Here is a 288,358-nt window from a genome sequence, read left to right on the forward strand (position 1 = left end):
AGGCGGCACCCCCCGGATGCGTATGTTGTTCCGGCGCCCCCTATTTTCCAAGTCCTCCTGTTTGATCTGGAGCTCAACATGCTGCTCTTCCAAGGTCGCCAATCTTTGCCATAAATGCTCTTGGTCTTCTGTACGCGCATCCAGGGTCTTTTCTAAGTCATCCACTCGGCCTCCCAACTCTCCCACATCCCTCCGAACCTCCTTCACACACGCCTGGACATCTGTGCGGAGGGACCCAATTTCTGACTTAAGTTCTTGCATGAACGCCGTCATGAAGGATTGCGTGACGGGGGCCGCCGAGACACCTGCCCCCGATGGCTCCTCACTCAGCGATGCTGTGTTAGGCTTGCTCCACAAGTCCTTGACAGAGGCGTCTTTGGGGGTCACCGGCGGCTCCTTCCCTGGCTTCGTGCGGGTCATGATTTGACCACCCCTGGGATCAGCCGCTCAGCGTGTGGGAGCAGTAGCCCTGAGCAACACCAAGCCCCTCAGTCGTATGATGGACGCCCAGCTCGGGTCCTCCAGTCCCGGAGACAAGGGGGCACAAGGGGGAGCGCAGTCGACGAGACCGCGGCCCAGGGCACCCCAGTTCAGAAGGCTCTCCAGGCACAGCACTACGAAGGTGAAATCAGGGAGGACGCCCCAGCGCAAGGAAGGCAGAGGCAGCGGACAACGTAGGTCGTACACCGCGAGATATACGGACCTCACTCAATCCAGCGCCAGTCTACCCCCTCCTGGTCCGGGGATGCAAGCAGGGGGACACAGGCAACAGTTCGCTGGGGCCAGGCGCTCCCCGAGTGCGTCTCTCACTCAATCGCCTCCCTCGTCCAGTCACCGCGTGGGTCAGGTCTCCCCCACTCAGTTCCTCGAGGTGGCAGCCAGCATCTCTCAGCCCCCGGCGCCGCCCGCGCCCGCCAGGCCACCGCTAATGATGTTCCTCACCGGGCCGTCTCACACACCCCGCGTCGTTCGCCATCGCCTTCGGGCCCCCGCCGCTGATCCGGTCCCCAACAGTCTCACAGCGCTTCCGGGAGGTCCCGGCCTACCAGGTCTGGGCGTTGTAGGAGTCGTCCGATGCACCTCTCGTGGCTTCCCGGTGGCTCTCCGCTTCCGCACTCCGCGATCGGCTGGCGCCCCCAGGCACGGTCTCCTCGCCAGCCAGAGGCACGATACTCCGGCCCGGGCCCGGCAGGTCCAAACCCGGGTCCCCGGGCACACGGGGCACAGGCAGCAGGGCAAGCAGCGCCGCCACACGACAGCAGCTCCACGTGTGCTGCAAGGCGCAATGTGTGCCGCCGGGTGCTCCCAAACCAGCCTCGGCGATCCGCTCCAAGTCCAATGCCTCAGTGTGGCCTACCTCCGCTGCGGCACCGCCAGTCGTGCAGCCGGCGCCGTGGGCCAGGGCCAGACGCGGACCACAAGATGGCGGCCGCGGCCGTCACCACCTACAAAGCCTGGTCTCTCCTGTTGTCTAGCCCGCGTGATCAAGTGGCTGGCACGCCTCGGTGTTGTCGCCGCTCCGCCACCCGTCCGCGTTGCTTCTCCGGTGTCTCTCTTCCCGGGGCAGCTAGGCGCAGTCACACCGCAGCGCGGCGGGTCAGGGCATCCAAGATGGCGGTCGCGCTCTCTCCCGCCGGTGCCTCGTCTCAAACGCCGCGTCGTCTCGCTACTGCTCGAGCCAGGGATCTCCCAGTCGCCAGGCAGCTGCCCGCACACAGTGGCCAGCCGGTCCCCCCCAGCTAGGTCGTCTCCACAGCCGCTGCCCTGCTGTAAAGGCTGTTTTCATCGGCGGGGGCCCGGAGCCTCGGCAATGCACGACTCACATCGTCAGCGGCGAGACCACGCCCCTACGATTTTAACTATTTGATGTTATTGGACACTTTGGTATGTGTGACTACAGTTGTGTTTGTTTCATCCCTGATTGCTGATCCATTTGAAGTGGTTAGTGTGATCTGACCTTGGAACCAGTGCTGGAGTCACACAGGACAAGGGAAAATGTTCAATGGATGGATATGTGGGATGACATCCAAAAGGTCTGACATTGCATTGGGTGGTATTTCATAAGATAAGTATTTCAGCATGGTTTGGTCAATGTCAACATCATTTAGCTTGTACTTCTCCCTATGATGTAGGCTGGATATATGTTTGATATGTGCATGTTCGTTATTTGCCCATCCACACAAGGAGGGTGTTACATTCTCATACTTTATTGGGAATTTTTGTGTGTGTACCTTACACCTACTTATATTAATGTGAGACACATGCTGTTACAGCTGTGTTTGCTTTTATGACTTGTACTTACACATTACCCCATATGCATGTCACTTCCTTATGTTATTGGTTGTCCCTGATGTACTTCGAGCCACAGGTCCTGTGCACATAGAGGTTTTGAGGCATGTGCAAAGAGGACTGTGGATTGCAGAGAGGTGTTACCTGTCTCAAGAGATAGCCCCAAAAAGGCTAAATTACTTATTTAGTTTACTTATGCAGGATAAGGTTCAAGATTCAGCCCAACAGTATAGAACCTCATAGGGTAGTTATAAACCTGACCCCATACTACATGAACCCAACAGTGTTATAACTTTTTATTGAACCTAATGATATCAAAACTGAGCTGGACAGGATGAGTAGAAAGGGCATCATAGGGGAAGACACTATTTGGCTCCAAGACTTTCCAGAGAAGAGATTCTTGGCGGTAGCAAAACCCCCAACTCAGTGCAAAAACATGTCCACTCCTGCCTCCATCTGTGGACCAAGGTGGCCCTAAGTGTATCTTTGGTGGTCTTTCTTAACAACAAGTGGTCTCCCGACACGGAGTTCCTCTGTAGGGCCATCCAGCTCTTGGAAAAAAGGGGCATGATTCACATGGGGGAGGGATGAATGAGAGCACATCCACTCCATGTCAAGAAATATGGGACACTGAAGAGGGGAGTACACTTGGTTAGAAGGGAAAGGGCGACCCCTGATTGTTGGGAAGTTAACACTATATTACTTATGTTTCAGAGGTAAAGGAACACTTCCAATGGGCATGAATGCTAACTGTGGCGTGATATTGCATATTCCGGATATGCAATGGGGCACCTCCACACTGATGGATTACTATTAGGCCTGGGCAGAGTTCACAAAGTTCTGCTATGCAAAACTCAGCGAAGTGCCAAAGAAACTCTGCTGTGCTCTGTAGAGTTCTGCAAGCAGCAGAGTGTGATAAGTTGCACTGCTCAAGCTGATTTTTAGCACCAGGAGTTTGCCACTCACTGTACAATCAGTGAACCGGCATGATGCGTAGCACTGATTCTTTACACCACTCTAGTAGTTGTTCTAGCCGTAGCGGCAGCTTCCTCAATGCTAGTGACAGATTTTTTAACGTGAGCGGTAGCGACCTGCCGCAACCTTAGGCATTGAGAAATCTCTCCAGGAGGTGGTCTAGCATATGATTTTCCTCGCTCGTGCTTGCCAACTTAACATAGTAATGTTTTGAAACACTGTGCTGAACACGGAGCACGGAGTGGGCAAAACTCCACAAACTCCCCCAGCGGAGCGGAATTTGCTTCCCACCCCTAATTACTATTGGCAATACAGCAAGTTTGCCTATACTCAGCTCATCCATGGATGGCGTGGACTCTATTCCTTGGTAACCATGGACATCCCAACCCGGTCATTCCGGGAGAAGAACTATCTGACTTGTACAAACACACATTAAAAAAAAGACAACTTTGCTGCACAAAACCTGAGACAAAAGATCTGCGGCCAATTTTGGCTGAGCTCAGTTCAAAAACATTCCAGAAGAATTCAGACTGTTCACAGATGTGCAAATATTGGTAGGAGGGCCTACAACCTTCTTTATACTGCAGAGGAAAGCTAATGCCAGCTGGCTCCAGATCACCAGGTGGGAGATACTTAAAACAATGAACAGCACTAAGCTCAGCCTCAATTTGATCAAAGAGGAACTGCGAGCAATGCACCTCATGGTGATGCAACATAAATATGTATTGGACTTAATGACTGTGATGGTGGAGGGGTATGTGCCAAGATCGGTGCCCCCTGCTGCACCTTTATCACAGGGAATGACATGGACAACGGACGTCTGACACACGTAGGAAGGTGGAATCTGATTATGTTTACCCCCACTTTTTTACCTGGTGTTTTTGAGGTACACAACAGATTGGATTCTGGGGTGCCCTTATAAGTCCCTAGTATATGGTATACTATGTACCCAGGGCATAGGTACCCCAGAGGCCCACCAGGGGCTGAAGCATGTCTCATGCCACCCTTGGGAAGCCCTCCAAAATGACACCACAGGTCTGCTACTGCAGCCTGGGTAAGGTGGTGCAGCACCCCTTACAGAGATATAGGTTCACTATATCTCACCTATCACTGAACATAGAAACCTATCAGTCACCCCTATGGCAGGCCTCATCAATCCTGAAGGCAGGGTGCTTGGTTATATGTGAGATGGTGCCCAGGCATGAGCTGAGCCCCTCTGCAGCCTTCGGAATCCATCCTCCGGGGTTGTCAGTAGTGAAGCCTGACCATATACTCTTAAGTGCATTATAACCAAACGGTAAATGCTAACTTTGGGCTGGCTGCACGGAAACATGTCGTGTTTGGTGTCAAACACCTAAGAATCATACCCCCACACCAGTAACTGGTGTGGGAGTATGATTCCACCCTTCTAGAGGGAGGGCCATGACAGCACCGGTATACCCGGTACCAACTTAACCCCTTCGATGCTCATGACGGAATGGTTCCATCATGAGCATCGGTGCCCCTGTGCTCATGACAGAACCATTCTGTCATAAGGCCAGGGGCATGAAATACCTTTGCTGCAGACAGCAGAAGGATTTCTATTTCACCCCTGTGACCTTGGGAGCTGGGGAAGAGCTTCCCCAGCTCCCGAGGCCCCCTCCCTGGTTTCTGTGCCATGAAGATCAGTGTGCTCATCGCGCTGTTGTCATTGCACAGAAACCAAAACTGAAATGAGCCTTTAGGCTCATTTCAGTTTCCCTTTCTATGTGCTCAGGGGGCTGTCACAGCCCCCCGGGCATGTAGAAAGATGAGAGAGGTATCATTGGAAAGGGGAGAATCTCCCCTTTCCAATGGTACCCCTCTGCAGTGGATCCCTGCTTGGGGATCGCCCCAGGAGGGCGATCCCCAAACAGGGATCCACCCACTAGACAACAGGGAGGGAGGAGCGGCCGCTTGGGCAAGGGCATTTGTGCCTCCCATAAAGAAATGGGCTAAATTCAGTCTTTCTAACCCCTGGGGGGCAGATGGGGCAGTAGGCCCCAATCTGCACCCCCGGGGGGCAGAAAGCCCACTAAATGCCAGGGATTTTTTTGGTGCATTTTTATTAGGGTGGGGGCTGCCTGAAATGGGCACGCCAATGCCCCCACCATCAGCCATCATTACAGCCTTTCTTCCCCCACTGGGGGGTAGATGGTGGCAGTAGCCCCCAATCTGCCCCCCCAGGGGGGCAGAAAGCCCACTAAATGCCAGGGATTTTTTTTGGACAATTTCTTTTAGGGTGGGGGCTGCCTGAAATGGGCACGCCAATGCCCCCACCCTCAGCCATCATTACAGCCTTTCTGCCCCCCCTGGGGGTAGATGGTGGCAGTAGCCCCCAATCTGTTCCCTCCAGGGGGGCAGAAAGCCCACTAAATGCCAGGGATTTTTTTTGTACAATTTCTTTTAGGGTGGGGGCTGCCTGAAACGGGCACGCCAATGCCCACACCCCCGCCACCATTACAGCCTTTATGCCCCCCTGGGGGGCAGATGGGGGCAGTAGCCCCTAATCTGCCCCCGGGGGGACAATAAGCCCACTTGACCCCAGAGATTTTTTTTCCCGCAATTCTTTTTAGGGTGGGGCTGCCCAAAATGGGCACGCCAATGCCCCCACCTCCCTACCACCATTACAGCCTTTCTGCCCCCATGGGGTGCAGATGGGGACAGTAGCCCCCAATCTGCCCCCTCGGGATGGCAAAAAGCCCACTAGACACCAGGGATATTTTGGGGCAAATCTGAATTAGGGTGGGAGCTGCCCACAATGGGCATGCCAATTCCCCCACCCATCCCCCACAAAAAATACAGCCTTTCTGCCTGGAGCAGATGGGGGCATTAGCCCCAAATATGCCCCGCCGGGTGAGCAAAAAACCTACTAGACAGCAGGGATTTTTGGGGGGCAAATTTAAATTAGTGTTGGGCTGCCCAAAATGGGCCCACACCGCCTCCCCCACAAAAATTACAGCCTTCCTGCTCCCCCTGGGGGGTAGATGTGGCAGTAACACCCAATCTGCCACCGGGGGGGGGGGGCAAAAAGCCCACTAAACACCAGAGATTTTTTGGGCAAAATTTTATAGGGTAGGGGCATTGGCATACCCGTTTTTGGCAACCCCCACCCTAATTAAAATTTGCTCAAAAGAATCCCTGGCGTCTAGTAGGCTTTCTACCCCCCCTGGGGGGCAGATGGGGCCATTAGCCCCCAATCTGCACCCGCAGGGGGGCAAAAAGCCCACTAGTCGCAGGGATATTTTTTAGGCAAATTTGAATTAGGGTGGGGGCTGCCCAAAACAGGCATGCCCATGGCCATGCCCCCACCCCCTTCCCCACAAAAATTACAGCCTTCCTGCCCCCCAGGGGGGGGAAAAAAGCCCAGTAGACACCAGGGATTTTTTGGGCAAATTTTAATTAGGATGGTAGCATTGGCATGCCCGTTTTGGGCAGCCCCCACCCTAAATACAATTTGCCCAAAAAACTCCCTGGCTTCTAGTGGACTTTCAGCCCCCCCTGGGGGGCAGATGGGGGCATTATACGAGCACGGGGCCTAAAACCCAGGTGACACCCTTGCAAAACCAGGTTGTTTGGTGATACGCAATTTTGATATCGCCTCAATAGGTTTTGTGCCCCTGCCTGTCGCGGGTACTTGGGCCTCCCACACGAGTGAGGCACCATTTTTATCGGGAGACCCTGGAGAACACTGGGTGGTAGGAAATTTGTGTCAGCCCGGTAATGCCACAACTTTCCCACACAAAAACGTGTGAAAAAAGTGAGTTTTGTCAGCTAAAATTGAGGTTTGCAGGGGATTCTAGGTAAGGAAACGTTGGGGGATCCACATAAGCCATACCTCCATGGAATCCCCCAGGTGTCTAGTTTTCAGAAATGTGTGGGTTTGGTAGGTTTCCCTAGATGGCCGCCAAGCCCTGGGGCAAAAACTCATGGGACCCCCCTTGCAAAACCAGGTTGTTTTGTGATAGGTAATTTTGATGTCGCCTCAATAGGTTTTGCGCCCTTGCCTGTTGCGGGCACTAGGTCTACCCACACAAGTGAGGTAACATTTTTCTTGGAAGGCTTTGGGGAACGTGGGGTGGGTGGAATTTTGTGGATCCACACAAATTCCCGAACTTTCCACCACAGAAATATGAGGAAAATTTGTTTTTTTTGACAATTTTTTAACTTTGCAAGGGATTCTGGGTAACAGAACCTGGTGAGAGGCAGTCAAGTCACCCCATCCTGGATTCCCCTGGGTGTCTAGTTTTCAAACATTTATAGGTTTGCTAGGTTTCCCTAGGTGCCGGCAGAGCTAGGGTTCAAAATCTACAGCTAGGCACTTTGCCAAAAAAGGGTAATTATTCACTGTAAAATTGTGTTGTGTCCATGTTGCGTTTTGTGCCGTTTCCTGTCGCGAGCACTAGGCCTACCCACACAAGTGAGGTGCCATTTTTCTCAGAAGACTTTGGGGAATGCGGGGTGGGTGGATATTTGTGGATCCACTCAAATTCCAGAACATTCTACCACAGAAATTTGAGCAAAATGTGATTTCTTTGGCAGTTTTTAGGTTTGCAAGGGATTCTGAGTAACAGAACCTGGTGAGAGGTCATTGAGTCACCCCATCCTGTATTCCACTGGGTGTCTAGTTTTTAAAAATGTATAGGTTTGCTAGGTTTCCCTAGGTGCCGGCAGAGCTAGGGTTCAAAACTACAGCTAGGCACTTTGCCAAAAAAGGGTCATTTTTCACTGTGAAATTGTGTTGTGTCCATGTTGCGTTTTGTGCCATTTCCTGTAACGGGCATTAGGGCTACCCACGCAAGTGAGGTACCATTTGTCTCGAAAGACTTTGGGGAAAGCGGGGTGGGTGGAGATTTGTGGATCCACGCAGATTCCAGAACATTCCACCACAGAAAATTGTGGGAAATGTGTTTTTTTTTACAATTATTTTGGTTTGCAAGGGATTCTGAGTAACAGAACCTGGCGTGAGTGAGTCAAGTCACCCCATCCTGTATTCCACTGGGTGTCTAGTTTTCAAAAATGTATAGGTTCGCTAGGTTTCCCTAGGTGCCGGCAGAGCTAGGGTTCAAAAACTACAGCTGGGCACTTTGCCAAAAAGGGTCATTTTTCACTGTGAAATTGTGGTGTGTCCACGTTGCATTTTGCGCCGTTTCATGTCACGGGCACTAGGCCTACTCACGCAAGTGAGGTACCATTTTTCTTGGAAGACTTGGGTGAATGCGGGTGAGTGGAAATTTGTGGATCCACGCAGATTCCAGAACTTTCCACCACAGATGCTTTCATTTGCAGCACTTTTTTTCCCATATTTCCAACAAAAAAAAGTTTGATGTATTTTGGCTCATTTCTGGGACCCCTCCAGGGGAATCCACAAACCCCGTGTACCTTTAGAATCCCCATGATGTTGGAAGAAAAGGATGCAAATTTGGCGTGGATACCTTATGTGGTCAAAAATTTACAGGGGCCTAAGCGTCAACTACCCCAAATAGCCAAAAAAAGGCTTAGCACAGGCCTAGCTGCAAAGGGGTTAAAAGAGCCCTGGCATCACAAAATGGATGCTGCAGCCACAGACACTTCTGCTGCTTACCAATACTCCGGCAGGGGAGGCCTGGACAATAGGTTTTCTGTCACAGGAAGGTGTATCCACCTTCCAGACAGGTTGATGTGTATTGGGGCTGGGTGGGAGCACTCTCAGAGTTCTTTGAAGTCCTGCACTGGGGGCACGTTTGGTGTCCCTGTGTATAGTCCAGCTCAAACTGGTTCAGGGGCTTCCAGCCCCTGCTCTGGAGTGAAACTGGACAAAGGAAATGGGTGTAGCCACCCCTCTTTCCAAACCCTCCTATAGGTGGGTCCCCTGAGTTAGTCCAACCCCTTTCTTAGGTATAAGTAAGGAACCCCTGGCAACAGGACTTTAGATATCCCTGGATGAAACTCTTCAACTGAATCTTGGCACGTCGAAGCTCTACTCAAGACTACAGGATGGAAGAAATCTCCCTTGGGGTCAAGGAGTTACTCCCCTGCTTGGCAGGCACCAACAAATCAATTGCCAGCCTGCATCTCCGAAGCTCCCGCCAGACTCCGAAGTATCTGTATCCCAGGAACAGGATTTTCAGACTTTTCAGAGGTGGACCCGAGTCCCCAGCAAAGCTGACATCCACAACCCTCGTAAATAACATGGAACCAGAACTCCTGGTCACCATGCACATTTGCAAGTGCATTGACTTACCAACGTCTTTGGAAGTTGTGCTTTGGGTTACTTATAGCCCATGACCCAAGCACCATCTGCACCGAAGATTTTGGGCCTACACTCCACGAGTGTTCGGTGAGCCCGCTTCTTGCATTTCAGCTTGAGGCTCCTTCGCGATCCCTGGTCCATCGACTGGTGGGTCCCTGTGAAGGCAACTCTGAGTTTTCTTGGACTTCCCTGGTTGCTCCAGATGTACCCCAACTCCCCACTGTGTGGTGAGTCCCTCAGACCTTGCTGGTCTGCACCGAAGCATCTTTCTCCTTTCTGCGTGGGTTGCTGTTGCCAAGGCTTGTTGGGCCCAATCCGTGCACCAATACTGCAGCACTCGACATCCTTTATGGGACAACTTGAATCCAACTCCTGGTCATCCTCGATGCCTCCTGGTCCTCATGGCTGAAGAGTCAAGCTTCACCTTCTTCACCTGAAATCACCCGACATCGGTGGGCATTCGCCTATCGTGCTCCTGGTCACTGGCTAGTGACCCAGACTCTGTCCCCTCCTCTTTCAGGTTCTTCTCATCTTCGATCCAGGCTTGGATCTCTTCGGACACTTTGCATCTTCCCGGCAGCAGCACTTCTTCGCCAGCTTCCATTGAAAAAGATGACGCGACCCAACACCATTTGACTCCTATGCACCCGGCTTCCATGGGTGAGGTAACTCGAGTACTCCGGTGCTCCCATGGGTGTTGACCCTAGAACTTCCTAAGTCCAAAAGGGTTTGGTCCTAGCTCATCTCTAAGTGTTCCTAATCTTTTAAATCCGACCGCGACTTTCCCCATAGAAGCTAACGGGAGCCTGCGGCTGTGTTCTCACACTGCACATGGCCCCCGTGGGTCCCCACAGGCTTTAGGCCTTGTGTCTAGTTAAGTCGTGGTTCTTATACCACTATTTTAGTATATGGTTTGGCTCGCCCCTCGGGCTTAATGTGTATTTGTGCGATTTTACTGTAATATTTGAAGTGTAACTTATGTGTTTAGACCTCTAGCCTCATAGAGACCAGTAGGGTGTGTTTAGAAATAAATACATATATTTTATATATATACCTGATGTGGTTGTCATTTAGCCATTCAAGAGATTATAGACTGGTAAAACAAGCTGCTCTACATTCCTTCAAGACTTAGCCTGAAGGCTGCTCTCCATAGCTACCACTATGATAGCTTTCAATATAGGTTGTCTTTAACCTATCATCAATAAGGGGTTGTTTTGACTGGTGCAAGGTGCCCACTATAACTAGTGGACAGCATATACCAGGCCAACTTCTCACACTTGCCATCCAAGCATTGCACAATTTACAAAGAGACATGTGTGAGCAGGGAGGTGCCCCTGAGCAGGAGAGGCTTTCCAAAATGGTTTCCTGGCATCCATGATGGTTATCCAGATTGTGTAAATCACTGCTGCCAGTTATCATTATGCTTCTTTTGCCATGTGGGTATGTAAAATTTAGGATCACCTGCTGCAAAAACATAGTGCTCAAATAAGGTAGAATGCAAGTAAATATAAAGGTTGTCATAGTAAAAGAGAGCAAGCGGAACATCAGGAGCCTGATAGAATAATAGTACAAAAAGTTAGATAGTGTAGTTGAAGAATAAACTAGATATCAATGGACTCAATGATGACATTCCATGGACCTTAAACTCTAAGAAGTGATCCGCATACAATTACTATCTTTGATTGTGATCACAATACTATACTTCAGCAATAGTATGAGTTTCTTCTGTCATGCTTTTGACAAGCTAATAACTGACACTCCTCTGTTCCCCAATACACACAGGAACATATCTTATATCGCTCACAGGAGTGGTAATGACATATTTAGTGGATTAATCGTAGCATGGCACTACCACACCCATTACCTCCACCATCCAGGTAAGGCCCTTCTCCATCCACAGGCTCCTGCCTGCCCCTCAGCCCTGTTGGTCTCGTGGAAGAGCATGCCCTTCTGCGAGCCCACTCTGTGTGTTTTCCTCTTTCTGTTTTGCCTCTCTGGCGCTTTGAGCCGCACCCGCGCTAGCCAGCTTCCCTGCACGACATAGCACCGGCATTGACCGGGTACCTTCAGCGGTGCCTCAATGCTCCATAGGGCTTTGTTCCCATTTCTCCCATTCTATGAGAGACGCTAGTTAGAATTCAAGAGCAATAAAGTGCAGGCCCTGACCGGATGCCTTCAGTGGCTCCTGGATGCTAAACTGGTGAATATGGGTCCCCCCTTTTTCCACATGAACTAATAACTATTCTATTTAAACTAATAGATGGGCCCCCATGGTCAAAGTTCTCTCATTCCTTAACTATATGCTGGGCCTGAATCTTGTTTTGGAACCTTTGCAAATTATAACGAAGAAAGAGTAACGATATCCGTAATATAAGTTGATGCTTTTTTGATGCTTACGAAGATTAATTTAATCAGCTCATCTACGATTATGTCTTTACATAGGTATCACCAGAGAAGATAAAAGATCACTGGTTTTGTATTCTTTTTACTTTTTACACTGTCTTACATGATTATAACAATTGTGGACAACACATTATAACAAGCATTGGCATAGCCAATAGGTCTCGCATTAATTAAGTTTGAGCTATTGGCATTGCTAAATATTGCAACACCAATTGCAACCAAAGTCTATAAATTGTAGGCCCAAAAAATGTGTATTTATTTTTGTAGCAATGGTGGCATGCTGCGCTTTAGATGAATATGTTTAAAAGTAAAGTGCGTCATACTGCGATTGCTACAATATTTAATTGTGGATGCGTTAACAATTGATGTGTGCACTGATGGCTGGTGGTGTGTGTGCCGGTAGAAATTGTGCAGTGATGGCTGGTGGTGTGTGTGCCTGGTGGAAGCGTGCACTGACGGCTGGTGGTGTGTGTGCCTTGTGAAAGCGTGCACTGACGACTGGTGGTGTGTGCCTGGTGAAAGCATGCACTGATGGCTGGTGGTGTGTGTGTGCCAGGTGAAAGCGTGCACTGATGTCCAGTGGTGTGTGCCTGGTGGAAGCGAGCACTGATGGCTGATGGTGTTTGTGCCTGTAGAAATTGTGCACTGATGGCTGGTGGTGTGTGTGCCTGGTGAAAGCGTGCACTGACGTCTGGTGGTGTGTGCCTGGTGGAAGCGTGCACTGACTGCTGGTGGTGTTTGTGCCTGGTGAAAGTGTGCACTGACGGCTGGTGGTGTTTGTGCCCGGTGAAAGTGTGCACTGACAACTGATGGTGTATGTGCCTGGTGAAAGTGTGCACTGACCTTGTGGTTGTGTGTGTGGTTGTGTGTGTGTGGTTTTGTGTGTGTGGTTTTGTGTGTGTGGTTTTGTGTGTGTGGTTGTGTGTGTGTGATTTTGTATGTGTGCTTGTGTTTGTGAGTGTGTGTTGTGGTTGTGTGTGTTGTGGGTGTTGTGGTTGTGGGTGTTGTGGTTGTGTGTGTTGTGCTTGTGTGTGTTGGGTGTGTGTTGTGTGTGTGGTTGTGTGCGTGGTTGTGTGTGTGGTTGGTTTTGTGTGTGTGGTTTTGTGTGTGTGGTTATGTTTGTGAATGTGGTTGTTGTGTGTGTTGTGGATGTGTGTGTTGTGCTTGTGTGTGTGGTTGTGTGTGTGGTTGTGTGTGTGGTTTTGTGTGTGTGGTTGTGTTTGTGAATGTGGTTGTTGTGTGTGTTGTGGTTGTGTGTGTTGTGCTTGTGTATGTTGTGTGTGTGTGGTTGTGTGTGTGGTTGTGTGTGTGGTTGTGTGTGTGGTTGTATGTGTGTGGTTGTGTGTGTGTGGTTGTGTGCGTGTGGTTGTGTTTGTGAATGTGGTTGATGTGTGTGTTGTGGTTGTGTGTGTTGTGGTTGCGTGGTTGTGTGTGTGGTTGTGTGTGTGGTTGTGTCACAGGACAGCAAAGGGAACAGAAGGAGAAAGGCACAGAATCATGAGGGCATCGAAGGGGACAGAAGGAGAAAAAGGCACAGAATCACGGGGGCAGCGAAGGGGACAGAAGGAGAAAAAGGCACAGAATCACAGGGGCAGCGAAGGGGACAGGAGAAAAAAAAGGCACAAAATAACGTGGGCAGCGTAGGGAACAGAAGGAGAAAGGCACAGAATCACAGGGGCAGCGAAAGGGACAGAAGGGGAACAAGTTAGGAGTGATGTGGGAGGAAAGACGCAAGTACATAGACACTATTAGTTTAATCTCTGCAGAGTGTGTCTGTAGTGAGATTCTGGAGCAAGGAGGGAGTGTGAGAAAGAGAGAGGCACTAGACATGAAGAAGGGAATAAACGTGATGGTTATTATTAGCATAAAGTACCGCATTTCAACTACTCAGCTCAAAAAAATAAATTGCATGTTGCGCTAATGTAAAAAGCTGGTTATTTTTACCCAAATGCGTGCCACTCATTATGTCACCCTAAGAATGATAAAAGGTAAAGACCTACTTGCTTGTGTTTTAATGAGTTACCTGTAGTCTACACATAAAACTTGCAAGCAAGCCCTTCTTCATCTGAGCTATCGAACTCGGCAAGGGGTCATTAATTGGATTGAAAAAGAGAGCTGTCTCATGAAAAATGGGATGAAATCTCCGCTATATTAAAAATAGGTTTTGAATAAATATATATTTTTTTAAAGTCTTGAAAGTATGATCTCTTTACTAGGCCAGCACATGACTTTGTTGATAGCATTGTACAGTGAAATGCAAGAGAGACAGACTCATATATGTGCTTCCTGACCCTGGGGCAATGCCCACGTCACTGGTCCTCAGTATTTGCAAAATAGGACATGATAAACCCAATAACCTATGTTCAATGTAAAAAAAGTTTTTGAATACTTATCCATCAATAGTTATTGAAGGTTATATTCAAGAGCAACCTACAGAACACAGAACTTGCGTAAAAAGACGACTGCATAGAGAACCTATAAGTTAAACCTCCTACATGGTAACTGCTGTGAGAGGTGTCTGGCGTGTTGCCTCTGACTCAGCAGAAAGTTGTGTGTGTAGTTTTTGGAGTCTGAATGGAGTGAAAGCACATATGTTTTCAATTAATGGAGACGCAGAAGGGGAGGGGTGGTGCGCGCGTGAGTGCCCGCCGCGGCTAAAGTGAAAGCACTTACACACTGACAATCCCTCATCACGATCACTCTAAAAGCTAAAGTGATCGCGATGACACACGCTAGGGATGCGTGCGCAGCAGCAGGGGAGTGGGGTAAGGTGCTGAAGGCTGGCGCAGGAAAGGCAGATGGCTGGGTGAGAAGGGAGGGGGGAATGTGGGGAGCAGTTGTGCGCGTACATGCCATCGTGCACTGTAGCTTGTCGCCAGCCCAAAAATGTGGGTAGCACTTTCTAAACCCACCTACTAAATGTCTTGCAGAGCATCGCTTATGCAATAGCTCAAGCGAGACCTAAGAAGCAATCATGCAGGGGTCTAAATGAAAATGGCTATAGAAAAGTAAATTCTGCCTCAAACAATTGTAATAGATTGTAATGTCCTGGGAGCGCTGTGGCCCGTATCATGGGATTAAAAGAAAGGCCAGAGAAAGCTGCTCGCAGTAGGTGTAGTGCCTAAAATCGCATATTTGGCCATAAAGCAAATAGGTAATGATTACAATGCCAAGGATGCGCTGTGGTTACTATCATGGAGATAAAAAAGTCATTCAATGTTGTTCATAGAATGGGCTGTGCCTTACACCATGTAAATGTCAAAATAGAAATGAATCATGAAAGAATATATAACGAAATGTAAAGAAAGAAAGCGGTGCCCTACATGAAACTCAGTCTGGCTTTAGGGCCGGCTTTAGCACCGAGACGGCCCTCATTGAGGTCGCCGAATCAATTAGGTGGTCCTTAGATTCAGGGGCATCAGCTATGCTGGTGCTGCTGGATCTATCCACTGCTTTTGATACGGTAGATTATAGCAGACTGCTGATTCGACTTAAAGACATCGGCCTTGGAGACAAAGCTCTTAACTGGCTACACTCCTACCTCACAGATCGGTCCCAGAAAGTGGCTCTGGGCCCCTTCTCTTCTGAACCTAAAGGCCTCTGGTGTGGTGTCCCACAGGGGTCGGCACTCAGCCCTCTGCTGTTCAATGTCTATCTGGCCCCGCTTTTCACCTTGATTGCTAAATGGGGGGTCAAGGCAATATCATACGCGGATGACACTCAATTGGTCTTCCCCTATATAGACACGTCAGAGGCAGCTTTTAGTAAAATCAGGGGCTGCCTTCGAGACGTGGCCAAATGGACACTAATAAACTCAAAATGAATGCGAGCAAAACAGAGGTGTTATTCTTTGGAAATCTCAAACACCCCCCTCCGGACTTGTGGTGGCCAACGGAAATGGGCCCTGCCCCATCTCCCGGAACCCATGCAAAAAATTTAGGAGTAAGATGGAATGAGAATTTGTCCTTCTTGCCGCATATACAACAGCTTACCGCTGGCTGCCTGCACAAACTCAGAAATTTGCGAAAATTTCTGCCCCTGCTACCAGTCGAGTGTCGAAAAACGGTTGTTCACGCAACAATCACATCTCGACTTGACTATTCTAATGGCCTCTTTCTTGGTCTGCCCAAATATGCGGTGCAACGCTTACAGATCGTGCAGAATGCGGCTGCGAGATTGATAAAACGTGTCCCTTTCAGGCAGCATATCTCTCCGCATCTGCACGAGCTGCACTGGATGCCAGTGGCAAGCAGAATTAAGTTCAAGGTGCTTACCTTGGCTTTCAGAGCACTAAAAGGCACGTGTCCCAACTATCTAAAACTTCGACTTCCCCGTTACCACCAAAAACGAGAGCTGCGCTCAAACTCCTTGCTCAAACTAACTGCTCCGCGTGTGAGGAAAGCTAGACTTGGAGGCAGGTCCTTCTCTGCCGGCACGGCTAAACTATGGAATACCTTGCCCCCTGCCATCCAATCTGCCAATACAGAAGCTAGCTTTAGGAAGCTCCTAAAAACTTGGCTCTTTATGCAATAATCTTGATCTTCCCCCTGACTACTCGCTCTTGGCTGTAGGACTCGCTAGCGCCGGGACACCTCACCTGAGGTAGCTGTTCGCGCTCTACAAGCATCTGTATTATAATTATTATTATTAAAGCAATGGGTTAAATACGGTGAGGTGCGTATGGCCACTTCCCTTGTCAAAATGTGAAGACAGTAATGCCAATTAATGCTGTTCCTGTTTGGTGCAGCGTGTTACATCACGTATAAGGCACGTTAGAGATGGGGGAGAAAAGCGCATTGGAAGCACGTATAGCTGCTTCTCTGTCCTTGCTTTCATTTAAGATATCAGTAGGCGCGGCACATTATGTCGCGTATCAGTTAAAAAAATAAGAACAAAACGCAATTAGTTAAAATTTAAGGACAGCGCTACGGTTTTGCTGCGAGCGAACGATAGTGTTAAAGCGGACTTCTAAACGTGCTCGAGGTCAGAGAAGTAAAATGCGAAAGGGAATGAAGAGCACCTCGTAATGCTTACCTGAACGACCGAGAACCAACGTCTGGGGTGCCCAAGGAAATGAACTCCCGTGCTGCCCTTAAAATAGTGTGCGTTTTCCGGTATTGGCGTGGCTATAGGGACGGAGCCACGTCTTGAATAGAAAGACTAGAGCGAAGCCGGTAAAAAAATAAAAAAAGGAGATGTATGTTCTAAAGAAAGTAGTCTTCCATTCAGAGCATGACTAAAGCGAACACGATATATTACGGTCACAATAAAGTAAAGGCAACATTGAAAAATTTAAATTAATTAAGACAAGCGGTCGCGATCAAACATCAAAGTGGCCGTGCGACAGCGAAAGTGAAAGTAATCATGTCAAGCGCGATGCCCGCACACATGCACTGTAGCTCTAGGCTGGCCTGGTAGCACTTTTTGAAGCTCTCTCAAAAAGTCTCGCCAGAGCACCTCATGCACAGGGTCAGGCGAGACCTAAAAAGTAGCAGTGCACATTGGTCCTGACGAAAGCCTCCATGGACATAATATCAACTACAAAAATATCCCAATACAGAAATATCAGCACACACATATCGACATCCACAATATCGACATCCTATCTTTAAAATGTAAAATACTAAAATATCTAAAAAGAAAATATAGATGTATAAAATATTGATGTACAAAATATAGATTTTTTTATATATAAAAAATAATGTGTAATACATTAAATAACAAAATTAACTTTAAGAAAAAGATTTAGATGTAATGTACATTTAAACAAATATAATAAATACATTTAATTTTAAATGTACATATATAAAAATGTAATATATAAATTATGATTTTGGATTGCCCCCTTTCTCGCGCACGCATGCCACTGTGATGCGATTCCTGCTGACCGGTTTCCTATATCTGACTTGCCTTTAGCGCACCTTTCCCTGACTCAGACTCACACGGATGTTGTGTTCCCTCTTGCAGAGGATCATGTCTCCCCTGGTGGACCTCTTATTCCCAAACTGGGCTCCTCCTACAGTTACTCACAAGGTGAGTGCCTGCTTTCCTCACACTGTCACCTTCCAGATACCACTTGCTCCAAGTCCTTTGTTCGATACCCGACAGGCCTTTATGTTTCCCATGCAGTCCTCCTCATGACGCCGGATCTCTATGGTTCATCAAATTGGCAACCTCCTTCAATCTTTGTTACAAATTACTTTGAACTGAGAAAGTTTTTATGTAAATACTGACATAATTGTTTTTCCTGCACCGTTTTCTGTTTGACTTGTCACTTGTCCCGTTCACAAGTTGTTTTATGGGTTACACACACATTCAATGAAAATAGTGCTCTCACTAACTTGTATTCAACGCGTTCTAAATGCAGACTGCTCCTTGCATTGTTCTAATACCCATTGAAGCCCCCCTGTCTCCTCCTTTTTGCAACTGTTGTGCTTGTTTTCTTTTGGTCTTTTAAATATTACCTGTTGAGACATTGTTATTTGTTATATACACTAATCCCCTAGGTCTCATCTTGGTATATGGGTGACCTCCTTTAGTTTGGTTTTGTTGCTTTGGGCTTTTGAGCAGTAGAAAGTGTTTATTCTTAGAAAAAATCATATGTTTGTTTGCCTACATTGGATTTTTGCCATTGTGGTGTCTATTTGGTCACAAAAATAAATATAATCTATTTTTATGAATTGGATTTTCATTGAGTACTATGTCTTACTTATTTAATGTATTGGTGTTTTTCATATGCTTTACACATCTGTCTCCTAAATTAAGCCTGCCTGCTCATTGCCAGCTACCAAGGGTTGAGCAAGGGAATAATTCATTGAGACCTTGACTGAACCTTTTATTGTGTTTGTGGCCTTTTTACTAGTGGTAGTTCCCTACTTATCAATACTAATGATCCACTTTCCAACAGGTGGTCGACATTAAACTCCTCGGTGAACACAACTGCAAAATGTCAGAAAGTATTCGCAGGATGGAATCTACAATTGCTGAACTCAAACCACACACTACAGAGCTCCAATACCAGGTAAAAAATCTATTAGGGAGCATAACTCTCCTTGAGTAAAGAGCTTATCACTCAGGAATGGAGAAATATCATCACAATTGTGAGGCTACCCAAATAAATAGAATGCAAATGCATGATCACTTTCCAGGAAAACTGACTCAACCAAGAAGTGATCCAGGAAGGATTAGAACCTTTTTTTTTGCCTTGGAGAGAGCACACAGAATGCTGATGCACTCTCCACCATGTGTAGCATCAGGCAGTCTGATTTTTGCATTTTGAAAATCGCAACCATATATTGCCGAAGGTGAGAGACCAGGGGAAACTGAAGGTCAACAATCCTAAAATCATGATTTTCTAGATTTCACAACTGCTGTGCAACAGCAAGAAACATTCTTCAATGAAATCAGACACCAACCTTATGACATGGAAGTCAAATATGCAATGTGATTCCCTGCAAAATGAATGCAATGGGTGAGAATAACACCAAAATCTTCATAGTACTACAGGAAGTGTGGGAATGGGTGGAAACACAAACAACTGGAGTGAAGCAACACAACCAGGAAGGTTTTTGAGGATCTAAGCAAAGACGAAAGAAACAAAAAAGAAACCACCTAGATGCCCCTCGCCAAAGCAGATGCAAGAGGAACAGGGCATGGCCATGGCTGTGGCAGCTGGACTAAGTGAAAGCCCGACAAGTACTAGTATTACTGGAAGTATTAGTACCTCTTAAGGCGAACAGACACTGACGCGGAACAAGCCTCTGAAATGTTCCAACTAAACACAGGAGAAGAGGAGCTGCTGACAATAACCTTGTGCATGGCTGATGACCTTCAATAAGCAGCACAGCACCAGGAACAGCAATGGGAGAGAAAGAAGTAATGATAAAATGATAAAAAGTCTTGTTAAACAAGGGAATGTACTGACCTGAATGAATGAAGGACTATTGGTTGCCAGCCGGGGTCTCTAGTAGCAGAAGGGTGTCTACCAGTGTTTGGGTAGTAACTCAAAATATATTACCAAATTACAAGTACAAGTTTGATATATAAATAAGTTTGGAGGGGGGTATTGGAATCCTACCGTGGGAGAAGGGGATAAGGTTTTTTTCTAGAGTCTGACTTAATGTAAGCAGAGTTTTTCCTCATTAGCACACTATACAACAATATATTGGTGCACGGTGGGGAATGGACAATACAAACATTTTGAAACTTCCCTCTTGACAACACATAGGGGTCAGGATGAGAGTCTTATATGTATCAGACTTGGGTATCACTTTGAGTCACCGAAGAAATAAAGGGCAAGGAAGGGTGATTTGGGAGGGCCCTTTATGTGAGCGACATTGGACTAATCAATTTATATGGGCTGAATGTAGAACAGGCTGGATTCCTGGGTACTTTACCACATTAACGTGTTTTTTGCAAACATATTTTTCTTGAAACGCAATCCCTTACCCTCCTATGCACACACAGTCAATCCAGACACCCCAATCACATCACAGGTGGGAAGGAAGAGCAAATTCTATCTGAATATACATATTGCGCACCTCCCGTGATTAAAATCCCTCTCAGGACCCCCAGCCCCAATGACAACTTCATTCCTGGAGTACACCACAGGACACAAAAATCAGAGTAGCCTTGTATTGTACACATACAACCCATCTTTACAAGACTCATTGCCTCAATCAAATCACATTACCACTGCTATTTAGCGTTCAAGGACACAAAACCATTGGGTAAATTGACTGCTGTGTCTCGCTCACCAGAAACCCAGTGCAACCTCACTGCAATGTTGCCGGCAATTCAGCATCCGTGGGTGATGAATCCACCAGCTGCTCCATGCTGGTGCTGGCAGAGTCTGTTGATGTCACTGACTTCACATGAGACCTTTGCCAGTGTGCACTCCTGTCCCTGCTGCTCAATATCCAAAGAACCGTCCCACGGGGCATCACTCGTGACCCAGATCCAGACCATTAATGCCATCTACTGTGTCTCCTGGTCCTTGCCGGTGTCCTCCGGGGGTTTCCTGATCCATCCATAGTACTGCGTCACCCTCCAGGAGCAATCCGGTCATCTCCACTCCCACACAGCATCCGGGACCGTGAAAAAAAGCATGCAACAATCATGAATAGCTCTCAATTTAGCTGGCATGTGAGCATATATTGTAGTATAATGACGGGCAGTTTCTGCTTGACCCAGTGATCTATTGTCTTACCAGTTGGACTGACCTGGTGTAGCCAGGGAATATGTGATTTGTTAGATTCTCAAAGGAGGGCTCACCCCCTCTACAGACTCCCTGCAATATAGCATTCCTATCTTTGTAGTTCAGTATTTATGCTATTATGGCTGTAGGGGTAGTACTAGAAAAATGGGGGCACACCAGCGATCTGTGTGTGAGTTCCACAACAAAAATGGAAGTCAGCTTGATATCCGGGAGCTGGACTCAAATCCATTTTTCTAGGAACAACTCAGGACTAGATCCCTCCGCTTTCTCAGGAAATCCTGCGAAGCATAAATTGCATGTTAGGAATCTACCTTCTGCAGCTTCAGCACGCAATTGCAGCTTCCATGTTTGAGCTTTCAATGTCTTCATCTCCCCCTGCAACATTGAGACTTTTTGTTCGGTATCAATATAGTGTTTGGTTACTTTCCGAACATCTGCTCAAAGAAGATTGATATTGTGTGACATGGCATCAATTTTACTTTGGGTCGCTGTGCTGGAAGTCTCAATGGCAGCCATGATCTGGGGCCCAGTAGGACCCTGAGGAGTCTGCAGGGCATCAGTATCTGCCAAACCGGGGTCCCCGCTACACCAGCAGTCATATACTGATTCATTGTGGTCTGCTGGGACGGGCATGATTCCTTATCTCGAACCATCTTGTGAACACAAAGAGCAATGGACCTCCAACGATCCAGCAAAGGACAAGCAGAGGCCACTTGTCAGCTCACAGTCAGATCATAATAACGCAATGGGTGCTCTGATCACCCAGTCGATACAACAAAATTAGCAGTAATTCTTTGGTCCCTAGACCATACCCATGAAGGTAAGACAGGGGTTGACCCCAAGAGAAAGCACCTCACCCACCATAGAGTCAGCACTTTAACTCAGATATTAATCAAAGGGCTGATATTTCAGCCTTTGGGTCTATGGCTTTGGTTCCACGCTCAAGAGGCGTGCAGCACAATTCCTCAATGTCTCTATCCCGAACCACCAGCAGCACCGCAATCCTGGATCAAAGATGGGAGAGACCACATCATTACTCATCCTGCTCCTGTACACAGTGGGTCACTCACAGATCAACACAGAGGGGAGACACTCCCAGCTAGGGGTGGGCGGAATTTGCGAAATTAACTTCCGCAAATTATAGCGAAAATGCAGAAAATCTCCGCAAACACGCCGGAAATATCGCGAAGACGCGGAAGTTTTTTGCCGCCTGTTCGCGGTATTTTTTGCGTGATCGCGGGTCGCCAACTTACCCATGCGGTTGCTCATGGGCGCGGCCATCTTGTTTTCACTTGTCCCGCCCTCTTGCGATGCTTACTTCCTGTTCCGGGTCGCGCAATGCATGTTCGCGCCTGTTCGCGGTCGATATTTCCTGTTCGCGACCGCTTTTACTTGATCGCGTTGCTTTTTGCTTGCTCGGGGAGAAAATATCGCGCGAACTTGCGCACGTGGTCGCAATGGGCGCGGCCATCTTGTTTTTCACTCTATTGCATGGTTCTGGGGCCTGATTTTCAATCCTCCCTAAATCTTTTCAATCCTTTGTTTATAGCCATTGTTTTTTGGATCTTTATTACTTATTATTTCTCTAACTATTTTCCTGCTTCTATATTTTTTGTTTTTGTCTACTTTTTTTTGTTTTTTAGCTACTTTTTCACTCTTTCTATTGCCTATTTATTTCCTTTACTTACTTTTTAAATTTTATTACCTTTTCTTTCCCACCCCGTCTCTCATCCCCAGAACCATGTCAAAGGGTAGGGCTCGCCGCAGCCAGAGCCGCGACCGCCTTCCATGTGGAAGGCGGCGCCCACAAGGGGTGCAGGCACGGGCCTTATTTGGGGAGGTGGAGTTGGCTGCACTCATTTTCTTTGTGCAGCGCCACCTCCCCTCAACCCTGGCAGCAGGTGGCAGGCCTGGGTCCGGGTACGGCCTCCGGGAGCGTCGGCAGCGGTGGGGGAAGGTGCGCCGGGCAGTGTCGCGCATCTCTGGGGTCCGGCGCACCCAGGCACAGCTGACGCACCGGTGGTCCGACATCCTGGACCGTGAGCAGGACCTGCTGGACCTGCTAGGAGTGGAGGTCCCGGGGCTTGGTGAGTACCTATTTAATTATTACAACTTTGTGTCTGTTCTTCTGCTCTATGTTATATATTGCGAATATCTTTTTTTCCTTCCAACCAGCTAGAATGTTGCTGCTTACAATACATTCCAGGTTAAAAACGTTTAAAAGTCTTCTGTGATTATGACACAGGTGCTCTTCTGCGCTACTACTAATCTTACTTGTTTGCAGCTTTGCGTTTGCGCTTGCTTAGCGTGATTCTTTACGAGTTTATTTTAGAGAAATTAAGTTACGTAATGCTACAGTGACTCACGTCCACTCCTTACTTTGTCCTGTCACTAATAGATAGGGGCGGATTGATACTTAGGTTTAGGTACTTTGTAAGGACCTTCTAATTGGTTAGTGGTATGCGTGATGCCCCCCCTCACTCAGTTACGTGACGTGCTGCTAGTACGGCAGTCTTTAGAACCTTTTCTAGTTTGTTCAATGAGTGGAGGTAGGCTTAGCAGTTACTTAGCAGTAGCAGATCAGCATCAATCAAACCAAAATTTGGTGTATACAAAAAATGTAGTCATGTTCATGTGTCCTCCATGATTGGACCATACGCATTGTTGAGGAATACAGTGGAAATGCATACTTAATGTACAATTGGCATGCCTGGAATAGGTGGGCTAGGTTGGGTGGTACGTTGTACTACTACTTAGGCTTAGTTGTAACTTAGTTTTCTTTAATCAGAATGGAAGACTGGATCACTGTTGATAAATAGTAACTTAAGTAGTCGAACTGCGAATCCCCCGATATTACATGTTGACCAGATGAGATCGGTCAATGTAGTTATTGCAATTGTTGTTTACATAAGTGTTTTTTGACCGTTATTGAAAAATATTGTATTTGTTTGACACCATTCATCAATGTTTGTCTCTTTCTTATATCTTTCCTGTCCATCAGCACCCAGGGGCAGACCGACAGGGACTGGGCAGTCGGCGGGACAGGAACACCACCAGGAGGACACCGCTGAGGGCTCCTCTGCTGGCCCCAGTAAGTCTTCTTGTTTTTAATAATATTTCTTATTCCATAACTTTTACTGCCCCATTTCTCCCGAACTATAGTGTGTTTCCAAATGCTATTTTTTTACCACCAATTATCCTTCGATCTGTACGGTTTCAAAAATCTTATCCCTGCCTCCGCTATGATGACTCTGAGTACTACTACATCCTATCAATCTGTCTGTACTGTAGTAGCTAGTCTTGCCCAGTTGGCCAGTGCCACTCTTTGTGAAAGGTTGTAATATAAAACTCATATTCACCAGTAGCTCGTACAATCCGTTGGGTCGTTGTCTTGTACTACTTTTACTCTTATTGATGTTGAGGCTTTGAAAATTCACAGCAACAGCCCTACCAGATTTCTTAATATTTTGATATGATACCCTATAGGACATACCACTGTTGTAGGGATCTTGCACATACATTTGCACCAGAAAATAGGATGTTGGTGATGGTAGGTTGGACCTTCCTTGCACACCTCAATCAGAAATTCCGCACCCACCACAATTCCACTGCTTGACTATAGTACTGTCTTGTCATACCTATTAGGTCTCGGAACCCTCCCCCCCAAGATACCCAACAAGTAGACAACCCAGAACATAACACACCCAACCTCTGTCGTGGAAGCAATTCACATGCACACCCTTACTTTAATTTGCTCACTCGTGTAACTTAGTCCACTCCACACCAAATACCACGAAGTCTATTTAAGTTTAAAATGTTTATTTCAATTTGAGAAGGTCTGTACACTGTTTTCTTAGCAGCACCAACCGGCAAAGCAATAACATTAAAACAATATACATTATTACACTTATACAGTTGGGAATTAAATCATGATAACTGAACAGTGGTGGAAGGCAGCACTACCATCCCATAGCAATTTAGTTTATATACATTTATAAATGAAGATGTGAGTGAATGGACCCCTCACCTCAGAAGAACCTAGTACTGGTGCATCGTTCAGAAGCTCTGGTTCGTTGAAGGGAATCTTGCGTCTGTAATGCGGAAAAAGAAATGGTGTGCGTTAGTATATTGCAACTTGCAAGCATTTCTCAGCCGTGCCAAAAAGTGTAGCATCTATGGATAAGCAATATGGACTAACAGTAACAGTAGTACACCAGTTCTTCCTAAAAAAGTGGCTTGTTAATGTTTGTTGACCGCTTGTACGCAGCACGTGGACTAGACAGTAGCAGTGTGAGGCAGGTCATGTGGGCTCAAAGGTGTCTTAAGAAGCTGCAAGGTAAAGGTAACGTCACATGTGCATGGCTAGGGCTAATCAAGCAAAGGCTACAATGATCATATAACTATTAGTGTCTACTCTACTACTACCTGATTTGTACTAGTGATGTATGTTAGTATTAACTCATTTTTCAACCTTGCTACTGATCAATAGGGGGGAGGTGTATATGACGCCTAATAAATATGTAATGTTTTCTAGGCGCACTACCGACCACCATTGCTGGGGCCAGCGAAGGCGACGCCGAGGGCGAGGATGCGGCAGTTGCAGATAGCAACGGAGCGGTAGGGGGAGTGGCAGCACCAGTGGCAGGCAGTGGTAAGTTAGATTCATAATCTTTAACTATTGTTGAACTTGACAGCACACTCACTGCAAGGGTGTACTGTATGTATATGTATACTGTACAGTTGTGACTTAGGGCCCCCATTTGAAGTACCGGGGATTTTAGGACCCCAGCGGTGCCAGGATAGCACCCTATGACTTCGGGTTATCCTGTTGCTGTAGTATTATAAAAGACGCTCTCATGGTAATGTAACAAAGAAACTGGCAGAAGAAGCTGAAATATGAAAAAGACATCTTTATTAGACATTAAATGAGTGAGACTACGTCGCACAGAAGCCTTAGCAACTGAATGAGGCAGTCTCCAGAACAGAAACCAGTCTCCTCTTTTATGGAGAATGTTACGCTCTGGGCAGCACCGCCCTTCTCTTGCAGTTGGTCATTCACATATTTTACTTCAAAGAACAAGCAGAGTCATGATTGCAATCTCACATTTTAGTTCAGCCAGCCCGCAATTATTTACCCAGCAAGGCTCAGATCCCACATCAGATATCAACTGACCCCAATAAACATGAGCATCTCCTGTTTTGGGAAACAAGCCATAAAGCAGGAACAGTCAGGTGTGAAAGAGATTAGCCGGAGGCTTGTGGAGGATGAAAAGACTTTATGGTGTGTCAAGCCCTGATGCTAATCACAGGTGGCCAGAGGACGGGGAACTCGTGAGACCAGTTTGACCTGGGGTGGCGGAGCCAAGCTGCCCAGGTCAAAGAGAAGTCACAGAAGGTGTACGTGTCCTTTAGGCCTAAGCATGGCCTATGTGAGGGCAATCACAAAAATGGCTACTGTTCTAACATGGAACCCGAGGGTTCAATATGTAGTATTATATATATATATACGGTGAATTCTTTGGTTAAACATGACAAAAACACTTGTACATACCGCATTTGTCATTTGCGGTTTGTTAAATACCAAAGTCGGCAGGGTAGGGGCCTGCCTCCAATGTGGTTCCATGTTTTAAAGTACCACAGACCCTCCTTTTGCCCTTAAATAGGCAATAACTATTCTCTCATCAATCCGAGTCCAGGTCTACAGACATGAAGTCATGGAGATGTTGCTGTAGCATCATCCTATTACTTAGCAACTCTCACGGGACACGTCTCCTTACACATGTAGTAGCACAAAGGCAACATATGGCAGGACAAAATAAGGAATACCTCTATCTATAGTAGGCGGCATAAGATCACACACCCAATAATTAGTGATGGTCATTACTAACTAGTGTTGATGCAGAAGCTGTACAAAAGAATTGCTTACGAATTCTGATCTTCTAACCTGCTCATGTTCAGGAAAAGGGTGAAAAGAGTGCAAAGAAACAGTAGTAGGAAAGAACATAGGTTGGGAAGCGGGTGCAGAAGTCAATTGAGTAGAGAAAAACGATCCCACCCATAAATGACAACGTCATGTTTAAAAAGACACTAGAAGACTCGTTATTCAAAACATATAGACAACGGGAGAAAGTAGTGACCACTATTACAAATGAAATAATAATTTTTATGTTCAGGTGAAACAGTGGTGACCCTCATCAATGCTCTGAGGTGAAAATACTCTTTCCACAGACAATTGACTCTATTCTGCTTTTACTAAACAGAATAGTACTTTAAAACAATGCCAGCAAAACAATCTGTCTCCTTAACACCTACTCTATACAATCACACGGAAACCTCTTGTGAAACCACCTATGCCCAGAGTCCGTTCAAAAAGCCTCTCTGGCAGGCTTCTATTGTCCATCAAATCTTCTTCTGTTGTTTTCTTTTGCCTGGGCCTCTTCATTCAAGCCCTTCATGAGAAAAGTACTGCTTAGTTGGAGTGCCCTCCTGGCAAACACCCACAGCTCACTCGAAAAAAAAAGTCTCAATGTCTCAAGGCAGTGCGCCAGTATTTTTCCTTTGCGGCGGGCACTACAGGTAGTGTGCTCTCCATTGATCAAGGGCACAGGTGATCTCGTGCAGATTCGGGACCATTCTCATACTCCAACACTCGTCATTCAGTGTCAGAGGACGCTCAGACTGCTCTTCTATGGGCACTGGAATGTAGTGCCTTCTGTCAATCTTGGATCCGCCGGTGCACTGCACTTCCATTGAAGCAAAGGAAAAGAGGGGGGGTGTGTGGCCAAAAACTCAGGCCAAGGGGCTCAAGGGACTGCACACTGTCAGAGGTTACCAGCACATGACAGGCGCTCTTTTGCACTGGAATTCTGGTTCTGTGGCAAAACCAGCTCCTCCTTCTTTTCTGATATTGAACGCCTTCTGATGAAGCAAGTGTGATGCTTTAAACAGTTCGTTGTATAACAAGGGGACTGTAAACAGGTGGCCTGTGATTTTCAAAAGAGTGGCCACACGCCATGGGACAATTTTCGTCTAGAATACACTGTCTTTCTCAGGAAGCAATACAAATAAAAAGGCAGTAGGCAAAACAGTGCCTCTAAGCTTTTCAATTGGGTTTCCGTGTGAGAGCCTCCATCATCTAAGGGTAGATAACTACACGAGAATTCTATCTAAATAGATGTCTTCACATATGGTGGCATTGTCTAATAGGGCAAACACATTTTTTTTTTTCAATGATTACATATAAGTGTTTCTAAATTCCTTATCTAGGACATCTCAATAGAGAAATCACATGGTACAGATTATCATAGGCATGTAGAAACCTTTCACATCAGGTGCACTAGGCAATACACAGGCTAATAGTCAGATATGAAAACAAAAGACAAGAACTAGAGGGTCCTGATATTTGCATGATTAGAAACTTCTGATCCCACCGCAAATTAAAGCAGCAGTAACAAAAAGGGTAAAAACCACATTAAAAATAGACATTGAAAATTTGTCATGTTCAAAAAGTAAACGTAAGATATCTCCTTTTGAGATGGAAAACTTGTCTTACTATAATATTGAGTCAGTTAGCCAGTCTATCGCTATCCTGACAGTCAGGCTTGAAAACATTGAAGCAGGCCTAAGGAAAATTCTTGGAAACCAGTCTGGTCATGCAAAAGGGAATTGTACATAATATGGGGGTTCCTGGTGCATCACTGCAGTCTGGAAGTGTGTACCTGAACAATACACCTACAATAATAAATGGGCTGACTGGTGAAAGGAATACGGAAAAGGGAATTGGAACTAGGACACAACTAAAATCCCCAATCACTAAGCATAATGCGACATTGGGCAGGGAAGAAACAAAAGCAATAAAAAATAAAAATCTATAGGAAGGACAAGAATTTACTTGGGTGGTAGTCAGGCATGTGACAACACCAAGAGTACGGGTGATACACAAAAGGCCAAAGTCACATACGTTTTAACTCTACCGCTGGCGACTACACCATATACGGTAATCTTAGGTAATGTTCCAGTTCCTTCTTCAGGGAAAAATGAAAACCTAGTTTTCTTTTAAGGGACAAAAGCCATAGGCTACTTAGGAAGCAAAACATCATTAACTAATGTAATATAGAGATTAGGCCACCTTGAGTCACAGATCTATAATTTCATCCTTAGGTCCAATCAAGGATACATAAATGTAGGGCTGCCTGTTCCTTTTAGGGAAGGGCAGTAACGTGACTAACTACAGGTGACACACTTCGATCCTGTAGATCTCTTTTAGTTTTCTGTAATACCATTATAGCCAATTTAGACATGCACTGGTGAAGTGTTGTCTCTCATGCTCACAGCATGAAATATCATTAGCTGTGGAATTTAGTAACCAGAACAAGTTCAACCAACTGTTGCGTAGCGATGGGCATCGTCATGACCATCCCCTCACAACACAGGTAAACTTGTAATAGTATCAAAAGCAGCAACAAAAACAACAAAAACATGCAAAAAATAATAAAAACGCACAAAACGTCAAGCCATCAGATATACTTGCTGTATATCAAGCACAAAAAGCATAGACAAAACAATAGCATATGTAATAAGCGGTGACACACAAACACCATGTCATGTACTTTATGCACTGTAAAACTGCAGCCCAAAATCCAATATTTGGGCCTGTTTAATTTGTCAGGTTTAAAATCCTTACCCTCCTTTTTGACAGGAGATCACCAGGCAATGGAAATCTGCTGTCAAATATACCGTCTCTCTTCTAACATACAGGACTAGCAAGAACAATTCATGATAGCAATTCGTTCACATTTAGGCATGTAGCCTTAAAACATTTTTAGAATCTTTTTGTCTGTCTAAGACTTAATGCAACACTTCGTTTTCTGTTAAAGAAGAGCAACTATAGCAGGCATCATTCTATTTTTTTTTTAGAGCACCAATGTATCTGCAAAGCATTTAACATGATGTTTGGACTTTCAAAGAAAACCCCTTTGCTATATTTTCCCTTTGGAATTGAGTTCTTTAGTTTTAGTGATGCTATGGAGAAACCAGAAACCCCACCTTTAGAGGCCCGTGTAGCAAGGGCATTCTGCATTCCACAGAGGCAAGGCCCTAATTTAAAAGGTCATAAATGTCAACTCCATTGTTTACGGGAAAGATAGCATCTCAGCAGCGTGACCGAGCCAGCCTCTGCAGCTCTCCCAACCCCCAGCTTCTGACACTCTGAATTCGTCAAAGCCAGAAGGCCTTCCTAATTCCTCCTAACTTGCAATAATTCGCTCTATTTTGAAAAATAATTTCTCCTTTTTAGGCGCTAAAAAATTATACCTATTCCCAGATTGTTAAACTACATGTACTGTGAATAATTCACAAAACTTCTTAACACACATACCAGTTTTTAGAATAAATGCTTGTTGCAATCCTATGCAATGGTACACATTTCATCAACTTTAAATTAATGAACTTCTCAGTAGGTAAACAAGCCGTTGTACTGGCATACTAACTCATTGAATCATAAGAAGGCACAACCTGTAAATATATATCAAACCTAAATGTATGTATTTACTGAAGCCTGAGACACTTTAAAAAGTACTCTGAATGAAAGAAAATGCAGTTTTTACCCAAATTCGACTTTGATACTTTAGGCATTAAAAAATGAGTATCCTACAATTTTCTTGCATAATATGCATTACCAGAATGTTTATTACATAACCCATGAGTCAGGCATTGGAAATAATAACTTATACTTTATAGAAATGAGCTTGTTTGCGCCTGCGCCAAGGGAAAATTGTACACGCGAATGCTTGTCCTTTTAGTGATGCAACACAACTTAAATCAAATTTTAATGCTAGGAGGTCATAGTATGAGTATTAAGCTTTATAAATATCAAAAAACGATTTTGAAAAGCACTTATTTTTTTTAAAAATAATTTTCCCCATGATTAATAATTTTCTTTAAAAAAAATCCCAATTATTCGTTTTTGTGATAATTCCATGTATAAAAAACAAGCTGCATCCCTTGCTTATCATTTTGGACACATTTAACTCACAAGCCTAAGCGCATAAGCCCAATTTGAAACGCGTGACATTTTTGCGCCACTTTCATTGAAAAGGACGGTTATGCAAAATTCCACCCGTGTTCAACTGGGAAAGTGCTGGCTGAATGAACATTCCTATCAAATATACTGCAGCTGAAAAGTTTGCCTGTGAACATCTAATACAATGCATCTAAGGAAAATGCTGTAAATTTATTTACTTTTGCAAAAATAGATAATTTCGTTTTTGGGGCCTTATCTATATCTATTGAATGTGGTTCTAATTTTATCCTTGAAGCATTTAACGGCAGTTTTGTATATGTGCACAACTGCTCATTCTATAAATTAAATAGCAACACATAGCTATTTTAGCACATCACATTGTTCATTTCTGGATTTTTTTTCTAAGTTTCTACTTGATATTAACTAACCAGCAATTTACTTAACAGACTGAAAACATCAGAAGACCCACAAACACACATTGAGCTCATTTCAGACATAAACGGAAAGGGGGTCAAACAGACAATACAGCGCGCTTTAGCCATTTTTCATAAATAGCGCCGTCGCAATTTACTTACGGAAGTTGCATTAATGAGAAAACCACATAGACATTTAAACACACAGTTGACTTACAAATCAATACGGATGACAGAAAGAAAGAACAGCTCACAGACTATACTTGAACCAAACCATTTGCAAATACCAGTTGTAAGTCATATTTACAAGAAACGCTTCTCAATAGTGTTCCAAAAGGCTGCATAAACAGCCCAACAGACAGATGTATGTCCAAGAAGTAGTGAGTGCGCTCAATTCACTAGCTTTGCCTAGCAGAACACCACACAAAATCGTTTTGCATATCTTCATTCATGAAACTGCGCAGAACGAAGGATCCTTGTTTTGTATTATGTCATATTTTAATTCCCTGGGGATACAAAATCACCAAGGAAGAAATATGTTTTTAAATTTAACCTATTTAGATATTTCCTACACTATGGTACCTTTCAAAACAAAAAGCAACACATTTTTCCATGTGAGCTTTCAAACAGGCATGCCAAAAATACTGCGGAAAACGCAAGTATTATAATCAAAACCAAATGGAGAAATATCTCCTCATTACCTGCCTATGCAAATAGCAATTCGCATATCCAAACCTCTACAAACCAAAAGCTGGCCAGCACTAATTTCATAGTTCCAAAGCTTCATTTCCAAATTTGCTAAGATCAGGCATCTTATAGCTCACTAATCTAGCTTCAAACTTCAAGGGTTTATCTCTACCAATACACTCGCAAATATGGGAGACCCTCGGTTTTGGTAATTGCAATGACCAAATCAAAAACCAAGAAACCAACCCCTCGGCTTTGGTAATTGCGATAACCAAATCAAAGACCCAAAGAACCAAAGGAGTGGGAGCGACCCACTTATACTTAACTCTTACTTTTATTAATCAAAAGGTTATCCAAATTCTAACTGTCAAGTTCTTCATAACAAAACGTCTTCTATAATACTCATGCCAAAAAGGGTTCTAATCGGGAGTGACATCTTTTGGAGAGTCAAAGTCAGAAAGATCAGAGATATACTGGGCTGCAGAGACAAAGAATCCCCCAGAACCTCGGTACCTGCTTAGTGGATTTCTGTCCTGTTCTCCCCAGTAGATTTCTGTCCTCTGACAAGATCGCTCCTCCAGATAGTCACTTGTATTGATGCCCCACATTGGGCGCCAACTGAAGTACCGGGGATTTTAGGACCCCAAAGGTGCCAGGGATAGCACCCTATGACTTCGGGTTATCCTGTTGCTGTAGTATTATAAAAGACGCTCTCATGGTAATGTAACAAAGAAACTGGTAGAAGAAGCTGAAATATGAAAAAGACATCTTTATTAGACATTAAATGAGTGAGCCTTAGCAACTGAATGAGGCAGTCTCCAGAACAGAAACCAGTCTCCTCTTTTATGGAGAATGTTACGCTCTGGGCAACACCGCCCTTCTCTTGCAGTTGGTCATTCACATATTTTACTTCAAAGAACAAGCAGAGTCATGATTGCAATCTCACATTTTAGTTCAGCCAGCCCGCAATTATTTACCCAGCAAGGCTCAGATCCCACATCAGATATCAACTGACCCCAATAAACATGAGCATCTCCTGTTTTGGGAAACAAGCCATAAAGCAGGAACAGTTAGGTGTGAAAGAGATTAGCCGGAGGCTTGTGGAGGATGAAAAGACTTTATGGTGTGTCAAGCCCTGATGCTAATCACAGGTGGCCAGAGGACGGGGAACTCGTGAGACCAGTTTGACCTGGGGTGGCGGAGCCAAGCTGCCCAGGTCACAGAGAAGTCACAGAAGGTGTACGTGTCCTTTAGGCCTAAGCATGGCCTATGTGAGGGCAATCACAAAAATGGCTACTGTTCTAACATGGAACCCGAGGGTTCAATATGTAGTATTATATATATATATACGGTGAATTCTTTGGTTAAACATGACAAAAACACTTGTACATACCGCATTTGTCATTTGCGGTTTGTTAAATACCAAAGTCGGCAGGGTAGGGGCCTGCCTCCAATGTGGTTCCATGTTTTAAAGTACCACACATTAGGATGGTGGGCGTATTGCCCCCACCGGGCCGGCTGGAATTCACTGCCGTCACCGCAGGGGCAAACCTCCCGCCATCCCTGTAGAAAATATTCAGACATGTCCAGGCGGAAAAGGGTTCAATATGGCGGTGGTGTCTCTCTCACCACACCGCCAGCCATATAATCTGCATTTTGGAATGCCTTTGCGTGGCGGCATTGCCGTCCGCCACGGAAAGGCATGCACACATTGCAGAGTATGCTTGGGGGCCCCCATGGAGGGTACCTGCCGATGCTATGGTACCCCCCCGACTTTCAAAGCAAAACGTGACAGGCTCCGTGCGGGGCCCGTCATGTTGTGCTTGGAAAAGCAGCACAACATTTTAGCATTGCTTTCAGCAAAGCCACCCAGAATTTAAATAAAAAAAAACAGGGTGCGCCCGCCACTGTGCCGGTCGCATCATCCTAATTAATTGTCCCCACGGGACCCCCACCCTTTTTAGCAGTCGGATGGCGGGCGGACAAAGTCCGCCCGCTATCCGATGTCGTAAGTAAGTATGAGTTCTTGGGGACGTTTGAAGAGTGAACTAGAAGACTAGAATTCCCTTTAATTGGTATAGGACTAGGAGCCGGAGTATTGAGTAACCAATGGCCTCATCTATCTGATTTGAACTCCGCTTTGAAAGTTTTATGGAGAAGAGCACCTGGTGCACTGTTCAACTAAAAAGTGTAAGACAGGTGGAAGGAAGAAGGACGGGCGCCATTTTAAATGTTATGTACTACTGTGCTTTATTTTATAGTGCTACTCTACCATGCCACTATGTGTATAAATAATTACCTTGTCCTACTGTTTTATTAAGACTATATTTTACAATTGTCTTGTTTTTTTCTTTTTGATACACAGCAACTCCGAAACTCAACCGGAAGGAGTTGGCCGCCAAGGCACGGCACCGGAAGCTGGAGGCAATCCAGCATGAATACCGGCGGCTGGTGGTCCTAGCCGAGGAGGAGGAGGAGACTGCAGCAGCTATTGAAGCCTCCTCCAGTACCCCGGGCCCCAGCCACCGCCCTCCAGCGTTACGGCGCCACCGCCTGGCGGCTGCCCGCCGCCACCGTGTCATCTCCGGTGCCCCCCCCACAGTGGCTGCAACTGCCACGGCCTTAGACGCCGCGTCGCCCATTTAGAGGACGAGATGCGCCAGATGCGTGTCCTCCTCCAGTCCCGCCCCACCAGTTAGTCCCTGTCACTGCCCCTTTTTTAATTCCTGTTCTTTACTCGTTTGGCGTTTTACTTTTTTCTACTGTGGACAGTGGTTGGGGTTAGGGAGGTGGGTGGGTCAGCTTTTGTGGGTTTAGTTTATTTGTTAGGGTAAATTAAATATATTTTTCTATGTTACATGCAATGTTGTTAATGTTTTGTAGGTGGGGTAACTGTTTTACATCACACTGTTTCCTTGCTGGTGCATGGCCGCCCATAGCCTGTGTTTGATTTCAATAATTTGCTGACTGTATAAGACACAAACAGATAGATGCGACACACCTCACTCATTGACTGGTCCTTCTAGTACTTTCAGTCTGTCCTCTAGTCTATGCATTCTTTGGAGTGGTGTTTGAAAATGAAATCATTGACAACATGTCCATTATTAATTCTGCCTCCCCCAAACTTCTCTCTTACCGGTGCTTGATGTTTATGTCCAACTGTGGCACAGCACTGGCTGCATGGTGAAGATGGTTTCCTTTTTCATACATGCCATGATTGGGGTGGTGGTAGTATAGTAGTAGTAGTATGCACTGGCAGGGTGGCAGCATTTCCAAAAAAAGAAAAGGAGATAGTTAATCGCCTTTGAGAGACTGTTAGAGGAGTAGTTGAATGAAGTACATCACAGAATTTACCGAGCAACAATTATATGCTCAAATATTTGACAAAAAACTGAATGGTGGTATTATGAGGATAGCCTACTAGACAGAGTTACAAACTATAGTTTTGTCGACTCGAGTCACTTGACTATGCCTACAGTCTAACAGTTAGTGCTGTATATGAGGAATGACAACAAACAAATCCAATCAATGCCGGCAATTCATGCTGAGGTATATGTTCCTTTGTTAAATAAAATAACCTCTGAAATATCCTACTCATGGGTGGGCAAGCAGAAGAAGATCATCGCTCTGCATTGAAATTGAAGTAGTGTTGCTTTCACAACATCCGCCCCAGCGAGTGTGTGATTAAGTATTGGTGTACATTTAATTTAGTTACACCTCGACAATAAGTCACACAGCCCGGGGCAAGAGGGTTAGGGTTTGTTGAATGGATGGGAAGGGGGATTTTGGGAAAGGTTTGACATAGAAAAACAGTATGCATACATAGACAAACAAACGACAATCATTGAAGACTACCATACCATATCCATTCCATATGTTAAGGGAGAAAAAGGCAATGCATGCATGATGATGAGACCCGGATTACATACACTTCTATTTCTTGTTCTGTTCCGGCCTTAATACTTTAACAGATAGCAAATAGAAATTTTAAATATTGGTAGTGAAGAATCGTAAACACAGAGCAAACATAATGATGATTGATAATAACAACTCCAAGAACACACTGTTGTAAAGATTGTATACAAGATATTAATCAAATTATTTAAAAGAAGTTAAAAGTGGATACTGTTACTGTCTTATCCTGGTCAAAAATGTGGACTGGTTTTTTGCATCTCGGCATTCCTCTTGCTCCTCTCATCCATCAATCTTGGGTGTGTCGCCTCGCCACTCGCCACTGCCCGGCTGGAAAAAAAAGGTGATTGATTGGTAAGGTAATTAATATGCATTGTAATGTTTTACAAAGTTTTGGCCAAGGCCCGGCCTGTAATTTTAGATTGAAAACCAAAGGGGATATTGAGAAAGAAAGTGAAAACAAATGCACAAGTGATGGTGTAGTGCAACAAGAACACTTTCCGAGGTGGCATGTATGCATATGCATCATCTCTACTCTAGTCTGTTTCCAGCATTGACCTTCAACAGTAACAGGAGAGATCAGGCCCACAGTGCTTACCATTAGCACATCCTACGTTAACACTTTAGAGTCCTTTTTTTTTCTCTCAAAGAGTTGGACAAACGCAAAGCACATTATCCATTCCAAACATAGCATTTTACAGTTAAAGTTAGTAAAATCAATGCACTGCAGTCATCCCACCGCTACACTCTATTCAACTTCTACACAGACATTTGGGTCTGCTGTGGTTGTTGTTGACGTGTTTACCTTTAGGCTTTTCCGTTTTATGCCACTCCTGAAACATCCTCCTCCTGACTTCATCATCATCTCTGATACTTTTACTGACTGAAGATCGGCCTGCAGTATAAGTATAATTTTTATGAATCACCCAGAGTAGAAATATAAATATTACTGACTTGAGTCATTCTTTATTGTGTACAGAAAGATAGATTACTACTAGTACACTTTGACATCACTTTGTGCACAACAAACAACGCAAACACAAAGACCAATAGCTCAGAGTCAGGTGTCCAATGCATGCCATTAATTGTCATCATTCATTACCTGTTCCTTCTCATCTTAAGTTAACGGGCCGTCTCTTTCGCCATCATCATGATGGACGGTGCTGTTAAGTCACAGTCATTTGCATTGCGCAGATTGAGTGAGTCCCCTTCCTGTATTGAATTAAAAGCAATGTATCACCAAGATGCAGGAGAAGTACACATTTCTTGTTTGCAAGAAGGGGAAAATTAGTGTGTTCTGTAGAAAGTTGATTAGTGGCAGTGCACAATTACATCAATTCATGCGCAACACACACAACAAAATCTACATCATTCAGTCTGCCATTCTGCGGCCAATGCATGGCATCAATCATTACCTGTTGCATCTCATCTCGTTAACGCTGCAGGCCGTCTCTTTCACCATCATCATGATGGACGGTGCTGTTAAGTCACAGTCATTTGCATTGCGCAGATTGAGTGAGTCCCCTTCCTGTATTGAATTAAAAGCAATGTATCACCAAGATGCAGGAGAAGTACACATTTCTTGTTTGCAAGAAGGGGAAAATTAGTGTGTTCTGTAGAAAGTTGATTAGTGGCAGTGCACAATTACATCAATTAATGCGCAACACACACAACAAAATCTACATCATTCAGTCTGCCATTCTGCGGCCAATGCATGGCATCAATCATTACCTGTTACATCTCATCTCGTTAACGCTGCAGGCCGTCTCTTTTGCCATCATCATGATGGACGGTGCTGTTAAGTCACAGTCATTTGCATTGCGCAGATTGAGTGAGTCCCCTTCCTGTATTGAATTAAAAGCAATGTATCACCAAGATGCAGGAGAAGTACACATTTCTTGTTTGCAAGAAGGGGAAAATTAGTGTGTTCTGTAGAAAGTTGATTAGTGGCATTGCACAATTACATCAATTCATGCGCAACACACACAACAAAATCTACATCATTCAGTCTGCCATTCTGCGGCCAATGCATGGCATCAATCATTACCTGTTGCATCTTATTTTCAGTTAATGGCCAGTCTCTCTCGGCTCTGAAGGAGGATAGCTATAGAAGTCATCAGGTTCATGGTCCACTTGTTTTGGAAGGACGAGGAAAGTTTGAATTTGTTGTTACCATCATCCAATCATCATTCATGAGGGAAATGGAATTGACCAGGAGATGCAGTATGATCGAGCGGAGGAGCTGGATTCTGAGGACTGTAGTGTCAAATGGCAGACACCTGAAACTTGTATCTTAAATTAGAAGAGTAGAAGACGGTGATAATGCATTTGTTGCGATTCACAAGTTTATAACCGGAACGACAGACACAAACAAAGGGGGAAAAAAGGGAGGAAGACAGTAAGTGCGAGCCTAATTGTCAGGGAAGTATAGCTCGTCCTCAAACTCTGGGGGATCTTCCAGTAGTAGGTAATCATCTGAAACAATACTTCCGTCACCTGAGCCGCTGTCCTCATCTTCCTCTGTTGATTCATGCATTGTGTAATTCGGTGGTATGAAGTGCTGATTCATTTTGATCATTGTTAACCTCTCCACGTTTTTGGGAGATAGACTGGTCCTTCTCAAGGTTACAATGGAACCAGCAGCACTGAAAACACGTTCGGAAGAGACACTTGCGACAGGGCAAGCCAGATAGCTTATCGCCAGCCTGCTGAGCTGTGGCCAATCAGACCTTTTCCTATACCAATACTGCACTGGGTTTTGATCAACATACACCTCTGTTGGGTCGTCCAGATAGGCCTGGACCATCCGCTCAATGTTCAGGGTTGCTGCTGGTAAGCTTTTATGCTGTTTTTTCTGTGCATCAGCACTGTGCTTAAGGCCCATCTTTACATACCAATCTGATAATGATTGTACTCGGCCGAATGATCCAGTTATTGTTTTTGTAGTCGATGGTGATGGTGAGTGTTGCGATTGTGAGCCAACCGCACTGCCCTCAGCCGACGAAGTTGCACTTGATTCTGCATGGCCTGCTTCAGTATCAGTACTTGTTGTGGGTTGATATGGCGGGCTTTTAATTAGCAGCCCTTCGTTTTCAAACTTGATGGCTGCTTCAGCTACACAACTTTTGTAGCGGGCAACATCATTGTCGGAAAAAGAAAGGAATAGTCCTAATTTTGCACGTGGATCCAGAATTGTGGCACAAATGTAATGTTCTTGTGACAAAATTTTATTTTGTATCCTTACATTTTCTGATAAGCGCCTGGATAAGCTCTCCACCAAGTCATGGGCTTGCCTTCTGTCCTCTACACCTTTGTAGGATTCAGACACATTATTCAGCTCATGCTCTAGCATTTGCAACAATGGGATAGCTTGGCCCATTGTACAGTCCTCCTTGCTGACTTCACGTGTGAAGACCTCAAAAGGAGACAGCATCTCAGTCAGGCATTGAATTAGGGTCCATTGCTCCCTCTGAAGGGTCATGCCTTTAACACTAGCATCACTGCTTCTGTACCAGACATATTCATTGAGTGACCTGTGCTGTTCGTACAGACGATCAAGCATGTAATACGTTGAGTTCCAACGCGTTGCCACCTCCTGGATGAGTGCCTTGACTGGCATCCTAAGTTCACGTTGGATGATCCTCAGCTGCTTCCGAGCTTTAAAAGAATGGCTGAAATGAGTGCATATTCTTCGGCAGATGGCCAGTAAATTGCTTACTATGGGTTATTTTTTCAGAAAGTCTTGCACTATAATGTTTATGCAGTGTGCCGAACACGGAACCCTGAAATAGGAACCAAGTTCCATGGCCTTCAGTACATTACTGCCATTGTCTGTGGCAACAAAGCCAATACCAAGCCCTCTGGGCCGCAGCCATTCCAAAACCTTGGTGCGAAACTCTTCTAAAATGTTTTCAGCCGTATGAGATTTCTCCATGGCGAACATGGCTACAGTTGCATGTTTCTGAGTACCTTCAAAAATCGCAGCTGTGTCAACAACACCTCGTGCAGATAGTTGATCTCTAACCCCCACAAAAGAGATCCAGTGTGCAGTGATGCACATGTAATCTGTGGCTTGGCAACTGCTCCACATGTCTGTTGTCAGGTGGATATTGTGCACATCACTCTGCCGCAAACCATGACCAACCAATTCCAGCACATCATGATGTAGTGCCGGAACAGCAATTCTTGCAAAATAGGACCAGCTGGGAACTTTCCATTTCGGGCAGATGGCAGACACAAATTCAAGGAAACCCACCCCTTCCACAAATGAAAAAGGAAGAAGGTCCAGCGCTAACATTTTAGCCAGCTTCGCATTGTACAATCGTGCCGTTGGGTGGTTGCGTTGGAACTGCCCCTCCAACCTAAACATGCTGTCAATGGTAGGCTGGCTTACTTTCCTTAGTGGTGCTGTTTTCATTAACCCACTAAGGCTCAACGACAAAGATTGTCTCATTGACGTACTCGCCAGTCGCCTTAGTGTCTCACCCACACTCTGAGTATGGCTCTTACTGCGGTGCCACTCTGATGTTACTGAGGAGGATGTGGGCGTTACCACTGCAGTGACTGCACTACTGGAGACAGGGCTAGAAATGCCTCCCTGTTCTTCACCTGCCACCACAATAATATCGCTCCCTGATTCCTGACCAACTTCAAAGGGTTTAGTTTTTCTACTTTCTTTTAACTTACGTAGGTGATCCTCCCACACGATATTGTGGTGTATTTTTAGATGACTTGCTTGTCCTCCGGTACCATAGTTTGTACCAAGCTTACCACGCCGAACACCTTGCCGACAAATTGCGCATATAGCAACGTTCTCCTCCTTGGCGCTAACAGAAAAGAAGTCCCAAACTGGGGAGGAGAACTTTCTGGCACTGCTGGATGCGCCACTTTCAACACCAGATGAGATGGTTGAGCTGGATGTAGGTCCCTGCCGGGCCTTGGAAAATATGGCAGCTGGAGGTAGTGGTGGTGTAACCTGTGTTGGTGAGATCTGTGCTACATCCCGCTCAGTAGCAGCCTTTCTGGATAGGGTGAGAATGTCGGTCTCCAATCCCTTTGGGGCGGGAGTAATGTGCGTGATGACTGGCTCGTCTTCATCAACATCATCACCCCCCTCTTCTACATCTACCTCCATAACTCTAAGTTTTTCTGGGACCCTCCTTTTCAGAAGCAATGTCTTGTGGCGTACTTCACTCTCAGACCGAGCTGGTGGGACCCAAGTGTCATCACGATCATCAGAAGCGGGGTTTGAAGAAGAAGATGATGGACTAATCCTCATTTTCCTTGCTGGTGGTCTGGAAGACAATTGATCTTCTGAAACAGTGGTTTGACTTCGCTCCACTTTGTCTGCAGGAAGCTCGATTTCCTGAAATGCCCCTACGTCAGGAGCAACAACTACTATGGTGGGCTGTTGCGGCGGCTGCTGCTGTTCTGGTTGCGGCGGCTGCTGCTGCTGTTCTGGTTGCGGCGGCTGCTGCTGCTGTTCTGGTTGCGGCGGCTGCTGCTGCTGTTCTGGTTGCGGCGGCTGCTGCTGCTGTTCTGGTTGCGGCGGCTGCTGTTCTGGTTGCGGCGGCTGCTGTTCTGGTTGCGGCGGCTGCTGCTGTTCTGGTTGCGGCGGCTTGACACTGATCTGCTGAGTTTGCGCCTGCGTTGAACTTGATTGTGTACTACTTTGCGGTAATGACATTTCTTCAACATCGCTGCTCGTTAGTAGACTGGCTACCTCTGCGACACTAAAGCCCTTGGGCCTAGGTTGGTGGGGTTGGACCGCTGTGCTGCTCCCAGCTTGGTTCCCGGACAACGCTTTGGTGCCAAAAAAAACATTGGTCAGCACACCACCAGTCGTGGTTAATGGCACTTCCTTTTTCTGTTCCTTCTTCTCACCGGCAACTTTCTTGGTACTGGACCTGGTACCTTTCTTTGGGGCCATCTTCTTCAGATGTCAGGCAGGAGGCAGATGCACAACAAGTTCTGGTCACACGTGGGCGTGATGCGCAGCAGGACTTCTGTCTGGCTGGCAGTACAACGGGTAGCCAGGTGATGCCGATGACACCTCCTACTATGTCTTTTGTGCACCTAAAAGCAAAGAAGACAGGAGAAGAACATCAGTGAAATGTTGCATTTGTTTTTGTGGTTCAGTTACTTAGTACTGTACTAGTGCAAACAAAAGATAGTCTAGCCATTTATGACTATTTTTTTAACTAGAGCTATGTTATACTACTAGTACTGTGTACAGCCACACACTACACTCTCAGGAAGGATAGGAAAGTTAATAATAAACAACAAAATAAAAAACTAATGGAAGTGGGGTGGACCTTTGCATTATTTGAGCATCTCAGCATCCATGGAGCTGCTGCTGGCAAAGGGGGTGGATGGATGGAAGCAGTAAGCCAATAGGAAAACCATGCAGGCCTATATGGCAAAAGCAGGACACTAATAACTCCCAACACAAAAAAAGGCCACCAGCCACATGGACACTCACAAATCACAAACAAGCAGGGGGCCTGGGAAACACCAGGAGCTGACAAAAGGCCTATAAAAGTCAGGTAAAGGATGCAAGCTGAAGCACACTGCTCTGCCTTTTTAATGCAACAAAATGCAAATACGAACATTCACAGGCCCCAAAAAGGTCTGCAGGGAGCATGCATCGCACACCAACACTCACCAGACACACACAACAAAAGCATGTCTTTAAGACAACCAACATCACAAAGGCCACCCCAAAAAACACACTTCCCCAACTCAATCCAATGCCATCCTTGCCCTAAATGATGTCTAAATTCAACAGAGCACACAGAAAACAGTAGATTACTAAAGCTGTGGCTACCTGCTCTGGTAGCAGTGGATGAAAGCAGGCCTGTTGGCAGACAAGGCCAGGCAAGCTTGCAGGCCTAGGCCTCAAAATGGCCACCAGCCACATGGCCAGGCCCAACAACATCAGCAAGGCCACCCCAAAAAACACACTTCCCCAACTCAATCCAATGCCATCCATGCCCTAAATGATGTCTAAATTCAACAGAGCACACATAAAACAGTAGATTACTAAAGCTGTGGCTACCTGCTCTGGTAGCAGTGGATGAAAGCAGGCCTATTGGCAGACAAGGCCAGGCAAGCTTGCAGGCCTAGGCCTCAAAATGGCCACCAGCCACATGGCCAGGCCCAACAACATCAGCAAGGCCACCCCAAAAAACACACTTCACCAACTCAATCCAATGCCATCCATGCCCTAAATGATGTCTAAATTCAACAGAGCACACAGAAAACAGTAGATTACTAAAGCTGTAGCTACCTGCTCTGGTAGCAGTGGATGAAAGCAGGCCTGTTGGCAGACAAGGCCAGGCAAGCTTGCAGGCCTAGGCCTCAAAATGGCCACCAGCCACATGGCCAGGCCCAACAACATCAGCAAGGCCACCCCAAAAAACACACTTCCCCAACTCAATCCAATGCCATCCATGCCCTAAATGATGTCTAAATTCAACAGAGCACACAGAAAACAGTAGATTACTAAAGCTGTGGCTACCTGCTCTGGTAGCAGTGGATGAAAGCAGGCCAGTTGGCAGACAAGGCCAGGCAAGCTTGCAGGCCTAGGCCTCAAAATGGCCACCAGCCACATGGCCAGGCCCAACAACATCAGCAAGGCCACCCCAAAAAACACACTTCCCCAACTCAATCCAATGCCATCCATGCCCTAAATGATGTCTAATTTCAACAGAGCACACAGAAAACAGTAGATTACTAAAGCTGTGGCTACCTGCTCTGGTAGCAGTGGATGAAAGCAGGCCTGTTGGCAGACAAGGCCAGGCAAGCTTGCAGGCCTAGGCCTCAAAATGGCCACCAGCCACATGGCCAGGCCCAACAACATCAGCAAGGCCACCCCAAAAAACACACTTCCCCAACTCAATCCAATGCCATCCATGCCCTAAATGATGTCTAAATTCAACAGAGCACACAGAAATCAGTAGATTACTAAAGCTGTGGCTACCTGCTCTGGTAGCAGTGGATGAAAGCAGGCCTGTTGGCAGACAAGGCCAGGCAAGCTTGCAGGCCTAGGCCTCAAAATGGCCACCAGCCACATGGCCAGGCCCAACAACATCAGCAAGGCCACCCCAAAAAACACACTTCCCCAACTCAATCCAATGCCATCCATGCCCTAAATGATGTCTAAATTCAACAGAGCACACAGAAAACAGTAGATTACTAAAGCTGTGGCTACCTTCTCTGGTAGCAGGGGATGAAAGCAGGCCTGTTGGCAGACAAGGCCAGGCAAGCTTGCAGGCCTAGGCCTCAAAATGGCCACCAGCCACATGGCCAGGCCCAACAACATCAGCAAGGCCACCCCAAAAAACACACTTCCCCAACTCAATCCAATGCCATCCATGCCCTAAATGATGTCTAATTTCAACAAAGCACACAGAAAACAGTAGATTACTAAAGCTGTGAATTCCTGCTCTGGTAGCAGTGGAGGAAAGCAGGCCTGTTGGCAGACAAGGCCAGGCAAGCTTGCAGGCCTAGGCCTCAAAATGGCCACCAGCCACATGGCCAGGCCCAACAACATCAGCAAGGCCACCCCAAAAAACACACTTCCCCAACTCAATCCAATGCCATCCATGCCCTAAATGATGTCTAAATTCAACAGAGCACACAGAAAACAGTAGATTACTAAAGCTGTGGCTACCTGCTCTGGTAGCAGTGGATGAAAGCAGGCCTGTTGGCAGACAAGGCCATGCAAGCTTGCAGGCCTAGGCCTCAAAATGATCACCAGCCACATGGCCAGGCCCAACAACATCAGCAAGGCCACCCCAAAAAACACACTTCCCCAACTCAATCCAATGCCATCCATGCCCTAAATGATGTCTAAATTCAACAGAGCACACAGAAAACAGTAGATTACTAAAGCTGTGGCTACCTGCTCTGGTAGCAGTGGATGAAAGCAGGCCTGTTGGCAGACAAGGCCAGGCAAGCTTGCAGGCCTAGGCCTCAAAATGTCCACCAGCCACATGGCCAGGCCCAACAACATCAGCAAGGCCACCCCAAAAAACACACTTCCCCAACTCAATCCAATGCCATCCATGCCCTAAATGATGTCTAAATTCAACAGAGCACACAGAAAACAGTAGATTACTAAAGCTGTGGCTACCTGCTCTGGTAGCAGTGGATGAAAGCAGGCCTGTTGGCAGACAAGGCCATGCAAGCTTGCAGGCCTAGGCCTCAAAATGGTCACCAACCACATGGCCAGGCCCAACAACATCAGCAAGGCCACCCCAAAAAACACACTTCCCCAACTCAATCCAATGCCATCCATGCCCTAAATGATGTCTAAATTCAACAGAGCACACAGAAAACAGTAGATTACTAAAGCTGTGGCTACCTGCTCTGGTAGCAGTGGATGAAAGCAGGCCTGTTGGCAGACAAGGCCAGGCAAGCTTGCAGGCTTAGGCCTCAAAATGGCCACCAGCCACATGGCCAGGCCCAACAACATCAGCAAGGCCACCCCAAAAAACACACTTCCCCAACTCAATCCAATGCCATCCATGCCCTAAATGATGTCTAAATTCAACAGAGCACACAGAAAACAGTAGATTACTAAAGCTGTGGCTACCTGCTCTGGTAGCAGTGGATGAAAGCAGGCCTGTTGGCAGACAAGGCCAGGCAAGCTTGCAGGCCTAGGCCTCAAAATGGCCACCAGCCACATGGCCAGGCCCAACAACATCAGCAAGGCCACCCCAAAAAACACACTTCCCCAACTCAATCCAATGCCATCCATGCCCTAAATGTGCTTGAAAATGAAATATATTAAAAAAACAAAAGGAACAGTTGCTTCATCATGCACACACACACCCATGAGGCCATGCCCATGGCTAGCTCGGGCCTACTACTACAACCCACAAAATTTAAAAAAAAGGAATGATGATAATTCATTAATTATCAAAAATAAATTGTAGTTACACAACAACTGCAATGCCCACAATCAAACACAACAACCACTTACTTGTAAAATATCCTATTTTAAAAATCCTGAAATCCAATTGCAATGATGCAGCAGACAAAAAGAGTGATCTTTCCAGCTCCAAATCCAAAGGCAGAATGAGCAGGAGATGGACAAAGCACTGGGAGGAGCCTGCTGGACAGGAACAGGAAGTTGGAGATTATGTGTCACTTCCTCCCTCTCTCCACCTTGTAAAAAAATGACTCCTTGCACAAAAAAGGAAAGCCAAATGTGAATGTAAGGAGTTCTTTTCATTCAAAATCAGCATTTGCAGATGGTTTCATGCTGCTAGAGCCGATATTCCTCTCCAAATTGTAAATTTTACGTTGTTGAGTTCTCGAGCTTCACATTACTTCCGCCGGCGTGTCGAAAACGATATGATCGCGTTCTCTTCTTTGTCCCTGTCGTGTTGGATATGACGTGTTCGCGGTCTCTTTCTCCTGTTCGCGTTCGATTTCACGTGCCAGCGTCCTCATCCTCTGGCTCGCGATGTAGAATGACATGTTCGAGATCTCAATCTTCTCATACTCGCGCGGTGCATGATCGCGAGAAGAAAGACGTGATCGCGCGACAAATGACGTGATCGCGTGAAAAATGACTTTAATGCGGCCGCGAACTCACGCGAGACAGCGCAAAATGGCTACCAAAATCCAACATCTCGTGGAGAACGCGACCGGGTCAAGAAAACTTGTCGGAGAACGCAGGGATTCAGGTAAGGCGATCGCGCGTGCGCGAGAATGTATTGTTCTACAGCGCGAGCAAGAAAAAAATTATCGCTAAGCTGCTGAATGCTGAAATTTTGACATTTTCGCGCTTTCCGCGGAACGCGAAAATGCCAAAATATCGCAATTTCCGCGAACGGAACGGAATTTTGGCCCAGGCCTACTCCCAGCTCCACCACAGTGACCTCTGGATTCCACTGGTCTTCACAACCACCCCAACATGTCCTGGCACAATGCTGCAATGGCAGTTTAGCAGTCTCTCCCCAGTCGTGGGCTGTGTCCTCTTCCCACTGCAAAAGATATCCAGTTAGGCAAAATAGGCCTCTCAGTGTCCGAATGCTTCCATGGGTGTTCCTCTAGCACGATGTGAGCAACTTTATTCAGTTATTGTGTCCTATTACGGTTCTGTGTTTTTTGTGTGATTTCATTTTTATCTTGCATTCCTTTTCATCAAACAGCCCGGATCAGGCCCACCTTCAGTAGTCCGGCTGTCCTTGACTAAACTGTTAATAAAACCCTTGCAGCTTTGACATCATCTTGCCTGTCATGTCTGTGGAGACTCATTGGTTTCACCATACCAAAAATGTATTGCTGATGCTAGTTCATTTCTTATTAGGTCTCGCCTAGCAGCGTGAATGTGCTGCTCTGCGAGACTTATTGTAAGGCGCTTTCAAAAGCTCACCACATGCGGGTAACCGCAAGCAATAGGCAACACACGCACGAGCGTGGCCTATTGCTTGCGGTTATCCACATGGGCGCCATATGTTTTGAATTATCGTGCCCAGACTCGGGTGCAATAATTCAAAACATATGGCCTGCTGCTCACTCATATTTGGAATTGTATCTACCAAAACTGCAATTTCTCCAAGTAATGCATTTGCCCTAGGTGGTAATGTAGGCATCAGCATAATCTAGGTAGGTTTAATGATTGCCTCCTTTCAAGTGTCCTATTTTACTGTTGGTGACATTTATCAAATAATTACGCACCTAAAATGCCTTTATTGCATTGCATGTTGGCTGTAATCAATTTTGCACAGCACATCCGGCATCAATTTGATATTGGTTACATAAATACTTTAAAAAATCATATTACAAAGGATTTGGCATGGAACAGAAAGTTTATCAATTCAACCTGTGGTCTCTACTGACAGCATCCCGTGGTTTCCCCACCAAAACAAGTGACGCTGTTTCAATCTACACTGCCTAACAGTGGCACTCATGGCAGAAATATTATACGAACAACTGATCCAAAACTATGATTAGATTTAATCTACACTGCCCCTTTCTGACATCCTTAAGCACTCTGTGTTAATGGCCACTTATTTTATACTTTCTCCAGAGTTTACATTTAGCTGTAGCTTTCAAAAAATCAATTAGATACTTTGCATTTTCAAACTCAGTAAAAAAAAAACCATTTAATAATAGCATGTGTACAACTAATCAAGTGGCGTCTTGTTTAGTTGGTGACCTCCACCTCCCTAGAAGGGGAAATGCATTCAGCAGAGGTTCAGTAGAGTTTCTGCGCAGCATGCCAAATTCACGGAACGTCACGTGTCACCATCACACCACTTAAAGTACTAATTGCTTCTGGCTTGGAATTCCGAAGGAATGCGCCAGGCCTCTACGGGAACTGCGGCCTGATATTCTAGAAGCACCCCACATCTCCTGTGACTACTTAGGCCGCGGAGTGCTAAGCTATGGAGCGGGTCAGGTTTCTGCAGCAACACATACTCTAGGAAGCTGGAAATGTAGTCCCGGATGCAGGCCGACCAGGAGAAAGGGTTGGTGGTTGCGGTAATGTGAGCCACCATTAAATTCGCAGCTTCATGGCCTTTGGTCCCACAGGAGTTTCCAATTCCACCATGGTTCATTCTGAAACTGTCAACCACAAGAAAATAAACAAGCAATGGCATAGCCAATAGGTCTCGCCTTTGGGACCTTATAAGCGTTTAAGTGTTTGATGGACAGAATGCAGAACAATGTCATACATTCACCCCAGTACAGAGATATGGGCCTAAATACATCGTTTTTTTGCTCACCATGCCGTTCCAGATTGAACCCAGTGAAGAACCGGGCTTTTAGAACCCAGCTGCGCCAGGGGCACGCCCAAAGTCTTCGGGTTCACCTGTCTTAGAATACAGAGACACACAGGATACTTCTTGGTGGTGTCAGAGATCGAGTTTATTAGCTGCAGCCAGTAACAGAAGTCCTAGAAGTCATCACGGTATGAGTTCTCAGGAGACTGCTCAAATTTACAAAGCAGGTCATCCCTTTTTATGCCAGAAACATCCCATTCCAGACAAACCCCCATTATTTTACAAATTGTCCAATCGCATGTATCCACAAAAAAGTATCACATGACGGTAAAACCCACTTTTCAGTTGTCCGGCCCACGATCAATCATCGAACAATCCCAACATTCTTCTTTAGACAAGCCGGACAGACCCATAATAAAGAGACCACAACCCATATCGTAATTGGACCATAAAAGAAGAAACAGAAACAGATAGAAGTAGGATGAGGCATGTTTGTGTGCAATAAAACCTTATGGGATCCCGTGCTCTGACCCTTAATCAAGATCAGCTAGCAGGCGGGAACGTGTTTGGCAGGGTCGGCCTCAGGCAACGAGGTCAGTTCACTCAAGTCATGTAGGAGTCAGCACAAACTCGAGCTTAGGTGAGCCTGACCAAAGAGCTCGTTTAACCACAGTCATTGGCCTATGTGAGGGCAACCACAAAATGGCTACCATGCGCAAAATGGAACCCAGGGTTCGGAACGAAAACCCTAAATACGCAGTAAATCCATTGATGTAATGTGATGAAAACACACGTACTAGCCGAACTCACTAGTTACGGTTCGCTGTTACCAAAATCGTAACGGAACCATGATGTTTAAAACGCAGATTCAGATTTCACGGAACCTCACCAGCCATATGCAAATCAGTCTTGACCCTGTGCCTCATGGGAACAGTCCAGCCCGAACTGCCAAGCCAGGACCTCCCTGGACTGGAAACAAGCATCCTAGGACCGGTTTCGGGGTTTCACCCCTCTTCAGCCAGGATAGCTTGATTCCAGTGGCACGGAGAACATGGGACCCATGTCTGGGCATACCCTTCCCACTCTGGGTGACAAATGCAAAAACAGTTGATGGACAGAATGCAGAACAATGTCATACATTCACCCCAGTACAGAGATATGGGCCTTAATCCATTGTTTTTTCTTTCACCATGCCGTCCCAGTTTATACCTGGCTATATTCAAATCAGTATTGCCCTGTGCCTCATGGGAATAGTCCAGCCCCAACTGCCAAGCCAGGTCCTCCCTGGACCAGAAACAAGCATCCTAGGACCGGTTTCGTGGTTTCACCCCTCGTCAGCCAGGATAGCCTGTTTCCAGTGGCACAGTGAGCCCAGGACCGACGCATGGGCATGCCTGGCGCACTTAGGGCGAGAAACCAAAAGACACACAATTGATGGACAGAATGCAGAACAAATCAAAACATTCACCCCCAGTCAAGACATCTGGGTTAAATCCATCATTCTTTTGCTCACCATGCCATCCCAGTTTAGACCTGGCTATCTGCAAATCAGTCTTGACCCTGTGCCTCATGGGAACAGTCCAACCCGAAGTGGGAAGGGTATGCCCAGACGTGGGTCCTGTGCTCTCCATGCCACTGGAATCAAGCTATCCTGGCTGAAGAAGGGTGAAACCCCAAAACCGGTCCTAGGATGCTTGTTTCCAGTCCAGGGAGGACCTGGCTTGGCAGTTCGGGTTGGACTTTTCCCATGAGGCACAGGATCAAGACTGATTTGCATATGGCCAAGTCTAAACTGGGCTGGCATGGTGAGCAAATGAATGATGGATTTAACCCAGATCTCTTGACTGGGGGTGAATGTTTTGATTAACCCTGGGCGTAGTTCGCGAAGTAGCGTACGCGTAGCTATGCAAAGTGCACTTCGCACTATGCGAGCTACTTCGCGAACTGCGTAGTACCCTGTTCGCACTGTGCAAGATGCCGTTTTCAATGATTGCACTGTGCGGACAAGCATCCGGCACTCTGCAATCATTGAAAAAGGCCTCTTGCACAGTGCGAGCTGTAGTTTTCTGCCACTCGAGTAGATTTTTACTCGAGCTGCAGCTTTCTCAACGCGGACGGGTAGTTTCTCATCGCGAGCGGTCGCGAGCATACGCAACCTCTCGCAATGAGAAACCTGACCTCCCCGCATTGAGAATCTCGCCAGAAGGTTTATTTTCCACGCTTGCGATTGCCAACTTGATGTTGGTGATCGCCAACGAGGAAAAAGTCTCGCCGGGATGTCATTTTACTTGCTCGCGGTCGCCAATGTGACGTTGAGGACTGCGAGCAAGTCAAAAAATGACTGCTGCACTACGCAACGCTGCGCTACGTGTGTTTGCACTGTGCTACGTGCAATTTGCGTAGTGCGAAGTAGCGCAAACTTCGCAAACTATGCGAGCGTAGCTTAGTGCTTTGCCCAGGCTTAGTTTTGATTTGTTCTGCATTCCATCCATCAATTGTGTGTCTTTTGCTTATAAGTGTTTAGCCATGCAGCAGTTGATGCTGTAACTAAATACTTATAAGGTCCCAAAGGCAAGACCTATTGGCTATGCCAATGCTTGTGCTTCAAGTCAACAATCAAAGATCCACAGACCACTGGAGAGTCCTATATGATGACTTTACTTAGCAAATGAGATACAAAGCTCTCCACTCCTTCAGTGGCAGGCAGTTTGTAAGTGTGTTGTATGCTGATTGGCAAATGCATGATTTGTTGTAGGACATGGTGCAAGTGAACTGATGATTATCTGGAGCAAAAGGGACCAGATGAACACATGGTTTTGGACCTACACTGTATGTTGAATCTAAACTAGGGCGGAAGGAAGTCTTCTTTTCTGAGGGACGATAGGTTTGGATTGGGTGGTTGGGGGCAGATGCACGTCCTATTTTACAGCCTGTTCATTGCACCTTCTACAGCTGTCATTTCAGCCTCCGTGTTGGATCTGTGGAGTGCCACATGGTTCAAAATAAAACGTGAATGATTTTGAAGACCCTGATCACGGTATCTTCTTGTGGAAGATGTGACAAGAAGAAGTGTCCTTGAATAAACTTGTAATAGTACCTACCTTCCAACTACATGGGCTGCTTACTATATTACACTTTGCTAGGCAAAGTGTACACTTCAATGTTGAAACCTGAAAGCACTCATGGCAGAGTGAAAGATTGTATCCAAACTCACACCTGCTGCAGGAGTTCCCTAATAAAGTACTGCCATCAACACACCAACTCAATGAATTGTCCTCATGCAAACTGTAAAGAAGTATATGTTCAGCCTAGTTTTCCATGTGCTCCATCTTCTTCAACTGCCATTCTTTCTACACACCTTTAAATATCTGGGTGCCAGACACTTGAAAAGTTGCATTTTTAACCTTTTCAGGACCTAGAAAGCACATCTTCCTGAAGTGTTTTTTCTTTTCTTTTTCCCTGTGTCCTTCCACATATCATGTTGGGTTTTGGCCTTGAGCAGGATTGGGGACAATTAAGGCTTTGCATCAAAGGGGGTGGTTCAGTTAGGGTGAAGTATGAGATGAAACAGAGTGGAACAAAGTGTTCAGGGTAGGGGCAATAATCAATGGAGTGCTGCAGCACTATGCGAGAAAACATAAATATGTTATTATGTGGCTTAGAAGAACAGAGAGGGAGAATATGATTAAGCATAATTTCTCTCATGTGCAGGTACAATACCTTTGCCTATGAACTCTGCAGTCTGTAGGCCAAATGCTCTTTTGCCGTAGAACAGGAAAAACCTGGAGAATGCTTGTGTCCAAACTGCAAATGTGCTGCAAAATTAACACTTTCTGCACTGCCTTTGACATTTGCAAAGGCAGTTCCTATGTTGTGTATTAATCTGCAGTAGTCCCTGCTTTCTTTCACCTCCTTTTTTCTAATTCTGCAATTTTACTTGTTCTTACCATAGAAAGTTACGGTCATCTCTGCTCCTGTAGCCCCCCAGTGTCCCCCCTTCCTATTCTTCAGCTTTCTCTTCCACCTATTAAGCCTCTTCTATCCATCCTTTCTCCCTTTCATTTGCGATCCAGAAAATGTCATATTTTCTTTCCTATCACCCGGAGGGGCATATTATCAAGAAACGGCGTTAAAATTATCGTGTTCTGGTGTCAACATGGTCTTCTATTGGAATTCTCTGTGGGATATTATCAAGCCCATTATCGCCGCTTTAGCGGCAGTTTTCTACCGCTAAAGCGACGATAATTTTAACGCCGTGCTTGATAATATACCCCTAAATTCCTTGACTTCCTTCGCCTCTTATGCATGCATTCCCCCTTGATGTCAATTATATTCCCAGTGTTCACAATTTCTTCATCACATCCATCCCTCCATTCATCTATCCAACTCATCCCTGATTATGGTGATGTAAGATGTAGCATCCCCAGATTCAAAGGAAAGATGTGTGCCAGAGAGAGGGCCAAAATAAAGTCCTTTAAATTAATGGGGTCATTTAGAGTTTGGTGGACAGTGCACTCTGCCATAAACGTGGTGAGTACTTTGTCCGCCAAACTCATGGTCTGCCTGCTCTGATTAGGTTAGGGTATAATATCATGTTTCTGCCTGCTGTGCCCCAGATGGCTCTGTCAGTGGAAATCCTACATCAACAGTGCAATGGACTTGAGACAGTCTGTGCAAATACCTCAGACTGTCTGCCTTAAATTAGGCCAAATGTTTTGATGTACTATTTTCCATTCAAGCCTTCCGGGAAGTTTGTCTGTTATGCACAGAAAAAATATTCCAAGGGTGTCAGGGTCACTAGTATTTTCTTTTTTATAAAACAAACTCCCACTTTGGGAGAAGAAAATGATTGCTGAGCAGCCTCATGAATGATGATGGAGGCTCTGTGAACTTTCTGTCACTTCAAGGGAGGTGCAATGGTGGTGGATCGCCGAAGGACAAGACAGACAGAGATCTCTAAAGATGGCTGTGTTCATTCACTTGGTTGGTGAAGGCTATGTACTCAATCTTCGTGGCAGCCCTTGGACCAACCACCGTATCTCTATAAAAGCCCATATGTTCCTATTCCAGATATTGTGTCTTTATAGTTGGTCAAAGTTTAGGTGTGATTCAGAGAAACACCACATATTGTCACTTAATTCTGTAGTTTGATGGAAATAAATGTTTGGCTAGAGTTAAAATGAACATGACAGATATTACTTGATGTAAGTACCCAAGTCTAAAACCTCTCTTTTTAAATTATATCTTTGTATTTACAGATCTATTTTGAAGACTTGAAAGTGACACACTGCAGACCAGACTATATATAGTCTGGTCTAAAGCAATGCTATGGTATGTTAGCGTATTTTTGTTACGTTATATCGACTTAATATAGCACGCAAATTAGCCAGGGGCATCTCGGCGCTGAAAGCGGGTCAAGAACAGAAATTATACGCGGGGATAGTTAGAATAGATGAGCTTTAAGTTGTTTCCTGAATATACAGTAACTGGGACAGGAACGGAGGTAAAGAGAGAGCTTGTTACAGTACAAGGGGTCGAGATAGGGGAAAGCCTTACCCCCACTGCATGTAAGACGGATGTGGGGGATCCACAGCAATGCATTCAAGCTGGATCTTAAAGTACGACTGGGGGCATATGCTTTTATGCTCCTCTGAAGATAGAGTGGACTTTTACCCTTCAAGGCATTGTAGGTAAGGCAGCAGATGTTAAAATGTGCGCGTTTCCTCATAGGAAGCCAGTGTAGTTCTTTTAGCAGCGGCGCCGAGGGGGTGCCGGCCAGGCAATTGAGCACAAGCTTTGCACCAGTATTTTGAACCACTTGAAGCTTAGAAATGAGTGATTCAGTGGCCTCGGCCAACAGGGCGTTGCCATAGTCCAATCTGCTCATTACTAAGGCCTGAACCAGCGTTCTTCGGGCGGTGATAGGAAGATAGGGAAAGATGCTACGCAGAAGGTGTAAGTAGTGGTAGCATGAGCCAGTAGTGGTCGGCATGTAATTTCTCCTGGCTAGGTCTTGGTCAATTTTCATCCCCAGGTTTCTCACTGCCTGATTGAGTACAGGGGGGCACCCAGCTGCTGCGGCCACCAGTCGTCAGTCCACAAGGCAGGGGCTTTACCGAACAGCATAATCTCAGTCTTATTTGAATTCAGCTGGAGATAGTTCTTGTTCATCCAGTCTCAGATGGCTAGCATGCCTGAGGAGAACCGTTCTTTTTCCACCGCCAGGTCCTGGCCAGGTGTGAACAGCAGCTGGTTATCCTCAGCATAAGAAACTATATCAAAGCTAAAACACTTTGCGATCTCCGCCAAAGGGGTAATGTAAATATTGAACAAGAGAGGGCTCAAACATGAGCCCTGCGGCACTCCCTTATCTAGGATTGATTTGCGTGAAGATTAGGGACCCATGATGACAATTTGATGTCTGTCACTCAGAAAATGATGGAGCCATTTTAATGCCAAACCCTGGATGCCGATTTCTTGTAGCCTCTCCAACAGCCTCAAATAGGAGATGGTATCGAATGCTGAGGTCCAATAATACAAGTATCACTGGGTTTCCTGCATCCACCCCCAGAAGCAGAGAGTTAGTCACCGCCAGAAGCGCTGTCTCGGTGCTATGTCCCGGGCGAAAGCCAAATTGGGAAGGTCAAGGATCTGATTAGTTTCTAGATAAGAGCTAAGTTGCTTATTGACGAGATTTTCGAGTAGTTTGGCCAGAAGAGGTAGTAAAGATATAGGACGTAGTTGCCTAGCAATTTGTAATCCAGAGAAGTTTTATTTTAAATGGGGCGTACACAGGCCATCTACCATTCTGCTGGGATGGTAGCTGTTTTAATTGAACACTTAAAAATCTCTTAAAAATCCAGGTGCGCAAGGCGTGGACAACAGGGACATTGTTTTGGGTGGGCAGGTATCCAATGGAGAATCTGACTTGGCAGATACAAAAGAGCTGAGGATTTCTTCCAGTGAGAGAGGCACAAAATTCTCTAAAATGTAAGGGGTGATTATTGACTGCTTAGATTTGGGAGTAGGAATTCCTGGGTTTTGATTAGGGACAGTGTGTAGTTTAGAATAGATTTTAGAAATGTTGTCTTGGGAAAAGTTAGCCAGTGAGTCGCAGAAAGTCTGGGACTCAGGCAGCACTTGGGAGCACGCTGTAGGAGTGATAAAATTGTGAACTATGTTAAAAAGAGCTTTGGATGAGTTACTGGCCTGATCAATTTGATTACCGATATGGCTACGTCTTGCTGATTTAACGTTGTGGTGGAAATGGGCCAATGTTTGTCTATACAAGGCTTTGTCAAGGGGGCATTTGTTATTACGCCATCATCTTTCAAAGTTCTTACATTTTGCTTTTGCAGTTTTTAACTCTGGTGTATACCAGGGGGCCGAGGGACGATGATGGTTGGCACCGCAAGGTCTGAGAGGAACAGTAGAGTCAAAAGCTGCCGTCAGGGCGGAGTTAAAGGACTCCAGTAAGTTGGAGACTGATTGATTGTTCTGGGGCAGGTTGACGTTGCAGACTTCTTGAAAGGATTCTATAGTCAGTTTATGCCATGGCCTATAGGTGTCACCTACTTGTCTGCTAATCCTGATGTTTGATAGGGGATATATTGACTGTACCTCAAAGGGAATTGGATGATGATCTGTCCATATGAGGGGGATTGGCGCCTCACTACAATCCACAGCTCTGATATTGATCTTTTACAGTGAAGTATTGTTAGGCTATTTATGGAGTGTGCTCTATAAATAAAGGTACATTTTTTGGATTAAAATCCCTGAATTGGCATAAAATAGGTGTTAGAAATCTAGGACCTGCATTCACAAAACTTTAGTTTGAGTAATTCGGTCTAACATCGAAAATGTAGGATTGTTTGAGCAGTGATATCAGTTACAACTGCTAAATTTGCTCCTAGAGCCCATAAAGTCGACAGATGCATTCAAGCCTAAGTTGGCAGTGTCTAAAGAGTGTCAGGTGAGTGTACCTTGCAAATTTGATGAACACCTACAACTATCACAACCAGGGGGTCCGATAAAGTGTTTCAATGCATTTCCTACATGCGCTACATACACTAATGATGCAGGAACACAGCATGTGCTAAGGGCCTGATTACGAGTTTGGCAGTGCTGCGCTGAATCCATCCTGCCGCTGCACCGTCAAACTTGTGATCGGGCCACCTGCCAGTATTTCTTGTGTCTGTCAGACATTTTTGGGACGTTCCCACCGCAGTGCCCCTATAATGGGCACCACAATGACAACGCCAAAAACAGTGCCTACATGGCATGGACTGTAAAGTTCATACCTTGCAGGAACTGTGGTGTATGCTCACAGGGGGGCACATGTAGTGCCCCCCTGGATGCTCCCCAGGATGCAGAGGCACAAGGGAGCCCTTTAGGTCCCCCTTTAGGTCCCCCTTTGCTTCCCCTCTGTCATGGTTTTCCTGGAGGAGGAACCGCCATGAAAACAGTGGTGGAGAGAAAACTTGAAAGATGCATGGCAGGACTTCTAATGGATAATTCCTGAGGCCTGTGTAACTCTGATTTGTGGTTGTCAGTCTCACCACAAGTAAGCTCAAGCCTGTTTAAACTGTGATTCAAAATTAATTTGGGGATGATGTTCCAAGTGTCTACAAAATCCATTGCAGCGCAAAACCAACACATGTTAAAGTAATTACAAACTTCACTTTAATATTTGATTAGGGAAACTGTAGAGAAACTATTTTTTTTTCTCTGCACTTGTGTGTTTTATAGGCATATGAACTCACCGCAGTGCCATGCCATTAGTTGGCACTCACCTGTTGCTTCCAGTGGCCTCTAAATATCACTTATCAAAAATACAGAAAATTACATATTGAATTACGCATTTAACATAACTCAAATACACTAAGGGGGATACTCACAAGGAACTATCGCCGAGTTAACAGCACATTATGGCAGCCAAAGTTGCGATAAACGTATCGCCTCAATCACAAGCCGGTGTTAACAGCCCACAGCACCAGTTTACCTGCGATAGCAGCCGCAAAACACATCACCACAGATGACCCCCGCAACTATCGCTAATGAGATGCAGAGTAGGCGTTCCCGTGCAAAAAGTCGCATCAACACCACACCACAACATTCACAAGGACCAGACAGAACTGCGATAAGAACACAAAACAGGCGATAAGGCGCGTTAACAGCAGGAAAATAACACCTGCTCTGACCTGGTGCAAAGTTGGACCACAGCCTGCACCACAAAAGGGAGCACAGCCCACTGCCACACCTGAAGAACAAAAGATGCACCCGGGCGACTGAACATGCAGCCCGGAGGGCCGAAAGGGCAACAACACCCACCGCCACCACCCCCAGGACCCCCACTCCCCGGCACCCCCGACCAAAGACATGCCTCATCAGCTACACCTAAACATATACAAAATAATCAGCTTGATGTCGCACAATCACAACTGGTGACATGCATGTGTCATCACAAAAATGAGCATCACACATTCACTTCCGAAGCAACAAATAAAACTTTATTAAAATGAACACTGAAATGAAATGAAGACACATGGCGGCTCCCCTTGGGACAATCTGTAGGTCACAGCCTGCAAGACAAAAATCATGATGAGAAGGTATGTCCTGCCCACATCAAAGGACAGAGAGAGAGCGAAGGAGAGAGAGAGGGAGAGACAGAGAGAGAAGAAGAGATGGGGAGAGAGAGAAGAAGAGAGGGGGAGAGAGAGAGAGAGAGAAAAGAAGAGTGGGGGGAGAGAGAGAGAGAGAGAAGAAGAGAGGGGGAGAGAGAGAGCAAAGAAGAGAGGGGGAGAGAGAGAGAGAGAGAGAAAGAAGAGAGGGGAGAGAGAGAGAGAGAGAGAGAGAAGAAGAGAGGGGGAGAGAGAGAGAAGAAGAGAGGGAGAGAGAGAGCGAGAAGAAGAGAGGGGGAGAGAGAGTGAGAGAGAGAGAAGAAGAAGAGAGGGGGAGAGAGAGAGAGAGTGTTGCCCCTGCGCACCCAGGCCAGACTGCTCAACTGCTGCCACCGGTGTGTCTCCAACCACTTGCCGGTACGTATAGCAGTACCAGGTCACACATCTGAGACAGAGTCGTCATCTGAAACAGAGTCCTGAAACATGATTGGCACACTGCCCGCTCATGCACACCCAGGCAGAGGCACCCCAGCCCCTCCCGCCGCCCATCAGATCATGCCCGCCAATGCACACCCAGGCCTCACTGCTCTCCTTCCACCACTGGCGTGTAGACAGGAGGTCCGACCACGTGCCGCTGCAAGCCACAAGCCCAGGGCCCGCGGACATAGCACCCTCTACACCATGCAGCCACACTCCGCAGGCCACCAGGTCTCACGTTTGGTGCTGGGTCCTGATTACTCCATGGCATAGGACATGCCAGTGAACCCGGCATCATTGCAGGCTGCACACCCGCTCAGCCCAATGGGCGCTACTAACTCTGGGATCCCGGAAGCGACGCCACGTGGCAGTAGGCCCGTGCTGCCTGCTGACTCTGGCCTACACTGTGGTCCAGCAGGGCACACAAAGCCTGAGCTGTCCGGACCACCAGGACGGGGCATCATCGCAGGCTGCACACTGGCTCAGCAGCTTAAGGTGCCACTGACTCAGTGCACCCAAAGTCACCGTCCCGTGGAGGGATGCCTGTGCCGGCCACAATGCTCCAGGTGCCACTAACTCTGTGCAACCCCAGTCAGCACCATGTGGTGGTAGGCCCGTGACGGCCACAAGGCCTCGGGTGCCACTAAACCTGTGCACAACAACTCATGGGCCCTTTATGATTGGGAACCGTGGAGCGTCCGTCATCCAGTCACCACCGGCAGAGGGGAATGTGATGTCATCAGCCCCTTATGTTGGCAGAGTCACATGGCCTGTGATGCCTCTGCCAGATGGATGTGGTGTGCGTGCAAACCTGCCCTCAGGGAGTGGCTGTGACATGCTGACAACTAGACCAGTGACCTGCACACCACTGGCGAGTACGCCTGTGACGGGTAGCAATGAGGGCCCCCACTCGGAGCGTTAGCGGAGTGGTCTGGCATGCCGTACGCCAGTCCAGCACAGGGCTTGCAACAATGACTCATGGTCTCTGGGCATGGTTCAGTCCATGTCCGGACATGGAAGTGACTGATGCGTGTGTCCCTGTTGTAGTGTTCACAGGACCCGGTACACAATAAGCAATGTGGCACCCTCTGACTGGCATCACACAGGATGAGCATCATTGATGCAAGGGAAATCACTGTCCCTACATTCATCCACACATTCATACATGAATGATGAAAACATGACACAGCAGTGCGTGACTGGATATTTATTGCACATCCAGTGCAGTTCTGCAGCTAAAGCGGTACATGGCAATACCGAGCACACTACACAAAATGGGCCCATGGAGGGCAAGCCAGAGTCCATCCGGTGAAGACAAGTACTGTGGAAGAGGAAGGGTACAGTCCACAGTCTGGTCGCCATGTCATTGGTCATCAAACAGGATATGGCAGTCCATGTCACTATCCTTGGTGAATGCATCGGAGTGTTTCGGGGGTCAGTGAAAGGTCATGAGGCCATGTGCGGCACCAAGCAGAAACAGTACAGGTGGCGAAAATGAATGCTGGTGCCTCCTGATAACAAACCCATCCATGTCCTCGTCCCCGGATGTGGGTGGTGCAGTACCGGCTGTGGCACTGTGAGCCACTGACACATCAGTGGCCGGAGGAGGATTGTTGGCCACACTGTGTGGCAGTGACACATCAGGTGCCGGAGTGGATACTCCTGCCGTACTGTGAGGCACAGACACACCAGGGGGCGGATATGTGGATGGTGTGGGGGCAGCAGGATTCATCAACGCCACGCCTTGTGGCAGCAATGCCATGATGATGGTCTGCATGGTAGATCCCAGCTACATTTTGCTGATGTGCAGTGGTGGCTGCCATCCTTTCCGCCTCCATCCGCACCATGTCCTCCATGAGCCTCTGCATGTGTGCCAGCTCGCAGCTGCTATCGCTGGTGCCCCTCTGAGCAGACAGGTGTTCTTCTCTCCGCATCAGGACTCCAGCGATGTCAGTTAGGGCTCGTTGAAGACCATGGAGCGGGCCTAGACAGCCATGGATGGCATACAGTTTGGTGGCCATGAGATCGAACCCCACCCGCGCCTGCTCAGCCATCTCCCTCTGGGCCTCCAGCACACAGCGTTGGAAGGACGTGTGTTGTTCCTGGGGGTCTTGGGAGACTGACAGAGCTGTGAGTGCCTCCTGCTGGGTGGTTTGGGTGGTGGGTGGGGTCTCCTCGATGCAGCTGGTCAGCCCTGATCCTGGAGGTAAGTCGCGGATGATGTCAATGATGTCTAGGAGGGCATGGGTGTCGATGCTGGGGTTGTCCTCCTCGTCATCAGTGAAGAGTGGCTGGGGCTGCTCTGCAGGGGGTGTTGACGGTGGCCCTGTAATGTGAAGGGGAGATGGTGTATTGCAATGTGTCCACATGTATGTAGCTGCATGGTACATGTTGACATTCAGACAGCATGGCATTGTGCATTGTGACAGTCTATAGATCTGGGCGATGACCTTGAGTCATTGAGGGTGTGCACTGTGCTCTGCTTGATTGTGCATGTGTGCCATTGTGGCTATCCCCACCTGTCCCCCGTAGTACCTGGTGGTCACTCACACTGTTGCGGTTGTGTTGTGTCCTGTCGAGCAATGTCCGGTCCTCCGACTCCAGCCACAGTATCCACACTGATCACTGTCGACACCAGCTCCTCCATGTCATCCAGCATCTTGTGCTGGGCCCCCACCTCCAGTTTGCATTGCTGCCTTCTGGTGGGCTGCGAGGTTCTCCTTGGTCTTCCACTTGATGTCATTCCATCGCCTCTTGACCTCGTCCATTGTCCTCTTGTGATCTCCGACGGCATTCACTTTGTCCACTATGCCCTCCATATTCCAGTTTTGGTGCTCAATGACATATTGGAGGTGACAAACAGTTGTTGATGGTGTTCCATCACCTGTGTGACTATGATCCTGTTCGCCTGCGGACTGAACTTTGTCTTCCTCTTCTTCTTGTCCTTGCCCTTCCCTGTCCCCGAGATCCCAGGCTGGTCGTCCAGGGGGCTTGTGGGTTTGCGCTCGTCCTCTGCGCCTGCTCCGGCTGCCTCCATTATGCTTGGGTGTTGGTCAGTTTGTGTTTGGGTATTTTTTTCTACTTTCATGGTGATTTTTCCCACCTGCCAGGTGTGTGTCGCAGGCCTGGCGCTGCTTATCGCTGATTTCCTCATCGCGCTGTGGCCCATCGCAAGTTTTTTGGTGTTGTGGATTGTGTTTTTATCTCCATCGAGGTGCTTGTATCACGGACAAAGTCCGCGGTTTCGGCAGACTATCGCATGGTACCGCATTGTTGTGAATTCCACGTTGACATGGGGTTATTTTCCCGCGATGGGCTGCGATGTTGAGAGTTGCGTTAAGCTACTCTTGCGGTAGTTATCACACATTCTTGTCAATATCCCCCAAAGTTTTGTGAGTTGTCCTGAAAGATTGGAGGACTCGCTTGGTTAGGAAGAAGCAAACCGTGTTCATCTGCTTTCATGGAACGGTACCTGTACATGAAAGAGTGCAATCTGGCACAACCTTCGCTTATTCAGTACTCCGTGAAGGTTCAGTCTTAGAAGGGATTTTCGGCATTTGGGGATGTATTGCTGCATAATGCAAACAGGTACACCATTTTGCTCACCTGTTACTGCCGTCTCTGTTAACAGGGTACACCTAGCAGCAAATAATAACTCTGGGTGTAATAAAGAGAAGATATTTTAGTGAAAGTAAATTAATGAAATCTAAACTATTGGCTATATAAAATTAAATGAGTCCCTATTATAAAATGTAGGCCTGGGCGAAATTAGCACTGAAAGAAACTCCGCTGTGCTAAGCAGAGTTCCGCTAGTGGGTGGAGTTCGCTGGCGTGCCTGTTCGCATTGCGATAGGAATGCGGAATGCGTCCTCATGCTCCAAATCACACATGAACAGCACTAGGAGGTTCTCAAGTGTATTTGTGCATTCTAAATCATGCGCGAACGTCACCACATGGTCTGCATGGGCATGGCCATCTTGCTTTTCTAAATCTTAATCTTTCTTTAATCTCTGTAACCCTCCTCCTTTTTTAATTGTCTAGCCCTATTTTTTTTTTTTTTTATAATATTGTGTGTCTTTGTGTTTGTGTATTTTATGTATTTGGGAAAAAACATTGTGCTTTTTTTGACTTTTTGACTTTATTTCCCCTTACTTAGTTCTTTCTTCTTTACTTTCCCTTCGTTTTTTTACCCCACCCAGCGCTATGGCAGAGGGACAAATTATTTGCTGCCGCCCAAGTGTGCAGCACCGGGCAATCTTTGGAAAGGAAGAGGAGGCAGCACTAGTTTATTTTCGTACAGACCAATCTCCCCTCTATGTTGGCAGCAGGTAAGGTAGTGCGAGAGTGTCATCAGTGATGTGGGAAGGTGTGACCTTCTAGCCGTCGAGATTCCTGGGTTTGGTCAGTATATTAATTATTTGCTGAGTTTGTGTTCTACAATGCTAAAAAAAGAAATCTGAATATCATGCTGCTCACACTCTGAGGTAGGTTACATTTAGTTTGGGCTGGTATATTATTATATGATCCAGTTTGAAGTTTCTGTTAGGCAGGTGCTCAGCGTTACCTAATCATACTTTTAATTGGCACTCGCTTTGACTGATTAAGCCATTGCAGACTGTTCTCCTGTCACTATAGTGAATCAGTGAGTAGCGCATTCTCGCTGTGACTTTATTTATGTAGCTCAAACAGTTCCAAGTTAATTATTTCACAGCGATTTGTAGTATGCATCTATGCATTGCTAAAAAGGGATATTGAGTTGATCCGTCAAGGGAGTTGAGAAATTGGAATAGAATCAAAGATCATTCACTGCAATGGATTAATTCCAAATGTAGTTTTTGTTAAGGGAATTTGGAATAGGGATTTATTGGCAACTCAAAAACAGTTGATAGACTAGAGTTGAAACTAGAAGTACTATAGGTGATCTGTTTTAGAGAAGTACACTGTGACTGCGTTTGCTTGTCATAAAAAAGTTGTGGAGATGGTTAACTGAATCACTAATCTTTTCTTTTATCTTTTTAATTTCTTTCATCAGCACCCACGGTCAAGAAGAGGGATGTTTCTGAGTGTCTGGTAGAAGCTGGTCAGCCGGCGCTGACCACTGTGCTGCTGTGGAGGGGTCAGTTGATCCCAGTAAGTTCTTTTCTGATTGTTATGGACTTCCTTAGGTAGAATATTGGGGTATTGGAATATTGGTATTGTCTATTGTGAAGATTCAGATAGCAGGCCCTTGAGAGCTAGAGCTAGTAAATAAAATTCAGCATGTTTGTTTGTTGAGTAGGCTTTTCTTTTCTTGCTCATGCTCTAACACAGTTGAGTTCATGAGAGAGTGGCCAAAGTCATCATAGTCATCATGTCCACACCAAGCACCACCCACGGACAGTTCTCCTGCCGTCACTGTCGCCATACCTTCACTACCGCCCGCACTCCCATGGCCACCCCCCCACACTGAATGCCAACACCTCTGAAACCCTGAGGTGCATAGTCCTCAACTTGCTCTCCCTGCACGGACATGCCATAGAGATCTGGGACCTCCTCTACACCCTTTAACAAGACGTTGCCTTCTTTACAGAAACCTGGACTAACGCATCCTTCACTACCGACATCGCCACCGACATCCCTGATGGGTATAGGATCCAGAGGAAAGACTGCCCCAACCATCGCACATTCACCATCTCCAGAAAGAGTGACTCCTTCTCCACCACTGAACAGTTTCACTTCCGGGTCCAGACAAGCCCTAGTACTACACTCCACAGCACCCTCACCTACAGACCCGCACTGCGTTCGCCACCACCATTGCCGACCTTGTTGCACCCCACGCCATTACCTCCATGGACTATAGACTCATCCGAGACCTGAACTTTCACCTCAAAATCCCCAGCGACCCCAACTCCACCACTTTTCTGGACAACCTCGCCCACATCGGACTGAAACAGCTCGTCACTGTGCCTACCTACAAGGTGGAACACACTCTTGACCCCATGTTTGCAGGAGGGAATAACATCCATTTCAGCCACACCGCACAACCCCCATGGACAGACCACCACTGCGTACACTTCCACGCCGACAAACCCACGCTGCCCAAACCTGCACCGTGCCCTCCACAAAGGAACCAGAGCAAAGTCACTGAGGGGCAAATCAACTCGGCCCTCAACCGCAACCCGTCCACCGACACCAACTGCGCAGCCATAGAACTTCAAAGATGGATCTCCAACTGCACAGATGAGCTTGCAACCCTATGTAAACCCGGCAGACATCGCCCCAGGAAGGCCACCTGGTTCACCACCGACCTCCATGAAGCCAGACGCACAGGCAGATGTCTTGAGAAAAACTGGAGAAACGGCAAAACACCAGAAGAACGCACCACCTTCAAGATCGCCATGGCAGAACACCACCAATACATCAGATCCACCAAAAGGACCTTCATCCAAATCAAGATCCTCACCAACTCCAGCAACTCCAAGGAACTCTTCAGCATCATCCAGGAATTCACCAAACTCCCCAGTGAAACCATGAACATCACCCTTCCCAGGACTTCTGCAACAAGCTCGGGTCCTACTTCCATCTGAAAATCAAGGGCCTCTACAACTACTTCAACGCCTGTACACCTGACTCCAAAACCACTGCCTCCTCCAACAACGCAAGCCAGCCTACCATCTACTCCTGGACCCCCGTCACCACCTAAGACACTATTTCGGCCATGATAGGCATCCCCTCAGGAGCCCCCACGGACCCTGTCGCTGCATATCTTGCACAGAACACCCACCGCCATCGCTCCGGAACTACGATGCACCATCAACGCCACCTTCAAGACCGACATCTTTCCCAAGGACTGGAAATGCGCAGAGGGTAGACCCCTGCTCAAGAAGCCCTCAGCAGACGCCACAGACCTCAAATACTACCGACCCATCTCCCCTTCGCAGCCAAAGTCACTGAGAAGACCGTCAATGCACAACTTACAAAATTCATCTAGGAAAACTCCATCATCGACCCCTCCCAATATTGATTCCGCAGCAACCGCAGCAACCACAGCACAGACACCACTCTACTCACAACCACAGATGAGATCCACACCCTCCTCAACCAAGGACACTCCACAGCCCTGATCCTATTTGACCTCTCTGCAGCATTTGATACCATCTCCCCCCGCACACTAACCACCAGACTCCACAACACTGGCTTACAAGGAACCGCCCTCGACTGGGTCCGCTCAGTCCTCACCAGCAGAACCCAAAGAATCAGACTGCCACCCTTCCTCTCCAAACCCATGGAAATCAACTGTTGAGACCCCGAAGGATCATCACTCAGCCCCACGCTCTTCAACATCTACATGACACCCCCTCGCTGCCATTGTCAGACAGCATGGACTCAGCATAGTATCCTATGCCTACGACACCCTGCTCATCCTCTCCCTCACCAATGACCCTATCACCACCAGACTCAACTTCCAGGAAGTAATGAAAGACGTTGCACCCTGGATGAGCAGCAGCTGCTGAAGCTCAAATCAGTGAAGGCAGAGGTCCTCATCCTCGGACCCTCTCCCTCTGCATGGGACAACACTTGGTGGCCCACCACCCTCGGCAGCCCTCCCACCCCCATGGACCACTCCCAAAACCTCAGTATCGTACTTGACTCCACCCTCTCCATTACCTGACAGGTCATCGCCACCACCTCCAGCTGCTTCAACACCCTCCATATCCTCCGAAAGACCTTCAAATGCATCCCCATGAATCAAGGAAGGCTGTCACCCACGCACTCGTCACCAGCAGACTGGATTATGGAAATGCACTCTACGCCGGGATCAACAAATCTCTGCTCCGCAAGCTCCAGACCATACAGAACACCGCAGCCAGACTCGTCCTCGGCATCTATCGACACAAACACATCACCCAACACCTGTGGAACCTCCACTGGCTGCCCGTTGAGAAGAGAGTTACCTTCAAGATACTCACCCATGCCCACAAATACCTCCACAACACCAAACCTTAATACCTCAACAAGAGAATCTCCTTTCACACATCCAAGGAAAATCTCCAATACACCAACCTCGCCCTCACTGAAACCCTGCATATCTGCAGAGCCAGAACAGATGGAAGAGCCTTCTCCTACACCACGCCAAGACCTGGAATAAGCTCACCATTGACATCAGACGCACCCCCTCCCTGAACATCTTCAGGAAGACACCCAAAACCTAGCTCTTCGTCTGAATGGAGCTGCTACCCCACCCCCCCCAGAGCCTTGAGACCCTCACGGGTGAGTAGCGTGCTTATAATTCCCCTGACTGATTGATAGAACACCCCCAATGTAGTGTGCTGCTGCCTTGTTCATTTAAAGTTACAGTATACCAGCAGTTTCCCATGGCAGTGCAGCATGCTGGAATAAACGTATAAGGTCCCGCTCCCATTGTATTTGCCAACCAATAACATAGGTCGTTCATTGACCATTATTCCACCCCTGGCTTGTCTAACTTTGTGAACTAACCAATCAAATTCCCAGAGTGATATTTAGAAGATACTGCAGTGCTAACTGAACTGTGGTGCTGTATTGGAGTTATATTTTGGGGTGCTTCTAAATTATGTGTAATGCTTTATTCTAGCCACACAGAACATTGGTGATGCTGGCTCTAGGGCAGCTGCCGGAGAAGATGTGTCAGTTGGAGGGGGAGAAGCAGCAGCAGGGACTGGCACTGGCAAGTTACATAATTTCTTGCAATTACTATGCTTACTAGCTATTGCCATCGCGTCGTCATCAACATATGATTGTGAAGTGACCCCTCCAGCTTTACCAGCCACAGCTGTGGTTCAGTTATTATTAAGGCCTCTTCTATCTGCAACTCAGCAAAAGTTCACATAATGAATGTTGATGGATTGAGGGAGACATAAAAGAATGGAAGGTTAAAAGAAAGGAAATGGTATATGAGTGAAAGGGTGGGTGGGTAAAAGGGTGCATGATTAGGTACAGGGATCAATGGGGGAAATGATGGTCTGAAGAAAGTGAGCCTTTGACTGAATAGATGGATGAGAGAAAGTAAAGCTTAATCATTGGGGGTATGGTTGAATTAGAATGAAAGGATGAGGGAATATTTGGATTGTTTGAGCTGCTCACCTACTTTGCTTACTTGGTTTATGTAGGGTATTCATTCAAAGCTATGTGGGGGAGTATTTTTTCTTCTTTGTTCTACCTCCTTGACTTGATATATTTGTTAAGTGAGCCAAAAGTATCTCACCCAACATTCATCATGCCCCCTCCCCACCCATGGCATTTTTGCCAACAATGGCTGTAGTGCAGTATGGCCCAATTCATGACTGCAGTGTTGACTGTGTATTGTGTGTCTGCTTCAGTTATTGTAGCATGTAAAATGTTTTCCAAGCATTGCAAACCAAGCACATAAGGTGTGTTGTTTCCCTTCGCCCACCCAGTCACCTCTTAGTTCTTCACTCCTTTATTTATTCCTAAGTTCTTACGTTCCAGCCCACCAAATTGGAAAATCCATTCTTGGGATGTGCCACGTTTGATTCTATAACCATGTGTAGTGAAGTGATTCCAGAATATGTTTCATGGTTTCCCAAAACAGATTTATTTTAAACTTGTTCAGATTTGTCCCTGTCATATTGTACAGTAACTAAATAAGCCAAAGATGATGAATTGATGATCAATGTAGTGGCTCCTCTATAATATATATCAAAAAAGCTATACTCCACCTGTCTAATCCCTCTACCCTACCCCCTGCAGTAATGTAAATCAAGTTTCCTTTCCTTGCTTACAACCCCAGTGAATTTATTTGTTGAACATGTGTGTTGTGGGTGAGGCCACAGAGTAAAGATGGAGTAAGTGCATGATTTGATGTCAAGATTGGCGTATGGGATTCAAAGTGAGGGAAGTGCCAAATAAAATCTATATAGCTTGTTCTATTCTCTGCAGTGCAGTCCATCAGATTAATTTATCTCAATGCCTACTTATGGCAGACAGGATAATATATTAATATCTGCATTTCATATGTGATGTAGTATCTTATTTATTATTCATTTGCATCTTAAGAGACATAGATTTGGCAAAGAGCAGGGCCATTGGAATTATAAAATAATTGTCAACAGCTGCAGACAGTAGCAAACTAGCTGACGCTCTGGATAGCAAAGAGCATGGCTTCATTATTTTAGCACAACATACAACTTGTACTCCATATCATGCATAATGCCATATTCATTAATGAGAGGTACTTTAATTTTCAACTAAATTGTCTGACTCTGTTTATAATTACTTGAAAAGTCTTTAGAAGAAAACAAATATTCAAATCACTATTTTATTAATCTGCCTGTTAATACTTTTTTGCCGTTCAGTCAGTGCCTTTTTTGTGCAAGGCATGTGTGGGTAAAATATCAAATTGGCATTGTGACTCTCTAATCATAATCACTTCAAATATATTCCAATGGCTCTAGGGGACCAGCAATGTACAGCTACTGTGCCACCCAATAATTTAATATGATATGCAAAGAAGTGGTTCTGTCGGAAGTGTGACAATTCCTTTACTCAATGTATGTAATACACCATAAATTTTAATTTTTAATTGCAATCATTACAAACTTCATGTAAAATTTGTCGAAGATGGTTCAACTAAACTTTTCAAAAACCAAATTGGGATAAATAGAACACACCACAAAGGAAAAATTGTTTGTCAAAAATGACGATTGCATTGTATGAATATGATAGTTACATATAGCTATCAATAAGGCAATAAAATACATGGCGATAACGTCACTAACAGGATCGGAAACAGACTGAATAGGTCACTTCTCTTCTAACTCTAACGATCGCTCAAGGGTGGCGTTGTTAAATTACTATCTATCGCGGCCCCAACCGGCTGGTGGAGCAAGATTGAGATAACAACATTCTTCCAGACCACAACATACTGGTGTAGGTCTACCAACCCTTCACAATTGAAATCATTCCAGATCCCCATCTACTTACCCATTGGGATCCTGGGCATTTATTCCTTGCGGCTGTCTGCATTTGCCCCCCTACCCCCAGTCCTGATGAACACCCACCTCTGACGCATAATTAGCTGCACTTCTGTCCAGGGTCGAAACAACGACGCTGCAGTCACACTAGTCCATGCAGCTTCCCTGACCCTACTTTAAAGTCACATCCGGGTCCAGGATTCATGCTTGAAGGAATGAACAGTTCAACATAACTGTTATTTGTTTGTATAATATGTGTATAGCACTTTTTCACTTATCACCATAAGTCACTTTTCCTGCACTTTATTCACATTATCGCCATGTATTGTATTGCCTTATTGACAGCCATATGAATTGACATGTAAATATCATATGCATACAATATAATTTTCATTTTTGACAAACAATTTTTCCTTTGTGGTGTGCTCTATTTATCCCAATTTGGTTCTTTAAAAGTTTAGTTAAACCATCTTCGACAATTTTTACATGAAGTTTGTAATGTTTGTGATTAAAAAACAAATGGTATGGCGTATTACATACATTGAGCAAAGGAATTGTCACACTCCCGACAGAACCATTTCTTTGCATATCATACATACCCAGGTTCTGAGGGACACAGGGTTACCCCATTAATACTAATGGTTTACCCAGTAATTTAAAACAATTGTTTGCACAGAGCATTATTCACAATTTGTCTTTTTTATTTTTCTTAATATAGCTGCTCCTACTGGTCACCCAACAGGCAGGAGATAGCGGTCGTTTGTAGCGGCAAAGGCTAGAGTGTATCCAGCTGGAATACAGGTGGCTGGTGTTCCTGGAAGAGGATGAGAAGGAAATCAGCCTCCATATCAATCATCGCTCATAGTCACTCGATGATCTCATCACTTATTGGTGCAATGGGTACCTGTTTCACTCCAAGCACGGTGGTAGGTACACTATCTCTCCTTTAATGCAAATAGCAGATTGGAATTTAGCAGTCTTGCAAATCAAACGATTGTCTGGGGCAGCCATACTAGATGATAAAAAAACAGAAGGACCATACAGGTTAATTTATTTTAGCTCATTACGTTTGTAAAGGCCAATCATCTCCAGGGTACAAATGTTCTCTCAGGGCCCAAACATTGCAAATCCATCAGATCAGGAAAGTTCGCACATTGCAGTTCAACTCCCTCCCTCACTATCTACCACAGGAATCATCAACCATCATCATCATCTCTCACGTAATCAGTCACTCACTGTTGTAATAGTTGAAGTTACCTCTTCCAATCTAACCACGGGTAGTTAAGGTATTAGGTATTTATTCATCTTTGATGCAGGCAAACCATTAGAATTTGGTATTTGCAGGTAGCCTTGTATATAATAAATAATCTTCTGGGGCAGACCTTCTAGTGCTAAGTTATGCTAAAAGGGATAGGCTATAGGCATGCGAGGGGGGCAGGCATTGTCTCCATTGTCATGGAGAAGTTGTGGAGGCTTCTTCAATGCACACTGGTCCAACTGCAATCAGACAATATAACAATAAAAAAGGTGGGGCAGCATGAATCTGACGCAAAAATAATAGTGTTCCTCTAGCTACTTTTTTTGTGAAGAAAGAACTAAGTTCAATGAGAAAAAATATAAAAGTTCTATAGGGGCACTGGCATACTTAGTCCATGAAGTAGAGTTCGTCCTCAAACTCAGGGGGTTCACCAAGACATTTGATTCAATTTTAGACCAATCACCCTCCTCCTCCTCCTCCTCCTACTGTGCTGCTGTTTTAGGAATAGTGTAATCCTGTGGTATAAAATGTTGGCTCATTTTGATCATAGTCAATCTCTCTATATGTTGAGGCAAGAGACTGCTCCTTCTCACTGTAACAACTGCACCAGCTAAACTGAACACACATTCAGCAGACACACTGGGGACAGGACAAGCCAGATACTTTATTGCCACTCTGCTGAGCTCTGGCATTGGGGCATTTACCCATACCAATAAATCAACGGATTTTGATCCACATAGACCTCGTATGGATCATCCAGATACTCCTGGAACATCCTGTGGATGGTCATTGGTGCTGCCACTTATTCCATCTGTTTTTCCATTGCCTCTGCTCTGGACTTGATCCCTGCCAGTTGGTACCAATACAATGCAGAGGTTGGGTCTGGTCTTTCTGTTGCTGTTATTGCCGGTGTTCTGGTTGATGGTGTGTTGGCTGCTGTGAGACAAGACTTCCATCTCCAGAAGTTGGAAGCAGCAGCCAAGAACTATGGGGGTGGGACTCAAAGTTTCAGCCGTTCTTCTTCCTAGTCACTGGCTTGCTCTACAATCCACCTCTTGTTATTTAAAACATCCACTTCGGAAAAAGGAATGAAAATGGGCATTCTTTTTTGTACTCTGGATCAAGTATTGTGGCATGGATGTACTCTTTGGAGTAAAATGATGTCATGCTGCAGCCTTGTATTGCAAGCCAAGCACAGGATTAAGGTCTCAACAAAGGCATGCGCTTCTGTATTTTCATTCATACCTGTGGGGCGAAACTTTCAGATACCTTCTTTACCTGGTTCTGTAAGACATGCAACATTGGAATAGCTTGGCCCATCGTACTGTCCTCCTTGCTAACTTCCCATGTAAAAACCTCAAAAGGGAGTAGCATATGTGTAAGGCATTTGACTAAGCTCCATTTGTCCGTATCCATGGTCATAGCTTTCCCAACTGCATCCCCTCCTCTTTGAATGACATAGTCAAATTCAATTAAATTCTTCTTTATTCAATATTAGGAAAAGATCATAAAAGCACAGGATAAAAATAATACAATAAAATGCACATGCAAAAATTAATTATCACAGAGTTTTAATCTCATCTGATTTACAATAAATAATGCATAAAATCACTGCACTTCATAAACCAAAAAACAGCTAAAATGCCCTATTTTCTCCTCTCCTTTCATTTTCTACTTCTGATGGCCATCTTAAGAAAGATTGTGCGTTATGAGCTTTTGGAGCCCTTCAGGAGACTTTTCAGTCCAGATATTGGCGGTTATAAATAGCTTTTGACTCCCACGTATTATTGATGAACCAGTGATTGGGAGCCTAGTGGAAACAAGAAACTAATGGACTTGGTGCCACAGCTCCAGTGGCTCCATAGAAAACGGGTTTTAATCAAGGATTTTAGGGAAGTCTGGTTACCATTAAGCCTGAGCGAAGCACTACGCTACGCTCGCGTAGTGTGCGAAGTTCGCGCTACTTCGCACTATGCGAACTGCACGTAGCACAGTGCGAACACGCGTAGCGTAGTGTTGCATAGTGCTGCGGTCATTTTTTGCTTGCTCGCGGTCCTCAACGTCAAGTTGGCGACTGCGAGCAAGCAAAATTACGTCCCGGCGAGACTTTTTCCTTGTTCGCGATCAGCAACTACAAGTTGGCGATCGCGAGCATGGAAAATAAACCTCCCGGCGAGATTCCCAACTCGAGGAGGTCAGGTTTCTCATTGCGAGTGGTCGCTTATGCTCGCGACCAATGAGAAACTACCAGTTCGCGTTGAGAAAGCTGAAGCTCGAGTAAAAATCTACTCGAGCAGCAGAAAACTACAGCTCGCACTGTGCAAGATGCCATTTTCAATGATTGCACAGTGCCGGTTGCTTGTCCGCACTGTGCAATCATTGAAAACAACATCTTGCACAGTGCGAACATGTTACTACGCAGTTCGCGAAGTGCTACGCGTAGCTCGCATAGTGCGAACTTCACTTTGCGTAGCTTCGCGAAGTGCTACTTCGCGAACTACGCCCACCCTTAGTTACAATCCATACAGATAGATGTACTAAATCAGTTTGCAGTGAACAGAGGAACACGTGCAAAAGGAAATCTGAAAAAATTTGTGTTAAATCTGGGAGTTGATGTGAGAGAAGACTCCATTGGGGAGATCCTGGATTCCCCTTATATGACACCTACAATAGTCGATGACGGTGTTGGGAGACACCACAAAAGATTTTTAAGCCTGAAGAAGGTGGTTATCAGACCATACCACTGAAACGCTTTGCTCTGTGTTTAGAAGTCGCCCAAGACACACCGGTTCCATCAGGAGTAAAAGAACTATACAGAATGTTGAACCAGTGACGATTATATTTTGTTCTGATTACTTGGTGTGCGACTTTCTGACCTATTCGGGTCTAGGTTATCTTATTGTTTGTGAGATTCTCCCATGTTTTTCATATGAATTGTTTTTAACATACATGAAGATAGACATGTTTTTTTACTAAATAACTTGCTGTATATTTTCTAAAAACAATTGTAAAAGAATTTGATCAAATAAAACACATTATATGGTAGTCTTATGGTTTCTTTTCAATTTTTGGTGATTTGGTCTAATTGGTACGAAAGAAGTGTGGATGCATATGCTTTATGAGAACCCAAAGGGAATTTGTTTTTTGAAATAGTACATCTTAAGAAAGAAGTATACATTAATACAGAAATCAGGACTGTTTTTAACAGATAAAGATAAGTTAGTGCACCTTACATTGCCGAAAATCTAACTTAATCAATAAAGGTTTAAGACATGATTGAAAGAACTTACGATAAAACCCCCCAAAAATATATAGTGCAGCAAAGACTGTTCCGACTTGCCATCACATCAACATACTAGGTTCCGAACCATCCCTGACTGAAATCTGAATAAAAGGGACCTTTTCCATTGGGTTAGCTCTAATTTTAAAATCAAGACAGTATCACTCATTGTAAACATAGTATAGTAATGGTGTATGGTATAAAATGAGTGCTTGAGGGCGTGAGATTCAGCAATTTCCTACTGATTCTATTCTCTTTCACCTGAACAGGGGCAGCATTGTGAAACCCCCAAACTCCGGCTCCATGGGTGGCTATGGGAAAAAAAAGACATAGTGATTGATCTGTTTGTACTGCTCAAATAGATGTTGTCATTATAAACTAATGGGGTAACTCAATGACTGTCCGTGGACCTGGGTACTGTACGATAAAGTACAACAATTGGTCCTTGCACTCTTTTTGCTATCACATTTTTTTTTAAACTTTTTAGTTCGCATGCAAATACATATTTGGCAAATAATAGTCAGTGTACAATGCACCTTATGAAAAGAGAAGTATAGATACCCACTGTTTCAAACAAAGTTGTCTATTTTATTCATAGTATCAGTACATAAGTTAGAACATATTTACGATTGAATGTAGGGAGGTTGCTCCAGGGTAGAGGGGGCAAAACATGAAAAAGTGTGCTCTTGTGTGAGATAGAATTTGGAAAGAACAAGGAATGAAAGTAATTCGAGAAAAAGGTTTTTTTTTCCAATGATTTAACAAACAGAACTGGTTAGAACATTAGCACCAGTTGGTTAAGGCCTGTCCATGCAAAACATCATTCTTAGGGTGAACAAAGCAAACAAAGTGAGCAAGGGACCCACGTCTGGGCATACCCTGCCAACTTAGGGTGAACAAAGCAAACACAATTAGATGATGGACGGAGCGCTGAAACTTTTCAGACACCTACCCCCAGTCACAGATCTGGGTTGAATCCATCATCATTCTTTAGCTCACTTCACCACCTCAGTTCAGACCCAGCTATATGCAAATCAGTCTTGAACCTGTGCCTCATCTAGAACAGTCCAGCCCAAACTGCCAAGCCAGGGCTTCCCAGAACCAGAAACAAGCATCCTGGGACCGGTTTCTGGGTAACACCCTTCATCAGCCAGGCTATCTTGAATCCAGTGGCAAAGTGAGCAATGGACCCATGTCTGGGTATACCCTGCCAACTTAGGGTGAACAAAGCAAACACAAGGAGATGATGGACGGAGCGCTGAAACTCTTCAGACACTCACCGCCAGTCACAGATCTGGTTTGAATCCATCATCGTTCTTTAGCTCACTTCGCCACCTCAGTTCAGACCCATCTATATGCAAATCAGACTTGACAGAAGATATACCACTTTCTCTGACTCCTCTGCAGGGAGTGGATCTGATTTTGAGAGCGATAGACCAGGGACCAGCACAGGCACACACACACCCCTGGATACACCTACCCAGACCAACAACCTTTTTCAGAGGAGGAACAATGGTCAGACTACAGGGGACGGGGACAACCCTGGGGTCGACCTAGGGTTCTGAAAGGACCAATTTGGAACAGACGCAGAGGCAAGGCCAAGAAACAGGTACTCTTCCCACAGGAGGTACATGTGGAGATAAGAACCAGGCGCCAACATTACAGGTGGTTGAGCACCTCGCTAACATGACAACAAACCCAATAATCTACTTATCAGGTTATACCCTGAAACCCGAGGAAGAGAAAATACTAGCTAAGGGTCTTTCCTTTGTTCCGACATCCTTACCCAACACATTCAACCTCAAGATTGAGCTGCATCAATTTTTCAGAAAGGTGCATTTAAAACATTACTTTAACAAAATCCCCTTCAAACCCACCTTCTCCAGTACTGGCCTACGCCCACCATCTACATTGACACAACCCTTGCAACTCATGTCTGACAAAATCTTAGTCTACGAGCAAGTGGAAATGAGAGACATCAACGACTCTCTTTCCAAAAAGGAGTATGTTCTATGCAACATCACAAAACTGGAACGTCTAGCCTTAGAGTCCCTTAAAAACAATGCAGCCATAGTTATAAAGGAGGCGGATAAGGGATGAGCTATTGTCATCCAAAGCACGGATGACTACAAGAGTGAGATTCTGACCCAACTAAGAGTATGGGAAAACTACAACAAATTGAAAACTGACCCCACTAAGGAGATTGCCGCTAGTGTCAGAAACTTCACGGGTAGAGGGCTGGAGGAGGATTTCTTGTCCACACATGAGCATGGCTATTTGAACAATGTACAACCCAGAATGCCAACCATATATACGCTATCTAAGATCCACAAACGGATGACGAACCCACCAGGGAGACCCATCATCTCCGGTTGTGGCTCATTGCTTGAGACACTTTGCAAATATATCAATATATTTCTGAAGCTCATCGCAGAAAATACCATAGCGTATCTGCATGATACCATACAAACCATTAAACTGGTGGCTATCCGGCCTTTTGAACCCAATGCCCAACTCCTAGTCACAATGGACATAACATCCTTGTATACAAGCATTCCCCAAAAAACTGCTCTGGATATCATTAGGACCTCTCTGGAGTCGCGTACCAGACCCCTCCAGGTCCACAGCGACTTCATAATTGATCTCCTAGAAGTTGCTATGACAAAGAATTTCTTCCTCTTCCAAAATGAGTACTATCTCCAAACTAAAGGGGTCGTGATGGGAGCTAGTTTTGCCCCAGATCTGGCCATCATCTATATGGACAATTATAAACACACATACATTTTGAACGATCAGAACCACTACATGGAGTGTATACAGGTCTGGAAATGCTATATAGACGATGTCTTGATAATATGGCGGGGCAACGAACAACAACTCAATAAATTCCATCTTTGATTGAATGCAAGGTCGAGTGACATTCAATTCTCACTTGACTTCAGTAATAAGGTTATACACTTCCTGGATGTCTCCATTAAGGCACTCTTCACACCACTCTATAGAGAAAACCGAGCGAACCGAACACTCTGCTTAGATACTCTAGCCACCATCCTTGAAACCTCACGAACAACTTGCCCTTCAGCCAGTTCCTGAGGATACGTAGGAACTGCAGTAAAAAACACGATTTGTTTGAGGAATCCGCTGACATCATCACTCGCCTGATGAAGAGGGGGTACCCACCTAGCCTTCTGAAAAAAACACGTAAACGGGCATGGTTCTGCCATAGAGAGTTTCTATTAGAGCCTAGGACTAAGACACCTGCTGAACAGGGACACATGGTATGCGTTACTACGTTCTGTACTAGGAGCAATGACATCTGGAAGATCATCAACCACCACTGGCATCTGGAGGCTGACGAAGTAGGGATCACGGAACCCCCATGCATGCATTCAGAAAAGGCAGGAATGTGAGAGACTATGTGCTTAAATCCCTACTCCCTACTGAACCCAGGAACAGCCAAATGTCACTTTGGAAAATTCCTCCAACAAAGGACCATTTCAAGTATGGGCAGTGCAAGGCCTGTCCCCTGACTAAGGAGATCAAACACTTCACACAAAATGGCCACACACACGCTACAGGAACAGACCAACTGCAACCATGGGTGTCATATATCTATGCCATTACATGCCCTTGTGATTTTCTTTATGTTGGACAGACCACACAGAAAATAAAAACTCGCATAATGCAACACTGCAGCAGGATCCGATGCAAGGTCCAGGGTGCCCCTCTTGTGGAACATTTCACCACTTTTGAACACTCGGCCGACAGTCTCAAATGGTGGGTGATTGAGAAAGTAAAGGTCAACCCTAGGGGTGGGAATTTCACTAACACCCTCAATGTAAGCGAATGCAAATGGATACACACTTTTGACTGAGTCCTTAGGGGTCTGAATGACCATGATGCGATCACAAGACAGGTAGCTACATTAAATACTGGCTGATTACTTATCCATTTCTCTGGATTCTTTGCCTTCCATGTACCCATAGGGTGGAGCGTCAATGCCTACTATCTTGCTCCATTAAATGGGATACATGGTCACACCATTCCGTTCCCATTGTACACGGTTTTTCTTCACTATAAAGTATCATACGCATTATCCATACACCACTCTGTATTATACACTTCATGTTTGTGTAGTTTTTCCACACCTGTCCTTATTTGTTTGTAATGAAAGTATCCTATTTTATCATGTTTTTCGCAAAATTTGAATCGGTTTTAGTACCCAAATAATGTATTTATTGTAACTGTCACACATGATATCTAAGCCTCTTATACCACATGTCCCTGTCTGTTTGTAAATACCACATTCTATTTACCGTAATATTTCCTAATTTGTGTCGGCCAATCACCTTAACCATATATCTATTGTGATTGCTACATGATGTGATTTTAATTTACACACATGATATTAGAACTAAACCGAATGTTAATGAAGTGACACATTATTTTGTTTGAATTATCGCGTCTATCTATAAGCATTCAATGTGATTGCCACTCTTGATTCTAGAATATGACCTATGTTTTATTCTGGGCTTTTTATCGTTGCATCGTCCCGTATGAGCATAAACTTTTGTTCTTTGCCGCTCCCGGGTCATATGCGGTTTGATTTTTAAACAATTACTGTGAATGTCATCCTTGTTACACTTGGGCACAGACGCCATGTCCTGTGCTTTGAGTATCATTGTTAAAACCGCAATGCAAATAATGTCCTAGTCACCTTCACTATGTTCCTTACCCAGACCCCGTAACGTACACGCATATTGTGTATGCCTTTAAATACGGCATCACAACGGCAGTCTGTCCCCTGCCGCTTCTCCGATGGACTGTCACCAGAGACATTACTCGAGGATTTAAATCAAGGTATTTATATGATCCCAGTCCTAGGCACCAATCCCTCGACTTTGCATTCCCATTGTAAAACAGGCCTTACTTATTTCAGGGCACACAGTGTGATTTTTCTCGAGGTTCTGCAATTAATCATCCGGAACGATACTTCATTTTTCCTGAGAGTATCATACAGACTGGCCCACCACAGTGTTTGTGGCCTATCCCCTCCGCGGGTGTGATGTGGGTAAGTGTTTTGGGGATGTCTATTTAATCATGAAGTAGTTTTTGGACCTTGACTCATTATGGGCCATCTAAATCATACACCTTAAACCTACAGATCATGCACTCGTGGGAGCCGACTTCAGGGCCTTTCAACGTCAGGCACCTGATTTAGGTTAGTAAACCTAATACCCTTTAGATCCCTCTGTATTTTTAACCTTTTGAGTCATCCTTGACACTATCTTATTTCTGTAGGTTGCACTACTCCTTCCCTATCCTGAGGAAGACCCGCATGTGGAGGTTCTAAAATACCCTCAAGCAATAGATGGGTCGAAACGTCAACTTTTTACCCCCTACAAGGCCTGTACCATAGGATACCACCACCCTGTCCCTCAAACGAATGATACATTTCTCTGCAACGCCACACAAAAAGAATGATGTTTTGCATGGACAGGCCTTAACCAACTGGTGCTAAGGTTATAACCAGTTCTGTATGTTAAATCATTGAAAAAAAAACTTTTTCTTAACTTACTTTCATTCCTTGTTCTTTCCAAATGCTATCTCACACAAGAGCACACTTTTTCAATTTTTCACCCTCTCTTCTGGAGCAACCTCCCTACATCTAATCGTAAATATGTTCTAACGTATGTTTCTGATACTATGAATGAAATAGACAACTTTGTTTGAAACAGTAGGTATCTATAATTCTCTTTTCATAAGGTGCATTGTACATTGACTATTATATGCCGAATATGTTTCTGCATGCAAATTAAAAAGTAAAAAAAGAAATTTGATAACAAAAAGAGTCCAAGGACCAAATAGATGTTGCAGCACATAAAACGTTGAGTTTCAACATGTTGGCACCACCTGTATCATATCTTTAACTGGTGCGCTGTTATCATGCTGAATAATCCACAACTGCTTCCGGGCTTTAAAAGAATGGCTGAAATGAGTGCAGATTCTGCCACAGGTGGTCAGTATGTTGCTGGCTATATCTTCCTTTTTGAGGATGTCTTGGAGTTTGATGCAATGGGCCAAACACAGGACCCTGAAGTAGCCTCCATCTGACATGGCCTTGACTATGTTACTGCCATTGTCCATGGCAACAAATCCAATTCTGAGACCTCAGGGTCATAGCCATTCATTCACCTTGTTGTTAAATTCCTTCAAGATGTTTACAGCTGTATCTGATTTCTTCATGGCAAACATGGCCAGTGTTGCAAGCTGCCAAACGCTCTTAAAACTTCCTTCAGGGACAAGACCTGAAGACATCTTTTGGTTTACCTGAGCAAAAGAGATCCTGTGTGTATTGGTGCAAATGTAATCCGTTGCATGACAACTGGCCACATGTCTGTCTTCAGGCGGATATGTGAACAACACTTTGCTGCAAAGCTTGTCCAACCAATTGCAGCACATCGTGATGCAGCACCGGAACAGCAACTCCAGTTGTATAGGTCCTACTTGGTACCTTTCATTTTGGGCAGATGGCTGCCAAAAATTCTAAGAATCCCACTCCTTCACAAAAGTAAAAGGGAAGAGATCCAGAGCTAACAGCTTCCCATTGTACAAACGCGCAGTTGGGTGGTTCCGCTCATAGGGCCCCTACTGACTAAACATGACCATAATAGTAGCCTGGATTTTCTTCTTTTCTCAGGGGAATGACACAGGTGTCTTTTGAGAAGTAGATGGTAGTGGTAGACTCAATGTGCATCATGGTAGGCCAGTCTTTGTATGGTCTGTTGTTTCCATCTCACTCCGAATCTTGTGCCATTGTGAAGCCCCAAAGGTGGGTGAATCTGCTGGCACACTGCTTGACACAGAGCTGCTTTTTAATCCTCTTCTTCCTCATCATCACCTTCCACAATGATTGGACTTGTAGATGATGTTCCCTGTCTCTCTTCATCACCACATTCAGATATTTTTTTAAGGTGCTCCTCCCACTTGATTGTGTTGTGATTTTGCATATGGATAGTCTGGCCTCACATACCATAATGTTTGCCAGGCTTACCTCGACAAACATTCATGAGGAAGCCGCATGGTGCATGCTGCAATGTAACCCCCCTCTTTGTTAGCTGTAAAAAAGTCCCAAACTGGGAAGGAGTAGTTTTATTACTGTGCCACTGTCAATGCCTGAAGAACAACTGGAGGTAGGTGGGCGTGTTGTCTATTGCCGCTTAGCTTCTCCTGAGTTAGGGGTTGGTGCAGGTCTCAGCTAGGGCTTTGCAAATATGGGAGCTGGTGGTGGTGCTACCTGTGCCACATCCTTTGGAGTAGGTGAATAGCAATGTCAAACTCCTTTGTGTTACCTTCCAACATGACTGCCTCGTCGTCTTCATCCTTCTCATCATCCCCTTCCTTCTTTCAGGAACCCTTCTTTTCCCTTGCCTCTGCTGTTGTCTCCTAGACTTTGAAGGGGACCCACTCCATGGCCATGCCATAAGAAGTGGTGCTTGGAGAAGACCGTGCAGTAGTACCCTTCCTTTTCTTTGCTGGAGATCTGCGAGCCAATGATTCTAAAAGAGGAGGTTCAACTTCTTGCTCGGAAGGAAGCCCATCCTCCTGTTCTGCTTCAACATCAGGTAAATGTACTATTGCTGGCTGCGGCTGCTGTCCACTTTGCTCTGTTTCCTGATCCAATTGTGTACTACTTTGCGAAAGGGACAAATCCAATACAATATCTCTACTCGTCGACATTGGCATGATTGCACTGACTGCCTCACTGACAGACATGGTCCTGGGCTTAGGTTTGGGGGGGTGCTGTTGAAGCAGGAATACTGCTCTCAGCTTGCTTGCGGCGGCTAGTGCGGCAGGCAAAAGTTTGCTGAAAAAGATTTTGGTCGGCATGCCAGTGGTCAAAATTTGCTTCTCACAACTGCCCACTTTCTTGGCAGCACCTTTCTTTGGGGCCATCTTGAAGATGTCAGTGGGAAGTGGCACTTTGCTTCACAAGCTGAAGAGATGCCCGTGTTGCCTAGTCAATCACTCGTCACGTCGTGCACAGGCCTTCTGTCTGGCAGTACTGTGGATGATTTCTCTTCTCTTGTGCATCTTGAAGCAAACAAGTAAGAAAAGCATCAGTGAAACGTGGCAATGTTGCAGTTCAATTAGTAGTACAAACAAACAATATCCTGTGGTTATTTAAGTTATTTTAAATTAGCAATTCAGTCTAACTATCCATTCGTAAAAACCACACAACATAAACCTTAATTGGAGTTTAGTACCCTCATGAAAGATCAGAAAGAGCAACAACAACAACATCCAAATATAACTGATTGATCAGTCTGGACTCTGTGCCTCCTGCGAACAGTCCAGCCCAAAATGCCTTGCCAGGTCCTCCCTGGACTGGAGACACGCATCCTAGGACCAGTTTCAGGGTTTCACCCCTCTTCAGCTAGTATAACTTGATTCCAGTGGCACAGTGAGCCCAGGACCCATGTCTGAGCATACCTGGCGCACTTAGGGCGAGAAAGCAAAAGACGCACAATTGATGGACGGAATGCATAACAAATCAAAACATTCACCCCCAGTCAAGAGATCTGGGTTAAATCCATCATTCTTTTGCTCAATATGCCACCCCAGTTTAGACCTGGCCATATGCAAATCAGTCTTGACCCTGTGCCTCATGGGAACAGTCCAGCCCGAACCGCCAAGCCAGGCTTGCAGATGGCTGGGTTCAAACAGGAATGGCATGGTGAGCAAAAAAAGTTGGATTCAGGCCCAGATCTCTGTACTGGGGTGAATGTACGACATTGTTCTGCATTCTGTCCATCAACCGTTGTTTTTGCATTTGGCACCCCGAGTGGGAAGGGGATGCCCAGACATGGGTCCCGTGCTCTCCATGCCACTGGAATCACGCTATCCTGGCTGAAGAGGGGTGAAACCCCGAAACCGGTCCTAGGATGCTTGTTTCCAGTCCAGAGAGGACCTGGCTTGGCAGTTCAGGCTGGACTGGTCCCATGTGGCACAGGGTCAAGACTGATTTGCATATGGCTGGGATCAAACTTGAATGGCATGGTGAGCAAAAAAACGATGGATTCAGGCCCAGATCTCTGTACTGGGGTGAATGTATGACATTGTTCTGCATTCTGTCCATCAACTGTTTTTACATTTGTCACTTTGGGATGTAGCACTCAGGGAGATGCAGGTGACAATTGAATAATCCTTAGACAATTAATGCTATTGTGCAGTGCACCTATACTGGGGTTGATCCCAGATGTTAGGAAAATGGAAAAAAAATGTTTTTAAAGAAAATTACATTTAAACAGAATTAAACTAAAGATATTAAAATAAAAAAATGTAAAATTAAAATGTGAAAAATAAACTGCTAAAAACTTAAATTAACTAAAAAAGTTAAAGATAAGTGAAATTATACTAAAGCATATTAATTTATTAAACTGCTATCATTCTCAACCAGTGCCACACTGTCATCAACAACAACTAACACTAAACAAGGAGGCAGGGCCACAACAAAGAATACATGTAGGCCTAAGGCAAAAGCGCATTAGCTGGTTACACAAAATAGCCGTCAGCTACATGTTCACAACACTAAGCAGGAGGCTTACATGCAGACCAATGGCAAAAGCACACTGGCTGACTATATAAAATGGCCGCTAGCCACATGGTCAAGCTACAAGCAGGAGGCATGGCGCAACAAAAAACACAACCAGGCCTATGGCAAAAGCACACTGGCTGGCTACACAAAATGGCCCCCAGCCACATGGTCAAACAACAAGTAGGAGGCATGACCACAACAAAGAACACATGCAAGTCTATGGCAAAAGCACTCTGGTCGGCTACATAAAATAGTCGCCAGCCTCATGGTCACAACAACAACCAACAAGAAATCATGGTCACAACAAAGAAGACATGCAGGCCTATGGCAAACTAATCACACTGAATGACTACACAAAATGGCCACAAGCTACATGGTCACAACAACCAGGAAGAAGGTATGGTCACAACAAAGAAGACATGCAGACCTATGGCGTAGGCACACTGGCTGGCTACACAAAATGGCCACCAGCCACATGGTCAGAACAATAAGAACCAGTAAGAAGGCAAGGCCACAAAAAAGAATACATACAGGCCCATGGCAAAAGAACCCTGGCTGGCTACACAAAATGGCCACCAACCACATGATCACAACAACAAGCAGGAGGCCTGGAAAACAAAGAACACATGCAGGTCTATGACACTGACTATACAAAATGGCCCCTGTTCACATGGAATGGGTAACAAAGACAAATGATGTCCTATTGCAAACACACTCACACACTGGCCAGACAAAGGAGGCATGGTAACACATGGAACACAGCATTACTTCAGCAATGTCAAAACCAATAATTAACAGGGCTTACAATGTTTACAACAACACGCATTCTTCAAAGGCATTACACCACCTGTACACTGTTTAGAGGGAAAAAAATGTGAAATACCTAAAAAAACAAAAACGTTTTGTGTTTTAATTCAATGCCATCCATGGCCAAAATCAATTTAAAAAAAAAATCAACAGACAGCACAGAAACAATTGTTTTGTGCACCTATGACTAGTACAGGGCCTACTGGCTGGAAGACCCATTGGCAGACAAGGCCACATAAAAAATTAAATCTAAATTGCGTTCTTTTTTTAAAACAAATGAGAAAATGTAGTCAACTGTGCAACATATTTCATCTACAAAATAAGAAAAAATAAATGCAAAAAAATCTAGGCCTCTACTGAAACTGCAGGCCACCCACCACAATATATTTAGAAAATTGAATAAAAGTACAATATTTGAATAAAGAGAAATAACTCTCAGAAAATGCCAGCCTTAATTGCTAAACTAAACACCTTCATGTAATAAGAATGGTATATTGTGAGTTATACTGCAAATAATTCATAGGAATTATAATAAAAATTTCCTCATTTTAGTATCTACTTGTGATGCACACAAAATTGTACTGCACAATATTCTAAGATCATATTGTGTGAATTAGTAACATTAGGGCACGATTTTGACCTAATATGAAAATAAACAACATACCAGTATTGTTAAAGGCAGTTCTAACTGCATAATACAACCTTTTAGTACTATGGCTATTTGAAGCACAATAGAATTATGTTTTTAATGACCATACCTTTCTGTACAACACCACTTGCTCTACTTATACAGTTTCTCCTTCTCCATGATCACTTGTCCTCTCCCTTTTCACCCTGCAATCATTTTTTATTTAGTTTGCGTAGATAGGCGCTGCCTCATTTAATCCTTTAGCCTTCCCTGCTCACTGAAAACTCTCATCCTGCAGTCCTCTATCACTTCACTCTTTTGCTATCCTATAAGCTTCCAAAGTCTCATTTGAACTACTTTCATACCAAATCAGTTGATGTTGAGTTCTAAGAAATTACACAGGGTTGTTCAAGGTGAGATGGGCAAATACGAATGCCTGGAACAGGGTACCAAGACATCCAATGCAAAGCTTGAGCAGCAAAAGAACTGGAGCTCCATGGCACAGTCTTCTAAATAATCAACATTTTTAGTTTAAAATTCAGTTTGATAAAATCACATGTAAAAAGGTGTGGTGGTCACTAAATGGGATGACATACTTGAAAAATATCAAAATCGTACACACTGCTTTGTTGTGTTGCATCTCAACTGTAACTATCTGGAAAGTGCAAAGACTCGTCATTCCATTTTATCATATTTGGGATCCTAGTTGCTTCATTTAAGTGGGATATAAATGCGGCAAATAAGGATTCTCCATGTCCTCCTGAGTAAGGAATAAGCAGGACAGCAGAAGAAAAAATATTCCTCTGTTTCAACACTTGCCTCACAAGATGGTTGGATGAGACAGCCATTTCATCTCCTACAAAGGTTATTTACTCTTAGAATTCCATACCTAAATTCTAAGAAGAGATATTTTGCTTGGATTGGTTCTATTCCATTCAGAAACTGGTTCAAACAACAGTTTATCCTTAAAATCTAAAAACCTCGGGCTATATTATCAAGAATCGGCATTAAAATTATCTCCGCTTTAGCGGCAGAAAACTACCGCTGAAGCGGCGATAATGGGCTTGATAATATGCCCTTGAGAATTCCCATAGAAGCCCATGTTCTGGTGACAACATGGGCTTCTATTGGAATTCTCTGCAGCATATTATCAAGCCCATTATTGCCGCTGTAGCGTCAGTTTTCTGCCGCTAAAGCGGCGATAATTTTAACGCCGTGCTTGATAATATGCCCCTAATTGTTAACACTCCAACATCATTGTTACACAACCATTTTTTATTAATATAATTCCAGAACCTCTTTTTTTGATTTGTTCAGGATTATCCCAGTATTCCCTCATCCCTACTCTGGATAACCAACCTTTAACATATTTGAACCAGGGTATCTGTGCCGTTTTGTCTAGCATTCTTACTTCCCTAAATGATTGCCTTGGAGGTAGTGGATATTTTTTGATCCAGACCCTTAACCAGTGACCCATTGGTATAAAGGCTACCACATGCACTATATTCTTTAGGCAGAGGTCTATTCAAATTGAGGGTAGGTGGGTATTCCGAAGCAGTGCATGTACTGATCTCATAAAGGTGTTTTCCACTTTCTACAGACCCTCTGCGTGATTCAGGTCCTAGATCTCTGATTCATAGAGGGCAGCCCCAAGCACTCTAGAACAATATATTTCTAAAGCCAATGTAACTGTCGTATAACTTGAATTTTTAGCTTGATTACTATGGTGGGTCCCGTGTGATATAGGTTTGGTTGACTTTTAGTTCACTGAGGTGTCCATGTAAGTGTGTTTACTGTTTAGGTAGTGAAAGTTAAGGTTTGTAACAAGCAAGCTGCCCAATAACTTTGCACTGCCTGTAAAAGCCTTGTGTGGTTGAGAAGTTCTAAATTTTGTTTTGGACACATTTACTTCCAGACCAAATCTTTCACAGGAAAGTATAAATCAATTAAATCCATTTTGGAGCCCCATGTAAGTCTATGATATCAATAGCGTATCATCTGCAAATAGCAGAGCTAGCACTATATGGTCTTCCAATTTTGGTGGATCTCTATTACAGTGAAACAATGTCTTTATCATCCCATTAATGTATAGGGTAAACAGTGTTTGACCTGAAACGCATCCTTGTCAAATGGCTCTGTTTACACTAATATGCTCAGTTAAGTCAACATTCCTTCCCCATCTAACTTGGACATAGTTATTACTACAAAGCTGCTTTACAATATACAGTAGATTGATTGGCATCCTCATCTTTTCAAGTGCTGCCCACAATTTTCCCCTAGGGAGGAGATTGAAAGTTGCATGAAGGTCTACGAACAGTATGTATATACTTTATTTCCTTATATCCACATATTTCTACAATGTTGCTGTATTTAATTTACTTTAAAAACTATTTAAATTGCCGAATGTTTTGCAAATAATTTGTTAATGGAATTATTTAAAATAAATTATATTTTCAGTAGTACTTTCAGTTTGTGTTATTATGCTGTGTGGCTCAATTATGTGTGATTATTAAAATGACTTTCTGTAAGGTATTCTTTTTAGTATTACATAGGAGTAGTCAATTTTTTTTTTTAAACACTTTATTAACACATACAAAAACAAAAATGCACCTTTCATCATTACAGCATATTCGTATGCAGTACCTCACGTAGCATATTGGCCTTTCCTGACATGTAATAAAACCATTATTCATACACACCCCTCCCGCTATAGCCACCACCCGCTGCCCCCCGCCCACACATCCATCCCACATCACGTCTCTCCCCAGGTCGCGCGAATGGTGCAACTTCGGTTTCAGTCGCTCAGCTCGGACTCCGAGTCCGCCACCGGGGGTTCACAGATATTGCCTCTAAATGTGTTCCATTTTCCCCAAATTCATTGCCAGTGCCTGGGGCAGCCTCTGTTCATACACACCACCCTCTCCGCTGTCATGGCACTGTCCATGTCGCGGCTCCATCTCCCGTGTGAGGGGGTTGCCTGCGCCCCCCCAGCATTGCGCAATGGACCTCTTTGCTAGCGCAAGCCCGATAGTCACCCAGGTTTGATCAGCCTGGTTAAGGTCAGTAGCATCCCACACATTTAATAAACACATTTGGGGTTCCAGTGGGACAGCGTGGCTGGTAACCTGTGAGATCGTCCCCATGACCTCCCCCCAGTATGCAGCTATGTTCGGGCAATCCCATATAGTGTGGTAGAAGGTGCCCCGCAGTCCACACCCCGTAGGCATAGCGGGTTAGGTGCCCTCCCCATTTTGTGGAGTGTAGTTCTAGTGTAGTATATCCGGTGCAGTATTTTTAGCTGCACCAGCTTTAGTTTGGACGGGATGGCCACCTCCCGGGGAGACGCAGCGCTTCAAACCATTCTAGTTCGTCCATGGGCCCCACTGCCGCCTCCCAGTTTTGTTTGAGGAGCTCCGTGGAGTCTTTTTGATGATTCACCAGTTTACGGTAGGTCAGTGAGATAGCTTTCTTGGTGAGGTAGTCTGCGAGCAGCCGGTCCTCTAGCAGGGAGGACTCTGGTGGTGTGGTCCCTTTGGGTATAGCTTTCTGTAGTGCATGTCGGATTTGTAAGAATTTAAAGTGCTCGGTCCGTCTCATCTGGTAGTCTGTTTGCAACGTCTCAAACGGTATCACCCCGCCCCTCCTCCAGAGATCTCCGACCTTGGAGATGCCTATGCGATCCCACCCCGCAAATTCTTTACGCAGATGACCTACACCTATCTTAGGGGAGATCCATAGCGGTGTTTGTCTCGTAATCACCCCCTCCCATCCCAGCCTTCGCTGTGCTGTGCGCCAGATCTGCACTGTGTGCGCCGTGGGGCCTTGCAGCCTGTTCGTCCCTGACTTAACATAGAGTGCTTGGAGGACTCCGTGGAGGCCCAGCTGCGCCCTGTCCATTCTCAAAGCGGGTTCATCTCGCGCTGCGTGCATCCAGTGATTAACTATGATAAGTTGGGACGCCCAATAATATAGACGGATGTTGGGCAGCACGATACCCCCATCATACCAACTCCGCATAGGCTTGCAGAGCGCTATTCTATGAGGTTTACCCTCCCACAGCAGATAACGCACCTCTGCGTTGATAGATCAAAAGTAGGAGTCTGGGACTAGAGCGGGCGCATTTTGTAGCGCGTAGAGGAAGCGAGGGAGAGCCATCATTTTGAATAACGCCACTCTCCCCAGCAAAGTCAGCGGCAGAGAGTGCCAGTACTTGACATCACTTTTCAATCGTTTGATGGGTGGAAGCAAGTTGCGTTCCAGGAAAAGCGCTGGGTCCGACACAATTTGTATACCTAGATATTTGAAACAATCCTTCGCCCTTGGTATTAATACTCCATTAGGGAGTTGCGGCGGAGGCCCCTGTAGGACGTAGAGCACTGACTTCGCCCAGTTAATCGAATAGCCCGAGAAGCGACCATAGGAATCACAGATATCTAGCAATGCAGCTATGGACCGCTTTGGTTGCGTAAGATAGACCAAGATATCATCCGCATAGAGGGAGATACGATCATCCCAGCTCTCTGTCCAGCGAAGCCCGGAGATAACTGGATCTTGCCGGATCCAGGCCGCCAAGGGCTCCAGAACCAGAGCGAAGAGTAGGGGGGAGAGAGGACACCCTTGCCTAGTGCCTCGTCCCAGCACGAAGTCTCTCGACAGTCGGCCATTCACCGTCACCTGTGCCAGAGGGTCTGTATAGAGTAGCCGTACCCATGCGCAGAACTTGGGCCCAAAACCAAAATGCACGAGTACCGCAAACAGGAAGGGCCACTCCACTCGGTCGAAAGCCATAATCGCGGCCAGCGAGAGTATAACTGCATCCTCCTGGATGTGCGGCCCACTGGCCATTATGCCGTGCAGCCTTCTAATGTTCATTGCAGTGTTACGCGCCGGCATAAAACCGGACTGATCTGGATGAATAAGTGTGTGCAAATGCGGCTGGATATGGGTCGCTAATAGCTTTGCCAATATCTTGGCTTCCACATTCAAGAGTGAGATAGGCCTATAGGAGGTGCACTCGGTGGAGGGCTTACCAGGTTTCAGTATTGCGACCAGCGTCGCTACCCTGACATCTTGTGGAAGGACCCCCTCCGCCAGACTGGCCTCGTACATCTGCAGCAAGTGCGGCACTATCGTGTTTACCTCACGTTTGAACAGTTTCACTGGTATCCCATTTGGTCCCAGCGCCTTTCCCAACTGAAGGTCGCGAATAGCGAGGGCAATCTCCTCCGCTGAGAGACTCTCTTCCAGCGTAAGCGCGTCATCCGGGGCCAGTTTCGGAAGTCGGATGTCCGCAAGGAATTTTAGATTATCCTCTACAGTAGTTGTCACTGCGGAGGTATAGACCTGCTCATAGTGGGCCGCGAAGGCCGTCGCTATGTCGTCCGGGTTTGTCACCTCCTCCCCTGATGGTAGGCGCAGCCGCGCCACCCAGCGGTTGGCCTTCTCTTTTTTGTCAAGCCACGCGAGTAGGCGACCCGCCTTATCCCCCAGTTCGTATATTGTGTGTTGCGTTTTCGCCAGGCACAACCGGGCCGCCTCCCACTGATGGTCTCTATACGCTTGTTTTGCTAGGTTGAGTGTATGAGCGTTCGCCTCAGTGGGGTCTTTGGTGTGCTCCTCTTCCGCCACCTCCACCGCCACCTACAGGGTAGCCACCTGCCGTGACGCTTCCCGCTTATGAGCTGTGATTACTGCAATGGCCTGCCCACGCAGCACCGTTTTGTAGGCCTCCCAGAGGACAATAGGCGAGGCGACAGAGTGCAAGTTTTCTGGAAAGTACTGTTTTGTAGTTTTATGCAACGTCTTCCGCACGCCAGGGACCCTAAGGTAGCCAGGATGTATTGGGAAGGTGCGCCTCCTACCCGAGAGGCCGGAGGAATAAGTTAGCAGCATCGGTGAATGGTCGGAGATGCCCCTGGGGAGGTGCTTAACCTCCTGTATGCGGGTGACACACGTAGGAGAGGCAAGGAGGTAGTCAATACGCGAGAGACTGTTGTGCGCGCTAGCGTGATGTGTGAATTGACGGTCAGTGGGATGTCGCATGCGCCAACAATCAATCAGCCCCATGGCATCCAGGAAGCCTCGCATGGGTGTAGGGGTCGCGCCAGGCCCTCTCGGGGGGTGTTTATCCCAGTCCGAATCCACTATGGCGGTAAAGTCGCCCCCCACTATTAGTTCTCCTTGGGGTAGGCCCAGTATGAACTTTCCGAGGGCTGGAAAAGCTAGTGAGTGAAGCGCAGGTGGGAGGTAGACCGTGACAAAATTAAAATTGCAGCCCTCCCATTGGCCCGACAGCGCGGCAAAGCGCCCATGGTCATCTGCCCAGGTCCCAGTCACCACCAAGGGACAGCTTTTTCGGAGGAGGATCCCCACCCCTCTGGAGCCAGAGGTGAACTCGGAGTGTGCTGCCATTTTGAACCCCCATCTATCCAGCGCCTTCACGGCCGTGCCAGCCAAATGAGTCTCCTGTAGGATAGCCACCAATGGCGTGTGTCTCTTAATATGTTGCAGGACCAGACCCCTCTTAATCTTATTGCCCAGGCCATTTACATTCCAGGACATCACTGTCAGTGGGGCGCCCGGGCCCTGACGATCACTCACTGATACATTCGCCATTATTCCGCTTCGGTGCACGCTGCGGGTGTGTGCAGATATGTGGCAGGAGCAAACCCTGTGATGGACTCTGGATCACCAAGACACTGGTGGTACGCAAACGTGCTGCGAGTGGGTGTACCCTCTTTCCAAACTTCAGGTGCATAAGAAAGAATATCAAAGCAGGGAACAACACAACAGCCCCACAAACCAGTAAAACAGACCCCCCCCCAATCACCACCCCCCTCCCTGCCTCCCTGCTAGACGGATCCCCAACTACTCGCCTCCCCAACAGAGCAGAGTGCTTTGATCCCATAAACAGTACTTGCGTGCCGGGGGATAAGAGTCCGAGAGTCCATACTGTAGTCCCCCAACCTCCAAGACAGCCGTCCATCCAGCCTGCGCCAGCGAGAGGTCCTGTTGATCCCGCTAGGCAGACCCTGCGTCCGCGGCACAGGCAAGGGTGGGCGAGGGTTAGCATTTGATCGTCCCTTATTCTCAGCCCACCGGTCGTGTGTGGCTCCCCTCGGCACCCCTCCGCCTGTTCATCTGCTACTCGGAGCCGTGCACGTCCCCATTTTCTTCATTCGCGGAGGGCGAGCCCCGGCGCTCCGGCGCGATGCCCGTGCTGTCCCCCTGCGCTGCTGTAGTTTGTCGGCGATGTCGTCGCGAGGCCTCATCACTCCCTGCCCGTTGCCATCCCTCAAGCCAATCGTGGGCCTCCTCTGGCGTTTCAAAGAAGCGAGTCTTACCATCCGCCACCACCCGGAGCTTCGCGGGAAGAGCATTGCGTACGGCAGCTCCCGCTTGCGAAGTTCTTTCTTGACCTCCAAAAAGCTTCTGCGGCGCTGAGCAACCGCCGCCGTGTAATCCGGAAAGAAGGAGATCTGAGAATTCTGGACTCGCACCGGCGGTGCCACTCTTGCTGCCTGGAGGATAACATCCCGATCTCGAACGTTAAAGATGCGGGCCAGGATAGGTCTTGGCGGCGCCCCGGGTTTGGGCTTACCGCCCGGCAAACGGTGCGCTCTCTCCACTGCAAAGAGGGTGGATAGTCCCCGAGGTTGAAGCTCGGATTGTATGAGGTTCTTGACATACAGGTCCATGGCATGGGTCCCCTCACCTTCCGGGACCCCGGCAATGCGAACATTGTTCCTCCGAGAACGACCCTCCTGATCATCGAGCTTTGCCGCCATGATTTTGTTGTCAGTCTCCAGCTGCCCAACTCTCTGAAGCAGGGAAGCAGTGTCTTTAGTGAGGGATTTCGCCACTTGCTCCACCTCCGTCACTCTGGCGTTCATTTTTTGGAAATCCGCTCAAAGAAAGGAAACATCAGCAGAGATTGAACCCACCGTGGATTGCACGCTAGCAAGAGCTGCCATAATATCTTCCAATGTCACCTTTGACGCTCCCCCGGAGTCTGGGGCCCCCGCCGAGAGTTCTTTGCGCCCTGGTGGGCTTTTTGAGTCTTTGGCAGAGGCATATTTGTCGAGTTTGGCCTGCGTGGACCTGCGTTGGCCCTTTCCCCCCATCTCCACCTAGGTCGGCTTGCAGTGCCAGGTAATCCCCACCGCCTGCCGCCAGTCTCGTTCACCAGCGCGGCCTCTCGGTTTTCCCTGGTCCAGGAGCGGTGAGGGAGATCGAGGCGTCTGGGTCCGCGGCTGTGCCCACACGGATATCCGTGAGCAAGCAAGGAAGTGTCACGACCGTGCCCGGCGGCGCTCCGGGTATCTCACCGTATCCACTGGCGCTGTACGGCCCACACTCTGGGAGCTGACCTGGACTCTCTAGGCCCGAGGGGACACTGGCCACCCCCCTGCCAACGTCAGTCAATCTGGCCCTGAGTCACCGGATGGAGCGCCCTCTCCGCGGCACTAGGCCGTATGGCTTGGCCCTCGTCCCGCGCCCGCGGCGCTCCGTGCCCTGTTGTGGAGCTCGCCCGCTCCCACTCCAATCTCCGCCGTCAGGGGGGGGAGGCGCCGCTCCCCGGTTCCCACTTCTGGCGCGTCTGTCTGTGTGATCTTCTCGGGCCTCACTGGCCGCTCGCCAGGTCCCACTCTCGTCCGCTGGAGCTGCCTTAAATCTGGTCCCTGGCTGCCAGCGCGGGTCAAGGCTGCAGGGTCCCACTCGCCTCCCAACACCGCTCCGGCGCCACCCGTACCTCAGGCGTCCGTGCCGCTGGGCCGCTCAGGTCACCGCACTCTCCGATGGCTCTGGGGGTCCGCCGCTCGCACCCGCCCACCGCAATGCCGGATCTGTGGCTGCTTCTGAGGGAGCCGGCTCCACTTCCCCCGCCGGCTCCGCTTCCAGGCACCACATGGGCAGCGCGCCTCTCCCTGCACGCCCGCACTTCCCAGCTGCTGTTGCGGACACTCTGGCCAGGCCCCCTGTCGATGCGTTGTGCCGCTGTCACCTCCCCTCGCACGGCAGCGGGTGCAGGCGTGCCTCCCCGCCGGTCTCTCCTGCACGCCTTAGGGCCGTCGGCCGGGACCTGAAAATTTAGTCCGCGGCTGCCGGCTCCGAGCCAGGCCGTCGCTTATCTCCCAGCCTCCGCCATCTCCCGGGTCTCCCCGCAGACCAGGGCCAGCTCGATGGGTGCTCCCCGCCTTCCGATGCCGTTCGCTGTCTTCGGGGCCGGATAAGTAGTCGGATAGAGTGTCGGGTTGTCTGGGGAGACTACGTCGCCCTCAGAGCCTCGCTAGCGTGCGGCCATCGCTGTCGGCTGCAGGCCACGCCCCCTGGAGTAGTCAATTTTTAAATCAAACAGTACAACTCTTTACCTAATGTTGTTAAGTTTTGAATAGGAATAGAAAATCTGTAATGTGATGTCCATACCTTGGTAGCATTTGTTTGATTTGTAGTATAATTTATTTGTTTGTGGTTTTTTTAGAGTACATTTTTTTAAATTCCTTGTTATATACATTTCTTAAACATCTCTTTTAAATATATACCCTTTTTTACTCCACATTATTTATTAATAATTACAAAACGTTTTCTGAGTAATTTTGGATTTCTAAGTAAAAAACATTATTGCTTTAAAATAATAACACCTACAATATATCATTTGGCACACAATTTTTTTTAGAGTTATATAGGGGCATATCAGCAAGGGTCGGCGATAATTATCGCTCAGCGCTCTTAGCGTGAGGATAATTATCGCTGGCCAACTGAATTTTATCGCGGAGATAGCGTGCTATTAGCAACGCTTATCTCCAAACCGATAAAATTAAGAGTGCAAGCTGCCAAATGTGCGATTATCACTGGAAATCCAGCGATAATCACACAACCATTGGCGATAGCTTGCTGATAGGGCCTCACACACTTAGCCATGATATCCACCTTCCATAGGATAACATGGCTAAGTCAGTTTCAAAGCAGGCGTAAGGAAAGTAGCGATAACAGAGGTTTTCGCTATTTTTCTTGCCGCTATGTTGCTTTGCGTGAGGCTTGATAATAGGAGAAATGTCGCTTAGCGACATTTCTCCCGTTATCCTGGGGAGGAATGCCCACTTTGCATCTCATTAGAGATGCAAAGATGGGCGTTAAGGGGAATGGCGATAAGGTAAGGTTTCACGTGATAGCATGACCTTGCTGATAAGGCGATAAAATTATCGCTGCTTTTCGTCCAAAAACAGCAATCATTTTTTATCATCTGCTTGCTGATATGCCTCATAGTTTTTATAACATGTTGCACAGTAACTTTCAACAAACATACTTTGTAACATAATGCACGAAAAAATAATTTATGGTTCATTAATTTTTTTAATATTTTCATATTAAACATTTTTTAAACATGGAAAATCTTTGCCACATTTGTAACACTTGTTTTTAATTTTTCAACATTACAGAGACTACACTTTTTAAACATTAATAAATAAAATGCATTTTTCTTCACATTGATTTGTATGGGCCAAAATACATTTTTATTTTGCTTTTTCATTTTTCCCAGTTTATTGATTCTGTAGTCTTTCTTCAGCATTTTTGGCTGTTTGTGGAGTTCGCAATTGTGTTATCCTACTGGTCGTGTCTGGATTAACTACGACTATTTTACATTAATCTTCTGTGATTTTAATGGTAGGTGAGGTATTAAGACTAAATCAGTCTAGTATTTGTAGTTGAATGTTGTTTTGATGTATTTATTTATTGTAATATGTGTTAGTTTATGGCATTTTGGTAGGCCTTGATGTGAAAACTAATGGTTTTTAGGTTTTGCCGGCACAGCACTTGCGCTGTGCTTGAGAAATCTATTGTCTTACTTCCTGCCTCCGCTCTTTCATGGCTTCTCGTTGGTTCCTGTGCACGCCACTTACCTTTCCTCCATTTCTATTGACTGTAGCATATTTTCCATTATTTACCAGTGATTGTTCCTTGTCTGCTTCTCTTCTCTGTTTCCCACTGCAGAAATACTGTTAACATCTGCTTTGGTGGAACTATGGGCCAGATGTACGACCATGTCATTTAGTTACTCGCAAATTGCGCTCAATTGCAAGTGGCAATGGACCACTGGGACCACTGCCTGCCCCTAAAAAATATTTTCCCCTGGCATTCGCAAAGGCGAAGGGGTCTCCTGGGGACCCGTTCCCATTTGCGAATGCTATACCACCCTCTTGAAGAGGGTGGTAAATTGTGAGTGTTTTGCGACTACAATTACAGTTGCAAAACATTCTTACATAGACCTCTGACTCACAATTAGGAAGGGACGCCCTTGGAACGCCCCTTCCTAATAGCGACTCGCAATTCCTATTTAGTGAGTCACCAAAAATTGCGATAGGGATTGTCCATGGCCCTATTAGATTTTGCATGCGCAAACAGGTCGCAAACCCGTTTGCACACGCAAAATAGGGTCGTACATCTGGCCTTATATTTTTATAAATTTTTGCCTTTTACTCTTACAGCACATTTATATAACAATTTATCACCCCCAAAATAGTAAGTGATTTGCATAGAAACACAATATGGTGCAGGTGCTGTCGATACTCGATCCTGCGTGGTGCCAATGAGACCCGATCCGAGATCCCCAGCTCTCTAGTCAGCAGCTCTGGCTGCTAGTCCACATTCTCTCCACTCCCGTGTTATCTGTCAGGGAGCTCTTTCCTTCTCCCGGAAGATGATTGATGAAAACAGTTCTTTATTTATTACGTAGGCAAAACCAATGCATTACCAATACCTGTTTTTATTTTATATATGTCTTTAACATTGATTTAATGTTATTTTTTTACTGTGCTTCATTTTATTTTAGGGTTGTAATGGGTGTCAGTATTTTTGGGGTAAATTCCTATTTTTTTTATGGGTTTTTAGTTTCAGAAGTAGGATGTTTTTTTTATCAAGATGCCTTTTCTGGTTAGCTCTTTTTTAACCATTTTTAAAAACTTTTTAATTGATTTTTTTGTTTTCCTAAAACATTCATTTACTTTTTAAATTTTTCAGATTTTTGATGGATTTTGGGGATTACTAGAAATGTATTGGATGTTCTCTTTTTCCATGCTTATTTTGCATTTTGGTTACTGACGAGAACTTCAGCTATGAAATCATAAGCAGTTTTTTGCTCTTTTTATTATGGACTTATTATGATGTTAGTATATTGTTAATGGTGATAGAAAAGTGTTTGTTTATTTAAAATTGTTGATTATTCTGCGTTATTTACTTATTTATTTTTAAATATTGTTTTTTAGTAAATGATAAATATTAGTCTGAATTTTTGTCTTTTGAAAAAATATTCAGATTGCCATTTCTAATTTGTTTTACTAACATTGACAAATAAATGCTAGTAAAGTATGAGTGTTCCTGGTTTAGGGACATAAATATTGTTGTTGTTTAGTGTTTTTTCAGTAAGGTTCTTGCTATTGACTATAGACATGGCAAACTTTGGATGTTAGTAAAGAGTCTACTAGGTGCTGGATTCAAAGTTTATGATTGTTTGCTGTTCACAAAGGTATTTTAATAGTAGCATCTTTACGGCTACAGTGTCTGCGCTCATAAAAACATAGAACAGTCAGATCTCTTTATGTGAGGAGATTACACAGTCAAAATAATACCGCTAGTAAAATACCTTTGTGAACAATGATAAAGGTACACAAAAGTTTAATTTATACTTGTGACTAGGAGTCCATACATTTGTTGACTTGGTTGGCCAATTCTTTGTTTGAGTTAGGTTAGAGATTGCTCCATTCTTTGCCCTAGACAGCTTTTTCATTTTTACTTAGTTCCAGGAATTGATGGACTATTGAATGGCTTCTCCTAAGTGTTCATTGGAAGGGAGTGTGCCACCACAGCATTATTTTTTTCATGCTTCTTCACACATGTTGTTGTTATTGCCCTTTCACCATGGAGTGTAATACTTAGATTTGGTCTATTCTCTTGATCAATACAAGTGACAACCTCAAGTGTTTTCAAAATAGTCGATTGGTGGTGCTTGTTGTGCTTCATATTATGGCTTCTGTAACAGTGACATATGCTGAAGCTGTTACATTTTTAGGTCGAGGACCATCCGGTCTGCCGAAGGCAGAACCGGAAGTCGGAGATTTAATGACTTGGAGAAGAGGGGCTTGAACCCGCCCCTCTTCTCCCCTGTTCTCCATTGGCTGGCCTCTTGAATGCTGGCCAGCCATTGGAGAAGAGGTCCGTCACTCCGAACAGGCCCCGTCCTTTTCGGATTCGGGGGCGTGTTTTTTTCAAGAAGTCTAATTATCTCCTCCAGCCAATGGCAGGAGGAGAACACGCCCCCGAATCCGAAAGCTCCGCTGCCTTTCTCCGAGGCATTTCTGCTTCGCCTCGGAGAAAGGCAGTTGTGTCGCTCTCTCTGGTAATTCTCGTCCTGAGTGTTACATCAATTGGAGTAGTCAGACCTACGGCGCTGGAAGGGACTTCGTGCAGCAGGGATCTGTCTGAATGAACACTTCACTTCCCTTGCAGTCTCAGGCGCCCAGCAGGGAAAGGGAGCTGTGAGCAAGTCACTACTCTTGGGGCCTTGGTGGAGAAGTGACCGCATTACAACCGAGTGTGCAGAACCGACTGAAAAAAAGACAGCCCTCTGTGGACTAAGCGACCACCTTGCAGCACGCAATGACCAGCCTGGGATCCTCCGTGACCACCGTGTGATTTCCTTGCACCACACAGGCTTCAGGGCGCCCTACTCTTGGTGTGCCCACCCGGGAGCCTTCTTAGCAGAGGTGACTTCCCTGTTCCCTTGCGGGGCAGCAGAGCCGGGCCTCGCCATGCCCCCTCAGGAGCTGAGCCTTCCCATGGACTACCCGCGGACCTTCACCAGCCCAGTCCGCTGCCAGGCCCCGGGAGCCCCCTGGAGAGGCGCCTCAAGTGCGTGTTGCTGGGGGACGGGGCGGTTGGCAAGACGAGGCTGCTGGTCAGCTACACAACCAACGGCTACCCCACCCGCTACATCCCCACCGCCTTCGACGACTTTACAGGTAAGTGGCTGCTCGTGCATTTTTGGGGGTCAATTTGGAGGGAATTCAGGGTCAGATAAAACCAGGAGGGAAATTAGCAGACCAGTGCATCTGTAAGGCCGGGAGGTTTGGGTAAGAGTCAGTCACACTATCGGAAGAGGAACCCAGCCTATAGGTAAGAATATGAGAGTGCGTCATGACAGATGGTGCGCCTGGAAGGCCGTAGAGGAATCAGTCACATTTCCAACGTGTGGTATTTTTAGGAGCTGGAGTTTCTGAAACGGCTGTAGACCTGGGAAAGAGTCAGTCGCCGGTCTTCGAGAGGCACTGGTTTGCAAGGAACCCTTTTCCCTGTAGATCGAGGTGTGATACGAACCAGGCTCTTCATAAGTGTCATGAAGGCAGCGCAGCGGGTCAATGCACCCGCTCCTACTGTACATTTCCTTTGCCATTTACAAGTAAACATTTTGCTGCGGAGACTGCTTTATACCATAGGGAAATAGTATTTGTGCTGTTGATTTCAGTTGCTGTTGGTTTAACCTGTTGAGCTATGTTTTTTTTCTTCTTTGCTGTGTGCAAAAACTAATTTGTTGAAATGTATCCAATATAACGAGTGGCAACTGTCAACTTGGATTCCCACCAAGGACTACGGACACTTGGGCGAACCGTCACTCCTTGCTCGCAATTGCGCAAGATCAACTCTGCCTTTCGACCTTTCTGCGGTCTCGCAAATGGGTGTCGTTATGTAATGGGGACATCCGTGACATACAGCGCTTTGAAGCACCGGCCATGTGGCAGGAAGCACAATATTAGGCACCATTCTCGGGTCATGCTGAGATAGCGTGGGGGCGGCGCGGTGGGGTGCCCTTTTTGGGCCGCTCAGATTTGCGGTGCTTGGGCATGTGTCCAATCTTTGACCTCACCCCCCAGGACAGGAAAGAACCTTTCAAACATGTGCCACCCGCCGGCTCTGTGGTTTCCAGTGTTACAGGGAGGTCATGTCAGCCGAGGGCACTTCCCCCTCCCCTGCCCAGCGCCTTGGGGTGGATTTGCAAAATCTAGCTCCCCAAAGCCACACTGAGCCCCTCACTCCTACCAGCACAGTGTGAACCCACAGGTCTGTGTGTGTGGGGCGAGGGAGGCTGTATTCCTCATAAGGCTGTGATTTCTAGCTCATTTCCTCAGAATGAAGCCGTTTTATTGGCCTCATTTAACTCTGCAAAACCTGACACCATCTGCGGGCGCAGCTGCAACGCGTCCTGGTGGGTGAGTTCAAGGCGAGATCACACCACCACCCACCTACCAACCAAGTGAAATGAAGAGAAACTAACGCAACTGGAATGTGGGGGTAAAATTGTGTAATACGTTCTGCAACGAATAATTGGGTGTTTCATATTTTTTAACTGAGAGAGCTGTTGTTCGAGGGTTGGTCTTTTTTATGTTTCAGAAATAGTTCCCCTATACAAAATCAGACCTGTTGTACCAGGCGTGCAGAAATGGAATCGATCCAGGCTGCGCCACTAACACTGTGTGAGCTTGAGCACATTGTCTTCCGGTAATTTCCCAGCCTTCGAGCGCCTCTTTGCCTGCCAATGATACGTGAGCTTACAAAACGAGTGGGGCTCTTAGCACATTATGGGGGAACACTTGAAGCATCCTTAAGTGTAAACCAACACCCCCTTTATTGTGGGGGGCATTGCGGAATCTCTTAAGTAGCGGGAAGTTCAGCGAGGGAAAAGGTCAACAGCTATAATTACCGGTTTCAATTAGGAAAGTATAAACAACTGGCACTATCGGAACAGTTTCACCCCTGCAGGGACGTATCATCCGTCGGTGCAGTGGCACCGAGAGATAGAGGCCTGAAGGTTAGCGGTCTCTTGGTGCATCCAGGTTCACCAGTTATGCCCAGTTTTACATGCTGGACTTGTTGCTCGAACTCCACGCGTTTTGTAAGCTCACATATCATTGGCAAGCAAAGCGGTGCTCGAAGGCTGGGAAATTACCGGAAGACTCATGTGCGTTAGTGGCGCAGCCTGGAAACTTGGGAGCTTATTTACAAGCCCTTGCGCCGCCGGTGCGTCACTTTAAGAATGGGAAAAAGGGACGTACCGGCGCCGCAAGGGGCCTTGTGCTTCAACAGTGTACGCATCTAAAACACAAGCGAGCGTGTTGCTCTGAACTAGTTGCTTGATAGAGTAAACAACCTTTCCCCTTTTAACCCCTTCAGTGCCCGCCCCTTTCCCCGCCCTGTGCCGGCCGTTTCATTAGCGGGCGGGGTTTGTGACGAGCTGGTCTCGTCATGGGCACAGCGCAACCGCGGCCCATGACGAGACCAGCTCATCACGGGCATTGAAGAGGTTAAGGTACAAAGGTTGATGCAACAATTGTGAGGTAATTGTGGGGCACGAGTGGGCGACTGTTTAGAAAGGGCAAACAAACTGTCCATTGGCCCCTAAATCTAAAAACAAGCATTTACAATGCAATGGTCTCGGCATTGGTAAAGTTAGAGCTATTGGCATTGCTCATGACATTATTTTTGTTTATGTTTTTAAAACATTTAAAGAAACGGCATTGTCATGAGCAATGCCAATAGCTCTAACTTTAACAATGCCGAGACCGTTGCATTGTAAATGCTTGTTTATTCGATTTGCTAGTTCCTCACTAGTTGCATAATGTATCCTCAGGTTGTACTGTTGTAGATGCCTCACTATGGTCTGTTTAAAGTGGTCATAGTTCCACTATACTTCTGCAAGTGAGTAGAATTTAAGTGTGGCCAAAAACATTTCCAGTTTAAAATCTATGATGATTTTTTGTGTGTTATAGTTAACAGTTTTTTTATTTTTATGTGTTAGCATTTCATTGTATTTTGCACTATGTGTGTTAATAACAGTGCAGACACTAACAGGATTTTTTAAATTTTGATATTGACCATCTATAAAAGTTTGGTGTAATACTTACAAGTATCAATCCAGATGACTTCAATGAGCTCGCACTGGCCTCTTTAATGTCCTATGACATTTTTCTATTATTTCAGTATTATTAGGGGTATGGTCATGTTCTCTAAAACCTTCACCAATTTCATTTTTAGTGGTATCCCTGATAGCGCTTTGGTTTAAGTAATATTTGATGTATTTCCAGTTTGTTTTCTTACTGGTGGTGTAAATATATCCTCTATAATTTAATAATAGCTTACTTTTTGGGGGGTTTAGCTGTTTCCAACATTTTATCTCTAGTTTTTACATTATAGAAAATGTTTATGAGTTGTATTTCAGAAAAAGTTCCCGTCCCTACTTTAAATCATGCATCTGCATGATTGCCTTAACCGAAAGGAGGCTATCTCTTTGTCAGGAGAGGTACGTTGGCGGCATAAAAAATGGATGTTGGGAGTCACACCCAAAGCAACTAATAGCCTCGTGGAGGAAGTTGATATTAGGGACTTTGGGACATAAGTGTCCCCCCAATGTTTAGGATCTCGCAGGGAGCCTGTGCTACCATAACACATTTTGGCTCCCCTTTGGCCCATGTGGCCCCTTCAGCCCCTCGAGGCTAAACAGTCCTACCTCCCCAGGTGAACCTGCAACTAAACGTAAAAAGCCCAGCACACGGGCTTCACTGGTAAAACCCAAAATGGTTGAAACACTGGTAAAAGAGATGACAAGCACTTTGTCTATGGGCATAGTTAACTCTGAGGAGCAGTATAAGACTTTTGCCAGCAATCTGGAGGCTCAAATACAGGCAACCAAAGAGTACCTTGAGTCAATCGAAGCCCAGGTAGCCAATATGTTGAAATTCTGTGCTACAACAACTTCTGGAGCTACATGTGCCACAAGCTTACCTGGATGTGCATCCAGTGGCAAGTCACCGGTCTGCATGGGTAGTGATTCAAATTAGGGCGTGGTTATTTCCCAGACCACTGTAACACTATCCTTACCCTCTCTCCATGCCCCTGCTACACAGAGAATCAGAAATTGGGGAAATGAAGATCTTTTGGGTATTTCTTGTGGCATGGGAAGCCCTATCAAAAATACTTTATCACGAGCACCAGGTTTACTGAAACATGCTGAAACACAATTGGGAGACGAGAGACATGTGGAAAAAATCCCACGCTCCATAACTCTAAATTTGTCCCTAGAGTCCTGTCCTTATTTTCCGATGAAGGCAGAAGTGTCACCATTGCAAGAAAACCAGGTGGAGACCTGGGCTAGGCTGTGTAATAAGGTCACAAATTGGCTCAGCGTGCACCAAAATTTTAATCCTGCGGTGAGCCGTGGAATTATTATGGCACAACTGGTTGGCTGGATCGGCCCGTCCATTAAATATTTAGCCAGGTATTGTATCGTAGTTAATTTCAATCACCCTGAAGTTGAGGAAACTTTTGGATGACCATATCCAGGAGACAATAAATAGCCCAAAGATTGTTAAACTGCACTTGGGGTACTTCTACAAAAGCAAATATTTCATCAGAATGTCCGTGGCTGTTGCCCCCAGCAAGGGTCAGGCTTGTTATGCAAGAACATGTTTGTAGTATTATCAGAATGTAATGATGTGGACTGAATAATAGCCCCCAGGGTGGGTGTAGAGAGCATGCTGGCAGCATCAGGAAAATGTTCTACAATACAAAGAACTCTGAAAATGGCCCCTGAAGCCATAATGATGACAACAACACCAATAATGTCTGCTGAGCCTCATGGCACCATCACCATTAATGAATCACGCTGTTTAGAATAAGACTTGAATAATTCCTCCACACAAGAATTTGAAGAATATGGGTTCTTCACTTCAAATCCTGTCCCTCTGTCTTTGCCTGTCAAGAATTCGGAGTAAAAAATATTAGGCTGGAACTCTCCAAGACATCAATATCTGACTGATAAAAGTTTATTAAATAATACAATATTATCTGTTTGCAAGACATCTGGGAAATTATCACCATAGTCTTTGAAGGCTATAGGTGCTTCAGTCTCCTAGATGCTTCATCTTGCTATAGTCTGGCCTCAGGTGGAATGTCTAACTGGATTAATCTTTTAATTGGATGCCTTGTAGTAGTAGGGAAAGCTCCTGGAACTGACTTCCAAGCTGTTTCATATAAGGGGACTTCGACTTTATTATTAATTCATTTTTATAATAATGATTTCTTTAATGTACCTCACCAAGGATTTCTGGGCCTATTTGTATTGATTTCAACTCTTGCAAAGGACAAATCCCAGCATGGTCAGCAGCTGTACCTTTGCCTATGAGGTGATTTCAATGTTAGGCTACCTGACCAGAGGGCGGGGGGATAACGTGTGCAGGCAAAGCAGTTGAATGCGGAAAAGAAACGCCGGTATTTGTTGCCTCCTCTGACTTATACAATGCTTTGGAAAGGGCTGGGAATAGAATGCTGGGGCTGCCTAACTTTAGATGAAGGAACAGCTCCTCAATCATTGATTATATTTTCATCTCCCATAATTGGAGGCAACTACTGACACACAGCACCATCGTTAACTCTGGCTGCTCCTTATAGAGGACCCATCTGTACATATCAGGACTCACCAATTTAGCTCCATCAACAGACAACCTAAAGCTGCACTAGCGTTTGCCCAATCCCCCCAAATTTTCCTAAATAGGTGATAGCTGAGAATTTACGATAGTAATGGGCTGTTTATCTGAGAATAATAAAAGTGAGATGACAACTACCTCCTTAACGGCCCTCTGCAATTGATTTAGGGCCTCATTTATGAAAAGTGATGCATTGCTGCGTGAAAACAGTGATGCGTCATCTTTAATTGCGCTCTCCTTGCCACACCAATGATGCGTCATATTTACAGTATGACGCATCATGTCGCAAGGAGTTACAGATATGTCAGTATTTCTGCCGTATCTGTAGGCGCAAAAACGACGCATTGCTAGAGTGTGTCACAAAAGTGACACAACTCCAACAATGGGTCATTTCACATGGGCATGTCCCATTTCAAATGTGCCTGCGTCAGTCTTACGCCTGCTGTGAGGCAGGCGTAAGATATTGATGCATTTGCATCCTAGAAGTGACGCAGTGAAATCTCATAGATTTCACTGCGTCACTTCTATGAGGCTTACTTGCGTGGAAACTCCCACCCTGCATACATTATACCTGACGCAGGTATAATGTGGCACAGGGGTTTACAAAGTGACGCATCTACCTAGATTTGTCACTTTGTGAATAGGACGCAACGTGGCTCATTTTTTACGTCGCTGGTGCGTCACAAAAAGTGACACACCGGGGGTGCAAAAGTGACGCAAGGGCACATAAATAAGCCCCTTAGACTTTCCCTTTACACACCCATGAAACCCGTACCCGGGTACCCCCGCTGGTTTGAGCATGAAAGTTGGTTTTAACTGACTCTTACATAGAGCCTTAAACACGCAGCCCGTGACCGCACGTTTGTGACTGCACATTGGAAGATTTATAAATCAGTCTCAAGAAAAAGAAGGAATGATGTAATTACTCAGCAGTGGTCCTTATTAGCTAACACAAGATTGTAAGATGCTTTGGAAGGCTGTCTCAAGTATGCACTGTCTAGACCAGGGTGCACAACAATCAGTTGCCATATAAATCGGGAGGAGTGGGTGGCACACTGCTCAGAAATATACACAGATAGTAATCCCGCTTGTTTATATTTATTGCAGGGGAAAATTCCATCTCCTCTATCAATTTCTCTGCAGGAAGTCACGACTGCTATGCAGGGATATGAAGGAGTGGATGCACCAGGGCCCAATGGATGTCCCATTGTTATCATCAAATGTAATGAGATCTTTGGGCTCCATTGCTGACTAATGTATATAATAGTATGAATTATTGCTTAATCCCCCCACTCCTAAATCACCTCAGTCATCATTCCTATCGCCCTATTTTCCTGATCGATATTCCTGCCAAAATCCTGGGAAGAGTTCTGTGCAATAGAAAAGTAGAATGGGTCAATGAAAATGATGTACTAAACCAATAAGGTTCTCGAAGTGACATAGGAACGGTTGAGCAATGCTGTCATGTAAGCTTGACCACGGGAAAATATGCTGTGGCTAAACAGTCAACCCTGCATCTCGCTTGTGGACCTGCCAATGGCTTCAACTGAGTCAATCGGGTAAAACTGCGGCAATTGCTCACTAAACTGAAAAATGGACCCATCAATAGTACACTTGCTTATCTCCCTACACACAGGTACTAACGCCCGAGATCGGGTTGGGAATAAGGGGGACGTTTTGGATGGATTTAGCATGGGTCATGGGGTCCGCCAGTGGTGAATTTTAGCCTGCTTCTCTTTATTTTATATATAAATGATCTTAATGCAGAACTTATTAAGAGCACCCCTGATGTGCCTATGGTGAATGGTAATCCCCTTCCTGCATTGCTTAACACTGATGGCGCTGTTTTATTTGCCCGCACCCCCGAAGCTTTGCGCCTCTCAGTCTATTCTTTTGTTAATTTTTGTTTCAAATCTTGATCTATCAACTGATTTTATAAAATAATTTTTGATGACTTGAGGTCTTGAATTGTACGCAACTCCAATCTATCTGTGGGCTTGAATATTTTATTTAGCACCAACACATTTTCCTATTTAGGGATCACCTTTAGTTTTTCTGGTTGATAGTCCCCTCATATTGCACTAAATAGGGTAAACTTTTCTAGGGCAGTTCTGTCACTTCTCAGCTTGCTGTCACGAAAGGGAGGAAGGTCCCCCAAACCCTTGCTGAAAATATATTCTTCTTAGTGCACTCCCATTGAGCCCATTGAGACTTATGGGCTGGGAACTTGGGATTTCTGTGACCCCATAAACCTCCAGAGAGAGGAAACCTGTTTTTGCAGGAGAATATTATCATCCTCCGCATCGAATTCCCATTTCATTTGCCATAGCTAGTGGGGCTTTGATCATTTGAGCGACTATATCCATAGCCGTCGGCTCTTTTGTGGTTATCTATTTGGAGCTCGGAAGTAATATTATTAAATAATAATATAATTTCTGACTGCCTGGCATGCGATAAGGAACTTTGTATCCCTTGGTTGGGGCATGTTAAAAAAATGTCTGGAGTGAATTGGCCTAAGGACATGTTTTTAGATAGAGCTCTCCAGGCAGCAGTTGGTAGGAAGCACGTTCAGGTTTTATTATTAGAACAAGCCAAAACAGAGAGCATATGGGTGCAAGGGCAGAAACAAAATGTTATGATTTTAAATTGTTTTTGATTTTCAAAAACCTTTATTGGAGGCAAGAAGAATAGACCACAGCATGGTGCCTACATCCCTTGGCAGGCCGGAAACGCAAAGTAGTGTTCTGCAAAGCATTATAGGCGGAGGGTGGGTACACAACAAGCCGCCTACAACCACAACGGGCCGGCCGCGTCAGTCGGGGCAAGTTGAGTTAGTGGCATTGGAGGGTCATAAGCATTTCGGGCCAAAGAAAAAAAGAAAACAAACAAGAAAACAAAATTACTACTTAAGCATATTTACAGGTAGAAGATGCCCGTGTATGCTGACATATGCAAATCGTTGGTCTAGGAAGTGATGTTACCCTTTTACCCAGTCGCTCCTTTGGGCATCATATCCTGGCCTCAGTGAGATCTCTCATGCATCAGTTTACATCCCGGTGTGTGCCCCATCATCTTGAATGCGAGGATCAGCGGCTGAGTCCGTGGCGGTGGCGTATTCCAATAAATAGGTTTGGAGGGGGGCCCATATATCACGGGGGCGGGAGGAAGGTGGTAAGAGTTCTGCATACATGTCTAATTGCTCTTGACAATAGATAAGATCTTGCAGCCAGTCTTTGAATTTGGGTGCCCTCCCTCTTCCCCACCTGCAAGTGATCCACCTTTTGGCGAAAAGAAGTGCTAGGGAAACATATCTCCATACCTTGGTGGCCAGTGTCTCAGTGTGGCCCAGAAGCGCAGTTAGAGGGTCGTCGGGAATGTGTAACAAAGTAATTTGGTCAAGCGCTGCCAGCACCTCCGTCCAGTAACTGCGAATGGGCGGACAGTCCCAGGTGACGTGCTTAAAGTCTGCTCCTTCACACCCACAGCGTTCACATCGGTCATTCTCACAAAGGCGTAGACGATGCAGGCACGCAGATGTGTAATAAAGGCAGTGAATGTATTTGTAATGAGTGATATGCAATTCACAGCTGGCGGAGAAAAATGTTATGAGTTATTTGTATCTTAACCCATGGGAGATCCCCACAAATTATCTGTGGCACACAAGTAGGAGCTGAGAAAGATTTCAATTGTTCAGCTTTAGGGCTGGTGCAGTGAAATATTCCCTATGCGTCCTTCTTGGGAACCAGCACAGGCTTGATTCTAGGATATGCCCATGTAATAATCTGTTTAAACAAATTATGTTGCACTTTCTCTTTTTCTGCAGCTATTATAAATTGCATACTAAACAATTACTTGTGCCTTTTATGAGGCTTAGATAATTACAATCCTTTTCGGAGGCTTATTGTTTTATACAAACTTTGTCAGATGATGAAACTAGTCATAGTGCGCTCACACGTGCCACTCGCTGCGCCCCACTGCATCACTCCCAAGGAGATGGACAATAGTCATTACTGTGGTTTAACCAAGGGCGTAGACTTTTATTCATACAGACACCACTCACTGTGAAATGATAAGTGAGAACCTTTGGCATAGTTAAGCAAACATTGTTATGAGAACACCGTTCATAAGATCAGCCAGATCATACATAATTGTTTTTGAGAAGCAGGTCATAGGGCAGATGAACAGCTCATAGATTGTGCAAGCCACACATCAGTATCTCGACCTTCCTTTACAAAGGAACATTTCAAAGAGGTTAATGTCAAGTGACAGCAGGCCCCTTAACCTTATTCATCGCCGTCACCTTAAACCAAGGTCATCCCTTGATTAGTAACTTCCAGGGCACCGCATCGCGGTCCATCCCTGCCAGGGAAGACCTACCACTAGGCCAAATCCCCCAAAATGTTCAATTTCTGGCATCCCGGGGTAGGGCAGAAAGGCCAGGACCACCATCAGGTCAGTCCCCCCTCCTGCCTGCCCAGTGCCCACATTAATTCAACCCCCTTCCAAGGGGAAAGTCAAGTAAATCAGTCCACATTTGGGGTAGCCCCCATTTCTTCTGGAAGAAAATCCGCCAAGATCGCCACATTCTGCCTTCTTGCCAGGGTGGGTGGGTGGTTGTGCAAATCCGGTGCGATGGCTCTTGGTGCTCAGCGAAGGGAAAAGAGGCCGATCCCTCGCCTCGCGGGACCTTATAAAGCTGCTGCCTCCTTGAGCGGCCCCCAATGACGTCTCGGGAGCCACCCCTCCGATGTGGCGACAACAACAGAGGACAACTCTCCCCCTTGGCTGCTCCTGCCCGTTCCGCGACTAAGGGCGCCACTCTGCTATGCGCCGGGTGCGCCGTCATTGTGTAGATATGTTTCTCCAAGCTGCAGTATGCTCTAGGAGATCAATTGTTTCAGAATGATTTTATTGATGAATCACGATAAAGTAGCTCAACTATGCAGCATGTGGGTCTAGTACAATTTTTAACGATGTTATATCTGATTTAATATAATCTAAAGTTATATGCATTTTATTAATGTCTTTTAATTTCTAAATTGGGCTGTGTATTTTTATGCTATTGTTCTTTTGCACATATTCTATTTTCTTTTATTGCAATTTTAACCTAATAAAGTCAATTCTGATTCTGACAGCCTGACCCAGGTTTAAAATTCCATTCACAAATAATGTACATTTTGTAAACTATTCCAACATATTAAGGGGCAGATTTATAACGGACTTGCGCCACTTTTACGCCGCTGTTGCGTCACTTTTGTGACGCAGCGGCGGCGTAAACCCTGCGCCATGTTGCGCCCCATTTACAGCGTGACGCATCGAGGGAGATGTGTCACATTGTAAAGCTTGCGCCACATGTGGGCGTACCTGCACAGGGGGGTGCGTTCCGGCGCAGGAACGCCTCCGAAAAGTGGCTGAGTGAAATTTACATTGTAACGATAGGGCACCCCCGAGCCTTGCTGGAGCTGCGTCATGCTTGCGACGCAACTCGAGCAATGCGCCAACCTTCCGCCATCAGATGCGTCACGCATCTGTTTATCCTTGCGTCACGATGCGCTGCATTGTAAATGCGGCGCACCTATTGTGGCGCAAGGGTAAACTTTCGTGACGCATCTTCCCTGGCGCATCCATGCTGATTTGCAGGGATGCGCCAGGGAACATAAATCTGCCCCTAAGTATTTCCCAAGTTGCCAATTGTCTTTAGCCACTAATTGTGAGGATCAGAAAAAATAATAACACACTTTAAGTGAAGACAAAACACAAATCATCTGTCTTATGTTCAATATCCACTTTTACATCCAATTAACCTTTATTTACTTAGAAATGATGGTCCTCTAATTTGATTGGAGGCATTTGTGCTGCTGCAGTGAGTGAAATTCTGAAACTCTGCTGGAAAATCATGGTTTATTAAAACATCATTAAGGACTGCTAAATGGATCCAAATGCGGCATGTCGAAGGAAGGAGACAATCCGGCATTTCACAGTCACTGACAGAATGCAAAAGTGGAATTTATAGCTCAAGCTTTAATGTTACAAGATCTAATGTATAAGCGCTTGAATAGCAGTATCCCTTTGTAGCCTGCATGTCATCCGCCCCTTTACCAGTAAGAACTATAAATGTTAATGATGCTTCTGTCTTCTCCGGGCAGAGGTCTATTGCTCTAGAGCAATAGATACAAATGCATCCGAGATTTATTTCTAATGCTTCTATAGGACGATGGGGCCATTGAAGTATTAAAGTTGAATCGCACCATTTACAAAATTGTACTTTACAGCATCTTTTATTGATGCTACATCGCTTTATCTCTACATTTAGACGTAGTTGTATTTTGTAGTTTTCTTCACCTCAAAATTGATATATATTATCCCATTCGGAGAGGGTTCGTAGGGATTTTCACCCTAAACAAGGAATAGTATTTTTCTCCTCTTTGGTTTAGTAATCATAAAGTTGTGCTGCAATGTACAATGACATCTTTTCATTGCTTAATATTTGTATTATATTGAAACTGGAAGTTAAGGTCTCAAATATCAGAGACTGAGTTGTAAATAACCTCGGTTTTGGGAAATTAAATGAAGTCGGGGATAGTAGCTCCTATTTCCCATGTAACCTTTAATATCCCAGGAACTGTCCTAATTACCCATAGTCACAAGGGCCATTAAAGCAGCTATGTGAACGAAAAGTAGGCAGGGTTCTAAAAATTGTGGCCGAGATTTACTAAGGGCTTGCGTTATTGTGTCATGCAAGGTATCGCAAGGCCAATGCTAGCCCTCAAGTGAGATTTGGCTCTGTGTAACATTGTAAATCTGAAGAAACGCAAGGATGGGCAGGTTGCTGACTTGCATTGCTCTGCCCTGGGAATGTGTTCCATGAGTGGCGCGTCGGTGTTCCCACGCATCCACCAATGCTTTTTGCCACATTCCCAGATTTACCAGCAATAGTGAACCTGGGAATGCGTCAAATTGCTTTTCCATGTAATGGAGAGAAATATGTTTACTTCTCAATTTTGTCCTCATTCTACGTGTGCTGCGCACGTAGAAAGAAGAACAAAACCTCAGAGGATTGTTTTCTGCAGAAAGGTGTCCTTTCCTGTACAAAAACAACCCTGCCTGCAGTGGCGCTTGGCAGCCACTAGTGCGACAGGGCAGAGAGCAGTAGAGAGCATGAATGTGTCATATCTTAGTGGATATGGCGCATTTCTGCCCTCTCTATGTGAAGCAGTGCAGTACAGCAAGTTATTTTGCTGTGGTGCGCTGCGTCAAATGTTAGTAGATTTGTCCCTCTTTTTACTGCCTGTGATTTCGGCTCTTCGAACTCCCCCTCATTCTTCATCTTCAGATAGGATCATGAGATAGCTTTACCTCTTTTGATATAATCTGTGGTTGTGTCAGCACTCGGAGACGAGTACATAATGCCAACACAGAAGTGCAATGTGAATGCTCCATAGATGTCTCAGCATTTGGAGACCAGTGCATAAAGCACCTTATCAGACAGCTGCACAGTGGGAGCATGGTGGATGTACAGTACGCGATGCATGCCATCTAAGAGCTGCACTTTGGATGTCTCAGTACTTGGGCACCGGTACATGATGCACATCCTCAGATAGCTGTACAGTGAGAGCACAATGAATGGACAGTAAATAATGAGAGTCATCATAGGCCTGACCTGTGTGAGCTCCATAGGTGCCTCACCACTTGGACTCCAGTGCATAATGCTAGTAGTCTAGCATTTCACTTAAGCTGCTCTTTTGTTTGCTGCATTTCTCTTGCTGAACTACGTCAAGTCAATGATGAAATGTAGACTACGCCATCATCATGAGACACCCTATTTAACTTCCACGGTGCTCAACCCAAACTTGCTCTGGTAAATGTACTATGCATAAGAACATGCATCATTTATTTATGCATGCATAGTTACCATATTGCACCTAATCACGACAGTCAGCCACACTTGAAATCTTCCCTTATATCATCATACCCCATTTTTTGTATGTAGAAAAATACACCTAACACATGTAGAGCAACACATATACGCTTCACTATATACTTTTCACCATATGTTTTTCCTGGTGTGTGTTTTTACTGGAAATTGATGTGTGGTACCCTAGAGCACCACACATGATTCTTGGTCTCTTACCTAAACATCTGTTGGCCGATAGAGGGACTGTCAAGACACCAGGCACCACTCACCTAACCAATTGTGAAGGTCTGCAGAAATGAGGATTAAGCCACCAATCCCCCTGAGGACTAGCTTCCTACTGAAAGACTCAAGAGGAAGCGGGGTTGGAGTGATAGAGAGAGAAACAATATGTCTGATTCCAATGAGCAGAGCTGCTTCTGAGTGCATATTGTCTTCTTTGTTAGCATTCTGCGGAGATCTTAAGACTGGGGTGTCATTCAGGAAACTTAATGTGAAAGGTAAAGGTAGACCATGAGGGAGACATGTTATAGAGTACTGACTCTTACTTTGCCCCAAGTTGTAACTGCACCAGTTTATTATCTCTCTGCTCAGTCTTTGGAAATGCACCCTTCCTTCTGTCATTTTTTCTGGAAGACACACTTGTGCTTTAATTTTTCCCTAAGAGGTTATTGCTACGGCCTAGATCTCCTTCGCAGGAAATCAGTGTCCACCTTAGTGACTTAGCATTAAAAGAGTGCACTGTGTTTACCCATAGAGCTCATTTTTTCCTTTGACCTAAAGAGATATTCCCTGGACTTCTTTGATACTGGGTTATTTGGAGCAGAGCCATAACTTAGCTCACCATCTGTGTCTGGGCATCTCAGGGATACCCGATGTCAAATGTATGCGACTAATTTGCAGTCAATTCTGAACCTGGCTGGCCCTTTGTTTGTTTGCTGTATGGTAACTGGGAATAACACAATGACTATTCCCATAATTCACTCAGCTGTTGTGTAAACAGTTTTTCTTATTCAGATATGATCTTTGTAAGACAGGCATCCAAATTTCTGATGAACCTGAATACTTCTTCTTTCCATTACTCAGTAGCAAAAACTTCAGTTTATTTCTTCCACTTCACATCAATTCAATTGAAATCTGATAGTGTTTTCACATTTTTATGTACCTATTCATAAAGCAGTTTATAGTCAACGTTTTCCATCCTATTATCAAATCAATACTAGTCTTTAGAAACATAATAATAAAGTGTTATTATTGACCCACAAACTTTAGATATTAGTATAGTTGTGTCTACTTTATGCAGGTACTGCCACTATAGGTTTCCTACCATCATGACACAGCCGTAGGCTGACAGGTACATGTACAACGTCTTAATGACTAAAATTAACAGTAGGACAAGAGAACATTTAATGCTACTTACAGGTCAGATATGAAAACTATAGCGCAGAATTGCATCCCCACAATTCAGTACATTTAACTCAATTTGTATAGAATACTTACCCAATTTCAGTCAGCTATCCATCAGGAAGGGCTCATGAGTTTACCACTGCTCACAGTGTGCATGTTTTTTTAAAGGACTAGCCAATCACACAAGTATTTGGTTTAAGGAAAGGGACCTCAGCAATGTTTCTCTATCTGCTGCTCTGCTGGCTATTCTGGTGGGTGAAGTTATAATGGAAGGGTGACCTCATTATCTATGAATATGTCTCTAGTCATCTTGTATACTAGCTTGAAAATGACTATGAGGTAATATTGCCATCACTAAGCATATGAAAATACTATAGTGTAGGAAAAGGGAGAGTGAGTAGGTCTTTCACTAGGATCAATTCAGAATGGACTTCTGGTTCCATTTTTAAAATTATTTGGTTGGTTCACTTTCATCTCAGCCCCAATTGGTCCCAGAAGAAGAATGGTTCCCTGCCTCTTGTAAGAGGCCATTCTGCTGCCTGTAACAGGATATTGTGTTCAACTTTTGAATCCTTTAATCTGTACCAAGAGCCACATTGAGCCAGGCAATAATGTGAAATGCCTGCCTTTGGAGAAGAAACAGAACATAGCTTCAGGAATCTCATTTGCCTGGTCTGACATTTTCTGCCAGAGCTGCACCATCTGCCTTGATATATTTAAGTGGCAAAATCAACATTTATGGAGAGGATCAATAGTACAAGTGGCAACTTAAGGTGCACCCAGCTTCAACTGTACCTTATGGTTATTGAATCAAGGTTCATGGTACTAGACCACAAGTCATTTGTATCCCTTCTAGCCAGACACCTTGATTTCTTTCAGCTTTAAGTTTTCTAAATCTTGAGCCAGAGCTATAATTTCTTGCACATTTCAGCCACAATGACACCCAGTGTCACCTACATGATTTTCTTATGCCTTCCTAATGGGCATAGTTTACTGCTTTGATTTACTGGACATAGGTAGACTCTGAAAGGTACAAGGTACACACTCTCTTTCCCTCCAGTGGCTTCCATCCATGGACAGTCCCATTTTAGGAGGTGTTTGACCTGCCTGAATGATTGACATTGAACTACTTTTTTCCCAATGTGGTGTTCTGGGTGATCTTATATTGTTCCATTACATCCTAAGCATACAGAAAAACAGATACGGTATTCAGAACTTCTCCTATATTGCTTCTAAAGCATGGAACAAACTGCTGCTACATATAAGAGTCTCTTCCTCACTTATTTAATTCTGCGAGAAGCTGAAGACCTGGCTGTTTGAACTGGTGGTCTCTAGTTGGCAATGGTTTGCACCTTTGTCCTAATAGGGACCCTTGCTTCTAGTCAGGGTAAGGGGGCTACACTCCTAAAATAATCCCTGCTCAACCCTGTGGTAGCTTGGCATGAGCAGGAAGGCTTATCTCAGAGGCAGTGTGTAAAGCATTTGTGAACACATACAGTAATACAGTGAAAACACTACAGATGGACACTACACAGGTTTTATAAAAATAAGAATTCTTTATATAGACTTAACACACGACCCAAGCGGAAAAAAATCAACTATACAGTATTAAGGAAATGGCTTTTAAATGGTAGAAATATTTTAGTTCAAAGTTGATTGTAAATGTGACACGTTTCTCACAAAGTACCTTTGGATGCGTAACGCAAGATAAACATAAGGTTCGCAGGGAGGACGATGCACCGGTTCCTTGTTTCGGGGGAGGTGATGCGTCTGTTCCTCAGTGCTTGCGCAAAGTAGGCAATGCGTCTGTTCCTTACCGCAGAGGAGATGGTGCGTCGTTCTCGTATCTTATTCCGATCGCGATGCGACAAGATGGCACCTCGATGCGATGATCCGGTGCAATGCAACAAGATGTCATCGTTGATGTGATGGGATGATGTGAAGGGGATGCGTGCACGCCCGACGGCCATGCGGCGACTTGGGAACTTCTGAGCCACGACAGGCCCTGCAACACGCTTCTCCGGTGATGCGACGGCGACCCTTGCGGTGGTGACATGCTTCTCCAGTGATGCAACAACAAACAGCTGCGACGGAGACACGTTTCTCCGTTGATGCGATGGCAACCTCAGCGGCGGCGACACGCTTCTCCAGTGATATGACGGCAACAGATGCAGCAGCTACACGCTTCCAGCTCCCAACATTACCCAGGTTTCTGCAGACAGAATTCCCAGCAAGGAAATTCAGGGGAGAGCTGGTGGTAAAGTCTTGCATCCTTGAGACTTCAGCAGGAGGCAAGCACAATTCAAGCCCTTGGAGATTCTTCTTCAAGATGATGAAAGTTCAATAAAAGTTCCGTCTCCTTTCCTTGGCAAATAAGCAACCACTGCATGGCAACCCCAGAAAATAGCACACTGGCACAGGGGCAGTCAAATCCTTCAGCTTCTTTTGGTTTCTCTCCTTGGCAAAGGTTCGTCATGACTCCCAGAAGTGATCTAAAGTCTTGGGGTCTGGGCCCCAATATTTAATTTATACCAGTAAATCCTTTGTCATCTGAAGGCAGAGGGTGCCTGTGCCCAGCCAAAACCAGTTCTGTGCAGCTTCCTGGCAGTAGGTGGAGACAGCATTGTTGAAAGCAGACCTGGCCCAGATAGCTGAAAGAAAATCTCCTCCCCCTACTCTCTATTCCATGAGGGCTCAGGGGAGTGAAAGGAAATCTCCGCACCCCCATTCTCTATTCAGTCAAGATCCTATTCACCCCAGCCCTGACTCATCAGACTGCTGGAGCCCAAGCCCTCCCATTACTCACAAACCAGACGTGCAATACACAACCTAACAGAGGCAGGTTGGATGGTTAGGTAAGAAAATACCTACTTTCTAAAAGTGGTATTTTCAAAAAAAGAATGTAAAAATAACCTTCACTAAAAGATGTATTTTAACATTCTGAGTTCAGGCATACTACATTGGTTTATCTACCATGTTCCCTGGGTCAGTTAAGATTATAAGGTGTTAGAATCAAACTGCCCATTCTGGCCTATGGGGACAGGTAGCCTTGCAATAGTGAAAAACGAAATTGGCTGTAATTCACTATCAGGACATGCCACACACACCAGGGCATCTCCTACCTTTTACTTACAATGCACTCTGCCCTTGGGCCCGCCTTAGGGGTGGCTAACATATAGAAAAGGGAAGGTTTAGGGACTAGTAAGTGGGTGCACTTACCAAGTTGACATGACAGTACCAGACTGCACACAGGCTCTGCAGTGGCAGGCCTGAGACACACTTTACAAGCTGCTTCTGTGGGTGGCACAATCAGTGCTGCAAGCCCACTAGCAGCATTTGATCTACAGACCCTGGGCACACATGGTGTACTGTACTAGGGTCTGACAAGTAAATCAAATAAGCCAATCATGGAGTCCCAAATCCATTGCAACTATTTACAATAGGAAGCATTTGCACTGTGGCACTGAATAGCAGAGGCATCGTGCCCAAAGCATGTAAACCAGCGAAAATATCAAAAACATTGGAGACAACAGTGAAAAATGGAAGGGAGACTCACGCCAATGGTACCAGGTCTAACGAGTGTCCCCTCCAGCTGAACTGTGGGGAGAACTACCCATCCTCTTGGGAGTTCTCTTTACTAAGGCGGAAAAATCTGGACAGAACATCAGAATTAGCATGTTCTGTACCAGGGCGGTGTTCCACCGTGAAGTCCATCCCCTGTAGGGAAATGGACCACCTCAACAACTTTGGATTCTCATCCCTCATCTGCATCAACCATCTGAGGGGCCTGTGGTTGGTCTGAACCCAGAAGTGAGTCCCAGACAAGTATGGTCTCAACTTCTTCAGTGGCCAGACCACAGCCAAGGCCTCACGCTCAATTGCACTCCACCTCTGTTCCTGTGGAAGTAACCTCCTACTGATGAAGGCTACGGGTTGGTCTAGGCCCTCCCCATTCATCTGTGAAAGAACATCTGTCTGGACAATGAATTATTTTGAGAAATTGGGTGACTGAAGTACAGGTGCTGTGCACATGGCAGTCTTGGGCTTCAAAAGCGTTCTGACAGGTGTCAGTCTAGTTCACTTTCTTGGGCTGATTCCTGGAAGTCAGCTCAGTCATGGGTGCAACAATGTTGCCATACCCCTTGACAAACCTCCTGTAGTACCCTGTGAGTCCTAAAAAGGCTCTCACCTGTGTCTGGGTTTTGGGGGTTCCCATGCCAGGATGGTATCAATCTTGGTTTGTAGGGACGCCACCGGGCCGCTTCCTGCCTGGTGCCCCAAGTACACCACGGTACCCTGCCTGATCTAGCACTTGCTCGCCTTGATCGTGAGGCCTCCTCTCCATAGTGCCATCAACACTTCCCAGAGGTGGCGCAGATATTCATCCCAACTGGCACAGAACAATGCAATGTCATCAAGGTAGGTGGCACTGAAAACTTACAGTCCAGCCAACACCTGGTTGACCAACCTCTGAAAGGTTGCAGGGGCATTCTTCATCCCAAAGGGCATACACTGGAAATGGTAGTGCCCATCTGGTGTGGAGGATGCTGACCTCTCTTTGGCCCCATCAGTTTAGGCAATCTGCCGGTACCCAGACGTCAAATAAAACGTACTGAGGTACCGTGCAGCCCCTAGCCGATCAATGAGCTCATCAGCTTTGGGGATGGGGTGCCTGTGAGAAAGTGCCATCTTTCTTGCTTGGTATGCCCTCACTTTTTGCTGAATTGGTGAATGTACTTTGACTGAGTGTGCCCTTGGCTCCTGCCAATCAGGTACCAGGGCCTATGTTCCTTTCCTAAAACTGTGCTGAAACCTAAACCCATTTAGCATCTCTGGCCACATGTCAGGCCCTGGTAAATGGTACCCTAGGTACCCAGGGCCTTGTGACCAGGGAAGGCCCCTAAAGGCTGCAGCACTTATTGTGCCACCCTTAGAGGCCCTGTACCATGACACACACACACTGCCCTTGCAGGCTGAGTGTCTGGGTACAGAACAAAACAGAGAGTCGACATGGCACACATCCCTGTGTGCCATGCCCACAACACACACTGCCCTGGCATACATCAGCCACCCCTCTAGCTGACCCGCTCACCTGGGCCTGCAACAATGCACATCCTGGGCGAGGTGCTAGGTCTCTTCCCCCAGGATGGGCAGGGGAAGCTTCAAAGGCATGCCGCCTTTGTGAGCTTCTCCAGACCACTTGCTGTACTCAGCAACTGGCCCCTACCGGTTCTGACCCCCACTCTGGTGGGAAGACTGGCCGGAAACCTCAAGGAAAGAAAGGGGGTGTGCCAGCCTCTGCCAACCCCACCCCTCAGGTGGGGGAGGCGAGGTGAAGCACATCTCTGGGCTCTCGCCATCTTGAAGATGGGAAGCCCTGCCCAATCAGGACTAGGCTACTGCCCCCCTCCCACATGGACCCAGTGGTCTCTGTCCTTTACCTACTTGTAATGCCCCTAAATTTAGTATTCAGGGGCACCCTAAACCTTCCTTTCTCAGATCCCGATCCGAAATCAGCAAAAAGATCAAGAGACAAGAAGACCTGCCATGCAGCTGCTAAGAAGAGGACAACACCAACTGCTTTGGCCCCAGCCCTACTGGCCTGTCGACCCTCAAACCTGCTCCTGCTAAACCCCGGCATCTCCAGTGGTCAGCAGCCTCACAAACCCTGGAAGACCTGGCTACCTTGTGACTCTGAGCAACTGGGACTCCCACGAGCAGTGGTACTGCTCAAAGCAAGTAACTGACCCCTGGCATCAGCCAGGAATCACGAGCCCTGCACACTCTGCACCCGCCAAGCCTGGCCTGTGCCGGAGTGAACAAAGACCCCAAGGACGTCCCCCCGGCAACTGTGACCCCAAATCCAGCACCCAAGGACCCACCTCGACGGTCCTGACGACGCCTGCAGCCTCAGAACCAGGGACCCCTCCAACCGTGACCAGCAGAGGGTAAGATTTCCTGACACCAAAAGTCACCCCTGCACCCGGTGCCCTGCGGCCCCCTGTAACCAACTCCTGGGTGCCTACCTATCCTCCAACTACCCAACTTACCTCTCAAAGTGGTGGTTGCACCTGAAGAATCTTCGCCCCCGAGCTTGCAGCCTTTGTTCGTTCTTGAGCTTCTCAATTACAATCCATTGAGCGCCCGACGGCTCAAAAGCACCCTGCATCCAGCCGCCCGAGTGGTCCAGGCAGTGCAACTTCTACTCTAACCTACTTCCCCATTTGTCCTGAGCAAGTGACCAGGAGACTAGCTCCCACAGCAGCGTGGCCTGCTAGCCAGCAGCCACCAACCAAAGGCCCCCTGCCTCCCATAGGATAACATTGGGCCTAACTCACTCTGTACCCGGCTGCCCCTGTGCCGCTGAGGGTGTAACAACTGTACTTACCTGACCCTGGGAGACCCCTGAGTCTATGCCCAGAACCTTAACTCTGCCAGTCGAGTACTTACCCAAAAGCCGATAGCTCACTTTTCCTCCATAGTGTAACATTGACTGGTTTCACTTGGAAATTCTTCTTAGTGTGGAGATTCTAAACATTAAAATGTTCACCTAAAATCAACCGAGTAACGAAAACGAAAATACTCACCTGCTATCAGGAGAGATCCCAGTGCTGGATCTTGGTGCCCAGCACTGACCCTGAAAAGTAATTACAACCATACTTACCGCTAACCCAATTTTCTTCCATAGGAAACCATTGACTGTTTTTCTGTGAAATTTCTTCTAAGTGTTGATTTTTGCAAACTACAAATATTCTTTAAAAATCGCACCAACTGTGAAAACGTAATTACTTACCTGTTTTAGATAGATGTCCTAGTGCTGAACCTAGGAGCCCAGCACTGGATTACAAAAGTAACGAGAACATACTTAACTAATAATCTGAATTTCCTTCCGTAGGATAACATTGCCTGGTTTTTGCAGAAAAAGTTTCTACGTGTCGATTTCGCAAATTTACAAATATTCGCTAAAAAAAAAATCGCCTGTATAACCAAAATACATTCTTTCAAATATTTACAGGTGATGCCGTAGTGCTGGATCCAGGATCCAACACTGAGTTAGAAAAAGTAACAATAACCCCACTTACCTGCTAAGTGAATTTCCTCCCATAGGATAACATTGGTGATTCTATGAGAAAAAGTTTCTAAGTGTCAGCTTTTAAAATACCAAAATATTGCTTAAAAATCAATACTGTAACCAAAACACTTTTACTCAATTGTTTACAGGAAATGTGTGCCCCAGGACTGAATCCAGGATCCAGTCCTGTGGTTAGAAAAGTAATCCTTAAATTAACTAATTGCATTTAACTAGAAATTCCCATGGAGCTCAATGTATTATTGTGTTTGAAATTGTGTTGCCTATTGCAACCACTGTAACTATTATATTCAAAAGTCTATTGCCTATTGAAAAGTATTTATCTAAAGCATCTCAAACTGAGAAAGGATATTTTGATACCTATTGTTGGTTCTAAAATAAAACTACATATTTTCATACACAAACCATTGGCCTAGAGTTCAGTTCTTGAGTGTGTGAGACCATTTGCTGACTGAGTGTGTACAACAAATGCTTTACACTGTCCTCTGATACTGCCTTACTGCTCGACCAAGCTACCACTTTAGAGAGTAAGGTTATATCTAACTTTAGCCTCTGCCAAACCTCTGGGGACTGTGGACTCTGTACACACTGTACCTATTTGGGAACAGTATATACAGAGCCACTTTCCTACATTGGTGAATCAGCGGTGGGGTACAAACTTGCATTTGTTGGACTACTTGGTTACCATCTGATCACACGACAGAACTCTTAAAATTGCCTTTAGAATTCTGATTGGTCTTTCCAAAATACATGGGGGCAGATTTACAAGCACCCTGGCGTCACTTTTGTACCGTCGTTTCGTCACTTTTTTGAGGCAGCAGCAGTGTAAAAGTTGCGGCTCATTTACAACGTGACGCATCTAGGGAGATGCGTCACGTTGTAAAGCCCTGCGCCACATTAAACCTGCGTCAGGTTTAATGTATGCAGTGTGGGCATTCCGTCGCAGGAAGCCCCGTAAAAGTGACGCAGTGAAATCTACAAGATTTCACTGAGTCACTTTTACGTCCATGCTACGTCAAAACCCTGCGCCTGCTTGAAGCAGGCGTAAGGAGTGACGCAGCATGTTAGACATTGGGCGCCCCTGAGCATTGCTGGAGTTGCGTCATGCCTGCGACACGACTCCAGCAATGCGTGACTTTTCCGTCAACAGATGCGTCAGAATTTCTGACACATCTGTCAATCCTTGCGTCATGGTGCGCCGTATTGTAAATACGGCGCATCCATGGTGACGCAAGGGTTTTGCATGTTGTCGCAGGGAAAGTGACGCATCTCTACAGATGCGTCACTTTCTTGTAAATCTGCCCCTAAAAGTCTTGTCAGGGCCTTGCTTAAGTCCCATTAGAATTTTAGAAAAATAAAAGTCACTATAGACAAGGGTAGAGGGTTAGAACTGTCAGGTTAGAATGTCTCAAAGAAACCCAGCTATTAGTGAAAATAATACCATGCAGGACCTGGTGGAGGAGCTCGACCTCACACCTTACTTACACTTGTCTTTCAAGGAATTGAGGTCCCTATGCAAACTTAAAAATGTACCAATTGGCCTGCATCCAACCAAACTAGGGCTCCAGGAGCTCTTGGCTGAGTATGATAAGGACCACCCATATGAACATGGTGATGACCAGTCAGATGAGGAAAGGGGTGATGATTGAGGAGGATGATGATCCCCCTCCAGTCATCCCTAGGGAGGAAATGGCCCCCATACCCTTGAATCCAAGAATCAGCATCTGGGAACCTAGAGACCACACAGGTGGACCAGGTACCAGTGAGTTCACTGGGGGAACCCCCAGTGAAGAGGACAGCTTTTTAGCAAAGCTGGCCAAAAGTTTGGATCTAGAGTCCAGGCTCCTGGCTCTAGAGAAAGAAAGGAAAGAGATGGGTTTAGCACCCATCAATGGTGGCAGCAACACTAAAAATAGGGATAGGGAGGAAGCTTCTGATCCTAAAATCCCCAAAGGCATTGTCCCTAAATTTGAGGAAGGTGATGACATCACCAAATGGTTCACAGCCTTTGAGAGGGCTTGTGAAATAAGAAGACTAAAGAAACCTCTCTGGGGGGCACTCCTGTGGTAACTGTTCTCTGGTAACTGCAGAGACAGGGTTCTGACCCTCTCTGGGCCAGATGCAGGGTCCTATGACCTCATGAGGAAGATTCTGAGGGATTTGGATTCACTACTGAGGAGTATAGAATTAAATTCAGGGGGGCTCATAAAACCCAGACCCAGTCCTGGATTGACTTTGTAGAATACTCAGTAAAGACACTGGATGGTTGGTTAGCTGGAAATAATGTGCATGATTTTACTAGGCTTTACAATTTGTTTATGAAGGAGCATATATTAAGTAATTGCACAAATGAAAAGTTGGATCAGCATTTGGCAGACCTAGGTCTAATTTCTCCCCAAGAATTGGGAATGAAGGCAGACCACTGGGTCAAGACTAGGGTGACAAGGACAGCGACTGGGGGTGACCAGAGGAAGGTGGTTACAAATCCTCCCCAGGGGAAAGGTGGTGAGAATCCCCAAGACAAAAAGTCTGAGTCTTCCAAAGGGCCCCAGAAACCTGTTCAGGTGGGTGGGTCCCACACTACTCCCTATGTGCCTCAACTTTATAGGGGGAAGAACTTTGATCCCTTAAAGGCCTGGTGTAACAACTGTAAGAAGTCAGGACACCTAACTGTAGATAAATCTTACCCCCACAACAAGGCCCCTAAGGCACCCAGTACAGCTACTTCTGGGGCAGCAAGTCTACAGATGGGATCAGAAGTGTGCCCTGAGCAAATCTGAATGCACACTGAAGCAAGTCTAGTTTTGATGGGGGAAGTTGGGTTTGCCACTGTAGCTGTGTGGCCACCCACCTTAAATAAATATTTGCAATACCCCTGGGTGAATGTAACTAGGATAGAAGCTCTGAGGGATACAGGTGCCACTGTCACTATGGTGAGAGACACACTGGTTCCCCCTGAGCAATATTTGATTGGGAAAACTTACTCAGTCACCAATGCTGACAGTGTTACCAGTAGTCATCCCATGGCTATGGTGACATTAGGCTGGGGGAGGGGTTACTGGCCTGAAACAGGTAGTGGTCTCTCAAAAGCTACCAGCTGCATGTCTGCTAGGAAATGATCTGGAAACCTCAGCCTGGGCTGAGGTTGAGCTAAAGGCCCATGCAGCCATGCTGGGTATCCCTGAATTGGTGTGTGTGCAAACCCGAGCAGAGAGCAAGAGGGAGGGTGCAAAAGTTGGTTTGGAGCCTGAAACAATGGCCCAACCAACCAAGAGAAAAGGTAAGAAGACTGGGGAACCAGCTTCTGTACAGTAAGCAACTCAGGACACTACTCAACAGAGAGAGGACTTGGATACCCCTGAGGGAACTGAGCCCATGGAGCTTGACCCTCACCAGGTTGAACTTCTGGGCCCAGGGGGACCCTCTAGGGAAGAGCTGTGCCAGGGTCAGCAAGACTGTCCCACTCTTGAAAGCATGAGGCAGCAAGCTGTTTCAGAAGCAAAGGGAGATGTCAGTGGTACCCACAGAGCTTATTGGGAAGAGCGATTACTGTATGCTGAGGCAAGAAACCCCACTCCTGGAACCACCACAAAGGTGGTAGTGCCACAGAAGTACAGGGAGTTCCTCCTAACTTTGGCTCATGACATCCCCTAGCTGGACATCTGGGGCAAACCAAAACTTGGGAAAGGCTAGTTAGTCACTTTTACTGTCCCCAGATGCACCAAAAGGTGAAGGAGTCTGTCAGCTCCTGTGTTACCTGTCAAGCCAGTGGCAAGACAGGTGGCCACCCAAAGGCCCCCCTAATTCCACTGCCAGTGGTGGGGTTGCCCTTTGAAAGGGTAGGTGTGGACATTGTGGGTCCACTTGAACCTCCCACAGGCTCATGGAACAAATTAATTCTGGTATTAGTGGATCATGCTACTAGGTACCTTGAAGCAATTCCGCTTAGGACTACAACAGCTCCTGCAGTAGCCAAGGCCCTCCTGGGTGTCTTCACCAGGGTAGGGTTTCCTAAGGAGGTGGTTTCAGACAGAGGTTCCAACTTCAGGTCTGCTTACCTGAAACACATGTGGAAAGAGTGTGGAGTGCAGTGCAAGTTTACTACACCCTATCATCACAAACCAATGGCCTTGTTGAGAGATTCATCAAGACATTGAAAGGCATGATCATGGGACTCCCTGAAAAACTCAAGAGGAGATGGGATGTCCTGTTGCCATGCCTGCTTTTCGCATACAGAGAAGTGCCACAGAAGGGAGTAGGTTTCTCACCCTTTGCACTTCTGTTTGGTCATCCTGGGAGGGGACCACTTTGTCTTGTAAAGGAGGGATGGGAGAGGCCTCTCCAAGAGCCCAAACAAGACATAGTGGACTATGTGCTAGGCTTAAGGTCTAGAATGGCTGAGTACATGGAAAAGGCATCCAAGAATCTTGAGGCCAGCCAGGAGCTTCAGAAGCACTGGCAACCAAAAAGCTGCACTTGCTGAATTTCAACCTGGGCAACAGGTGTGGGTTTTGGACCCAGTGGAACCAAGGGCACTCTAAGATAGATGGAGTGGCCCTTACCGTATCCAAGAAAAAAAGATTGAGGTCACCTACTTAGTTGACCTGGGCACTGGTAGGACATCCAAAAGGGTTATCCATGTGAACCGCCTTAAACTCCACAATGACAGGGCTGACATCACCATGCTGATGGTGACTGATGAAGAACAGGAAGCAGAGAGTGAACCTCTCCCTGATCTCCTCTCCTACAGCCCACAAGATGGGTCAGTAGATGGTATAGTCTTTTCAGACACCCTCTCTGCCCAACAGCAGACTGACTGCAAGCAAGTCTTGCAACAGTATGCTAGCCTCTTTTCCCTGACCCCTGGTCTGACAAACTGGTGTACCCATGATGTGGACACTGGTGACAGTGCACCTGTCAAAAACAAAATCTATCATCAGTCATACCAAGTCAAGGAAAGCATCAAAGCTGAAGTCAGCAAGATGCTGGAGTTAGGGGTGATTGAACCCTCTGAGAGCCCCTGGGCTAGCCCAGTGGTTCTGCTTCCCAAACCTCATCCACAGGGTGACAAGAGAGAGATGAGGTTTTGTGTGGACTATAGAGGGCTCAACTCTGTCAACAAGACAGATGCTCATCCTATTTCAAGAGCAGATGAATTGATAGATAAATTGGGAGCAGCCAAATTTCTCAGTACCTTTGACTTAACTGCAGGGTACTGGCAGATCGGCATGGCCCCAGGAGTAAAAGAGAAAACAGCATTCTCCACACCTGATGGGCATTATCAGTTCACTTTGATGCCTTTTGGGTTAAAAAATGCCCCTGCCACCTTCCAGAGGTTGGTGAACCATGTCCTGGCTGGGTTGGAGTCCTTTAGTGCAGCTTATCATGATGATATTGCTGTCTTTAGCTCCACCTGGCAGGATCACCTGATCCACCTTGGGAAGGCTTAAGAGGCTCTGCAAAATGCAGGCCTCACTATCAAGGCATCCAAATGCCAGATAGGGCAGGGCACTATGGTGTACTTGGGCCACCTTGTTGGTGGAGGCCAGGTACAACCCTTACAACCCAAGATCCAGGCCATCCTGGACTGGGTAGCTCCAACAACCTAGACCCAAGTCAGGTCATTCCTTGGCTTGACTGGGTACTACAGGAGGTTTGTAAAGGGATATGGGTCCATTGTGACTCCCCTCACAGAACTCACCCCCAAGAAGATGCCCAAGAAGGTTAACTGGACAGTTAGGTGCCAAAAGGCTTTTGACACCCTGAAAGAAGCAATGCGCTCAGCACCAATTCTAAAAGCTCCAGATTATGCCAAACAGTTCATAGTGCAGACTGATGCCTCTGAGCTAGGGATAGGAGCGGTCCTATCCCAGACCAATGATGAAGTCCAAGAACAACCGGTTGCTTTTATAAGCAGGAGGCTACTCCCCAGAGAGCAGCGTTGGAATGCCATTGAGAGGGAGGAGTTTGGTGTGGTTTGGTCCCTGAAGAAGTTGAGGCCATACTTGTTTGGTACTCACTTCCTGGTTCAAACTGACCACAGACCTCTCAGATGGCTAATGCAGATGAAAGGGGAAAATCCAAAACTACTAAGGTGGTCCATCTCCCTACAAGGAATGGACTTTGAAGTGGAACACACACCAGGGACTGCCCATGCCAACGTAGATGAACTTTCCAGGTTCTTCCACTTAGACAATGAAGACTCCATAGGGCAAGATTAGTCTCATCACCTTTCGTTTGGGGGGGGTTGTGTGAGAAAGTGCCATCTTTCTTGCTTGGTATGCCCCCACTTTTTGCTGAATTGCTGAATGTACTCTGACTGAGTGTGCCCTGGGCTCCTGCCAATCAGGTACCCAGTTCCTTTCCTAAAACTGTGCTGAAACCTAAACCCAATTGGCATCTCTGGCCACATGTCAGCCCCTGGTAAATGGTACCCTAGGTACCCAGGGCCTTGTGAACAGGGAAGGCCCCTAATGGCTGCAGCACTTATTGTGCCACCCTTAGAGGCCCTGTACCGTGACACACACACACTGCCCTTGAAGGCTGAGTGTTTGGGTACAGAACAAAACAGAGAGTTGACATGGCACACATCCCTGTGTGGCGAAGCGGTATTTCCCTTGGGAGTAACGTCCCCAACCTTGCACTCGTGAAAGAATTTCAATAAAGTTCTTCACAATATTATTCAATATGTTCTTTTCTTTATTTGGTGATTTTCAACAATGATAATCTCATGTTCAATATTTCCATTGTTTTGAATTAATTTCGTACTATTGATGTCATAGTATCGATGTGAGCCCAATGCATTTCGGGCATTGCCCTTCTTCAGGGGACTTTTCTGAAAGTACAAGGGTAACAAAAAATATCTAAACACTCTAGATTATTGTCAGCATGTCAAACATTTAGTAGAAAAAAGCTGGGAAAATGCGAGAACAAAAAAACTGTCTGTGATACCGGTTGCTGGATTGTATCAACTTATATGTGGGTTTCGGATAACGATGAATGTTTATACATTACCAATAATTTATGAAGAGAATTCTAAGGCATTTGATCATGAACAAAGTGCGCGCTTAAAATTGCTATGTGTTTTGAAAAGAACTGTGTTTAAGGGATTGTGCTCAAAACACGCGTCATATGGACTAGCTATCTCTTGCCGGTGTGACTTGCGAGGCAAAGTTCGACCATTTAAAAAAATACTTTCGTATTATTTTTTGGCGTGTTAAACGGTGCATGCGTTTAAAGTGGTGATCAAACGTGTGCTCGAACGAGACATTATTCAGTGATTAAAATGTGCTCTCGTGCTCAAAGAAAGGTATGAGTACCTGGCTAATGGCCATCATCCTGATGTTTCGGTAACATTCGTGTTTCACCGGAATGGTATTCACAATCGTGCTAAGATTTGTTTTTCCTATGAGCAAACCGTGATATAAGTTAATTTGGGTTTGCGATAGCGGGTCGTGAACTAAACTTTAATACGTGACTAGCTGTTGGAAGCTGTAAGTCGCTTACCTTGAAACTTCTCGCGTTGCGCGTGTGGCGAAAGTAAAAACCGAAGTGGAAATGTGAAGACGCCGGTATCCATGGAATCGTTATAGACGCTGACGTGAAGGTCAGGTGTTCATGGATAGTGAAGAAATACTAATGTTGAGGGAGAAAAGCTGCTGGGTCGTGGTGTGTTCTAACGGAAAGCATAGTGGGTGGGTGTGATCCACTGTGTAAATGTGTGATAGCGCTGGTAAAATAAATGCCCGAAATGCATTGGGCTCACATCGATACTATGACATCAATAGTACGAAATTAATTCAAAACAATGGACAAATTGAACATGAGATTATCATTGTTGAAAATCACCAAATAAAGAAAAGAACATATTGAATAATATTGTGAAGAACTTTATTGAAATTCTTTCATGAGTGCAAGGTTGGGGACGTTACTCCCAAGGGAAATACCACTTTGCCAATCAATATACACCCTTGAGTTCAGAAGGGTTACCAACCCTGCACCAATCACTCAGTTGAATCACGACCAAAACCAGCTACACGATATAATCCGGGAGTGCTTTATTCCACATTCCAATTGGACAATTACACATCCCTGTGTGCCATGCCCACAACACACAATCCCCTGGCATACATCAGCCACCCCTCTAGCTGGGTGCCCTATGCCAGTGGTGTGGGTACAGGTGCATGAGCCCTGTGTCCTTACAGTACCCAGGTCCATTCCTGGGCACTGTAAGCACAGTGCTACCATTTAAGAGTATATGGTGCTGGAGGATCGTCAACACGAACTCCTCAGCACCATGATGGCTCCACTGAAGACTGAGAAGTTTGGTATCAAACTTCTCAGCACATTAAACCCGCACTGATGCCAGTGTGGGATTTAATGTACAATGCACAACAGAGGGCATCTTAGAGATGCCCCCTGAGACTAACCTACAATCCACGTCATGTCTGAGGGGCTGCCTAGGCTGCCACACAGCAGACATGTTGCTGGACCCCTGGGTAGAGAGTCATCTGCTCTCATGGGCCTGCAACAATGCACATCCTGGGCGAGGTGCTAGGTCTCCTCCCCCAGGATGGGCAGGGGAGTAGCTTTAAAGGCATTCCGTCTTGGTGAACTTCTCCAGACCACTTGCTGTACTCAGCAACTGGCCCCTACCAGTTCTGACCCCCACTCTGGTGGGAAGACTGGCCGGAAACCCCAAGGAAGGAAAGGGGGTGTGCCAGCCTCTGCCAACCCCACCCCTCAGGTGGGGGAGGCGAGGTGAAGCACATCTCCGGGCTCTCGCCATCTTGAAGATGGGAAGCCCTGCCCAATCAAGACTAGGCTACTGCCCCCCCTCCCACAGGAAAGTGGCAGGATAGTGGGTGGACCCACCCCAGGGCAGGGACCCAGTGGTCCTTGCCCTTTACCTACCTGTAACACCACTAAATTTAGTAATAAGGGGCATCCTAAACCTTCCTTCCTCAGATCCCGATCCGAAATCAGCAAGAAGATCAAGAGACAAGAAAACCTGTTGTGCAGCTGCTAAGAAGAGGACGACACCAACTGCTTTGGCCCCAGCCCTACCGGCCTGTCGACCCTCGAACCTGCTCCTACTAAACCCCGGCATCTCCAGTGGTCAGCAACCTCACAAACCCCGGATGACCTGGCTACCTTGTGACTCTGAGCAACTGGGACTCCCACGACCAGTGGTACTGCTCAAAGCAAGTATCAGCAAGGAACCGCGAACCCTGCACACTCTGCACCCGCCAAGCCTGGCCTGTGCTGGAGTGGACAAAGACCCCGAGGATGTCCTCCCAGCGACTGCAACCCCGAATCCAGCACCCAAGGACCCACCTTGACGCTCCTGACAATGCCTGCAGCCGCAGAACCAGGGACACCTCCAACCGTGACGAGCAGAGGGTAAGATTTCCCGACGCCAAAAGGCACCCCTGCACCCGGCGCCCTGCGGCCCCCTGTGCCCAACTCCTGGGTGCCTACCTATCCTCCAACTACCAAACTAACCTCTCAAAGTGGTGGTCGCACCTGAAGAATCTTCGCCCCCGAGCTTACAGCCTTTGTTCATTCTTGAGCTTCTCCACTGCAATCCATTGAACGCCCGATGGCTCAAAAGCACCCTGCACCCAGCCGCCCGAGTGGCCCTGAAAGTGCAACTTCTACTCTAACCTACTTCCCCATTTGCCCTGAGCAAGTGACCAGGAGCCCAGCTCCCACAGCCGCGTGGCCTGCTAGCCAGCAGCCACCAACCAAAGGCTCCCTGCCTCTCATAGGATAACATTGGGCCTAACTCACTCTGCACCTGGCTGCCCCTGTGCCACTGAGGGTGGAACAACTGTACTTACCTGACCCTGGGAGACCCCTGAGTTTATGCCCAGAACCTTAACTCTGCCAGTCGAGTACTTACCCAAAAGCCAATAACTCACTTTTCCTCCATAGGGTAACATTGACTGGTTTCACTTGGAAATTCTTCTTAGTGTGGAGTTTCTAAACTTTTAAATATTCACTTAAAATCAACTGGGTAACGCACACAAAAATACTCACCTGCTATCAGGAGAGATCCCGGTGCTGGATCTTGGTGCCCAGCACTGACCCTGAAAAGTAATTACAACCATATTTACCGCTAACCCAATTTTCTTCCATAGGAAACCATTGACTGTTTTTCTGTGAAATTTCTTCTAAGTGTCGATTTTTGCAAACTTCAAATAGTCTTTAAAAATTGCACCAACTGTGAAAACGTAATTCCTTACCTGCTTTAGATAGATGTCCCAGTGCTGAACCTAGGAGCCCAGCACTGAATTACAAAAGTAACGAGAACATACTTTACCGATAATCTGAATTTCCTTCCATAGGATAACATTGCCTGGTTTTTGCTAAAAAAAGTTTCTAAGTGTCGATTTTGCAAATTTACAAATGTTCGCTAAAAATCGCCTGTATAACCAAAATACATTCTTTCAAATATTTACAGGTGATGGCCCAGTGCTGGATCCAGGATCCAACACTGAGTTCGAAAATATAACAATAACCCCACTTACCTGCTAAGTGAATTTCCTCCCATAGGATCACATTGGTGATTCTATGAGAAAAAGTTTCTAAGTGTCAACTTTTAAAATACCAAAATATTGCTTAAAAATCAATACTGTAACCAAAACGCTTTTACTCAATTGTTTACAGGAAATGTCCCAGGACTGAATCTGGGATCCAGTGCTGTGGTTAGAAAATTAATCCTTAAAGTAACTAATTGGATTTAACTAGAAATTCCCATGGACCTCAATGTATTATTGTGTTTGAAATTGTGTTGCCTATTGCAACCACTGTAACTATTATATTCAAAAGTCTATTGCCTATTGAACAGTGTTTATCTAAAGCATCTCAGTCTGAGAAAGTATATTTTGTAGGCCTGGGCAAAAATTTCGTTCCGTTCGCGGAAATTGCGATAATTTGACATTTTTGCGTTCCGCGGAGAGCGCGAAAATGTTAAAAATTCCGGTTTCTGCAGCTTGACGATAATTTGTTTCTTGCTCGCGCTGTAAAATAATACATTCTCGCGCGCGCGCGATCGCCTTACCTGAATCCCTGCGTTCGCCGACAAGTTTTCTTGATCCGGTCGCGTTCTCCATGAGATGTTGTATTGTTTTTAGCCATTTGCGCTGTCTCGCGACAGTTCGCGCCCGCAGTGACGTCATGCGTCGCGCGATCAGGTCTTTCTTCTCGCGATCATGCACCGCGAGAATAACTCAAAACAAGATGGCCGCGCCCGCAAGCAACCACATGGGTAAGTTGGCGACCCGCAACCATGCAGAAAATCTCGCGAACATGCCGGAAAAAAACTTCTGCATCTTCGCGATATTTCTGCTTGTTTGCGATAATTTTAAACATTCTCGCGATAATTTGCGAAGGTTAATTCCGCAAATTCCGCAAATTCCGCCCACCCCTAATATTTTGATACCTATTGTTGGTTCTAAAATAAAACAACTACATATTTTCATACATAAACCATTGGCCTTGAGTTCAGTTCCTGAGTGGGTGAGACCATTTGCTGAATGAGTGTGTACAACAAATGCTTTACACTGTCCTCTGATACTGCCTTACTGCTCGACCAAGCTGCCACTTTAGAGAGTAAGGTTATATCTAACTTTAGCCTCTGCCAAACCTCTGGAGACTGTGGACTCTGTACACACTGTACCTATTTGGGAACATTATATACAGAGCCACTTTCCTACAGTGCACCTCAGTTTTTGTGACTGAATTGAATCCTCGGTAGTCCACACAGAACCGGAGTTCGGGTGTGGCACCAGGAGCGGCAGCTTTTGTGACCAAGGCCCGAGCGCCATGTCACCTGCGCTCTGAGCTCTTTTGTGGAGAAGCATGGAGCTCTTGCCCCCCGCCAGGCCGGGTTCCGCCCCGCACACTCTACGGAGTCCGTAGTCCTCTCAGTCCTGGACAACCTCAGGGAGGGTATGGATACTAACCAGCCCCAGGCCCTGGTGCTCCTCGATCTCTCAGCCGCTTTTGACACGGTGGATCATACCATCTTGCTTTCCCGTGTCAAGGCGGCAGGGATCGGGGGCACTGCTCTGGTCTGGCTATCCTCCTTCCTGAGCGACCGCACCCAGGCTGTCCGCCTGGGCGACTTTACTGCGGACGTTCGGAAAGTTCAGTGCGGGGTCCCACAAGGCTCCTCCCTTTCCCCTCTTCTGTTTAATCTTTATATTGCCCCTCTTATCTTTTCTCTGCAACAAATGGAGGTCTCCGTATTCAATTATGCGGATGACCTCCAGCTTGTTTTTAACCTGTCTTCTTCCCTCTCTTCTGTTCTAAATTTCCAATCTATTATGCTCCATATCCGGGACTGGATGAACCACAACCACTTGAAGCTCAACCCAGACAAGACCGAGCTGGTGTTGACGGGTGGTTCATCCAGCCCCTGGTCCTCTTTATTCTGGCCCCCCTCTCTTGGCCCTTCACCTATCCCTTCTACCTCAGTCAAAACACTAGGCATAAAACTCAACTCTCAACTCACTCTTCACTCTCAGGTTAGTTCTGTGGTTTCTTCTTCTTTCCCATCACTGCGCACTATACGCAGGGTGTCCCGTTTTTTTTCCTTCACTGCCCTCAAACTGATCATCTTGGCCATGGTGGATTCCCGCCTGGATTACGGCAACGCCCTATATGCAGGTATTCCTGCATATAGCCTACGGCGTTTGCAACAGATTCAAAACCAGGCGGCCCGCCTGGTCTTTAAACTCCCAAAATTTCACCACACTACCCCCCTCTTGAAATCTTTGCATTGGCTTCCTGTTCGTGCCCGGGTCCAGTTTAAGCTCGCCTCCATCACCTTTCAGGCTCGACTGGGCTCGGCACCGGCTTTCATCTCTTTTGAGATTACCCCTTACGTTCCCACCAGGGAACTACGCTCATCCACACAGTCCCTTCTCACTATCCCACGGTACCGGAGAAAGAAATGGGGAGGCTCGAAATTTGCGACCCTTGCCCCACTCCTCTGGAACTCTCTTCCTCTTGAACTCCGAACCCTCACCCTGTACCCGCAATTTCGGAAACACCTCAAGGCTCATCTGTTCATGAAGTCCTTTAACTAACCCTCCTGTAGTTTGTTTTAGTTTTTCTGCTCCGGTCCTTTGTTAGTTGTAGCGCCAAGAAACCGCTGGTGTATGTGCGCTTTAAAAATAATTTAAATTCAAATTCAAATTCAAATTCAAATTCAATTCAAATTCAAGGTCACTGGGCTGGCCCAAGGGCTGTTAGAGGACTCAATCACCCCTAAGGCAAACCTCTTGGAGACCTCCTTCTTGATGTACGCTCTGACCCTGTCAGTCACTCTGTAAGCTTTGTGCTTAACAGGAGGACTGTCCCCAGTGTCCACATCATGGACGCACCACTCAGTGACACCAGGAACCGGGGAGAACAGATCAGAGAATTGTCCCAACAGTTGGTGACAGTCATTCTGCTGCTCAGGGGTCAGGGTGGTAGAGAGGTTTACACCATCCACTGACCCATTTTGCTCTGTTGCAGACAGGAGGTCAGGGAGAGGCTTAGTCTCCTCCTCCATTCTAGCATCTGTTGCTAGGAGCATGCCCACTTCGGACCTCTCCAAGTGGGGCTTTAGGCGGTTGACATGCAGATCCCACAAAGGGTTCCTGGGAGACCGTAAGTCCACTAAGTAGGTGACATCACCCTTGCGATCCACCACCTCAAATGGTCTGGTCTACTTATCCTGGAGTGCACAGAGCTCCACGGGGGCCATGACCCAAACTTTCTGACAAAGCTGAAGCTCAATCAGAGTGGCATTTTGATTGTACCACCACTTCAACTTTTCCGGTTTGGCTTCCAGATTCGACTGAGCGAGTTGCCTGAAATATTGGGTTTGGTTTCTGAAGGCCAGCATGTAACTATATACATCCTGGGGAGGTTTCCTGGGAGCTTTCTCCCAGCCTTCCTTTACCAAACTCAGAGGTCCTCTTACAGGGTGACCATACAGCAGTTCAAAGGGGCTGAACCCTAAGGACTTCTGTGGCACCTCTCTGTAAGCAAAGAGAAGGCATGGCAAGAGGATGTCTCACTTGCGCCTAATAGGTTCCCCAAGACCCATAATCATGCCTTTGAGGGTCCGGTTGAATCTCCCAAACAGCCCATTACCTTGGGTGTGGTAAGGAGTGGTGAACTTGTACATTACAACACACTCCTGCCACAGGGACTTCATATATTTGGATATGAAGTTTGTTCCATAGTCTGACACCACCTCTCTGGGGAACCCCACGGGAGAAAATTCCCATCAACACACGTCCCACCACGGGGGCCGTCGTTGTCCTGAGAGGGATGGCTTCCGGGTACCGGGTAGCATGGTCCACTAAGACCAGGATTAACCTGATGACCAAGGCTGTCTTGGGGTCCAGAGGCCCCTCAATGTCAATTTCCACCCGGTCAAAGGGGGTACTGACCACAGGGAAAGGTTGGAGAGGAGTCTTCTGCTTCCTTCCACTTTTACCACTTGCCGGGCAAATCTGAGAAGTCCTGTCCAAGTCCGAGTGTCTGAACTCTTGCGCATCTGGGGCCAATAAAAGTGGGTGACAAGCCTTTCAAAGGTCTTGTCCTGCCTCAAATGTCCAGCTAAAGGTACATCATGAGCCAAACCCAGTAGGAAGGCTCTGAAGCACTGGGGTACCACCAGCACAAGGGCTCACCCAGGCTCAGCAACCTTAGGCTCGCTATACAGGAGACCATTCTCCCAGTAGATCACATGTGATCCAGACTGATCATCTGCTGCCTGGTTTGTGTCCTGTTGCCACAAACCCACAAGAGAAGGGCACTTCTTCTGCTCCTCACAGAATTCCTCCCTGGAGGGTCCTCCTTCTTACTGCCAATGGGTCAGCTCAGGCAGGTCACCCAGTTCAGCAACTTGCTCTCCTGTAGGTTCCAGGGCATCCCCCTCAAGGTCTGCCTCCTCCTGGACCGTGGGAACTGTGGGGGCTGGTTTCCCATGCACCCTACCTCTTCTCTTTAAGGCAGGTACCTGGGCCATACTTTCAGGCTCCAGGTCCTCTTGAACACTCTTACTGGCTGCCATAGACCGAGTGGTCACACACTCCCACTCAGGCAGACCCAATGTCTCTAAATGGGACCTTCTCTCCGCCTTAGCCCAAGGGGAGTTCTCTAAATCGTTGCCCAACAGACAATCAACAGGCATTGCTTACCTCAGCTACTTGAAGGGTACCTGAGCCCCCCCCCCACTCAACAGGAACCTGAGCCACCTCACATTGGGTCCCTGAGTTGTCCGTGGCACCTACAGGGTAGAATGCATGGAGGATCATCTGCTCCTTAGACACCAGCCGACAACTGACAGCTGTCACACTGGCCCCTGTCTCTCAGAGACTCCACCCTATGGCAATTGATGGTCAACCTCTGCCTGTATTTCTTAGTGTTATCAGGCATCTGGGTCCTAGGGACCACCTCACAATCTCCTAAAGAGACAAGGGACATTTCTGAGGGACTCCACCCACCTTGGGTACCCATCTCCTCCCCCCACGGCTACACTTGCCATCTGACGGGGTGGTGCACGAGGTGGTGCAATGGGATCCCTTTGGGGACACTTGGGATCATACCAACAGTGGCCCACTAGACCACACTTAAAACATGTAGGGGGGCCCCTGCAAACAGGTCTGCTTGTCGGGCCTCTTGCTTCTTCTCAGGGGGAGGCTGGGAACCCTTCCCTTGGTTCCCTTGGGGATTACTTTGGGGCCCTTTCTGGAACTCCCTGTTTACCCTTGTCTCCCCCACTCTTCTGCTGGGGACCCTGCCCACCTTTGGCGAAGTCTCCCACATGACCCTTGTGGACCCGCGTGCTGACCCACCAGTCCATCTCCTCAGCAAGCTTTCTAGGGTTAGTTAGCTTACTATCAATAAGGGGCTGGCGTGGCTCTGGAAAACAGTTACCAGACAAGTGCTCCCATGCAAACAAATCATAGAGCTCCTCAAAAGTATTCACTTTGCTAACCTTCACCCGACCATCCATAGCTCTGCAAAAGAAAAATACATATTCTACCCAGGTAGTTGCCTCCAGTTTTTTACAATTCCTGAACCTCTGTCTATAGAGCCCTGGGGTCAACCCATACCTGGTCATCAGTGCTTCCTTCATGTGGGCATTAAGCATCCCATTCTCACTGGGCAGGTCTAACAAAGAATCCCTCCCATCACTAACAAAACAGCCCCACAGCCCTGCTCCCCAATCCTTCTCAGGGACCCGGTGGGCCAAGATTGCCATTTAATAGGCTGCAAACCACCGCCCAATATCTTCATGCTTATGAAAATCCTAATGAAATCCTTGGGGAACTGTCCTCTTCCTTCTGCAGGCACGGATGGTGTGTTGCCACCAGAGGGATTAATTTATAAGATTTAGCTTTGATTTCCAACTCCCTCAACATCCTCTCATGTTCTAATCTCATTCTCTCTCTTTCCAATGCTAACTTGTTATTTTCAAACTCCAGCTTCTTATTCTCTAGGTCCTTTTTGACCCGCCATCTTGAGCTTGGTCAGCTCCATTTTAAGCAATATATTTCTCTCCCTGTCCTCCAGCTCTCCTCGGGACAGGCCCTTGGAAGAAACACTGCTGCCTGGCGGGGATGGTACTTTCTCCCCGGCTGGACTCAATGGCTCATCTAGCTGTCTATCTGTATCCTTGGCCCCTTCCACATGCTCAGGGGCATCTCTAGCTTCCCACCAGGCCCCCTGCGCCTTTTGGAACTCATCCTTCTTGGTGAGGCCTGGAGTAGCAACTTTAAATTTCAACAGAAGGATTTCAGCTGTTTCACAGTGTAGGCATCCAACCTCTCTTCCTCAAAATCTAGATCCATAGATGCGTTGGATGCTGTTTTACTCATGGCAATAAGGATTGGCAGTCTTTAGCAAAAATAACAGTTCCAAGAGAAATAATTCTACCGAAATGTATTTGATTGTGTTTGGTCTGCACTCAAAAGTAGTGTGCACCAAACACTGTATATGAGTCACAAATGCAAGTCCAGAATCCTCACCGCTGACCACCAATGTTAGAACTGGGGGTCTCTAGTTGGCTATGGTTTGCACCTTTGTCCAAATAGGGACCCTTGCTTCTACTCGTAACGGGTAACGGGGCTACACTCCTAAAATAACCCCTGTCCAACCCTGTGGTAGCTTGGCATGAGCAGGAAGGCTTATCTCAGAGGCAGTGTGAAAAGCATCTCTGAACACATACAGTAATACAGTGTAAACATTACAGATGGACACTGCTCAGGTTTTATAAAAATAAGTATTCTTTATATAGACTTAACACAAGACCCAAAGGAAAAAAAATCCACAATACAGTATTAAGGAAATGGCTTTTAAATAGTAGAAAAAGTTTAGTTCAAAGTTGATGGTAAATGTGACACGTTTCTCACAAAGTACCTTTGAATGCGTAATGCAAGATAAACAAAAGGTTCGCAGGGAGAACGATGCGTCACTTCCTTGTTTCGGGGGGGGGGGGCGATGCGTCTGTTCCTCAGTGCTTGCGCAATGTAGGCGATGCATCTGTTCCTTACCGGAGAGGAGGTCATGCGTCGTTCTCGTATGGCTTTCTGGCTGTGATGTGACAAGATGGCGCCGCGATGCGATGATCCGGTGCGATGCGACAAGATGGCGTCTTTGATGCGATGCGACAGAATGAAGGTGATGCATGCACGCCCAACGCCCGTGCGGCATCTCAGGAACTTCTGAGCCGCGACAGGCCCTGCAACACTCTTTTCTGGTAGTGCGACGGCGATCCTTGCGGTGGCGACACGCTTCTCGAGTGATGCAACGACAAACAGCTGCGAAGGAGACATGCTTCTCCGGTGATGCGACGGCGACCTCTGCGATAGCGACATGCTTCTCCGGTGATGCAACAACAGCTGCGTCGGCGATGTGCTTCTTCTTGTTGCGTCGCACTTCCAGCTCCCAACAATACGCACGTTTCTGCAGACAGAATTCCCAGCAAGGAAATTCAGGGGGTAGCTGGTGGTGAAGTCTTGTATCCCTGAGACTTCAGCAGGAGGCAAGCACAATTCAAGCCCTTGGAGATTCTTCATCAAGATGATGAAAGTTCAATAAAGGTTCCTTCTCCTTTCCTTGGCAAATAAACAACCACTGCATGTCAACCCCAGAAAATAGCACACTGGCACAGGGGCAGTCAAATCCTTCAGCTTCTTTTGGCTTCTCTCCTTGGCAAAGGTTCATCTTGATTACCAGAAGTGATCTAAAGTCTTGGGGTCTGGTCTCCAATATTTATACCAGTAAATCCTTTGTCCTCTGAAGGCAGAGGGTGCCTGTGCCCAACCAAAACCAGTTTTGTGCAGCTTCGTTGCAGGAGGTGGAGACAGCATTGTTGAAAGAAGACCTGGCCCAAGTAGCTGAAAGGAACTCTCCTCCCCTACTCTCTATTCTATTAGGGCTCAGGAGAGTGAAAGGAAATCTCCACCCCCCACACTCTATTCAGTCAAGGTCATATTCAGCCTAACCCTGTCTCATTAGACTGCTGGAGCCCAAGCCCTCCTGTCACTCACAAACAAGACATGCAATACACAACCTAGCAGAGGCAGGTTGGATGGTTAGGTAAGAAAATACCTACTTTCTAAAAGTGGTATTTTCAAACACAGAATGTAAAAATCACCTTCACTAAAAGATGTATTTTAACATTCTGAGTTCAGGCATACTAAATTGTTTTTTCTACCATGTTCCCTGGGTCAGGTAGGATTATAAGGCGTTATAATCAAACTGCCCATTCTGGCCTAAGGGGACAGGTAGCCTTGCAATAGTGAAAAACAAAATTGGCTGTAATTCACTATCAGGAGATGCCACACACATCCGGGTATGTCCTACCTTTTACTTACAATGCACCCTGCCCTTGGGCTTACCTTAGGGGTGGCTTACATGTAGAAAAGGGAAGGTTTAGGGACTGGCAAGTGGGTGCACCTACCCACTCAGCATTGCAGTACTAGACTGCACACAGGCTCTGCAGTGGCAGGCCTAAGACACACTTTACAAGCTGCTTCTGTGGGTGGCACAATCAGTGCTGCAAACCCACTAGCAGCATTTGATCTGCAGACCCTGGGCACACATGGTGCACTGTACTAGGGTCTGAGAAGTAAATCAAATAAGCCAATCATGGAGTCACTATCCATTACAACAATTTACAATAGGGAGAACTTGCACTGTGGCACTGAATAGCAGTGGCACCCTGCCCAAAGCATGTAAACTAGCAGAAAAATATCAAAAACAGAGGAGACAACAGTGAAAAATGTAAGGGAGACTCACGCCAATGGTACCAAATCTAACACTGGCTTTTTGAGATGTTCCATTAGGCCCCAGATGTGCATAAAATCACAAATGCTCAGCACCAGAATACAGTCTCTGGGTGACCCTGCTTGTAGAAAATTGCATAACACGACATAGCATAACATAACATAACTTTAGGAATCATCAATCTCCCTTGGCCTTTGCTGTTGTTCCATTAAATGTTTATATTGTTACTTATTTTAGATGGGATCATTTATGTGCATTTTTTTGCAATGAAAATTTAGTTCATTCACCGGGAACCACCTAACTGCTTTGATTTGGATATCCAGGATGAATAAACGAACCCTTAGGGAAAGCTGCCCATCTCTGTATGCTGAACTAATAAGAATTGTTCCCAGGAAAATTTCTCAAATTTCTTGTGAGATTAGAGGTATTTAACAGCTGTAATTGTCCAGGAGCGTGTGAGCTGCAAGACAATTAATCCCCCAAAACAAATCTAGTTAATTCTAGCATCCTAGTTCTTCAGATTGGTTGTGCTAATTTAATCATTTCTTAGACTATGCTAATATGTTGCAATATAAGAAGTCAATAACAAGGTGAAACATGATTTCCTATGCAACTGATGCCATTGACTTATCTTGTCAATTTCCAGAGATATTTGAAGAGTTATCTGTCACAATTAATTCCCTAGTTTATCATATTATCACCAGACTCAAACATGTATCCCTCTCGTGGTATTTTCAAATGCTTGTGTAAACTAGGGATACAGCTCTATGTAAATAGCTGAAAATGAAACAAATAGATTCCCAATCTCAACCTCTCTGTTCAGGTCATTAGTGGTTAGTAGCTTCATATGGCTATACAGTGGTTAGGGATGTGAAAACTTAGGAACAGTAAATGACAGAATCTTCTTTTACTGCATCTGACCTTATAAACTGACGTTGTTTGTCAGTGCAATCTCAAGAATCTTTTTGGAATCCGTCCAGGCAGATGCTTGAGAAATCTTGAGAATATGTGATGATAATCATCAGTGCAACAGAGTTTGTGCAACCACTCACAGAGTAGAGACAGTTTCCCTTACAGACCCTGCAAAAGTGACATATCATTTTGCAGAGCCCATCAGGTGGTATAACTTTAAGGGCATATTTTTCAGTTTCTGTAGTTCTTAAAATATTCTTTGCGCTAGGTGAAAACCGAAGCGGGAATTATCAGTACAATTGCAATGGCTACTCTGACCAATATCTCATCCCTCATCAGCTGATCTCAGCTTTAAAGCAGCAGAATACATTTTAACAAAGTGAAACTTATTCTGAATATTGAAAGAAAATACTTGTAGTGTGCACATCTGAGGATGTGGCTCAAAGGCAGTAAGATACAGTCAGAAGAAAACAGGAATGTATATGTACCAGAAGACTGCCACTATATCTGAGTTTACACAGACTGGGTGATAAATCTTGTGAAAATATGGCTAATTATCTGGGATGTGATTAAATGTGACATATAAGTCAAGTTCATTCACTTTCAGTGCGCCTCCTGAGATCTCCTTTGCCTCTGCCCCATCGTCTATAATGTGGCGTGGGCTCAGAGACAAAGGGCTTCCCTCATTTGCATGGGGCCAAGCCCCATGCAAATGAGGGAACGCCCTCTGAAGATAGCACTGGTGCTATCAGTATAACAGAAGGGGATGCACAAGTGTCTGCGGCTCATTCTGTAATACCAAAGTGCCCTGGGGGCGCGCAATGTGGGCGCAAATGCCTGTTGCGCCCATTGTATACTTCAATAATACGGACCCAGGTAAGATTTCAATCTGCATTCAGCATGCCAAACAGATTTAAACATTTGGGATCCTCGCTACAACTGATTGTAGTCTGTTTAAGGGTCTGCACTGATTCTCCTTCTGCATGCTGAGGAGTCCAGCTACAGAGTTTATGTTTTCTATCATTTCCTAAACTGATATTAATTTCTCATTTTATATGGTCAAACTTAAACATTAATAACAACGTAGCCCGCTGGAAAGATTGACATTACCCACGCAGGTGGAGGAATGGAAATATTTTACAATCTGTTGACCAGGGTGGCACGGCACCAGAGACATTAGTCCAATGTGAACTGCATTTCTAGAATTGGTCCTGTAAGAGTTAGCCAACAACTAGGTAAGACAGCTACTACCACAAGTGCCAGAGTGCACTCTCCCAGAGCTAGAAAAAACAGTGTAGATCGGCAAGATTGCCTGGCTTCACCTCAGTGCCATCAGCTTCTATGCATCTTGAGGCTCTTCAGTGAATACTTATGGGCCACTGCTATGCTTTTGCAGACTGTTTAGATAAAAATAATGTTTTGTGTTTTGTGTTTTTGTTCTTTCCCTTCAGCTGCGAAGCACATTATTTGGGATATTTTACCTTAAGGATGTTTTAAATTACTGTTTCTGCACTTATTATTTTTTTATGGATAAATACATGTTTTCCCCTACTTTCTATTTCTGCAGTTTTGTGGAATTTAGAAATACATGTTTACAATTTTATTACAACTTGATGTGGATTTCTTTATTTCTTAACTTAGATTTAACCTTTGTTTTTTTCTTGGAATGTATGTATATATATATTCACTGAAAAAAGCATAGGTTTCAAGCACGTTATAGTTAGAAATTAGCATTTAAAAAACCTTAGAAATTCACTGAAAAAACCCACAGATTTCAGGGACGTTATAGTTAGTTGGACATTTCACTTGTACAAAACCAGAGAAATTCCCCCGTTATAGTTAGTTCAGCTAACTATAACTCGGGCCCCCGCAATGCACAGCTGATGACGTCACATATTACATCATTCATGACATGGTCAGTGACATTACTGGTGACATCTCAAATGACATCACTGATGACATCATCCAGTGACTGTGTTTTTCTTTAAAGTTTAAATATTTATTATATATATGCCAAGGTGTATTGAAGAACGTGTGGGTGTATAAGTGTCTGAATGGAGGATCTAGTAGGTGCATGACTGACTGTTTAAGTGAGTGATTAAACGTGTCTTACCAAATGCATGGGTTAGTGACTAAACTGCGTGAATGTCTGTATCAGTCTGTCTGTTGTTGTATAAGCTGCTGCATGGGTTGGTCAGTAGCTACATGAGTGTCTATATGGGTAATCGATTGGTTGCCTGAGTATTTGTATGGGTGTCTGGGTGTATGTGTGGGTGGGTGAGAGGTGTGTGAGTCTGTGCATAGATGTTTGAGTGGTTGGTTTACTGTGTGTCTGGGTTCAAGAGTGCATGTGGAAACAGCTGTATGGGTGGGTAAGTGTGTGTATGGGTGTGTTGGTGAGTGAATGGATGTCTCAAAGGTACATGTCCAAGTAACTACATATGTAAAAGGCAGTGTATGTGAAAGTTGAAGTATATAAATGACTATACGTGAGAGTCAGTGATTGTGAGAGTGGCTGTATGGATGAGTGGGTACTTGTATCAGTAATTATAGAAGAGAGTAAGTAAGCATTTGTTTCTGTTTGAATAAGTGAAGTGGTGTGTGTGTATAACTGTATAGATCAGTAAATGGAAGTGTGATTGATTCTCAGCATGACTCACTTGGTGTGAGAGTAAATCTAGATGAGTGGTGGTGTGTGAGTGTCTGTATAGGTTTATCAGTGCATATGAAAGTGTTCTATTGATGAGTGACTGCATATATGAGTGATTGTATGGGTGAATGTATATGTTTGGAGACCTAGGAATCAGTGAGTGCATATAAAGTAACTGGTTTTGGTGTCTCGATGGTTTCTAAAATGGTTGTCTGTATTTTACAGTGGGTGTATCAAAGGTTATATTAGAGCGTGAGGAGGTGGATCAGATTTTCACGTGGATGATGTCATCAGTGATGCCATCAGAGATGTCATTTGAGATGTCAACAGTGATGTCATCAGTAATGTCACCGACCATGTCATGGATGATGTAATATGTGACATCATCAGCAGTGTATTGCGGGGGCGCAAGTTATAGTTAGCTCAAATAACTATAACGGGGGAATTTCTCTGGTTTTCTACGAGTGAAATGTCCAACTAACTATAGCGTGCCTAACACCTGTGATTTTTTTCAGTGAATTGCTAAGGTTTTTTGAATGCTAATTTCTAACTATAATGTGCCTGAAAGCTATGGTTTTTTCAGTGAATTTCAAAGGTTTTTTGAATGAAAATTTCTAACTATAATGTCCCTGAACCTGTGGTTTTTTCAGTGAATTTCAAAGGTTTTTTAATTGCTAATTTGTAAGTTTAATATTTATAAAACCTTTCTTTTTTCTGTAAATATTTTTTTGGGGTGATATTTTGGAATTGTAATGTTGTTTAATTACTTATTTATTTTTCAAAATTATGTAATGTCTTTTGTGTTCTAAAATATATATATTTTTTTTTTTTGAGGAAAAAATGAAGTCGTGCACCCACCGTGTACCCATCTCGGTGGGAGCGCGGATTCATGTCGCCTAATTGCTAAAGTCGTAAATATGTGCATGGTGTATGGCCCAGCGTAACGTCATATGTGTATCGGATTGCGTCGTGTGTGCGTTTGGTGTGCAACGGGTGCGCGGTGTCTGGCCCCACGTAACATCATATGCGTATGGGATCGCGTCATGTGCGCGTTTGGTGTGCGATGGGTGCGTGGTGCCTGGTCTCGCGTAACATCATATACGTATGGGATTGCTCCAAGTGCACGACCCCTGCAAATTTTTTAGATGATTTAAAACTATATGTATTTAACTTTAATGTCTACATGAGGGCAAGAGATTATCTAAACTATTTATAAAAAAAATATATTTGTACTTGTACTAAACTTATATTATTGTTAAATATATTTTCGCGAATTCGCGTTGGTTGCGCTGGTTGCGCGCCGGGTGCGCGGCTCCCATCTGACTTTAGAAGACAGCATTTGATTGGTTCATAAGGTTTCCCATTGTAACAGTTGAACGTTCCCACCCATTTTTAGTCATTCTCTCTGCAGCTTCACAGGAGAGACACATGTTGTGTTTTTGCAGCTAGTCTGTACATTTTTGGGGTGTTTTTTTTTAAAGAGTTGGCAATGGCTTCCAATCCTCAACAAGAACATACTTCTGATGAAGAAGAGATAGAAGAGCCACCTCCCAAAAACAGACCACAATCCATCATCTGGAAATGTTTCACTATCCCAGATGGTGAAAGAGAGTCAATGCAAGGAAGGTCAGTTGTACTCTCTGTCCACGGATTTTGTCTAGAGGTAGTGACAAAAAATACTCTTGTGGCACGTCGAGCATGTACAAGCACCTCCAGTCAATCCATCCCAGACATTTTGCACGGGAGCAGATGTGATGTGCACAAGAAAATATGCAACAAGGTGACCAAGGAGCTTGTCCCAGCACATCAATTACATCATCTCGAGGGCCGGACATACGCTCAGAGTTTGGAAACTTAAAACAGCTATGCAGAAAATGCAACGCCATCCTATGTTGTGGTGAACAATCTGTGGATGCTGTTTGTTCTGCAGCAAGGAACCATCGCTGCAATTTTTTTTTTTGTAATGATTTTAGAATTCCAACAGTTAAGACTTTAGCCTGTTGCTTTCTTCGGTTTGCCAAAAACACCCCCAAAAATTACAAAATAGTTTAAAAAAACACACAAAAAAATGTAAAAACAAAAAGAGTTCTTTTCAGAACTACATTATCTGGTTTAAAAAGAGAAATAACTGCATGCTAATGTCTGCATGATTGCTGGAGTATATGTGTTGAGCATGATTGATTCAAAGAGTGCATGGGTAGCGCATGGTAATTGTATGAGTGCATGAGTACTGCCTACATGATTGTACAAGTGTATCTGTAATCTGTGAGTTATTGCATGGAATGATGGATAATACGTGGGTGATTGCATTAGTATATAAGTGGTGGTTGAGTGATTGAAAGAGTGTGAATGAGCAGTGTCTATGTGGTTACAGGACTGCATGCATAGTGCACATGTGATTATAGCTGTGAAGTGTTACTGCCTGGGTCATTGCATGAGTACATGGGTAGTGACTGGATGATTACAGTACTGCAAAGAGATGCATAGTGAATTTAAAAGTGCATGGGTATTGACGGAGTGATTGGATTAGTACATGCTAGTGGTTGGGTGATTGAAGGAATGCATGGAGAGTGACTGTGATTTGTGGAGTCCATGGTTAGTACCTGGGAATATGAATGTGTAAATGAGCAGTGTGTAGGTGGTATGAGGACTGCATGGGTAGTGCACATGTGATTGTAGCACTACATGTGTTAGTGCGTGGGTGATTGTATGGGTACATGGGTAGTGACTGGATGATTTGAGTACTGCAAGGAGAGTGTATGGTGAATTTCTAAGTGCTTGCGTATTGATGGAGTGATTGGATTTGTACATTGAACTGGCTGGGTCTCTGGAGGAGTGCACAGGGAGTAACAGTGTGATTGCTGGACTGCAGGGGTACTACCTGCGAAAATGAAGGTGTAAATGAGCAGGGTGTAGGTGGTTAGAGGACTGCATGGGTAGCGCACATGTGATTGTAGCACTGCATGTGTTACTGCCTGGGTCATTGCATGAGTACATAGGTAGTGACTGGATGATTACAGTGCTGTAAGGAGAGTGCGTATTAAATTTATAAGTGCTTGAGTACTGGCAGAATGATAGGATAAGTACATGGTGCTGGATGGGTGATTGAAGGACTGCATGGGAAGTGACTGGGGGATTCCTGAACTGCATGGGTAGAACTTGGTTAATTGGAGGAGTGAATCAGTAGTATGTATGTGCTTAGAAGTCTGTATGGGTAGTGCTTGGAGAACTATACCTGTGCATGAGTTAGTGGCTAGGTTATTGCATGAGTACATGGGTACTAACTGCATGATTACAGTGCTGCAAGAAGAGTACATGATGAATTTATAAGTGCTTGTGTTTTGTCGGAGTGATTGGGTAAATACATGGTACTGGATGTGTGATTGGAAGAGAACATAGGTACTGACAGGCAGATTTCTGGAGTGCGTGGGTACTGGGTAACTGGAAAGTGAATCAGTAGTGAGTAGGTAGTTAGAGACCTGTATGGGTAGTGCACAGGTGATTGTTGCAGTGCATGGGTAGGGCTTGGGTGACTTAATCTTACCTGTTTTGAAGTTGATATAAAACTGATTGAAACATGTTTTCACTTATTTTTTTTGTAATGTAAATTTAAAATATTTTAAACTTTGGTAGTAGGACCTGTAAAAGAGAAGAAAAAAATCCTGTTATTACATATAATGTTATAGTTTTAAGAACACAACATTATTTTACAATTATATAACATATTCAGTTTTCCTTTTTTGCTGTCTTCAGATTCTATTGAATTTCACCATACACAGTGATTTCAATTTTCATCATCAGTTAACAGCGGGCAAAAAAATACAATCAATAAGATTGGTAAAAAAAAAACAAATCTGTGTTCAAAATATCTACAACAAATTCAACTAGCTATTTACATTTTCACAAAATGAACAGCCTCATTAACATTGTTTATAATACAAAGATCAAATATATCAGCACCTCCTATTGAACACAATATTCCACATGCAATATCAAAGAACAGAGTCAATAATTCAAACTGTAATTATCGACATCTTCCCAATACTAGGCCGAATGATGTTTCTAAAAACATTTGTATTAGAGATATCCAAGATAAACTTCTGAATTAATATTGACATCTTCCCAATAGACTGAATGATGTGTCTGAAATCATTTGTAGTGAAAATATCCAAAATACACTCAGTTATTTATGATGACATCTTCTCAGAATTTTGGCATCAGAAATATTAGATATGAATTTGGTAATTGATAAGGCAACCAACATTTGAACGCTAAATGTGCATCATTGCAAAGTGTCCATCCTTTATTGCATGTTAAATACACAGTATAGAGTCCTGATGTTGAAGTAGGGCCGTTGTGGAAAACAATAGCCACTGTTTTAAAAGTTCTTCTTGAAATTGACACTTGACCTGCCAAAAAATGTTTAATTTTGGTTTCCAATTTTGTTCCATCTGCTCTACAACATTGCAGCATTAAAATGATATATTGTCCACATCTTTCTATAAATAATGTTGACAACATTTCCAATTTGCACTGAGTACATTCCATATCTTGATTAGCTGATTTCACTAATTCATTGAAAGACACTATTTTGCAATCTGGTATTGTCAAATATATGAATCGTTCAGTGTTTATTTCAGTGGTAGATGAAAATTAACAGCTGCCACATGTATAATCCCATCTGTAACGTAGTCCAAACAGATTTTCAATTTGTATTCTTTCATCTCCCAATACTGCAAGCTTAAACATAAGAAATTCCTGAGCATCTTGCTGTACATTCTGTGTAAATTGTGAAGAAATAGAACATATATCCAGAAGATTCCGCACACCAGAAGCAGTATGGATTTTCATTTTATCAGTTTTCAACTTTTCAAAAACATAATGTAACAAAGAACAGAATCTTTTTTCTCGATTTTCCATAATTGCATGCTGTAGATTTTCTAAAAAAAAACACAACGTTCACGATTACAGTAGCATAGCAGTTGATACCTGAACTATTTTCAACTGATATCCTACAATATTAGCAGCCATGTCTGCTTCCATTTTCTTTCCAGCCTCATCATTCTTTTCAGTTCTCTTCTTCTGTGTAACCTCACTAGAATGTTTCTCATATTTTCGTTTAGGATGTATCAAACGTTTTTCATAAATTGGATATACATCTAAGTTAGGAGCATAGAGTCTTCTTCACCCATTGTACTCTTTTACACAATTTACATCTGCACTAACTTTTTCCTCATCAAAATCATTCAAATACAATCCAGATAATGTCCTTACTCGAGACAATGCAACATATGCCATACACTCTTTAAACACAGAACTTCTAATATTTACCAAAGCAATGTCAACACATAAACCTTGAGATTTATCAATGGTCACTGCATATGCTAAACAAACAGGACACTGTTTTCTACGAACATACAAATCTTTTACAAGCCAGAAATGAACACCACAACGTGCAATCTGTTTCACCTCTTCAATCTGATCAAATTGAATCTTTAAAAATTCAATTCCACCTCTATTTGGATGACTAACAAAGTCAACAACTTTCCCCATTGCTCCATTAACTAAACCTTTCTCAACAGTTTAATGATGCATTTAAGGTCTTTTCCAAACCAGCTATCCTAGATATTGATTTTTCCAAAGAGTCTAATTTTAACTGTAATTTCTCTAACAAAAGAATAATTACTCCTTCATGTTCTATTTTATCAGTGGCTACCATTTTCATTATCGGTTGTTTCTCCAGTTTTAACAGTTCTTCATTGAATGTAGAGCATTCTTTCAGTGTTGGCATAAGGCAAATTATAGACTTCTTTTCTGCAATTTTTTGGTAGATTGTTTCAGATGCAATATTTTCTTTTGGAAACAAGTTTGTTAGTAGCCGACTTTCTAAAGCTTCTTTGCCATCCTTTGTTAAGATACCAATTCTAATATTTTGAAGAATGTTTCCATAATCTTAGTCATTTGCTTGTCGCATGTTCTTAATAAGTTCTTTATATTCAAAATAACTCCAAATGTTGACATTTCCAATACTTCCCAATGATTTTTTAGTGTCTTCATGAAGAAGGGTCTTAAAAACTGGTTGGCTTTTCACAGGTGTGATTTGTAGTAGATCACCGAATACAATTACATGTTTTCCTCCAAATAAAACATCGTAATTTATTTTTAAAATCTGCTGCATTCTTAAATGTACAAACACAAGCATTACGTTTGTAACCATGCTTACCTCATCAATTATCAGAAGTTTCATTTTCTTCAGTACTCTTGAAACTTCGAATCAAGCTTCTCCAGATAGCTTGTGATATTCCAACTTATTTTCATGTTGTACTGGTAACATAAGTAAATGATGTAATGTAATCCCTTTGATATTGTGTGCTGATAATCCAGTTGGAGCAGTTACAACACACGATAAATGTGAATCTGATGTTTGCTGTAGATAACTTGACAAACATTTAATCAAGAAACTTTTTCCTGTTCCAGCTTGCCGACTGATGTACAAAAGAATAGGTTTAAAAGATGTACATTGGCAAACACTCTTTTCATACAGTAGTCTGTGTTCTATTTGTTGTGTAACTTGGTGATATATTTCTCTCGGTTCAGTATTCAGTTGTTCTTCTTAGTTTTTCAAATCAATATTGTGCTGTTGTGCTTGTTACATCACCGTTTCCACTTCACTCATTGCTATTGCTGCTTCATTTTCAAGTGTGGCTTCTCCTAGTGGATCTTGACTTTGTGCAGCAGAACTCTGACTATCTTGAGAACTATCCCGAGCTATTTCAGCGGCAATAGTTTTTTCTTGAATAATGTCTTAGTTCAACATTTGGGGATAATTTGGAAAAATTGTATATTCAATGCTATCTTTACATGCGTTGAAAGAATCTTCATAGCAGTCAAAATCTGCAAGTGATTCAATTTCACTCCGCCATGGTTTGAAGAGTTGCAGAAGAGCTAAATAGAAAAACTCCCTTTTAGCTGGAGTATCACAACAGAGGGGCAGATTTATGTTTCCTGGCGCATCCCTGCAAATCAGCAAGGATGCGCCAGGAATGATGCGTCACGCAAGTTTACCCTTGCGCCACACATGATGCGCCGCATTTACAATGCGGCGCATCATGGCGCAGGAATAAACAGATGCGTGACGCATCCGATGGCGTAAGGTTGGCGCAGTGCTTCAGTTGCGTCGCAAGCGCGACGCAACTCCAGCACTGTTCCAACCTACCCTATCCCTAACATGGTGCGTCAAGCCTTACGCCTGCTTCAAGCAGGCGCAGGGTTTTGGCGCATCAGAGTTGGGAAAGTGACTCAGTCAAATCTTATAGATTTGACTGAGTCACTTTTCAGGGGCGTTCCTGCGACGGAACGCCCCCCCCTCTGTCGACACGCCCACGTGAAACCTAACGCAGGTTTTACGTGGCGCAGGGCTTTACATCGTGACGCATCTCCATAGATGCGTCACGATGTAAATATGGCGCAACGTGGCGCAGGGTTTACACCGCCGCTGCATCACAAAAGTGACGCAACGGCGGCGTAAAAGTGGCGCATCTCCAATATAGATCTGCCCCTTAGTTTCCTGTGATTAATCAGATATCCTTTGGCATGGTTTACCAACATTTATATTTCCCATAACAATTTTTTTTAAAGCTGTAATGTTGCAGTACTTCATATAGACATATCTTTTCCAGGTGTGGCCTTCTATTTGGATAGCACGTATCCAACATATTTGTTTTAAGAATATCTGTACTTTCTGGATCATTCAATGCTAAGTATTCGATTTCTTGTACAGATTTCAAAACTCGATTTCATGTCACAGCAAGACCTAGACTTATCCAGAGGATTCCTCTTGACTTTGAATATAAACTTGCAGATGTTATTCGATCCGAACATTCGTAGGATCAAATTTCTCGATGTGAAAGCATCTTAAAGCTGAAGCTGTACAATTGTTTGCTAAGTGTCTTTTGTGAAATGTCTTCCCACATTTCTTTCAATTCTGTCTTCTCAGATTTCGTAATATATGATGTAACATAGCAAGCAACAGCAATTGAGATATCTGCAGCATATTTATGTTCATATTTGCATTCCACATCGATCGTCAAAATCACTGGATTGTAATCATTAATGAACTTTGATTCTTCTGTTGTTTTTATATTATACGTATTTGTTGGTGATTTTCGCGTGATAGTATGCCTCACTGCTGACATAAAACTGTTCACTCTTCCTTTGACTTGTATTTCCGTTGACAATATTTTTCACATCGATTATTTTAAAACCGTGAAACTTGCTGTCTCAAGTTGTTTGCTGCTTTTTCTTTTGGTATGGTACAGGTAACATATTGTTCAATATAAGACAAAACAGTCTCATCACTGCCAGTTCCAAATTTGGTGCATTCTTGATCCATAACAGCATATGAGTATGAGGTGCGCTCTAGCTTGATATTCCTTTCTCCAAAAGAAATCAATAACTTCGCCAATTAGTGGATTCTTTTTATTACAGATGAAAGACATCATAGCTTCAAACCTATGATTAAAATATCTGCACACATCTACAGGATCCAAGGAACACAGTTCTCCAGCTGTCTTCAATTCAATATTCTCTATATTTGAATTTGCTACTCGTAGAAAATCTAGTAAATCATCCCATGTGTACTCAGCACAACTAAGGGTAACAAACTACATAGGGGTTCCTAAATTCCTTAACATACATTTCATTTCCCCATTACGTCGATACCAATATTCATTAGTGCCTCGTTGACATGCCATCAAATTAATCAACTGTATTTGTAATTGTTCATCTTTCTTCAACTTTGTCCATGGATTGCTTTGAAGAAACATCCGAAAAATGAATCCCTGTTTTTAATATGTGATTCACTGCATATGAAAGTGCAGAAAGGTCACTTTCAAATAAAAGATGAAATAAATATGGAATACATTGTCTAAATCTTGCATCTTCTGAGTACAGTTGTAAAGTACGATATTCTGAAGCTGGAATCTGAACAGGTCGTTCATCAAATAGTCCACCTTTTCCAGTAGGGAACAGCTGTGGAAAACAACAAGCTTCCAAACTTTTTTCCCATACACTCATGGGAGTTCCTTTTGCTTTTTTCATCTGGAACAATTCAATACTGTCTCCTATCACTTCTTTTGAGTGTAGAGGGTGTATAGTGTAATGTTCACAAATTTCTTCTTTTCTGTACTTCTCCACTTTTTCCATTTGTCCACTTGCAATGTCTGTTCTTCTACATTTACAGTGTTATAGTAAATATTGTTTTGCACGAGATAGAATGTTGCCTTTTGGACTTTAGTGACATCTATAAACTCTTGCCATATTTGCCTACTCTTTGTAGGTACACCATTAGCAAGAATGACTACAGGATCACTTTCCTCTCTTTCTACACCAACCGTCTCACCATTTTTCTTAAAATCTAAAGGTAAATACACAACTCTTCCTTTAAAACCTCTTTGTAGATCTGTTGGAGGCAGCTTACCTGTTTTAGGCTCCATACAAACAATAGCCTGAAACGGGTACACAGATTGAATAAGGATGGACTCGTATGTATTTAAATCTTTAAGTTCTGGAGGTATAGCTACTAATTCTAGGTCATTATGAACAGCTTTAGCTGGCATTTTGTTCTCTTCTAATTTATTGTAACAATATTTACAAAGAGATTGTTGACTACCCAACTCAAAACGACCTTCCAGAAACAAATAAACAGCAAATTCCCTCCATTTATCATTGTTTTCCTTTTCCCTTTTTAAAAACACATCTACATTCCTAGTTTGAATTTTATAGTGAGTACGTCGGCAACAAATACAAACTATGGCCCACATGCATCAAAACAAAAACCGGTCGCAAACGGGCAGATTCTCAGAATCTGACCCTTTGCTCCCGGTATTTTTGCATTTGGGATGCATCATCCCAAATGCAAAAATAGCAAAATAAGGAATCTCTAAATTGCGATTCCTTAAATTGCGATTGCATTTAAGGAATCTCAAATTGAGATTCCTTAAATGCAATGCATGAAAGTAAAAATATTAGCGATTTCGCTAATAGGGGGAGCAAATTACCATGAAGTTGAACTTCATGGTAATTTGCAAAAACATTGAAAAATGCACTTAAGTGCTTTTTTCAAAGTTCCATTTTACACACACACATGCCCTTGGGGCATGTGTGTGTGCAAGTTGTACTCATATGCAGATTTCAGGGGTGCAACAGGGTGTCCTTTTGACACCCTGGCACCCTTGAAATTGCATGAGCAATTTGCGATTCTCTAATTGAGAATGGCAAATTAAGAAAGTCTTCCCATTCAGTCCTATGGGCCTCTAGGCTCATAGGAATGAATGGGGAGGTAATTCCTTAATTGCAACTCGCAATTTGCAAGTAGCAATTAAGGAATGTTTAGAAATCGCTATTTTGTAAGCGATTTCTACATGCATAGCCTTTTGCTATTCCTTATTAGCGAATCCTTATTTTTCGCTAATAAGGAATCGCAAATGGCATTGTTGATGCATGTGCCAGATAGTTGGGAATTTCAGCAGAAACTACTTTAAATTTCTTTTTCATACTTCACATCAGTATTATCTTCCATCTCTTCTTCAACACCTACACTTATCAAACTCTCACTTTCTCTACAGTCCTCTTGACCAGCAAAGAAATGTAACTCTATATCATCACTAACTTTTTTTACATCCAATACTGAAAAATGCAACAGAGCTGTATTAATTTCATTTAGACATAATGCAGGACTTTGCACATAGTATAATCTTCTAACTAACTTCCGCATTTCGGAATGATGTACTGCTAACATTCATAAATGATTAACTCGACTTTGACACACTTTCCTAGAAAGACAAGCCAGAGAATGACCTTGCAGCCCTGTATTTTTTCTCACTTTGCAAGGATCCAGTCCTTGCAATATCCTAATCTTCTGTTTCACAGATTTTTTCCCATATTCTCTTAAGAAATTAAGTAATATATCAATAGATTCCTGTCGTATACTACAAATACTACTACAATCCCATGTAAACACTGGAGCCTGTGCAAGTCTCCCTTGAACTTCCTCAGCTATTACTTCTTCCACATTTCTAGGAACAATCTTTTATTTTTCAATTGGACATCCATAGTTTGTAACAATGACCACAGGTATCAACTGCATGAACTAATGTATTTTGTTGAAAATAGCTTTCTTCATTAAAAAAGGTTCCATACTAGCAGTATGCTTCGATTTCCCATAAAATATTTTACAAAAGTTAGTTCTATTTACAATTCTTTTTCTTTTACATTTATCCTTCATAGACTGCATTATTGTATTCAAAGTTTTCAATTTGTTCAAAACTAAGATGAACAATTTTCTTTTCAATTCAAATGCTTTTTCAATGACACTTAGGGCATCATTAGGATGGCGGGCAGACTTTGTCCACCTGCCATCCTGATGTGAAGAGGGACCGCCCGCCATAGGGGCGGGGGTCCCGTGGGGGCAATGAGGATGCGCCCGCCACTGTGGCGGGTGCATCCCGCATATTTAACATTGCAGCAGGCGGTTGTGAAAGTACCACCCGCCGCAATGCTTAAAATGCATGTCGCACATTCCAATGCACAATGTGACAGGCACTGCACGATGCCTGTCACGTTGTCTACTGAAATGCAGGGGGGTACCATAGGTATGCCCCATGTGCACCCCCCACCACCCAGAGTCCCTGGGGGCCCGCAACAGGCCCCCGCATGAAATTCCCGCATGCCTTTCCGTGGCGGCAATGCTGCCACGGAAAGGCATGTTTCCGCACCTATAGTAATATGGCTGGCAGTGTCTCACAGACACCGCCACCATATTAAACTCTTTTCCGCCCGGTCGACTTGTTGACCGGGCGGAAAAGCGGCGGACAGTCTTTCCGCGCGCTGCGGTCCCCCCACCATAGTAATACGACAGGGGGAAATGGGTGGTGGCCGGGGACAGATCTCAAGCAGATCGCCACCGCCATGCGGGGGGTGGCGATCCGCCCGAGATCCTAATGGGTCTCTTAGAATCTCCTCTTTTTGTTTGTAAAATGCTATGTATTTTTTTTAACAAATTTTGTAGTACTCTATTTTTATACAATATTTTTCGAATCTCTAAAAATTGTTTCTTTCTCCTTACAACATATTTTTTTTCTGATAATCCAATTTTGCACCTTTTTGTACATTTTTGTCTCTCTCTTCTTTTTTTCAGAATTTGTTAGACTCTTTAAAACTTTTTTTTACAAATTGTTTAGCTCTCTTACCAGAAGAGTTTTTCCTTTTTGTTGTAGTTGATCTAATTTCTCTTTTCTTTAGATATGCTTGTTTTTTCTTCTCTTTTCCTTTGCTCTTTTTTGTCATTGTAATTCTGTATTAATATTTATGCAAAATATCTGTAGAAAAAGAATGTTTTTAAAAACTATTTTATACAAACATTCACACATATAAATATAAAAATACATTCAATTTTAAAACTACAAACATATACACATATCATTTTCACATTATAGTAACACTTACAGCTCAGATATGTTGTACAACTGGATAAGTACATGGTGCTGGATTGGTGATTGGAGGAGTGCGTGAGTAGCGAGACGGGGATTGCTGGAGTGCATGGGTACTACCTGGTTAATTGGAGGAATGAATCAGTACTGTGTAGGTGGTTTGAATGCTGCATGGATAGTACACAGAGCATTGTAGCAGTGGACATGTTACTGTCTGGGTCATTGCATGAGTACATGGGCACTGACTGGATGATTAGAGTGCTGCAAGGACAGTGCATGATGATTTTCTAACAGCTTGGGTTTTGGTGGAGTGATTGGATAAGTACATAGTGCTGGCTGGGTGATTGGAGAAGTGCATGGGAAATGACAGGGGGATTGCTTCGCTGAATGGGTACTACCTGGGTAATTGAAGCAGTGAATGAGTACTGTGTAGGTGGTTAGAGGTCTGCATCTGTAGTGCACGGAGGATTTTAGCAGTGCATGTGTTAGTGCCTGGGTCATTGCATGACTACATGAGTAGTGACTGGATGATTACAGTGCTGCAAGTAGAGTACATCATGATTTTATAACTGCTTGGGTTTTGATGGACTGATTGCATAAGTACTAAGGGTGGGTGGAATTTGCGAAAGCGTGATCGCTGAGATTTTTGTGTGCTGATTAATCCGTTACTGAATTTGACCTTCAACTCGGGCACCTGGTTTAATCATATCTGTAAGACTTACAGATATAAATAAAGCAGGTGCCCGAGTTGAAGGTCAAATGCAAGTGCGTCCTGTTGGGGTTTCATTTTTGTGACAGGAGCATCGTGCCAGAATGAATCCTGCCCTGCATATTTACCCAAGAAGATGCCACTGTTTTGTGCAATACCTCTACTCAACTGGAGTACTTTCTACTGGCTAATCAGTAAGTGCTACCTCGTTGGGTAAATGTATAGTGCTTTTCCTACACTACAGCTGCGTAAAGGGCCAGAAGAGTGGTCTACAGTGCCCATGTGTGTCTGTAACGTTGCCACAGCGCAGACGGGCGCCGGGGTCCCTCGAGTGAGCTGTCCATCATAGTGGGGGAAAGGGCGGGAAGATTATGCACACCGCTGGGGTGGGGGGGGGTGGGGCCAAACAGGAGGGGCTTCCATGCAGTTCACATGCCTCTTGTTTATAAAGGGCCAGAGATGGATCAGAGCAGCAGATGAGGAGACAGAACCTCCTGGTGTCAGGAACTCCACGGGGATTGCGCTCGAGAAACTCATGGATGCAGAGAGCTCCATCAAGGATGACAGCAAATTGTTGACGGTAGATATGGGGAGACACCACACCTGCCTAGCCTCGACCGTGCTCACGAATGTTTTGTGCTGATTACAGTGCGTTACTGAATTTGAGCTTCAACTCGGGCACCTGCTTTATTTATATCTGCAAGTGCTTGCTGTTGAGGTTTAATTTTGAATCCTGCACTGCATATTTACCCAAGAAGATGCCACCGTTGTGTGCAATACCTCTACTCAATTGGAGTACTTTCTACTGGCTAATCAGTAAGTGCTACCTCGTTGGGTAAATGTATAGTGCTTTTCCTACACTACAGCTTTGTAAAGGGCCAGAAGAGTTTTCTACAGTGACCATGTGTGTCTGTAACATTGCCACAGCACCGACGGGCGCCGGGGTCCCTTGAGTGAGCTGTCCATCAAAGTGGGGGAAAGGGTGGGAAGACGATGCACACCACTGGGGTGGGGGGTGTGGGGCCAAACGGGAGGGGCTTCCATGCAGTTCTCATGCCTCTTGTTTATAAAGGGCCAGAGACGGATCAGAGCAGCAGATGAGGAGACAGAACTTCCTGGTGTCAGGAACTACACGGGAATTGTGCTCGAGAAACTCATGGATGCACAGAGCTCCATCAAGGATGACAGCAAATTGTTGACGGTAGTAGATATGGGGAGAAAGCACACCTGCCTAGGCGGCAATTTCCGTTCCCTCGTGGATCGCGGAAGTTTCGACAGAAAATTTCACATTTTCGCAATTTCCGCAAGCGGAATGGAAAATTGTCGCCCACCATTAATAAGTACATAGTACTGCCTGGGTGATTGGAGTGGTGCGTGGGTACTGACAGGGCAATGGCTGGAGTGTAAGGGTAGTCCTCATGGGATTATAGCACTGCATGACTTAATGCCTGGATCATTGCATGAGTACATGTATACTGGATAATAACAGTAGTGCAAAGAGAGTGCATACTAAATATATAAGTGATTGGGTACCGGCAGAGTGAATGCATAAGTACATGGTGCTGGTTGAGTGATTGGAGGAGTGCGTGGGGAGTGACAGGGGGATTGCTGAACTGCAAGGGTAGTAACTGGGTAATAGGAGGAGTGAATCAGTAGTGTGTAGGTGGTTAGAGGTCTGCATGGATAGTGCACAGAGCATTGTTACAGTACATATGTTAGTAACTGGGTCATTGTATGAGTACGTGGGTAGTAACAGAATGATTAGAGTACCACAAGGAGAGTGCATTGTGAATTTATAAGTGCTTGGGTTTTGGCGGACTGATTGGATTAGTACATGGTGCTCGATGGGTGATAGCAGAAGTGCATGGATACTGACAGGGTGATGACTGCACTGTAAGGGTACTCTACAGGTGATTATAGCAGTCCATGGTTAGTGCCTGGCTCACTGCATGAGTACATGGGCACTGACTGCCTAATTAGAGCACTGTAAGGATAGTGTGTGGTGAATTTAAAAGTGGTTGGATATTGGCACAGTCATTGGATTAGTGCATGGTGCTGGATAGGGGATTGGAGAAGTGCTTGGGAAATGAAAGGGGGATTTCTGGACTGCATGGATATTACCTGGGTAATTGGAGGAGTAAATCAGTAGTATGCAGGTGGTTTGAGGTCTGCATATGTAGTGCATGGAAGATTGTAGCAGTGCATGTGTTAGTGCCTGAGTCAATGCATGAGTACATGGGTAGTGACTGGATGATTAGAGTACTGCAAGGAGAGTGCATGGTGAATGTGTAAGTGCTTAGGTTTTGCTGCAGTGAGTAGATAAGGACAATGAACTGGCTGGGTGATTGGAGGAGTGCATGGATACTAACAGGGTGATGACTGCACTGCAAGGCTAGTGCTTAGGGGGTTCTAGTAGTGCATGAGTTTGTGTGCTACTTTACCATTTCACAACTACTTTTAATGTTACACCTAGCCAAATAGAAGCAGGAACCATTCACATTTCTCTGCTATAAATCTCACCATATTCATAAGGCATGCATGGATACCTCTGTACCACAACACTTTTATAAGTGCATAGGTAGTGGCTGTGTGATCAAAGCACTTCACCAGTACTGGCTCAGTGTTCAAAGAATTACTGCCTGGGTGATTACATGAGAACAAGGGTAGTGCTTGCATGATTGGAACAGTAGTAGGGCGGTGCCTGGATGATTACATAACTGCATAGGTAGGGCCTACATAATTTTAAAAGTGCATCAGCACTGCCTAAGTGATTAGAAGAGTGCATAGATCCTGACAGTGTGATTGGAGCAGTGGAAGGATTGTGGCTGATTAATTGAACCAGTGTATAGCTAATCCATTCATGAATTTATGATTGCGGAAGTATGTCTACAGGATTACACAAGTACATAGGTAATGCCTAGTTATTCCATGAGTGCTAGGGTAATGTCTGGGACATTTTAGGAGTACATACAAACTGCTTTAGTGATAATATTGGAGCAACCATATCTCACACCTCACTTTTGTGCTGCCGCTTTACCATTCTACAACTACTTATAATGTTAAACCTAGCCAAATAGAAAGCAGGAACCGTTCACATGTCTCTGCTATAAGTCTCACCATAATCCTGAAAACATGCATACCACAACACTATGTACACCTCATAAATTCACAGAACAAACTTCAAATTTAAACCAAACACCAAAAATGATATAGCATATTTCAACTACTGTAGTGTAGTTCCTATATCCCTGATAGGCTCTGCGCATTGGAATAATATACACTATAGTTTTGACATAGGACTGAGGTCAGTATGTCTCAATCGAGCACATTAAACTTAATTACTTGTGTGTGCCAGCTAACTTGGAGGTCACTAGAAACTTCTCGAATAAACAAGAAGGGATTAGTTTCTGACAACCGCGTAAACATGGCAACTTTGTTTCCCTTAGAATCGGAACAATCTCAGAATCGTGGAAACAATAGATAGCAGTTTCATTCAGTCAATCGTGCATGCTTCGTTTCTACAGAGTTACACAGAAATAGATAGACGGGCTTTTCAATAAAAAGGGTTCATTGAACAGTCTTATTTCTCGTGCAAGAGATATGAACTGCTACAATCGTAAGACAGAATGCGAAGTATAATACGTACAGCGTTAGCAGTAAGATTAAATAATACTGCAATAGCATGGTTTAGAGCTATGACAGATATTCATAAAAATACATACATAAATGACACAGGCGACAATGTTAATACTCATCTGATGCTTCTAGCTAGTTCTACCCCAGTGTACCTAAGCTAAGTGTAATACGAGGTAAGAAGTAGGTGCTGTTTGTCTCTGGTCTAGTTTAGCTTTAGTTGCCAAGATTTGCCAAAAGTCCCTCTAGGTTCATGTCCGCTCCATACCTTAGAATGAGTGAGGTTGGAATCTCTTTCAGAGTCTCGATCTCTAACACCCCGCAGTCAGAAACACTGGAGCTGGATTCTCTGCGAGGAGGATGACAGAGTCTGGTCAGTGCATCAGGCGGGGACTTGACTTCCTTCCGAACTTGCTGTGGCGAGCCGCGTCGTGCAAGTAGGCAGCTGAAACGTGGTTTCCCATGGTAAGTGAAGGTATATTTATACCTTGAAGGTGTTTAGGAATGCCAGTATTGACGTAAAAGTCGGGCAGAAGAACGTCATGAATGAACCCCTAAGGAATAGATGTTCATGCATAATAAATGAGTTCTTGGAGAAATCAATATCCAAGCAAGGGGAAGTCCTAAAGGCTTAAGAGTCTGGCTTTCCAAGAACTTGTTGTGACGTAGATTAACGGATGTAGGTGGCCATGACTGTATTTGGTTAGCATGGATAATGCCTAAATAAGGGTAGCATTTCTATGCCTAAATATGGGCAATACGAATTGTGCCTATATAAGGACATAAATCGGGAAACCTATATACAGTATCTAAATCAACACACAACAGTACCTCTCTAAAGACTTATACAAACTAGTCTAATCACTAATACCTTAACTCAACATATACACTTCCAACTTGAAAGCAAGACCTAATATTATGAGGTATACTCCAAATGTACATATCAACACACTGAAACAAACTACAATAATCAGTAATCCATATTCCAAAATACACATAATACTATACAGAATATATATAACAACATTTAAATACATTACAACAAACTGTAATAAACATTTCTACATTTTAAAATATATGTCAAATTTCAAAGTTTATGATATATATTTTACCTTTAAAAATGAAGCCAACACATAATACACCTCACAAATTTGTAACTCACCTTTAAAATTAATTTGTAGATTAGGAAGTATCAGAAACTCTGAAAAGATTTTTTTATGCACACAATCAATATACACCACTGCTCGCAGCAAAGCAAAACCAATAATGGCAAACTTTCAGGGCCCGATTCTCAGAACTAACTTAAGACAAAATCCTAAACTTACTACCATTTTCGTATTCACAGAAGGCACTTACTCATTTTGGTATTCACAGAAGACACTTACTCACTTCGGTATTCACAGAAGTTAGGAGTCTTAACATTAGGACTCCTAAATGCCTTCTGTGAATACCGAAAGTCTTAAAATTAGTATTTTTCTCAGTTAGGAATCCTAAAGTTAGGACTCCTAACTTTACTACTACTAAATTGAGAAAAATCCTAATTTTAAGACTTTCGGTATTCACAGAAGGAATTTAGGAGTCCTAAAGTTAGGAGTCCTAACTTTACTACTACTAAATTGAGAAAAATCCTAATTTTAAGACTTTCGGTATTCACAGAAGGCATTTAGGAGTCCTAAACCTAGGAGTCCTAACTATGCTACTACTAAACTGAGAAAAATCCTAATTTTAAGGCTTTCGGTATTCACAGAAGGCATTTAGGAGTCCTAAAGTTAGGAGTCCTAACTTTACTACTACTAAATTGAGAAAAATCCTAATTTTAAGACTTTCGGTATTCACAGAAGGCATTTAGGAGTCCTAAAATTAGGAGTTCTAACTATACTTCTACTAAACTGAGAACAATCCTAATTTTAAGACTTTCGGTATTCACAGAAGGCATTTAGGAGTCCTAAAGTTAGGACTCCTAACTTCTGTGAATACCGAAATGAGTAAGTGCCTTCTGTGAATATCAAAATGAGTAAGTGCCTTCTGTGAATAGCAAAATGGTAGTAAGTTTAGGATTTTGTCGTAAGTTAGTTCTGTGAATTGGGCCCTCACTCTCTTTCTCCACACATATAAATGTAAATAACAAATCACGTTGTTTCCCAGATTATTTCAAATTCTAAAACACATTTCTATTGGCTACACATATCAACCCCTGCAAACTGACTTCTAAATGAACTCAAACTACTTCTGGAATTTTTTGGTGCCGTGCCTCCACCGGTCACCTTAAGCGATGGCACCGAGAATCCATACGCGAGTTAAAAAATATATTTCAAATAATTTTACCACTTTTTTTTTAATAACACACCACTTCTAAAGACAGCACTGACTTGGAAAATCTCACTGTAATAACATATTACTTTAATATTAATAACAAATTCACATTTTAATGCCACAGTTTACTTTCCACCCTACCGCCATTCTGCTAACCAATAAAAAACATGCTTCTTAAAGACAGAAACATGCATCATATTTTTGACTGTACAATGTTCCTAAACAGCCAATCATTTCTCTTCTTTTTTTTAAAAAGCTTCTTGTCCACCATTTAAGATACCTCTCATTCTACCAACTAACTACTTCAGCTAGAGACATCTTTTCCTTACAGCCAGACATCCCTTCAAGATGCTTAGAGTGTGGATTATGGGACACAGCTATGTTTTCTGGTGCAAAAGGCATACTGAAAACGGAGGTATTGACAAAGACCTAGCTTTGCAAAATGTGGACACCAATTGATGCCTTTGGTTAAAACCTTTTTGCATCTCCAACCCCCTGACCTCATGATGGTTCACTGTGGTGGCAATGACCTAGGCACATTAACTGTGGTAGGTCTGGAAATACGAATGAAGGACACTTTTGCAGAATTGATGTTGCTTTTCCTCAAAACTGTCTGTGTATATTCTAACATACGCCAAAGACAGAAATGGAAGTGGTCCAATCAATTCTGTCCACAGATTGAAAAAGCTAGAAAAAATGTCAATAAAGCTGTTTCTGCTCATCTCAGAGAACATAGTATGGGCTCCATATACAACAACAATCTGCATTTCGATATGGATGGCATCTACAGGAGTGATGGTGTACATTTTACAGACAAAAGAAACAGAGTCCTTCTCAACAACCTAAGGCTCTGCATCGGCACTTACATGTAGCGACACAAATCTCCCAATAAACACAAGGGCTCTTTTTAGAGCCACACAATAACCCAACATATAACTATCTTTTTAAAAAAATACCTTAATTATTTTTGCTTGTAGTCGCTCACTATCCGTTCACACTAGGGGGCGATGCTGAGAGCGGCGCACCCTTCGTGTTGTCACTAGGGGGCCGTACTGAGAGCTGCACACCCATCGTGTTCACACTAGAGGGCCGCGCTGAGAGCCGCGCACCCTTCGTGTTCACGCTAGGATCGCAATCCCCGAGGCATGGCCACATCTCCATTTTTTTTTTTAATTGGGAGGGGGGTCATGTGGCCTTCCTCCCAGCCCACTACTGGCCCCGGGGACTCCAACCCATGACATGCAGCTCCCCTTGTGGAAAAGCAATCTGCTTTGGATTTTGGAAGCGAGAGCAGGAAACCAAACCAGAGTTTGCTATGACAGGGTGGGAGCCATGCTCTCGCCCTGTCATAGCAACCAGCAGTGTCCCGGGGGTGGGCACCCCGGGACACTGCACGAGCTGGCCCTGGGTGGTGGCGGTCCCCAGGGCCATCAAGGGCTCCAGGAGGGAGGCCGCATGGCCCCCGACCTCTATTTTGAAAGCCCCAGGGAGGTGGAGGTCCCCGGGGCTCAGGGGTGTCTAGTGAGACCCTAATCATTTTAATTTGTGCCCCGGGGAGGTGGTGGACCCCAGGGCTACGGGGGCCCCCATGAGCCCCCACAAATTAATTTGAGAGTGTCCCCGGGACCTGGTCCACCCGGGGGCTTTTTTTTTGTAATTTCGGCAGGATTCGCAACCCCAGCGCAAATTCTGCCAAAATAAAAAAAAAACGCATATTTAATTAAAGCCCCGGGGGGTGGGGATCCCCGGGGAATGCGGGGGCCTCAGAGGCCCCCCAATAATTACAAAACAAGCCTCAGGAAGGCGACGGTCCTTGGAGCTGCGGAGCCCCCACAGGCCACCGCAATATAATTATAGGATTGTCCCCGGAACATGGCCCACCCGGTGGCTCATTTAAATGAAGTGGTGTAGCCCCCGCTTCATTAAAAATAAAAAAAAGTCATCCGGATTCTCACACCCAGCGCGCATTTGGACGATTTAAGAAAAAAATGTAGGCCTTGGGGTTCTTGTGGGACCCCCTGAGCAGGCCTAGGGGTCAGAAAGTGGAAATTTGATTAGTCAAGGATCTCAGTGAGTGGCTCCATGAACAGATTAAACAGTGTAGGTGAGAGGGAGGATCCCTGCGGAACTCCTAATGTGACTGGGACGGTCGTGGACAGAGATTGGTAGACCTTGAACCTTTGGGATCTATTCAGGAGGAAAGAGGTAAACCAATTTAGTACTGACTCCGATAAGCCCATTCTGTGTTGCAGGAGAGCTAGAAGATTATCATGCTTGATGGTGTCAAAGGCCGAAGATAAGTCAAGTAAGATAAGTAGGCAGGTTTCGTTCTGGTCTAGGATGTTTAGTGCGTCATCTACTATGTGGGTCATAGCCGATTCAGTACTATGTCCTACCCGGAAACCAGATTGGAATTTATTGAGCCGGTGGAAGTCAGTGATGTGGTTATCTAGCTGGCTGAGAACACATTTTTCTAGGAGTTTAGCCAGAGTTGGGATGTTGGAAATTGGTCGGTAGTTATTTAGGTCCGTGGGGTCAGCTGTCATTTTTTTAGGATGTGGGAAACTTGTCCCACTTTGAGAATTTCAGGAATAGTTCCTTGGATTAAAGAGGCATTGATAGTCTTTGTCCAAAGTGGCAGTAGCGCTGGTATGAGATCTTTGAGGTAGTTTGCAGGAAGGGGGTCTGAGAAGTGGTTGGAGGGGTTCAAGGACGTGAGTGTTTTTAGAATAGCTTCTTCGCTATAGGTTGTGAAGGTGGCCCAGGAGGCGTTATTTTTGAGTGCGAGCTTGTATATATATATAATCTACTGGCGGTCGCCAGTGGATAGTTATAGTTAGGACCGTGTTTCCATAGGAAATCCGCAACATTCTACTTGGAATAACTTTGGCGCCGGTTGACGAATCCTCGCGAAGCTTTCAAAATAGGTGGGGCGCTCCTACCCTGAAAGTCTCGGGGGGATTCGTCAAGCGGGGGCTGAGAAAAAAGGGGGGTCCCAAAACACATTTTCCCCATGCAATTTTCCATAGGGACCTTTAGTCCAAGGTACAGCCCGAACGGCTGAACAGAATTACTTGAAATTTGGCAAAGAGGTAGTCCTCAGGTCAGGCATGTGCCTTTTGCATATATGGTGTCAATCTGTTCAGTAGTTCCTGGGAAAATCAAAAGTAAAATCACAAAAATATCTGGGCGGAGCCTAACCACACATCTCATCGTGAGATCTGATTGGCTGTCAGTACTTCATCCAAGAAGTGTTGGCAGCCATCTTGGGACCAATATACATGATAGCACCTCATTAAAAAGCATTGCAGTTAATAGAAGGTTTTAAGACTACATTATAAATCATTTGTTGATGGTACCATACTCATTTTAGGAATTGTGGTGTGTTCTAATGTGTTTTTACCATGTGAAAAAGCCTTCTGCTGTGATATCACGAACCATGTTTGAGAGAAAACTATTTTCTCATACTTTTCCCACAGAGGTTTGGAAGGTGATCTATAAGCTAAACTGAGAGCATATTTTCTGTAAATTCACTTTATCTTTCTCAGTCATGTAAGAATGAAGTCTGACATTCTCAGTAAAACATGTACATCCAACAAGGGCAGAGACTGTCAGTTGATTCCTTTGTGTTCTACTGCAGCTTCCCAGAGTGCTCTAAAGAACAACTAGAGCGCTAACAGTCTTACTTATGACAAAAGTATGGCACACCTGAAGCCATCTTGATTGGAATAAAGTGGTAACACTTAAAACATTTAATTTACAAAGGAACAAAATGAGGGGGTTCATTTTGCCATATAAATTATGATTAGTGCTGCAGAAAGAAAAACTAGGGCACATTTTGACTTCTGAAATCCTCTTTTATTTCATAAAAACATTCTGTCATGCAGACTGAAACATGCACTTTGAATACCAGCAGCAGACTTGCCTGGTGAGCAGTAGCTTTACTACAGTGATCTAATGAGCAACTAGAGTGCTAACATTCAGAATTTATGGCAAATGTGTGACATATCTGAATACCTTCTTGATGGAATCAAAGTAAAAAACTGAAAGCATTTTGTACTGAGGAGACTGCAGTAAATGAGGAAATTAGGAAACTTCATAACAAATAAATCTCCTAAAACGGCCACCAGAGACAAAAGAGCCCAAATGTAGCCCAAATATCACCCAGATGTAGTCCAAATGTAGCCCAATGACAGAAGTGTGCAAAACACTTATTTTTTGTGTATTTGCAGTTTTATATAGTGCAGACTTGTCAGGTATTGGAGTGCTTTACATGAACATTGGTTACATCACACAAGATCAAATTCATTTTGGTTGTAGACATGGGGAGATTAAGTGATTTGACCAGAGTCACAGAATGTTGAGCTGAAGCAGAAACTCCAACCTGGTTCCCCAGTTGCAAAGTCTGCAGCTCTGGAAGTAACACAACACCCTCTCCCCTTGGATGCAACATTTAATCAAGTGGTCAACTGGATAAAAAAACTAAGATTACAAATAATTTAAAAGTTCTTTGTCGCTATTTGAAAACTCAGAAAATATGTCCTCATTTTAGATTTTTAGAGCACTAACCATAATTTTGATGCAAATAAGACCCTCTCATATATGTAATTTCTAAAGGAAATGCTCTAGGCATTACAGTTTTGATTACATCAAGATGCGGTCAGTTATTCCACACATATAGAATGTTAGCAATCTAGTTGTTCATTGGGATACTGTTGAGAGGCAGAGGCCAGGGGCACGGACTCTGAAAATTGAAGGCAGGTAGGAGAGTGCAGAGGCAACAATTTGACCACACTAGGCAGGAAGGAAGGGCAGTGGCAGCACAACAGACTATGGAGGGCAGTGGAAAGGGGGGCAGGGGCAACAAACCAACAATACAGGACTGGCAAGAGAGGCTGTGGCAATATAATAGACCATTGTGGGCAGAAGGAAGAGGCAGTGGTCATACAACCATACATGCCAACAGACACGTTTCAGCCAGGAAACGTCCAATGTTTTTAAGCTCAAATGGGCTTTACTTGATCTGTTTCCTGTCTACAATCTTCTCTTTTTCAATGTAACTCAAAGGGGAAAATCAATACCCCAGTTTTATTTCAAAATCTCCCTCTTACCAAGTTCAAAATGTTCGCAAGTATGGTACATTGGATCATGGTAGGCAGGAGGAATTGGGGTAGGGACATGGACTCGGATAACAGACGACAGGAGGGACAATGAGAGGTGCACCAAACTGACCCTACAGGGCAGGCATCAGGGATTGCAGCAGCACAATACACCACACAGGGCATGCGGGACGGGAGTGCAGCACAACAATCCATAGAAAGCAATAGGGAGGGGACAGGACCATGCACATGGACAACAGACAACAGAGGGGAAAGAGGCAATGGTAGCTAGCTGACCATAATGGACAGACAGGAGAGAAAGCTGCAACATAACAGACCATAAAAGGCAGGAGGGACGGATCAGGGGCATTACAATGGAACCGACAAGCCAGGAGGGAGGGAATACGGGTCTGCACATGGAAACAGAGGGCTGGGGGCAAGGGGGCAGGGCAGGAGCAGCAAGATGACCATGGAGGTCAGACAGGATGGGCACTAGAAACAAGACACACCATGGAGAGCAACAGTGAGACTATGATGGCATACACACAGACCATGGAGGGAAGGTGGGAGGGGGTCAGGAGCAGCTAGCTGACCACACAGGGAAGGTGGGAGGGGCCATGGCAGCACAGAAGACCATGCATGGCAAGCGGGAGGGTTAGTGGCAGCACAATGGCTATGGTGGGCAAGAAGGAGGGTGCAGGGGCATGCACAAAGGACCATGGAGGATAGAAGGGAGGGTCAGGACCTGGGCACAGACAAGAGAGTTCAGGGGAAGGGGCCTCACAACAGACCGCACGGGGCAGGCAGGAGGAGCAGTTGCAGCACAACAGACCAGGGAGGGCAGAAGGGTGTGGCAGTAAAATGGACCATGGAGGACAGGAGGAAGGGGATAGGGGCATGGCATGTGGACAGGCAGGGTGGAGGTGGCAGGGACAGGTTACAGTCATCTGACAATGCTAGGCAGGTGGTAGGGGAGTGGCAGCTCAACAGAACACTCAGAGTAGATAGGAGTGGCAGGTCCATGGAACATGGTGGTCAAAAAGGATGGAGCAGGGGCATGCACAAAGACATCGGAGGGCAAGGGGAAAGAGAATAGGGGCAGCAAGCAAAGCACAGAGGCTAAGCAGGAGGTCAATGATGGGCCATAGAATTGGGCAATGGAGGGCAGGATGAGTGGACTGGTACATCATGCTAAAGGCAGGGCAGTGGCAGCACATCAGACCATGCATGGCAGGAGGGAGGAGGCTAGTCCATGGATTCAGACAACAGAGGATAGGGAGGAAGTGGATGGGGCAGCAAGCTAACTGTTCATAGAAGGTGGGTATTAGGAACTTTATTGTTTTTAAAATGTGTGTCTGTGCGAAATACTTAAAATATGAACAAGTATGCAGCATAATCTCACTTTTATTCAGGAAGAAGAGGACGTTTGGGACTGTGACTCCGGGCTCACTTAGCAGAAACATCCCCTGACCCTCCACCCCCATCGCAAAATGTAATGCCCGTGAAAAGGGTAGGTGGACGCAGTGTTATATAGAACATAGTCCTGAGAGCACGATTGAAAATGAAAACTAGATATAGTATATGGTATAAACTATGCACCAAAAAGTGTGATATAAGATGAACCGGGGCGTGAAATATAATATGCAATACATTGTGCGCAATGACAGATTCATTGGAGAGCGCGAGATAGCACAGGCACTAGCGCTTGCTATGTGATATGCGCCTTGGAGTGTAATATGCACAGGGCAGTGTTGTGTAACCTAAGTAGTCTCTAAAGTTGTAAAATAAAATATGTGCTGGGTAGTGTAACATTGCATATGCACTGTGACAAAGATATGGATCCCAGATTGTAATATGTATGGCATAGCGCTGTGGTTTATAACATAGGCATCGAGGAAGGCACGTTAGATGGGGCAATATAACCCGTGCGAAGGCAACTGTGGCATGACATATTCATGGGGTGGTGTTACAGTGCACATGGGCTAGAGAGTGTCATAGCATAAGCACTAGCTGGTGGAATACAACACAGAGGTGTGTGGCACTCGGCGGGCACTGGTGGGTGTAACACAGCATTGGGCTCAGCCAGGAGCACGCTGTGACTCTCAAGTGAGGTTTGTCGCCTTTCCAGAGAGTAAAATAAAAAGTATTACACATCCGGCGGTGGATGTGTGTTTTATTAACCGTGAGGGGGTTTCCTGCATAGTTTGGTCGAATTTTTGTCGGATCCCCTTTGAATGGCTTTGTGTGCATGTGTATTAAATGTGCCCGTCAATAGCTACCCATGTTTGTATAAATAAACGACAAGGGTGTCTACTTGGAGAGTACCCACCAGTGGGGGCGCCGGGATTAGGCATGGTAGGCTGTCAGACATGTCAGAGCTTCACTAGCGGTGTGAATACATTCTACGTGGATTCATTGTATGCATAGTCGCATAATGAATATCACGCAAATCGTCATGGTGAGGGGTACATACGGTTTGTCCAGCATGTCCTAGGTGTTTCTGTAAATATATATAGTGATGTCACTGACCATGTCATGAGTGATGTAATATGTGACGTCATCAGCAGTGCATTGCGGGCACGTGAGTTATAGTTAGCTGAACTAACTAAAACGGGGGAATTTCTATGGTTTTGTACGAGTGAAAAGTCCAGCTAACTATAACGCCCCTGAAACCTATGGTTTTTTCAGTGAATATATATATATATATATATATTGATATATATGTATATAGTGACTAATACATTATGCAAAAAAGAAGCAGAGAAATCTGAGTAGATCTCAAGTTTAGGTGGTAAGCAGCTCCTGTATAGAGCAGCCTGAAATGAGTAATATTGTGCCTGGAGTGATAAATAGATTTTGTCATTTTACATGTCGGCATGGACATCATTGTGCTAGTCCTATGCTTAAAGACTTTACTGTAGAAATGGCAAAATATGTTGTCCCTTTCTATCTCAGCTTGTATGGCATTGTGTAAATCCTATGCTTAAATGCAGACATTTGAGGGGAGCAGATCTAGAGTGTCGCTGGTGTGGAGCTGCTTTCCACTAAAACTTGAGAAATTGCCATACTTCTCTGCTTCTTTTTTGCATATATATATATATATATATATAAAACATATTTACATTTTATAGAAACACACATTCACTGGATGATGACATGAGTGATGTCATGAGTGATGTCATTTGAGATGTCATCAGTGATGTCATCAGTGATGTCACTGACCATGTCATGAGTGATGTAATATGTGACATCATCAGCAGTGCATTGCGGGGGCGCGAGTTATAGTTAGCTCAACTAACTATAATAGGCGAATTTCTGTTTTTATGAGTCAAATGTTCAACTAACTATAACGTCCCTGAAACCTGGGTTTTTTTTCGTGAATTTCTAAGGTTTTTTAAATGCTAATTCCTAATTATAACGTCTGTAAAACCTTTGGTTTTTTCAGTGAATTTCGAAGGTTTTTTAAATGTTAATTTCATATTTTAATGTTTATAAACCTATATTTTTTCTATTATATTTTTAAATATTTTATACTACTTGTTTTTAACATTAAAAATCATGTAATGTTTTATATCTTCCCCAAAAAATATGTATTTTTTTTGGGGGGGGGGGGGAGAAATCTGCACTACCATACCGGTAGCGTACCAAGCTCCATCACCACATGAATCCTATCCGCCATATTGCTAAACTCGTAAATTATGCGCATTTCGTATCCGACGAGTTTGTGGTACTGCGTCCCGTGCAATATCATTTATGCATGAAGTCACCCCAGGTAATACTTTGGTATCCGACGGGTACGCAGTACTAAGACACGCGTTACGTCATGTACGTATGGGGTCACGCCTGCTGCGCATTGCATATTCGACGAGTACACGCTGCCAGGACCTGTGTTACGTCACAGACGTATAGTTTCGCGCCAGGTATGCCATTCCCTTTTTTTTGTCTCAAAAGTGTATATAAATAATTTAAACAGTATATGAGAGCACGCGAAAATCTAAATTATTTTAAACATTTACATATTTCTAACTGTAATAACCTTATATTATGATAAATATATTTTGTCAAAATTGCGTAGGGGGCAACCTCCTTGCGCACGCGGTGCGCGATTGCCATGTGACCTTAAAAAAAAGCATTTGATTGGTTCATAACATTTCCCAGTGTAACAGTTGTACGACCACACCCATTTTACTCATTCTCTCTACAGCGTTTGATGAGAGACACCTCTTCTGCTTAGAAAGCTTTTTTGAAAAGTGTTTTCCTGTATACATATATCTTATACTACACACAACATGCAACAATCATGTTGATCAATATTCATGCTCTATACATTAGCCTTCCTTCCCCCTCTTCTTCCTCACTACCTCAAATGATTTGCCGCATCCACCTTGCATATCACAATGCGCAATAAAAAAAAGAAAAGGATCCATGAGGTGTACTCCATCCTGGCAATTAGCACGGGATCTAAATTGTGAGCCCTACTGTCCGTCATCTACGAAAGGGATCTATGAGGTGTACACTCTCCTGCAATCAACACTCCATCTGAATTGTGAGCACTGCTGCCCATAGTGTTTGCTCACACAACAATGACAGCAGGTAAGCAGAGCGGCCTGGGTACACAGGGCCTCCAATTGAGCGTGCTGCGGCGAGACGGGTGGGGTGCTTCAGCCTAGCTGCGCAGGTCCAAACAAACGATATTGCCATGTGTTATGAGGTGATCTTTGACCTCATTCAGTCAGATCTCTGTCTCATTTTAAAGACATGCTGGATTGTACTGTAGGCCTGAGCCAGCGAGCAGCACTGCCCTACAGACACCTCTTCAGAGCGGTGCTGCGGGAGGGATGGGATGCATCAGCCAAACTGCGCACGTGCGAATAAGCGATATTGCCATGTGTTATCATGTGATCTTTGACCTCATTCAGCCACATCTCTGTCTCATTTTAAAGACCTGCTGTACCATAAGGTAGGCCTGAACCTATGGGCAGCGCTGCCCTACAGACACCTGTTGAGGGCGGATCTGCGGGAGGGGTGGGGTGCATCACCCTGAGTGCGCACGTGCGAAAAAGCGATGTTGGCGTGCGTAATAATGTGATCTCTGACCTCATTCAGTCACATCTGTCTAATTTTAAGGACCTGCTGGACCATACTATAGGCCTGAGCCAGCGGGCAGCGCTGCCCTAGACACGTGGCATTGGCTTTTAGGACACTGTAGTGAGCTCCTTACTAAGTGAACATGCACACAGGCTCCCGCCACTGCATTACACTTGCACATTATGCTTCTAGCATGCGCTCTGTTCCTTTGTATGTGAACGTTGTCATAACATATTATTATTTAACCTTGTGTATTCTCGTGCACTCCAACTCCTCTTTCAACCACAAATACCACTAACAGTTGGTAGATCGTACTTCAAAAACAAAGGATGCACTCAACTCCTAAATCTTCATTTACCTCCAGACGTTTCTACCATTAAATTATTTCTCCCTTTTCAGACATTCCATTGATTGCCACAAGAAGGGCGGAGCGGGAGCTGACCCCGCAATGATGCCCTGGCATTCTGACACCTTCCATCGTGGTATCAAGATGATGGAGTTTAGATTTCACTTATAAAATGTATGCATTATTATATGACAAAAGGTTGCAGACATGAGTTCTAAAATGGCATGCAGATTGTGGCGCAAGCAAGATGAAAACATAGGCATGATCAGAATGCTTCAGTTTGGAGGTGCTTTCATGTGAAAACATGCTCAATTAGTTGAACAGCCATGTTTATATGTGATTAATCCATATGTAATCTCACTATAGAATGCACATTAATTCAGAAAATGCATTTGTACTTTTAAAATGGCATCATGTATTTTTGCAAGAGTAGAAATGTGCTGAATTGTGTTTCACGGTGCAGAAAACAACATGATTTTAGTTTGCTTTAGTGGTCTCGGTTTTCTGTAGTTTTGTTTTTTTTTGCCCTTGGACACTCAGAATGGAATGTACTCCTCTTTCCCTAGCAACTTTCAATGAAAGGGCTCTGTTAAAAAATCCTGCCTACAGTTTCCTTCGACCTTCACAATGTTGCATATTTTTGCAGCCTGTTTAAACGTGGAGAGAAGACCACACTTTTTTTTCATAAATCACAAGACTGAAATTTGAACAAGAACAAGCCTGATTAATGACGCATCCAGTCAGCCCATGGGGAGATGTGTTTTGAAGTTCTGATTGGACCAGCTATGAGGACTGAGCACGTGAACTTTCACTTGAAATATGGCTTACAAGTGGGAGGAGTGGCTTGCTTCTTTTTTCATTTTTTCTGAGGGCCAATCCCAGTTTCTGTGCTGGACACAGAGACAGGGAGGGGCTGCATTCTGTGGGGGCTATGGTGCAGCTTGAGACAGAGACACAGTCTAGCACAGCGAAGCAGAGGCAGAGAGAAAGAGCTGAAAGGATCAGAACAGATTTAGATTTTAGGTGCTAAACTGCATTTATTTCTCTTTATGGGATATTTTTGCCATTATTAATTTTTGATTAACCTTGTAAGACTTACTCTTTTACTTAGAAACTCTTTAAGAGTTTTTACTGACAATTTGCGCCACATTTCCCTTCCTATATGTGATGCTTAGATGTAGACTGTAATATGTTCTGTATTAATGCTATTTTTCCTATTTTTCAATTCTATAACCTGATTGATATTTGACTAATGAATAAAGAGTCAGCGAACCTTAACTTTTGACTTAAAATAAAACCCTTTAAAATAACTCACCACTCTCATTATTGCCTCTGATATTATTTGCATTTAATTTTCATATTTATGTAAAGTCTCCTGTTTAGTGAAACACGGTCATCGAAAGACCCATCATTTTCACCCTTTATAGCGGTAAACCATAGGTAATGAGGTTTTGAATAGGGAAATTACCAGGTAATTACCGCTGGATCAGTTTTTGGTAGCAGAGTTAAGGTTAGTGCCATCACCAAAAGGAGCATGAATAGTCTAATGCGTAGCGCTAGAAAATAATTGCCCAAGTTAGATAAAGTCCTGATTTCTGATTCCTGTGCTCAGAACCTGAAGACTGGCAAAGCAGTACTGGAAAGGTGATACAAGAAGGGGATTGTTGGAGTGGTGTGGGTATTAATAGGGTTGTGAAATGTTAATGTGCCTGTAGGTATGTTTTTGAGGTGTTGAAAAATAGTAAGGGTTTTGACTGTGTTCATGAAAGTTTGCTCATTTTTTTTTTTATTGATTGAATTGGTAATTTCATAGGACAGATTTATTGATTATTGATTTGTGTACTAACACTCTATGTTGAGTTGCATTGCGTTTTATGTTGTTTTGAAGACTTCTGGGATGTAGGAAGTCAGATGTTTGTAATGATTCCGTAGTAGGGCAGAGGTAAGCGTTGCTCTCGGGAAAGACGGAATTATTGTTGCCCTGTAGGTACACAGGGAAAACGTGTAACGATTGAAGTCACACGACGCATTGTCTGGGTTCGATTTGGTAACATCGTCGCGTGTTACTGTTAGGGACTTTTCTATATGAAAGAGGTGTATGGGTAGTGAAGGTCACCTGTGAAATTTTGGTCTTAGGTACCAGGAGTCCAAAAGGCACTCTGATTACGCTTATCACTGGAAAGGTAATAGGTGTTCGCTAAGCTTTCTAGAAGGATAAAGTAGAGGGAAGTGCTACTTTATTAACAAGTGTAATAATTCTGTAGAAGGACAGACTGTTTGCTGTTCTCGGGAAAGACAGAATTCTGTGTGAATGAACTACATTTTCCGTATGAAAGTGCGTGAATGAAATAGCATTCAGGTTAATTGTGAAACTCTGGTTTTATTTCTCAGGAGCAGAGCATCTCCAACTAGGTGTCTTAATTCTGGAGAAACGGTTAGCTAATGCTTGTTAGAAGGGTAATGTAGACGGATGTGCTACTTTATCAACGGAAGTAACGATTCCGTAGTAGGGCAGAGGTAAGCGCTGCTCTCGGGAAAGACAGAATTCTTGTGACAAAGGTCATTAACTATACTTTGGTTAGCGAAACAGATAATGGTGGCATTTTTATGTCGTTACTAACAGATTTTGAGTAAAAGAGAACGTAAGAAAAAGATTGCCGTAAGATCTGTAAAGGTAGAGCCAGTAGCTGGAGGAAAACTGACATCCCAAAGGGCCACGCTGGCACTGGACGAGACAGTGGGTGTGTAGTGAGCCCTGTTTAAAAGGAAGGGGTCAGTAGCAGGAGTTAAACAGACTGAATCTGTCAATTGTGGCAGGATTGGAGAAAATAAATTGCATTAAAATATTGCAGAAATTGAATTGTTTAAAGGTTTAAAGAAGCTGTTTGGAGGTAAAGTGAAAAATGTGTTTTTTGTTGGTGATGCTCCTGAAGAACACCTGTGCATTTTATGTCTACCAATTTGGGACAAAATTCATGTATGTGGGTTCACCAATGGTGCAAGATTACTGAAAAAGAGGGTCCTTTGAGGTTTCCAAAAGATGGTACTTTTGAATTGCAAGTTATTGACAAATTAAGGGAAGTGTTATGTGAAAGAAAGACACCATCTAGAGCTGCACAATTTGAGGCCTTAAGCATGTGGGAAAAGCAGCAAAAGACAAAGCAAGTGAGGATAAAAAGGTAAAGCACCAGATGCAGGAGAAGGGAATAAATGATGATAAAAAGCTTCAAATAAATAATGATTCAGAGAATGAAATAATGAATGCATTGTTAACTGAGTTTCCGCCACTTTATGTGGTTCACATTGAAAATACTGATTATAGTGTACCAGTAAGTACTACAGTGGCTACTGCTTCTGTTGAACAGAGAGAAATACAGAATGAGAGAAATGTGCAGACATTTCAGATTGACCCACTACCTGTTGATTCAGAACTGACAGTGATACCTCCAGGTGTTAATGCTTTAAATGTGACTGATTCAGTGAAAAAACTATACGCTGCAGATGCACAGACAGTGCCTAGACAAATTATGACTGTTCAAATTAATATAGGCCCTACTCAAAAGGTTCAAAGAGTTGTAGAAGGAGTAAATATGTCAGGGTTTATTTCAGAAACTCAGAATGCACAGATAATTGAACAGAAATTACCCCAGACAGTCCAAGCATTGAAAGATGGGGAAAAATGGTGTTTACAGCACCCACAGCCCAGGATAAAATGAATATATGTGAAGATGGGATTTTTCAAACCTGTTTTGAGGAAGCAGCAGTAAATATAAAGATAGAAAGCATGGGGGAATAAATTAACCCAGACCCCGAAAAAGAGAAACATCTCAGTGTTTTAAATTCAACATTTGAGCATGAAGAAATTAACAGTCCTTGCTATTTAAATCAGGGAAATGTGAACCAGTGTCAGGAAAAATAATTAATTTCCCTGAGTAAGGAAACAAATACATGTGCAGTAACTACACATGGTAGACTGACCGAGTTGGCTCAAAGATATGAAATTAATGTTTCAGGAAGTTTTCCATTTCAGAAAAGCTTCGAGGTAACCATGAATGAAGAGGCAAATGAGACAATGTGTTCTTCAGGAATGCAATTGCACATTGTAGAAACGAAATATATTTTTAAATGCAATGGGTTTGAGAAATTAGGAGACAAGTGCACAAGGAAATTGGATAAGAAAAATAAACCACCAGACCTAGCAAGGAAACTGGATAAGACAAAGAAACCACCAGATTTAGTTGAGGAAAATAATAAGCAGAATGAGGGAGAAGCTTTTGCTTGCTCATTGAAAAAAATGGTGGGAGAAGTGCATGTTCATGTGCTACGGAACAAAAGTGAACTTGCAGAATTTCTGAACACATTCCCGAAATTGAGAGACAAACTTATGCTGTGGTACCCACAAGTTGATGGATTTATCAAAATTTTCAAGGAGTTGTGTATTAATTTGGAAACGATTTTTGACACAGCCATGCAAACTGAATTATGGTTTAAATCTAAAGTTGCGGTGCAAAGGTCAGGTGAGGAGAAGTGAAAAATGTTTGCCTGAATGCAACATCATTTCCTCTTGTTGTTGAGAAAAATGAAGCAGTGATTACTTTTCTGAAGGGCAGAGTGCCAGCAAAATATGTTAATTGGGAACAGATTAAAAGAACAAAACAGGAGCAAAAATTGGTTCATGAGTTTTGTGAAAGTGTGTGGTTAATGTTTCAGCAACACAGTGGTAGAGAATGTCCTGATGCCACTAGCATAAGATATTTTGTGACTCAGTTGGTTATTGGTTACTTTATGATCAGATCAGTGTGCACATACAGCAAAAGCTGATAGAATGGCACCTGAAGGATGAAGGTTACTATTGTGCTGGACAGGGAATAAAGCCAATAGTATTTGAAGAAAAACCTATGATGGTACAGAGAAGGTTTGCACAGAAACGTTTTCAGAATAAGCTGTTTGCAGAGAATAAAATTGTGGTACAGGGTGATGTTTCACAAGCCTAGGTAAAAAGTGCTCAAGGAAGATTTGGTGTTCCACAGGATGGAAATAAAGGTGTTTTGGTTTGTGCAAATTCAGGTATGGATGTTGTACTGCTGGAAAAAGTGTCCTTTTGCCATCTGTGTGACAGATTTGAGCACTGGAAGAAGACATTTAAATTTAAACATGATGCAGCAGTAGGAAATGTGCAAAAACAGAGAGAAATGCAGGTGCAAGAGGTGGCAGTTAAACAAATGCAAATGTCAGTTCAGAAACAGGTACCAATGGCAGGAATTTTTCAAGCCCAAATAGTCCCACAAAATATGGAAAATGCTAAAATTAATTTAAATAAGTTGTCCTGAGCAAATGTGAATAATTTCCAGAAACAAGGCCTGACAGAAAAACAATTGTTTTGCAAATTAAACAGCCCAGATTACTGTACACCAGATAATGTTAATTTTCAGATTCCTGATGAGGATGTACATTTTAAAATGGCCCAACAAGAGACAGCTGTAGCATTGTTTCCAGAAAAGACAGTTGAAAAATTACCTTCTGATTTGAAAGAAATAATAAACACAGAATTAAGGGAGTTCACAGAGAAAGATGTCAGATTAATAAAATGTGCAGAGCATGTTTTATTCAAATTAGAATTAGAGGACATGTATTCAAGAACAGCATCAGTTCCAGGAATTTTACCAATAAAAGGATTTTTGATGGAATTGATTGGAAGTTTATGTAACTTTCTGATCACAGGTTCGCAGAAACTAAATGAAAAGAACAGATTAGAGAAGGAGATTAATAGCATCATTTTTCCATGTTGTCCTGTGGCACCGAATCCAGCCAATATATTTTTTCACATTCCATGTGCTGAAGAATGGCTTACTGTTATTGATTTGTGCCAAGTTCATGTCACAGTGCCATTGCATGAATCTAGTGAGGAGTACTGTCAGAAAGAAAATGAATGTCTGGGACACATAAATGGAAAGGGAGGTAGAAAGGTGTCACCAGAGAGAGTGGAAATAATTTACCAGATGAATCCACCTCAAATTCAGAAAGACGTCAGGAAGTTTTTGGGAATGGTTAGCTGCTGTAGAGAGTGGTTACTAAACCTTTCCCTAGTGGCTAAGCCTTTACTGAGGCTGACACACAAGGATGTGTCTGATCCGCTTCCATTGGACAACAATTGCACAAAAACATTCCTAGAGTTGAAAGAGAAAAGGTATCGCGCCCCGGCACTAGGATGGCAAGTTTATTTAAAAGAAAGTACACAGATGTTCAGTGAGAGGGAGGGCTGCGCTCTCTCAGTGCCTGTTCAAAAACATGAATGCTTTCGAAGGTCTGTGACGTATTTCCCAATGACCCTTGACCCCAACAACACAGAAATGCCCAGCTGCCTTAATTTAGTAGCTGTGGTAGATGTTAGTCATAAAAAGAGTGAGTTTATAATAATGGCATTTCCAATTATTGTAATGGTTGCTTCCTTTCTGGAGGTATTTTGGGAAAATACTGTGACCAAGAAATGTCTAAATTCAAATGTATTTAGCTTACTGCCAGCAAATGAAATTGTTTGTGATCAAACTGAACCTAAATGTTTAAATGTCATGAATTTCTGCCTGAAACCAAAGTTAGACTTTAATGATGAACGTCTGATTCAGCCCAACCATTTTGTAGATGGACAATATTTGAAAGGTAACAATGACACATTAAGAGCAGCACATGCTGTGCTTCGTATACATTATGTTGTCAAAGTTTCATGGCTGTCAGGAGTTACTTCAGCCCAAAATTCGAAATGGATTGCCCTTACCATAATATGCAATATAATTTCTCAATTGGGAGTCACTGTTGTCCTGGGAAAGATAAATGTTAATTCAGTTGCACAATATTGTATCCTGTTAGTCTCAAATGTGTTATTGCAAAAGCTGATGCCCAGGTATAGACTGCCAGTTTCTCTGAAATCAGATCATAATGAGGTCTCAAAGATGATGAGTGCAAAACCACAGACTGGACAAGAAGTGGATTGTAGCTATCTGCCTGAAGTTTCAAGCATAAAGTGTAACTCTGTGCTGCCTTTGTGTTGCTACACAAAGGCAGCACAGAGTTACACTTTGCAAAAGACTATGTTTCAGCGTCACCAAAGTTGCTTGAGTATTTACATGCAAATGCACTTGTGAAAAACACAGATGAAAAGACTAGCCATTGCTGTGAAGGTCTGACTGATGTGGAGCGTGCAGTTTCTCACCAGATTGCAGCTGCTACACAAGATCTACATAATAAATGGTGCCAAAACTTTGATCTGAGAGATGCTGTGAAATGGAAAGGCCTGTTCCAAACGATCCTGGCAAAGACTGTTGTGAAATGTGGTGGCCTTCCAAATTGGGTGCATGCCTCTCACACACATATGGTCCTGTGTCCCCCTGATAAAATAGCTCCTCTTCAAGAAAAAATGCCAGCAGTGGTCAAAAGTCCACAGAAGAGGGTCAGTCAAGCTGTAAGGGAACACAGAGAGTTTGTAGCAGCACTAGAGAAAACTGAGGTGGCACTGGAAAAGCAAAAAGTGGAAAATTTCTCAGAATTCCAATAGAAGCCCATGTTCTCGTGTTAACATGGGCTCATATTGGAATTCTCGATGGCATATTATCAAGCCCATTATCGCCATTTTAGCGGCCTTTTTCTGCTGCTAAAGCAGCGATAATTTTAACGCCGTTCCGTGATAATATGCCCCTTAGATTCTAGTAGAATTACATACTAACATTCTACTGTGACCTGCAATAGAATACTATACAGAGCACATGACTTTACAGCAATGAGCTCATAGTTTCATCCACGAGTCTTGACACTGGTAGGGGTAAGACTTTCACTTCCCACTCCCTATATTGTATAAACGTAAACTAACACTTCTTCCACAAGTATGCTACAGCGCCCAGAGGCAATGAGCTCACAATTTAGGCTCACGGTTTATTCCCTGAGTTTTCACACCAGTAGGGATGAGTAGTTCGCTTACCACTCCCTATATACTATAAACACATACTAACACTACTTACACACTTATACTACAGCGGCTAGTATCCTACACCGCCCAGAGCCCATCACTTTATAGCAATCAGCTCGGTTTCATCTCCAAGTCTTGACACCGGTAGGCGTTACTACTTTGCTTCCCGCTTCCGGTATACTATCCTGTATGGTATAAACGCCTACTAACACTACTTGCACACGTATGCTACAAACACCAGACCACATCACTTTACAGCAATAACCTCACGGTTTAGATTCTCGGTTTCATACCCGAGTGTAGCACCATATCATATCACCACCATGCCACTCTGAGCAACACCGCACTTTCAGACCATTAACAGTGATAACTACCTACTGGCGACCGCCAGTAGGTAATCAAGAACAAATTACAATAGTTCCTTGATTATTTTAGCATTAAAAAATTCTCTCTATTACTGTCTTTCTACTTTTCCATATAAATAGTTTTAATATTCAAGTACACATCGAAGTCAGGAATGCAACGTATTCTATCAACACACTTTCTAGAACATTCTACAACACGTTGAAGTTCATCAATTTTTTTAAACCTAATGATATTTTTTTGCAACATTTTCTTGAACATTTAACGGCACATGCAGGTTAAAAGTTCATGATTGTAAGTTCGAACAGTGCCTTCCAAATGTAAGTAGCAGGTGTGGTTGAGTTGAGCAAATTTTACCCTATAATATGTACGTGCAAACTGCTTTTTCTTAACCAATCACAAACATACCTTTCCACAAAACGAATGTGCACCGTACTTTTAAAAAGCAATGCTTTTCATCTCCCAATCAGGTACCATTTTGTATGCGAAAAGAAACCAGTTCCCCATCTTTAAGCATATCTTATTCTACGAAGGAACTGCATGAGCTACAGACATCTTTCCATACCTTCCAGCCATACCTTCAAAATGCTAGTGTGGATCGTAGGACATAGCTATGTTTTCTGGTGCAAGAGGTATGCAGAACAGAGACGTATTGACTTAGACCTAGGTTTACAAAATGTGGACATTAAATGGTTTGGACAGAGAGGATTGAAGTGGCACCAATTGTTGCCGTTGGTTAAAACCTGTTTGCATCTCCAACACCCTGACCTCATGATTGTGCACTGTGGTGGAAACGACCTAGGCACATTGACTGGGGTAGATTTGGAACTGCTTATGAAGGACACCTTTGTACAATTGATGTTACTTTTCCCTCAAACTGTCTTTGTATATTCCAATATATGGCAAAGACAGAAGTGGAAATGGTCCAAACAATTTTGTCCTCAGATTGAAAAGTCTCGGAAAAAAGTCAACAAAGCTGTCTCTGCATACCTCAGAGGCCACAAAATGGGGTCCATATACAACAACAACATACGTTTTGATATGGCGGATATATACAGAAGTGATGGAGTACACCTCACAGATCAGGGAAACCGAGTTTTCCTGAATAACTTGAAGCTGTGCTTCCGCACTTATATATAGCTCCAACTAATGAACACAAGGGCTCTTTTCAGAGCCACCCTATAACTTACAACTTAGGCCCCCTATTTTAGGGCCATATAATGCCAACTCCCGCACCCTCACCAAAATGTATTCTCCACACAGCTGTGGCGCAGAGGCCAAACCATCTCACTTTGCAGCACAGACCTCTCACTTTGATCCCCAGCTCTACTCACCCATAGGGGTGAGTAGTTTGCACTCTACAAATACCATATTGATTTACCTTCGCACTCCCTATACAACACCACCTAAGCAAGATACACAATCTGCAATGTTCTAAACAAAAGTTTATCCAAGTACCTATAACTTAATGCTGACACTACTTGCACAGATGTGGCACAGCGGCCAGAGCACATGAATTCACAGCATATGACACACAGTTTGGGCTCACGCTTTAATCCCCGACTCCGGCAGCAGCTCAGCTTAGCAATATAAGACTCTAGACAATACCTCACATATATCCCGTACCCCAGGACTTTCATACCAGTACGGGTCAGTAGTTTGTCCTAGTAGTTATAAACACATCCGGACACTACTTCCACAACTGTCGTGCAGCGGCCATGGCACATGACTTCACAGCATAAGACACACAATTTGGGCTCAAGCTTTAATCCCCGAGTCCCGCACCAGCTCACCTTACCCGCATCAGACTCTACCCAATACCTCACTTAATTTCCATAGCCCACCACTTACACACTGGTAGGGGTAAATACTTTGCTTCGCACCCCCTCTATAGCACACCCTAAACACCGCACAGAGGTTACAGTGCTCCTACCCTCCTATTTCCCACTTTTCCCCCCTTTTTTCACCTTACTCACTTCAACGGAATCACAAAATGGTGGCCAACACTTCCTAGTTGCAACCGCTCGCACTGCTCGCAGCCAATCAGCAACAAGCTCATGCTCATAATGCCTCAGCCAATCAGATGGCAGAATTCCCAAATATTGATATCTGTAAATTTTGATATTTCTCAAAAACTACTGAATGAATTTACACCAAATAAACAAAAGCATGCTTTCTAGACCAAGACTCTTCTCCCTGCCAAATTTGGGGTAATTCCGTTCACCCGTTCGACCTGTAGCCTTGTCTAAAGTTTCCTATGGAAATTAACATGGAGAAAACACATTTTGGGACCCCCCTTTTTTCTCGGCCCCCCCTTGACGAATCACCCCCAAACTTTCAACATAGGAGCTGATCTCAACAAAGAATTAGTTTTGAAAATTTCGCGGTCAATCGGCACCAAAGTTATTGCAAATAGAATGTTGCCATTTTCCTATAGTAACTAGGTCCTAACTATAACTACCTACTGGCGACCGCCAGTAGGTAATATATATATATATATCAGTCAGTGATAACTTTATTTCGGTCAAAATACCATAAAAGTGCACATACGTACATCAACAATTGCAATAAGACAATAAGACAATAAATAAACACATAACGTTAAAAGTTTTAAAAAAAGATTAAACTTCAGGTTATCAATGTGAAAATGATTAGGATAAAAAAAATTGTCTCCTGCGCCACATGCTGTGTAATTAGCGGGATACAGAAAAGACAATATTGGGATGAGTATCATAGATTAAGGACCTGCAAGCCTGCTTAACATGACGAAATCCCAAGTTCCTGCAAATGGGAATCAACCAGCATTTCCTAATTACATAATAAGAAGGACAAAAAAGTAGCACATGTGCAACAGACTCCGTTTTGTGATTACAAGCAGGACAACATCCCTGATTTTGTGTCTGCCACTTGGATGAAAAGGACCTAACCGGTAGGGTACCATATCTTAACTGAATATACAGTTTTCGAGCAAGTGGGGGTTCAATTTGATCCATGAATCCCTCTAGTTTAGGATCTTGTTTGACCATAAGGAATTCTAATGTCAGCCTACCCATAGCTGAAGAGCTCGAAAGGGATAAAAAAAATGTCATGGATATCAAAGAAAGAAGTTCTTTCCTTGGTATCCCGGAACAACTTACTTCCGGGTTTGTCTACAATTCCGGGAGTCCTAATTGGGTACAAGCTGTATTAATATGCAGAAGCCAAGGGATCTTTTTATATTTAAGAGCAGGCCAAATCTCTACAAATTCTGATCTATAAGAGGCCAGTTCAGGCACTGACCATAGCCTCTTCCAGTACAAGATTGGTCTTGCACCAATGATCCCCTCTATTGAGACTAGCCGAAGATCAAACCTGAGGGGAATCAACGGTGTACTGGAAGGAAGTCCTAGAAGAGATCTTAAAAAGGACTGCTCAGCCTTTAAGAGAGACACTGTCTGCTTATGTCCCGAGAGTTCGGCCCCATAAATTGCAGCCACTCTTGCCTGCCGACAATAAATTTCCAGGGCAGGAGACACAGGTTTAAAAGTCGATTTTTTAAAAACTTTATTTAAACCCCCTGCCAATTGGACAAGCTTGAGCGTTGACTTAGCAATCTGAGTATTCCAACTAAAATTCTCGGTTAAAGTGACGCCCAAATAAACGAAAGTTTTGACCCTTTCAAGGGGAATATCGAATAAGACTGGGTTTGGACGCACCCGCTTAGGGGGGTTACAAATCATATATTTAGTTTTCCCCTGATTTATTTCAAGTCCTCTTAGCTCACAAAACTTCACAAAGCCATTCAGTGTGTTTTGTATGCCCGATGATGTTCTAGACAGTAACAGAGTATCGTCTGCAAACATCAGTGCGGGCACTCAACCTGAGGCCAATTTGGGGGCATCAGTATTTACCACACAATTCAGATGGTCAATAAGACCGTTAATATATAGGCTGAACAGTGTGGGAGCCAACACACACCCTTGGCGAACGTCTTTTTGAACAGGAAAACGGTTAGTAAGCTCACCATATTTACCACACCTTACTTGGGCAAAATTGTTATCATGAAGCCTAGATAGGACGGCCAATAGATAGAGGAAGCAATATTAGGGACAGGGGCATGAGAATGCCCATTCACTCCAGTTGCAACGATAGTCCAAAATAATTTAACATCCTTGCAACAGAGCGCAAGGCCCAATTCTTCCCACAGTGCAACCTCCCCTTCCTTCTTAGCATCACTAATTGCTTTTTTATACAAGGAACGATTTGCTCTGATTGCTTCTCTGTCCTTAGTTTTTATAACCGTCAACAGGGCCTTTTTGGCTGTACGGCAGGTTTTTTTAAACCACCGAGCTGTTCAGCCCGAGACTGTGTGGCCCTTTTTACTGGGTACAAAATGTCCTTTAGTGCATCGACCAGTTGGCCGTGAATATCAGTGGGGCTGCCCAGAGAACCAACTCTCCCCATCACTTCAATGAATGGTATTATTGTTTCATACAGTTCCGCCAGCTTACTATTGGACATTTGGAGTTCTGGCCACTTAACTCTCCTTCTGCAATTCGTGATTGTCAATGGATCAGTTACAAAACTATCATCCGGTGCCGGATTTTTAAGTCCAAAGCTCCCTGGTTTAAGGGTCAGAGCTAGGGCATTGTGGTCACTATCAAACCTCTTGATGACCACAAATTCATAAAGCCTGTCCCAATACCTTGCTTCGATAAAAATGTAATCAATTATTGAGGTATAGATTGCTCTGTTGGAAGTTGCTTTCCCAGGTCTATCTGGCTTCACCCTTCCATTACATGCTCGCAATGATGCAGCTAAGGAGAGTGACTGCAGTTGCAAGACAAGGGGAGTCCATACCTTAACCAAAGGGGTCAATGGGTCAGGAATATTCCATAATGAATCCACTTCATCTGGATCTCCTGTATTTGAGTCCAAAAGAGGCTCAAAGTGGCAGTTAAAATCCCCGCCCAGAATTAGCACAGTAGAGGAGTCAAGTGACTGTAAGAGTTTGGACAATGCAGTAATAGCCTTCGATTCAAGGCCCCTCTTAATAGGTCTTGAGTAAACATTTATCAACGCAATACTCGGGCCATTCACTACGTCCAATAAAACAAGTTGCACATCCCGAGAATCAGTTGGGATGACCTTTGCCTTAACTCCCAGATGGGAGCCAACCCATATGGACAGCCCCCCCGAGGGCCTTCCTCTACTACTCATGCTTGCTAAAATATCATATGTTGCAAAGCCCGGAGCCACACTCTCTTTAAGCATCCAGGTTTCTTGTAGCATGCAGATGTCAAACTAGGTGATAAATGTACCCCACTCAGGATTGGGGAGTTTATTTTTGAGGCCTGCCACATTCCATGAAATGATATTAACTCCTTCAGCATTGGGGGCTTGCTTAGATGTTTGAAAGTCCAATAAGCCAGCAGAATTGCTCAGGATAGAGGACCCAACATCCGCCCCCTGTTTGGATACACAATTTGAAGAAGGGCGTGGAGTAAAGGAAGGAACAGTTGGTTCTGGTATCAAAATCCCCTTTAATGGACTTTGTTGTTCCATTAATTCAGATTTACCATTTTTCAGTAGCCCGAGATTAATTAATGGGTCAGACTGAATTGCGACTAGGGGTGTTTTAATCATTTGCCTCATCTGTCAATCGCAACCGTCAAGGTTCGAGAGGGCCTCGTATCGGTTTGATACATCCAGAGGCGTAAATGGGACCACATGGCCCGTCCTCCCGGTGCGATTCCTATAGCTCCATGGCAGTACAGTGTCCCACCTTGGGATACTATCAAGGGTCGTTGATTTGGGATTAGTTTCAAACATTTTGTACCCATTTTTACGAAATGCACGAGAATTAGTCAGAGAGAAGGATGGAACCCCAGGATGCATAGCTCTGTTCCCTTGGATTCTGGGGTAAAAGAAAGTTAGCTCCAAGGGGACAATAGAAGTACCAAGAGTCTCTGCAGGCCAATTAAGAATATGCCTTACGGCCGCGGGGTCCCTCAAGTTAATGACGATTAAATCCCCCTTAATATCCTTCGCCCTACTTCCCAACCAGTCTAGTCGGCGAACGTGAAGGATTTCACCATTGATGATGTAGGGGAGTGGACGATTTTGGCTTAGCCAATGTACGATCTTATTTTTAAGCTGAAAGAACCCCTCCCTCTTACCATCTGGCAGTTTTGGAACTCCCGCCAGCACTACCACATAGGGGACTGCTTCAGGTGGTAGTCCGACCTGGGGCTCCCTACAATTTGTGCCCCTGGCAATACTGGAGCTCCTACACTCGTCAATACCCATATTTCTTACATCTCGTTTATCCCCAACCCTCTGAGTTTCATTTGGAACTAGCAAGGCCAAATGTCTTGCAGGTTTATTTGAATCTGCTCATTGGGGCCAGTAGTCATCACGCTAACTCTAGCTAGACCTTCGCCCACAGCAGGACAGGAGGATGGCTTGATTACAACGGGAGGGCGATCCAACATCACTTTATCCCTAGTCTGCCCCACTTTGTTACTTATGGCCAATTCTATATTCCCCAGCCTTTCCTCAACCCTCTTTAGCCTCTCAATGATTGGTAAAATAAAGGACCTTATAAGGTGTTCAATACTTTCCAAGGGGTCATTTGGTAGTATTTCCTTAGGAGGACTATATAAGGGGGTACCCACTTCTACTAGGTTTAATACGGTGTTAGATACAACCTTTGGGGTTTGTACAAGCAATGTGGGTGCTTTGGGGATGGATACAACTGGTTTAGTAATCTTGTCACTTTTCCCAAAATCGTAATGACTAATCCTAGGTCTACATGAATCTCCGACCTTCTTTTTCCTTTTCTTAAGTGGTGGGCCAGGAACTTTAGACAGCAATGGATTTCTAATCTTCCTTTTAATAGTCTCCTTATTTAACAAGGAAGGAATTGGTAGCACTTCTGCTCCCGGCGAAGAGTTATATTGGCAGGAAATGGTGTTAAAGTGCGTACAATCCAATGAGTTAGGTAAGGAAGATGAAGGGGATAATTCCCGAAAAAGTACAGGAACACCATCTAAAGAAATCAAATCATCACTAAAGGGATTTACAACCGGCAGGGTAACTTGTTGTGATGGATCAGTGAGAGGCCTTTTCTTCAAACACTCAATTGACTGGCGGCGCTCGGCCCTGCGCTCAGCAAGTGTATCCTCCCTCTCTAGATCTATGGAGACCTTACTAAAGTAACGGTCCAATGTGCCCTTGGCCAAACCGCCAGGCTTTATAGAGGACAGATACTCTTGACTCTCAGCCATAGTGTGTTAAGTAAACAAACAATCACTTATACTACGGAAGAAAAGTGGCCCCAGGCAGAGAATGACACAAACTATAATAGTCCAAATAGATCCCAATCGAAGTCTCTGGCCCACAACAGGCCTATCTCCAGACCGTGGCAATCCACAGAGAGTAGAAAAATATATCCTAATAGTCAATTGCTAATAATATGGCCAATCTGAGTATGTCCAATGTCACAAAGTACAAAACCATTACACAGTAATGAATGACAGGACAGACGGCACTGGCAACACTTACAGTTCTGTAGATGTATAGCTGATATCAGAGGGTATGCCTAGCCCGGCCTTGAACGGACCTTGACGGGCAAGCACGGGCCCGCCCTTGGCCCGGGCTTGGCCCGGGCGCCGCCCGCGCGCGTCCCGCGCTGCGGAGTCACCCGGCGGCTTTTACGGTGTTCCGGCACGCCCGGGTGACGTCTCACGCAGCGCCGGTTCAAGGGGATGCTGGGTAGGATAGTTTTGTGATGCCGTTCCCCTCACGGCGTTGAAGGATGAAGCTAAGAGCAGGATTCCCCCGCTATCAAAGCCGTTCCCCTCACGGCAAAAAGGTAGCTGGAAAAGGACTCACAGGCTCTCACAGGCTCTTTGGTCATATATATATATATATTTCTAGAAAAAACAAAGTTTAAAGCTAAGGTATATTTAGGAAAATATTATTTAGGTTTTGGTGTTCAAGCCAAACATGAACTAGACAAACATTAGAAATTCTACACTTACAGTTATCTCTGAAATGTATGATTTATGCACCACTTGAGAACCTATTTATTTATTCTTTGTGATAATCCCAATTTAAACTACACAAACATTAGAAATTCTAAATCTATAGTTATCTCTTACATTTATCATTTACGCAGCACTTTTAAATTATTGTGAGTCATAATTATAACTCACATTTATACTTATGCACCACCTTCAAATTAATATAACTCGCACACCTCCATATACAGTCTTGTCACTTCACTCACCACAGGAGGTTAAGTAGCCTTACTCTGAGTATGGCGGTTCTAGGAAAGGCGTACTCACTGTGGCAGTCCAACCACTACCACTGCAGTTCAACCCACTATATTTTGAGTGTGGAGGTCAGATTGCCACAGGACTGCCGTTTCTGCCTTTCTCCAGGATCTCGCAGTGGTGGCACAGCAGAAAGGGGAAGTAATATGCTGGTGGTGCTTCTGCAGCACCACCAAGCATATTTCGAGTTGCCTTTCCACCACCCATTTTATGGCAGTGAGCCCGCCATGAAAAGGGAGGCAGAGATGCAACTAAGGGGGCCCTGTTCATGACGCTTCTGGGCCGAGGGATGCATACGGGGGGCACATGCTGTGCCCAGATGGAATTACACATCTGTTCCAGCACAGTGCGGGAACATGTTGCATGTGCTGTTACAGCGGTGGTCTGCTCGTATAGCTCTTCTACGAGCCTAACACAGCTGCTGTCATGAGAACGCCTCAGCACCGCCTGTTCAGTAAGAAACTGGCAATCGGGGGCCCACTTGCTTGACGGTCCGTCTGTGGGTGCAGTGGTGGCAATCCCACAGGAGGACCGTCAATCCCATAATAAGGCCCCAACTATAACTTGCCACTGTATTATGCACAGTGTTCAGGCAAATCATGCAATTTCAAATGTCATAATTGTTATTAATGCAATGATTTCACATGCTATCACTTATGTAATATGCAAGGGTAAAGCCAGTGCATGGAGGTGTACAGTGGGGGCATACAGTTAAGTGGCATACACTGTAGTGTCATAGAATAGACTGGTGAATAGTATAATAGTGTAGAGTAGAGTGGTGTGGAGTGGAGTGGGGTGGAGTACAGTGGAGTGGCATAATTTCGATTAGCATACAGTATAGTGGCATATGCTGGAGTGAGTGGAGTTGCCTAGAGTGGAATAGCATAGAGTGGAGTGGCATAGAGTGAAGTGTCTGCATTTAAGCAAACATACCATGAAAGTGGGTGAAAGGATGTAAATATTTATGTGGCCAGAATATACTTTATATTGTGCAAATGTACATTTTGGTAGAATATGTAAATAGTGTAAGTACTGGTACATTTGTAAGTTTTATAAAACATAGTTATATATTGTGCCACTGTATATTGTGTTAAGTTCACAGTATACAACTGTACATTTAGAGGAGAAGTGATTATGTGACTGGCTAATGGCAGTGCCTACGAAAGGCTAAAGGCTAAGGCAGTGAAGTAGTTTTTATCATAATTTGGCTGTGCTCTGTTTCTGTTTCACTGCGTTCTGGGTTAGGGTCTTATATATAGTTAAGTATTGTATTTTATTGTCCTGACCATTTGCTACCACTTTATTTAAGAGGTAATAGGTAAAAATGTTTAGTTATACATTTTGCTATATCTTTATAGCTGTTGATGGTGAAGTAGCAAGGTAATTTGTAGTAATTAATGCGCTACTCCGTACACTTTTGTTTGCATATTTAAATATGTTAAAAATAGGAAATACACTTTAGCTTACTATATTTTTTAAATATAGTGTCTTACAGTGTATTTGCAATTTTGTAGCATTTAAGAGAAAATAACACTTTACTAATGGGTATGGGACAAATACTTAAGTGAACGCTTACCCAGATGAGAAAGCGTAAGCCAGAACACTGGCAAACTTGACCTAAAACAACATGGCAGGCTTTAACTATTGTAAATGCAGTCAGTAGCCAGTCAACTAATGACTTGTCATTGCTATTCCCTGGTACTACCATGAAGTACCACAACTTTTCCCAAAAACATAGCATCAATATATCAATAGCATCAATAGCATCAATATATATACATATATATTTGACGGTCTTTAGTAGGTAGTTATAGTTAGGATGCAGTTTGCATTGGAAGGGCATTTTTTTCATTTGGCAGTAACTTTGGCGTTGTTTGATTAATTTTCGCTAAATTTTCAAAACTAGTTCACAGCTCACTTAAGCTGTTGTCATGAAAGTTTCAGGGTGCTCATCAAGTGGGGTATGAGAAAAAGGGGGCCCCCAAAATGCATTTTCCCCATGTTAATTTCGATAGGAATTTTAGACACAGAGGATCCACAACCCCTTGCAATCTAGTGTTGAGATCTGATTGTCTACCAACACTTCAAACCAGGAAGTGTTGGCAGCCATCTAGGGACTCGACTTGAGCTGACCCCATTAAAAACATTAGAAAAAGAAAAAGGGGTAGGGTTGGAACACCCTGACCCCCTAGGCTTCTTCGGGGGTCCAACAGGAACCCCGCTGGGCCAAAAAAGTATATTTGTTTTTTATTGTTCAGCAGGATCAGGTCTCAGGAAAATTTGGCAATAAGAGTGGAGGGGCAAATAGGCCCTTCTCCTATGACTTTTTATTGCCCTAGGGACCACAAGTAGGGGCGTCTGGAATACAAAGCCACATGATGGTAGGGTGTGATGGCTGCAGTGCTTGTAAAGGGTGCTAGTGTGTAAGTGCTGTTTAAAAGTTGTCTAACAAGGCACTAAGAACACTTTATTAGATCGCTACCTTGTTGACAAAATCTAAAAACAGTGCTATAACAGTTTCAAAAATATAATAACTGTGTTGAAAAAAGGTCTACATGTTTCTGCTATCGGATGAAATTCATCCAAGCTTTCGTCAGGACCAATAAAGCTACTGCGAAGATAAATAGTGCCCAAGTAACCCATAAAGTGGTGTATACAACCTGGACCCAAATGGAGGGCCAAGGATCTCCGTGAGAGGTAGTTTCACTTCACTGACCCAATTAGTGATGGGTGTGCACCTCACCTCACCTGGCAACTGCTCAGGTTTAAGGAGGCCCCGCTCTATCCGTCGGTACCTCTTGTCGGAGCTGAGCTCGAAGGGGAGGCCATCCGATAGCAGAAACATGTAGACCTTTTTTAGCACCCTTCACAAGCACTGCAGCCATCACACCCTACCATCATCTAACAACTACACTATACCAGTGAATAGTTTGGGACATTAAAGAGACCAATATCTACAATTTGCCAAGTAGAATATGGTTCTCAAATAAGTCCCTGGTTCCCAGATGATGAAGCAAACCACTTCGGGTGGATGATGGGAATCTTACACTTTTGTATAACATATATATGCATACATGAATTCGCATCTTCAATACCTTTAGCATCACCTTTACTATTGTGTCAAGGTTTTCAATTGTATTAGACTCATAGTTGTTCATGTGTATTATATTGTTGATTTGGGGATTTTACAACTATTAGAGTCTTTAAACTTTATCCCTTGGACCCCTACTCATTTTCGAGATATCTTAAGACACTGATTTGCATATGGCCAGGCCTAAACTGGGGTGGCATGGTGAGCAAAAGAATGATGGATTTAACCCAGATCTCTTAACTGGGGGCGAATGCTTTGATTTGTTCAATCAATCAATCACAGCATTTATATAGCACGCTACTCACCCGGAGGGTCTCAAGGCGCTTGGGGAGGGGGGGTCCGCTACTGCTCGAACAGCCAGGTCTTGAGCTGCTTCCTGAAGGCGAGGTGGTCTTGGGTCAGGCGGAGGTGGGTCGGGAGGGAGTTCCACGTCTTGGCGGCGAGGTAGGAGAAGGATCTTCCTCCTGTGGTGGCTCTTCGGATGCGGGGCACGGCGGCGAGGGCCTGGTTGGTTGATCGAAGCTGGCGTGTGGGAGTGTAGAAGTTGACCCGGTTGTTGAGGTATCTTGGGCCTTGGTTGTGTAGGGCTTTGTGTGCATGGGTGAGGAGTCGGAACGTGATTCTCTTGTTGACCGGGAGCCAGTGCAAGTCTCTCAGGTGTCCGGAGATGTGGCCGTGTCGGAGGATGTCCAGGAAGAGTCTTGCTGAGGCGTTCATGATTCGCTGGAGTCTCTTCTGGAGTCTGATAGTGGTTCCGGCATAGAGGGAGTTGCTGTAGTCCAGTCGGCTGGTCTCGGTGGGGATCCACCGGAAGATCTTACGTAGCATGCGCAGGATGTTGAAGCAAGACGAGGAGATGGCGTTGACTTGTCTGGTCATGGAGAGGGAGGAGTCCAGGATGAAGCCCAGGTTGCGTGCGTGGTCTGTTGGCTTGGGTGCGCTGCCCAGGGCAGGGGGCCACCAGGAGTCGTCCCAGGCGGAGGGCGAAGATCCTAGGATTAGGACTTCCGTCTTGTCTGAGTTCAGTTTCAGGCGGCTGTTCTTCATCCACTCGGCTACGTCTTTCATCCCCTCGTGTAGGTTGGCTCTGGCGGTGGCGGGGTCGTTGGTGAGGGAAAGGATCAGCTGGGTGTCGTCGGCATAAGAGATGATGTTGAGGTTGTGTTGGCGTGCGATGGCCGCAAGGGGGCTCATGTAGACATTGAAGAGGGTGGGCTGAGCGAGGAGCCTTGGGGAACGCCGCAGATGACTTCGGTGGCTTCTGATCTGAACGGGGGGAGGTGAACTCTCTGTGTCCTTCCGGCGAGGAAGGAGATGATCCATTCTAGTGCCTTCTCTTGGATTCCAATGTTGCTGAGGCGCTGCTCTAGGGTGCGGTGGCAGACAGTGTTGAATGCCGTGGAGAGGTCCAGGAGGATGAGGGCCGCTGTTTCCCCGTTGTCGAGCAGGGCTCGGATGTCGTCAGTGGCTGCGATGAGGGCGGTCTCGGTGCTGTGGTTGGCCCGGAAGCCGGACTGCGAGTAGTCGAGGGATCCATTCGTCTCGAGGAAGGCGGCCAGCTGCTTGTTGACTGTCTTCTCAATGACTTTGGCCGGAAACGGGAGGAGCGAGATGGTGCGGTAGTTTTTGAGTTCGGTGGGGTCCGCTGCTGGTTTCTTCAGTAGAGTGCTGAGTTCGGCATGCTTCCAGCTCTCCGGGAAGGTCGCGGTGTTGAAGGAGGTGTTGATGATGTCCCGCAGGTGGGGCGCGTTGTTGTACAGTCGTTCCTTAAATGCGGTTTTCTTGGTGGTGTGGATCAGTTGGTTGTGTTTTCGAGTGGCGAGCTTGAGGGTGGTCATGTTGTCTGGTGTTGGGTCTCTGCGCCAGGCTCTTTCGAGGGTTCGGCAGTTCCTCTTGGAGCTCTTGAGTTCGTCGGTGAACCATGGTGCTTTCTTGCTGCCGGGTCTGCTGGGCGGGGTCCTCAGCGGGGCGAGGTCGTCTGCGCAGTTGCTGATCCATTTCGTGAGGTTGTTGGTGGCCTGGCTGGGGTTCGCTGAGCTGGCGGGGGGGTCCCGGCTCAGGGAAGCGGTGAGCTGGTCGGCTGTGATCTTGTTCAATCATCTGCGTGCAACCTGTTGCTGGTGGTGGTGGATCGTGTTCTTTCTGTAGCTAAAGTTGACGCAGCTGTGGTCCGTCCAGTGGAGTCCACTGGCGTGGCTGAAGGTGATGTCCTTGCTGGAGGAGAAGACGAGGTCGAGTGTGTGTCCGGCGTAGTGGGTGGGGGTGGTCACCAGCTGCTTGAGACCAAGGGTGGCGAGGTTGTCCAGCAGGGTGGCGCTGTTGCGGTCGTTTTTGTTCTCCAAGTGGAAGTTGAGGTCCCCGAGGAGGATGTAGTCAGCGGAGGGGAGGGCGTGCGGGCTGATGAAGTCGGCGATGTCTTCACTGAATTGTGTGCGTGGACCCGGGGGTCTGTAGATGAGGGTGCCTCTGAGGGTGGTCCTGGGGTCGGTGTGGATCTGGAAGTGCAGGTGTTTGGCAGTTGTGAGGGTGTCGTCGGAGTTGCTTGTGATGCGGATGGTGTTCCTGTGGATGATGGCGATGCCTCCTCCGGTCTGGTTGCTGCGGTCCCTCCGGATGATCTTGTAACCGTCTGGGATGGCGATGGCGATGTCGGGAGCTGAGGAGGCGTTCATCCAGGTTTCCGTGAGGAAGGCGACGTCTGTTGATGTTGTGTCGAGGAGGTTCCAGAGCTCGACGGCGTATCTGTGGACGGAGCGGGTGTTGAGCAGGATGCACTTCAGGTGGTTGCTGCTGGTTCTCGGCTTGGTGGGTGTGGTGCAGGTCTGGATGCAGGTGAACTTGCAGGAGTGGCAGCTGAAGGGTCCGTGGGAGCGCCTCGGGGTGGCTCGGAAGCATCCAGGGATCCGGCCGGTGTTGAGTGCGTTGAGTTCGGTGGCGTCGTAGGTCCGGCGGGTGGGCTGGTGTCTGCGGGGGCCAGGGGTCCTGGCGCTGGGCGTGGTCCAGGCGCGGACGGGCGCAGACGGGCTTACCTATGGCGTGCCTTCAGCACTCAATCGGCGCGCCCGCTGCGCGTACGCCCGGTCGCCATTTATGGCGAAGTGGGAGGGAGGGAGGAGCAGCCGGGAGGCGGGAGCGGGGAGGGTACAGAAGGAAGAAGGGGGCATGGCCACACGCACGGTGGCGGGAAGCGGGGAGCGGGGCGGGGGCACAGGGGGCAGAGATGGAAACGGCACAGAACAACAATGTGGAAAACAATATTAAAACAGCCAACAACAATGTGTAAACAGTACAGAATGAGGCCAAACAATGAAGGAGATATGCAGTCAAAGATCAAACACAATCACGCTACTACAGCGGGGGGCGGGGTCGCCGGGGCGGGCTCAGCGAGGCTGAGGGCAGCAGCGGGGAGGAACGCACACGCTACATCTGGTGGCCGCGTGGCGCGGGGGTGTCCTGAGAACAGGTCACACTCACCTGCGCCGCGCGGTCGCCATTTATGGCCAAGTGGGAGGGAGGGAGGAGCAGCCGGGAGGCGGGAGCGGGGAGGGTACAGAAGGAAGAAGGGGGCGTGGCTGCACGCACGGCGGCGGGAAGCGGGGAGCGGGGCGGGGGGCACAGGGGGCAGAGAGGGAAACGGCACAGAACAACAATGTGGAAAACAATATTAAAACAGCCAACAACAATGTGTAAACAGTACAGAATGAGGCCAAATAATGAAGGAAATATGCAGTCAAAGATCGAACACAATCACGCTACTACAGCGGGGGGCGGGGTCGTCAGGGCGGGCTCAGCGAGGCTGAGGGCAGCAGCCGGGAGGAACGCACACGCTACAGCTGGTGGCAGCACGGCGCGGGGGTGTCCTGAGAACAGGTCACACTCACCTGCGCCGCGCGGTCGCCATTTATGGCCAAGTGGGAGGGAGGGAGGAGCAGCCGGGAGGCGGGAGCGGGGAGGGTACAGAAGGAAGAAGGGGGCGTGGACGCACGCACGGCGGCGGGAAGCGGGGAGCGGGGCGGGGGGCACAGGGGGCAGAGAGGGAAACGGCACAGAACAACAATGTGGAAAACAATATTAAAACAGCCAACAACAATGTGTAAACAGTACAGAATGAGGCCAAACAATGAAGGAAATATGCAGTCAAAGATCGAACACAATCACGCTACTACAGTGGGGGGCGGGGTCGTCGGGGCGGGCTCAGCGAGGCTGAGGGCAACAGCGGGGAGGAACGCACACGCTACAGCTGGTGGCTGGTTCGGCATTCAGTCCATCAGTTGTGTGTCTTTTGCCAGGAATACATGATCTCAGGCAATGGTGCAGTGGTCTCTGAAGCCCCTAACGTGCTGGTGGTACCACCAAGCATATTAGGAGTTTCCCAACCGTCAACATTTTTATGGGGGTGTGACTGCCATGAAAAGTGTGGCAGTGAGAAAACCAAGGTTTGCTTCTGTGCTATGGGGTGCATGCAGGGGGTCCCATGTTGTGCCCCCCCCCCCGAGTACATTCACACCAGTTTCAGCAGGGAATGGACTTTTTCAAAGGCACCTCAGTGGGACCACCAAAGAACTGTCCGCAAGAGTAAAAATAAGTTGTACTCTGGCGGGCGGTCTGTAATGGCTTTGGTGGTCTAGGAGCAGGGCAGCATCATGGGGGCTCAGCTCGGAGACCGCCAAAGTCATAATAAGGCCCTAAGTAATAACTGCCTGGCAGAAATGTACTGGTAGTGTCAGAAGTACTTACAACAAATGAAAGTATAATACATTTTCTCCTATACCAAAATTCTTTCTTATTCTCTTTAAAAAGATATGTATTTTAACATAGTCTCTCAAATACACGCAGCCTTTTGAACATAATTGGTTTTACATGAAATGCTTGCTGACTTAGCCGCTTACCTTGGTTCTTGTGACTGGTGTCAAATCCAGTCACCCCTTATCTATTTACATGTCAACAAATGGTTTATTTGCATATACCTCCTCTGAAGGTTCTTCAAAGCATGACATTCTCCCTGAAGGTGCTTGAGGAGAACGAAAATGCATGGTCTTGAAAACATAACATTGATTCTTGTAAAGATGTTCATCCGTATTCATTTCTTTTCTTGGATGTCTGAAATCGTCTTCCTAATTAGCACGGTATCAAAGCAACACAAACTGACTTTGATATATGAGGCCCCTAGAAGCACATTGCAAGGAGCGTGAAGCCTGGGCCAGCGATGAATGCAACCTGTGTGGGTGGGTGAGAGAAAATGCCGATACTGCGGCATAGAGAGGTCTGAGGAGCGAGCATCATTGCTCCCTTCTTCTCTGCAATCCACAGGCAAACAACGTGGCTAGTAAATGTTCCATATGTTCATTTTGCATGGGCAAAACACAGATTCTTCTCTGATATGGAATAGTCCTCGTAGTGACAGAGATTCCACATTACATTTTCGTTATTCATTGCTACTTGTGTTGTGCCACAGACACGGTGTATCCCACTTCAACAGAATGGAAAAGAAGACCTTTTGCAGTTTTGCATATGTACCACAGTTCCGAATTTAAAAAATAAATTCTACGTAGTTGCTTTCATTTAAATCATGGTGCATCCTTTAATAATAGAGATAGAAGGGTCTTTCTGACTTTTTTCATTCTTTATGGTTCTTAACGTGTTATCTCCTTAAATAACACCAAAGCTGCAAAGCGAAACAGTTCAAATAAAAATAGTATTTATGATAAATAAATGAATACATAAATAGATCAATACATAAATGAATATATTTGGAAAATGTTACATTTTTACGAAATCATTTTCTCACAATAAGTCAGGTATTGTGGCCAGCTGCAACGAAACATGAAGTGTGACAACTGAGGACAACATATCACTCAATTAATATTTAATATGTGCATTGAAATAAATCGATATGCGTGGATTGCTGTTAGTATCTAACCCACATAAATACAAACATTATAACTACAGCATGAAGTATAATATGATCAGTTGCAGTAACAGATTTTATTAATATAAATTTGTCCTTTTTAGCGTGATTGAGCTGCTCCTATGGCTTCTATGTTGAACTATTGCACAGCAAAATTACATGTGAATGCTACATATAGTTTCAAACCAGATCTAACATTCTATAGTGTTGTTAAAGCACTTCTAAAAACGCAACTAAATATAAGTAGAAATAGGATTTTGATTTTGAAATTATCCATATTGCCATGGTAGCATGATCCAGCACTTCAATCAATTATTAAACTAAGGAGATCTGCACAAGTTAAACAATACCTTCTAATTCTTATAATATTATCATGTTAGACCAAAAAAATAGTAGCAGCATGCAAAATTACAATATAACACAAAAGTGTTCAATTGAGCTCCTCCACGTCACCGGACACCTTGAGATACTCCATGTCCTAAAAAATCCCTGACTCCCACTGTCTGCCATCCGCCGTCTGTTGCTTTGGCCTACCGGCTATTGCACCACCCATCACCACACGGGGGTCGGGAGGGCCGGTGTTCGGTGGCAGCGGTAACTCCTGAGTAGCAGCCGGGACACAGTGAGCACAGCCAAACTCTCAGCATAGCAGTCTGCAATGCATAATGGCCGCGAGGGACTGCGGTGAACCCGAACGGAGCTCCGGGCCCCCACCAGAAGGTTCCAACATGCCACAATTGCTAACTCTCTTTTTCATCTGCTTGCCGCCCTCTGGGCCCCTTAGCCAGCGGAGCTCTCTCCATCGGACTCAGAAACAAGGGCTCAGGGGTTGAGCCCACTGTGAAGAGGCGCTGAGGCTAGTGAGGAGAGCGTGGCAGCCTTATCGAGCTGCCACAGAGTGTGGCCCTGGGTAGCTCCATGAGGTGGCCCAGCTAGGATTGGGTGCGGCTTGTGGTATCCCAGCGAGCCCTGCCTTGTACGCCTCAGGATTGCTTAGCCCAGGATTACTTAGCCCACCAGCCTATACTCACAACCGCTTCACTGACTGACCAGCTGGGGCAGCAGGAACACCAGGAAACATGTTGAAGCAGAGCTCTGACTCCACTCCTCTATCGTAAGGTGGGTATAGACGGTCAGAGCATAAGCCACTATCCCCAAGGTGGCGCAGCACTGCTTCGGCACATCCTATCTTAGCCGTTTGTGAATTAGGAGACCGGCAAGAAAAACAAAACAAAATAAAAACTAAAACAAAAACAGATAAAATGGAAAGGAAAAGGAGAAGGAACCCAAAGGAAGAAGGAAAAAACAATCAAAGACCAGCCGCACCTACCTAAAAACATAAGGACCACTGAAAATACTTTTTAAGGAATCTTACGGACTACAAAGGGATGAGATCTGGAAAGGAGTGACGGTCGGTTCCATCAATACTCTTTAAAAGAAAAAGGAAGAGTAGAGGTCCCAACGAGATCTCAAAAAATGAAGCCAGGCGATGGATGAGACCACACACCATCAGCAGAGGCTGGTAGATGCAGCCTGCACACGGGCAATAGCCAGCCACCAGCCTAAGATCTATACCAAATCCTCATTTCTGACAATCAACAAAGGATGGCCCAATAAAGAGAGACTGTACATCTCTACAAATCCCGAGGGTGCCCACTTTGGAAAAAACGTGGCAACAACAGGAGACTTTTTCACCCTGCTAACCGGGCACAGGTCTACCACTCGAACCTACCATTACAATACTGCCAAGAAGAGCAAACTCTACTCCTAAAAAAATGTCAACAAATGGGGTTTGCACAGTGCCACCGGAAAGTATGGCATATGGCTCCAAGATAGAAAGTGGCAAAACCTCCCTCAAAGAGGAACAGAACAAATCACCCATGAGGCTGCTCTGCTACAAGTGGCACAGGAGGCCCAGGAACCATCTCATTCTACCTAGGAGACAAATCAATACATTATGTGTACCCCATACAGCCCCGATTGGGCTGAGAAACCACGGAGCACAGATAACAGAGGAACAATGCAAAACGACCCAGAGACTACGAATTACTTCAGTCTTGGTACTCTCGGAACAGCACTCAATCCATCCCCCAATCTCCCAGTAGGTATTACCAGGGCGCAAGAAATTGGAAGCACGGAGGATTTCAAAAAGGACATAGTCAATATCGTGGCTCACACAATCCCAGAACAAGAGTGGCACGATCTTGCACTCACCTCAGGCTCAATGCAGGCTGATGATACTTTAGTCCATCCTGGACACCTCCCTCTCCATGACCAGAAAAGTCAACGCCGTCTCCTCGTCTTGCTTCAACATCCTGCGCATGCTACGTAAGATCTTCCGGTGGATCCCCACCGAGACCAGGAAGACGGTCACCCAGGCCCTCGTCACCAGCCGACTGGACTACGGCAACGCCCTCTACGCTGGTACCACCGCCAAGCTCCAGAAGAGACTCCAGCGGATCCAGAACGCCTCAGCCAGACTCATCCTCGACATCCCCCGATGCAGCCACATCTCCGGACACCTGAGAGACCTGCACTGGCTCCCCGTCAACAAGAGAATCACCTTCCGTCTCCTCACCCACGCACACAAAGCCCTACACGATCAAGGCCCGAGCTACCTCAACAACCGCCTCAACTTCTACGCTCCCAAACGCCATCTCCGTTCAACCAGTCACGCCCTCGCCGTCGTCCCCCGCATCCGAAGAGCGACAACAGGGGGATGGTCCTTCTCCTACCTGGCCGCCAAGACCTGGAACTCCCTCCCGACCGACCTGCGCCTGACCCAAGACCACCTCTCCTTCAGGAAGAAGCTCAAGACCTGGCTGTTCGAGCAGTAGCGGCACCCCCCCCCCCCAAGCGCCTTGAGACCCTCCGGGTGAGTAGTGCGCTCTATAAATGTCTTTGATTGATTGATTGATTGATTGTGTCCATCAAAACCGCCCCAAATAAATGAATCGGTTAGACGTAGAGAAGCGTTGATCTTCTTTACTGGACACCATGCAGCTATACATCAAATCAGTGCAGTACTACTCTGACAAGATGTACATTAAACTAATCGGCCTTAATTCGGTGGCCACCCATGTCGCAAACATCGACAAGAGACTATTAGATATGACTGACTTGATCCACAGGGCTCAGGAAGAAACACAATTAATGCAAACACATTGCACCTGTTTCGCCATAGTAGACAAATTGTCTACACTTCCAGCGGTGATGGGGCAGCTTTTAGGAGACATTAAGAAACCAACAAGCATAATGACTAAAGAGGCCCAAATATATAGCAACACAGAAGGATTTACCGGCGGAACAGAGGCAATTACCAACATGAGATGGGGTAAAGTCCCGCCGAGGGATTCTCTTAATGGCGTGAGGACTCTCTCTCGTTCAGGTCCCAGTTGGACAAGTACAGTCAATACAACAAAAGATCTTCATAATAAGAAATTCAGGGCAGAAGGACCCAGCAAGAACTGTAATGCAAAAGAACCAAACAGAGACTTAAAACAAACTCATCACCTCCAGCAATAGGAAGGAGCACAGTTGACAACACAAGGAACCAGAAAAATCTTAAAAGAAAAACTCAGAGACTTTAAAAAAAAAGAAATTCAACCCACAAAATACAATATAAAAAACAACCACAAAAGGGCCTTGGACTCCAGCTGAAGAGTATAGAGCCTCAGCTATGAGTGCTTTAAAAAATGATGGTAAGTTTCCCTCGGCTAATGGTTTTAATGACCCAGGACACTTACAGTTTTTTTAATGTTGCTGGGGAGCTGCTGCACTCCCTGAAACCACCCACAGTGTAAGTAAACAATGCTTGGTGGTGCCCTTGCCACTTCTAGGACATCACCAATCTAAAACAAAAATGAATTCTCTCTCACAGGGCATTATTGGGGCACTCCTTTCAAGAAGCAGAGAATATTAAATGAGCAGCTCCTGCCAATCATTTATTATTCACTTTTTTCATATGTGTGGTTTTGTTTTGTGGGTGTTCCGGGTGCTCCCACACTTTAGTTTTGTTTAGGGGCCACCCACAAGGGGGCCCCTGGATCCCCACAGCCACTGCTGGCTACCCATGTGCCCTCAGTGCAGTACTACTCTGACAAGATGTACATTAAACTAATCGGCCTTAATTCGGTGGCCACCCATGTCGCAAACATCGACAAGAGACTATTAGATATGACTGACTTGATCCACAGGGCTCAGGAAGAAACACAATTAATGCAAACACATTGCACCTGTTTCGCCATAGTAGACAAATTGTCTACACTTCCAGCGGTGATGGGGCAGCTTTTAGGAGACATTTTAATATAAATTTGTCCTTTTTAGCGTGATTGAGCTGCTCCTATGGCTTCTATGTTGAACTATTGCACAGCAAAATTACATGTGAATGCTACATATAGTTTCAAACCAGATCTAACATTCTATAGTGTTGTTAAAGCACTTCTAAAAACGCAACTAAATATAAGTAGAAATAGGATTTTGATTTTGAAATTATCCATATTGCCATGGTAGCATGATCCAGCACTTCAATCAATTATTAAACTAAGGAGATCTGCACAAGTTAAACAATACCTTCTAATTCTTATAATATTATCATGTTAGACCAAAAAAATAGTAGCAGCATGCAAAATTACAATATAACACAAAAGTGTTCAATTGAGCTCCTCCACGTCACCGGACACCTTGAGATACTCCATGTCCTAAAAAATCCCTGACTCCCACTGTCTGCCATCCGCCGTCTGTTGCTTTGGCCTACCGGCTATTGCACCACCCATCACCACACGGGGGTCGGGAGGGCCGGTGTTCGGTGGCAGCGGTAACTCCTGAGTAGCAGCCGGGACACAGTGAGCACAGCCAAACTCTCAGCATAGCAGTCTGCAATGCATAATGGCCGCGAGGGACTGCGGTGAACCCGAACGGAGCTCCGGGCCCCCACCAGAAGGTTCCAACATGCCACAATTGCTAACTCTCTTTTTCATCTGCTTGCCGCCCTCTGGGCCCCTTAGCCAGCGGAGCTCTCTCCATCGGACTCAGAAACAAGGGCTCAGGGGTTGAGCCCACTGTGAAGAGGCGCTGAGGCTAGTGAGGAGAGCGTGGCAGCCTTATCGAGCTGCCACAGAGTGTGGCCCTGGGTAGCTCCATGAGGTGGCCCAGCTAGGATTGGGTGCGGCTTGTGGTATCCCAGCGAGCCCTGCCTTGTACGCCTCAGGATTGCTTAGCCCAGGATTACTTAGCCCACCAGCCTATACTCACAACCGCTTCACTGACTGACCAGCTGGGGCAGCAGGAACACCAGGAAACATGTTGAAGCAGAGCTCTGACTCCACTCCTCTATCGTAAGGTGGGTATAGACGGTCAGAGCATAAGCCACTATCCCCAAGGTGGCGCAGCACTGCTTCGGCACATCCTATCTTAGCCGTTTGTGAATTAGGAGACCGGCAAGAAAAACAAAACAAAATAAAAACTAAAACAAAAACAGATAAAATGGAAAGGAAAAGGAGAAGGAACCCAAAGGAAGAAGGAAAAAACAATCAAAGACCAGCCGCACCTACCTAAAAACATAAGGACCACTGAAAATACTTTTTAAGGAATCTTACGGACTACAAAGGGATGAGATCTGGAAAGGAGTGACGGTCGGTTCCATCAATACTCTTTAAAAGAAAAAGGAAGAGTAGAGGTCCCAACGAGATCTCAAAAAATGAAGCCAGGCGATGGATGAGACCACACACCATCAGCAGAGGCTGGTAGATGCAGCCTGCACACGGGCAATAGCCAGCCACCAGCCTAAGATCTATACCAAATCCTCATTTCTGACAATCAACAAAGGATGGCCCAATAAAGAGAGACTGTACATCTCTACAAATCCCGAGGGTGCCCACTTTGGAAAAAACGTGGCAACAACAGGAGACTTTTTCACCCTGCTAACCGGGCACAGGTCTACCACTCGAACCTACCATTACAATACTGCCAAGAAGAGCAAACTCTACTCCTAAAAAAATGTCAACAAATGGGGTTTGCACAGTGCCACCGGAAAGTATGGCATATGGCTCCAAGATAGAAAGTGGCAAAACCTCCCTCAAAGAGGAACAGAACAAATCACCCATGAGGCTGCTCTGCTACAAGTGGCACAGGAGGCCCAGGAACCATCTCATTCTACCTAGGAGACAAATCAATACATTATGTGTACCCCATACAGCCCCGATTGGGCTGAGAAACCACGGAGCACAGATAACAGAGGAACAATGCAAAACGACCCAGAGACTACGAATTACTTCAGTCTTGGTACTCTCGGAACAGCACTCAATCCATCCCCCAATCTCCCAGTAGGTATTACCAGGGCGCAAGAAATTGGAAGCACGGAGGATTTCAAAAAGGACATAGTCAATATCGTGGCTCACACAATCCCAGAACAAGAGTGGCACGATCTTGCACTCACCTCAGGCTCAATGCAGGCTGATGATACTTTAGTCCATCCTGGACACCTCCCTCTCCATGACCAGAAAAGTCAACGCCGTCTCCTCGTCTTGCTTCAACATCCTGCGCATGCTACGTAAGATCTTCCGGTGGATCCCCACCGAGACCAGGAAGACGGTCACCCAGGCCCTCGTCACCAGCCGACTGGACTACGGCAACGCCCTCTACGCTGGTACCACCGCCAAGCTCCAGAAGAGACTCCAGCGGATCCAGAACGCCTCAGCCAGACTCATCCTCGACATCCCCCGATGCAGCCACATCTCCGGACACCTGAGAGACCTGCACTGGCTCCCCGTCAACAAGAGAATCACCTTCCGTCTCCTCACCCACGCACACAAAGCCCTACACGATCAAGGCCCGAGCTACCTCAACAACCGCCTCAACTTCTACGCTCCCAAACGCCATCTCCGTTCAACCAGTCACGCCCTCGCCGTCGTCCCCCGCATCCGAAGAGCGACAACAGGGGGATGGTCCTTCTCCTACCTGGCCGCCAAGACCTGGAACTCCCTCCCGACCGACCTGCGCCTGACCCAAGACCACCTCTCCTTCAGGAAGAAGCTCAAGACCTGGCTGTTCGAGCAGTAGCGGCACCCCCCCCCCCCAAGCGCCTTGAGACCCTCCGGGTGAGTAGTGCGCTCTATAAATGTCTTTGATTGATTGATTGATTGATTGTGTCCATCAAAACCGCCCCAAATAAATGAATCGGTTAGACGTAGAGAAGCGTTGATCTTCTTTACTGGACACCATGCAGCTATACATCAAATCAGTGCAGTACTACTCTGACAAGATGTACATTAAACTAATCGGCCTTAATTCGGTGGCCACCCATGTCGCAAACATCGACAAGAGACTATTAGATATGACTGACTTGATCCACAGGGCTCAGGAAGAAACACAATTAATGCAAACACATTGCACCTGTTTCGCCATAGTAGACAAATTGTCTACACTTCCAGCGGTGATGGGGCAGCTTTTAGGAGACATTAAGAAACCAACAAGCATAATGACTAAAGAGGCCCAAATATATAGCAACACAGAAGGATTTACCGGCGGAACAGAGGCAATTACCAACATGAGATGGGGTAAAGTCCCGCCGAGGGATTCTCTTAATGGCGTGAGGACTCTCTCTCGTTCAGGTCCCAGTTGGACAAGTACAGTCAATACAACAAAAGATCTTCATAATAAGAAATTCAGGGCAGAAGGACCCAGCAAGAACTGTAATGCAAAAGAACCAAACAGAGACTTAAAACAAACTCATCACCTCCAGCAATAGGAAGGAGCACAGTTGACAACACAAGGAACCAGAAAAATCTTAAAAGAAAAACTCAGAGACTTTAAAAAAAAAGAAATTCAACCCACAAAATACAATATAAAAAACAACCACAAAAGGGCCTTGGACTCCAGCTGAAGAGTATAGAGCCTCAGCTATGAGTGCTTTAAAAAATGATGGTAAGTTTCCCTCGGCTAATGGTTTTAATGACCCAGGACACTTACAGTTTTTTTAATGTTGCTGGGGAGCTGCTGCACTCCCTGAAACCACCCACAGTGTAAGTAAACAATGCTTGGTGGTGCCCTTGCCACTTCTAGGACATCACCAATCTAAAACAAAAATGAATTCTCTCTCACAGGGCATTATTGGGGCACTCCTTTCAAGAAGCAGAGAATATTAAATGAGCAGCTCCTGCCAATCATTTATTATTCACTTTTTTCATATGTGTGGTTTTGTTTTGTGGGTGTTCCGGGTGCTCCCACACTTTAGTTTTGTTTAGGGGCCACCCACAAGGGGGCCCCTGGATCCCCACAGCCACTGCTGGCTACCCATGTGCCCTGACATTTTCTAAACTGTTAGTGGGTGCCTAGGTGCCCACCCACTGCACTGACAATGCAGGGTTATTTGGAGGAGTGGGGGAGCACTAAAGCCCCTATGGCCCCATGCACCATTGGGTGGGCTCCCTGGAACAGTGTGAGGTATCACACCCCAGTGGAAGGAACCCCCTCTTCTTTACAAATAAATTTGGCCCCAGGGATGGTGTCCCCATACCAAAGAGTGGCTCAGGGAGGGGGCCAGGTACACCCTCCCCTAAAAAATAATATGGGCTCCGGGCCCATGACTGGTCTAAAAGGGGGAATACACCTCCTTCCCTTTAATTTTAAAATTAACCCCAGGGAGTGGGTTCCCTTGGGCTACAGTGAGGCTCATTAATGGGAACCACATATTCCCTTCCCCTTTCAATATATGCACGGCTCCGGGGACAGGGTCGTCGACACATAAGTGAGATTTGGGGAGTGGGGCCGTGTTTGCCCTCCCCTTTCATAAATATGGCAGGCTTCAGGGGATGGTATCCCCAGGACCATAATCACAGAAATAGGGGGTCCCACGCATGACCACTGTCCCTAAATAAGGGCATACAGTGACCCCGGGTCCTGGTCCACCCCAGGGCCCCATTAACTTAAGAAACAATGTAGACCACAATTTTCTTTTTTTTTTACTGTGAAGCGTGGAAGTCTCTCAGAACCACAGCAAAACAAGTATTCACTTTGTCTCCAGGGGATCGCTCTGAGACCTCTCCGTACGGTCTAGGGTGGCAGGGCATCCCTACACTGCTCCCTTATATGTTTTAAATATTTTGAGGACAGGGGAATAGAATTCCCTGTAATTGCTGTAACAACATTTTCTACCTGAAAACTTTCCATGAGGAAACAAGTGAATAAGAGCACTTTTATGGGACGTTTTGGGAAGATTCGTCAAACTGCGCCAAAGTTATTAGCAAACCAAAAAAAAATATTTCTTTGGAAACACTGACCTAAGTATAACTACACAGAGGTGACCACCAGTGAGGTATATTAATATATAAAGTTATAATTAAGGCTATAGTTATAATTTAAATTTCTAAGTTAAGTATCGCAAGGTAGAACTTTCATTTGTAATTTATACAACACCTTCAATTTACTATATGTCAAGCACCTCTGTACACACTCTTGTCGCATTACTTGCCACACTACATTAAATATAAATCGCTCCCCTACCATGTCCTTTGTTCTCAGAAATGATGTCATTGATTCCTTGAATTGAAGGTAGCTCAGGAACTGCAAAAAAAATAGACTGTCTCCTCCAACCAGAACAGCACAGGCACAGCACAGGCAGATAGAGCGGCAGATGTGAAGATAAGTACGCACATTTTATTGTAATCAGTATCATACAGAAAGAGCATAAAGGGCCCTGAAAGATGCAAAAAATAAAAACAATCTTAATCACTGAGTGTGTCAGAAGATTATTTAATGCAATATTACAATTTAAATTCATAAGAAGTAACAAACATGTCATTGGAGTTATAGTTGCTGTCATGATTCGTATTGCAAATAAAACCATGAAACTAGTACATGCACTATTTAAAAAACCTAAAAGACATAAACATACTGCATACTTTATAATAAATATTCCCTTGTAGCCCTAAGAGACCTGGATATAAGCAGGTCACATTTCTAATGCTAATTTACACAAACCACATAGTTGAAATAATTAAGCAGTGGGGTTACTCATTTAGATATATGTCAATGTCATTAAAAAATGAGATGATGGTTCGCTTACAAATAGCTGGACCCATTTGGGGTTAATTGAACAGACATCACAAGAGGTTCAGACATGCACTACCCAACACAGGAGCAGTATACATTAGATTTAGATTATTATTCTCTTCAGTAGGTCATAATGTAAATTACATTTTTTGACAAGGAACAAAAGTATTGTCTAAGCATCTGCTGTGTCACTCATGTCTTAATTTTCTTACTTATGTGAACTTGACTAGGAGAAAGTAGATTATTAGAAGGGGTGGCTGGTATAATGTCACTCTTTTTGTTAGGACCAGTAAAGGTTTCAGTGATATAAACCTGACCTCAACCTCTGGTAGCTATGGCACAGGGAAGACAGGCTTAATTTAAGAAAATATCTAAAGCATTCAGTAGTACAAAAACAGTTAAATGATGAAAACAAAGCGATAAAATCCCACTCAATTAATAAAACTAAAATATATTTTAATTAACAAAATAACACCACTATGGGAAAAATCCAATAAAGAAAACTAGAAACATAAATGAATAAATGTTTAAAATTATTAGTGCCTAAAAGCGCAAAGAACCAGCTAAGCAAACGGTCATGCTAGACCAGGACAAGGGTAGCGTTTAAAGGCTGAGCTCGATGGACCGGGCGTTGAATACACAGGTCGGATTGGTTCTGGTCAGATTGTTACCTTCAGACTTAGACATTTTAAAAAAAAGGTGGAAACTTCAGTGGGGCAAGGCTGCAGGCTGGATCCAAAGACAAGTTCACCAACGACTGTTGACAAGTTGATGAAGGACAAAGTTTAAGGAAAGCTTTTTACCTTTGGACTGAAACTCTTTTCTGGAATGTGGATTTCTTCAGCAGAGGAAAGTTTCAGCCTGTTGCCAAAGAGGGTTTGACGTTGTCAGATGCCCACTAAAATGAATTTGCTGCAATGGAGAAGAATGCCAGGGAATGTCGTGCATCATCACAACCACAGGAGGCAGAATCTTAGCTCCCCTGTCGCCTACAAGAGCATACAGTGCACCTCTGAGGCCTAAACTATCTTCCTATCAGGAGGAGTCCCTCCTCTGAAGTACTCTCCGTCATTCCCTTGCATAGCATTAACATCACCAGAGTGTACAGCAACTTGCAGACGCTTCGCCCATTCAGCTGTTTCATCATATAGCACTACTAGCAATCTTACTACTGTGTAATTCTCCATTTAAAAGCCTTGCAGAGAGCTGGGCATTTTGGTTTGATTCACTGGGTGTACGTGCTCACCTTACACGCTACGTCCGGTGATGTTCAGGATGTCCCTAGATTCTTAGTCCTGATGAGCCCCCCATTACCCCCTCTTGAGTTGAAATGCTGTTGCCAGGCCAGCAAAACAGATAAACATATGTGTGTGTTCACTTTCTCATACATACACCAATAACTGCTCAAGTAGTTGTCTGTTACATAGAAAAATCCTTTTTTGTTCACAATTTATTGTAATGGTTAATATTGTTTTTGTGCTTTGACACTGGGGCAACACTGCACATGCTCCATTGATTTCCTCTGCTTCCAATAACTGAATTGGTGGCCATGGGTATGGCCCAGTCCACCTGACTTGTCAGCTGGAATTGCACTATTGCATATATAGTAATTATAAACTTCCACTTTTCACAGATGTCCTTTGAAATTTGTTTTTCTTATCAGACAAATGTGGCAGTACTTATTCAGTCCTGGCTGTGTTGTTGTAATCTTTATGTAATATCTTCCAGACATCTTTCCACTCACAATTTCATTGTACTAGTATATCTTCCAATTGATACCTGTGCAAACGTTGGAGAAGAAGACAGTGAGAGCTGTGGTAAAGTTACGCCCTCCAGCGATGCACCTTCAACAGATCAGCTGGCAGGTTGGTCCCAGTCCCCGACAGTTCTCCAACTTCTGATGAGTGTGGTGGTGCGTGGTGGATTTCCAGAAGGTGAAGTGGATGCAGTGATGGTCGGTCCAGTGGAGGTCGGTGGTGTGGCTGAAGGTGACGTGGGAGCTTGCGGAGAAGATGGGATCAAGTGTATGGCCGGCGGAGTGGGTGGGCGTTGTGAGGAGCTGTCTGAGTCCGAGGTTGGCGAGGTTGTCAATCATGGTGGTGGAGTTGGTGCTGTTGTTCTCAAGGTGAAAGTTCAGGTCTCCGAGGAGGATGTAGTCTTTGGAGGCAAAGGTGTGTATGCTGACAAATGGCGATGGAATCGCTGAACTGCGGCCAGGGTCCGGGGGGTCTTTCGATGAGGGTTCTTCTGAGGGTGGTGTTGGGATCGGTGTGGATCTGGAAGTGCAGGTGTTCGGCAGTGCTGAGGGTGTCGTTGGTGCTGGTTGAGACCCTGAGGGTGTTCTTGTGGATGAATGCGATTCCCCCTCCTATTCCGTTGGTGCGGTCTCTGCGGGAGATCTTGTAGCCGTCCGGGATGGCAATGGCGATGCCGGGTGCCGAGGAGGCGTTCATCCAGGTCTCTGTCAGGAAGGCGACGTCCGGGGAGGATGTGTTGAGCAGGTCCCAGAGTTCGACGGCGTGTTTGCATGCGGAGTGGGTGTTCAGTAGTATGCATCTGAGGTGGATGCGTCCTGTCACGGTGTGTGGCTCGGAGGCTGGTGAAGCTGCAGTTCTGGCAGGAAAAGGGTCCTTTGGTGTGCTTCGGGGTGGCCCGGAAGCAGGTGTGCATTCGTCCCTCATGGAAGGTGCTGGCGTCGTAGCGGCGTCGGGCATCGTTGCGTTCGCGGGCGACACGGGGTCTGGCGCTGGGCGCGGTCCAGGCCCACAGACTGACCTGAGTGGAGTGTCTTTGCAGCCCGCTCAGGTCAATCTCCGTGGTGCTCTCATAGCATGACAGCAGCACAGGGATTGCACAGGGAGTCTGTCCAAGGGTTTGCTGGGCCAGGAAGAGCACAAGAGACGCAACGCGATGCGAAAGGCAGCTGGCAGCTTAAGGTAAGTTCTTTTATGTTTTATATTATTATTAACATCCCTGTGCTGCACCTTCACCTTGCTGATGCGGCTTTCAAGAAGTAACATTGTCTAATTGCCACCTGTGATTAATGTCAAGAGTAGGGGGTGTTGGTGGGGAACTGTTTTGGTTGATGGCAGCAGGACATTGCACAGACTAGGAGAACCTGGCATGACATTCATGCATCAATTTATATTGAATCTCAGTGTTCTCATATAGAACAACTAGCACTGATTCACCATACATTACTTTTAGGGAATTTGTCACTGTAAGGTCATGTTTATCATTACAGTTTTACATGCTTTACTTTTAAATAACATAAACTCTGCCTTATGAGTATTTCAAGTCCTAGTTATGGGTAATATTAATATTCAACAGGAGAACTTAAACCTGTCAAAAAGGGTTATTTCAGCAAACCTAAATTACAGTTCTAAAATTGACACAGATAAGCTACAGTGGTAGGCCTGCAGTCATGTTTTACAATGTCACTGCCACTAGTGACATTTAACTAACATGTCCTGGGTATACGTTGTACCATATACCTGAGACTTATAGGAAAGTTAAAGATGCCAACTGCATGTATACCTGTTAAACATGTTTTTAGGAATCAGAGCACATACTCTGGACACCTGACAGCAGTGTTCCAGCATGAAAGGCCAAAAACAAGCAAAGGATTTAGGAAAAAGTGTCTGCGACCACACAAATAGGGGCATTTTCCTACATTTGCTTTAATTACCACTTTACACAATCTTGGTTTTCTTTTTTTATGTCTTTTAAACTAATATGCAAGAACAATATAATTTTACATGTAATCCTATACTGATTTGTTTTTATTGTTTCTGTGGGAATTCATTTATTATTCATTAATAATGTTTTTTTCTATGTATGTTATTCTGCAGTGGCACTTCTTTATGTATATTATATTCTCCTTCACTTTCTGCTCTTTATAATTACTTTCCTTCTCTCCCCTGTAATTAGTCTCTTGTGAAATCCTACATGTAGGAGCAGTGCGTCTGCTTGTGCAGAGGCCTACAACCTGTATATCCTGCAGTGTGATATTTCCCGGTATTCCCGTTTCGGAAAATAGCCAGAGGTGGCTGGTGGAATTTGAAACTGATAAGGTGTATGCAGAATGAATGAACGTATGCGAGCGAGCGAAGCGAGGGAGCACGACGGCAATAAAGGGGGTTCGGGGGTTCTCCCCCGTGAAGATTTTTAAAAAAAATTGGCATCTTTTTGGTGCAATTTTCAGCACTATTTCTGTGATAAATGGACTAAAAATTCAGTTCTTCTAGGCATTCATAAAAGAAAACTCATACATTATTTCAGAGAATTTCTGAGTTGCCAAGCAAGTCTGACTTCTGAAGGGGGCTAGGGTACTAAGCAAGACTGATTTGGCTCTACCCTTTCCAATAGAAGACACTAGTTAGCGATGTGAACAAGTTCAAGGGACAAACCTGGGGTCTAGGGAGAGTCCCTCTCCTGAGAAAGAAATTTAAAAAAGATTGGCAAATGGCGCATTTTAAAGCAAATGAATGCAGCAATAAAGCAAGGCTTATTAAGCAGTGGGAACGTATAGTCTTCAAATAATAAACACATTAAAAACTGCCCCGTATCTTCTTGCAATAATTTGTTCAACAGTTACTGCTATTTCCGTTTCCAGTAATTGTTGCATTTATCTCTCCATTTTTTACTAGTGCGTTCTAAAAAAAGGATTTCGATAATTGTGCCTTACAATCCAGATATAGTCCTTTATAGTGACCTAATGATTTCGAGAGAGACCAGATTGGTGACTTGAAGGTTTTTGAAGAAACTGGTTTATGAAGTTTGAAACAATTTTCCAGCTATCTGGACTCCCATGTTTGCGACTATTTCTCTCAGATTTCTTGAAACGTCTTAATCCTATTTCAAGCAAACATGTCTTCTAGATAGATGAATCCTGCTGTACACCAGTTATGCTAGTTTTAGAGTTTGCTGCTGCATTGTATTCTTGAGTTGCTCCATAGATGTGCTGCTAAATGTGTATATCCATTAATACGTAATTTTTAGTGGGTTGAGTGCCACATCTGAAATGTGGAATGCAATATAGACTTCACCCATTGCCATACTATGGCTGGGTCACAGTGTAATAAACCTGACGGCTTCTGTTGGTTGAGGATGTTTCCCTCCCACATAACATGCGCAGGTGTCTAAGTACAGCCAGGTAACATTTTCACAAAAGTAGTGAAGGAGGGGTCTGAGGGCGTCTTCAAATAGAAACACATAGAAACACAGACATGGCCTGCCGCCACCAGTGTGCCAAACACCACACTGGCAACACGAAGCACGCAGTACAACTACACACAGAGGGGAGGGCTCCGGGGGCGAGGTCCGCGTTAAAGGCATACGGGCTGGGCCTGCAGAGCAGTGCCCATGCTGTTTGTGCGCCCAGAGGCACCACAGAGAGTACACATGTGAGTGCAGGGAGCTGCGGCATATGTGGTAAAGGCAGACATGTGTGCTACAACATTTACCAGCAGGACAAACCAAAGGATGCAGCTGCAGGGGACGGCATACATACAACTGACCTCACACACGGCTCTCAGGCACCAGTACAAAGCAGAAAGATCAGTCTGCAGACACACATGTGGCCTCACACACGACTCCCAGGCACCAGCAGAGGAGGGAGAAGTCAGTCTACAGACACACAGCTGGCCTCACACACGACTCTTAGGCACCAACACAGAGGAGAGAGAAGTCAGTCTGCAGACACACAGCTGACCTCACACACAGCTCTCAGGCACCAGCACACAGCAGAGAGATCAGTTTGCAGACACACAGGTGACCTCACACATGGCTCAGGCACCAGCACACAGCAAATAGGGCTGCGAGGTACTGTAAGACATCTTTGGACGAAGAAAAAGCCAATTCAAATATTAGGGATTTTTCTATCCTCCGAGAGCTCTCTTAAAATAGGACTGCTTTTTTTAATCATGCTTGGTGTACCGTGAATTTACACAACTAATGAAGCAAAATATATTTAAGCAAGACACACGTCCTTCAAGAGTGCATCACTGGGGACATTAATAGTGCCTGTGCAAGAGTTTCACTTAATAAGTAACAGGTGAACTCCTGAATACATATAGCAATCAACAACTGGAAAGGGACCTGTTAGGATTCGCTAATTATCGGCCACTGCGCGGTACTGGATGTAACCTGTTTGGTTAAGTAAACTTTAATCCCTCTGAGTTAAAATAATATATTTTAATTGAACTCGATAGAATTAGCTAGTGTTAAGTGGAATATGCTGCGCCCATGGTAAATCCGTATATACACGCAAGGCGCCGCTGCTGCTGCACAATCACATTTATACAGCGACCCCACGTATACTTTTTGTCAGCATACACACATGTGCAAACACTAAACAGACCAGGAACTCTGGACTGCACACACAGGGAGAGATTTGGGTCTGAATCAAAGAAAGAGGGAGGGCTGAAAATCGGTCTGCCTTCGGATATCACAAAATGGCATATCACACACTGCTTCCCACCCACACCATCCTGGATAACAGACGACTAAAGACTAGAGAAAGCTAAACAGGTACATAGATTGCTGGTATGCGCACACAGGCAGACACAATGAATGCATCTGCACTTGCAGTAAAGGCTGAGTCTGGCTCAGTTAAATGAACCAGCTCCAATAAGAAAGAAGAACAAGGGACTTACTTATAGTTAAGGCTCCCTGTTTTCCGTTTTTGCTGATTTTTACAGATATATACAGACAGAAATCATTTATTTTCCTGTCTGTATTTATATGTAAATGTGGATAAAAAAGGAATTTGTCTCTTTTTTTGAGTGATTCTAAATACTTTAAGTCATTACTGTCAGGCCAATAGCTGTGCAGATTGACAAGTAAGCAGTTAAAAAATGAAGAAATTATTGTTATGAGGCTTTAACTCCAGTAGATATGCAAAGGTCGATACTAAAATGTTAATATTTTCATAAATTTGTATTGATTTATCATCTGTGGGACTTCATATTATTGAAATCTGTCATACATTTAGATAAAAGTTTACTTTTAATGTGGAAATGTACTATTTTTGCTTCATTTGTCTCACAAAACCCAAAATAAAAATGGATAAATACAGATAAAATTAGCAAAAAATAAATATGGATAAATACAGACGGAAATGTCAAGAAAATAAATACCATAAAACCGGGAGCCCTACTTATAATACAGCATGCCACACCACGCCCAACCCTCAAGAGACACAGACCATTCCCAACACTCTGAGGCAATGGTGTCACACCATGCCCGGCCGCAAGTGACACAGACCATTCCCAAAACCCTGAGGCAATGGTGTCACACCACGCCGGGCCCACAAGAGACACAGACCATTCCCAAAACTCTGAGGCAATGGATTGCACACATACAAGCTTACTTATAACACAGAATGTCAAACCACGCCGACCCGCAAGAGACACAGAACATTCCCAATTTTCACTACTGGGTGATTTGAATTGATAGCACGAACACTTTGTTAAGATGCTGGACTTTGCATTCTACATCAGTCTGCTTTAGAGGGCTCAGCAGTCTGGTGCAGTCTGTAAAGGGAAACGTTAGCTAAGCATCGAGCCAACGAAAACCAGAATACACACAGAATTAAAATGTAATTAAAAAAAAACAACAAACCATGAGAAGCAAGTAGGGAACACACATTGTAAAACAGCTCCTGCGTTAGCTACATTGGGTATTATTAATTTCCCAAGACTCAAAAGTAGCATGCATCTCTACTTAGCAGCCTCTCAAAAGCACTATAAATGCTACACAATACAAGCAGGGCACACAGACTCTGGCAAGAGTGCATCATGTGTGCTCATGTCACCTCCCATTGTGTTCCATCCAGCCTAGATGTACTACTGCATGCATCACCCCTGCCCTATCCATTGCATTAAAACACCCACTGCAACAATGGGGGTCAAATCCATTATATTTGCTAAATTAACTCCCTCTATAATAGCATGTGATTATAGTACTTTTTATTAACACAAAGTATGCAGTTTTTCTGAGTTTACCAGTAGCTGCTTCCGAGGGACACAGAATGAATGGGAAAGCGAGACAAGCCCCGCCCAGCCTGTCATTTGTATCCGCCTTAGCTCCTGTTTGTGCTCCCGAGGACCGAACAGAAATAGTATTCAATCATTTTCTTAAATATTATCCACCCACTGAGGAAATATGAATTTTTATGATCAATTGTGTCCCCTATCTTAGACCCCAACGGCTCCATGTATATGCTACAAGTACATGTATGTTCCCTCCACTTCAAGCCATGAAGACGCAAATACATATGCGTCCAACGTCAACATGTCCTCTTTCAGATCCGCCATGAATGGGTCGAATATTCCGTTCCTAAGTATGCCTTGCCACCGTCTTTATATGGTATACTTTTCACGTTTCTCAGTTCTGGCAAGGTAGGCCCTGAATTCTGCCATCGAGCTTTTCCTGCCTTACATCTGTATCCATGACCTTCGTCTTACTTCCTGCGCGGCTAACGGTGCCTGGCCCGGCCTGTTGCCTGCCAAGACTGTATTCAGCCTTCAAGTTATCTGCTCCGCTCCTCGAGAAATGCATTCCTGTCTAGTAGTTTAGGTAAACATCCTTCCAGCTACAGAGCAAAGGGCCCGGCCTTACTGTCTCCGTGCAAGTAATTCATGGCTTTTGTTGCCATGGTAGGCCCATGCCCCCTCGCATCTCATGTAGACACATAGACGCTTATACACGCACTAGAAGTCAGTATAGGATAGCCTCTGCCTGAGAGACCTTCCCTTCCAGATAATACAGTTCCTTAAACACAAGATATTAGATACGATTTGGGATTAGGTTGTTCTGACATCCCAGACTTCTGTCTCCTCATGTAGGGCTAAATGTCAAGTCCCCTTCACCCTCCAGTTACACGTCAAACAAACGTCATGCTACTGCGCGCACATCTCTGCCATGTATTTCTGCTGACTTAGCAGGATTCTTTTATGGATCCACCCACCTGTGTCATCATCATAATGACGTTTCTAAGTACACGCCTATTGTAACGCCTTGATTCATTACGTATGTGTATTCTTATCTCTCTTCTCAACTGTCACGCCTTCTGCATATGTCTTTACTGTAATGCATTGACTATATATATGACAACCTGTCAATAAAGTATTGCTCTATCCCTTCCCGAACCTTAGTGGTGACGGAATACGATTGCCTGGTTCGAACCAATTCCTTTGTAAGGAATAAACCCATTTTTAGACCTCAAATGCCACGGATTCTGCCTCTTATTTTTACTGAGTTATTCTTATTTAATTTTACCGCATAAATTAAGTCTAGGTAATTAAATTTACCACATAATTGGCGCCCGAACAGGGACTCCTCTCACACCCCACGCGCCGGAGGTGCGTTGCAGACCCGGTCTCCTGCCACAGCCGGACGGACAACTACACGTACCCGCAGGATTTCCTGTACCTCCCTCAGGCCAACGGAGGTGACTGAGGCTGCGATCAACACCCAGACGAGGCGGTGAGGAGTGCGGAGGATCCCGACCAGAGCCTAGCTGAGAGAGCAAGATCCGAGGTATACAGAGGCCCACCAGATTCCGAAGTTCCGAAGTAACTAAATCACGAGTCGAGTCTAGTCCAGGTTGGTCTAGTCCAGACCAGACTTTCCGAGGCCTTCTGTTCCGTTCCGTGCTTCCCGGTGAGTACCGTTGCTGGGGACGCATCTAGACGTGCGCATTGGTTTGTGCCGGTCAAGACGGGTTTGGGTACACAGACCTGGTCTGCACTGTTTTAGCAGTGTATCTGTACTGTTTAGCAGTATATCTAGTATTATGCAGTTAACTAGTTTTTTCTAATTATTATTGTTCGTTCTAAAATGTTTTAATATGTTTTAAATGTCGTGGTATGAGTGATTGTTCGACCTTCATTATTGTGTTTATTGTATTAATTGTGTTCAAGTCCGAGTAAAAACCAAGTAGCAAGGTTCAAGATGCCGTTATTCTCGAAATTAAGACAGATAAAAACTAGGAAAGGGATACTCGAGGAAGCCGTTCCCATTCCACCTAGGGACACTCCAGGGTACTTTATGTACCATAAACATGGCCTAGATGCCGTATTATATCTCGAATTATGGGTAGACTACACCAAGGATTTAGCAGAGAATCAGAGATGGCCCACTACTGGGACATGGGATGCAGATTGCATCATGAGAGTAGAAGAAGCATTATGGAAAAAGAAAGCCAGACAGTCACAGAAAGATGCCATTGAATTATGGCGTAAAGAATCGCATAGACGCACAGAGAAAGCGCTCAGAAAAGAAGAGAGAAGTAGGGAGGATTCAGACAAAGCCCGAGAAAACGTATTAATTGGGGAAGGTATCCGAGTAAAAGCCGAACAAGTAGACAGACAACGAAACACTCTTATGAATGGTATGTATCCTCTTCTGGCCGAGGGTTTACCTAAGGCCACCCTGGAAGTACCGAAAGATCTGCCACCTCCATTGCTTCCGACTAAATTGCACCCCAAGACTGCAAAGGACATTTTCCTTTCTTCCTATTTAGACGATGTAGCCCCCGAATATGTTAACCCTCCGCCGCCACGCACACCGCCTGCTAATGGCGCTCGACCCCGAGAAAATCTGTCCCCACTCCCGCAGCAACATACTCCTCCGTCCGTTCAAAACCTTCCGCCCGTTCCTTCACTTCTCCCTGCATCTATTCTTCCTACCTTACACCCAACAAATCCTTTTGGACCTAGCACCTCAGGAGGTGCGACAGGAAGTTTTCATACGCCGCCATCAGTGCGTCGATTGACTTATAGGGATTTAGCACACCAACGTACACCGCAAACAGCGAATTATGACATACTTAAAGAGCCTCTTACAGATTGTAGATATGATCCAGTACCAGGTAAAGACGACAGAATGATGCTATCATCAGTACGTCTACGACGAGTTGCGAACTATTTAATGATACTACCAGGAATGATTGGTCATGGCATACCAGAAAGTGGACACGCAGAAACTGTTGTTACGCTTCTTCATAAACTGCCTGATAAGACACAGAGACACAGAGACACAGAGATAGGCCAGGTGTAGATGCGGAAGAAATGAGAGCCCTTAACAAATGGGGCCAGAATATAGCAGACGGAAAACATGATAAACAGAATAGTATAGAAAGTATGTATCGAAGGATCAGAAAAAAAGTAGAACACATATGTGAAAAAGAACAGCCTGAAAGAGAAACAGATGCAGATAAAACCGAGTCCTCAGGGGATGAGGAACAACTAGAAATAACAACAGGACAATTACAATTACCAGCTAGAGAGACGATAGCTTATGTAGGAAAAGGAAGATCCTTCAATAATCCAATACGTCCGATACGTCCAGAAAGTAAGAGAATTTTTCAAGCAGCTATGTCAAACCCAAAGACCCCTGAACACTTATTTCAGGCTACTGATAAAATACTTCAAGAACGAATGGGGTACCATGTACTCGATTCTATGGATGAACAAGAATTAGCCAGGTCAGCAGTACAATGGGCTGACAGTTCTGATAAATATAGTGATGATGCGCTAGTACATACGTTTTTGAATCTTTCACCAGACGAACAGCGATTAGCTGGTATATACATGATACAACATCTCCTCATATTATATAAAGGCCAACACTCCGATCCTGGTCCCCTACCTGATATACTGATAGAACTACTCATGAATAAATGGAGAGGTCTAGGTACAGATCTAATTAAAATAATTCTAGAACATCGACACAGATATAGTGCCTTTCTGTGTCCAGAACACGATCCAGCTCCCTCCATGGAAAGAAAGACGTATTACATAGACAGACAGAATCCCTTACGCGAAGTGCACCCAGTTAGAAACGATGATAATACTTTTAGACGCGTGTTCGTATACACGCCTATAACTAAAATAGAACTATTGGAAATGAAAAAAGTAGTGCCCAGCCATGACAGAGATCTAGCAGGTTTTCACCGTGAAATAAAAGACATGCTACTCATGGGTGATTATACCTATCCTGACATTATGAAAATATTGAAAGTATTATTGCCTGCCGGTATTTACGAGAAACTCAAAGAAAAAGAGTGGGAGGTGGGAGAGCAAAAGATTGATTGGACAGCATTAGAAAACGAAGAAAATACCCGAACTGCAGGCCTAGGGCTTGGAGACAAAACTAAAGCGTTACCAGGATTATTAGTACAAGTGTTGCCACGTTTATTAACTACGAAAAAGGAAGACTGGGGAGCAATCTCAGCTTGCAAACAGAAACCCAATGAAGACACTAGTGATTTTTATTCCCGATTTGAAAAATGTTTTGGTATTAATAGCGGTCTGAAAGCAAGTAGCGATTCATATCCACATCTTTTTGTAACGAAACTAGTCGAAAATTCCTTGCCTCAGGTTAAGAATAGAGTATTGAAAGTAGAGAGCTCTTGGCAAGCTAATACCCCATCACAAATGTTACAGATGTTACAGTACCACCAGAATAGAATTAGAGAAGAACAAGAACACGAACAAAGACGTATGAAAGACACGAAAATGAAAATGCTTGTCGCCCAGTCAGTTCCAGCTGACAGTCATAAAAAGGGTGCGACACAGTTCAGTAATTCAGCAGTTCCTGTTAAAGGGACATGCAACTATTGTAAACAGCCAGGTCATTATATAAACGATTGTGCAGTTCTGAAACATAATATCTCTACGGGTAAAACCAAGGAGAGACCGCGTCCACCTAGACAGGATCAGATCCAACAACAAGTACCTCAGAACGTACAGCCTATGCAAGCTGCACAACAGACCGTAGCGGTACCACAGCCACAGCCTAGTGCCGCAACACAAAACACGACACAACAGATGTACCAGTATGCACAAAATGACTATCCAGATTATCAGCGATACACATGAAACAGCCTAGAGAGGGAAGTTGGCTTACCCCTTATAGAGGTACCTGTAGATCAAGAGGGTCCTTATGTACATAGTCAAGTATTAGGGAAAGACAGAAAGTTTTTAATTGATACAGGGGCAAGCAGAACAACTATAAGTCACGACGAGGTTCCAGGGGCACCCCTCTCAGGCTCACAGAATATTTCCCTTGGATTTTCAGGAAAACCTATTGTTAATGAAGTATCGCAACCTCTGCCTCTTGCAGTTGGTCCACTGACACGGACTACAGATTTATTGCTTACAAAATCATGCCCAGAAAACTTGTTAGGTATAAAGACACTAAAAGCTCTGGGAGCTGTAATATGTTGTTCCCCGGAGGGGGTACGACTATTTTTGCGTGACTTTAAAGGTCACTATGTATTTAGAGACATGGATCACAGGTTACAGAATGTCCCTGCACATTTATGGGCACAAGGCCCCACTGACGTAGGTTGTATGCATATTACACCATATCGGGTCACACTCAAAGCAGGAGTCCGACAATACAAGTTACCTCCACATGCTGTAGTGGCTTTGCTGCAAATCATTGACGAGCTCATTGCACAAGGAGTGGTTGTGGAAACGGACTCCAATGTGTGTAATTCTCCTATTATTCCAATTCTTAAACAAACTGATCCAAAAGCATCTCCAGTGTATCGATTAATTATTGATCTGCGCGAATTGAATAAATGCATTGTACCACAATACCCCGTGGTTCCAGATATCTCTTCATTATTGACAGCTATTGATTCAGAAGCAACGTTCTTTACTGTAATTGACCTCAAGAACGCCTTCTTTAGCGTCCCAATTGATCCGGAAAGCCAATATTTGTTCGGATTTAGTTTAAATGGACGAAGCTTCAAATTTGCACGCGCACCTCAAGGATTCACAGAAAGCCCCAGCATCTATAGCCAAGCACTGAAAAGACAACTTGACAGTATCCACATGCCTGTTAACACTGCCCTGCTTCAGTATGTCGATGATCTGCTGATCACCGCCCGAAGCGAACCCGAATGTGAAAAAGCATCACTGACGGTTTTACATTTTCTGGCCGACAAGGGGCACAAGGTGTCCCCTTCGAAGCTGCAATTTTGTGTTCAGCAAGTTGTGTACCTTGGGCACTTGCTGTCCAAGGGGGGGAGACAGCTCACACCTGATCACATCCAGTTAATTATAAACATGCCACCACCCAAGACACAAAAGGAGGTGCGGGCCTTCATAGGTCTCACTTCATACTGTAGACAATGGATTCCCCAATATGCATTTCTAGTAAAGCCACTCATTCGGTTGACAACCCAGGAGGCAGCGACTTCGACTGTCCTCCCTTGGACCCAGGCACATACACAAGCTTTTGAAGACTTAAAGAAAGCCTTATGTCAAGCACCTGTTTTAGCGACACCATGTTACAGTAAGCCTTTTACACTCTTTGTTACAGAACGCGAAGGTACTGCCTTGTCAGTACTCACTCAGGAACAAGCAGGTTCACACAAGCCGTGTGCTTACTTTTCTAGCACATTAGATCCAGTAGCTCAGGCTCTGCCTACATGCCTGAAATCAGTCGCAGCGACAGCTTTAGCAATCAGACAAAGCGATTCCATAGTATTAGGACATCAATTGACAGTGCAAGTTCCACATTCCGTGGAAGTTCTTTTAAACAGAACTCAGACTCAGCATTTGACTATAGCACGACTGACAGGTTGCGAATTAACATTATTTCAGCCACACATAGAAATCAGACGCTGTAGTACATTAAATCCAGCCACACTTTTGCCATTAAGTGGAACAGACCCATTGGCACATGATTGTATTGAAGTCATTACTATTACGACGAAACCCAGACAAGACCTGACAGACATTCCATTACCAGATCCAGACCTGACACTTTATGTGGATGGTTCATGCATGAGAACAAGTACAGGAGAATTAGTGGCCGCTTACGCAGTCACGACAGACACCGAAGTTATTGAAACAAATTGTATTGACACATTGTCAGCTCAAGCAGCAGAGCTCATCGCTCTGACACAAGCCTGTATTCAAGCCAAAAATAAAAGAGTCAACATATACACAGATTCACGTTATGCATTCGGAGTTGTACACGACTTCGGAGTCCTTTGGCGAGAGAGAGGTTATTTGACTTCTCACGGTGCCAACATTCAACACGGTCCCCTTATTCAAGCTCTGTTAGATGCAATACATCTGCCTACTTCGATATCTATCATGAAGTGCAAGGCTCATACAAAAGTCACCGATATCATTTCCCAGGGTAACGACCTAGCAGATCGAACGGCTAAGCAAACAGCACAGAATCGGACCCATGCAACTGACTTGACAAAGCCAATAGTTCAGACGTCGACACACTGCATGACAGTTAAGGATCCCGCCCTTGATGTAATCGACATACAGACACATGCTACGCCAGAGGAAATCAAGAAATGGACTGAACTAGGAGGGATCCAAACAGATCAGGGATGGATGACGAAGGGAAAATCTACATGGTTTCTCCCTGACTCAATGGTTCAAGTTATCATTAATACAATACATAGTCCAGCACATCTAGGAGAGAAAGCTATGTTAGACAGTATTCAAAACATTTGGTTTAATAAACACTTACGAGCTGCAGCCAAACAGAAAGTCCGTACTTGCATGATTTGTTGTCAGTTCAACCCAGGTAAAGGCGTACCTGTAGAGCAAGGTGGATTTCAACCTCCTGATCACCCTTTTGAAGTCCTCCAGATGGATTATATCCAGATGGAACGATGTCGAGGATTCAAATATGTCCTCGTAGTTGTATGCGCTCTTTCCCGTTGGACAGAAGCATATCCAGTCTCAGATTACACTGCCCCGACCACTGCCAAGCAGCTGGTTCGTGAATTCTTCCCACAGTATGGTTTGCCCCGTATCGTGTATTCAGATAACGGCCAACCGTTCTTATCCGAGCTAATGAAACACATTTCACTCCTGTTAGGTTATCAATGGAAATTCCACTGTGTCCGGCATCCCGAGGCAGCAGGTCTCGTGGAACGTCATAACCAGACTCTGAAAATTCGACTCTCTAAAATCTGTAGAGAGAAAGGCGTCGACTGGATAGTAGCCTTACCAGTTGCACTATTTTACATGAGAATGATAGCACATTCTCGAACAGGGCTATCCCCGTACGAGGTGGTCTTCGGTAGGCCACCAAATATGTGGGGGACGCCTATACCTCGTAAAATCACTGATGTTGATTGTAATATGCTGACAGATTACCTTGCTTCCTTGATGTCTGCACTACAATCTTGCCGTTCACAGGTAGCTGCAGCCTTTCCTGACAATACCGAGGTGAAGCCCCATGAAGTGGTTCCCGGAGATTTTGTCTTCATAAGAAATTTCGACAGGAGGAGCCCGCTGGAGCCTCGCTGGCAAACGCCGAAATTGGTACTTCTGACCACGAGGACAGCAGTGAAGGTCGAGGGTCGCAAGGGTTGGCTACACTCGAGCCATATCAAGAAATTTCATGGACTACCTTCTGATTTGAACTCTCAGCCCTGCCCCCCTCCACAGACTGATTCAAAACTTCCCCTGGTCGAGAACACTGCTTCCCAAAACTATAAACTGAAACTAAGGTCTAGCAAGTCAGACAATTTGATTGTTTAAGTCCTCTCCTAGGTGAATCGGTTAAATTAGTCTCTGACATGTATCCTCTAGACCGAAATCGAGAGAGAGATAGACAAAAACAGCTCAAAAAACGCGCATATTGTAAATTACTTCATAGTCACTGTATAGTGACATTGTTGATTATGTTTTTTCTAAATCTTCTGATTATTGCTGCAAGTATACTGTTGCACATATACTATCCTATTTTCAAGCGTGCTCATTCTGCTTACAATGTTACTGCCGAACATTCTTTTAGCGAATTACCTTCACATGAGTTGCCTTATAGACTTGCGCTGCGCAACAACACATTCATTAATATGTTACATCACTCCCATCAAGCCAACAACGCTACAAATTGTTGGATATGTGGCCGACTCCCTCCCTATCAGAAATACAAGGGAGTTCTGCCTCTCTTTCCTTATCCATTCACGCACAATGGTTCCTGTGGTGCATGGTTTAGTTTGATTAATTCCTTAGATTCAAATACCGTAGTTTACCACAGCAACTGGGTATGGGGAAACCTGAACTTAGTTTTGCTTAAAGCCTGCTACCCTAACAAGGAGGGACTTCCCAAAAGGACAGGAACTGATCTAGAAAACGAAGTATATGGATTAGGTAACTTTACACTTAACCTCATGATTCTGAATGTTGAATCCGAAGCCGCATCAGTCTTGCCTGCTATGTCCGTGTTACCAGTCAAAGGTGAATTATGTGTAAGAAAGAATGGTACAGTACACTTGGGTCATAGTATATGTACTACTGTGATCGAATTCAGTGATAAAGGCAAGTCTACATTTAGAGCTTCCCGTCATTCCTACTTCATTTGTGGTCATACCGCATATATACGCTTACCTCTAGATTGGGATGGTACCTGTTACATTGCATTCCTTCTGCCACCTGTTTTCCTAGCCCCTCCTGATTATCATAGGAATACCCATCTAGTACACAATAGACCTCAGAGAGATCTCCCGATTGTCGACTACACTGAAACAGCATGGGAACAATATACAGACTTCAATAAAGGTCTCTTTCCCTACATAGGGGTTGTCTCTAATAGTAAACTGATACGCAGATTATCCAGAACCCTTGAAGCAGTAGTGAATGAAACTACCTCTGCCCTAGGCAACTTAACAGAGGAGCAGTCTGCGATGCGGATTGTTGTTCTCCAAAATCGTCTTGTCCTTGACGTCATCCTGGCCGATAGGGGCGGAGCCTGTAGAGTCATCGGATCAAGTTGCTGTGTTTTCATTCCAGAAAACGCGCCATCCGTATATAAAGCCATAACTCGTCTTCATAAGATTGCAAGCCAGATACATCAGAATCCAGGCACCTGGACGTGGTCCGGTTGGTTCTGGAGCATGTTGTCAGCCTGGGGATGGAAAGTCCTATCCTTCCTAGGTATTGCCCTTCTCATAGTATTCAGTTGCTGCCTGTGTCTACAATGTGGACCAGCGATTTGCGGCCTGTGTGCCACATCATGTATTCCACATTCAAGTTCTCGTTCAAAATCCCGGAAGAAGAAAGAAGAGCAAATGATGTTACATGAACAGATTGATGGATTCCTGAGGATCGATATTTCATGAAGGGTCCGTAGGGGACAAGGAGGGAATGAGGAAATATGAATTTTTATGATCAATTGTGTCCCCTATCTTAGACCCCAACGGCTCCATGTATATGCTACAAGTACATGTATGTTCCCTCCACTTCAAGCCATGAAGACGCAAATACATATGCGTCCAACGTCAACATGTCCTCTTTCAGATCCGCCATGAATGGGTCGAATATTCCGTTCCTAAGTATGCCTTGCCACCGTCTTTATATGGTATACTTTTCACGTTTCTCAGTTCTGGCAAGGTAGGCCCTGAATTCTGCCATCGAGCTTTTCCTGCCTTACATCTGTATCCATGACCTTCGTCTTACTTCCTGCGCGGCTAACGGTGCCTGGCCCGGCCTGTTGCCTGCCAAGACTGTATTCAGCCTTCAAGTTATCTGCTCCGCTCCTCGAGAAATGCATTCCTGTCTAGTAGTTTAGGTAAACATCCTTCCAGCTACAGAGCAAAGGGCCCGGCCTTACTGTCTCCGTGCAAGTAATTCATGGCTTTTGTTGCCATGGTAGGCCCATGCCCCCTCGCATCTCATGTAGACACATAGACGCTTATACACGCACTAGAAGTCAGTATAGGATAGCCTCTGCCTGAGAGACCTTCCCTTCCAGATAATACAGTTCCTTAAACACAAGATATTAGATACGATTTGGGATTAGGTTGTTCTGACATCCCAGACTTCTGTCTCCTCATGTAGGGCTAAATGTCAAGTCCCCTTCACCCTCCAGTTACACGTCAAACACACGTCATGCTACTGCGCGCACATCTCTGCCATGTATTTCTGCTGACTTAGCAGGATTCTTTGTAGGCCTGGGCAAAGCACTACGCTACGCTCGCGTAGTTTGCGAAGTTCGCGCTACTTCGCACTACGCGAACTGCACGTAGCACAGTGCGAACACGCGTAGCGTAGTGTTGCGTAGTGCTGCGGTCATTTTTTGCTTGCTCGCGGTCCTCAACGTCAAGTTGGCGACCGCGAGCAAGCAAAATGACATCCTGGCGAGACTTTTTCCTTGTTCGCGATCGCGAGCATGGAAAATAAACCTCCCGGCGAGATTCCCAACGCGAGAAGGTCAGGTTTCTCATTGCGAGGGGTCGCGTATGCTCGCGACCGCTCGCGATGAGAAACTACCAGTTCGCGTTGAGAAAGCTGCAGCTCGAGTAAAAATCTACTCGAGCAGCAGAAAACTACAGCTCGCACTGTGCAAGATGCCATTTTCAATGATTGCACAGTGCCGGTTGCTTGTCCGCACTGTGCAATCATTGAAAACAACATCTTGCACAGTGCGAACATGTTACTTCGCAGTTCGCGAAGTGCTACGCGTAGCTCGCGTAGTGCGAACTTCACTTTGCGTAGCTTCGCGAAGTGCTACTTCGCGAACTACGCCCACCCACCTGTGTCATCATCATAATGACGTTTCTAAGTACACGCCTATTGTAACGCCTTGATTCATTACGTATGTGTATTCTTATCTCTCTTCTCAACTGTCACGCCTTCTGCATATGTCTTTACTGTAATGCATTGACTATATATATGACAACCTGTCAATAAAGTATTGCTCTATCCCTTCCCGAACCTTAGTGGTGACGGAATACGATTGCCTGGTTCGAACCAATTCCTTTGTAAGGAATAAACCCATTTTTAGACCTCAAATGCCACGGATTCTGCCTCTTATTTTTACTGAGTTATTCTTATTTAATTTTACCGCATAAATTAAGTCTAGGTAATTAAATTTACCACACACCACGGGTCCTTAAAATAGATATCTAGGGAGAGAGTGGGTGTTGAGTGGGAGGCCCAGCTCCAGCTATCGCAGAACGACAAGGGGAGGTGATGGGCAGGCGAAGCTGTCACACTACTCACAGCTTTCATTGAGCCGCTGCAAGGCAGGCACAGACACATTGACCTGTCCGCCAATTAAAGCCCAACTCTCTGCTTGTCTCCTCAGGCCAGTGTACCAGTGATCATGTAGCTGCCAGCTCAGACACATGGCCATTACCTCTCAACAGGCCGAAGCTCAACACCAGACCAGCAATCACCTGCAGCAAAGCCGCAGCATGCAATTCTCAGGGGGGCAGGGTAAAATGAAAAAAATGTACCTGATCCTGATCCCTGGCCCGCGCCGCGTCTGCGTCCAGTTCCTGGGCTGGTCCGGACTCCTGAGCAGGAACAGGTCTGGGCAGGTCTGATTGGAGCAGGAACAACTTCAGACTGCGCGGCCTGTGTCTGCAGTGTCTGGATTGGCTGAGAGTCTCGGCCAATCCAGATGCTGCATTAGCAGCGCCACTAGATTGGCTAGAGCACAGATACGCCCCGCCCACTAGGAAACCGGGGGGCTGCGATGGCCTCTCGGGTCCCTCTTCCCTCGCTCTCCTACTGAAGCTATAGTAGTGGCTGACAGGGCGCATGTTCGGGCTGGTCATAAAAGTGACCTGCCCAGACCCAAACATGCGCACTACGCGCCGCTGTCAGTGACAGTCTGACTGTCACTCAAACCTAACCGCATTGAGTGCTGCCACAGGCCCACCCCCACCCCCTTCAGCGGCCGATTGCCGCGCGTGTCCCATACACGTTACATGACCCATTGCACTACAGAACTTAGTAGTTGACGTCTTTTTTCAGCAGCAGCGCGAGAGTGATGCTTGCACGAATTTAGGGCGATGTGGCTAGTGGGGCAATGCCCCAACACCCCAATGGACGCACCGCCCCTGAAAATAGCACTTTCTTGAGAATTGATCCACAGGTGTGAGGGAGATTTACCCACATTACGGGCAGACTTCTAGGTCACCAATTATTAATGCCATAGCATTTCCAGACAGGAATCATTGCGGTCTATTGACACCATTCCAAGTGCCCTTTTCCGCATTGGATGAGGCTGTTCATTTTAGACACCCTCACACTTCACATCCACATGCCATATCTGACATCTCGTAGATTGGAAAATACGCTTGATTAGTTATTACCAAACACATCAGCGTACAATTTCAATATGCCATAATCAGCAAGAAGAATTTCTTTATGGCCCCAATTACACCATCAGGAGAACCTTCTTTTGTAATACAGTGTGCTTAACTTATTATTACCTGAATCTGACTCCTCATGTAAGTAATATTCAATGCCTGTGTGTGAAACACTTTTTCACTAACACACAATGAAATATCTAGTTGTCCTTTTAAAGATTCCCAATTGAATGCTTAATTATTTTAGCATCATCAGTAGTCATCTTGATTTAAGATCTTTACCAAAGCTCTATAATTTTTATTCAGTTATTTCAGCGATTTTAATGGAGAATTACTTTAATGTTTTGTAGTTTCTACCAATTTAAAAATCATTTCTGAAGTGAGTAAAAAGGGTCTGAATTCTATTTAAAAAAATGTATTTTACTGGTTTGTATATATTCAAAATAAATTTAGAGAACTTTTTTTTATGGACCTTATTATTTTTATTCGCTCCATAGTGGGGGCAGTGTTTGGCAGAAACAAAAATCCTTCCATGTACCAACTATCTCTACCGTGCAAGAGCGCTTCAGATGCATGGTTTTAATCAATTGCTGATTGAAGATCCCAAACATTATTATTCACTTGATTTAAAGTGATATTAATGGAATATTAGTCCAATGTTTTATAATGTTAAGTAATTTAAATTTCACTCTGAAGTGGGTGCACGGTTTAACTTTAAAAAAATTGTATTTTCCTGGATTGTATTAGCTCATAGCAACTTTAGAATATTTCTTCTTAAGAAGCTCTATTTTTATCAGTGCCATATAGAGAGTAGTGTCGGTTGGCAGTCAAGACATCTTTCCATGTGTCTACTAGCCCTTCCCTAAAAATCCTCTTTAGCTATGGTGACATCTGCAGCAGGTGCACAGCTGACACACTAAAGGAAAGCCCATCTGCACCGAATGCTGCCTGCTACACTGTTTGTTTACCATCAGATCAGACACTAATGATTTAAGGACAGGCAACATTTTCTATTCCCATCAACAACCTTTTGCTTCACAGTCTAAGCTTTATGAGTTAAATCTATTTAAATAAAATATGCTACAGACTGAGTCGACACTTCAATTTCAATTTTAATCTTTATTCGATCAGGTTCAAATGATCATAAAAGCACAGATAAATACATAATCATAACATTTTAAAAACAGCAAATAATTCATCATAGATTCTAGAATAAAGACCCTATTACAATAAAATCATTTCATATACTAAAAACTATACAATGAAGTTATCACCTGACAAACTCAAGGCTCTTGGTGCCCCCCCCCCCCCTTCCTCTTTCTCATACTGGCCCATAAGAATGTAGCTACCGAATAGCAAACCAAGGGATCAGGTAGCGACTTTAAGTAATATAGTGCCACCTGGCATTGGTTAAAATTCCCTTGCTTTAAAATTCGTTTAATTAGTCATTTCTTTCTTTCTCATAGAACCTGCAATATAAAACTAAGTGCAATTCAGTTTGTGGTGAGAGGTTATCACATGGTCACACACTTAAATCCAAGTGGTTTTATGTTTTTTCAGGATAACCTAACATCAAAGGGATCATGTTCATGCGGAACCTTAATAATATAAATCTATGTTTCGGCCTGGTGAAATTTACTAAATAGGAGCACCCCCCCCCCCCCATTAGTGGAGGGTTTTGGCGGTATATACAGACCGCGTGTTTCTCTCTATGGCATTCCTTTCGCTTAAACTCAGACATCAGTGAGAACATGTTAGTGACCTTTTGTTTGGAAACCTTTCTACATGCCAGTGGGTCCTTAAACACTTCAGGGAGGCAAATCTACTTTAGTGCCGACTCCACATAGCTGAGCCACCTAGACATCTTCCACTTGTTCATGCTTAAGCAACTCTTTATTATTGTTTGTGTAAGTGTCACTGTATCTCCCCTCCAGATTGAATGCCATAAAAGGATTGGGGCTAGATGTATTGAGTGTGAGATGTAGGGCAAACCCAATTCCAAGTTTAAATATAATTTGAGGGGGGGGCGTGGCTTGAACGCCGAGGGAAGATGGCGGACCCGGCTTGAGCTCCGCGTCGTCGCGGGACTCGGAACCAGTTATTATCGTCTTTCTGGCAGTAGGGCTGCTTTGAGGGACGGCGGAGTGATGAGGACATCGCGGTGAGTCTTTCAACCGCTTCCGCTCTAATTTTCAACGTATTTTGAGACTTTTACTCGCATCGGCGGTTTCTCCTCACCAGAGATGCGAGCGGCCGCCATTTTGTCCCGTTTTTTGCATCGCTCGCTCTTTCCTCTTCAGTCTTTGTCGACTGCTCAATTGAGGCTGTGTTGCCTCCAACCAGTTCCTTTGTGATGCCTGAAGCCCACCTCTGGATGTTTTATTGATTTTTTTTTAGCCGTTTTTCTTTCTCTTCACCTCTGCCTGATACTGCAATGCTCTGGCCCGCCTCCTACTTCAATATGCAATGTCTCAACCGCTGCTGCCTTTACCAGGTGCTCTCTGTCTATAATTGATGGACTTTTTGCATTCAGTCTTGGGTACATTGTTTTTTATTTCATACATCAGTGCACTGTCCTTGGGGTACCTCGGTCCTGTTCAAGCCTAAGCTCAAGTCCATTTCCAGTCGTCATTCCCTGAGTTGATTCAGTGCACCTGTGTGAGTGGCGTACTTACCTTCCTACATTGCAGTTCCGTCAAAATTTTGCTGCTTTGGTTTCACTTTCTTATTTTTCTTTTTTTGGTTTGACTTGCTGTTGTTTTTGATGATGGCTAGCGAAACCCACTTGTCCAGACCATCGGTCTCTGGCACAAAACCGAAAAGGCACAAAAATGATCCACCTTCACCAATTTTGTCATCGCAAAATCCGATCCTGGATACTATTTTGGATGAGGTTCGTGGCCTTCAGCCATTCATGACTGCCACCAATGACAAGCTTAGGCCAATTGAGGAAAGATGGATTGTTATGGAAAGTAAAGTTCTTGATCTTGAACAACGAGTTAGTGACATTCAAGATATCTCTGCTAAGATTCCTCATCTTGAAAAAGAAATTGCGAAACTAAAACTCCACATTGAGGATTTTGAAAATCGCAATTGCAGAAACAACTTACACCTTTTTGGCCTGCCAGAAAATGTTGAAGGGTCTGACTTGGTTTCATTTCTACAGAAATTTCTTCCAGAGCTTTTGGACCTTCAGTCATTGTCTAATCCTCTCAACATACAAAGAGCGCACCGCTTGGGTCGGCTTCAGCCATCTGCTAATAAACCTCGTGGTATTATAATGTTGTTCTTGGAATTCACCGAACTCATGCAAGTTTTGAAGGCTGTCAGATTTAAACGTCGCCTTACTTGGTCTGGTCATAACATTTTCATTTCTCAAGATATATCTAATGCTACTAACTCCAGATGCAAAGAATTCCTTGCTCTTCGGCCTCAAATGCGACAACTCAACATTCAATATGGAATTCTTCATCCCTGCCTCTGCAAAATCACTCATGAGGGTCGCTCTCGCTCCTTTGAGGATCCGGATAAACTCAGACTTTTTCTGCAGAACTTTTCTTCGCATGGCATGGATACTGGCTCCTGACTTCATTTACATTATCGGATTGTTCCTGCTTTAATTGTTTTCTTTGACTTGCCTGTTTTCTTATGTTGATTTCCTGTCCTTCTTTATTCTTGTGAGGCTTATAGCCCATTTCTTATTTTTGTCCTCTGCCCCTGCTTTCATTGTGGTCCGCGTCCTTCGGTGTCACCACGTTTCCCTGCTCTTAGATCTTCTTTCTTTTTTCAGATCTGGATGTTCGTCCTTGGTCTGTTTACTTCTCTCTTCTTCCCCCTTTTTCATCTCCTTCCTCTTCCTCTCCCTCCTTCCTATTTTTCTTTTTTTCGTTCTCCCTCATTTTTACTCTTGTTTTCTAGGTCTGGCTTATTTCATAAGATTTGTCTTCATGTTTTACGGATTGTAACATGTCTTCCCTTTTTTCCTCTTGTCAACCCTGCAGTTTTATGGTCCTCTGTTCGTACCTTCCCCTGGTCCCGGAAATATGGTTAATGTCGTGTCATGGAATGTTCGTGGTCTGGGTCACCCCGTCAAGCGTCAAAAGGTACTGTCTCATCTAGCTAAACTTAACACCCAGGTTGCTTTTTTACAGGAAACTCATTGCAATGATAAAGAATCACTTAAACTTAAACGTCAATGGGTCAATCAGATTGTTTTCTCTCCTGCTAGTGACCGACACGGTGGTGTCGCTATCTTATTTCATAAATCCATTAATGCACAAATCATATCATCTGAGTGTGATCCGAATGGTCGTTGGGTATTGGCTGAGGTTATCATTAAGAAACGACAATTGACTTTTTTCAATATTTACGGACCTGTTAAACCAGACATTGAATTTTGGAATTCTGTAAAATTGAAATTATTGTCACTTCCTAATTCTAATATTGTGATTGGTGGTGATTTTAATAATTGGTTAGACCCGTTCACTGATAGGCAATCCAAATGCAAGTTCAAACCTGACAAATCCCACAAATCCTTTCAAACAGCCATTTCCTCTCGCCCGCTATTCGATACTTGGAAAACTTGTAACCCTGATACCTCAGAATTTACTTTCTTTTCACCTGTACATCATACTAGATCTCGTATTGATTATATTCTTGTTTCCAAATCACTGCTACCTTGTCTCCAGTCATCTGAGATTGGATCTATTTTTATTTCTGACCATGCTCCTGTCTCCACCCATATTGACTTATCCCTCACCACTTGCAAACAAGGTAGATGGCGTTTCAATAATTTTCTTCTATCAGATCGCACTTTTATTTCAGAAGCGACCGCTTTTATTAAGGAATTTTTTTCTTTTAATAAATCCTTAGATACCTCCCTACACAACAATTGGGATGCTTTTAAAGCATCTTTCAGAGCCTTTACTATTGCCTATTCCTCAAAGAAGAAAAAATTGCTGCATGCTAGATTTAAAGAAACTTTAACCCACATAAAAGCGTTAGAGCATAAGTATTACTCTTCCAAATCCTCATCCTCTCTACAAGAGTTAATCAAAGCCAAATCCACCCTGAATAAGATTGCCACAACGGAGGCCTGTAATATTCTCCTCAAGATTAAGTCGAAATATCACGGAGGCCAAAATAAAGCCGGGAAAATGTTGGCAAACTATCTAAGAATTAAATCAGAACGAAAAGCCATTGGCCCAATCCATTCAGAATTTGACAACTCTCTCCTCTCATCTGATTCAGATATTATTGACACATTTCAATCGTATTATAGGCTCCTTTACACAGAAACCACCAATCCCTCTGAAGATGATTTTGCTACTTTTTTTAGGGATATCCCTAAGCCTCAAATTTCCCAAGATAATTTTCAACCCCTTGAAGATGAAGTGTCCTTACAAGAATTATCTGATGCACTTAAATCTATGAAGAAAGCAAAAGCTCCTGGCCCGGATGGTTTTTCAATTGAATTACTTTCTGCTTTCTCCTCAATTTTTGCACCCAAATTATTAGAACTTTTTAATTCTTTTATCTCCAATTCCCAAGCCTGTGGTTCTTTTTTGGAAGCTCTTATCATTGTAATCCCCAAACCAGATAAAGATCCCTCCTATTGTAAAAATTTTCGTCCTATTTCATTAATTAATTATGATTGTAAAATCTTTGCAAAAATATTGGCTTCTCGTTTAGAGAAAATTATTCCCCATCTCATTAATCCTGACCAAGTTGGTTTTGTTAAAGGTCGCTTGGCCTCTGACAATGCCAGAATGTTTTCCAATATCCTTGCTCTTAGTAAAAAATATCCCTCCCCATTAGCGGCTTTATCCCTGGACGCTGAAAAAGCCTTTGATCGTGTTAATTGGGAATTTCTGCTTCACACCTTACGATGGTTTGGCTTTGGTCCAAAGTTTATTTCTTATGTTAAGTTACTATACACCAACCCCAAAGCTTGTATTTTTGTTAATGGTCTTTTCTCCCCTTATTTTTCCCTTCAAAGAGGTACACGCCAGGGCTGCCCGCTTTCTCCATTACTTTTCCTGTTATGTCTAGAACCATTTCTGGAACGTATCAGAAATAATTCTCTCATTACTGGTTTCAACCTTAAATCTCAACAAATTAAACTGTCCGCATATGCTGATGACGTGCTTATTTATATGTCTAACCCTGTATCCTCCCTGCCCCCCTTTTTGAAGGAAATTGCATTGTTCGCTAAGGTTTCAGGTTACAAATTGAACTTCTCTAAAACTGAGATTTTACCTTTAAATCCTTCATGTTACAGATATATGTTTGAATCGTCTAATTTCACATGGTGTCCCCAGAAAATAAAATACCTTGGTACATGGTTTACCCCCACCATTCGTGATACACTTGTCCAGAATTTCTCTGCCTTAAAACTTAAAATTACTAATTTGTTGAATTTATTGTCTCCATTGTTCCTTTCTTGGTGGGGCAGACTTGATACAATCAAAATGATGATTGTTCCTCAGATTTTGTTTATATTATCTATGTTACCCTTCAAAATTCCTAAATATTATTTTTCCCAGATTAATTAGCTATGCACAAAGTTTCTATGGAATAACAAGCATGCACGTATTGCTCTGGCTAAATTGATTCGTCCTAAAAATGAAGGAGGTGTAAGATTCCCTGATTTTAATTTGTATCATAATGCATTCTTGATTCGTCAAGTTTTTGCCTTGTCTAGGGATTATCAAGACTTGCCTAAACCCGCGTGGGATAATGTTGAATGCTCCTTGCTTAATGAATTTTCAATACGAGATGTTGTACACATGTCTAACTGTACTTTTATTTCCAAATACCCTATTTTGAAACATTCCCATATGTTGTTGCACACACTTTTCTTTAAGAACATGAATAACTATGAATCTTTTCTAGCGTCATCTCTTTGGTTTATTAAGTACATTAAATTTCGCCACAAGTCATTCTATTACAAACAATGGAAAGAAAAGGGCCTTCTTTTTGTACATCAACTAATTGTCAACAATGTAATTCTCTCTTTCCATCAGTTACAAGTTACCTTCAAGCTTCCTGATTCCTGTATTCTGCAATATGATACGCTAACCCCAATTCTGCAGGAGTGTCTACAGAAATTCTCTTCTCCTCCAACTCCTTCTTCCTCTCCTTCTGACTCTTCATTATTTCACACTTCTTCCGATACTACTCCTAGTGCCTCTTATATCTATAAATCTCTATCTACTCCTATCTGCACACGGGTTAAATCTAAGGTGGAACTAGAGTGGGAACATGACCTTTCCTTGACTCTATCAGTATCACATTGGGATAAGGTTTGGCAGAAACTATTCAAAACCTCCAAAGCTGCAAATCTCACACAGTCCCTCTTTTTTATTTTTAATAGAGTCATCATTACTCCTCTTTTGCTACATAAATTCAATCACTCTGTCACACCATCTTGTTGGTCTTGCTCTAATGCTGAAGGCTCCTTAGTACATTTATTGTTTTACTGTCCTAAAGTTTATGCCTTTTGGAAGGAGATTTGGTCAAAATGTACTCGGATCTTTTCTAATAATGTACAACTTAATATTCAAAATGTATTTTTGGGCACTGTTTCACCAGATTTTGATCTAGCCACTCCTTCCTCTCCGTTGTTAGACTTATTCCTTGCTGTGGCCTTTAAAGTCATACTCACTTGCTGGAAAGATAATTCTAAATTATCCTCTCTTCATTGGTGGAATTATATTTGTGATGAACATAGAATTGCCTCTATCCCTCAGTCCTCCATTCACGTACAAATGAAGTCCGACCGACTATGGCTACCCTTTACATCCTTCTTATCATCATCATCATAGTCTCTATCTATTCTTAACGTCTTGTTTTTCTCTCTTTTCTTTCTGTCTTCTCTCTTTCCTGTACTTCTCTTTTCTCTCTCCTCCTATCCTTTTTCTTTTTCCCTTCCCTTCTCCCCTTTTTCATAAAAATGTTCACTCGTTTACTTAAATTGTATATCTGCACTATTACATTTTTAGGAGTTTTATACCTCTTGGTGATATATTATGCTTTACCTATTATTGACTATTCTTAGCCAACTGTTAAGTTTTTCACTGTTTATATTGCTTAAACTCTGTTTCCTCCCTCCGTAGTATTAGCTTATTGTATAGGCATCCTCTATATTTGCTGACATGTTTTACAATTTTCTTACTCCTACTGGCTTAACTTGTATTGCTTATCTTGTGTGCTTTTATCTTCAATAAAAACTACTTAACTAAAAAAAAATATATATATATAATTTGAGGAGGAGAGAGGGAGGCCCACTTTGGATTTGAAGAAGTTATTCTCAGTGGTTTACAGTGATGTTGGCGCTACCACACCCCACACACCAGCCCCGTATGTGGCTGCTGCCTTTACTTTAGCCTGGTAGATGTTTTTTATTGGTAGTAAAGATCTTGCGCCCAGTTTTTGGGTGAAAGATTTACAGCCGTGGTACCTCTCTCCATTGCCAGCTTCCTTCCTTCCACCATCTTTGACCATGATAGGTCCTTATCAAAAAGAACCCCCAAATAGGGAAAGGAGTCCACCACCTCTTTTCTTTCAGTGTCTGCATGCAGATACTGCGTTTTGTCTCTTTTTTTTTTGGCCCCAGCTATTATTACAAAGGATTTACCTTCAGTTTTAAAGAATCAATGAAGGAGACATACGCAGTTATCAGGCGTTGTAGGCCAAGCCCTGTCCTGGCGATTAACACTGCGTTGTCCTCGTACGCCAGTATTGGTAACGGTTGGGAATCAAGAACGGGGACGTACCGAGTGGCCACGGTAAGTGCTTCCTTGACTCCATTTGTATATATGGAAAAGAAGAATGGGGCAAGGACGCAGCCCTGCCTTCCTCCCCAGGCAATTTTAAATGGGCAAGTACAGTCTCCATTCTTAGTATAGCAGACTGATGCCGTGGCGTTTAGATACAGCTATCTAATGAAGTTTAATATGGCTTGGTCAACCACCATCGTCTCCACATACTCCATAACTTAGCATGGACCACGCAGTTAAACTCAGCCATCAGGTCCATGAATGCCATTTGTATCTTTCCGTCCTTCATTCTGGTGTATTTTTCTATGGTCAGTGCTAGGTTCAAGCACTGATACACAGTACCCCTTCCCTGCTGGAAACCATACTGGGCCTGGATTAAGATGTTATTTTGAGGCCCATGAGCTTCGAAGTTGTATCCAGCAGGAAAATTGGTCTGTAATTTTTTGGGTTGGCCCTATCTCCTTTTTTATAGATTGGGACGATGACACCCATTGACCATGAGGTGGGGGGACACCAGAGCTATACTATTCAGGACGTTCATTAAGACCGGTACCCATAAATCTGGGTTATCCTGAATTAAGTGAATTGGGACGCCATCGGGTCCTGGGGCCTTTTCCATACTGAATGATTCCAGCCCTATTTTGACTTCAATGAGTGAAAAAGAAAGACGAGCATGGGACTTTGGCTCCAGGGACACAGTGGAGATTGGGGGGGGGGGTGAGGATTAGGGGCAAAAATGTTCTCAAAATGGGAAACTCATGCCTCCTCATCTACATTTGTATCTGTTGTGGGATCGCTAGAATTTTAAAAATAAGTTGTGTTTACTAGCTTCCAGAAGTCACAGCTGTTTCCCATTCTGGCTGCCTTGTCAAGGTCCACTCATAGGTCCTCCTTGATAGCTTTTTCTCTACTTATTCGTGCCAGTTTGTATGAGGCCTGCAATATTTTATTTGGTACTGGATTCTGGGCCTGATTTTCAAGGTGTGCATCAATGCCTTGCTCGCTTTTGTGCACGGTGAATCAAACCAGCCCCTACCTTTTGCTTTGTTTAGCACTATTGTGCATGTGAGGGCCTATTTTACCTTCTCTACGATGTCACAAAAGGCAAACACCACTTTCCTTAGCATCAGCTTCTGGTTCTAGAGATAATAATATGCTATCTCATGTATTTGATATAATTTCAGGGATCACCTTTATCTTATCGATATAGGCCTATTTCAGTTGGACTCTGTTTTTCCTTGCCACAATTGGGGTTTCAACATGCTGGTGGTTTTGTGGGATCCATATAAGTACCTTTAGCTCTATAGATAAAATGTCATGGTCACTAAAAATCGAAAAAGAGTTTACTGCCTTGGTAGCCCTTGTGCTGAGGGGGTTTGTTAGTAATATACAGTCAATCGTTGACTCAGCCCCATTTCTGAGGTTAGTTCCCACTGGGTTGCCTGTTGGGGAGTCTGGGTCGCTAATTACTTCCAAGTTTAGGGAGGCTAATGACCTATCTAGGCAATTGCCATACGCATTGCAGGTGAAGTGATATGTTGGATTTCCCACATGTCCTCTAGACCACAGACGGGGAGTGCGTTATGATTACAAGGATGTATATTAAAATCACCCAACCAAATAACATTGACATTCTCGTTCTTAATGTTGCGTACAATGTTATCTATTGCCTTGTCAACCTCTCCCACAATTGAATGCATGTTTGGGCCGAACCTATTGTTATAGAAATGTATCCCTTCCAGTTGTACCTCCATAGTAAGGATATGGAAGTCTAAATTTGAAAGATCACACTTTTTTACTTTTACTGATAGGTTATTTCAAATTAAAGTCAGGATACCCCCCTTAGCCCTCCCCGAGACAGAAGTTTTAGCCTGGGTCTAAAAGGAGCGGTATCCGTTTACGAACACTGACCCCTTAGCCCATGTTTCCTGGAAATACAATTTCATGATCTTGCCACACATTTAGCCAGTTATTGTCGCTCGGTTTAGGAACAGTGCCCGCCACATTCCATGAGGCTATTTTAAGAACCATTTTGTGTGCCCCCTGTTGAATTACAGGTGACTGTACACTCTGACCAGTAACAGGGGCCGAGATGGGCTGACTCTCACAATTTGCTTGAGAGTTTGATTTCACTCACTGTAGTCAGTCACAAGCTTCTAGGTCAGATAGGATGCAAATCTTTTCTCAAGCCTCATGTCTGGTAACCCGGGGTTCCCCTATGAGGATCCCCATGTCTGTCCCTCCCTGTGCTGTAAATAGCCCCCTGTTGCCAGTGGGAAAGGGGTTCTATAAAAGAAAAAACTGTGGTAACAGTAATGTGCTAGCTTCTAAAAAAGGCATTACCTAATTGTTCTAAGAGGAATCTAACAACAAATTCATTTTTGAAATTTAGGTCCATACTGTCTTCCCGCATTTCTTTCCTTGCAGGGCCTACCCAGGGTACTCTTCTAGCTATAATCATTTGACTTGGGAGGCTCCTGCCTTCGCCCCCCACCTCATTCAAATTTTGGGTTATCCAATGAAGGGCGTTAGACATTAATTGAGCTGTCGATTCTGCCTGGCCCTCCCTCAATGGTGGTACATTACCCAGCACCAGTACCAGGCGGACGGCTGATAGGGGGGTTGTAAAGTCTGAGTTCCAGTCACCAATGGCCCAGAAACCGATCTTTCATCCCTCTGGTGATCATCTTGACTGCCCCTCCCTAGCGGGATTCTATCTTGGCCTGTAGGTGCTGTATTAGGATTATCCTTTTGCCAGTTTATTTTGTCCCCCACTTCATTTGAGTCTTTCGTACTAAGATGATTTGGATGACTGTGAGCAGTTTTGCTAGATATACCAGCGGGTATACCAGGGGTTGTATCAATACGAATGTCAGAATTGATACATGGAGGATAGGCCAGATTAGGGAGAACAGACATCAGCTTTGTGGCCATTGTGGTCGAATCTGTTCTGTGTGTCTCTTGGTGAAATTGGGGCTCTAGGCCAGTCATTGATCCAGTCTTTACTAATAATGCCTCCAGTGCACGGAAGTTATTTTTAGCCTGGGATTCTAAGCCAGTTAATGTCTCTTCGATTTGGCTTAGCCTTAATGAAATGGGATCCAGCATGGTGGAAAACAAAGATTCTAGTCTCAGCCACATGGCCTCGTTCATCAAAGGGCATGGAGTAGAGGTTAGTGTTTCCGTGCGACTAGGTCCACATTGTTCTGATTCTATTTTGTCAACCCCCCATTTTTGATCAATCTCGGGGCTTTCTCTGGTTTCGGTCTCTATGGCCCCCCACCCCACTTACTCTTTACTGCGGGATCAGGAGAGGTTCCCAACGAGTTTTTTCACAGCTGCAACCCTAGTGGATGCTCTTCATGTGGTGCATGTCAATTCTGGGTCTTAGGGTATAGATCCCATAAATGTTTCTGTTTCAGCTTCCTTATCTGGTACAAGAGGTTGGTTTGGGTGAATCACTGACATAATATCGACAGCCACATTATCGACCTACATTTTTATTGTCACAAAAATATCGATAATAATAATATCGATGTTATATACTTAATTTAAAAAATGCACAATTATCAACACCACAATATTGTCATGTAACAATATCAAAAACACAAATATCGGAGACAGATATATCGCTATTCACATTATTGAAGCTTCTCTATAAATATATTGACTGCAAAAATATAGACATCAATATTATCGCTTTTTAGAAAATATCGACAACTCAATAATACAAAAAAACAACAAATTTAAACACCATAAATAAAGTTAAATGCCTAAACATACATAGCAAATAAAATTAAACCAAAAACATAACTTTTAGAATTATAGCAACATAAATAAATAACATAATAAACACACTGATACTAACAATTTAAAATATATACTTGCAGCGTATTAAAATATTTTTGTACATCTCATATATACTATAATACAAAAAAAAATTGTTAAACGTCTACTCCCCCCCCCCCAAAAAAAAAGACTCTTAGGGGCCTATTAGGATGGCGGCCGGAAAACCACCCCGACCGCCATGGAAGCGGAAAACAACCGCCCGCCAGTACCGTGGGAAAACCAGCGGCCAAATTAGGATCATCCACCAAAGAACACAGACCGTGGCAGAACGGGCCAAGAAATCACACCCGTAGCGGGCGGAGATGGCCAAAATCCGTCCGCGGCGGTCGGAGTCACGGCGGTAAAAACCCCAACCCGCCTCAAGTATAGCTGAGACACCGCACGGGAAATTAGGATATATCCGACGGTCCAGCGGTATGTACCGCTGTCTCCGACCACCGCGGTCACACAATGGGATGAATGGGAGAGCCAGCGGAAGAGCTGAAACACAGCCACCGCTGCGGAACATCCATAAAAAATATGGCGGACGAAGCAAAAAACCCACAAGAAGGCCAAAAAGTGCACACAGAAAACTAGCCATGCCCCCCAAATACACAAAACACACCCCAATGACAAAACCACATGGCAAAAAAAACCATACAAATCCCAGGACAACACACCTGACAGCAATACCTCAACTGGACACACCAACAGAGCTGAGTATAAAACCAGCCCCTTCCCTGACCACAATCCTTTGCAATACTCCATGAGAGAAGGGACACATACCCCAGCTGACAGGAGAGGCAAAGAACACAACATCACTAGCCACACCATACACAGCACCACCACCACTTCCACACCTGCACAACTGACCCCCTGCACAACACACACCATATGCATCTCAACCACAACCACCACTCACACTCATGCACCCACAACCAGTTTGCACACCACACACCATGGCCACACAGAAAATGCCCAAATTCACAGAGAGTGAGTTGACAGTCATGGTAGATGAGATAGTCAGAGTGGAACCACAGCTTTTTGGTAGCCTGATCCAACAGACACCATTAGCCACAAGGACACAAATGTGGGCAAGGATAGTCCAAAGGGTCAATGCAGTATGGACCACCCCAAGATCAAAAAAGGAGATCATCAAGCGGTGGCATGATCTGAAGAGGGTGGTCAAGGAGAGGAAGAGCAAGAACCGTGAGATGGCTCAGAGGACTGGCTGCCCATTCCACAAAAACCATTCACACCATGGGAGGAGAAGGTGCTTGCCATACTGCATCCAGAGAGTCTCACAGGAGTAGATGGGGGAGTGGAGGCTGGTAAGTACAAACAAATGACTACCATCACTCTGCTATGTACTGTCTTGCCCAACTACAAAGCTACACCACCTAGGACAAATTCCATTAATCTGCACCATACACTCACAAAAACATGGCTCACAGATCCAACATTCACCCACTCCCATTCACCCCAAACGTAGCTAACAACATTACCATGGGGGCATGTGTACCGGCAGACAGCACTACAACTCCCACCAGGCCCCCTTGTCCCACAGCATCAGCAAGATGGAGCCCCCCACCTCACCCAGAAGCAGTTGGAAGCCAATACATCACCTGCATCAAACTACCAGGTAGGTAGCCATCTGCACAATGAGGGTGTCTGGGTGTGGAAGGCCTGCACTACTACTCTCATCATGCCCCCTGTCCCACAGCCCAGCAAGATGGAGCCCTCCTCCCACCCAACCCAGAAGCATGTGTCGGCCATTACACAACGCACAGCAAACATACAGGTAGGTAGCCATCTTCTCTGGGAGGGTGTTTGTGGGAGGCCTGCACTACTACTCCCAACATTCCCTCTGTCTCACACCTGAGCAGGATGGAGCACTCTCCCACCCAGAAGCAGTTGGAAGCCATCACAGAACACCAAACAAATTTACAGGTAGGTAGCCATCTTCCCTGGGAGGGTATCTGGGGGTGGGAGGCCTGCACTACTACTCCGACCATGCCCCCTGTCCCACAGCCTAGCAAGATGGAGCCCTTCCCCCACCCCGCCCAGAAGCATGTGTCAGCCACTACACATCCCACATCAAACTAACAGGTAGGTAGACATCTTCACAGTGAGGGTGTTTGTGGGAGGGAGGCCTGTACCACTACTCCCACCATGCCCCCTGTCCCCACCTCAGCAGGACGGAGCCCTCCCCCACCCTGAAGCAGTTGGAAGCCATTACATCACCCTCATCAAACTAATAGGTAGGTAGCCATCTTCACAGTAAGGGTGTCTGGTGTGGGAGGCCTCCACTACTACTCCCAACATTCCCTCTGTCCCACACCTGAGCAGGATGGAGCGCTCCCCCACCCAGAAGCAGTTGGAAGCCATTGCAGTACACCAAACAAACTTACAGGTAGGTAGCCATCTTCACAGTGAGGGTGTTCGTGGGTGGGAGGCCTGTACCACTACTCCCACCATGTACCCTGACCCCCTCAGCAGGATGGAGCCCTCCCCTTCCCCACCCCACCCAGAAGCAGTTGGAAGCCATTACATCACCCTCATCAAACTTACAGGTAGGTAGCCATCTTCACAGTGAGGGTGTTTGCATGGTGGGAGGCCTGTGCCACTACTCCCACCATGCACCCTGTCTCACAGCCTATCAAGATGGAGCACTCACTCCCACCCAGAAGCATGTGGCATCCATCACATTACCCTCATCAAACTAACAGGTAGGTAGCCATCTTCACAGTGAGGGTGTTTGGGGGTGGGACGCCTGCACTATCACTCCCACCATGCCCCCTGCCCCCTACTTCAGCAGGATGGAGCCCTCCCCCCACCCCCCAGAAGCAGTTGGAAGCCATTGCAGTAAACCAAACAAACTTGCAGGTATGTAGACATATGATTCTGGACCGTGACCCCACTGAGCAGGATGTAAGCCGCCACCACGCACACACACAAACCCAAATGTGGGCACATTACAGGTAATTAGCCAGTACGTGCATCCACCCATTCGTCACAAATTAAATGGTGCCATATGACAACACCAGCCCTTTCATTGCACAAAGAGGCACACCTACCCCATTGCCAAGCACAGTGTGCACACAGGTAAGCTAAGGAAACTGTCACAGCTACCAAAGTGTGACACACCAAAGCACAAGTAGAGGAAAGTCAGGGCACAATAATGCACAGCACCTATAGTATTTACGTGTGCATCGCCATGGGGTTGGTGCAACTAGGACCATTCGAAAAATATGAAAGCATGTGTGGTGGTACAAATCAAGATATGCACATGACAGGACAAAGGTATGCAGGAGATGACAATGGCCAGTCCCTGGCCAGATGTGACATCTGCCAGGTCAGACAAATCAATAATGAGTTCTCAATTAAACACATGTTGTGCCAGGCCCTAGATGGCAACAAGTCCCTGTAATCCTTAATTGTGCACGGGTCACATGGTATGCCTTGACACCTCACACCATGGACAAGTAATGCATGTACCACTGTATTATGTCAGGAAGCACAGTAGTGCACATAGGATCTGTGAGGATCTGTCAATTGTGCAGTGTACAAAAAGTGAATGACACACAGCTAACACAAAGTTTGCCGGGTGCACTACTATGACCATCTCCCATCTGACCCACAGGTGACCAAGAACTCACTGCAGAGGCCAACACCAGCAACCTGCAGAGCCAATCTCCCCCGGTACAAGGACTCTCGGTTGTTGACTCCCAGGATACCATGGACGATGAGCTCGATGCCGGCCCATCTGGTGTGTCAGGGAGCAACAGGTCCCAGGACCCCATCGTCCCCCCACCACATCTGTGGCAATAACAACTTCACAGCAGACCCCTGTTGTCATGGCCTATGCGGGCACTGCCAATACCACCACCACCACCACCAGTGCTGCCTGCAACACCCTCCCTGTCCCAGAGGATGACCAGCACACACCACCGGAGTGAGGAGTGCAGAGAGAGGATGCGAGTGCCCACAGTGTTGAGGCAACAGGTCCATGGCAGCAGGCCAGGTGGGAGGGGCAGGGTCACCCACAGACACCACGAGGCTGGGACCCAATCCCTGGAACACATCACCAGAGTCCTGGGCGCATACGAACAGGCCCAGGGACGAACGGGCCGGTCGGATGAACTGTTGCACAAGCTCATCCTGCTGATGAGGTCCATCGACACCCGCATGGGACAAACCGTGGACCTCTTGGGCCAGCAAGTGGCGGTACTGAGGGACAGGCATGCGCCACAGACAACACCTCCACCTCCCTCTGGTGGGCCGCAGGATGACAGTTAACCATCCTCCCCTGCGCCCACAGAGAGTGGTGAGTCCTCAGACCCCACTGGCCCTGCAGCAGAAAACCCCTGCCAAATGACAAAGGGGCCGTCCCATGAAGACCCTGCGAGTATCTGGAGGCAAAGCACCTGCCAGACACCAGTCACAGAGCCAGCCATGATGGCAACCCTCTCCACCACTGCATTGACTTTTTAGACTGTCCTTCCCCACACTGCCTTGTGAATGGCATCTTTTTGTTGGACTGGGTCACCACAGCAATGTGGTGACTACTCGATTATGTCATCTACCACAACTGTTAACTCACTGCTCCACCCCACCCCCAATGGAAATATACACCCCCCTCGCATCTCACCATTGCAAATAAAATATCCTTACACACATGTTGTTGTGTCTGCTCTGTCTTTATCGCAGAATGTACAGCCTTCACCATGATCACAATGTACCAGGAGCATGGGCTGCATGTAGGTAAGGAGAAGTTAAAGGCACCTAGGGAAACACAACAGAAGTACTTTCGCTGGTCTGGGTGTGGCATCACAGACATCACACAACCCCTACCATCAGGATAACCCACCATGAACAAGTCACAATGTGAAACAAGTGTTAACATACACATCCTGTAGATGTTTTGAAATGACCTGTCCCAGAAACATTGCCAAACACCGCTGGGTCTACAACTGGCTGCTGTTCTCACATGCCCCTTCACGAAAACAGCAATATCAGCAGTCAACGGGTATGTTGCACATTGTCACCCCACTTCAAGTGAAGTAGCGTGTGATGAGCTGTTCACTCAGGTCAACACCTTCCTCCTCTCCACTGTCCTCATCACTGGACATGGGTTGGTTTGCAGGCTGGGGCCTTGGGTCCTCACCATCATCCAGGAGTAGGGGAATCTCCTTGCAAATGGCTAGGTTGTGGAGCATGCAGCATGCCACTACAATCTGACACACCTTCCTGAGCGAGTATGCCAGTGCACCTCCGGTCTTGTCCAGGCAGCGAAAACATGACTTGAGCAAACCAAAAGTACGCTCCACCACACAACGTGTCCTCCCATGTGCCTCATTGTAGCGGGCGTCAGCTGGGGTCCTGGGATTCCTCAGTGGGCTCAGCAACCAGGGATGGTTGGGATATGCAGAGTCACCTAGGTATGACAAACACAAATAGACATTGCAATGTCGCTGAGGCTGAGGGCAGCAGCCCACACACCCAGCACGCCATACGACTAGGCATACTCACCCAGAATCCATGCACGCTCGGGAAGCAGATTAGCCATCAGCTGCGGCACAATGCTGTTCTGCAGGATGTAGAAGTCATGGGCCGAGCCTGGGATATTTGGCACACACGTGGGAGATGATCATGACGAGGACCATGACGAGGCAGTGTAGGCAACCCAGAACATAGATCTGAGTCACAAACACTTTCACCTCATATTTTAATTAGGTGAGGAGACATCATAATAAAATTGTTGAGATAGTACTCCCTCTCCTATTTTTAACATTCATCTACATTCTCATCGAGCCCCACCTTTCCATTTGAACTATCGGCTATCTTGGATATAAAAGATCTCCATAAGAGTGCTCTCCAAACAAGAGCCCGTCGGGTATTGCACCAGCCGACTCGACGTAGGAGCAGCCCAATGATGTTACATTACATCCTGAAGGGTATGTGATTCACAATATCCTGATGGCTGTGTGAGGGCTCCAATATCCATAACAGTTCACCCCTTACATGGTGCGTCCTCTCCCAAGGAACAGCTTTGTCATTTTTATATTATATTAGATGATCATATCTGCCAGGCAAACCACCTGCACATTTACGGAGTGGTAATGCTTGCGATTCCTGAAAATGTGCTCACTGGCTTGTGGTGGTACAAGCCTGACATGGGTGCTATCAATGGCACCAACAACATTGAGGATGTGTCCAAGGGGAAAGAAGTCTCCCTCCACAGCTGGCAATTCAGCACCCCTGGGGAAATGGATGTATCTGTCCTTGTATATCATCATGGCATAAAGTACATCACGCAGCACCATGCTGAACATCGGTTGTGACATCCCACCAGCTCTGGCCACTGTCTCTTGGAACGATCCACTGGCAAAAAAAATGCAGGGCCGCCATCACCTTAGAAGTAGGGGTGAAAGCTGTTGGATATGTCCGGCGAGGCTGCAGGTGGGGCTCCAACAGATCACAAAGGGTTTTCAGGGTGGCTCTATCCAGACGGCATTTCCGTATGATCACAACATCCTCCATGTCCTCCAGCACCGTCAAGTGACGAATCAAATTTGGCCTCCTCCTATTTGAGATGATAGTGGGCACATGTCAATGCAATACATCATGAGATGTGCACAGCATATCACGTTCTGGATGACACAATGACAACAATGCCTGCCATCAATATAGTGAATGCACATTAGGCCTGGGCGAAAATTTCGTTCCGTTCGCGGAAATTGCGATAATTTGACATTTTCGCGTTCCACAGAGAGCGCGAAAATGTAAAAATTTCCGGTTTCCGCAGCTTGGCGATAATTTGTTTCTTGCACGCACTGTAAAATAATACATTCCTTACCTGAATCCCTGCATTCGCCGACAAGTTTTCTTGATCCGGTCACATTCTCCATGAGATGTTGTGTTGTTTTTAGCCATTTGCGCGACAGTTCGCGCCCGCAGTGACGTCATGCGTCGCGCGATCACGTCTTTCTTCTCGCAATCATGCACCGCGAGACAACTCAAAACAAGATGGCCGCGCCCGCAAGCAACCACATGGGTAAGTTGGAGACCAGCAACCATGCAGAAAATCTCGCGAACATGCGGGAAAAAAACTTCCGCATCTTCGCGATATTTCCGCTTGTTTGCGATAATTTTAAACATTTTCGCGATAATTTGCGAAAGTTAATTTCGCAAATTCCGCCCACCCCTAATGCACATAGGGAGATGGCCACATTTCACATGGGCACGGCTGAGAGTATAGCATCCAGCATATGTGCAACAAATCAAACCCACTGTCTCATACCTAGCTGCTGTACCTGTCACACCTTAATGCGTATTACAACCTGGCATACATCCACCACACAATGACCACCATATGCGCAGAAATTACGAATGTGTGCATGAGCAGACATGAGAAGCAATGCAAAATGGATCAATGGATTAAGACGAGCATTGCTGTGATTGTCACTGCATCTCAACACATTGACATGTGTACACATTGTAGAGTCCAGAACAACACTGTCCTGCCCACCCAACCATCAAATCCATAAGTAACATGTGAGTGAGTGCAAGCCAATCTACGAAATCACACACACAAACATGGCATGTGTAGCCATCAGTGGAGTAAATGGAACATTGCCATCCTGTCCACAATGATATGCCATTGACCATGTGGGCACTGTGCACTGTTGATGTTTGCCAGACGGCCCTTGCAATTGTATGGCACCCATATCGTGGTAGCTACTGCCTGGCAACCGCGGTGTGTAACCAGCACCCCCATTCACACAAGTGCGGTAGTGTTAGGCATGGAGACATGGGGAAATGGCGGTGGGCATGCTCCACCACCCATATCGCGGTAGCTACTGCCTGACCCCGGCAGTGTGTCACCAGCACCCCCATTCACACAAGTGCGTTAGTGATAGGCATGGAGACATGGGGAAATGGCGGTTGGCATGCTTTGCCACCTAAATCGCGGTGCCGTGTGTCAATGTATGGCACCCATATCGTGGTAGCTACTGCCTGGCCCCAGCGATGTGTCCCGGCCATGGAGCTTGCCCTACAGCCAATGGGAAGCTCGATAGCGGTGGCATGATGCAATTTTGAAGATCGTGGTAGGCGTGCTCCACCACCGCGGAGGCAGTCATTGGGTGCATTTGAAAGATGCACCATCGTTCTAGCACACACCGGGCCCCAGTGGTGTGTCCCCGCCATGGAGTTTGCCCTAGAGCCAATGGGAAGCTCGATAGCGCTGGCATGATACAATTTTGAAAATCGCGGTAGGCGTGCTCCGCCACCGCGGGGGCAGTCATTGGATGCATGTGAAAGAGGCAGACCTGGAACACCAATTGCTGCAGCTTGGCACCTTTGAAACGACCCCAGGGCGCTATATATGTGTGGAATTGAGCCTCACATTTCTACTGCTCCCAGAGCCTGCTGCCAGAGACCCCTCACCTGCTGCTGCCTTCAGGGACTGCTGCCTGAGACCCCTCACCTGCTGATGCCTCCAGAGCAGAGGTCTTCAAACTTTTGGATGCCGAGACCCCCCTGTCAACATTTTGAGGCATAAGGACCCCCTCTTGACAAAAATGTCTAAACCTGTTGACTAAATTGCGTGGGATGAAAATGTAAATAAGGTTATGTGATGCCGCGTATTTTGGGATAGCATTGCTTCATTATTTTGATATTTGTTACACACAGTAACGCTGAGGAAAGATTTCACCCAATCAGTACCCATTTATAACCAAAATACAGCAATTATCATCAGAAAGATTTCAAGTCAACGTTTGTGAAGGGCCTTCCACTCTGCAGCAATACGTGCTGCCACATTAGAAGCTCACCTGGCCCTGACCGGAAGAAGCAGGGGTCCCTTAAAACCCTGGCGGTTTTGTGTAGAGTTAAGCCTTTTACCCATGCAGCTTTCCTCTCACCCCCTCCCTTCCATCCCTCTCTCCTCTCCTAACCCCGGATCCCTCTCTCACTTTGCAGGTCATTTTCTTTCACCCCTTTTTACAACTTCTGAACTCTCCCCATTCAACCTCTCACTTCACCTTTAATCACCTCTTGCCATTCTGTCCTTTCACTGCCCTCATCTCTAACAGTCTCTCACATTTATCTCATGGCCTCTCTGGCCCTGTCACCTCCCGTGCCCCTCAGCACTTCTCATTCACCTCGTCTCTTCATTCAAATTTTTGTCTATTTGTATCTTACACCTCTCCAGTCCCCCCATTCCTCTTTCACATCTCCCCTTTGTTCTAACAGAAGCCCTCACCTTTGGATCACACTCACTTCTTGCGTGTCCACACTTCTCTTCGGCAATTCAAATTTCTCCTCATCCCTGACCTCTTCAATCAAATTCTCTCACTCCCTTGCTGTCCTCTCTCATTTTGGGTGCCGATGCAAGTTCAGAATGGGATGAATGAATGTATGATTACTGATGGGCTTGTTTGAGTGAGTTGCATATTGAGTAGTGAGGGGGACAGGTGAGTGAAGTGTCACATGAGTGCAGGATGAGTAGTGTACTCGTGTGACTGCAGTTTGAGGTATAGTGTGAGCAGGACAAGTGCATTTTGAGAGCAGAGTGATCACTGTGAGTGCAGGGTGAGCGGGTGAATGGTGCAAGTGCATGGTGATCAGTGTGAGTGCATTGTGATCACTGTGAGTGCAGGGTGAGCGTGACAATGAAGGGCGAGAATGAGGAATGAGTTGTCTGAATGCAGGGTGCATTCCCAGACCCATGAAGTAACTCAGCATGTTATTGACGGGGGCGTAGACTTTAATATCTAAGTTAAACTATTGCGGCATTAATCGGGGATCGAGGGTGAAGGAAATAAATAATGTGCTGATCCTGCAACAAACTTCCAGTCCTATGGTTAGGGTTGCCAGCAGATTATTTTGGTGGCCCAGTCGGTACAAAAAAAACCAGTCACCTAAAGCGGTATTTTCAGCGCTTATCTGTGCATACTTCCCAGGGCCAGCTTTAGTGCTGGTGGTGCCCTGTGCGACCATGTTTGTTGGTGCCCCCCACAATGACCACCCCCACCACGGATTCTCTCACTAGCACCCTTTAACAGTGACCAAGTCTCCATAACCCCACACTCTCAGATGAATTGAATTAGTTATATAGTGCCACTCATACCAGTGTAGGGTGTCCGAGCACTTTGCATCACACACACATTACACAGAGACAATCAATCATAAGTGTGTAAATCAGTGTATAGGAAATGTTACATAAGCCAAAGGACTAAAAGTGTAGGAGTCACATGTCATCCATACTGGTAGGCAGTATAGTTAAGAGTGCTTGGTGTGGAGAAGCACAAACTCAGAGTCGAAAAAGAAACAGCATAGTTGGGAGTTTCCTCTAATAAGAATTGATTTCTAGCCAAATTAACCCTTTTTGCAACATTAATCAATGGCCTAATAATGTATTCTTTGTAGTGTGTATGCTGTTCTAGGATGAAAGTTAATAGCTCACTATTCTCTATTAGGACTTTAAGTTATAAATTGCAAGTAACAAAAGGATGTCTCTTTTGAAAGCAGTAACCTGCTGATCTCTTCACATCATATGCACTCTGTAATCTACTTGGTACACGTTCTTTGCAGCAGGCATATTAACCCTCTGCACTAACATCACCCAAGTCAAAACCTCAACTATACAACATTCTGATCTCTCTCCAGGAAGATAATTAATCACACGAGTTATCTTGACATTTATGTTCGGCCTGGCAATTGCCGGGGAAAGAAACGCTGCAGCAGGTGCTTCAAAAGCACAATAAACTTTCACACACGGCGCCCCCAGGAAGCCAACTTTGTATTCCTTTCCATAAAATGCTTTCTCACACTACGGCAGTGTATGTAAAATCCAAATGTATGGAATAGGCACAGTGGGGACCCAGGGGGTACTGGAACCAGCAAAAAAACCTAAGCCTCTGTAAGCAGTTTACAAAGGCATGTTAAATGGTCTTTAAAGACCTGTGAAAAAACACGGGGGTGCCGGAGATAGGAATCCAGACACTGCCCAGCTGAGCCCCCAGCAGCTCAAGTTTCACTGCCGCAGCCCGGGCTGAGACACAGGACGGGGGAAGGGGGGGGGGGGCTGAAGCCCTTGGGCCTGGGCAGAAGTGTGACTAGGAAGGCGCGACCCCCTTTGCATCACTCCACGGCCCCCCTGGGGGTCGCGCCCCACAGTTTGAAGACCCCTGCTCCAGAGCCTGCTGCCAGAGACCCCTCACCTGCTGCTCCTTCCAGGGACTACTGCCAGATACCCCTCACCTGCTGCTGCCTCCAGGGACTGCTGCCTGAGACCTCTCACCTGCTGCTGTCTCTAGGGCCTGCTGCCAGAGACCCCTCACCTGCTGCTGCCTCCAGGGACTGCTGCCTGAGACCCCTCACCTGCTGCTGCCTCCAGGGACTGCTGCCTGAGACCCCTCACCTGCTGCTGCCTCCAGGGACTGCTCCCAGAGACCCCTCACCTGCTGCTGCCTCCAGGAACTGCTACCTGAGACCCCTCACCTGCTGCTGTCCCAGGGACTGCTGCCTGAGACCCCTCACCACCCAAGTCCGCCGCTGTTGTCTCATGTCCACAGTGATGGCAAGGACAGAGAAGATCCATGCCAGTCCCTTCACAAGCGAGGAGCTGGAGGCCCTGGTGGATGAGGTGCTCACACAGTACCCAAGGCTATATGGTGCCCCAAATGTCATGGTGAGTCATCAACAGTTGGGTGATAGGACAGGGGGGCCACACATGTAGTTGGACTGATGAAGTATGTGCCTGGGAGAGTGGGGTAGTGCCATGCACTGACTGACATGCTGTCTCCAGGGGGAGAGTGTGTGTACCCAATGCCACAGGTTTCCCAGCCTGCACATGTATGCATGAGTGACCTGTGATGTGTTGTCAGCCATACAGTGACACAGAAGGTTGTTCATACTGTAGTCAGGACAGTGATTGCTTGGCTGGATGGCTGTGTGTGCCCCTGTAGTCCATCTCAGTGTGAGCCCAGCTGGGCAGCACAGTCCCCGTCTACAAAGACAAGGACACATCACTTCACTTACAGGGTATGACATCAGTCTTTTCACATTGCACTCCAGCAATGGGCCATCCCAGCACTGTAGATTGCACACAACTGCCCTTGTGAACAACATTTTGTAGTTGTGAGTTGATGTCCCTCAATTTGACATCCATGACACAGTTATCTATTCACAGGGCAGGGACATATGGGCTGCGCAGTCCTGGACACAGTGGGTCACCCCCCCCCACAGGTTGATATGTGATGTATGTGTTGCTCAACCCAACAATGGAGTGGAGATGTGGGCAGGCTACATAGGGGTTCCGGTGATGGCATCCTGCATGTGTGTGAGATGTGCGGGGACTGTGTTACCCCTCACACCTGCATGCATTCACATCAGCTTTTCTCATGGAGATGTCCCATGTGAGATGTACTCTAGTCTCTGATAGACATATCGTTGTATATGTGATGAGTTTGTATCTTGCTGCTATACTGATAGCTGTTGGTACATAACACTGTGTCCCTGATCATTTCCCCCTCTTGTCTCCCATGACTGCATATCAAGGTACACCAGCGTAAGGCCGTGTGGAGGGCCATTGCCACGAAGGTTCGAGCTCTGGGGGTCGCACCCACTGCCACAAGAGGTGGGACGACATCAGCCGGCTGGCAAAGAACGGGGTGGAGATGACCTTGGGGCTGCTTCCTTGCACTGGGCGTAGGCACGGCTCAGCATGACACCACTAATGGGCCGCATTTTGGCAGTGACACAGCCTGAGCTGGATGCACGTTTGAAAGAGCATCAGCAGCAAGCCAGGGGTGAGCATTTGGGGAAGGTGACTTTGGCTGGGAAGGGCTGCATGTGTACAGAGCCTGTGCAAGCGCTGGCCTATATGATGTTGGTAGTGTGATGCTGTGGCATGTAAGTGGCTGCTGGGCTGGGTGCTGGTTGCATGCATTTGCCCTACCTGTACGGACAACGGTGATTTGGATGCTGTACATTCACATTCAATTCTGAGTTGTGATCTTCAGGTTTCTTCTGCACTGGGGTAGTCTTGGGAATCCCATGGGAGGGAACGGCAGTGTGCCCCATCTGACTGTGCCTTCATCAATGCGTCCATTGCATTCACCCAGATTGGGGAGGCCTACACATCTGACAGCAATTTGCACCATTCTATTGTCCCCACAGTACACCATGGTGGGTGGCATGGGCTAATGTCCATTGTGGACTGTCATGTCATGCTGTAGTCTGGCTCTGTGTTGTCCCCTCCTGTTCCATCCAGATCTGCCATTGGCAACAAGTAGTGTGCCCCCATCATGTCCCTAGATGTGATCAGAGCTAGTTGTGTGTCTGGTTGAACAGAGCCACAAGCAGGGTGTTGTGCTGTGTGGTCATCACATGGCTCACCCAAGCCTGAGTGTCCAGTTTCCACGCAATGCTTGAGTCTATATAGTGAGTTGGCACGATGTGATTGCACAGGGTGGTGTGCAACATGTAGATTTGGTCATCTTTTGTTATGCATTGCTTGCATATGTTTGTTCTGTTGCTGTCACTGACGTGACCCTACATCTCTCTCTCTCATGCAGCATCTCCTGTGGTCACGGAGGGACAGGAGACGGATACCAGTGGGGGTGAAACAAGGACAACAGCTGCACAGGAGCCCAGTGACACAGATGTCACCAGCGCCTCAGAGGGGGACAGGAGTCTGCTGGAGGAATCCCAGCCTGAGACACAAAGCACCGCATCATCAGATGCCAGCGGGGATGCATCCATGTTGGAGGGCACAGGGAACGGGGACTCTGCATCCACTTCCACCACACAGCGGCCAATGCCCACCCTCACAGCCACTTCCTCTGGTGCTGCCCGTGTCTGCTTCAGTAAGAGGGGAAGAGTGTCCTTCACCCCTGGCACCGCTGCCCCTGCCCTGCCCCCCCTGCTGCCATCAGTGCTGAGTCTGTGGACCTTTTGCGCCAGCTGTGTGTAGGCCAGACAGCTCTCCTCAATGCCTTCATTGACCACGACAAGAAATTGGCACAGGTGGTTGCTTTCATGGAGGGCATACATTCTGACATGGGTGGGCTGCACCGGACAGTCCAGGCTTTGTCATTGAGAGTGACGTCTGCCCTTCAATAGGCACATAGTCACAGTCTAGCTCCGGTCCCTTTGTCCACCCCCCTGGCAGTTGCCACGTCTGACGATAGTGGCCAGGGTCCACATACATCACAGTCACGATACAGCACACGGAGCACACAGCAGCAGCAACCCAAGCAGTCCCGGCCGCAGTCACCATACCCACAGAAGACCAAAGCCACCCCAGAGCGCAGGGAGAAAAGCCCGTCAGGCAAAACCAGTAGACAAAGAGCAAAGCAGCAGGCCTCAGGCACACATGCCTCAGAGGCATCCCCATCCAAGGACTCTCCTGCCCCTCAAGCATCGCGCAAAGAGAAGCATACAGTGTCTGTACCCACCAAGGAGGTGGTGCATGCCAAGGGTACACCTAGGAAGGGCTCCAAGGCAGATTCACCCACCACCTCGACTCCCATTCCAAGCCCAGTGAAGCAGGGGCCGGAGTGCACTGTAGGTGTGACATCTAGTAAACAGGGGAAGGGGGGGCAGAGGCAAACCCAGGCAAAGCGTTCCGCTGGGTCCAGCACATCAGCAGAGGGGGTGCCAGCGTCTGCACCTGATGCAGCCTTGGTGGTAAGTGTGCCTGTTGTGCCCACACCGCTTCCCATTGATCCAAAGTCAGGCAAGCCATTTAAAATCCCCGAGAAGTGGAAAAGCGCCCCTCCACAATCTCTAAGCCACACCGTGTCTCCTGACTGCATGACTCCCCCTCCACGTGCCACTACACCACCCGGTCCAAGGAGCCCTCCAGCTTGCCAAGCCACTGATAGCTCTACCTCAGCTGTTCCGCTCTCTCCCCGTTCAGGTGCCCCGACAGTCCCCAAGACACAGTTAGCTCCCAGTCCGCCTGACAGCCAAGTCTGAGTGTTAGCTACCCTCACACACCTTTCTCTCACACAGGTGGGCCTGTGCTGCACATTGTTGCCCCCTGACTGTGTTGCTGACCATGGAAAGGTACAGTTGCACACATTCCCTGTGCAGCTTCTAATGGACTCTGTCAGCACCTTGGACTGGCCACTGGCCTTGTGTTTTGCCCCCTGCCTGTGCAGCTTCTCATGGACTCAGTCAGCACCTTGGACTGGCCACTGGCCTTGTATTTTGCCCCCTGCCTGTGCAGCTTCTCACAAACTCAGTCTGCACTTTGTCCTGCCCACTGGCCTTGTCGTTCACTGCTGTGTGCCCCCTGCCTGTGCAGCTTCTCATGGACTCAGTCTGCACTTTGTCCTGCCCACTGGCCTTGTCGTTCACTGCTGTGTGCCCCCTACCTGTGCAGCTTCTCATGGACTCAGTCTGCACTTTGTCCTGCCCACTGGCCTTGTCATTCACTGCTGTGTGTCCCCTGCCTGTGCAGCTTCTCATGGACTCAGTCAGCACCTTGGACTGGCCACCGGCCTTGTGTTTTGCCCCCTGCCTGTGCAGCTCCTCATGGAGTAAACAGACCATTTAAAATGGGGTCCAAGGGATATATATTTTAAAGACCCACACCTGATTTTATCCCCAGCACCAACTGAATGTATAACACACGAAATACAGGGGGTCTAACAGCCAGATTAGAGAGGCTACACTATCGATACTGAGTCAACAAGATCTCAAAATATCTTTAACGCACATACATAACGTATTAATAAAGATGAAGAAAGAAAAGGCTAACACTACATGCATAAAAAAGACCGGTACATCATTGATTATTCACAAAATGGCTGATTAATCCACAACAGATTGTTAAAGGGTTTCCATCAAATTAGACTCAATGATCAGTCATATCATGTGGCCAAACCCATGTGCAAATGAAGCTGGTCCCCTGATCAGTGGGACACTCAGCTCCGCACCTTATTGTTGTATCAGGATTTGATCCACCAAATACACAAACTGTCCATAATGACTAATCTTTGAATGGTAAAGATAGAAAAAATAGTGCAACGAACAAAGAAGTGATTTAAAATAGGATGGAATGTCCTCCTTTTAAATACTTTATTCTGCGGACTGGACACACCTCCTAATTAAAAAATAGAACAGTGCAAAAGAAGACAGTGACAATTATCTGTCTACATAAGGGCCAACATGTTTCTGCCTAACGGGTATTGAATCCCTTGGCATTCGTCAGGGCCTCTGTTCGTATAATAGTTGCACTCCTAATAGTGAAATATAGAATTCACCACCATCACCAAGAACAAATTAAAGTAAAAATGGTTCGGAACGGTACAACCTGTAACAACCATGAACATTAGCCCTCCGATTCACAATGGTTACTGTGAATTCTGTGAAGGAAAACGTTATATCATTAGTACGGTGTATCGGTCTCATATGCATGATGTGTCACCAAACCAACCAATAATGTATGTCAAAAACATTTTTTGAATTTTTATGCTTACCCTTTGTGGTAGGGCAATAGACCTCACCTCACCTGGACACTGCTCAGGTACTAGGAGGCCCCGCACTACAAAGATATAGGGAAAACAAAAGAATGTGGCACAGTACTGTAAACAACTTTTTTTGCCGCTTTATACCCTGCCTATAATCATTCCTGTAACCAAATACCCTATATCTAGAGGCAAAACATGTGAGGTAGGTAAACACCCCAAACTCAGTGTACTCAGCCTCAAAATGACCCAGGAACTCGACTAAGACACCAAACTTAAAGGGAGATTAAAAATCCTTTTTGTGCTCATTCAGGAGTTTTTTCTGCTTACTAAACTACAAAAACCTGTAATTAGCTGAAATTTGCAACATAGTGTTGCTAAAAATATTCTAAAAATGTTCTGTGATAGCTGCTCACCTTTCCGTCGGTACCTCAAGCTCCCATCTGAGACTTGGGGGAGGCACTGATCTGTAGGAGATGCTAGTATAAGTAGTCGTTTGTTAGTGAAGTATCCCTCCACCTTTAAGAAGTATACTAGATAGAGGCGATCTTATCATATGTCCCTTCAGTAGGTATGTGCTGGTAGCAAGGACACTATTGTCAAACATTTATTGTAAAATAAACCTTATTGGTCTTTATTTTCATAAGAAAACTAAAGGCACTATTTTACGCTCGAAATCTCGCGAGATCTCGCGAGAGGAAGTACTCAGAACTACCATATGATGTCATATTGGCCATATTAGGTGTTGGAAGCGTTATATTGACGATGTGTTGGTGGTGTGGAGAGGCACGGTAGATTCTGTCAATGAATTCCACCAATGGCTAAACAGTAGAAACCAGTTTCTTAAATTCACCATGGAAACAAATAAGGAAAGAATTGCATTCCTAGATTTGTCGATTTATGTCACTACTGCAGGATTGCAGAGTGAATTGTACAAGAAACCTATGGCGCGGAATTCACTTCTCCTTTATGAGAGCTATCACCCGAAGTCCCTGCGCCAGAATCTACCATATGGCCAGTTCCTGCGGGTCCGCAGGAACTGCTCCAATAGAGATGATTTTGAGGTGCATGCTAGGAATCTCTGTGGACAACTACGGGACAGACACTATCCCAATTCACTCATAAAAAGATCAAAAAAGAGAGCAGTTAACAACAATAGGGAGGCTCTCTTGGAAGCTCCAATCCCTAAACCACCCCTGACTAGACTCACTTTCGTGAGCACCTTTAACACTAGAAGCAATGCCATCCAGAAGATTGTCAAAAGACACTGGCGCCTTCTGAACCATGGGAGAGAGAAAATCGCGCAACCCTTGTTTGCGTTTAAAAGGTCAAGCAGCATTCGGGATCGACTTGTTCACACACGCCCAAAAGAGCTCCCTAGGAAACTTGGTGGAACATTGTGGAACCTTCCACCAGCTGTTGGGCATCATCCTTGCGGCATCTGTTCAGTCTGCTCTCAGACAAAACACACGAAGGAGATAGATATAGGCACCACGAGACCTTGGTTGCAGAGTAACTACAGTAATTGCAACAGCTTCAATCTGATTTACATGCTGACATGTCCTTGTTCCACACGATATGTGGGTATGACGACCCGCAAAGTCCGCACCAGGATGTTAGAACACAAGAGTTCTTTTCGTTGTAAGAAAAACAACACTAAACTCACGAGACATTTCCTGGAGTGTGCACATTTAGAAACGGACTTTCAATGGACTGTCCTTGAGAAGCCATATATACCCAGTCACATAAGTGATGTGTCGAGTTACCTTTTCAGAAAAGAGCAAAAATTGATTTACAAACTTAGGACAGATACAGGAGGATTAAATGATGATATTCCTTGGACCTCCCTGTAGCCTTGGCACTAGTGAACAATAACTGGGATATACTGACTGTAATAGGGTGTTTCTACACAAACATGTTGTACATATTGACTCATTACTTTGCTTACTTTCTTCTCATAATGTCATAAATAGGTTTGATTATGGGAGTTTTCTGATACACACTGGAGGGTGACATATAGCTATGCACAGCCACTAGGACGGTTCCCACTTTTTAAGATTTTGGAGCTTCTGCATAGTTATGCCCATTGAATACAACATTGGAATTGTGTTATGAACTACAAAGATGGCCGATATGACATCATATGGTAGTTCTGAGTACTTCCTCTCGCGAGATCTCGCGAGATTTCGAGCGTAAAATAGTGCCTTTAGTTTTCTTATGAAAATAAAGACCAATAAGGTTTATTTTACAATAAATGTTTGACAATAGTGTCCTTGCTACCAGCACATACCTACTGAAGGGACATATGATAAGATCGTCTCTGTTTTACATTGGAATTGTGTTAGGAACTACAAAGATGGCCGATATGACATCATATGGTAGTTCTGAGTACTTCCTCTCGCGAGATCTCGCGAGATTTCGAGCGTAAAATAGTGCCTTTAGTTTTCTTATGAAAATAAAGACCAATAAGGTTTATTTTACAATAAATGTTTGACAATAGTGTCCTTGCTACCAGCACATACCTACTGAAGGGACATATGATAAGATCGCCTCTATCTAGTATACTTCTTAAAGGTGGAGGGATACTTCACTAACAAACGACTACTTATACTAGCATCTCCTACAGATCAGTGCCTCCCCCAAGTCTCAGATGGGAGCTTGAGGTACAGACGGAAAGGTGAGCAGCTATCACAGAACATTTTTAGAATATTTTTAGCAACACTATGTTGCAAATTTCAGCTAATTACAGGTTTTTGTAGTTTAGTAAGCAGAAAAAACTCCTGAATGAGCACAAAAAGGATTTTTAATCTCCCTTTAAGTTTGGTGTCTTAGTCGAGTTCCTGGGTCATTTTGAGGCTGAGTACACTGAGTTTGGGGTGTTTACCTACCTCACATGTTTTGCCTCTAGATATAGGGTATTTGGTTACAGGAATGATTATAGGCAGGGTATAAAGCGGCAAAAAAAGTTGTTTACAGTACTGTGCCACATTCTTTTGTTTTCCCTATATCTTTGTAGTGCGGGGCCTCCTAGTACCTGAGCAGTGTCCAGGTGAGGTGAGGTCTATTGCCCTACCACAAAGGGTAAGCATAAAAATTCAAAAAATGTTTTTGACATACATTATTGGTTGGTTTGGTGACACATCATGCATATGAGACCGATACACCGTACTAATGATATAACGTTTTCCTTCACAGAATTCACAGTAACCATTGTGAATCGGAGGGCTAATGTTCATGGTTGTTACAGGTTGTACCGTTCCGAACCATTTTTACTTTAATTTGTTCTTGGTGATGGTGGTGAATTCTATATTTCACTATTAGGAGTGCAACTATTATACGAACAGAGGCCCTGACGAATGCCAAGGGATTCAATACCCGTTAGGCAGAAACATGTTGGCCCTTATGTAGACAGATAATTGTCACTGTCTTCTTTTGCACTGTTCTATTTTTTAATTAGGAGGTGTGTCCAGTCCGCAGAATAAAGTATTTAAAAGGAGGACATTCCATCCTACTTTAAATCACTTCTTTGTTTGTTGCACTATTTTTTCTATCTTTACCATTAAAAGATTAGTCATTATGGACAGTTTGTGTATTTGGTGGATCAAATCCTGATACAACAATAAGGTGCGGAGCTGAGTGTCCCACTGATCAGGGGACCAGCTTCATTTGCACATGGGTTTGGCCAAATTATATGACTGATCATTGAGTCTAATTTGATGGAAACCCTTTACAATCTGTTGTGGATTAATCAGCCATTTTGTGAATAATCAATGATGTACCGGTCTTTTTTATGCATGTAGTGTTAGCCTTTTCTTTCTTCATCTTTATTAATACGTTATGTATGTGCGTTAAAGATATTTTGAGATCTTGTTGACTCAGTATCGATAGTGTAGCCTCTCTAATCCAGCTCCTCATGGACTCAGTCAGCACCTTGGACTGGCCACTGGCCTTGTATTTTGCCCCCTGCCTGTGCAGCTTCTCACAGACTCAGGCTGCACGTTGTCCTGCCCACTGGCCTTTTCAATCACTGCTGTGTGCCCCCTGCCTGTGCAGCTTCTCATGGACCCAGTCTGCACTTTGTCCTGCCCACTGGCCTTGTCATTCACTGCTGTGTGCCCCCTGCCTGTGCAGCTTCTCATGGACATGCTCTGCATTTTGTGCCTTGCTCTTCTCTTGTCATGGTGCCTATCTCTGCAATATGTGAATAAAAACAGTTGCTCCTGTTGTCTATTTTGTCAGTGTCCTTACTGAATAAAGTTATTTTGCTGTGTGTATATGGTTTACTGTGCCACATGCTCCGTCTTCCACTTCAACATGGTCAATGTTTGGGCTCACTTACTAATCAGTTTTCTGGAGTGACGGGGTCTTCAGTCTTCCTGAACCTGATACTTGTGGTGGCAAAGGTGTAATTTTACAATGTGCAGCAGTTGTCATTTACTTGATTAGTTCACGTTGGCTATATTGTACACATGTCAGGTTGGGGGGCAATGCCAGCACAGAGTGGGTTTCTGCACAGAGTTTTGCAGGCAGGCTGTGCTGAAGAACCCCATCATGTATGTGTGTTCTTCCTTTATGTTTGCCCAGTGGTGTATATGTGAGGTCATCTTGTGAGGGCCAGTCATCCTAGTCCCATGGTTTACTATCCATGTGCGCTCCTGGATGGTCAGATGGTGTGCGGTGTGAAGGGGGTGAGTTTGTGGGGAATGTTGATGTGTGCATGCCCCTGCAATGTGAGCTGCACATGTGTCACCCATGAGTTGTATGCCTGTTGTTTTGATTGTTCAGCCCTGTGGATGTGGTTGTATGCACATGTGTGAGTTGAATGTAGTGCACTGTGTAGTGTGTTGGTGTGTCCTTGCAGTTCTGTCTGACTCCTACTTGTTGTTTTTGTCACTTGTGAGTATGCAGAGTGTGTGACTGGCGAGTCAGTGTTGGGTTTGGTTGCACAGCCATGTGTCTGGTGGCTGTTTGTGGGGACTGTGCAGACCTGCTGTTCCACTCTGCCATTGTGTTTGTGTTTTCTCATGCCTTGCTGTCAGATGGTGCCTTCTTGCCTCCAGTGTGGAATGTTGTGTGTGTTGTCATGCCATCCCCTATCTGTGCTTCAGATGCCTACCCATTGTGGGTCTGCACTCCCTTTCTGTGTGTATGCTACACTCCTGCCATGTTCCTTACTGGCATGCAGTACACTTCACTTTGGTGTCAGCTGTCCCCTTGGTTTCCATGTGTTTGTGCCTCCCCATCACTTCATTTGTGCCACTGTGCTTTGTGGTGCAGTTCTTTGTCCAGGGTCAATGCATCACTCAGGGCATTTACCCAATGGGTTGTATGTGATGTGCTGGTGCTGTTTGGCAGTCATGGTTGCTCCTATACAGTCCAACTGTGTGTGCTGCCCAGTTCTCTGGCCAAGTTGTTTCCACCTTTGTGTCCTAGACTTCTGCATCTGTTGGTGTTGTGTTAGATGTATGTGTGTTGTCTGTGTTATTGCTTCACTTCCTGGGTGTGCTGTTGTCTTTGTGCTGTGCTGTATGGTGTTGTGTGGGTTGCTGTTCTTTCACTGATGTCGGTGCGTGGCTGGTATGCCTGGTGTGCACACACTGCTTGTTGTGCATGCAGTGATATGTGTGCCTGTTGCCTTGTCATTGCCAGGTATGCATCCCATGATGTCCCTGATGTCCTGCTGTGTTTGCTGTGTGATTTTTGTGCCTGTGCATCTGTTGTTTGTTTGATGTGGCTGTGTTTTTCTGTGATGGTGCACTTCTTGTGTGTGTTGTGGTATGTTGTCTGTGCATTGTTCCTGAGTGATGATGTTATGCCCTCCGGTTGTGTCTGTGCTCCCATTGCCTTTCCACAGTTTATCTGCACAGGGCATGTCTATTCTTGTTGTGGTTCTGTGTGTGTTTCTGTTGGGTCATGTGTTTGTGTGTTGGTTTTGTGCAGACATTTGTTGTGGCATCCCTGTGTGTGTGTGATGTTTGCGGCTACCCCAGGGTGTGTGATTGTTTGTGTGTGTGTTGACTGTCAAGTATTGCCAGCCTTCAGTGTGTTTGGCACTGGTGTTGTGTGCTGCTGGTGTGAGGGGGTATATTTATGAATTCCTACTGGTGTTTGTCAGTCATGGCATGTGTCAATGTTCCCTGTGTGTAGTGCTACTGGTGTACTCATGTGAAGTAGTTGTATAGATGTGTGGCTGTTCACAGTTTGACTTCAGGGCCTTCCTTTCATCCGTGTGCCTCTACATGGTTTGCCTTTCTGTCTCCCTGTGTTGTTGCACTGTGATGTCTGTTGTTTGTCCTCACTGCCTGTACCAGCCATGTGTGCTTTGATAGTGTGAGGGTGTTGTTCTCTGTTCCTTGTCTTGCATGTGATGTACACATGCTTGCTGTGTGTCTCCTTGGCCTTCCATTTGTGTGCATCCCACTTTGGTTTTCCTATTTGTTGTGCTCCATTGCTGGTGGCATGTGGGGTGTGTATGTGTCTGTGTGTCAGTCTGTGGTATGTATGTGTGACTAAGCAGGCTGTGCGTTCATTTGGATGTTTGTTCCTTGTATGTGTTCATTTGGTGCTTGTCCTCATTTTAGTTGTCCTGAGTGTGGTGTTGTGGTGGTGTGTGTGTTTCCTTGTCCCTCAGCTACTGTGCTCTGTGGTGTGTGTTCCTGTGCAGCCACTCCTGCAGTGTCTGTCTACATGATTGTTTGTTGTGTGGTGCAGGGTGAGTATTGACCTGGCTTGTTGTTGTGCATGGGGTGCACAGGAGGGGCACATGGCATGTGCCTTCATGGGGTGTGCTAGTGTGTGATGGGAGGGGGTGTGGCCCTGTGGTCATTGTGCCCTGCCCATGCCTGGCACTGGCCCTGCATTCTGCATTGTGCGCATGAATTTCCTTGTGTTCACCACTGCGGTGATGTGACTGGGACATTGCTGCATTGTGGCGGTAGCTGTGTGTCCAGGATGCAGAGGAGTGACTTGGTGGCAGGTGGGTGATGTATGGGTGCCCTTGTGGATGTGTCCCTGTCCCCACCAGGGTGTCATTTGTTGATTTGGACCCTGTGTCAGCCCGTGTGTTGTGTTTTGTGTGTTGTATTATTGTGTACCTGCGGCGGCATGCGCGGCGGTCCATGAGTTCCTGGTGATGTAGCAGGTACAGCACCGGAAAGATGTGTAGAGTGGGGTCCATGGCGGTCGTGACCGGGTGGTGTGGACCGGGACTCTGGTTTTCCACTGTGGTGTGTCTGCTTGTTTGGGCCATCCTAATTTGTGAAGCGGGGCGGATGTCATTCCACATGGCAGAGAGTCTCCATTGGCTCCCACTGCCGCGGTGGCAGGCGCACTTTGATGGTGGTGCGTGTCGCACAGCGGCGGTCGGGAAATGGGCTATGTTTGGCCATACTAATATGGCGGGTGTGAGGACCACTGCTCGCGGGTGGAAAAATGAATTTTTCTGCACCGCCAGCACCGCAGTGGTGCCACCGCCCGACATCCTAATGGACCCCTTAACTAGCGTTTTCCATATAAGGAAAACAACTACTAAACCAAAAAACACAATACAAATTAACCAATACAAATACAGAAGATTGAAAGAAACCAATGAGATTAAACTAACAATTAAAAATACACTATATAAGCAAACAAAACGTAATCTTATTTTACACCTTAAACCAAAATAATTTTGAAAGCCGAAACTCTGCCGGATTTCGACCAAAAGCAAGGAGTTCATGAAATCCAAGCCCATGGCACTCTTCAAAAATCAAGTAAATTACCATTTCTAAAACAACAGTTGAATTAAAATGTAAAACGTTATACATTTCAAACTAAAATGACTACATTATATATTTTTTCTATTTATATTTCCCCTACAGATATTTCTCCAAACATTATGGACAAAGCTGCAAATGCCAAACAGCATGTATGATTCCTGGTCCCAACAGATGAAACACTTTTGGGCCAAAGTAGTGGTTGTGTCCCATACCCATAGAGATGTGATGAGGCTAACAGTGCTGTGATAACCTAACATACTCTCCGCCGGTCGCCGCTTAGGCAAGGGCTGCCCCGTGTGTAACTGGCTCCCCACATTATCATCTACCCATAGTCCATCTACCCCTCCTCAGTACTGTCACTGCGCGTTGCTCAACACTAGGTCCCTTCCTCGTCATACCTCGGATATATGGGATCTTCTCGCGCACTCCAAGATCTCTTGCTTATTTCTAACTGAGACTTGGCTGGGAGTGGGCTCTGAACCTGACATTGCCTGTGCTGTCCCGCCTAACTATTCCATCTTACGGAGGGATAGAACTGAGGGAAGAGGCGGTGGGGTGGCTCTGATAGTGGACAAGGTCTTTGATTGCTCCTCCTTTGTGGTGGACAACATTGCCGGATGTGAAGCATTAGGTTTTACACTCCATCTATCGGCGTCCCAGACCTGTACTGGAATTCTCCTCTATAGACCCCCTGGACCCATTGGGTCCTTTTTTGAGGACCTACAGTCGGCCTTATCAGTACCCTGTATGCGTTCTGCGCACTGCTTGTTATTAGGCGACTTAAATTTGCACATGGACTGTCTTACCGATGCTGAGGCTACCAAACTCCGTGAGATCACAGCGATGTTAGGGCTAGCCCCTTTTATCCACAGCCCCACTCACGAGAAAGGCCACACATTAGATGTGATCTTTTCCTCCAAGCCTATTGAGGTGTCCCCTCCACTCCCGGTCCTCTGGTCAGATCATTATCTGATAAACTTTGCCTTAGTGTTTGAATCTAAGCTTAGTCAAAGGGCTCGGAAGGAAGGCTCCCGGCAATCTAGAGCCTACCACCTAGTGACAGCAGATATGCTCTCCGATGCTCTCTGCCAATATCCGTGTCAATTGACAGGGGTTCTGGAAACCGACCTAATCCTGGTCCAGAACTGGATGCAGGCAAGATTCGAGGAGCTGGCCCCTTTGAAGCCTGCTAGAACAGCACCTCATCTTAATTCTGCTCCTTGGTTCTCTTCCACTTTACGTACAATGCGACAAGACTGCAAAAAGTTGGAAAGGCGGTGGCGGCGCAAGTACGATCTTGTGGAGCGATTGAAATACCGCGACGCGATAAAATCTTATTATAAGCAGATTGCCGCAGCCAAAAAGAATTATCTGGAGCAGAGAATTGACAAAGCCGATAATACGAGCCGGGAACTCTTTAGGATTGTGAAGGAGTTTGTCAACCCTGTAGTAGGGACCCCGGTCCATTCACACACGGAAGAATGGATCAAACAGCTCGCCGACTTCTTTGTGACTAAAATCTCAAAGATTCAGGACACTTTTCCAACGGTGGATTCCCGAACGGCTGACGTTGAGTTAGGGGACAAGTCGACCTATTTAGCTCCCTCACAGGCTGAATCTGGGCCTTTATTATCTGTTTTTCCCCAGTTGTCCAGTGAGACATCGCTTGAGCTGTTATCCAGGCTGCAATCTGGCTCGCCTCTGGATGTTTGTCCGGCGAAATGCTTGGGCAAGGTGGCCTCGGCGTTGAACAGCTTGCTGAACCCCCTGCTTAATCTTTCATTGAGTTCAGGGGTGGTTCCACGACAATGGAAACACGCACTCATTCTGCCGCTGGTTAAAAAGCCTCTGCTTGACCCCCTGCAATGCGCTAACTATAGACCAATCTCCCTCCTCCCTGCTCTGGCGAAGGTGTTGGAGAAACATGTTCAGCATACTCTGACCACCTTTATTGAGAACAACAAACTGCTGCATGATTCCCAGTCCGGCTTTCGTGCGAATTATAGCACGGAGACGGCTCTGGTAGAGGTTACCGACGCCATCAGGGAGACGCTCGACCATGGGGGAAAGGCTATGCTAGTTATGTTGGACCTATCGGCGGCATTCGACACCGTCCCACACGCAGGTCTCCTCTCAAGACTCAGGGAGATTGGTCTGCGAGGGACGGTGCTGGACTGGTTTCAATCCTTTCTTGCCGACCGCTGACAGGTGATCTGGGCTCCGCCGTTCTCGGCCGAAATGCTTTCGCTGGAGGTGGGGGTGCCTCAGGGTTCTATCCTGAGCCCCACCATCTTCAACATATACATGGCCCCTCTAGCGGAGGTAGCGGAGGCGTTTGGGGCCCGGGTCATCTCATACGCTGATGACACCCAGCTCTTGTTCACCTGCAGGAAGGGAGAGGCCTTTAACGGCGGCAGAATCAAGGACTGTCTGAGCGCAGTCTTTGCGTGGTTTCAGCGGCACAGCCTGAAATGCAACTCAGACAAATCTGAGCTGCTCTTTTTCGGCTGTGCCCCTGATCCGGGCTGGAAGACATGGTGGCCCCAGGACATGTCCCCCCCCAGAGAAACCATCTTCTCAGGTAAAAAATCTCGGAGTGGTGTTTGACGATGATCTATCTTTCCGTCCACACATCCTGGGATTAGCAGGGAAATGTTTCAGCATCCTCAAGATGCTCAGGAAATTTCTTCCTCTACTCTCACTGCAGTACCGTAGGAATGTAGTCCAGGCGTTGGTGGGCTCTCGCCTGGACTATGCGAATGCACTCTTTGCAGGCCTACCTAAGTATCTGTTATCCAGACTGCAGATTGTTCAGAATTCGGCGGCCAGAGCTATCTATGGGCTGCCCAGGAGAGCTAGTGCCTCTGCGCTCCTGGCTAGGCTGCACTGGCTCCCAATTTCGGGGAGAATTAGATTTAAGCTCCTCACTCTGGCATTTAAAGCCCTCCATGCGATTGGCCCTAACTATCTGAGGAAGCGTATTGTTCTCTATGTGCCGCGGAGGTTGCTGAGGTCGGCGGACCTGGCTAAAATGGAGGTGCCTGTGGTCAAACGTGTTCGGATGGGAGGTCGTTCCTTCCAATACGTGACAGCCTGCTTGTGGAACGAGCTCCCACTCTCCCTTCGGAAAGCGAACAACCTCCTGGCTTTCAGGAAGGAGTTGAAGACTCTGTTCTTTACCAAGTAACCCGCTGTGACTGTAGTAGGTTTGCCTTTGGTTTCTTGTTTCTCTGGGCCTCTTTGCCAAAGCGCCGGGACACCCTTTTGGGGTAGCCGTGCGCTCAAAAAGTGCGGCTTAAGATAACATAACATAACATGTGCAGACAAGCAACACCCATGGGGCTGACAATGCATACAGTGTACAATGACACAAAAGCAGAAGTGACCATCACAAAGCATACACACATCTCGAAAATAGACACACAAATCAAAACATCCTGTGTGGACTGTAGGTGTCAGGTCACAAACTCACATTCCATGCCAGCAATGGCACCCAACATCCAGGATGAATGTGCAGAATGATGTCATATGACTCACAGGGACAGCAGGGTAAATCACAAAAACAACATCCAGACAATGGCACACAACAGCAATACCAATGCACAAACACAAACAGGCAACCACACACTGCACATCTGACACAACATGTGTGTGTGTGTCTCAGTATCCCCAGGCAACTACACAACACATGAGGGGGTTTGAACCACAGTGACACAGATGGGGACACAGTGCCATACAAAAGTAACCCATCATTGGGACCCCCTTAGTGGGCAATCTGGCATTGTGAGATGAGAGGGAGCACAAAAGACACATGTGACACATGCTGGAATGAACACAAACTAACACAGCAAGAGACTGACACACAACAGCACTACCCCCAGGGACCAGACATTGGGGTGACACAAGCATGCATGACACCTCCACTGTGATGACAAAGGTAGATGTCTTACAAACTGTGAAAACTAGACATGTGTCCTGTGCCACAAACGTACATCACATCTACACAAACACAAATCACTCAGCATGGCCCGTCATCCATGGACAAATGGGAACTAGGGGCCCATCCATGCAAACATTTACATCAATCCACCCTCAACACCACACACCCTGAACTGCAACAATGTGCATCTGTGAAGCCCACATGGACAGGTGACATTGCACATGCACCCATGACAAACACAGGAATGTTGGGAGGAAATAAGGGTGCAGAGACTCATCACACAAGGACAGTTTACAACTCTGGTGAATGACAGACATACTGCACAGTATGCGGTACCTGGCCATGATGGCAAAGCTCACGTAACCTTCAGAATACCTGCCACAGTCCCAGGACATGGCAGAAGCCAAGGAGAACCGCAAGGCACACATGTTGACACCTGCAAACATTGCAGCCCTGAACCAGACAAGTGGGAGCAGTCACTAACACATACACATGTCTCAGTCGCTGAAAGGGATCACCTAGGGACAACTACATGATATTGCGAACTAACAAGTGCCTTGGCGACCCCTGACTGTGTCCCATCTGCGTCTGACAACATCATCACAACTCAGAACTGAAAAATCCCAATGATGAAACACCAATTAAAAGTAGTGTGTCATACACCCACACATCTGGTACCCCATTGCAAAGTTGTGGGATGAACACAGTACCACTCAGCAAGCATAAACAACAGGAACATATCAAGGGAACACTGCCTGTGTATGAAAAGGGATGAGGACATACACACACATGCTCTCACAACAAACACCATGGGCCCAGGCTATGTCACGGAACAACACACTTACTTGAGGGGACCAAACTCCTGTGGAAGCCCAGCTGTGCCAAACATAGTCACAGCATGTCTCAGTCATGTCTGCAGAACACTTGGTCAGTCAGCCATCAGTTACCACACAATGAAGGCTCTGGTCACAACAGCCTGGGTACGGGAGTCTCCCCTAAGTCATCTGCACATACTCAGCACATGTGTACAGCAAGTTGCACAGAGGACCCAGTTGCTCCTATACCAATGATGCTCACACCTGTAGGTCCAGTGGTGATGCGCACAAAGTGAGGGAAATAGACAAGTTGGACAATTGGAAGCACATCATATATGCATGGGTGCAAGCCACAGATGTGACCATGCAAATTAAATGTTCACAGAAATGTCCACAAATTGTTGATAATGACACACCCAGTAAACTGCAAAGGATGACATGGATACCGACCAGAATAGAATACATATCTCATGGACGACATGGAGTACCTCACATCAACACCTCAGTATTCAACAGTGGAAACCAAGGATTACAGGTGCAAGGGCATGTTAAACATCATCAACCTAATGTACAGCTAAATCAAGTTCACAAGGATAAAGAAAAAAGCTTTATTCAGCATATTACAATTTAAACAGCAGTTTAAAAAAAAGGCCAATGGCCAGTCCATGATCAAATGACAAGGAGTGAACTTGAGTGACAACTGTCACACGTTGCTTGCCTGCACTGGTAAGGACAGGGGACATCCCCTCGGAGGGGCATACATGGGGGCAAGCCAGGCACCGCAGGGACAGGATCAGGGTGCAGCAGAAGGAGGCAGTGAAGGGGTGGTGGATGCAGGAGAGACACTTGCAACTGCAGTGGAGCTGACTGAAGTGGTGGGTGCAGTCACAACTGTGGGGCACAAGTCAGATGGGGTGGGTGCTGGCACAACTTCAGTGGGCAGGTCAGATGGAGATGATTGGGTCCCCACTGCAGTGCCTAAGTCAGACGGGGTGGTCGTGGACTCCACTGCAGTGCCTAAATACATGTGAGCAGAATGGGGTGCAGGTGACGTCGGCAGGACAAAGGGAGAACACAGTCCCCACATCAGTGGCACTAGCCGTCTGACCGGGTGTGGAGGAGCAAGTGGTGAGGGGGAGGGCCTCAGCATTTTGGGGATGGTGTTTCTGTGGGTGGGGGAACCTGGGAAGTGTGTGGCGGGGAACCTCTGGAATGGCGGCCTGGGGGATGGAGGACGGAGACTTCCCCTTGGAGCTGCGTGGCAGCGGTGGGGTCTTGCTCTTCCGGCTCCGTGGGGACTTGCAGGAGGGGGCCTCAGTCTGACTGCGCCTGGGGGAGGGTGTCTGAGTGTGAGGGGCTCTCCCCTCTGTGTGTGGGGACTTCCTCTTCCCCCTGTAATCTGTATCCGCTGGGTCGGTGGGGAAGAGGCCAAGGTCTGTGGCTTTGTGAGAATGTGTATTTGTGTGTGTGCTTGGGACAGGTAGGCTGCTAGGAATCATGGGTGTGTTGAAGATTACATTAATCTCTTAGCATGAGCTGAAAGTCATTTTGTACTTGGCTGCCATTTTAGTTAGCTATGTGCTGGACATTTGCTGTTTCCCTCTCCCAGAGTCGTGCACATGCGCAGATGTGCTTAGCTAGTAGAGTGCACCTGTTCCTAGTATAGAACTGTCAGGCTGTTCTAACTGATGTCAGCAACTTATTTCTCCTCGTACTTGTTGACTGTGCAGTTTCTGTATGACCTTCTATGTGCATAACTCTTCTCATGTGTACTTGTACCGCCTTTTTCAGCCCCTGTGTGGGTATAAAAGGACCATGCTTCTTCTGTTCAGTGTGCTACTTCACTCAACACCGAAGGGTGCTGTGTGAATGTAGTTCCACCTCATGAGGTTTATTAAACTTTGTATTTTCTATTCCAGTTTCTGTGCCAACTTCTTCCTATTGGTCTGAGGACTCTGTGCAGAGAAGGGCGAACCCCTTACACTGGTAGGCCTAGCTGAGGTCACCATCAACAGGTGGTGTAGGGGTAGGAGGGGTGCGGGACTGTTAGAGGAGGGACACTGCTGCCATCAGGGAGGAGGCCACGGACTGATTGGTCCTCTGTAGGGCAGACATGCCCAAGGAAATGCCCTCCATGAACGACACCAGTTGCATCAACTGACTGGTGTGTGCATGGAGGACCTTCAGCATCGACGTCTGCCCTACATGGATCTGTCTACGTAAGTCCACAGACTCATCACTCAGGGCAGCAGAGGACACAGGGGCAGGGGGTGCGGTGCCTGGCACAAAGGAGACATGCTCCGGAACACGGGAGCCTCCAGGGACCTCTGGGATGGGAGCCGATGGGAGAGTGGTGGCGGGGACAGCCTCACTAACTGGGGTTTGGTGGCTGCTGACACCCGCCTCCACAAGGGAGTCATCCTCAGAGCTGCTGTGGCCATCAGCTGGGGTGGATGGTGCTGACGACTCCTCTGTGTGGCTCCACTCGCCCTCCGTGCCACTGGGTCCCCCTGACTCCTCTCCTTCTGTCCCTGTCAGGCTCTGTGGCTCCTCCTGATCCGTGGAGCTGTCCCCTTCTGTGGCCGTGGATGTATCTGGATAGGAATAGGAAGTAAGAGAACAACATCAGTCACCTGCACTGACTGCACACACCACATTGAGTACATCACATCACAGGGCAAACCCTGTCATCATCAGCTGAACACAGCTCAAAGTGCCAACACTGTTTAGAATAAGCCAATTGTCATTCTCAACATCAACCATGGCACACATATCCCTCCTTGACTTGCACTCATATGTCTGTTGCATGTTGGATGCTAATACCCCAAAGGCCCAACATGCACACAGCACATCTCTTGCCACTGACTCAGTACAGGTGTCCGGAAGAATGGATGGGCAGAGACTCATTTCACATGCTTGTGATGCATGCCAGCAACACACACTATGATTTTCTCATGTCCTGCCACAATGGGGTGCATGGTGCACACTTGAGCACAATGCAGGATCACTCATAGCAAGTTAAATGCCATGGCACTGGCATGTCCTGAAAGTCAGTCAACACTGTCTCTTGTCACAGGTGCAGGGCATCCAGACAACAAGAGTATGCACTGTGTCACAATCATAGCTCAGGGGTAAAGCTAACTCTGCAGATGACAGGTGCACTTGCCAATGCCCTGCAAACAACATATCCAGGACCCAGAAGACCCCACATCATGCAAATCAGACATATGAGTCTCTACAAACACAACTCCCTGTACATTAACACATCACAGTCTGCCATGCATGTAACCCAGCTGCTTGAATGACACAGTTGCATACACCATTGTGCGCTGTCAGATGATCACACACCTGTATGTCACACATGTCTTGTCTCTCACAGTCACATCTCATATGTCCTGCTGACCCTCAAAATCATGGACAACGCAGTTGTATGTAACAAGAAGCCACACCATAATGACACAGAGGCAGACACCTGGAGGCACATGTCACTAAGCACAACCTGTAAATTGATACACAGGAGTGGGATTACAGAGTGTTTCTAAATGCACTTGAGGAGGCATGACTGCCCAGGTCTACGTGAAACAGTGTTTGGCCCTGGACAGTAGTCATGTGGCTAAGCAAGTGTGACATACTTTATATACATACTCCTGAGGCCCACAAATTGGAGTCCCCTGCTGCATGAATTTGTTTGCAATACCCCAGCCACATGTGGTGAGTCAGACCAGCAATTGGAACACATATCAAGGGCACACACAGATCACATGTCAGATCCCAGGAATTGGGTAAACAATTAAACCACCCATGAAACACACAACAGAGCCACGGGAACAGATGCTGTCCGGAAGCTGAAGCATAGCTGACTGCAGGGACACATTGCCCTAGTGACACAAGCAATAGACTGTAGGGGCCACACCTGTAAAACAGATGAGGAGGGTGCATCACACAATTGAGGGACATGAGTATTGGACTACAAAACCTACGTAACGTGCAAGTGTGACCAGGCCAAAATACTGCAATTAGCATGTCAGACATAGTACACAGATTAGGCATGGACTTAACCCCTCCTTGCTGCTGTCTGGCCTTCAGCTACCTATCCAGGTCCGGGAAGACCACCGCTAGGATCCGGAGCATGTGGGGGGTCAGGGTCCGGTGTCTGCCCCTCCTACGAGAAAGTGACAGCTTCAGCTGGACTCTTGAGAACCCCCAGGTCCAGCCCTGAAGGTCCTGCCACCTCTTCTGGCAGTTGCGGATCCGGCGCTTGTAGACCCCCACCGAACGAACTGCCCGGGCGATGGTCAGCCATATCTCCTGCTTCTGGTGGGCATCAACCTGTGAGGATGACAAAGTTAAAAGTACATTAACAGATATGCCCCATATTTGTGCTGCACACATTTGGATATACATGTCATCATCACAAAGGAAAATGAGTAACACAGGTAGTGCAACCATGGGAAAGGACAAATAACCTGCATGTCTGACATGTTAACAATGCCTGGGGAGTTTAAGCTTCCACAAATGCACTTTAGCAGCAGAACACCTGTTCATTACATGTACCTACACACTTTGGGGGTTGAAAGTATTCACTGAGAAGAATGCTTGCCACTGGTGTACACACTGCTATTACTGCTAGTCAGACAACATGCATAATTAGGAAGGCAGTGGACTGCACACTCACCTGCTCCCCTGGTTTCCCATACAGCTTGCTGTACTGTGCAAGGAGCCCGTCCAGCAGGGCCTGGTTCTCCTCCTCAGTGAAGGCTGGGGCCCTCTCCAGAGTACGTGCCATAGCAGGAGCCAGAGGATGCAGAGACAGCAGCAGTGGTAGCAGGGATGTGGTCCAGAAGCATGTAGTGTAGGCAGGTGGGCTCCCTGAGGGCCAGCCAGCCTTATATCTGCGCTGCAGAGGCAGACTCTGTGCCATGAGTCCCCAGTGATAGGTCCAACACGTTGCATTCTATGAATCTGGCCAATACATGGAAATGCACGACTTATACACGTCTTCCGCATCGTTCAAATCTTCACCCTTATGAAACCCTAGGAATTGCAACATTGTTGTAGGCATCCAACTGAATTTCCAGCGCACAACTCGTACAAGTTTTGAATCCGCATCCGTCTCCATGACAGTCCAGAGCCAATGGGTGCACCTGGCTAGGTCAACTGACTGTACTACGCGTATTTTGAAAGTACACATGCACCCGTCTCCATACGATTCAATGGCCAAGGGGCATGCCTGTCTCGGACCATGCCTGCCCAACGCGCATGCATGATAGTCACCTGCATCGGACCTCATTGCAGTCAATGGCAAAGCGTACGCACGGCTTAGTCAGGAACCGTGCAGTGCGTACGCATTGTCACCTGCGTCAGACCTCATTGCAGTCAATGGTAAAGCATACAGATGGCTCAGTAATGAACCGTGCAATACGTACTCATTGTCACCCGCGTCGGACCTCATTGCATTTAATGGCAAAGCGTACGCACCGCTCGGTCATGAACCGTGCAATGCGTACGCATTGTCACCCGCGTCGGACCTCATTGATGCGACTATTTGACGGATTCAACACACAATTACTTGCCAGGGAGACATGTGCACACCTATCACACTACAGCATTGGCCCCACATGGCATGTAAGGCTGCATTCCCTGTGGAGGGGTGCAACATTTGGTTTGTTGTATTTCACTTTTGATCAGCCACTCCCAGGCTGTGCACGTGTTCATGGGGGCAGAATCCTTTGTGTGTTGTGCACATTACCACTGTGATGTGCAAATGTACAGTAATGGGCATGAGTCACGGACACAGTTTCATGTTTGATATGTTTAGGACATGTCACATACACCCTGAGTCCTTCGGGGTGATGGCATGTACATCACTGTGAGACCTGCAGCCACAATTCAGATGTGCACCCACAGTCTGTGTGCATGTTGTGTCTCAGATGTGGATGATCAAATGTGCCCAATGGGAGACAGTCTCCACATCCATGTGGTATATGCAGAAAACTTGATGGTGTGTGTGTGTCTAAGAGACGTACATGTAGGGCCTGCAGGTACAACAGTGGCCACTACCTGTGGGACTCACTCTTGCCTTGTGGTGTGTCCATGCCAGTGTCGATGTGGCAATACAGGGACCCTGGGTATCTGCATGGCAACGATCTGTGATGCCTGGTAGACATCAGGCCTCACTTGTCACTGTGGTGTGTGTTTGTAACATCACATCAGTACATAGGTCGGGTGACACAGCCCAATGATTGGCCATTGCACTATATGGGACTTATGTGGACATGTGGAATTGCGATGTGAGGTGTTGGTCATGTGGGTGACATATGTGTTCATGCCCAACAGCACACACCTCAGTACATTGTGTAATGTCATGATGTATCATGTGATAGTGAGCCTGGTCATGGTCACATGGGTGGATGAACCGACAGTCTCCCTTTGTTCATCTCTGTTCTGCAGGGCACCAGCTGTCCATCAACCGTTCCCAGCACTTGCTACCATGTAGGAACCTGACAGCATCTGACTGTACCGCTTCATCAGGCCACTGATTGAGGAGTTGGCAGAGCAGTTGGCGCCACATCTGCTACCTGGCCGGACATACCCCACAGCACTGAACCCAGAGGTGAAGATGATGGCAGCCCTGCACTTCTTTGCTACTGGTACCTTCCAGTACACTGTGGCCACAGCAGGTGGGATGTCGCAAACTATGTTTAGTCATGTGCTACGCAATGTCTTGGAGGGTATGTTGCATTTCCTTGACCTGTACATCAAGTTCCCTAGCCCAGCTGAACTCCATGAAATAAAGGATGCCTTTTATACACTGGGGAGGATGCCAAACGTCATTGGATCGATTGATGGTACACATGTGGCTCTGATACCACCATAGGCACATGAGCAGGCATACCGGAACAGGAAACATTTCCACTCGATCAATGCTCTGGTGGTATGTCTTGCAGACATATGTATCACACATGTGTGTGTACGGTTCCCTGGTTCTGCGCACGATGCCTACATAATGAGGAGTAGTAGTATTGCAACGCTTATGTCCCAAATGCCAGATCAGCATGCCTGGCTTGTTGGTGTGTACTGACTGTTTATCATTGTGTGTGATTGGCAATGCTGTATTCTGCACTCCTACGAAACTCAGCTACTTGTTCATTTTTGTGTGTGTAGGTGACTCTGGATACCCCAACATGCCGTGGTTGCTGTCACCCCTCAGGAACCCAGTGACACCAGCCAAGATGCGCTACAATGAGGCACATGGTCAGAGCAGGAGGGTGATTGAGCGGACATTCGGCCTCCTGAAAAGCCACTTTTGCTGCCTGGACAAGACCGGAGGGGCCCTCCCATATGAGCCTGCAAAGGTGGGCAAAATTATCCTTGTATGCTGCAAGTAACACAACATGGCAGTGCGGAAGAAGGTGCCTCTCATTCACGATGACGATGACCAACCTCCGCCACCTGTGGAGGATCCCGGCCTGGGCCACGATGCCACTGATGATGAGGATGAGGGTGACATCCACTCACAGCTCATCAATAACTTCTTCACCTGAATGTGAGTTTCCAGGGTTGTTATGTCAATGTATGGAGTTAGCCTGGAATGTGTTGTGGCTGCTCTGTTGCTGTCTGAGTGTGTCTGTGTGCCACTTGACTGGATGCGTGCAGTGATGTGTCCATTCAGGTGGTGTGTACTCCACAATAGGATAGTACTGCTAACTTGTTTCTGTGTAGGTTTCTTGTGACATGTTTTGTGCATGTGTATTGCATTTCTCTCCTGTTCTGCTGTGCTTTTGACTGTGTCTTGTGTCTGTCCTTCACATGACAATTTGCCTGTTTTTTGGTCAACACTGACCCCCAACACCCAGAATCCGACACCAGTGTGGGAGTAGTCAATTGACATCAATTGACACCCCTGGACTACAATTCTCAGACACTCTGTGACCGTGTGTCCACCGTAACGTACAATTGCATTGCAACTATTTTTGAAATAAACATGTTGCTGATGTGTAATGAACCTGTGCTATGCTTTGTTAGGTGCATTGTCTGTCTTCCCACATCTGGGTGATATTTGCTTACCTCACCTGTGGACTAGATTACCAATGACTGTGGATAGGTGTTGTGTTTGTGCATATCTATGTGTTTCAGGTCAACATCATAGTGTGGAATTAGTAACATGGCCATGGTGAGTATGTGTTGTGTTGCCATAGTGGTGTGTCTCCCTCACATGTGTCACATCTCCATGACTCACCTAACGTTGGTCACATTGTTGCAGTATTTGGCATGCACTGTGTTGTGTAGCAGATCGACATCTCCATGACACATGACAAGTTGGAATCTCAACAGAGGCAAGTATGGTGTACTGCTGAGTTTATTTCCGAACATGTTTGAGGAAAATGCACAGTATGGTGGGTGCTGTACATTGGGCTTGGAATCCAAAGTTCACATTAGATTTGGAAGTGCTGGTAGATGAAATGTCCAGAGTAAAGTCCACAGTCATCTGCTACATTGGACCAACATGAACCCTCCATGTCATGTGGGCGAGTTGTGTGCGATTGAACAAGGTGAACGGGTTGCGCACAAAGAACATTGTCCATAACAGGATTAGAGGCCCTGGGGGATGTGCTGGGACATCTGCGTCTCACATGTCCTTCTTCGGACGACCCCTCTTCTTCTTGGGGGGGATCCTCAGGTGCAGGCCTCTGCGGTGCAGGGGACTCTCCGCCAGAGTCCTTCTCCCTCGCCGTGGCCCTGGCAGATGGTGCTGCAACAGATGTTATGGCCACACAGGGAGGTGTGGGCAGGTTTGTGCTGATCTGGCGGAGGCATTGGAGTATGTCCTGATGCACCGCAGTAAGGGCATCCCACTTTGCCTCCATGCGGGCATGGTGGGCAGCCTGCTCCTGTTGTATGTCCTTGAGGATCACCACTACCTGGTCAAATCCTCCGGTGCTATCCTGGTACGTATCTATGATGCGTGCCAGTTGGGGGTCATCATGCAGTCCAGAACCCTCTGCAAGGTGTGCCCTCTGCCTCCCATCCCTCCCAGCACCCCTATCCACACGGGCAGGACCAGAGGCGGGATGCAAAGGTGACACTGGGACCCCTTGGGTGGTGTTGCTGGTGGTGTTTGCTGAAGCTTCCCGGGGGTCCCTGTGTCCCTGTGCTGTGAGTGTTCAGTGGCCTTGGTCTGTCCGTGTTGCCGGGGGGGGTCCTGGCGGTTTCCAGATGCTGGAGGCTTGGGTACAGGGGGTGCAGATGTTGTTGCTGCCGGTGCTGCATGATGACTCACACCGGAGGGGCCAGGTTGGTCGTCGTCATCCGAAGAGGACAGAGACAGAGTCAAACCAGAGAGCTCAGTGTCCACCAGAGTCTGGGACTGGGAATCTTCTTCATTTGGTGCTGGATCCCCAGCACCACCTGTGTTTGGAAGAGACACACAATGTAAGTTAAGTTTCTACAGGCATCAATGGTTCACAAACATGACATATTCTGCTGTACGAACGGATGCCTGCTGTTGAAAACTAAAACAGCGATATGATTAAGCATTCACTAAAGACATGAATTCTCTCTAGTTAAAGCATGTTTCTTGTCTTATGTTGACTAAAGTCTGGACTCCATTTTGTATTGTCATGTCTCCACGTGCTTTGCATGAGAAGAGTCCTACCTTTTCGCTAGTTGCTCTTGTAATCTGCCTAGTAACAGTCTATAAATAGCTCCTTTGTCCGTCTGGCGCATGTCCAGACTTGACCACATCTGTTATCAGTTAGTCCTTGTTTGACCATGTTTTCGTGGGCTCAGGAAATTGTTTACTCCGCCCATATATTGATCCTGTATCGAAGATGTCCATAAATGGTAATGAATTTTGCTCTATGTTGTATCCACCAACTTATGAGCCCCTCTGTTGTGTATAAAAGGGGACCACGTACGCAAGTTCTTTGTGCTACTCTATGCAATACTGAAGAGTGTTGTGTAGGTTGTAGGACCACCCTTAAGGGTTAATAAACTCTGTCTTTGTATTTGCAGTTTCCGTGCCAACTTCCTTCTAGGTTTTGTTACAGGAGAGCAAACCCTTGTATTTCTGCGGGCCTAGCTGGGGCCTGTACTCATCAATTGACGCCCGTCACGTGGGGCTCATCGGCGACTCGGATGCTCGAAGGACTGGTCGTGACGAAGGTGAGGAATTTGGCCGGGGATGTGATCACTGCCAGCGGCGTCTTTTAGTCCTGGCATCCCGAGGTTTCTTCCTTCCCTTCCGAGCTGACCATCTGGGTGGCGCCGGTCCTCGACTGAGACCTCTTCTGTCGGTTTGCCGTGTGACAGCCGTTTGGGCGAATTTTGGAACTTGGCAGTTGGAATCTGGACACTCTTGATTGGTAAGAACCGTTGTACGGTACTTGCTCTGAGTTTTTGAAGCCTGGGTTGGCTATTTGAGTTTGATTTGTGATGACCGGTCATATTTTGTATTGATTACTGTGAGAATATATGCGTTGCAACACATATAGGCAGGTAATGTGGATATATTTCTCCGGAGTTGTTTAAATTTGAACGGCGCAAAGTTTAAGTGCCATTTTTGATAATACTGCATATTTTGCATTATTTTTGAGCATGCCTGCTTTTAGCGCACTCCGTACGTGGTGCTGCTGCTTTGGAAACCGGTTAAATCTTGAGGAATCCGCTCCAGCCCCCCCAGAGGGGACTCCTAATAGGGATATGTATGTGAAGCATGGTCTTTCCTCTATAATGTACAGCACAGTGTGGAGGAAATACACCAAAAAGGATCCTGAGTTACGATGGCCTTTGTATGGATCGTTTGATATGCGTAAGATTGAGTATGTGGAACAGTGTATGTGTAAACGGCGTGTTCGGCAAGACATGTTTGAATGTGTACAGTTATGGTGAAGGAAGTGCGTGAGCGGGAGAAACGTGAGAAAGCGCTGATTGATAAAGAGCAACGGAAAAATGATCATGTGAGAGCACAGGAAGCGAAGCGTCGGGAGGAAAGAGAACTGGCGGAGAGACAAGAGAAAGAGCGTAGGTTGCAAGTCTCGGGTCAATATGCTGTCCGCCAGCCACTTTATCCTGTCCTTACTAATCTTGAAGATGATTTTCATTTATTAGATTGCTCTCCGCCCCCTTATGTTGGCTCGTCTGCCCCGAGGTCACAGGATTCTGGATCGGTTTCAGATAAGGTAGACACGCGGTCCATGTTATCAACTGAGCGTATGGGTGAGCTTCGGAAAATTTCTTTTCACGCGCTTAAAGGCAAGCTATCTCTTACTGAATTATTGGAATTTTTGGGAAGTTGGCAGGATAGAGAGAAGTTGTATTTTGTTGAAACCTTTTCTGAAGAATTGGTTACTGCCTTTCGGAAATATTCTGATGTTTTTGAGCCTGATGAGGTAGTATCAGATTCTAAAGCATTACGTAACAGTGTCTTTTCTCCCTCCAAGGTACCCGATGCGGTTCGACGGCTGTTTACATTGCGGGACGCGATGCTTGAACTTAAAGAGAGAGCGCGACAAAAGACAGGGGAGAAGGAGAAACCGGATTCACACGTCGGCGGAAAACAATCGTCTACCTCCCATTCAGATAAGAGCGAACTAGTGCATGCTAAATCGATGCGAGAGGCGGCACCTTTGTATGTTCCTCCTAAAGGAGCAGGAACTAGTCCAGACATGTCTTCCCCCGATGCTAGGGGATATTTTGTGTATAATTGGGTTTATACTCCCTGGCATAGGACTGATGTTATGGCATTAATGAATGCATTGCCTGACCCCCGCAAGAATCCAGCGGCCTTTTATGAAGAGGTCGAAGGGGCCTTGAATTCTTGTACTATGACTTTAGCAGATATAGATTTGTTCTTTGGGCTCATTTTACCACCGGATATGTGGCGATCTATGCGGAAGGTGGATGATCCAGCCGCTTTTAAGGCTAAGTGGTCTGAGATTGAGGATGAGGATAGGGAGAGGAAACCCGCGCAAAAAACCGCCCCAGATTATTTTAGATCTCCCTGCTGCTATCTTGACCAAGTTGAAAAGGATTATCCCCCCTAAAAAGATTGATTGGAATATGTTAGCCTCGTGTAAACAGAAGGTTGATGAATCAGTTTCAGACTTCTTTTACGCGCTTTGAGGAAACATTTCATGATTTCAGTGGTCAGTCGCTTACGGATGATACGGGTCGACATCTTTTTGTTGATAAATATGTGGCGAATTTATTACCGGGAGTGTCAGCTCGATTAAAAGCGAGTGAAAGTTCTTGGTCCACCTCGTCTCCGGCATCCCTCCTGACTATGGCTCAGTATTATGAGCGTCAGGAACAAGAAGCGAAGGGGAATGAGGAGAAGAAATCGAAAGATTTGAAAACTAAGGTGATGTTAGCACAAGTGTATGGTCCGCCTCGCCGGGGTGTTGAGAGAGGTAGAGGAGGATTCTATGGTCCCCCTTCAGGTCGGTCAGATGTTAATAGAAATCAATGTGCGTATTGTAAACAGTTGGGTCATTGGGCCAGGGATTGTCCGGTACTATCTGCACCCCGTCAGGGACGTGGTCAGGGACCGCCGAGAGGTAGAGGGGGCTTTTCGAATTTCAGAGGGAATTCCAATGATCGTGCTCGCTTTGAGCCTAACGTGCAGCAACGAGATAGACCTAATGTATTTGATCGGCAAAATCAGTATCAAATGTCTGGGAATGACAGTTCTGGGTACCATGATTCGCAGCATGCGTAGGATTGCGTTGGATGGGGGTTGGAATCAGTTGAAGTGCCGGTTGATCAGAGGGGTCCTTATGTTTCAGCAAATGTTCTGGGTTCTACTGATCAGTTCCTAGTTGATACAGGAGCTACTCGCAGTGCGCTGTCCAAACAATTGGTTCCGAGGGCTCCCCCATCTGGCTTAATGGTTACATCGGTAGGGTTTGATGGTACACTCTCTCGAAGCCCTTTATCCCGACCCCTTGCATTTCGTGTTGAACACCTTTCAGCACCTTGTCCGTTTTTGCTTGCCCCGAACACGCCTGACAACATTATGGGTGTTGATATGCTCAAGCACTTCAGAGCTACGATCCGCTGCTCCCCTACTGGAGTACGTGTGATATTAAACGATAATCACCCTCTGACAGAACGGTGTATTAGCTTCTCTCCCTCGTACTTTGTGGGCCACTTCGGATACTGATGTGGGACAGATGGTGATTCCGCCTGTCCACATTAGTGTCCAGGAGGGTGCGGTGTTACCACGCCTCCCTCAGTATCGTATTTCCCAGGAGGGGGAGGAGGCACTCATACAGATTGTGCAGGATTTGATTAAGGTGGGAGTAGTGGAAGAAGTTCCCTACAACGTCTGCAACAGTCCTATTTTACCCATTTTGAAGAAAGATACCGATACTAGGGTTTATCTTTTTATTATTGACTTAAGGGAGGTGAATAAGATAGTGATACCTCAGTATCCAGTGGTTTCTGATATCACTACGTTGCTTACTCTGGTTCCGCCAACGGCGACAACATTTTCAGTTATCGATTTGAAAAATGCTTTCTTTTTGATTCCTATTCATCCTGATAGCCGATACCTCTTCGGCTTCACTTTAAATAATCGGTCTTATAAATTTTGTAGAGTCCCTCAGGGTTATACAGAGAGTCCTAGTATTTACAGTCAAGCGTTGAAAAGACAATTGGATTCCTTTGCTCTGCCTGATGGTGTCGCCCTTATACAATATGTCGACGACATCTTGTTGGCGGCCGACACTCCTGAGCTGTGTGAGAAGTGCACGTTATCCTTGCTTTCCTTTTTGGCATCTCACAATTTTGGACACGCCAGTACCTTCCACACAGAAGGATGTGCGTGCATTTTTGGGTCTTGCTTCTTTCTGTAGGCAATGGATATTGGGGTTCTCACACATAGCTAAGCCATTGTTAGCACTTTTGACAAAAGATACCCCAGTTCCTCTTCCCTGGTCAAATGAGTGTGAAATTGCCTTTCAGCAATTGCGACAAGCCCTTTGTTCAGCACCAGTGTTAGGGACCCCTGATTATACGAAGCCTTTTACATTGTATGTACATGAGAAAGATGGATGTGCATTATCAGTTTTAGTGCAGATGCACGGCGACAAGCAGCGCCCTTGTGCATATTTTTCGGCTGTACTTGATCCTGTTGCCCAAGCATTGCCTGGTTGTTTTCGCTCGGTTGCGGCGACAGCTGTGTCAATATGCCAAAGTGAAGGAATTGTGTTATCTCATAAGCTGTTAGTATTAGTCCCCCATGCTGTTGATGCCCTGCTTAATCAGACAAAGACGCAGCATTTGACCAGTGCTCGTTTAACGGGATATGAGTTGACGCTTTTGGCTCCTCATATTACGTTAAAGAGGTGTGCAACATTAAATCCAGACACATTGTTGCCGTTTCCGGAAACTCAGTCTGAAGCACGAAAAGCACACGACTGTATTCTTGTGACTGAGGAACAGACAAAGGGTCGTATTGATCTCCAGGATACGCCCTTTACAGATGTAGATGGAGAGCTATGGGTAGACGGATCATGCCTGAAGCTACCAGATGGTACGACTTCAGCAGCGTATGCAATTACCACATTACAAACAATAGTGGAGACAGCACGCATACCGCAGAAATCAGCTCAGGCAGCGGAACTGATAGCATTAACACGAGCATGTGAGCTCAGTGCAGGATTGTGTGTGAATGTTTATACAGACAGATAGCCGCTATGCCTTCGGAGTAGCGCACGATTTTGGTCTACTCTGGAAGGAGAGAGGGTTCCGAACGTCACATGGAGCACAGATAATGTATGGAGAGTTAGTTCACAACCTTTTAACTGCATTAACATATCCAAAGAAGATTGCTATAGTTAAATGTAGTGCCCATAAAAAGGTGGTTGATAAAGTTGGAGAAGGGAATGCTTTGGCAGACCGGGTGGCACGAGAGACGGCGATGCAGCCTTGCTCTACCGCAATGTATGTTGTGAAGTCACAGGCAGAAAGATGGCACGATGACAGGAGAGAAGTGTTGGAGATACAGAGGACCGCTTCCGATAAGGAACGGGAGCAATGGTCCAATGATGGAGAATTAGATGATGAAGGGTGTTGGAGAAGTAAGCAGATGGATAAATGGATGTTACCCACAGCTTTCGTACAACCTATGGTTCAGATGGCACATGGACTAGCGCATGTCAGAGCTTCCGCAATTGTCAAATTACTCACACGAGTTTGGGAGCATCCGGAGATCGCTAGTACGGCAAAGAGGGTAGTGCAGACCTGCATGATTTGCCTGAGGTACAACGCAGGAAAGGGTACACGAACTCCAGCAGGAGGATTTGCAACACCCACTGCACCCTTTGAGGTTTTGCAGATGGATTACATTCAGCTTGAGCGCTGTAATAATTTGAAGTATGTCCTAGTAGTGGTTTGTGCCTTCAGCAAGTGGGTTGAGGCATACCCTACGAAAGACAATACTGCAATGACTACAGCCAAGATGCTATTGAAGGAGTTCTTCCCTCGATATGGTGTTTGTAGATTGTTGTGGAGTGATAACGGACCTCATTTTATAGCAGACGTTATCAAGTATGTCCTGAAAGGACTGGGAATTACCCAAAAATTCCATGCAGTGTTTCACCCTCAGTCTGCGGGATTGGTTGAGAAATATAACCGTACTTTGAAGCTTAAGATCGCTAAGATCCAAGCTTCGACTTCTTTGACTTGGCCAGACGCTTTACCGCTGGCATTATTGTCAATTAGATCAATACCGCATTCTCGGACCGGTCTCACACCCTACGAGATCGTGTTTGGACGCCCAATGAATATTTGGGGTCCACCGAAACCGAAGTCAGTGTATGATGTACCTTGTGTAATGATGAATGATTATCTGGCACAGTTAACGGATAATTTGGTTTCTATTCATCATCAGGTTCGAGAAGCGCTCCCTGATCGGTCCACAGGTGAAGGACATAACCTCCGGCCTGGAG

This window comes from Triturus cristatus, chromosome 4_2 (assembly GCF_964204655.1).
Source record: "Triturus cristatus chromosome 4_2, aTriCri1.1, whole genome shotgun sequence".
NCBI lineage: Eukaryota > Metazoa > Chordata > Amphibia > Caudata > Salamandridae > Triturus > Triturus cristatus.